The following is a 206610-nucleotide window of genomic DNA, read 5'->3' on the forward strand; positions in this document are numbered from 1 at the left end:
TTCAGGCAAGCCCAAACCACCCTTCTACTGAACCTCGGTTTACAACATGGGGAGAACAGCCCCTCCCAGGCATACTTCTAGGGTCACTGAGCTAAGCAATGTTCCAAAGGAGAGAGCGCCTGAGAGCTGTCCTCTGCCACATGAGTTAGGACATATTTGTAAACACACACACCGGCAGGTGTCGACAACTGCTCCAGGGATTGTGCTGAACATCCCGTTACTGTGTGCACTGCATGGCCTGAGAGCCACTAGTCATGTAAGGTAGAGAGGCCGGTAAAGTATATTGAGTAACGTCCCTTCAAACCCAACATGGACATTTCTTTAGATACTAAATGATAAAATCTGGAGCAAGTTTTTTCCCACGAAAAAACTTTAGGACAGTCCCTGTACCATGGAAATTTAATACTTTAGTAAACTTACTCCCACTAACTAAAAATCAACACACAGTGGAGGCTTTTTGTTTTGTTTTTTTTTTAATTAAAAATGTTTATTGGCTATTGCTCTTAATACATTTAAAACATAAAAGAATTTTTTCAAATGTGCTAATAAGAAAAAGACCCAGGGACTAAGGGACCTGAACAATGTTTAACAGAATTTTCAGTGTTTTGGGCATAAATAAAACTCATAAATTTATATGGATTCTTGGATATTTACTAGTAGTAATCCTTCAATAATGGGTTTGGTATTGACCAAGAATACAAACACATAAACAAGTACAAAATACATTCAATAGAGATCGCTGAGAACACAAACTGTCTCCATAGTATCCTTTGCATTCAGGAGAAGTCATCATACCACTAAATGGAAAAACCAAGTTGAGTTTCTAACATATAAAAATACAATTAACTACATAACTGTTATATACAATGTTCAGTAATGCCCATTATAGATTGAAGCCAATAAAATATAAGAAATGCATTTTTTGTACTTTCAAAAAGATTTTAAATTGATATTTTTATAAAAATTACATGTATATACATGTTTTGAGTATTCTATAGAAAAATTGATAAATATAGAAAAGCACACACACACATCAACAAGCAAACAAAAACCCCGTCATGATGCCAACAAAACTATAGAATCAAGAGAACCCAGGAAGGACAACCAGACTCAGGTCCTGCAGCTGCCAACCACCAACTCTGCAAACCACAGAACAAACTTCCTGATGCATTAAAAAAAAAAAAATGCCGGCCACCAGCGTCACCTCCCGCCCAGCACGCCTTGGTGCATGGGCTCCGACTGTCAGACTAAGGAAAGATTTCATCTGGGAAACAGAACAAGTACTTGGAAAATGAGCATCAATGTTGACCAGGAGAAGGACTAAGCAAAGCTGGTTCCATCTGTAGGAGAAATCACTCTGGGAGAGAAGACTAGGAAGTCAATGTGAAACAGTCAACTGAGGAGAGGCTGTGTGCTCTGCTGAATTCTGGAGGGGGCACGGGCAAGGCTCGCAGTAAGAATTCAAAGTACAGCTTCCCCAGAGATGGATAGGACTGGATTTGGAAAATTCCTTTTGTGATACCTTTCCATTTCCTCAGAAGTACCCCAACTACATGCAGAACGAAGGCTATTTTCAATGTCTGTGAAAGCAGTGCTGGTCCTCAAAGTCATGAGGAATTCTAAACGGAGATCCTGTTCAAGACAAAGTCTGCCTGGATTATCTGAGTCTGATGATTTACAACCATCCTTGTTTTTTAACAAGGAATAGTTGACCCTGGAGGAGACATTCTGCTTTACTAAATCAAAACATGCTGAAGTTAAACTGAACCCTAAAAAGAAGATTCTAGAGATTCTCTCTAAAACTGTGTCTGCATTTGCCCAAAAGTCCCTGAGAGCATGAGGAGAAACAAAAACCCCCTGTTCGAATCAGCCAGGTTTCTCTCCAGGCCCCAGCTGTGCCCCCATGACAAGCTGCTCAGTCCTCTCCCCACCCATCTCAGCAGTTCCTAGACCCTCACCATCCTTTCAAAACTCTCTCACACCTAATGCTTTGTCTTCAACTAAACGAATCTCTATGTACTCGTGGAATAAGCCTAGAAAGTTTTAGAGTCATGGTTCAAATCATTCTGGTCCACTGAGGTCTCTAGCAGGCCTTCCTCCGCACCGTCATGGGCAGTCCGAGGCAGGTGCTCTTCATTCCCGCCATCAACACTGAAAGCTCAGGTCTTGGATTCTTTATTTTCCCATTCTCAAGACATTTGTCTGCGGATGAGTTCTTTCAACTGTGCCAGAGTGTCACTTTTTAGTGCTTCCCGGATGGAGCAGAAAAATCTGAAGTAGTGTTCAAAGTTGTGCACCATGAGCAGGACGCCGGCCAGGAGCTCGTTGGTCACCAGCAGATGGTGGATGTATGCGCGAGAGTGATTCTTACAGCAGTAACAGGAGCACCCACTCACGAGCGGGCTGAAGTCTTCCTGGTACCTGAGAAAGAATTCAGAAGTGAAGAGACTAAGAAATTGACAACTAAGGTCTGGGTAGCCAGGGATACACAGAGAAAGAAAGCCATGTCTTGAAAAAACAAACAAACAAAAAAAGGAAATCTACCACCCAGGCTACTTACTCCACTGGAGAGATGGCTACGGCAAGAACAGTCTCGCTGGGTACCTGCTCAAGGCGTGCTCTGACAGACACAACCTTACAAGTCTGCGGCCCGAGACAGTCACAATGGTCACTCATCAGTGAGTGCAAAGGCACGCGGTGTTCGGGCAGAGGATGCTCCTCTTCCACTCACGAGCACTAGTGTCAGCAGCCACCACACATCCGCCGGGTTAGCCAGTCTCTGCCTCTTCTCTTGGCAATGACCATTCTGACTACCCCTTTACAGATGCAGATGACTGCTGCGTATTTAGAAGGAGGGCTCTGGTGGAATCCCTTGCCTACGGGCTTGAGTCTGGGCTCTATAACTCAACTGGGCATGCTGTTTACTACCCAGCTATGCATGTGTTTCTCATTCATTAACCAAAGATGCTAACAGTCCACCTCCTGGAACTGGGAGGTTATTAAAGGAGCTAATACAGCAAAAAGGATCTAACCCTGATATCACACTTGTGTTACCTAAATATTATACTTAGTAACACTAAATATTATACTTGTGCTACCTTTCATCGCCTACTAAGGCACATGACTTTTCCAAGATAATATAATCAAATGCAGTAGTAGGTATTTGTCCCCAAAACTTTAACCTAGCACCGAGAATAAGCATATATATTACCCTAACATTTGTATGAGAGAAGACAATAGTCTTGGCTACTTTAAAGAAAATATTAAAAGATATAGATGTTATCACTTCAGACCCACAATCAAGAAATAGGATATAAACAGGATGTACGAATTTTATAGTCTTTCATAAATTCTCAGGTCTATGCCATTATTAGATAACCATGAAAAGTCAGAGCTCCTAAAACATCTTCTTATATAAATCAAACCAGTGCTATGCTCACAGAGAAACCACGTTCTGAGGCTGGTAACTACCACTTTTAGTCAAATGTAAAGTTATAAGACAACTCAATTCATTCCTTTTGTTTTTAAGACAAGATTTCCTACGTAGCTCCAGCTGGCCCAGAATTTGCTCACTAGATCAAGGCTGATCTCAAACTTAGAGCTCCATCTGCCTCTTCCAACGTGCTGGGTTAGAGGTGAACCCACCATGACCCACCTCGGGTCATTCTTCACTGATGGCTGATTTAGAACCTGTGTATAGTCAAGGGGACTTGAGCTCTTTCCAATGTACAAGCTACACTGTGTCTGACTCTCAATCCTTATTTTGCTCTGCTGTTACTTAAAGTAATCAGAATAGAAAAAAAAAAAATCAAGCAATGGATTCAGCCTCTTTCAGACAGCTTTTCTAAAGCAATAGTTATCTAGCTTAGTGTTCTGACAAGACAAAGTACCCGAAGTCATCTGCAGAGGAAAAAAGGTTTTCTGGAACCATATTTGAGAAGGCCTAAGTAATGTCCAACTATAAATATTTTACGAAGTCATAAACTGAAAAGGGAACAGTTACATAAACTTAAGACTGTCCGAAATTAAAAAGTCAGAAATCAAAACCCAAACTTCAAAAAATTTCTTACTTTTTCTCTTTCAGATTAATTTCAAATGATGTCATTTCTTGGTTGCACCCAGCTGCTTCAATTTTCTTTATTTGATCCAAGCATTTTATTTCTTCTTGGATTCCATTTTGCTGCAATACTGAAGGGAAACCAATAAAAAGTCTTGAACAATCAGATAAGAAGTGCACACTGGAAAATTTTTAATCTAGTTATAATTTCACAACCTTTGACCCTATAACTCCATTCTTAGAATTATCCTAAGGAAATCACCTAAGAAAAAACAAATAGCAGTACATTCCTGGATGGCCAAAGACTATTATCTACACCATCAAGACAACTGAAGATATCTGAAAAGTCCAAGCTAATCATGGATCCAAGTATGTGATATATAATCTTGTCATAAAGGAATGATTTTAAAAAGAAAAACGGGGGGGGGGGGGTAGCCCTATGACTTATCACGATGGATTTGTGACAGCACACAGTCTAAGCAGATTAACTTAGAACACGGCTTTAGTTTACGTCTTCTGTATGGGGCCTCTGGCTTTCTAAGGAACCCACAGTACCCTTGAGCTCCTTGCTTAATGGAGGAACATGTCCTTCAACTTCAAGAGAAAGACCAGCTTCTCAACAGAAATCCAGCTCGCTCCAACACAGGAAATAGAGAAGAGGTAAGCAGGAAAGTAATGAAAGCAACCCGTGCGGGTCCAGACAGCCAGATGGTTCTAGAACAATTTTAGTGAACCCACACGAGCACTGAGCACAAAAATGCTATGGGATTGTTCACACGAACTGTGTGCTGAGATGGGAACACAATAAAGCTCTGGCATTTTGGAAAATCCTGGTCACTTAGGGGAAGAGCTGGCAACTTTCTTTAAACTCTTCGCTAGGTAAAATTCCACAAATTTTATAGTACACGCAGACACAAATAGGATTAAAGGGTTGAAAATAAAGTAAGAGGGAGAAAAGGAAGCCTTCCCGGCAAGCCGGAGGGGACTGTGCAGGCCACTCATCCCTGAAGACAGGCTTCAAGGGAGCAGCCCACGGCCTGTGACTGGGTCCTCTTCCCTACCATGTGCTTCAGGATCTGAAATGGCTTGTCTTGACTTTGAAATAACAATAAAAGAAAATGGCAGCACTTCAAAGAAATATGAGCAGAAGAAAGCAGCTTTCAGATCTCAGAAAAGCGAAGGTGACAGGAGCAGCCCATGACGGTGAGATCCCTGGGAGTTAATTGCATGGGCTTGCAAGAGGGAGACAAGCAATCTTTTGTGGATAAAAAAATAAATTAACTTTTACTAAGCTGCTCAAAGGTTTCCTTTCCTTAGATTTTCATTACGATTTACTCTCAATTTTTTTCCCTGAGCTGTGAACAAAGGAGGTCTTGTTTTTGCTGACCACAAAAGTCCCATCTATATTGATGACCTACATGTGTAGTATTAAGTGCCCTGCCCTAGGTGCCAATATCCCAGGGAACACAAGGAAAAAAAATCAAGATGGACCTTTATGAAAGGCTGGTGCTATGTGTACATATTTATGACTTGGGCCAAAAAGTCACGGGAAATGGGAGAAAGCTAAGAGTGAGGTGAATGTCAAAGACCCACATGTCTCTTCAGGATTCAGCTGGCAATCAAAGGTGAAAGTCAGGGCACAACCCCGCTCAGTCACTTGATATGGGAAAAAACTCTCAAACAGGTCCACTCCTCTTTCAATACACTCGAGCACTTCGTCGGGCCGGCTGACTCCACAGATGAGCCTGGAAAGACAGTCGGGACAACAACGTAAGTCAATGGCCACGAAGAAATCAGAGAACGCTACCACATCAACGGGACGTATGAAAAACAGCAGACAAACTCAAGCTCAGGGTGGCAGGGACATGGCTGTGTTGCTTAGGCAGTTCCTTTACACCCTGTTCTCTGGCTCTTAATTATAAAGAGCTCCACGGAACCATTTTGAGGCCCAAGGAGGCAGTGGAAAAGCAAACAGTATCATTTCTAACTCTTTCCATTCCCGTCTTTCTGGTCCACCTCCCTAGCCACAGACTGACCTTTACATCCCATCTAAACACTGCATAGATACTTTTAAAAGAATATAATTTGCTTTATTTCTCCATTTTTTTAGTGTATTTTACAGATTCATTTAACAGCTCCTCTTGTTCTCAGAATTTCAGCACTCACACCAGGATCTAAGACTTTCTTCGTATTTTCTTTGCTAATGAAAAGTCCGCACTGAGAAATGAAATGGTATCTTAAAAGGGAAGGGCTAAGGCAGTTTGGGAGCATGAATAATTTTCAAGAGGGTTTTGACAGGAAGGCAAGGCTCGGAGAAGCGTGAGCTCAGGACTGGCTAGCTGCAACTACTCCTCTTGTTAAAGTTTGTTTTTCTGCGCACAGCCCTTTCCATGAATCAGGGCAGAAAAGCTTTCAGATTTTCTGATTTCTTAGAAGTTTTAACAATGCGTTTATGTAATACTAAGCAAGCAGAACTCTTCTATGTATGCCAGCTTTCCTGACTACAGCCTCCTTCCAGTCCTGTGAGGCTTTAGAACTCCACTCCAACTGAAGCTGGCATTTTACACACTTACAGAAAAACAATCCCAGCTTTCAAATTCAAAAAGAGACATCTGTGAACACTTAGCACAAAAAAGTCCAGAAAATGACTAGAAAAGCTCACACTGAGCTATTCATCTGTAGCAGGAAAGGGGGTGATGCTAAAAACTAGTATATGCATGTGTGTGTGCATGCGTGCGTGTCTGTGTATGCACACGATGGCTGTGAGAACCTGTTCTAGGGAATCTTCACACCCAAGTATACAGGTATGAGTCACTAAGCTGTCTCTATGATGCAGGCACACAATTATATTCGGTTCTCAAAAAGTACTAAGATTACACATGTACTGTCTAATAGCCCTTGAAAATTAAATAGCATCTCAGAGCCAAATTTCCCAATATATTACTGGTTAAAAGGCAAGAATATTCACATTAAGGATGCAAGACTAAACAGAAAACTGTTTTAAATTGACATATAAAATTGTATGTATTTTTCATAAACAACATATTTTGGAATTTGTAGACATCATAAAATGGGTCAATCTAGCCAAATAACAAATCTCATACAATTACTGTTTTCTTCGTGACAATAATGGAGGAGGGTCATCTGTCTATCTGTTGCTTTCATTGGTTATTTAATAAAGAAAGAAACTGCTTGGCCTGATAGGTCAGAACATAGGTGGGTGGAGTAGACAGAATAGAATGCTGGGAAGAAGGAAAGTGAGGCAGACACCATGATTCTTCGACCAGAGACAGATGTAGGCTGAATCTTTCCCGGTAAGCCACCACCTTGTGGTGCTACACAGATTATTAGAAATGGGTTAATCAAGATGTGAGAGTTAGCCAGTAAGAGGCTAGAGCTAATGGGCCAAGTAGTGTTTAAAAGAATACAATTTGTGTGTTGTTATTTCGGGTATAAAGCTAGCTGTGCGGAAGCCAGGTGGGAATGCAGCCCGCCGCTCCTTCTACATGATGATAATTAATTCCCATTCTGCTCAGTTTTCAATAAATATTATCATCAGACTACACAACAAATCCATGGTATTTACCCCTCTGATTTAGCTGGAAGTACACATCCTTTGAGCAGCATCTTACCCACCTCCATGCTCCTGCTCACTCCAACCTCTGATAGCTCAACTTCAAGGAGAGGGACATTTTCACACCCGACAAGAGTGAGATCACACACAGGCGCCCTCTTTCTGGGTCTGCTTTATTTCATCCAATGTCATGACCTTTAGAGTCACCTACGATTTTTGGTTTTGGCTTCTGTATATTTAATAAAGCAAGAAAATGCAGGCTATAGCTCAGCTGGTCAAGCGCTTGGCTAACATTCACAAAGCTCTGGGCTCCATCCCCAGCACGGAGCAACGGAACATGCCTGTAATCCCAGCACTCGGGAGGCAGGGGTCAGAAGATTCATAGCAAGTTTCAGGCCAGCCTGGACTACACAAGATTCCACAGAAGTAAAAATAAATACATTAAGAAAATTTAGGTACTAGTATGACATCAGCTGCTCTGAAATTCAGACTAGCCTCTCATCTCTGTTAACACTGCAGTATTCAAAAGAACCAACACTACGAGCTTCATCAATTCAAAAAACAGAACACCACCACTCACTGCTTGTCACAAAAGCAGAAACTTCTCGAAGGTCCTTACTAACAGAGCATATCCTCATGCGACTAAGCACGCAAACTCCAACATGCCTTGACTTAAACAAGAATGGCACATGACTTTACACTTGTCTCCAGGTACCATGTCACAACAAATAAAAAGGAGTGCCTGTATTTGCTGCAAGGATGAGAGGATACAGAATGAGAGACACATTTGTCCTCGGTTATGATGATCAAATTTATCTCATGACAATTCTCCCCCTCTACATTCTAAAACCAGGAGAGCAGCCTCGAAGGAAACTGCCCAGCTGGCCGAGAATAAGACAGGAAGAATCAAGACATGGAAAGCACCCTGTGTAGACCGCATCACACCGTCACCAGCACCCCTGCCACCTCTCACGAGGCTGGCCTGCATCCTAACCCAGCACTGGCCTTGGTTTGTCCTCTGGCAGCTCTGCGGTGACTGACGACAGCAAGTGCAGCCTGGTTTCTGTGACTGTTGGATTCCCTTGAAAGCCATCCAGAAGGAAGCCCCCCACAGGCCGCTTGGCGGTCTCTCGTGCAGACCTCAACCTCTCTTCCTTCACATCTCCACCTTCAATCACTCCAATGATCACACTTTTCTGAAGGACCTGAGAGAAGAAAGAATTGAACGCCTTTAACCATTACAAGAACCCAAGACCTGTTTGCATGCATTTTTCATCGAAGTCCAACAGACAGAAGAAAGAGGTCTTTGAAGGTACTATAGATGTGCACTCCAAGAACCTTTAGGGCTCTAATGAACACACTGTAAAAAGAGGTTTTGCCTAGCAGCCAGGCAACAGCTAAGAGTTCTGTGGGAAGGCTGCTCTACCACTGCAGCCACCACTGGACAATATAACCTTTAAGACCCATTCCGCTGCCCAAACCCACCCAGCCCATCATCCTCCCCCTGAACAACCACCCCCCACCAAGATCAGCAGTCCCTAAAGGCACAAGCACCACCCATATCAATTGGAAGAAAAGCAGTCTCCCTGCAAACAGCCCTCTCCAGCAACATCAGCAGACCCTATTGGCACATGCGCCATCCACACCAGATAGAAGAACAGGCACAGGCAAAACCCACACCAGTTGGAAGAACAGACCCCATAGGCACAAGTAAAGCCCACATTAGCCAGAAGAACTGAAATATATGCTACAACTAGGCATCCAAACCCTCACAAACCTCAGCTGAGACAACCTTACTCAACCAGACAATTAGCCAATTACCAGAACCCATGGCCATTCAGTAAAAAGACAATAAAGGAAACACACAATAAAGAACAAAAGATCCATCCAATAAAGACATCACAAGAATCAACACCCATATCTATAATTATCCCAAACCCAGATGGGTAAACAGCAGTGTAAGAATACATCCAATAACATCAAGAGCAATATGGTACCATCAGAACCTAGTGATCCAACAACAGCAGGACCTGCACATCCCAATGCGGATGAAGCAGAAAACAACCTTAAAAATAGCTTTATGAGATGATAAAGGCCCTTAAAAAGGAAATGAAAAATTCCCTTAAAGAAGTGGAGGAAAAGACAAAAAAAATTGGAAATCGGTAAATACCTTAAGAACCCCCCCCCCCAAAAAAAAACAGACAAGTGAAGGAAGCAGTTCACGACTTGAAACTGGAAATAGAGGCAATCAAGAAAACACAAACCGAGGGAATTCTGGAAATGGAAAATCTAAGTAAGAGAACAGGACCTAGAGATGCAAGCATAACCAACAGAATACAAGAAGTGGAAGAGAGAAACTCAGGGTTGAAGATACAGTAGAGAAAATAGATTCATAGATGAGAGAAAATCTTAAATTCAACATATTCTTAACATGAATCTGGGACACCATGAAAAGAACAAACCTAAGAATAGGGATAGAAGAAGGAGACAAATTCCAGCTCAAAGACACAGAAAATATATTCAACAAATCATAGAAGAAAACTTTCCCAACCTAAAGGACATGCTATAAAGATACAAGAAGCTTACAGAATACCAAATAGACTGAACAATAACAACAAAAAAGTCCCCTCGCCACAGAATAATCAAAACACTAAACATGCAGAATAAAGAAAGAATACTAAGAGCTATAATGGAAAAATGCCAAGTAACATATAAACACAGACCTATCAGAATTAGACCCAACTTCTCAATGGAGACTGAAAGCCAGAAGGTCCTAGAGAGATGTTTTGCAGACATTAAGAGACCACAGATGCCATTCCAGACTACTACAGTCAGCAAAACTTTCAATCACCATAGATGGAGAAAACAAGATTCTGTCAGACAGAAAATTAACAGAGAAATAAGGGATCTAATGGATGTTATGACTCAAATGGACTTAACAGACATCTATAGACCACTTTGCCCAAACACAAAAGAATATACGGCACCTCATGGAACTGTCTCTAAAATTAATCACAGAGTCGGTCACAAAGCAAATCTCAACAAATACAAAATAATCCCCTGTATCTTATTGGATTACCAAGGCTTAAAGTTAGAATTTAATAGCAACATTAACTGCAGAAAGCTTACAAACTCATGTGGTGCGGGACAATTCTGTATTCTGTCAATTATGTCTTAAATAAACACTGATTGGCCAGTGGCCAGGCAGGAAGTTTAGGCGGGACAACCAGACAGGAAGTAGAGCCGGGGCAATGAGAACAGGAGAATTCTGGGAAGGAGGAAGCCCTTTCTTCCCAAGTCCTGTCCAGACACTGAAGAAGCAGGATGTAACCTGCCCCTCTGAAAAAGGGTACCGAGCCATGTGGCTAACATAGATAAGAATAATGGGTTAATATAAGTTATAAGAGCTAATAAGAAGCCTGAGTTAATGGGCCAATCAGTTTATAAGTTATATACACTTCATAAGAAGCCTGAGCTAATGGGTCAATCAGTTTATAACTTATATAGACTTCTGTGTAATTTCTTTGGGGCTTACCAGCTGTGGGAACTGGGCAGGACAGAAACCACAACAACTCATGGAAACTGAAAAACGCTCAACTGAATCACCACTGGGTCAAGGAAGAAATAAAGAAAGAAACCAAAGACTTCCTAGAATTCAACAAAAATGAAGGCACAACATACCCAAACTTATGGGACACTATGAAAGCAGTGTTAAGAAAGAAGCTCATAGCACTAAGTGCCACATAAATAAGCTGGAGAAATCTCATACTATTGGCTTAGCAGCCACCTGAAAGCTCTAGAACAAAAAGAAGCAGACTCACCCAGGAGGAGCAGACAACAGGAAACAAACTTAGGGCAGAAATCAATAAAATAGAAACAAAGAACAATACAAATAATCAATGAAACAAAGAGTTGGTTCTTTGAGAAAAATCACCAAGACAGACAAACCCTTGTGCAAACTAACCAAAAGGCAGAGAATATCCAAATTAACAAAACAAAACAAAACAAAAAATCAGAAATGAAAATGGGGACATAACAGACATTGTGGAAATCCAGAGAATCATTAGGTCATACTTCAAAGCCCTATACTTACAAAATTGGACAATTTTCTGGATACCACATACCAAAATTAAATCAAGACCAGATAAACAATTTAAGTAGACCTATAACTCCTAAGGAAATAGAAACAGTTATTAAAAAAGCCTCCTAATCAAAAAGAGCCCGATTAATTCAGTAGATGCTGGGCAGAATGTCACCACTTCCTTTTTCCGCTTCCATAGCAGATAAAGCTAAAAGACAACTCCCTTCCTGTAGCCCTGGCACAAATCCAACCATGGGGACAAAACCAACCTAGGTTTTATTTATTTTACTATACTCAATCTAGGGATTATCTGAGAAATAAAAAAATGGCCAAAACAGAACGTGGCAGAACTTCAGTACTGAATGGTATAAAGAAGACAATTCATAGCCAGGCTGCGGTGGCACACACCTTTAATCCCAAGCATTTGGGAAGCAGGAGCAAGCGGATCTCTGAGTTCAAAGTCAGCCTGGTTTACAGAACAAGTTCCAGGACAGTCAGGGCTACACAGAGAAACCTTATCTCAAAAAACAAAAAGAAACAAAAAATAAGCAAGCAAACAACCACCACCAACAACAACAAAAGAAAGAGCATGATCCAGAAAGGATCCCAGGAAAAGATGTTTGCATGCATAGAGCAGACGGTGGACACCACTACCACAGTTTTGTGTAGGAATCTCCTGTTCATGGACATGAGCAGTTTGGCTGTGTACTTACTGTACTGTTTGAAATGGAACACGTAAGAAAGGAGGCACTGTTAGCAGTGTCAAGACACGAGCACTCAGGATACAGAAAGGTGCCCAACACTTACTGGCCCTGAGTCCTTCTGCCTCATGTCCCATGTGCTGAGTGCTGGCATCAGGAATAAGCCACCAAGTCTGCCTGATCAGTCAGTCACTTTGCTTCCCTGACTCCTGTGCTCTCTGCGTACTGCATCCTTTGCCAGCTCACTAACCGTGCTCGCAAATGCTGCGATTCACTGGTACAGCCTCATCTTTATCAGCTCGTTACAACACTTCACTACGGGCTCACGGTATGTCAGACGCTCTGTGATACGATACAGATACAAAACCGGGAGGCAAAAGTAGAGTTTATGGAGACAATAGCTTCATAAAAGCAAATGCGTAAAGAAACTGGTGTGGTGTGGTATGGCTGGGTCACAGCACAGCACACGCGTATTAAAGGGATAACAAAGGATGGGAGGTTCCTGGAAAAGTCAGGGAAATTCCATAAATTGGTGAGTGAATAAATGGACCTGGTGGAACCAGAGAGGGACTATGCCTGGAGATAAAAGAAAAATCCAGGGGGAAATAGGTGGCCCAAAATGAAACAAGTGAATGCTTCAAGGAACTGCAAAGTCATTCCGAGAGCAGACGGCCAGTCACAGGGTACGCAGTCCATGATGAGCAGGGCAGGTGACAGCAGACCCTGAGAAACACTGGATTCCTTAACAAAGGAGGCAGTGGCTCATCCGTGCTTTACACAGGCATCTTCTGGAAAGCAAAGATGAAGACCAGACAGAAACGAGAACAGAGGCAGCTAAAACAGCTCAGAGGTAACCACCAACCCAAGAGACGGGTACAACAGGAGTGTGAGAAGGGACAGATCTGAGGCGTGTTTACAGAGACAGGAGGAAGGAGGTAGACAACTGGTCAGTAATGTGCATGATCAGTAAATCTAAAGTGTAAACCCCTGGGCCGAGGAACCTGATGAGGGTGACTAGGCTTGAGGAAACAAGACCAGGAGTCCAGCTGCCCGGACCTGAACATTCTAATGCCACAACTCAGCTACAGTCCAGGATGTATGGAGTCATAACTCTCACGGCGAGTAGAAGGACACTGACAGTATATACATTTTCCAAACTGTTCACCAAATAATGAAAACCAAGGGAAGGCAGTTTGGGGACAACGCAGGGCACAGTGAAAAGAACCTACCATGGAATCCTGGAGAAGGAACTTCCCAGGATCAGCAAAGGAAAACAGGAACAGGTAGAGACAAACAAGTGAGCAGGGAAGCAGGCGGAGAACAGCTAAGGCGCAAAGATGCGGAAGGGAGGCGAGAGTTTCCAGGGCGGCTAGCGGCGGCCTCACCTCAGACTCCTCCTGTAGTCGCAAACAGCTGTCCAGGAACTGAAGGGACCGGTCCACAGACTTCCTGGCCCTTTTTATGGAAGTTGCTTCTGCACAAGATGCCTCGCCATCTGAGAGGCACTGGAACCAGTCTGGCTGCAGGGTCTCCTGAATGGCCATGAACTTGGAAACGGTCATTTCCACTCGACCTCCAAAACCCCACACAGATACAGACTGCGTGGAGCAAGAGATGAGGAATTACCAAGAGTAACATGAACATAAAAAGGAACCAGGAAAGTGGGACATGGTGATTCCTAACGGCGGCAGAAAGAAGACAACTCAGGACCCTGCACAGGTGAGTAAGAGATTCACCACACTTTTTTTAGGGACCTATGGCCCCGAGAACATCTTTCAGTGGTCAAGCAGTCCAACTCCTGAACTATCCCGAGACTTCTTCACCACGCCTCTCTGGTGCAGTTCTCTGTCTCCCCACTCCCCCATTCAAGCCCACGGAACTAGACTCTGAGGCCTTCCGACCTCCACCACAGTCTATTTTAGCTTCCTAGCTTCCTCCTACTTCCCTGTCTGGCTAAGATGCTATGTATGCATCCTCGAGGGAACCGAGTTTTCATATTCCCCCACTAATGCATGCACTTTAGATGTCCTGGACACAATTCATGGTTCCCTCCTCTAAGCTCCTGCAGCAATTTATATCTACATGAATAAAACATACCACTTTAAACAAGTTCTAATTAAAAAAGCTCAATTGAAAACAGTATTCATGCCAAGTGGTAGTGGCAACACATTTTAAACTCCGTACCTGGGAGGCAGAGGCAGGCAGATCTCTGAAGCATTAATTTAATTAATCTTATCAATAAAAACCAGGAGTCAGAAATTGGGATTAAAAACCTGAAAGATCAGAGGCAGATGAACAGCCACCAGCTACTTCCTACCTCTTGTTTCTCATCCAAAAGGGCCGAGATGGTGTCTCTCTCTACAGTTCTCCAAACCTCTATGGAGCTGGTGGCTGGCTCCACCCTCTGACTCTAAGCAAACTTTATGTGTCAGAATACAATCAAAATATCACAATAGATCTCTGTGAGTTCAAGGCCAGTCTGCTCTACACACAGCCTAAGATAGAGAGAAACCCTGTCTCGAAAGAAAAAAAAAAAAAAACCACACCATACCAAACCAAAAGCCAGCCTTGAAAATGAAAATACATCAGGAGGAAGTGACTGTGGTTGCCAGGCAGTGATGAGCACTGAGCCCTGCCCGATGCTGTATGAAGGGGTGGGGCAAAAAGAGCTTCACTCTACAACCTCTGACTAGAGATCCAGCCTTCCAATCCTGATCTACCAGCAGCAGTACCGACCGAGGCTCCACGCTACAGGGTACACCTTCATAGCTCATCAGCAACTCTCCCGCTCTTCCCGGAGTGAAAGAATCACACGCACAATGCCACGTCCAAAGACTGCATAACTCTCCTCTCAGCAATTTCCCATTTGGCAGGTACTTGACCTTCTTCTACTCTCTAAGCCAGTGGTTCTCAACCTTCCTAATGTTGTAACCCTTTCATACGGTTCCCATGTTAATGGTGTTCCAACCATAACATTATTTTTGTTGCTACTTCATAAGTATAACTTTGCTACTGTTATGAATCATAATGCAGATATCTGATATGCAACCCCTGTGGAAGGGTTGTTTGAGGCCTACAGGCTGAGGACCGCTGTTCTCAGTGTTGCCAACACAGAAATGCTGAGGATCTGTTGCCCAACTTAACTCATCTTCAAGCAGCCCTCCTCAGTCTTCTAAACCCTCACTCTGTTAAATCCTGACCACAAACAGAGGGCATGAAGGAAGCGGGCAGCATCTGAGGGTCCCGGGGAGCAGGCCAAGAACGTACCTTATTTGTTACATAACCAGATGGGCCGGGGCTGACTGGATCGTGCAGGGAGCAGTAGAAGAGCGATTCTGGCATGCCTGTGTAGACACAAAAAGACCCGTTCAGAGTGCTATGGGAGAAAGCTTTCTGGCATGCCAGCACGTGCTGGTAGATGAAGCAACTCTACTCTCAGCAAACAGTTGGAACCTCATCTTCGATTTATAGAAGGCCTGTGAAAGGAAGAAAATTATTTGAGACCTTCCAACCCAAAAGAATTAAATGTAAAGATTCACACAATACAAACATGACACAAACCTAGACATATACGAGAAGAGGGAATTCAATTGAGAAATGGCTTCCATGACACTGGAATGTGGACAAGCCTATGGGGCATTTTCCTGATCACTGACTGATGTAGGAGGACCCAGCTCACTGTGGCAGTGCCATTCCTGGCTTGGTGGTCCAGCGTTTTATACTAAAGCAGGCTAAACGAGTCATGCAGATCAAGCAAGCAAGCAGTGCTCATCTGGGGCCTCTGCTTCAGTTTTTGTCTTGCTATGCAAAGTCTCTAAATAAACCCTTCCCACCCCAAGTTGCTTTTGGTCACAATATCTTTATCAGAGCAGTAGAAACACTAACACAGAAACTGGTGTCCGGTTCAGGGAAACTACTGTGATGACCAAGTTTATTTTGGGCAGCCCCGTGGAAAGACTTTGGAACTTTGGGTTCTATTGAGTGCTTGGAGCTTACTGAGCTGTTGTGGGAGCCTGGAAGGAAATGCTGAAACCAATGCAGACAGTTGCGGGCCTAGTTGTGAAGTCCCACGAAGACTATCAGGGACATTCTTATGATATTTTGAATTGAGAATCTACAGTTCTGATCAGCTGGAGCTGAAGTGTGAGCTGTGATTAAAAAGACACCTGAACCACTCAAGTGAAACTTTTGCTTTACTGGTTAGCGGTAACTGAAAAACCCACAGTGATTAAGAAGAGATCAGCATCAGAGGTGAAGTCATTGGGGCATCAGCACACAGAAGCAGTAGTCTAGAGAGGGTCAAGACAGCATCTCATGTTAGCATCTCAACTTTATAAGATTTTCCCATGTGGCACTGGTTTCGAAGGCATGAAGAGGTCATGGAGAGAAGCTGAGGCTTGGCACCATGACAGCCCAGGAAAGACTCCTGGTGACGACAAAGGCTCAACTGTGTAGAAACCCCAGGACTTCAGGGTTTGGAAGAAAAGCTCAGGACTGGTACCATGGGACAGTTGAAGTCCTCGAAGAGAGGCCAAGCCATTGGTGAAGGTGCAGCTTGAGGAGATGCCAGGACTGTGAGACATCTGACAAGGACCGCAGACCTGTGGGATGGAGCTAGCCTAGCCTATTAAATAAGCTGTGTGTTCCGGGTTGCACAGGCACCTGATGTGGGATTCCGCTCTGTATGCTGTGAATACCACTGGTTAACAAAGAAACTGTCTTAGGCCTGTGATAGGGCAGAGTAGAGCTAGGCAGGTAAACTAAACTGAATGCTGGAAGAAAGGAGGCAGAGTCGGGGGAAGCCATGGAGCTGCTGCCAGAGACAGACATGCTGAAACCTTCCTGGTAGGCCACGATCCTCGTGGTAAAATATAAAATGGAGATGGGTTAATTCTAGATGTACGCTTAATTCTAGCAATACGCTTAAGTAATTGGCCAAGCAGTAATCAACTAATACAGTTTCTGTGTGGTTATTTTGGGAGTCTGGGTGGCCGGGAACACACAAGCGGCCTCATACAACAGCTACCTGTAACTCAGGTTCCAGGGGATCTAACATGGTCTTCTGACTTCTAAGGGCAGCAAGCTTGCATGTGGTGCACACACATACAAGTAGACAAAACATCCAGACACATAAAATATTTTAAAAAATGATTAGTAAACCATAGATACTTAAATTCATATGGTACTCCACATTTCCCATAGGATTTCACTTAAAAAAGGAGAATGAAACAAATTTAAAAAGTTAACAGCCCCGGCGGTGTCCTACCTCATTTGCTAAGTTTCAGTCATTACGATGATCTCTGGCAAGTGCATGCGAGCCATGGGCAGCAGACTCTGAAGCTTGCTGTTTTTGCTCTTTACTCCTGGCTCTTTTGGGGGACCTGTCACTCAGCTCCCACATAATCACACAGAGTCTTATTCTTACTTACAAATGCCCAGTCTTTGCTTGGCTTGTTTCTAACAAGCTTCTCTTATATCTTAAATTATCCCATCTATCTTTTACCAGGCTTTTATTTTTCTCTATTTCTTTTGTTTGTTTTTTGTTTTTTTTGAGACAGGGTTTCTCTGTGGTTTTGGAGCCTGTCCTGGAACTAGCTCTTGTAGACCAGGCTGGTCTCGAACTCACAGAGATCCACCTGCTTCTGCCTCCCAAGTGCTGGGATTAAAGGCATGCGCCACCACCGCCCGGCCCTTTTCTCTATTTCTGTACACCTTACTTTCACTCATACTCCATGGCTGGCTGGGTTGCTGGCTACTGACATTTTTCTCTCTGTATTCTCTTGCCGCTCCTTCTTCCAGATTATTCCTCCTATTTATTCTCTGCCTGCCAGCCCCACCTCACTGTTGGCCATTCAGCGCTTTATTAGACCATCAGGTGTTTTAGACAGGCAAAGAATCACAGCTTCATAGAGTTAAACAAAAGCTGGTGATTGCAATTGTTCTCAGCTTATGGAGACTGAGATTTCAGAACCCCCTCTTCTGAACGAGCAAGGCATCATGAAGCTTCCTTCTAAAGAGAAGATGGATGACCAAGGATACAGGAGCCCACTTAACAAAGCCTAGATGTTGGGGGAACTGAGGAGAAAGTGGTCCACAGAAGACCCAGTTCCACAGCTGCTACAACTAAAGTTTTCCTCCAACTAAATAAACGGGCACACACATCTGCACATAAAGTTCTACCTCCGGAACAAAAGATACTAACCCACCAGAACACATGAATGAGGCTCATCATGAGCTCTGGAGTGCATGTATCCTATGGTCTGTGCTCTAGTCTTTGGAGCGTTGGCCCCACCCATTTACCGTAACCACTGGCTAACACCTAATCCAACCAGACACCCCCTAATCTTCTTCAAGAATTCTTTATTCTGACCCCTTTCTTATGTACCCAGAGCAGGTTATATGCCCCCTGTGGTCTGTCATGATTTATGTATATAATCCTGACTCTACAAAGCAGTAAGAATCATGTGTTTCTCACTGAACCTTCAATCCCCAATGCTTTGCTCTTAGATGCCCCAAAGAAAATTATTTAAAAAGAAGAAATAAATGTATGAGTCACAGTTAAGTCAGCAGGACCAACAAACTCCAAATTGACACATCACAAATCACATATACCCGTGATTTAAATAGTCGTTACCTATAAAGCTTCCGACTCCTTTTTTATACTCTGCCAAGACCTCATGATGTTCTGCTCTGTAAGAAAAACAGAAAAAGGCATGGCATAGCAATGGAAATGGATCACTCTTTAGCTACTCTGTACAGCACCAGAAACCCTTCTCCTCAACCAAATAAACCACACACGACAGTGAATGCCACCCTCAACTACAAAACACATTGCTTTTCAAGATGGGCAACCAGCAGGGCTGGGTTCGTTAGTTAAAATGAAGGTATATAATTTGCCAGTGGTGCAAAAGAAACATAGACAAAACAACTGCTTCAGAACACCTGGATTTCCTTCCATTTTCTTGTCCTTTTAAAATCACTATCAACACAATAACTCAGTCACTTGTCATACAACAGTTTCAATTAAACAGTTTTTCTGATTTCATCTTTAAAATCTATAAACTATGCATGTGAGGAAAAAGAAGAAAGAGAAGAAACCTTCCTCCCTGCTGCATCTAAGGGCTGGATACCTGAATGATTAGGTTCAGCACTCACAATGTTGACAGTGTGAGCTGGACCATGGCTGGGACCCCATGGATATTATGCAGTGTGTGATGTGTCAGGTGTGGGGCAGAGCCAGTCCTGGTGTAGAGAAGACAGCCTGGAATGTCCACTGTGCAGTCCCCTGCTTTGCCCAGGTTTTGTATTTTTCCTAGACGGCAGCCATTAACGACTTTGATGAGACTCAGCTTCATCTTTAGGGATTCTTCCAGGTTCTGAGAAGAAAACAGTATTAAATTTAGATGGCAATTCTTGGCATAGAAAGGCTAAGTACTTTGCAAAGAAAGCAATATGCACATAAATGAATGGCTGCGTGTCCATTACCTCCAGCTCACATCTTTCTGGGGGGGATCAGGATAAGGTGTAAAAAAAGACCAGGATTCTTTCTCCAAAGTCCCATAACAAAATGATAACAATCACTTTGACATGCATTAACATTTCATTTGTATTTTAATAAATAAAGCTTGCTTGAAGATCAGAGAGTAAAACAGCCCCACTGGCCAGCCTTACAGAGTAGGCAGTGGAAGTAGACATACTTAATCCCAGTAGCCACACTAGTAGCCACAGTGCATGAACTTTAATCCCAGGACAAAACGGGATTCAGTCTCAGTCTCATTCTGAGATTCCTGGAGACAGGATCACCATTTTAGACTGAGGTAGAGGTAAGAGCCAGTGACTGGCTGCTTTTTTTCTGGTCTTCAGGTTGAACTCTAATATCTATCTCTGAATTTTTATTAATCATGCTTCATTTTATTAACCGTCTATAAGTGTGTGTATGTGCGTGCTTTTATAGAAGCTGATGAAACAAAGCAAATGAAAGGACTGAAATAGAAATTAGCCGGGCGGTGGTGATGCATTCCTTTAATCCAGGCACTCAGGAGGCATAGGCAGGAGGGTCTCTGTGAGTTCGAGGCCAGCCTGGTCTACAGAACTAGTTCCAGGACAGGCTCCAGAGCTACAGAGAAACCCTGTCTCAAAAAACTAAAACCAAACAAACAGACAAAAGAAAAGAAAAAGAAAGGTTAATTGTCAAAGAAAGGCATGTGAGGTCACTCTGCCTTGAAAACATGGCGGGGAGGCCAAGTTTGCCAACCTAGGTTTAATCTCCCTTGTAAAGGGGGAAGAACAGATCTTAATTCTGCAGAGTTGACCTTTGACCTCCACATGTGTCACAGCACCTACATACTTGTTAATTGGAGCAGGCCAAGGCTGTGTGCATGTGACTGTATAAGGCCAGCAAGGAACCCCAACTCCCCAGGATCTACCTGTTCAGCACCCCAGTGGGGAGCTACATACAGGTGCATAATGGCCATGTCAGGCATTTACATGGGTGCTGGGGACCCAAACCCAGGTCCTCATGCTTGCAGAGCAAACACACACTGATTCGTCCCTTCAGCCCTGACCGAGACTTTATCAGTAAATGATTTATTGGTTATGTGATAAACTTCTGCTGTGGGACAATGGTCTTATATCCTGTAAATGTTTGTCAGTCGTACTGGTTTAATAAAATGCTGATTGGCCTGTAGCCAGGAAGTATAGGCAGGGCAACCAGAACAGGAGAATTCTGAGAAGAGTCTGCAGTCATCACTCAGACACAAAGGAAGCAAGATGAGAATGCCTCGCTGATAAAAGGTACCAAGCTACATGGCTAACAAAGAATTATGGGTTGATGCAGGATGTAAGAGTTAGTAAGAAGTCTGAGCTAATAGGCCAACCAGTTTATAATTAATGTAGACCTCTGTGTTTCTTTGGGACTGAACAGCTGCGGGACCAGGAGAGACAGAAACCACTGTCAATAAACTTCAGTCACAGTTTCTCATCTATTAACAAACATTTACATTAGTTACATCACAAAATCATAGCTATTAGGAATAAATGTTAAGGTAAAACTAATTATTTTAACAGTGAATAGTATAAAAGCTACTTTTCAAAAGCAAAAACCTTGTTGATAGTTATTTAAATGATTAAAAGATGAAAATCCATCCTGCAACATTATAAAAAAAAACCTAAGTATAGGCCAATAAGACTTTAATCTAGAAAATTTTACACCAGAATTCTATTCCTCATTTATTGGCTACAACTCTTTTACATACGTAACTACTGTAAACCAGCAGCGCTTGGAAGCCATGCTGTAGCAAAGTTGAAAGCAGTGAACACCTGAGAAAAGAAGAAGTTTCAGTAAGGAGCTGGTTAAGAAAGTTCTAGAGGCCGGGCAGTGGTGGCGCACGCCTTTAATCCCAGCACTCGGGAGGCAGAGGCAGGCGGATCTCTGTGAGTTCGAGACCAGCCTGGTCTACAAGAGCTAGTTCCAGGACAGGCTCCAAAACCACAGAGAAACCCTGTCTCAAAAAACCAAAAAAAAAAAAAAAAAAAAAAAAAAAAAAAAAAAAAAAAAAGAAAAAAGAAAAAAAGATAAAGTTCTAGAAACCAAAGCCTGCTGTTCTTTCCCTTCAGAAAATGTCTTGTTTGAGCTGTTTAAGGGATGTAAAGAGCTTAAATGTACACAAGCTGTATTTTTAAACTAAATTCAGAGAAAGGTAGTAAGAGCCTTCACAGAGCAATATCTGAATTAGTGTGTAAAAAGTAAAGCTTAAGAACGGACAAAGAATATTTACGTTATCGACCACAAGGGAAAACTATGTAACGTCACTTTCAAGGAAATGGAACTAGAGATCATTGTTATATAAAATAAGTCACACACAGAAAGACAAGTGTCACAGGTTCTTCACTCGCGTATAGAAATTAGAATTAGGGCTGGAGAGATGGCTCAGTGGTTAAGAGCACCGACTGCTCATCTGGAGGTCCTGAGTTCAATTCCCAGAACCCACATGGTGGTTCACAACCATCTGGAATGAGGTCTGGTGCCCTCTTCTAGCCTGCAGGTGTACATGTAGACAAAACACTGCACACATAATAAATAAATAAATGAAATTAGAATTAAAGGAGATTGTTCTGTACAAATACATAGGACCAAATGACAAGAGGCACGCATAGATCCATTGCAGAAATACCTGAAAATTCTGTTCTAATACCAGACCAAAATGCACAGAAAACTTAATCTAATGCAAAACTCGGTGATTTTTTTTTTTAAAAGAATAAAGCAAGTCAGCAACTCCAAAAGCAATTTTTAAAATTGGAGACTAAACAAAATCAGATAAAGGAAAAATGGGTCAGTAAGTGCTTTTGCCCCACAGAAGGCTCAAACAGGAAGCTAAATATAATACTGGCTACAAAGAGAATTAAAATAAGTAACAAATATATTCATAAGGGCAACTGTCACAAATTCTCTCAATATAAAGCAGCTCATTCTCCAAGGTCAGACCAGCCACTGTTTTTAGAGTGCAGAGGCATTAAAACCTGGAAGCCCTGACTCAGTCTTCCCCTGGGGAAAGCCCAGATCCTCAAGAGGGAAGAACAAGCACGGTCTGAGAGGCCCCATCCTTTACCAGGAGAGCCTGGAGAATAACTAACTTAATCCTGAGTGCACTCTCCATCACCCTTCCCAACCTGCTGGGCATGAAGAGAACACAGCTTCATTCACTCTCAGACAGAGCTGTCGCAGCAAGCCCTGGGTAACATGGAGGGCAGCTGCTGACAGTCTCTATTCACAGCCTCTTTTTGTCAGAGAAATGGTCATAAAACCTATGGACAGGAAATAAGTACAAAAAATTCACTGATAACAAGCCATAAAGAAAACACACATCCCTGGTACAAATCTAATTTTACCATTTATTAAAGACGAAGGGACTGAGGAGATGGCTCAATGGTAAAGCACTTGTGTTGAGTGGGAGGACAGGAGTTTCAATTCCCAGAACCCATGTAAATGCCAGGTGGGTATGACAGCCTACCTTGAATTCCAGCCTCAGAAGGCAGAGAAAGGGAATCCCCAGAGCAAGCTATAGAAAGAAAGCTACAGAAGAAACCAGCTGTACTATGAGGTCTAGGTCTGGCTGAGACCCTGCCTCAGTGAATAAGGTAGAAGAAGGATGAGGACTCCCGATGCCAGCCCAGGCCTCCACCTGCATGTGTACACACAAACAGAAGCAGGTTAAAACAAATTGGCATCCTAATGAAATGAATGTACTTGTTTATTTTTTTTAATAAAGAATTAAAGGTTGGCTTAATATTTGACATTAAAAAGACGCACCTTGAATATTTTTCAGAGTAGATCAAAATTTTGATTTTATAATCATAAATGCTTTTCCTATAAGAGCAGAAAGCTTTGTATAAAAGACACAACAGTCTTGAATCTCAGCTGAGGTGTTCAGTACAGTTTTTGGGTTTTTTTTGGGGGGGGAGGGGAGTCACATGGTATAGCGGCACAGACATTCCAGCTGGACATTCAAAACCAAGGCTGCAGTGAAGCCCCTGACTGCAACACAGGTGAGTGCCGCCAGACACACCTTGGATTATTTGCTTGGTGTTTTAAATTCATACGATTGCTACACATTGATATGACTGCTATACATTCAGAACACTTTTACTGTTGCAAAATTTTCACCTGGATTCCTCCCTGTAGTTGGAGGCCACCCAGACTGGAAATAACCACACAGAAAGTAAATCACTGCTTGGCCTATTAGCTCTAGCTTTTTATTGGCTGGTTCTTACATCTCAAATTAACCCTTTTTTAAAAATTAATCTGGGTATCGCCATGTGGCTGTGGCTTACCAGCAAGGCTCTTCCCACATCACCTCCCCCTCATTTGGGTAAACCTATATGGCACTGAGATGCAGTTTAAAACACTAGCCCTCTGAAGACAGCCACCAGTTCTTAGATGCAGAGATTGACTTTTGTGTGATACAGTTCTTTAGCTGGGATGGTTAAACTTACAAGAAAATGGAATATGATTTCAAAAAGGTAACTGCATATTGTCAGTGAGTCTGCTTTGTGATGATGGACGGAATATTGAGAAATCTAAGGATAAACCAGTTGTGGTGGTGAAAGCCCAGTCCCGGATGCAAGCTGAGGCAGAGGATATTGACTCCATGGCTAACCTGGGTTCCACAGTGAGAGCCTGTCTCAAGAAATAAAAATGAGCCGAGCGACTGGTGGTAGCACAAGTCTTTAATCCTAGTCCTCGGGAGGCAGAGGCAGGCGGATCACTGTGAGTTCGAGGCCAGCCTGGTCTACAAGAGCTAGTTCCAGGATAGGCTCCAAAAACTACAGAGAAACCCTGTCTCGAAAAACAAACAAACAAACAAACAAAAAAAAAAAACAAAGGACACTGTCACTAAGACAAGAAGGTAACCCACTGACTGGGAGAAGATCTTCACCAACCCTGCAACAGACAAAGGTCTGATCTCCAAAATATATAAAGAACTCAAGAAACTAGACTTTAAAATGCTAATTAACCCAATTAAAAAATGGGGCACTGAACTGAACAGAGAATTCTCAACAGAAGAAATTCATATGGCCAAAAGACACTTAAGGTCATGCTCAATCTCCTTAGTGATCAGGGAAATGCAAATTAAAACAACTTTGAGATACCATCTTACACCTGTCAGAATGGCTAAAATCAAAAACACCAATGATAGCCTTTGCTGGAGAGGTTGTGGAGAAAGGGGTACACTCATTCATTGCTGGTGGGAATGCAAACTTGTGCAACCACTTTGGAAATCAGTGTGGCGATTTCTCAGGAAATTCGGTATCAACCTACTCTAAGATCCAGCAATATCACTCTTGAGAATATACCCAAGAGATGCCTTATCATATGACAAAAGCATTTGTTCAACTATGTTCATAGCAGCATTATTTGTAATAGTCAGAACCTGGAAACAACCTAGATGCCCTCCAATGGAAGAATGGATAAAGAAAGTATGGAATATATACATATTAGAGTACTACTCAGCGGTAAAAAACCAATGACATCTTGAATTTTGCATGCAAATGGATGGAAATAGAAAATACTATCCTGAGTGAGGTAACCCAGACCCAAAATGATGAACATGGGATGTACTCACTCATAATTGGTTTCTAGCCATAAATAAAGGACATTGAGCCTATAATTTGTGATCCTAGAGAAGCTAAATAAGAAGGTGAACCCAAAGAAAAACATATAGTTATCCTCCTGGCTATGGGAAGTAGACAAGATTGCCGGGCAAAAACTGGGAACTTGGGAGTGGGGTAGGATGGGGGTAAGGGGAAATGGGGAGAGAAAAGTGAGAAGTGGAGGATGGGGGGAGCTTGGGGTAATGGGATGGTTGGGATAAAGGAAGGGTGGATATGGGAACAGGGAAGTATATATCCTAATTAAGGGAGCCATCTTAGCGTTGGCAAGAGACTTGACTCTAGAGGAGCTCACAGGTGTCCAGGGAGATGTCCCCAGCTAGTTCCTTGGGCAACTGAGGAGAGGGAACCTGAAATGACCCTATCCTATAGCCATACTGATGAATATCTTGCACATCACCAAAGAACCTTCATCTGGCGATGGATGGAGATAGAGACTGAGACCCACATTGGAGCACAGGACTGAGTTTCCAAGGTCCAGATAAGGAGCAGAAGGAGGGAGAACATGAGCAAGGAAGTCAGGACCGTGAGGGGTGCACGTTGTATTCACAAGAAAGCTGTACCTACACAACAGCCTCCAGCAACCACAGGGCATAGTTCTTAAAACACAGTTTGGGAGAGACATAACCACTACCACACGCAAAGTTGACGATACAGACCAATGTCTCCACAACACCAATCGGTTCTACTGGCTTTATCACCATCCCTCCCTTTGCACTCACTGTGAATCTCTTCTGTTGCCGGTTTTGTCTTTTCCCTCTCATTCCCACAGATAAAGTTTTTGGAGGTGTTTAGGAGGAACCCTGAGCCTGTAGGGGACACTGACAACGCCGTGCCCTAGCACTGCTAGTGCCATTCTCCTGCATCGGTCAGGACAGAAACAATTTTTAAATGCCTCTTGAATAGATTGTCTTTATGGAAAGGTGTCCCAAATTTGGTAACTGAACGCAGCAAGCCCAGATAGATGATCAAACTTGGAGGGGGAAATATTTCCTCCATCTTCTCCACACAGCGTCAACAGTTACACACGTACAGAAACCAACTATGAAGGACTTCTGAACAATATGACACACTGCACTGACTCCCAGCACCTGAGAGACAGAGAGGCTGTCAAATCTCTGCGAGTTTCAGGCTAGACAGGGATACATAATGAGACGCTGTCTCGGGGAAAAAAAAATGCAAATGATGATCAAGTAAGTCTGAATGTTATTGATCACAACAAAGCTAGACTAATCTCATCCATCAAAAGGCCTAACATCGGCAGTAGCTACATTTATTGGGTATTTACTGTTGTGCTTTATACATTAACTCCATTAACCCTCATACCACATACAACAGAGCCTATTCTCTCCTCCCTCCTATAAATTAGTAAAGTGATGTTAACAAAGTCACTGTCACGGTTTGAATAAAAATGGCCCCTATAGGCTCACGTATTTGAATGCTTCGTCACCAGGGAGTAGCCCTATCTGGAAGGATTAGGAATGAGGTGGGGTCTGGTTGGAGGAAGTACATCACTGGGGGTGTGCTCTGAGGTTCCAAAGCCCAAGCCTACAGATGAGGATGCAGCCCTCAGCTACTGCTGCAGTGTCTGCCTGCACGCCAACATGCTTCCTGCTATGATGTAAATGATCTAAAATTCTGAAACTGTAGGCAAGCCCCCAGTTAAAGGATTTCTTTTGTAAACGTTGCTTTGGTTATGGTGTCTCTTCACAACAATAGAACACTGTCGAAGGCAGTTACCAGAGCTGGTCCTGAAACTACAGAAGTCTTCTTAAAGAGACCATAACATAGGCAGGTGGCTTAGGAGAAACTCAATTTGTTAAGCAGCACATGAAATGTTTCCATCTTAACTGCGATATTACCCATTTTGCTACAGTGTTATTGCTTTTTCCTATCTCTCTCCTCCACCTCTAATCCATTATCCCAGGCTCTATAAGCAATGGTTCTCAACCTGTGGGTTGTGACCCCTGGGGGGGGGCACACAAATGACTCTTTCACAGGGGTTGCCTAAGACCATCAGAAAACACAGATATTTACATTACGATTCATTGAAGTAACAAAATTAGTTACGAAGTAGCAACAAAAAAAATTGATAACTGGGGGTCATCACAACATGGGGAACTGTGTAAGGGTCTCAGCATTAGGAAGGTTGAGAACCACACTGCTCTACAGCGTTTCTAAATGGACACATACTATATTATGGTCACCTCTCTGAACTCTGCATTCCTTTCAGGAAAAAATGAGCACCTCTCCCAAAGAACAGACATGAAACTAACTCTTCCAAATGATCGACTATTGTGACAGAGTAAGGTCTCCATGTCACACACCTGTTCAGCCAACCTTCTTTCCTCTGTTAAGAGGACAGAAGCTAGGATATGGGGGCACGGCCTTCCTTAGCATAGTTCCGATTTAAAGTTTGGTTTACATTTCCTGGTACAATGTCTGCATACACTGATTTTTCAATCATTACCATACTCCCAAAGTGTAGGTTCTATAGGACCCAGCCATGACAAGCTTACCCTGAGGCAATACCTGAGACAACAAACTGAGTCTACCCAGGCACCACCCAGGAACAGATCATCCAAAGGGAATTCCTAACGTTCCAACATCTGTTGGAACACACCCATTGCTTTTCACCAAGACACTGCTAGACGAATGTCAGAATATCAGGGGTCTAAACGTTAGAAATCCCTCACCCCCCTACCACTATAAAAACCCAACTCTCACTGAGCTTGGGGCTCTCCGATCCCTCCAATAGTTGGACACACGGAGAGACCGAGTTTGCAAACTTGTGGAAGAATAAAAGCTCTTTGTTTTTACATACAGGACTCGGTATCCTGGCTTTGGGGGGGGACGGGACTCCATGATCTGGGCATAACAGATACAGTTCCATTTTTGTTAGCTGTAAACTCAATTGCCAACAAGTAGCTGGGTCCAAATCTCCAGTTCTAAATTTCTGACCCGCCTTGAAAGTACATACACCTTCAGTGAACTGTTCCTCACAACATCCAGGCTTGGCTATTGAGGTTCAGTTTTCTCTTAGTTCCGTTAGCCATCACTGGAGCTTTAGACCTTACTGTTTTTATGCCTTCTCAAGTACCTGGTAAATTCAGAAAAACTTCCGGCTGAGCAGCTCACCCTCGGACAGGGACCGGGAGAAAAGAGGCCCCTTTCTCTCTAAGATGTATGTGTCCGGCAATCTCACTGAGGAGACTCTGAGCGGGCGGAAGCCTAGACCAACAGGAAATCAGGAAATAGCAAGGTGGGAGTAAGACGGAAATGTAAGCAAGAAAGTGAGTGCGACTCACACGCTCTCATTAAGGAAAAGAGACACTCACCCGTGGATTACAACACTCCGTACCGCCAGGACCCTTAAACTCCTTGCAGGAGATAACACGTGTTCCGCTCGCACAGCTCGCGGTCCACTGAACCACCGCTTCTGCTGCAGAACCAATCAGGATGTTCTGTGTCATCAGCAAGCGCCAGACACAGGCAAAGGCCCTGCTAAAGCAAACCCAGCGAGACCCACCGATGCCATGGTAACTGGGGCAATGAGAGCTGCGCGCGCAATGCCTCCTGGGAGGAGTAGTTCCAGAATGTCCGACCCCTGTCTAACTGGTAGGTGGTGGAACTACAACTCCCAGCACCACGCAAATGCAGCCTGTGACGAGGAGCAATTGTCATTGTTGTGGCCTAAGTCTAGGCCTGAACTTGAAAATATACTGCTGGCGTCCCAAGAAAGGTCTTCAAAGAAGAAAATGGAGCTGAGTCGCTGGAAACGGCTTTCAAGGAAGCTGAATGCCAAGGTGATCCCAATCGGAAGCTTTGAGAGACACGGGCCGGCCCTAAGCGTCACACTGTCCTGAAAGCCTGCCGCTTCCCTCCCAGCGGTTCCTCACTCTTCCCCCGGGGGCATCCTTACCTGGCCTTGGCTGACCTGAAGCCTGCACAGCTCTGAGAGTGTGGTTCTAAGAGCCTTAGGGTCTGTGTACTCACCACTCTGGTGGGCAAAAACCTGTAAGGATTGTTCGCATCTAAGCGGAGAGCGGTCTACTAGTGCCCATTAGGGTGAGGGAAATTTGCCCCTCATCCTTACCTTCACTAGCAGTTATAGGAAATTTTTTGCACATTTCTTCCCCTCCCTTTCAAATCTTAGGTAAGGAAATTTTGAAAGGAAGAAAACAAATCACATTAAGTTCTCTGCTGTTACCCCTTATATCCCCCCTTCTTCCAGTTTTACATCAGACATCTAAAATGAACCCAGAATTCCAAGTGGTTTTTTCTCAGTTCTTTATCTATATGGTTATTTCTAAATTCCACCAGCGTTCAGCGATAGATCCTTCCTTTATCTGTTACCTCTTCCGTACACTAGCTCCTAAACACACACACACAACACACACACACACTCAAAACCCGACAAAGCCGTTTTAAACTTGGAACAGACGAAAGTGACGTGCAAAGTCACAGCCATACCAAGTGCGCTTTCCAGAATACCTTTTTAACAGTCACAAAAATAAATGCTTTAGTTGTAAATGAGAGCATTGAGATGGAGGGGCATTAGCTTCCAGCTGCAGAGCAGCTTCACCAGCTGTTTTTACCCCTCAGTTACAGTTTCCTGTAAAAAGAAAGACAGTCCTCGAGATGTGTGGCTTCTCTGGGGGCCCAGGACAGCCATTCTTGTGGGCTCTTCTAAATATAGAAACATGTACACAGGGCACCTTCCACTTCGTGAAAATCATGTTCCTGATGCTAGAGGGCAGAGGCCAGAGCATTCGAGAGTGGGAACTGAGGGCGCTTCACCTGCAAAGTAGCAGTTGCGTAATAGTGGCCCAAAATAGCTTCTGAATATAGATTTGATGATGAAAGGTAAAAAATTGGGGACAACTTAGAACTAAAAAAGAGGGATTTTCTTCTTTTTTTGCTGATAGTGCTCATTATTACTGTCTAGAGGATAAAGGAAGTTAAAACACAAGAGCACCTTGAAATTCAGCTGTGTTTGAATAGGATCGGCTCGCTCTTTGTTGCAGTGGCAGTTACTCAGCAGAACAGCTGCCTTATTGTGTGTAAGGTGAGCTGAAGGCGGAGTGTTAGGGAAATGAAGGAGACCATCACGCCTCTCCCACCAACTTCCACGTACCAGTTACTTTGCTGTCCCATCATTTTTCAAATACCTGATTTTTTTCAAAGCAAATAACTCTGTTTGCTCAATGATTATTAGAGAGAGAGAGAATTCTGTAAGCTTCTGGGAGTCACAGAGGATACAGAGGAGGATCCATGAGGCCTGATTTCTTGTTTCAAATTAATATCTCATCTGGGTAGAGATCATTTCCTTCATTATATGCTTGGTACAAGTGTACAAGTTGAGTGATATAATTCTGTTCTACACTCCCACTCCTTTTAGACCAAATGTCATCTCAGTTGTAGGAAGGACGGGAAGGCATCTGGCTACTTGTGCAAAGAGGAAAGAAAGGACCACAGTCTTTAAGCAGAAAATCACCCAGAGAGGGGAATCAACCAGCACTAGTGTGGGTTTCGCGAGGAGTGTTACATGTAGCGTTTCTGCATCTTGACTCTTAGCATTGGAGAACTCAAAAATACAATGCTGATGCCTAGACAATTCAAGGTGGGTTACACAAGAGTAACACAGATGTCCTGGACAGGCTTCCTATTTCTTCTGCCGTGGTCCAGTGTGCTCTCATTGCTAGCTGGTGCCGAACTTGCCAGCGGAAAGTTTGGAGGAAGGGATGAAGGATATGTTTCCTGTTAGTGGGAAGGATGTTGACAAAGTGGTTGCTGCGCATTAATACTTTGTTTCTATTTTCCACAGTCTGCATTTGACACTGACAGTGTGGAACACTGGGTTAAGGTAAGGCTTTTCACAGTCAGAACAGAAAGAGATGCGAGAGTCGGACATAAAGACAGATCTCCAGTGTGCATGTGCATGGCTGTGGTTATTCCCACATGGTTGTGTATGTTACCCCAATTCTATATTTTTAACACCTTTTATTATTCCGTTGGTTTTCATGAGAGAGCTTAAGTATAAATGACGAGAAAACACATAGACTTGCCTTTCATCTGGCATGCCTATCTCATAAAGAGGCCAAAGGAGTAAGAAAAGAAAGGCCTTGGGAGAGAATGCTGTAGCCTTCTTCAGACACGAGGAAGACTATTCTGTAGTTACTTTAATATGGGGACCCATTGGCAAGAGCAACATGGCTATCACCAGAATTCTCTAATGTCTAGAACAATCCAAAAGCGGAGTGAGAGTTTTCATAAAGAGACATGTTCTCCATCTCTGGCGTATTGGAGTACAGTGCTATTTTGTTTGTATTTTAATAAAATACATCTTGCCTGAAGACCACAGGCAAAGCTAAAGCCACTAGAGGCCAGGCGATGGTGGTGCACACCTTTAATCCCAGCACTCAGGAGACAGAGGCAGGTGGATCTCTGTGATTTTGAGGCCAGCCTGGTCTACAGAGCTAGTTTTAGGACATACTCCAAACCTACACAGAGAAACCCTGTCTTGAAAAAAGAATGAGAGGAGAGAGAGGCTTAATCTGCTTAGTCTGCAGTTGCCCTGCCTTGCTAGAGGTAAGATTTCTCTGGTGGCTTGGCTGCTTTGCTTTTCTGGGTTTCGGGTTGAACTCCAATGTCTCACTCTGGCTTGTTATTATTCGTGCTACATTGGAGTAAACTCTGAAATTTCACTTAATGTTCAGCTAATAAAGAATATGTTTGGGCATCCATTGAGAGGGAGTTGGTTTAGATAACTCCCACAGAAACTTATACATGACTTCCTGACCGATGACATCCTCCAGACATGAGATGTTTGTTTTTAATTTAGGTGCTATTTGTATTAACAGTGCCTTTAAAACACTTCAGGGGTGCACCCCTGAGTGCCAGCCTAGCAGTTCGTTGTAATCAGTTTATTTGTGTAGCACATGGTTCAAAATCATGTAATATTTTCCAGAGAATATTCTAAGTTGACAGGCATTGTGGGCATCAGGCAAGACAGATCCTAGCCTACCTGTACTTTGCTTTTAGCTATTTATTCATTTTGTTACTATTTGTTAAGTGCCTACCAAATACAAGCTCAGTGTGTTGAGTACCAGCGCTCAAATGAGACATGGACCAGAGTCTATAGCCCAGCGGTGCCCGAAAAACCTACTTAAAGCTGCTAAAAGACCTAAAGATATAAGGGAAGCATATGGTAGGAGGCATTAATGTCGATGGGGCTAGGGAAGACTTCCTGACCACTGCAGAAGCTCTGTCTCAAAAGACAGCCAAAGTAGATTGCATCATGAGTGCCAACCTCTGGAAGACCGTCACTTAACCTCTAGTAAACCTAGCTTGTCTCTCAATGTCCAGAGTCCCAGTACTGAGTTCCTGCAGGGCTCAATCACACGCCTACTTACCACCTCTTTCAGAGGGGGAGATTTAATGAGAACTCAAGGATAAAATTCCATTTGTCTTGTTTCTATGATTTTTCTCCTTCATATAGCTGTGAGCAATCTGGACTCAGATTTTTATCATTTCCCTAAATCTTCTGCACTGGCTTTTCCTCCATCCTGCCTTCAAATCTCCCATCTTGAAAAATCAATAAGTTCTTTTTGACCCTGCAGTCTTTTCTGATTGCAGAATGATTTTATTTTCTTATCCAGTATCTACAGATATATAGTGTGAGCTCTGGGCTTTTATATTTTCGTTATTCTCTCCTGTCATAATTATTATTGCTTAGTATCTGCTTCTTATTCAGTCAGCAGTAAACACACACACACACACACACACACACACACACACACTCCATTTATTTCACTTTCCATTCCACAAACTGCTACCAGAAATGACTTCCTGATCAAATCCAGTCACGGTTGGCAGCCGTCAAATGTCTCTAGTCTAATTTGATAGCTGTGGCATCTGTTTTAGACACCCTCTAGTCCACTCTCTTTGTTCATTGGACTGTTTTCTCTGGATTCTCCTTTTACCTCTCTGTTTTACCTTTCTGATTTTACTCCATAATATACCACAACTTTGGATATACCCTGGATAGTCGCAGTCTTTGCTCCTAAACCCCCCACATCCACTTGAGTGGCCCACCCTTTCCAACACAGCCAAGAATTCGTTCAGGGGAAAGATGAAGATAGAGAAAGGCCTTTCTTTAGAATAGCAAAGGAAGGTTTCACAGTTGTCTCATGGATTTAGCTGAAGTAAGTAACCGTAATTTTTTTTTATGATACAAAGAAAATTGGTAGATTAAATGGATCCAAGCTTGGGAATCACCACTGCGAAAGTGAAGGGACAGGGATTTGGGAATAAGACAGTAGCTGAATGTCCACATGAGTAGGAAGGAGAAGACGGTACTCCTTGAAGGCCTTGTATATGGAGGAAAGAATGAAAGACTTATTGGGTCCAATTTCAGCACTGAGGAATGAAACATGGAAACAGGATGACGATGGTGGCGGGGTGGTTAACAGCGTTTGTTTGGTTCAGTAATGAAACATCCTGTCTGCATGGTTCAGGTTAAGTGGGCTGCCAAAGCAGAATTGTGGGAGGTGCTGTGGTCCAGCAGACCTTGAGACTGAAATGTTGATGAGCAACCACAGAGATGGAGAAATTGTGTGGAATCGAGCAGGTGCCCTAGCATTAAATGTGGTGGTACTCTGTGATTTATAATTCGTCTTTAGCCTGGCTGGCTCATCTTACTCCAGTACATCCTCCTGCTTGACTGACCTTCCTAAACATGCGTTCTATGTGCTGTCAGATACTGTCTCCACCAGGTGGGCATCTGAGGTCCTCTGTCAACCAGACTGTATCAGTTTATCTGAAACAGCCCGTGTACTGGCACTCTGGATCCCTCCTCTTCCCCAGGTCTTTCTCCTTCCCCTCCATCAATCAGGTCCTCCCTCTGCTTTGTTATTTGCTGATACCTCAGTCTGGAATGTCTGTTACCTCTGAGACATGATCTAGATCCTCTCCGTACAACTCAGCTTCAGTTACCCCACACCCTAACCCCGTCCTCGAATAGTTTCCTTTAGAATTATGGTATGTACACATTTATTAATAAAACATAAAATACTTGATTTTATAAAGAGTGACTTTTAAAAGAACTGGCACTTTCAAAACTATATAAAACATAGGCAGATGAGGATATGTTAAGCTCCTGTTTGTATCATCTGGTCTTAAGAAAATGAAATAGTATTTTGTAAAGGAACTTTTATGGAACATAGCTTTTAACTAATATCCTTCTTTTTAGGGCTGGAAAGATGGTTCAGTCGTTTAAGTGTTTGTCTTATAAGCATGGGACCCTGAGTTAGGTTGCCAGAATCCATGTAAAAGACCAGAAGTGGTGGTGGTGTAATTCCAGCTAGGGAAGCAGAGACAGGTGGATCCCAGGGGCACCCATCCAGCAGAGCCTAATTGGTGGCTCTAATCCAGTGAATGAAGAACAGTATCCAAGGTTGTCCTCTGTCCTGCACATAGGTGCACACACACCTACACTTGCGCACACAGAGCCTATTTTCAGATCACCCTGTCTTATTTGAACTTTCTAATAACGAACAATTTGTGTCTGTCTCCCTTAGTATTCACTGGGTCGCTGGGGACAGAACTAGTCTCCCACCGGGACATGCTGAAAGGGCAGGGGTAAGTGGACACAAACGGATGAAATGTGCTCCAGACCCCTCTTAGCTCTTATGCATTCATTCTGGGGTAAAAAGTTAATATTTAAGACAGAGTACTTAAAACACTATTCCAATCCTTAGTGTTGTCTAGTGAGTATTTTAAATGCTTCTTTAAAACATTTCTTTTTACTGAGTTGCCATTTCCAGACCCTTTTCGAAGTATCAAGACTAGTTTTTCTCCTATTTCCCGATCTCACTACTAGCTTCTAATAAGAACCTGGAGAGATGGCTCATGGGGTGAAGAAGGCACTTGCCGCCAAGCCCTAACCACCTGGGTTTGATTCCTGGGACCCCATTGTGAGAACTGACTTGCGCAAGTTATTCTTTGCCATCCATCCACACATAAATAGAAATGAAATGTATGTAATAAAGTTTTCTCAAAAAGCTATGCAAATTTCAATGAAATGGCATGTCATTTGATTATCTCTTGGATTCATAGTCTAGAGAATTAAATCAAGTCTACAAATCTCTTATTTCTTCTTCTTTTATAGGTGTTTGTTTAAAAATTAAAGTTAATAACTTTATCTGTGTTTCTTTTGCATGAGTGCATTTGCAAGCATAAACAGTATATATAAAGTCATTTTTCTGCTGAGCCGTGGTGGCGCACACCTTTAATCCCAGCACTCTGGAGGCAGAGGCAGGCAGATCTTTGTAAGTTCAAGGCCAGCTTGGTCTACAGAGCAAGTTCCAGGACTGGCTCCATAGCTCCTGGGAAACCCTGTCTGAAAAAAAAAACGTCATTTTTCTTAGAAGTTAAGGGTAGGCCTATGTCAATATAATCATAATTAATGCCATAACATAAATCCAGATAACCCATGGCCTCTGAGAATTAGCATGGGGGAGCAGTCTCTATAGTGTGGCCTGGTGTCATCCAACTCAGCTCTGATGAGATCATGTTATTCTGTCTTATAGCACTCCTGTGACCACTTCCTGTGCCCAGATTTTATCTTTGACTTTTAAACTTTACTTCTGCCGGGCGGTGGTGGCGCACACCTTTAATCCCAGCACTTGGGAGGCAGAGGCAGGAGGATCTCTGTGAGTTCGAGGCGAGCCTGGTCTACAAGAGCTAGTTCCAGGACAGGAACCAAAACCACAGAGAAACGCTGTCTCGAAAAACAAATAAAACAAAAAAAATAAACTTTACTTCTCTGCTGACATCCAAAACCTGACACAGGCAACACAAGAATTAGATAGCTCATCCTATAGCAAGTTTTTGCAAAGTTGTCACCAAGCTTTCTACCAAGGGCACGAGGCAGAGTCATTTCAAAATAGGTCAGGAGCACTATAAACACAGTAGCGCAGCATCTTTGAGTAAATTGCTAAGCCACCTCTTCCTTTACTAAGTATTTCCTGGACACTGACCAAGTCCCAGCAAGACTCTGGTTGCTAGGGCTTCCGTGTGAAGAGGAACAATCCTGATGATGCTCTGTTTGGAGGCTGCTCGAGAGAGAGAGAGAGAGAGAGAGAGAGAGAGAGAGAGAGAGAGAGAGAGAGAGAGAGAGAGAGAGAGAGAGAGAACTGTAAAGAGATAAAGACTCAGAGTCAGAGGAGAAGAGAAGCCTGCGGAGAAGGTGCCTCTGGAGCAAATACTGCAGGGATGTGGGGATTGGTGGGAGAGAGTGCAGACAGAGAGGTGGTCATTTCTGAGGCCTGACGTGTGACACCACTGCAGTATAGTATTGAAAGTGGAGCTACAAAGGGGTCAGTATGGTTGACTCAAAGGTGAGCTGGTGAGATGCAGAGCCCACAAAGGGGTAGGGGCTCAGGACGTTGAAGCACACTGTAAGGACTTGTCCTAGTGCTAATGGAAATATTGAAGCATTTTGTGATATGGCTTTCATGTGAAAGCAGCCAGTTGCTGCTGTAAAGACTGTTGCAGAAAAGCCGTTAGGAAACTGTCACTCCTCGATGGAGCTGAGAGCTGTGGAGGTGCTGTGAAGGAGCAGTTTGTAAATGTGAAAATATTTCAAACATGTATGAGGAGGGAGGGAAGGAAGGAGAGAGGAAGAGCAAGGAAGAGAGAGAAATGGGCAGAGAGATGAAGAGAGAGAAAGAGAGAGAGGGGGAAAAAGAGAGGCAGAGAGACTGACTTCAGGTTAAGGAAGACTCCAAAGTTTTCGCCTGAAGAACTGATCATGAGTTGTCATTTGCCAGTGCCAGTCTGAAGAGTGTGTGCTCAAGAAGAACTCGAGAATGCAGCTCTGTGCGGACACAGATGCAGGCTTTGCCTATGAAGTAAAATGTTCCTTGCTCTGTCCAAAGTCATGATGCTTTGCTCAGCTCCTCATTCCCTTACCCGATCCCATGTATCTGGTCATGCTTTTATTAAACCCTTGTTGAGTTAGAACAGTCTGGATGACTACAGTGGTGCCTGTCTATCTCAGTTTTATTGAACCTGTGGCTTGCCTAATACACAGTGGCGGCCCCTTTTAGCTATAGTAATTTGAGGATTCAGTCTGTGGTTCCTGTTTACGAGTCCCAGTGGCACAGAAATTGATATCAGATGTTTGCTCGGAATTAAGTATTCAGGTTTCAGGATCCCATTGCCTATGCCTTAAACAAAAGTTACCCAAAGGGGGCCAAAAAGGTAATAGGAATGTGATCAAAGTATGTTACGTATGTATAAATGTGTCATAATGAAACCACTATTTTGGACAATTAATACATGCTAATAAAAATAAAATTTATTTATTGTGCACGTGTGTGTAGGCAGATGTACATGTGTGTGTGTGTGTGTGTAGGTATACACATGCAATGGTACATGTGTGAAGGTCGGTTCTCTCCTGCCACCTTGTGGGGCCTGGGGATGAAGCTCAGGTTGTTGCCTGCACGCTAGCACCTCTCATCAGCCCTGTTTTCCACTTACCTAAGCCTAAACGACATTCTTGTAAACACCAGGAATGCTGGCTAGAACTTGATGAACTGCTGCATTTAAGTCAACATTACAGACAAAACTAAAATACTGCCTAGTGTTCCAACAAAAATGGGAAAATTAAAGAATCATACTAGCTTCTAGAAAAGCAGCTTCTCAAATTCTTTAGCCCTAAACAAGGTTACTATCATTTAATGGGTTTATTTCTTTCCCTTTTTTCCTGTTATTTTTAAGAGAGTGGAGAAATCATCGGAATTTGCCCTTTCAAATGAATATTTTACCAGAAATGCAGATTTATCTGGAATGCTTTGGCGACACGCAGTAGATCTGGGGACATGTGAGCAAGCAGAGTATCATGATGACGTCTATGAAGAAGGTGAGGGGATGCATTTGCTGGTGTGACGTTAGCAGTTCTTAGAGCATAGCTCGGCACTCACTGAAAACATGGATTCTTAGAGCATAGCTCGGCACTCACTGAAAACATGCATTCTTAGAGCATAGCTCGGCACTCACTGAAAACATGCATTCTTAGAGCATAGCTCGGCACTCACTGAAAAACATGGAGTGAAAGCTGCTCTCACTGCATTCTTAGCTCCTAACCTTTGTTTCTCTACTGCCCTGAAGCTGATTCTGGAGTTAGCTCTATTACTATATGTAAGACACTCTCTCTCTCTCTCTCTCTCTCTCTCTCTCTCTCTCTCTCTCTCTCTCTCTCTCTCTCTCTCTCTGTGCTCTCTGTGTCTGTCTGTCTGTCTGTCTGCCCACATACTGGTGTCTGCATGTTTATGAAGATGCCAGAGGAAACCAGAGCATCAGGTTCCCTAGAGCTGGAGACCCAGGTGGTTGTGAGCTGCCTGGTATGGGTGCTAGGAAGTGAGCTTGGATCCCTTGCAAGAGCAATCTATACTTCTCTTAGCCATCTCTCCAGCCCCACAAGGCTGTATTTAAAGCCCACTTTGTTTTCTAAATCTGTAGCAGCCACTGGCAGAGGTAGTTTGATATGCTAGTTAACTTGTGAGTGGTGTAAGGTGTTGGTCCTATGGCACAGATGGTAGCATGTTAATTTAATCTGGTTTTCTACTGGTGAATAGACGTCAAGTTTATAAACCAGTTTAATTCCTTGTAAAGAGGCTCTAAAACTATTTTAACTTTCTTGTCTCCTCAAAGTTCCCTTCATTTGGGGAAGGGAACTTCAGCATTTTGATTACTGAGTTACTGAAGAACTAAGTACCACCTAGGGATTCAAGGGACTGGGTGGAACCTGCAAAGGAGACTGGAAGGAGAGTCTCCAGGGAAGGGGGATGTCAGAGTTCTGTGCCCTGCAAGCCAGCTTCTGTTTGGATTTACATCCCCAATTATTTCATTTATCTCTTCATTTATTCAATGCATGCATATTGAAGTCTTTCTCCACTACATTAGGCACTAGAAGTTTTGATTATGAACAAGGAAAGTAAAGCTGTGCTTTCATGGAGTAAGTGCTCTAGTGTAGGAATGAAGAGAATTAAAAGCAAATTATCAGGTAGTAGTCTATTCAAAGCATCCCAGATAGAGGGCAAGGGGGTGTCAAGAGCTTAAAGTACAGACAAGCTTGGAGTACATGAGGAGCTGAAGGAAAGCCCTTGAGACTGGTGCTTCCAGTAGACATGAGCATAAAGGAATGAGCAGGAGACACATCACATAGGTCATGATAAGTCTGGGAAAGAACTTAGATTTTATTCTGATTTTAATAGGATGGGACAGAAGTATAAGGGGCCTGTGATTTATAGGGAAGCTGTTGGAGGGGTTTGGGTGAAAAGATGATGTGGAATGTTTTCCTGTATGCTATGAATATGTGCTGCTCTCATTGCTTGATAAATAAAGTTGCTTTGGCCTATAGCAAGGCAGGATGGGGTAGGTAGAAAATCCAAGTGGAGATAGAGAAGGACAGAATCTGGGAGATGCTGCCAGCCAGCTGCAAGGAAGCAAGATACCTAGAAAATGAGGTAACAAGTGACAAGCTACATAGCAAAGCACAGATAAGAAATATGGGTTAAATTAAATGTAAGAGCTAGCTAGGAATAAGCCTGAGCAATCGGCCCAACTTTTATAACTAATATAAGCCTTTGAGTGTTTATTTGGAAATTGGCAGGCAGGAGAGAAACCTCCATTTACAAAAAGTGATAATGACTAGTCTCAAGTAGTTGGTAATTCCAGTAGTAGAGGAGATCTATGCTCTAAGAGTCTTGCTCACCCCACCTTCCACCCAGTAACCATACACGATACACTTTAAGAGCCCTCAGAAACCTTACAGTTGAAGGAAATATTGTCTTACTCCATTCCCCAAGCTCTCTAGCCCGTGGACTTTTTTTGGTAGGGAGAGGTATTTTATGCCCATAACACCTACTGTCCCGAGAAACTACTAGGCCATACCAGCCTGTGCTGTTTTATGGGCTGAGCACGCTTTACAAAGGTTGTTTTTGTTCTTTTCTCATTAGCTCCATTAATATTCTACCATAACTAGTGCTGTGGGGAGCATACTGTGAAAATCTGCTTTTCTACTCACCCTCCCCAACCAGCGTAAGGAACTGCATAGTATAACGTCCAAAGGAAGTGCTCACTACAGTAAGTGGCGTTAGTAGGCACAGTTGTTTTACATTCTAATTATGCAATAAAGTGCAACTTGTTGTACATGGGTTAATAATTGTCAGCTCCCTTTCTCTGCCTTCTTCTAGCATATTTGTTATACTTCTTGTCTACTGTTGTCCTCCCCAGGTACCTTCCAGGACCCTCAGTGGATGCCTGGGACTGTAGATAATGCCAAGCCGAGGTACCTTCCAGGACCCTCAGTGGATGCCTGGGACTGTAGATAATGCCAAGCCGAGGTACCTTCCAGGACCCTCAGTGGATGCCTGGGACTGTAGATAATGCCAAGCCGAGGTACCTTCCAGGACCCTCAGTGGATGCCTGGGACTGTAGATAATGCCAAGCCGAGGTACCTTCCAGGACCCTCAGTGGATGCCTGGGACTGTAGATAATGCCAAGCCGAGGTACCTTCCAGGACCCTCAGTGGATGCCTGACATTGTAGATAATGCCAAGCCCTAGAGTTGTTTCATATACGTACATAGTCATGGTAAAATTTACTTCATAAATTAATCACAATAAGAGATTGATAACAAAATAATAAAACCAAACAGTTATAATAAGCACTAGACTTATGAGCATATCATCTCTCTTCAACTATCTTCTTATACTGTACTCCCCACTGTTCTTGTGATGATGTGTTGACATGGTACCTGAGCGGCGTGATGAGGTGAGGTGAATGGCCAAAGCATTAGGCTGTTATTTGAGGGTTCCTTGGAACACTGTCACTACGTTATCGCGACAGGCAATCAGTCTAACAAATGAGGTGACAACTAATCCGTTTTAACTGACAGCAGAGAGTGTGACTGGTGTGGATGCCGGACAAAGGAACGACTCACATCCCAGGTGGAATGGCATAAAACAGCTTACTTTACTGCGCTAGTATGATGGTTGTGGACTTTAGTTGACTTAGGTAACTAAAACAGATAAAGGGCCACTATTATCATTTGTTTTCTTCTATTTTATCCATACTAAACATTTTTTACATCCGTTATTATATAGAAATGCCTAATTACATCAGAACTATGAGATAAGTAATGGCAGTGGAGACGTTTTCCTCCTTTGAAATGCCCATGCCCTAGACTGGGGAAGAGCTTTTTGATAATGATAAAAATGATAAAGATAATGTAAAATAGTGTGAACATTTTCTCCTGCATCTACATGTAATTTTCTTTGTTTCATTTACTTTTTGTTTGTTTTTTTTATTTTTGCATGAGTTTATGAGTACCACATGGCATGTGACTACCAGCAGAGGCCAGGTCTGTCTCCTGGAACTGGAGTTACAGATGGTTGCGAGCAGACATGTAGTCCTGAGAACTGACCCAGATCCTCTGTGACAGCAGCAAGTTCTCGTGACCACTGAGCCAATCCTGCAGCCCCCTGCGAAGATTTTCATAAAGCCACCGAAATGGGAGCTGGCTTTCAACACACGACACTCTGACTTTCCTTTGAGCTCAGGGTCTCTCCTCGCTGTTCAGCTTCCCTAGTTCTACCTTACCTCCTCAACTTCTAAAATGTTGATTTTTCCTGGGTTTTCAGCTTTTTTAGCTCTTCTCTATCTCCTTTCTTCATCTGGTAATACCATCCTGTTCTGAGACTTCAGACACCATCTGTATGCTTACTACTCTTATCGGTTCTTCAGTTTGGACCCATTCCATGAAATCTCAAGTATTGCCACCAGTATCAACTTGACCTTCCAGTTTGGTTCTCTCATGAACATTTCACACCTGATAGCACAAAGTCTTCCCCCAAACCTGCTGCTTCTTTGTCCTTCACGCTTCTCAGTAAATGCATCTCTATTCTTCCAGTTAAGCTAAGCACTCTGAAGATTTCTTTTCCTTCATTCCCTGTTTATCAATAAATCATGTCAACTTCATCTCAATATTTTCTAGACTGTAGCCAGGTTCAATTGCTCTACTGTGAGATCAAACCATTATCACCTCTTTACAGTCTATAGTATTCATCTCCTTAGTTAGCATCTTCTTTGCTTACCCCGTATAGTCTATTTTAACAGAGAAGTCAAAGAGATCCTCTGAAAATACATTGCTTCTTGCCCTGGAAAGATTCCTAGCACCCAGATGACAGCTGAGAACCTTCTGTAGCTCTAGCTCTGGGGCATCTGATTCCCAGCACCCGAATGACAGCTGACAACTATCTGTAGCTCCAGCTCTAGGGCATCTGATGCCCTGTTCTCACCTCTGAAGGCATCAGGCACTTATACAGCGCACAGACACACATGCTGGCAAAACCCCCATACTTAAAAATAAAATAAAGAAAATTTAAAAATAAATAAATTAAAAAACAAAACAAAAATCAGGCTTGGTAGCCTACATCTTTAATCCTAGTACTTCAGAGGCAGAGGCAGGTAGGTCTCTGTGATGAGTTCAAGGTCAGCATGGTCTGAATAGTGAATTTCTGGTCAGCCAGAGCTACACAGTGAGGTTCTGTCTCAAAAGGGGAGAGGGGTGCTTTTTGCTCACAACCCTCCTGCAGCTTCTCATGCTTTACAGTAGCAGACAAAGTACCTAGAATGGTGTCAGGACTCTAAACAGAAGGGTTTCAGCTTCAGGACTTCTGACATTTGGGGACAGATTATTTTTGCTGTGTGGAAGCTGTCTTGTGAACAGGTGTTTAGCAGCTTCCTAGTCTCAACACACTGGATACTGTTGTCACTTGCCCTCTTTGTGACAACCAGAAATGACTGTATTTCAGATGAGGGTTAAGGTCACCCTCGCTGATCAACACTGCACTCAGCACAGTGATCACCTCCTCCAGCTCATCTGTCCAGCCCTCATTTCTCCAGCAACACTGCCCTGCTAGTGACTTTTCCAGCCCTCTAGACACTCATGAAGTAGGACCTTTGACCTTTCTCTCCCCCTGCATAGTGCAATATTTCCTTATATATCAGCGTGGCTTACTCCCTCTTTTGCTTGGGTTGCCTCTTTTTGACCACCCAAATTAAAACTACAACAATCAGTCTCCATCTCTTGGTTCCTTGCGTTGTCTTCATATTGTTTATTTTGTCATTTTCCCTTGATCAGACTGTTACTTCATGTTGGTAACATTTCCCTTGATCAGACTGTTACTTCATGTTGGTAACATTTCCCTTGATCAGACTGTTAGCTTCATGTTGGTGACATTTCCCTTGATCAGACTGTTAGCTTCATGTTGGTGACATTTCCCTTGATCAGACTGTTAGCTTCATGTTGGTGACATTTCCCTTGATCGGACTGTTAACTTCATGATGGTGACATTTTCCTTGATCGAACTGTTAGCTTCATGTTGGTGACATTTCCCTTGATTGGACTGTTAACTTCATGTTGGTGACATTTCCCTTGATTGGACTGTTAACTTCATGTTGGTGACATTTCCCTTGATAAGACTGTTGACTTCATGTTGGTGACATTTTCCTTGATCAGACTGTTAGCTTCATGTTGGTGACATTTCCCTTGATCAGACTGTTAACTTCATGTTGGTGACATTTCCCTTGATCGGACTGTTAGCTTCATGTTGGTGACATTTCTAGTGATCAGACTGTTAGCTTCATGTTGGTGACATTTCCCTTGATCAGACTGTTAGCTTCATGTTGGTAACATTTCCCTTGATCAGACTGTTAACTTCATGTTGGTGACATTTCCCTTGATTGGACTGTTAGCTTCATGTTGGTGACATTTCCCTTGATCAGACTGTTGACTTCATGTTGGTGACATTTTCCTTGATCAGACTGTTGACTTCGTGTTGGTGACATTTTCCTTGATCAGACTGTTGACTTCATGGTGGTGACATTTCCCTTGACCAGACTGTTGACTTCATGTTGGTGACATTTTCCTTGATCAGACTGTTGACTTCATGTTGGTGACATTTTCCTTGATCAGACTGTTGGCTTCATGTTGGTGACATTTCTTTTTCCTGTTTTGTTTCTCATTCTATTCCTAATGCCTTGTCACATAATGGATGTTGAGGTGATGAGGGAATGGATGAGTAAATAGAAACAGCAATAGAGGAACCTGTAAGTCACTGAAATACTAAAAGATGTTTTTGCTCTGTTGATAGCTCAGGAGCTCGTCAATGACTGGTTAGACAATAAACTTAAACAAGAGTTAGCAAGTGATGGAGAAGGGGAGAACACTGTGCCAAGCAGCCCTCCTGTGCCCGATGCCCATGGCCATCTGAAGTATGACAAGTTTGATGGTAAGAACTTATCTGGTTCTTCTAAGCTTTAACATCTAATGAATGTTCCTAAGAAATGTTATTTATTGTTTTAAATAATAAATAATACATTTGGCTCATGTATGTTTTGTTTATCTTTGTGAGTTTAATTTTTTTTGATTGTATATAAATCTTTGCTATATCCCTAGTAAGTTCCTATTGCTTTTTAAAATTAAAATATTCTATTATTTATAATTTTGCCTATGAATTTATATAGCAATTAAAAGTGTCTCTTGCCCATATATCATTAGAAAACTATTTACTTTGTCAGAGAACACACTTAAATATTCACATATCATTTTATAATTATAAAAATGCTACTTATGTTTTGATTCATTTTCACATATAAAAGAGGCTATTTCTCTTCTCAGGATTTTTTCTTTCTTTTCTTCTTTTGTACAAATTGTCAGGTAAATGAAATAACAAACTTATAAGGGGTCCTCTATTCTACCTTAAGGTTTAGGGGTTTTTTTGATTTTTTGTTTTCCTATGAGGATGGATTTATGGAGGACAGCTTTCCACACCTGATTCAGAGCCTTGCTGAAACAAGCTGGTGGCATTGCTCTTGTTAGGACTCTATAAAAATCCCAGCTAGGGAAGCACAGTCATGAGCTCGGAAAGCTAGAAGAATAATATCACCTCGTCGAATTGGTCAGTGTCTGCAGTCAGTAGGCAAACATACACTAACCCTACAGTGAATTACTACTTCACTACTGTTCAAACGGCTTAAAGTTAAGACTGGCCATGCCTGGCCTGGGTAAAGGTGTGGGAGAACTGGGAACTGGTGGGATGTAGAGCTACATTCCACTTTGGATGGCAGTTTGATAATTTCTTTAAAAGTTTAGTATGTACACACCATAACCTGTACCCACAATGTAGCCATTCTACCGCAGCTAGTCGAAGAAAATGGGTAAAACGGCTAACACATGCTAGGGCAAGAGATATACCACTGAGCTACAGCCTGGGGTCAGTTGAGGGTTGATTTTAAGCAGGAGAGTTTTGAGGTTGTTTAGGTTTTTAGATCTGACTGTGAAGAGGTTCTTAGTGACTTGGCTGAGGGCATTTCCCGATGAATGGAGCTTTGCCCTTTTACCCAAGGGTGCGAGCTGAGGACCACACTCATCCAGTTGGCATTGCTACTTCCTACTTGTCAATACAACTTTGTATTTTTCAGAATTTTTATGTAAATACGAATATCATTTTTTAATTCCCCTTTTGCTGTTTTTTACTGCTAGACTTATGTGGCTATTTGGAGGAAGAAGAGGAGAGCGCCACTGCTCAGAAATTTATAGAGCATCTGCTCCATAAAGAGGTGGTGGATTCTGAGATGGTGGAAGAGCTTGGAAGGGAGGAAAACCAAGGCAAGAGGCGGCAGAAGGACCCTCGTCTTACCATGGAGATGAGACATAAGCAGGTGGGAGGGAAAACAAAATTAAAATGGATAACAGGAAGCAGTCTTTGTGTAACACATTTAATAAGCTTAAATAAAGACTTAGGCTTTATTATGAAAAGGGTGCCATCTGTGGTTTGGTAAGGAAGAATAAAAATAAAATATAAGAACTTCAGAAGAAAAATAATTCTCATAAACTGAGAGTAGGAAACAATTTATTTAAGAAATAACCAAAATTAGAGTAATTGATTTTGACCAGTTGAGTGCTGAACTAAACTTTATTAGTGTGAACGTGGCACTCCGATTATAAATATGTAGATTGCATTTGCTCCAATTTGGTCTTTGAATGGTGACATTAATATATTATCATGAATATTCTGCTGGATATTATAAGGATAATTCTTTTCTAGACAACTAAAATTCGCTCATTTTGTGATTATAATTTGAAAAGGAGGACAGATCTGAATTAAATCTAGTTCAGCTGTTTTGAATTGGAAAGGCATATGGGAACTTTCCTTCCTCCCAAAGGACTAGTAGGTAATAGAGGAAAAGGCGGTCTCCATGCCTTGCAAAGGAGTTTTGGGAACTCAAAATGACCCTGGCTTTGCCATATGACCAGGACCGAGACTGAATTGGCACTATTTCCTATAGATGTGTGGGCTCTCTTTTTACATAACTAGATTTCTGGTTACACATTTTGAAAATTCACTGTTTTAAACCATTAAAGTATGGGAATGTTGGAAAAATAGGGAGAAGTAGGATCCTGGTTTGACAGAAGGGAGGAGAGAAGGTTCAGTAAGACATATGCCTATTGCCTGTAAGTCTCAGAAAACTAGAGGGTAAAAAGGGTAAAGTTAAGGCGGGAGCCAGGAGCTGAAGAATTAGTGTTGAAATGGATGAATGTGCTTATTTAGAATTATCCACAAAGGTCTTGCTTTTGGCTTCCAAATGTGACACACTGAAATTAAGACAGAAATGAGTGGAGCCTTGCGGTGTTCTTTAGGGCAATGGATTACTGTTTTGTCCCGCAGAGTGTGGCTACCATAATGGATCATTGTTCTTTCCTAAAAGACTGTTAAAGTGCAGAGTCTAGGGGGAAGTAATCTTATATATACACAGGACAAACTTGAAAATGGGACATCATTTCTAAATAAGAATCTAAAGCTGGGGCTCTGACCCCTGCATTGCTCTCAGCTTTTCCGTCACACAGGTCACCTCAGAGGCTGAGAGTCCTCTTCGTTTGACTGTAGAACTTTGTATTGGTTTTCACCCAGGAAGCAAACAAACTACCTTATTTTTCAATAAACAATGGGGTTCTGGGTGAGAATGTTTCAAACTGGTTGTATTCTGAACTTCAAAATGTGTCCTAAGTGTTTCCCTGTCCATTCTACTTGTGGTTTTTCTAAGGTAAAAGAAAATCGCTTAAGGCGCGAGAAGCAGCTGGAGTTGCGGAGAAGGGAAAATGCCGTGAAGAAAGCAGCCTTCCTGGAGGCTCAGTGTCTAGTGCAGGAAGAGAAGAGAAGGAAGGCTCTGCTGGCCAAGAAAGAGAAGGAAGGGGTCCAGAGAGAGATGGTAAAGCTGCGCAGGGAGATACTGGAGAGAAGGCGCACGGTGGAGGACGCGTGGAAAGCGTAAGCCAGTGTGACGAGCATTGCGGAGGATGTCTGTTTAAGTGACCGTATCAAAAGTACTCTCAAGCCGGGCGGTGGTGGCGCACGCCTTTAATCCCAGCACTCGGGAGGCAGAGACAGGCGGATCTCTGTGAGTTCGAGACCAGCCTGGTCTACAAGAGCTAGTTCCAGGACAGGCTCCAAAACCATAGAGAAACCCTGTCTCAAAAAACCAAAAAAAAAAAAAAAAAAAAAAAAGAAAGAAAGAAGTACTCTCAAGTGTTAAAAATGTTCTAACATTGCAAACACTGCACACAAAAGAGAACACCTCCTGCTCCACCATCGTAACAAATCCCTTTCATTTGTCCATGTTTCCTCCTGGTTATGATCTCCTTACATATATAATTACAATTACCAAGTACATTTGTTATTTTGCTGTACCAAACAGGCCTGGAGTCCTGGGTGTATGTACTATCCCCCTGCATTGCTGTACCATAACATATGCTGGCCCTGTCCTATATTGCTAAGCACTTTGGCTATCTAAAATATTTTGCCAACAGAGCTTGAGAGATGGCTCAGTAGTTAAGAGCACTTAATGTTTTTCTGGAAGACCTGAGTTCTCCTAGAAATCACAACCACCTGTTGACATTAGCACCAGGGAATCTGATGCCCTCTTCTGGCCTCCACAAGCCCTGCACTTATTCATAAATCCACACACAGACTCACACACAAACACATTATTAAAAACAAAATAAATCATTTAAAAATTTACCAATATAATAATGTAATGAACATCTTTATTCCTAGAGCACTGCCATTCCTTTGAATTACATATAGAATATTTAATACATAACATATAATGTATATGTGTATATATATTTATTTTTTTCAAAGCATGGTTTCTCTGTGTAGCCTTGGCTGTCCTGGAACTTGCTGTATAGACCAGGCTGGCCTCGAACTCATGCTGATTCACCTGCCTCTGCCTCCCGAGTGCTGGGATTAAAGGTCTGCACCACAACTGGCTGGACTGAATTATATTTTTTAGGATAAATTCTTATGAGTGTAATTAGTGGGTTAAATGGTGTAGATCTCTTGAAACATTGCCAGATTATTTGGAAAGTTAGTTGTACTTGTTTATGGTGTCACCAGCTGTGGGCCAGTTTCCCACACTCTTCTCTGTACTGGGAAGTTTTTTGTTTCTTTTTTCATGCTCAATAGGCAACCCTGCAACTGGTTTGTTCTGCTCTGGTTGCATAAGATTTTAAAGGTGAAACATATTTCCTTATTCCTTTTGTGTGGTTAGTGATCGCCCCCTGTGCTACTGTGAATTGCGCTAGGGTCTTATTTTCTAATGATCATATAGCAAGTTGTTGGCTTACTGATAAAGAAGACTATCTGACATAAGAGGAAAATGACAGTAGCCCTCACAGGAGTTAGTCTGCTATCCATCCTCATGCAGAAAATGGGCTTCACAGGTGAAGTAACGGACGTATTTATTCTGAGAAATAACACTGATGCACGAACTGCAGAAACCTTCCAGCAGCGTGACTCAAGTGTCTGACTCCTCAGACCAAGCCAGAAAGGCCTATTAGGTAATCCGTCCCCCTCCTCGCCCCATCAGCCGGCACAGCACCACCCCCCTCCCACCCCCCCCACCCCCACCCCGCCCCCGTGTTCTTGATTGCTCTCATTCTGCCCAGTTTCAAACAGCTCAGCAGTGGACGCGTGCTCCACCCCCTCAAGTGCCGGGCTCAGGCCTCCTCCAAATGCTGCTCTCTGCAGAAAGCAATCACGGGTGTTTTAGTGAACTCTCACTGAGGTCAACCCTGCTCTTCAGATTGTTCGCGAGCCTTGGAAAAACAGGCTGACCTAAAATAAATTGTGAAAACAAGCCCCATTTGATGGTAGCGGGATCCTCTGTCCCGTTCACAGTGGGCACTCAGCACTGTTCACTGGGCAGTCAGTTCATGTCAGAGCTAAGTCCTGCCCGTGGTTGTAGTGACACGGACAAGGTACTCTGCGCCTAGGTGGATGGACTGACTTGAACTTTCCAGATAGCAATTTGGCAATAAATAACAAGAGTCATCAAGTGGAATTTCCCTTTGACCTGGGACTTCCAACTCTAGGGAAACTGCCTTAAGAACTGACCAGAAATGTGAAGATTTTTATACCGTAATAACTAAAACAGCATTATTTATAGTTATAAACAAATGCTTCAGAATTGTTATATAATGATTGTACAGTGAAGCTGGATTGACATGTTCTTGTTTATTTCTGGGTGGAAATATGAATGGCTCTTCCACCTCTCCAATTTGCACAATTAAGCAGATACTATTTTCATGATAGATATATATCCTGATGTTATTTTAAAACTCAGACCCTTGTTCTGGAACTATTGTGTGTTTATTTATTGACTTGTGGTATTTGCAGTCTTGCCAAAGGCCTTGCATTTGCAATGTGCCACTCCATCCCAAGTCCTAGAACTGCATCTCTCTAATGCCCCCATGACATGACTAGACCGATTCAATATAACATTATTACAGAACTAGGATTTGGGGAAGATTCAGTAAGATTTTATTGTTGATAGGTGTTTTTCTTTTTTCTTATTTGTAAGTTATCCTGACTCTTCTTTACTGCATAAAGTATCTCCTTTAACGATTTATAAATTACAAAAGGAACAAGCAATAGCTTTGGCGATAAAGAGATGGCTCAGCAGTAAAGTGTACTTCTTGGTCTTCCAGAAGACTGGAGTTCAGTTCCCAGTACCGACATTAGAGTGCTTCATAACCAGAGGAGCTGATGCCTTCATGAGGCCTTTGAGAGCACCTGCACACATGTGGCCTACACTCACACAGATACATAAATAAAAATACTTGTGAACGTAACAAAACAATAGACTTACACTAGGTAATCAGTGAAACAGGCTGGTATTAGCAATAAGACATAATATTATGTGCCCCTATATGATACATGAAAATGAACTATACAGTGTCTGGATACTGTATTCTTCTCAACTTGAATTTCTACAACTTAAAGTTCCTGAAAGTCTAGGTGATTACCTGAGTTTTCCTGGCTCATCTGGGATTCCTCACCATTTGCTCCACACCATTAATGGTGCATGCTTTATGTGTATAATCTGTAATTGACTCCAATAAAAAGATAACATTGGGAGCTGGGGGTAGCTCAGTTGGTAGAATGCTTACCTAATATGCACAAGGCCCTGGTTTGATCCCCAGTTCTACATAAAATTAATTGCACACGCCTGTTACTCCCCATTTGGAGGCAGGAGGATCAAGAGTTCAAGGACAGCCTGGGCTACTTGAGACAGTCTCAAAAAAAAAAAAAGGCAAATCTCCAAGCACACTTGAGCTGGTAACTGAAGGACAATGGCCTGTGGGAGGAAAGAGGGTGGAGGCCGGAAGAGTCTCTATATTCTCTTCTCTCCTTAGTAATTTAGATTCTATTAAATCTGAAAAAGCCCATCATAGGAATCTCATTCCTTTTTTTTTTACTTAAGGATTTATTTAGCCCTCTAATAAGAACAGATGGGGCTGGAGAGAAGGATCTGGGGGAAAAGTACATTTCACAAGCCTGCCAACTTGAGTTCAATCCGCAGAACCAACTAAAGACCCTTAGAAGTTTGTGCTGGATCCCATAGAAAGAGACCACCACTCCAACTGAAGTGTCTGGGCAAGACTTTAATTTTGGTCAAGAAAGAGGGTTTGTCTGTTTGGAAAAGTGGACACACTGAGCAGGAAGCACATTTGGATTTTATTCTAACTCAGGTGGTGGCTAATTTCCCTCACTGACCAGGGTCCAGCCTCACAATTGTATTCAATCGGCTAGTCTAAAGAGAGGAGAGGGAGAGGAGCTGCTGCTCACAGGAGGAAGGGTTACTGCTCTAGACCAGCAAATTCCTACCAGTGGGTCTTTGTAAACAAAGGTTTACTGGATAGGGAGGATAAAACATTTGTAAAAAAAAAATCTTACAAAGTGGGGGGTGTGTAAAAAGATTTTTTTTTTTGTCCTAAACAAAAAGTTTGATAGTATTTGATAGAAAGGACTCATACTTGATATTTCTAATCCCAGCACTCCTACAGCAAGATGAGTAGCAAAGACAGGACAGATACCCTGAATAGGAAGTGCAGTGGCAGAAACAAGAGAGACTCTGCCTCAAAACACAGTGGAAGAGAACCAGCTCCCCCAAAGTTGTTTTCTGATTCCCCACCACCCTCTGTCTCTGTCTCTCTCTGTCTCTCTCTGTCTCTGTCTCTCTCTCTCTCTCTCTCACACACACACACACAGACACACACTCACTAAGTTTTTTAGAAGGAAAAAGAAAACTTCTGTTTACATTACGGAGTACTTTATAGGTACTGACAAACTGATCGTTGTATAGATCAGTAGTAATGTCAATAGAAATGCCTCATTAAAGCATCTACTGGGCTGTTTGCCAAAGTACTTAATAAGTTTATTTTGTTTATATATTACAAAATAACAAACTAAATTTTTTTGAGTCACCTTACTCTGGAATATTCAGTATGCATTCATTCCAGTAGAGTAGGCTATAATTACTCATTATTAACTGTAATAACTATTTTAAAAATTATTACTAATAGAGAAAAAAAGAGACAAGAAGATTCTCAGCGGGATCCAGAAGAAAAATTGGTGGAAAGTGCTCATGTTCATCTGGATGAAGAAGAAGTTGCAAAAGAAAGAAAAAGAAAGATGAGAGAGATCCTTATCCAGACTTTCAAAGAAAATCTCCAGGTGAGAATTACAGCGCCTCTCCTTCAGTGGCCTGGAGCATGAACAACAGGATGCTCCCTCAGAGATGGAGTGAAGTCGGCTGGGTATGTGAGTCATACGTGTGAGGCTGAGGCAGAAGGATCGTTACAAGTTCTAGGCCAGCTTGGGCTACATAGTGAATTCAAGTATAGTTGGAGCTCCCGTGGTGAGACCATATCTCAAAAAAGATAACTAGAAAACTAGATAGCTAGATACATAGATAGATAGATAGATAGATAGATAGATAGATAGATAGATAGACAGACAGACATAGACACATAGACACATAGATACATAGATAGATACATAGATGGATGGATAGATGGATGGATAGATAGATAGATAGATAGATAGATAGATAGATAGATAGATAGATAGACAGATAGACAAAGTCCTTGAGATTTATCTTAAATACCTAAACCAGCCCGACCATTTGTTCCCTTCTGCCTGCTGATGATAGGTAGATACATAGATAGATAGATAGATAGATAGATAGATAGATAGATAGATAGATAAAGTCCTTGAGATTTATCTTTTTTTGTTTTGTTTTGTTTTGTTTTTGTTTTGTTTTGTTTTTCGAGACAGGGTTTCTCTGTGGTTTTGGAGCCTGTCCTGGAACTAGCTCTTGTAGACCAGGCTGGTCTCCAACTCACAGAGATCTTCCTGCCTCTGCCTCCCAAGTGCTGGGATTAAAGGCGTGCGCCACCACCGCCCGGCCTTGAGATTTATCTTAAATACCTAAACCAGCCCCACCATTTGTTCCCTTTTGTCTGCTGACCTGGCCCACAGGTTAGTGCATCAGGTCCCTATTGTGAGATGTTCTGCTAAGCTGTAGAGGTGTTGGGTGACATCCCAGGAAACTGAGAGCTGTGCTTAGGATTCCTTCTGGATAACATCTTTGGAATAGCTTTTTTCCCCTTTCTTGATTTTGAGACTGGGTTTCTCTGTATAACAGCCTGGCTGTCCTGGAACTCACTTTGTAGACCAGGCTGGCCTCGAGCTCCCAGAGACCCGAGTGCTGGGATTAAAGGCGTGCTAGAATAACTTTTAACTACTGCCCTTTGGCTCTTTCTGAGCAGTGGGTTTCTGCTTTGACAGTCTTAAGGACCCTTATGTCTGTATGATGCAGATGTCACAAGAACAGCTCTGTCACTTGCCCTTTAGTATCTGAAATCCAAACGTGGTGATAACTTGTGTCCCTTCTCTCACTAATGACAGATCTACTTTTTATTTTTCCTTTGTTTTACTTTCTTTAGAAGAATTTTTATTGAAATAAAAACTAATGATTTTTCAAAGCTTTTAAATTTTTATTTTTATTTCCAAAGAGCTAGTATAGTAAGTAGATGGTTGAATAATCTATTCAAGGAAGGTTACTTACTTCAACTTAATGAGACCTATGTCCTTTGCACCTGGTTGAATAATCTATTCAAGGAAGGTTACTTACTTCAACTTAATGAGACCTATGTCCTTTGCACCTATAACTAACTTTATATTGACAAATACGTATGTTCTGTATCAGTTACTTTAGAATCATGTGACCAAAATACTTGATAGGAAAAATATGTAAGAAGAAAAGCTTAGCTTTGGGCAGTGGTTTCAGAGGGCTCAGTCCATGATCCCGGGCATTAAAGTAGAAACATCATGGCAGCAGGGGCATTGGGTAGAGGACAGCTATGCACATCACAGAAGACAGGAAACAGCCAGCCTGAAAACGGCTAGAGCTGTGCCCTCAATATCTTGCCCTACTGACTTATTTCTCCATCTGGGGCCCCACTTCCAAAATTTCCAGAACTTCCCAAAATAGCCCCACCAGCTGTGGACCAGACATTCAGAACACGAGCCTCTGGGGGCATCAGATTCAAACTGTAACAGCTTCTCAGGTTATTGAAGCAGCTTTTTCAATGAAGGGCAATTGATCAAAATATGAATTAGGGATTATAGCATTTCATATAAAATGAATTACTTGGCAGATTTGTAAATGAGATGGTTGGATGAGAAAAGATAAATATGTATATTTTCTAGCCTCACAACACCTACATTAGGGCTCCAGGCATTGCTAAAATTCATGAAAGTTAATAGAATGAATACATTAATGAGTGGATTTAACAGGAGAAAAGAGAGTAGGAAGATGCTGAGGGAGCTTGACAAATGTAGGAACAGACTTAATAAGGTCCTTAAAATCAATAAAAGAATTTGTGATATGGATAACTAAGATAAAAGGAAAAAGGTAGTCAACATGAGTTATTAAAAGATGAACATATTTTATGGTGACATCCTTGATTGATGGGAAGGAAGTTATCATTATTCCAATATTTAAAATTTAATCAAAGTTTTAATTTACGAAGTAGAAGGAAATGTTGAGAGTTAGGACTAGCATGTGAGAAAGACTGACAGGGACTCTTAGGTTCTGCATCCTTCAAGAGATACATGTGATTAGTGTATGCTTCTAGAACAACAGTAAAGATTGCTAAGAAAAAGTAGGAAATGGGCTAAGCACAGTGCCTCACGCCTGTCCCAGCACTTGGGAAGCAGGGGCATCCCTGCGTGTAAAGCCAGCCTCGTGTACATATTGAGTTTTGGACAGCCAGGGCTATACACACACACACACACACACACACACACACACACGAAGAGAGGTCTGGAGAGATGGGCCAGTGATTAAGAGCATAGACTACCCTACCAGAGGACTCAGCTTCAGTTCTCAGTACCCACATGGTGGCCCACAACTGTCTGTAGTTACACTTTCCGGGGATCCCACATCGTCTTCTGGCCTCCACAGGCACAGGCATGTAAGTGTTGTATAGATATATACTCATACCATAAAATAATGAGAGAAAATAGGAAAAGAACTGATATTCAGGGGCATCTTGAGATGGCACAAGGAAGGCATGCCATCATAAGATATGTGTTCTTTAAAAATTTAATTTAAAATTTACAGTGGATTCTATTCTACACTTTTAAAAACAAATCCTGGTAGGTGGTGGTGACGCACACCTTTAATCCCAGCACTTGGGAGGCAGAGGTGGGTGGATCACTTGGGAGGCAGAGGCAGGTAGAGCTCTGTGAGTTCAGGCCAACCTGGTCTACAGAATGAGCCAGGGCTAATACACAGAGAAACCCTTTCTCAAAAAAAAAAAAAAAAAATCCTGTGTGTTGTATATATAATAAATGTTTTAGATGGAACTAGACAGTTAACAATGAAACTAATGGCCCACCTAAATCTGATTGCTTTGTTTAAAAAGGATGTGTCAGTGTATTTAGAAGGTAAGAGTGACGACATTTGAATGAATGGTCCTTGTTTTGCCACAGATTTTTTTCTCATATATTATTGTTTAAGGTTCTGTATTGAAGGCTGATTTTGATGTATAGAAAAGTTAGAAAAAATTACCTAGATAGTTTGAATCTCCGCCACCAGACCTCTCCAGTGTTGAACAAATCTAGCGATCAGTTAGAAGGTTGTTTCCCCTGAGAGAGACCCTGTTAGAACATCACCCACATGGTGTATGCAATTACTGATTTTATATACAGTCTATTGACTTGTCGGTCAGTCCTACTTTGCTATAATGTAGTTTGAGCATTGCTAATCCAAGAGCTGGGTGTTATGGGGCACACATATGTTCTCGGCACTGGGAAGGCAGGGTAGGAGAATCAGGAAGTCAAGGCCATTTTTTGATACGTACTACGTTAGAGGCCAACCTGGACTGTGTAAACTGTCTCCTAAGCAATTATAGGAGCAAATCTAACTACAATACAATATTTGTGTATTTTTTTACTTTTAGTCTTACAGTTTTCAGTCAAAATACTTTTTTTCCAATATTGTTTAAGTTCTTCTCTTTCCCTCAGTGTGGCTGCATTATTTATAATGATATGGGTCTTGAACCTCTAACTTGGTATTTCTGCAGTGTGTCCTGAAACACAGTCTACCATCCTGACTCCTCACACTTTTACATAGACATGGCTGGAAATAGGATAGCCTTTTGTTAAATTCCAGGACAGGTCTGGCTTAAAGGAGCCCAAAGCTGCCTTTACCAGCCGCGAGGTGAACAAGAGGAAATGTCCTTTGACTCACATCAGGGCAAGATACAGCCTGTGTACTCAGCATATTTCACAACACAGACCTGATAGAAATATTCATATACAATATTATCAGGGGCTGCAGAGATGACTTAGCTATTAAGAATACTGGCTGCTCTTCCAGAGGATCTGGGTTTGATTCCCAGCACCCACATGATAGCTCACAACTGTCTGTCAACTCCAGTTCCAAGGGATCTGACACCCTCACACCAATGCACATAAAATAAATTTAAGTAAGTTATTTTAAAAAAGAATATTATTGAGAAGACTTTAAGGAATCTCTTTCTAGGAGTCGCTCCAGTCTAGAGCTCCATCATTGTTTATGCTTTGATTCTGGATTTTAGTTTACCTCTAAATTTTTAACACTTCATCTAAGCCATTTATTTAGTTAGTTAGTCTTGTTTTTTTGTTTGTTTTTTTTCTTTCTTTTTTTTTTTCCTTCTTTTTATGACTGGCAGCTCGCTATGTAACCCAAGCTGGGCTCAGACCCAAAGCAGCCCACCTGCCTTGGCTGTCCCGGGGCTGGTGGACCAGGAAACTGATAGACTTGTATGAGACTCTGGCCTCCCATCTCAGTGCACACATTCAGGTATGGCGGCCTTCATACACCATACCTCCCAGTCTCCTCAGCTTCCCCCTCATTCTATCAGGAGCTTGTTTTTGGACAGCAACTTTCCAGTAGAGTCAATCCTATTTTCTCTTTGATCTGGCAGCGAAATCTCTTGGGGAGATTGAGCAATTCATGTGTCGTAGCTAATTAGCAGAAACAACATGGGATTAACTATGAAATCTTAACACTGTTTGGAAAGTGCCTTCTTAATTCTCTATTCTGAAATACATTTTTGTTTAATATGATTAGCAACTCTGTGATCCCTTCTGCTTGGGAAAGTGGCAGAAACAATGGAACATGGGGTGATATTAGCCTAAATCTGTGTTCTCTGGGGAGACAGTTTTGATGTGCATATTTCGTTAGGTTTTTCTGCTAGAGGGTATAAGATAGTAATGACCCACAGGAATTGTTTTTAATATTATGCCTGTGGTGTAGAGCCTTCCAAAAATCCCCCCTAAACTAGACTAAGAAGACATGGTAATGTGGGGGTGGGAGACCCTGCTTTTTTTTTTTTTCCTGGCAGGATGCTGGAAACGGTAGTTAAGCAGAACCTCATTTGTACAGCATGGTTCCTTTCCAAAGATCTTACTGTTATCAGAATGCCCACAGAGCACAAAAACAGCCACTGTCCTCTGCAGTGTGAGGGGAGGGGGCCTCTTTGCAGATCAGCTGTAGAGAAAGAGAGATGCCAAAGTGTGCGTGAAACGTGGAGATTGGTGAAACCCTGCCCCCAGGCTTATTGCCAGAGGCACTGTGTGGGCTACATTTTCTAAGGTGTTTGAGACATGGTATGCATTACTTTTATAGAGTGAACTTCACAGAAGATTTCCCACTAACATTTTATCAGTTTCGACACAGAGTTTCCTTTCTTGTTGTCATTTTCCCTCATCTCACCCCACAAGCAACCCAACTGCCCATTCTCATGAGCGGACTGGGGTATGGAGCCAGTATTGACCCTTAAAAGTGCTATAGGCCCAGAGGTTCCTGTTCGTCAGCAATGTTTGTTCCCAGTGCTAGATCTTGAACCAAGGCCTCATGCAGCCTTGGCAGTACTCTAGCAATACCTGTTCTTTAATATGTTTGGTGTTGTCGTCACTTGTTTTATTTTCTGAAAAGAATATATTATTTAGAACCTATATCCAGTAGCTGATGGAAGCAGATGAGTGATCCACGGCTGAGCACTGGCCTGAGCTCCTGGAGTTCAGGTGAAGAGAAGAAGGAGGGATCATATGAGCAAGGGGTCAAGAGCATGATGGGAAAACCACAGAGACAGCTGACGTGAGCTAGTGGAAGCTCACACACTATGAACTGACAGCTGGTAAACCTGCATGGGACTGAACTAGACCCTCTGAATGTGGGTGACAGTCATGTGGCCTGATCTGTTTTGGGGTGCCCTGGGAGTCTTACCAGGACCTATCCCAGGTGCATGAACTGGCTTTTTGGAACCCATTTCCTATGTGGGATCCCTTGCTCAGTTTTGATACAGAGGGGAGGGGCTTGGTCCTGCCTCAAGTTGGTATCCCAGACCTTGTTGGCTCCCCAAGAAAGGCCTTATCTCCTCTGAGGAGTGGATGTTGGATAGAAAAGGGGAGGGGGCAGGAGAAGTAGAGGGAGGTAGAACTGGGGTTGGTATGAAAAATGAAAAGTAAATTTTTTTAATAAAAAATATGGAAAAAATTAAAGAGAAAGCCTATGCCATAAGTCCAGGCCAGTCTCTAAAAATTTACAGAGTAGAATAATTTTTTTTTTTTTTTTGGTTTTTCGAGACAGGGTTTCTCTGTGGTTTTGGAGCCTGTCCTGGAACTAGCTCTTGTAGACCAGGCCGGTCTCGAACTCACAGAGATCCGCCTGCCTCTGCCTCCCAAGTGCTGGGATTAAAGGCGTGCGCCACCACCGCCCGGCTAGAATAATTTTTTTAAACACCAGTCATTTCTGGTGAATATTTATAAAAATCTCCTGTGGGTGAGGACAATGACATTTCTCATCTTATTGTTGGGCCACCTTGGAGCTGAAACAAGCATTTGCCTGATGTACTCTGAGATAAGATGTGTTCTTAGCATCATTTATGTGTGTGAGCGCCAGGTCTGGAGGACATGAAGCAGAAAGAGGGGGTTGGTAGGGATGAGAGCATCTCAAAGGAAAAGAGAAGGCCATGAGGAGGAGCGACCGTTCTCTCCTAAAGATATGGTGGGATTCTGAGATGTAGTCCAAGCTCTGCTGGGAAATAACAGCTCAATAAGTACAGTATTGTTGATTGGACTTCTTGACAGCATGAAGAATTTAGCAAACATCCATATGTCACCTATACATTCTGACACATTTATGGGTAAAATGCTCCAGTGTCTGATGTCTGGCATTTATGTTTAAACTCTGCAGGTGAGGGAAAGGTACAGGAAGAAAGACGGAGCCCTTGATTGGCAGCAGTGTTGATAAGTTGTAAAGCCAAGTGAAGCTTTATTCTTCTGCTGTGCTTGTGGATATGCTTGTTAAATTTTTGAAAATAAGTTTAGGAGAAGAAAGAATGAGATTGAATATAGAACTGTCTCCTGGTAGAGGTGTTCCGACTTTAGGCCTCTGGAGGTTTTCGCAGCACCTGACAGCTTGCTCTTCTCTGAATGGTGGGGGATGAAGAGACAGGAGTGGGTCATGGGCACTTCCTTTCCCATCCCAGGAGTCAAGGCTGTGCCACCCACTGCAGACTGACCTCGCTGTGGTAAAAATCCCTTTCCAAGCCCCAGGTTCTTTGTGCCTCCCATGTGCCTTTTCCTACAAACAGTCATCTCTGAAGGAAAAGAAGGCCTGGAAGATTTCTTCCAGTTGCAGAGTGGAATGTCTGTTCCTTTAACAGTGGGAGCAGAGAGGAATCCCTAGGGCATTCATGGGCGGTCAGCCTTCTTCCTGACTTTTGGCCTCAGCCAAGGTCCCTAGACGACTGGCCGACTGGCCGCACCATGGTTAGTTCCATTCAGCAACAATAAATTGTAAACTTGTTGACATTTTTGTCCTCTTTACAATTCATTGTTTATTTTTCCATGACAGAGAATTCTGATGCAATTATCACCGAGCTTTCTGACAAAAGGGGAATAGCTGAAGAATTTTGATGAGTTACCCACTTCATTAATCAGAACAAGCGTCTCTGGTGACAGGGTTAGAATTACAATGAAGATTAGATAGCAAATTGCTGTTCCACCTAGTGTCAATCATCCACAGTGACAGCAGTGTGATTACACTTCAGGGAAGAGCTTTTCTTGCCAACAGAGCGAGGGCAACTGCAGTGCAGGTAATAGATTTAGCAGGGTGGGCTGTCATTTCTTCTCTTGAGTGGAGTCCTTAGAAACCAAATGCTGTCTTGTGGAAGATTTTAAGGGGAAGACAGCATTGTGCTTTAAAACTTCCTCTCAAAATCATTACAGATGCATACTTAGGTACAGCTCATCCCCACAGTGGTTTTTCTTGCTTCATTTACCATACCAAGCCCATCACTGCAGCTTGATAGAGATGGTAGGAGCTAGGGGAGAATGTGTGATTGATTATAGTTGGAACCCATCGGCAAGAAAAGTCAGATACAGAAACGGGTGCAGTAAGAAGGAGATAAAGTGGGGCCACGTTAGCTACGTGGCTAGTTAAGTTTGAATTCTCCTGGCTTAAACAGAATGCACTATGCACTCCTCTTCCAACTCGAATGTGCTTTTAAATAGCTCTCGTTACAAAGAGAAAAAGGCTAGGGCACCATTGTAGCACTAACCATCGTTTCTCAACCTGTGGGTCACAACCCCTTTGTGATATTTACATTACAATCCATAACAGTGGCAAATTACAGTTATTATTCTAAAAATAATTTTATGGTTGGGCTCACCACAACATGAGGATCTGTACTGAAGGGTCACAGAATTAGGACGCGTGAGAATCACTGTTCTAGACTGTGAACTGATCAGGAGAAACAGGCAATTTCCTGGGGCTACAGAGGGCGACCTTTAATCCTCATTGTCACCTTGCCTGGATTTAGAATCACCTACAAGACACACCTAGGCGAAAGTGTTCAGTGAGGTTTAAGGGAGAGGGAAGAGCCATCCATGGATTGTCCCAAGCAAATCCAAAGGAGAAAGCCAGCTTAGACAGCATTCATTCCTCCCTGCCTCCTGACTGTGGGCACAGTGTGGCTGGATGCCCCAATTACACCTACTGCTTGGCCATTGTAGCTGTCGTCTTTTCCCTGCCATGGTAGATGTGCCCTCAGACCCAGGGCCCAAGTAAACCCTCTCTTAAATTGCTTTTGCCAAGAATATTGTCACAGCAATAAGAAAAGTGACTAACATCAGAGTGGAGGGAACAAACAGATGTGTCTGCGGGAGCGTGCCACTTGTCCGTCCAGGTCAGACAAGAGTAGCAGGGCTCTCTTCACGCAGGTTCGTCAGACACGTGTTTACCTAAATAATGTTTGCTATGGATCAAGAATAACTAAACAGCTATCCTCAATTCATTCTTTATTTTTAATCTAAATTTTAATGAGATTGCTTTTGAGCAAGCAGGGGGAAAAAACCCAGTAGCAAATTTATTTCAGTAAAGCAGTGTTCCAGGAGTCTGTCACTGGGCTATTGTTAGCTTCTGCATAATGGGGCCCACTCCAGACCTTTAAAACCCATCCTTTGCTCCCAGGGTCTTAACCCTGGGACTTTAAAGGAGCATACTGACTGTAGAGTTTAGAAACTCCAGCTTTGCTTCCTAAATTCAGTAAGTTTCTAGTGAATGCTGTTGTACTGTGGTAAGCTATGTGTTGTTTGCTTTCGCTTCAAAGCAGAGAATGTACCTTCCACTGTTAGGATAGACTAATTACCTAATAGATTAGAGTCACCAGGATGCCAGAATGTTTGAGTTTTGGCCTTGGAATTAACACTAATGCTTTACTTTGTGAATTTAATCATCCAGCATTAGTCTACTTAAAGTTTTAATTTGATGAGGTGACCCATAAGAATACTTAGAATTTTGATTTTATCATAATCTAAGAATTAATAAATAGTATGTGTAGAACATTAAAGGACTAGTAGTATAGCCTAGTTGTGTATAATTTGCTTATGTGCACAGAATCAAAAAATAAATAAGTAAATGAACAGTTAAAAGTGTAATGGTACACAGAAGTTACTGTGAACTTTATGATAAGAGAGAGAAAAATGCAAGGACATGAGCTGGAAAGATGGTCAGCAGTTGAGAGCACTGACTGCTCTTCCACAGGACCCAGGTTAAACTGTAGCATCCGCATGGTGGCTCACAACCATCTGTAACTCCAGTTCCAGGAGATCCAGTACCCCCTTCTGGCCTCCAAGGACACCAGGCACTCAAGTGGTACACAGGCTTACATATGCAGGCAAAACATCCATGCACATTGAACTTGTACTTTCAGAGGACCCGCATTTGTTCCCGGTATCCACATGATGGCTCTCCATGATCCTTAAATCCTGTTCCAGGAAATCCATGTTCTACTTCTGAGCTCCATGGACACCAGGCACCCTCGTCATGCACATACATACATGCAGGCAAAACACTCATACACAGAAAAAATTGAATAAATAAATTTAAAAAGGCATTTTAAGATGCTGTATTCTGTAAGCTAGAGAAGGAAATAACAATGGAAAAAAGAAAAGCAAACCTCCATCCTGGCAGCTTAGTGTACCCCAGCACAGGTGAAGGCAAATCTTGTATCCAACAAGTCTCTCCTTTCCCTCTTCTACCTCCTTTCTTTCCTCATCCTGTGCCTCCCCAGTGTATCTGAGCTGAGATTCTACAACATGTGCCCTCATTTGAAGAGATAAAAAAAAAGGGAATAAGGGCTTTGTTTAGGTTGTTTGTGGTTTCTCTTGATGAAATATTATAATACTATATGTTTATCTAAATGGGAATGTAACTATATCCTATATAGAAAAAATGGTTCTGGCCAAGTAGCATATTTCCAAGAAGTCTAGCATGTTTCTTTATATTTTTATTGGTCTTTTAAACTTTTTATTTATTGTGTGTGTACATGATGTATTTAGGTGGGCATATACATCAAAGTCCTGGTTAGTTCGTTGTCAGCCTGACACAGTTGAAGAACTGCCTCCATACATGGCCTGTGGGCATGTCTGTGAGACATTTTCTTGATTGCTGACAGATGTAGGAGGGCCCACCCTACTATGGGTGGTACCATCCTTAGGTAAGTGTGCCTGGGCAGTATAAGAGAGGCAGCTGAACGGGAACCTGGATGAAGTTAGTGGGTAGCATCCGTCCGTGTTCTCCGCTTCAGTTCCTAGGTCCAGGCTCCTGCGTCACGTTCCTGCCCTGGCTTCCCTCAGTGATGGACTATAACTCATAAACCAAATAAGCCTTCCTTCCCCTAAGCTGCTTTCAGTCTTGGCATTTATCACAGCAACAGAGAACAAACTAGCACTGTGAACAATTTCATGAAGTCAGTTCTCTCCTCTGGGGGTTCTACAAGGATTCAGGTTGTCAGGCTGGTGGGACAACCAGCTGAGGCATCTCACTAGCCCCAGGCTTTTATTTCTGTTTCCTGTTTCCCTATAACCTTCCAAAAGTAGAGATTGTTTCTTCAACAACTTTGTTTAGAGTTCCCAAACTGAAACACAGTGGCAGGTGTTTAGTAAATGTTGATATAGTATCCCTTAAGTATTTTTACAAATAAGGAAGCAGTGAATTAGGCTAAAGTCTTTGAAATCCATCCTTCTCATAAAAGCTACGTCCTGTGATGTTGCTTTCTGTTTGATCTCATGCTTAGCTCTCCTGTCAGGTTTGTCATTCCCAGGAAAGGGTACTGTTCCCTTCTCTCGGGAATGCCACCGTCTTGTGAGAATCAGTAAACTTGAGATTCTGATAACATGTAGTGAGCGCCTTGGCGGAAGAATGCAAAGTTTGCCTGGAATACAGTGGGAAGAGCGCCTAGAGTTGGCCATAGGACTGTCCCTGGGAAGTAAGTACTGGAGTGGACAGAGAAGGACACAGTGTGGTTCGTGCTGAGGCTGGGAGGTGGCAGGAGACTGATCTAGAAAGAAGAGAATGTTTTTATGAAGATGGACTGTATAGACAAGGACTGAATGCAGTGGTTTTTATGAAGATGGACTGTATAGACAAGGACTGAATGCAGTGGTTTTCTCCTTAGACCTGGATCACAAGTAAAGTATGCCCTGGGGACTTGGTTAGGGCATAATTTGCTATTGGCTGCATAGGTACGTGGTAGCCTGGGCATGTCTAGGCCTTCTCCTCAAAACCCCAATCACATGATTAGGGGTAGCCCAGGTAGGCTTGTCACTTTTAGCTGTCTTGTTTTCAAGGAATGGAGGCCCCAATCTGTTCCACTGAGAACTCATGAAGGATGTGAGTGGCGCTCAAGACAAGATTGAACTAAAGGCTGACTTACTATTTGAAGCTCCAAGACATCCTAGCGGGGCAGGTCATATTGGAATCAGCTCTGTCAAGCTCCTCAAGGCCTCTAGTTCATGTCTAAGATATGACCTGCTATCCCAGTTTACCACAGGACCAGTGCCTTGTAATGAGAATTAAGTATTTAGTTTAAGTCACAAAGCTTAGGGTACCTCTGATGCCTGCTTAGATATCTATCATTCCTCTAAGTATGAAAGAGCTGAGCTTTGTTCGATTCCATCCAAATCACAGGTCGCAGATTTGTTCAGAGAAGTGTGGTGGGAAAATCTGAGGACAGGGCTGTCATTGTAGCGTATTTGAAACACAAAAGCTGATTGGTGGTGGTTTTCCAAATGTTTCCACTATAGTGTCAAAAACGGTATTTCTCTGCCTGGCACAAGCTGATTCTGGATCATAGGATAAAGCTGGGGAAAGCTGGGACCCTGTCTGACTGGAAGCTTCAACTGAAGGTCCTGCGAGCCTGGAGAGACCATGCACGATCTCAGAAGCTGAAGCGGGAGACCCAAGCCTTGGAAAATGACCTTAGGGAAGAGAACAGGTACATTATATAGACCCTGGCGTGCTTACCTAGGGCATCTTCCCTCGGAAGAGCCTGGAAGCCAACTCCAGAAAGGCTGCCCACGAGAACCAGCTATGATACAGTGATCTGTTCGCCCGTGCTACCCCAGCTAGAGATGTTGAGGGAACTGCGGGCTGGCGTTCCTGCCACCCAGCTCCCGGCCGCCTGGCTAGCTTATGCCCCAAAATAACAACACACAAACTGTATTCTTTTAAACACTGCCTGGCCCATTTCTATTAATGTGTGTAGCACCGAGGTGCGCTTACTGGGAAGATTCTAGCCTACGTCCATCCTGGGTCGGAGCTTCATCGCATCTGCCCTGGGGAGCAGCTACATTGGCATCTAAGCTCACTTCCTCTTCCTCCCAGCATTCTGTTCTGTTTACTCCACCCACCTATGTTCTAACCTATGAGGGCCAAGCAGTTTCTTTATTAATTAACCAATGACCTTCCTCCATCATAGAGAGACTTCGCTGAGAACTAGAAGCAGAGCAGGTATGGGATGCAAATGCACCAATGGGGCTCCCTCCCTTTCATAGAGGAAAGACTGGGCTTCCATTGCCGAGGAACAGCGCCGCACCTTGTACCATCTCACAGTTCTGAGGCGGGAGTTGGTGTATATGCCAATAATCCTCATTGATAGAGTCACAGTCTGCACATAGAATGCTAATTAAGGATGCAGGGAACATCCATCTGGGAGGGCTAACCTGCCAAGAGTGATTCCTCCCACAGTGCTGCCTTTTGTTCCACACCTTATTTAGAGGTTTCTGGCGCTTTTATATCAAGCTCCTCTTTGCCGGTGCTGTCTCACACAGACTTCATTGTCAAATGAAGCTTTTTTTTTTTTAATTTTATCGTCTTAAAATTAAATACATTTTCTGTTTCATTTCCAGGTTTAACCTTGCATGGTGTGTGTGTGTGTGTGCGTGTGTGTTATTTTTGTCTTGTTGTTGCTTAGTAATGCTGCCTGTTGAACCCAGGGCTTTGCATGTTTTCTTACTGGGCTCCACACCCTCTGCCCATCACCTTTTTATTCTAGAATCAATGTCACTGAAGTAGAAGGAACCGTTATGTTCTCATGTGTAATCATTACTGACACTCTGTCATTCATTCCAGGATGAGAAATTCAGTGAATGGGATATGGAAGAGTTGTTCCATTGAAAGCATAGATGATAAGCCCGCTGATAATAGGTGGTATCAGATCCTGGGAGGGCACATAGGCATCTAGCACATGGTCCGCTGTCCTCAAAGAACTCAGCTGTGTGAGAAAAGCAGCATCTAAAGACAGTGCAGGTGTTCAGCATATTGTACAGCAGGGAATGTGTTCCCTTCTGCTGCGAGGAACGCGACAGAGCGAAATGCCGCTGTCCGGGTAGATGCCTCAGATTGTGTAAACCAGGCTTCATCAGGATGGAAGGGGAGCCATCTGGTTGGGCTGGAGATAAACGCGTGACCTTGCTTGTTTACGTGCTGTTCTCTCTCTATAGTCCTTTGTTTTTACTCTGTGTGCTTGTGTGTGAGCCCACATGAGTTCATATGTGCCACATGTATGCAGAAGCCCGTAGAAGTCATAAGAGGCCATCAGATCCCCGGGAACTGGATCTACAGGTGATTGTGAGCCTCTAACCAGTTCTGGGAACTGAACTTGGATCCTCTGAAAGGGCAGCAAGTGCTCTTATCTCTTGACCCTCTCTTGCCCCCAGGAAAAGCTTTATATGCTGGGACAAGGAGTTTAAGTGTTAGTTGGTTTTCAGGTGAATTTCTAAGCTTTCCAAGCAGGAGGATGACCCGTTTGGACCATACAGTGGGGTGCATCTCCAGTGAAAGAGCCAGTGGAGAAGATTCTGCTTTAATCTGTTTCCAGAATCTCAAGGCCTCGTGCTTGGTGTAAGGAGCTGGGATGACAGCTGACTGTGAAACAGAATGATGGGGGTTTGCTGGGTAAAGAATGCAAACTGGAGACCGTGTAAGGGCACAGGGTGGAAAACACAATGTTAAAGTTAAAGCCGCCAGTAAGACTTGCATGCCAGAAGAAAAATCTGGAGAACTCAGGATTCCATTCCAGTTAAACAGTTCAAATAGAAAAGGCACTAAATGGATATTTTAAAATAGTATAATGTGCCATTTTTTTAAGATCTCAGAACCTTTAGTCTGGTATCTGAATTATTTTCAGGTACCTATTTTTAAATGTTCAGAATGGGTACTAAAACTTGTTTCACTGCTGAAGTTAGACAATATTTAACTTACAATACTTTTTTTTTTTTTTTTTTTACTATAAAGCTTTAGAACAAAACATATCCTAGAGCAGGGTGACACCTTAGGATCGTCTGATCCAGGCCCTCATTTCATGAATGAGGAAAAGAAAGCCCTGAGAGTAGAAGTGACTGTCACAGAGCCAGGTGGAGCAAGTGTAGAACGAGAACCTTGTCCCTGGGGTTCTGTCTCGGATGCCTTCGCCAGATAGTACTGCCTCCCGGTTAAGACGAACGGCATCTTAGTTGTGGCTTCCCAGGCTAGCCGTGAGTTTCCGCTGTGTTGTGATTTCTGTGGACTGTGTTGTGAAAACTAAGAGTGGCGATTAGCAAATGGCAGATCACCCTGGAAAGGAGAGAGACAGGAGCTGCTCCTGCAGACCCTCCTGCGGCCCAGCTCACTGCGTGGTGAATATTGCCCTAGAAACTGTTTTAGGAAATTCAGACTGTGGACTATATTCATCGTGCCCAGCGAGGTTTCTCCGCATGCCTCGGTGGACACGGACTACAGTGATGAATAAGCCGGTCAGCGAAGGGAGGCTCGGTTGCTTCCTTTCTTGCAGCTTAACTGGATGGAGTCTTCATGCTCCGGTAAGCCGCATGGATAGGTGAGAGCAAGTGGTAGAGTGGTTACTCACGTGGGACGGGACACGTGATGCTTTGGCTCCTTGCAGGATGCTGCTGAAACCACTTGTCTAGCATTCCCATGTAAGCTGAATCCCCATCCCTGGTTTCTGCACCCACACTGGTTTTGTTCCCTGAGGTTTCTCCTCAGGTCTGCCCCCCTGCAGGACCCGGCCTTGTGGGCTTTCTTCTGTTCTTCCCACTCCTCTCTAAAGTAACAGCAAATCCCTCTGTTCTCATTTATAATTTAGTAACCTCCTTCTTCCTAAGCCTATGCACAGTCTCACCTCTACTCCAAGGGTTCATCCACTTAGCCTACAAATGCATCTTGCTTTTTCTAATAGGAATTGTGGTCGTTCTATTTCCATCTTCCTCTTTTCTTTCAGAGGTAGTGATGGTGTTGGGTGTGATGGTGCATGCCTGTAATCCTAGCATTTGGGAGGGGAAGGCAGAGTGATGTGGAGTTGGACGTTGCCCTTAGCATATAGCCAGTTTGAGGTCAACCTGGGTTACATGAGACCTAGTCCCCAAAAAATTTTTAAAAAAGGTTATTGTGACTAATGGTTTCACTAAATTTCCATATAATACCATGCTATAGTTTCAGCATCGCAAACATTTCTGGACTCAGTGCTTAGGCAATGCCATAGAACTCTATTACTGACACCTTTGATGTGGTGGCAGCGAAATTTTAACAGTGTCAGTTTCCATAGCATCTACACTTTCACAGGTTGGCTTCGTGTCCACTACTCCTTATAGTTCCAGGCAACTCTGCAGGAAAAGGGGAATAAGCAGGGTTTGAGTTCGGTGTCGTCTGCTGGCTCTTCAGTCCTGTTCTCCTGCTCTCTCTGGACTTTCCTAGGAAGCACCTGCCCTAGGCTGTCCCAGCCACCATCCACGTGTCCTGGGCTGCCATCTTCACAGCGGTCCTCTGGCTCTGCCTGGAACATGCCTTAATCTTTCCTGTCAGTTCTCAAGCCCCCACTTCTTTTTTCCTATAGCCCTTGATCGTCCATAATTTTTCATTTCTGAGTTCAGCTTTCTGTGGGCAGTCCTATACAGAGCAGTTCTGTCAATCATGTTCAGTCGCCTTTCCCTCTGTGCTCGCCTGGGTTCCCAGGTGAGTGGCCAGAAGCCACGTGGCATCTGCATCTGGGGAAGCCCCTAACAGGATCTGTCAGACGACCAGACTCGCATTGCCTGGCTCACTTGAAAAACTCCCTTAAACAAAATTGTCTTCTATCCCGTTTCCCTGGGGGCTACCTAGTGCATTATTGGATGCATTAGTGTGCTCTTGCCTGTTCCTGCTAAAGCTGCTCATCCCAAATGCAGCCGCTCCAGTCACTGCTGTTCTGTTCTGCATCAGGTCTCGGCACTTAGTCAGATCACTGGCATGCGGTTATTTATCCTCTCCCATTTCCTTCTGAAAAATTCAGGACATGGGGCCAGGGAAATGGCCCAGGCAGTAAAGGCACTTGCCATCCAGCCTAGTGACCAGAGGTCCATCCCCAGAACCCACACAGGGGAGGAGAACTGATTCCTGCCAAGTTTTCCTCTGACCTCCACACGCTCACTGGAACCCCCAGCAAGAAAAGAATGCAAACATTAAGACGCGGTTTAGATATCCAGTAGTCTTGCTGTGAGATAGCATTATTACTCTTATCTACGGATTTCATTCTATATTTTGTTTTATTTATTTAAGGTAACAAAAGAAAAAAAAACATTTGAAGAGGTAGGCAGGGCAGCATTCTCAACGCCATTCCTGAGGACGAATCGGCAGCTCAGAGACCATCAGCACTTGCCACTATCCCAGGTCTGCTTGAAGTTCTCCTGACTTCGAGACTGTACATTACACACCTCTCACTAAAAGCACTCTTAGAGGTGTTGATCCTGGACAATCCGCTTCACACTTGAATTCCTATTTAAATCATTGCTGTTTTGTGCTCTTAGGGCCTCTAGAGACAGCCTTTCTTTGCAGGCAGTTATGTAATTATGATGATCAATTTCTACGTTCTTGCTGGAAATGTTCTGATTTAGCTCACGAGCATATTGGGGCAGGCTGTTTTCCTCTGTCCTTCCTTATCGTTCCTGGGAACTTTGTCTCGAGCCTTTTCTTCAGGTGGATTTACCTAAGCGATTGCGTCTCACTACGGTTTTAGGAAAACGAGGTGATTTCATAACAAAGGGAGGCGACCACCTCCCTTTCAAAACTAGCTATATTTTTAGTGCAATCTTTTCAAAAATATGGAAGTTGGTTCATATGGGACATTGTCACTATGCCAGAACGAAGTGCAGAGCAGCAGGCATGGAAACAGACTTTCTGGTTTCCGTGTCTGTTTTCTGCCCTTCCACCTTAGCTCACAAATATGGAAGTCCTGCCTGCACTCCAGATCTCCTGTGCAGCCATCATAGACGGCTCTCAGCACCGGAACAAGCATGCCTTCCCTTCTCACTTTCCCACCTTCTTGGTCTCGATGGAGTTCTAGCGATGGTTTTCTCTGTGGCTTTTGTAGTATCTAAAGAATTGTACTGACAGCCAAGGGCCCAATGCTGCTTGGGCTGTTTATACTGTAAAAATAATGTTAGCACACCAGGTGCCTCTCACAGCCACCCTTCTTGAGAAGATTGATGTAAGCTGGATTTCACATTAGTCAGCCTCAGCAGCAAGCATCTTCTGCCCTAAAATTTGTGAATTTTACTCCCTGGAGAAAGCTATAGGTTTGTGTTTGTCTCCCTACTTAGTCTTTGCGGCTTTCCCTCCAATTTAGCTTACTGCCTCTTCTAAAAAATGTATCAAGTCAGTCTCGTTAGATACTTAATTTATTTCCATTATAGTAAAATACATACATATTTATTATGACTTATAATATGCTTTTATTATAGAAACTATCTGCCAGCTACCAAGTATTTTGTCAGCCATCCTCAACTTAATAATCAACCATTATAAAGATCAATTAAATATAATGGTATATGCTGTCGGAAAGTGTCGTGGGCACTCTCCTGCCGCTGTAGCAGAGTAGCATAGGCCAAATAACTTTAGAACTATAGAAGTTTATTTGGTTCCTAGTTCTGGGGACTTAGACGCTCAGAGCGCACACAGTACTGGCATGACAAGGGCAAGCAAGAACACACTGGACAGGCAGGAGGTGGGGTTCTCACCCTTTTCACTGGTAACCCGTCTCCATAACTACACCATCAGTCTGCTCCTAGGGGCACAGCCTTTGTGACCTGATCAGCCGTTTTCAGGTTGTGACTGGTAGAACACTAGAACACCTACTATGGCCCCCAGCTCCTTAGTTAACTTTCCAGGGCCCCGCCTCTTCCTGTTGTTAAGGTAGGAGTTCAGGCTCCACATTCTTAGGTGTGTTGAAACCATGGCAGCTGAGGTGCTTGTATCTCAGGGCTGGGTTAGAACAGAAATAGCCATGCGTTTCTGGTAGCAAGGGGAATACTATTTGGAGAAACTTTGTTTCCTATATAGATATCAGAAACAAAATACACACATTTCATTTGAGTTTACATATAAGTTTCAATATTGTTACAGTGTAACATTTTTCACTATAGTAACCAGAGAAGGTCATGTAAAAATTTTTAAAAACTATAGAAATGGGGCTGGAGAGATGACTCAGCAGTTAAAAGAACTTAATGCTCTTGCAAAGGACCTGGATTCAGTTTGGGGTACCCTCGTGTGAGGGGCGGGGGTCACATCCTTCTCTAACTACAGTTCCAGAGGGATCTGACGCCCTCTTCTGGCATCTGTGGGTACTGCATGCATGCATATGGTCCAAATATGTATTTACATGCAGACAAAACAGTCATATACAAAAGTAAACAAGTCATTGCCGGGCAGTGGTAGCACACGCCTTTAATCCCAGCACTCGGGAGGCAGAGGCAGGTGGATCTCTGAGTTCGAAGCCAGCCTGGTCTACAAGAGCTAGTTCCAGGACAGGCACCAAAAACTAGAGAAACCCTGTCTCGAAAATCAAAAAAATAAAAAATAAAATAAAAAAGTAAAAACAAAAGTAAACAAGTCTTATTATTTATCTCTAGAAATCTAGAAATGTTCTCCCTATGCACTGATTTAAATCATGATTTTCTTGATAGGACTCCAGAGTGTATATATAATGTTTAATAGAAAGAGCTATGCACACAGTGCTGTGGAAAACTCAGTTGTGTTTACAAGATAAAATCAATAAGGCAAATAAGCAATATTGGATTTTGTCTCCAAATGGACACTTGATGCCACATAATCAATCATATAATAAGTTTCAAAATCACAGTGATGCCCATCTCCCAATACATAAATACAAGAAATCTCTAGGCTTGAATCCCGCGTGCATGTGTGTGTGTGTGTGTGTGTGTGTGTGTGTGTGAGAGAGAGAGAGAGAGAGAGAGAGAGAGAGAGAGAGAGAGAGAGAGAGTGCATGCGTTGTGCATGCAGATGTGGTGTTTACATGTGTGCAGATGGAGACCCAAGGTTGCTTCAGTGTCTTCTGTATGAAGTCAGGGTCTCTTTCTGAAGCTGGCACTCTTCTAGTCTGGCTCACCAGTTCGCTCTAAGGATTCTGCCTTTCCATTTCCTGTGTTTTGAGATTACTGACAGGCCGCCACACCTACCTGGTGTCTGCGCGGGCTCTGGGGACCTCAACTCCAGTCCACACACTCGTGTAGCCAATGCGTTACCTACAGAGCCTTCTCAGCCCCAAGGCTTGAACTCTTGACCAGCTTCCACCATGATGTCTCCTGGGATTGATTCCCATAGCTAAATCAATAATGTCTACTCCCAACTCAAGCAGCCAGGGGCACTAATGTTTACAAAGGTCGCAGGAGCCCGGAGGAACTCTTTCTTAGGTGATGAATGAGCTCTGAGAGCTGAAGCCTGGCCTGTACCCTAACATGTGCCTAGTGCTTCAGGGCTTTGGCGAATGCGAGCTTGGCCGTGACTCTCTCCCCATGCAGGTCCTTAACAAGATCATCTTCAGGGTTTGACGTAGACTTTGATAAGTCTTTTTTGCTGTTTGTTTATTTGTATTTTTGGAACAGGGTTTCTCTGTGTAACAGCCCTGGCTGTCCTGGAACTTGTTCTGTATATCAGGCTAGCCTCAAACTAACAGAGATCCACCTCCCTCTGCCTTCCAAGTATTAGGATTAAAGACATGCACCACCACGCCCAGTGAGAAGTTCTAATTATTGGCCTCACTAAGTGATATGACTAATCTACGGAGTTTTCTCCTAACATATCTGCCTTAGATTTCCACCTGTCTGAATATCTGCTTCCCTAACGCATCCTTCTTTTCAACAGTTACATGTATATATAATATAAATCAGTATGTCTTATTGGAAAGTTAGAATAAATAGTACAACCACTTTTTCTTCTTAAAGGTATATGCTGAGCTATTGATGCCTTTGATTAGAGTCTGCTCTGGGGAATGTAAAGTAATTCTTTTAGTTTCCTATAACAGGACAAGATGGAGCACTTTAGGAACTTCTTTGGTCTTATGTTTCCTTTGTATTATCAGCTAACACTATACATGGCTTCTTCTTTTTTTTAAACGGACGTACTTTGTCTCTTAGAAAACAGCAGCTGGCTAACGAGTTTAACCGGAAACAACTTCTCCGATACTGCTTTGCTGAATGGCAGCGTTGGCATGGTTCAGAAGTTATAAGGAGGGAGCTGGCGCTAGCCAAGGAGCAAACTAGGAAGAAAATGGATGAGCTGCTGAAGGCAGCCTCGCTCGGGAAACTCAATTCCAATGGGTCATCGGGTATCCACCGTCTTGCAGAGACAACAGCCGAGGTGGACCTGGCAGTGGGAAGTGGAGAGGTACATTGTTCCCTTTGTTTGGGCTTCATGTTTGTTATGGATTTGCATCTGAGCTTTGCACTTTCATGGCAGCTGGCATGAGAGTGCCCTGTCTAAGCTACGCAGAGGTTAGGGCTGCTACAATGCACAAAGCTTATGCACAGCCATGCAGGCTGTGATTATTTCCTTGACTGGAATTTTTTTTTAATAGTCATACGTCAGTGTTGGGCTAGCCGGAAGTTGCTAAGGACACGATAGAGAAGGGATTCGGAACAGCTGAGTGAAAGGCCTTTGGAAAGAGAGGGGTAAAGCTTGCTGACAACTTTTGAGCCCCCATTTGATCTTCACACATTTCCTTTTCGGATAAGCTTCTGATATAATGTATTTTTAACTTTTGTTTTTTTAATAAGAAAGTTGTTTATACTAATTGTGACAATTTGGTAGGAGAAAAATCACCAAGAATTTTTTTTTTTTTTTAAATCAGTGGTGATGGTATCTACCTGTAACTGCAATCTCCAAGTCAGTCTGGGCTGTTTAGTGAGTTCAAGGCCAGTCTCAATAAATAGCCACATCTATTATTCCATTAGCTGGAGGTAACAGGAAGTACAGTTATCTATTCTTTTCTCTATTGAGGAATATATAAATTTCTTATTGTTAATATTTTATTTAGCTTTAAATTCCCCTCAACTAGGTCAATCCAGCCTGCCATAATCAGGAAAAGGAAGGCTTGTTGGTTTTGTTTGCTTGTGAGACCTGGTCTCTTACAGTACAGTCTGGCCTAAAATGCCCTCAGTAGTAAAGGTTGGCCTTGAACTCCTGATCCTACCTCCTTGAACTCCTGATCCTACCTCCACTTCCCAAGTGTTGGTATTATGCAAGGTTGTTCTGTGGGATTTGTTTGGTTTGGTTTTTTTTTTTAATATGAACGTAACTATTTTATTTTCTTATAAATATCTTTTGAATTTGCTAAATAGAACATGGACATTTTCTATTACTAAATATATCTTAGCCATAGTTCTTCTTTAAAAGTAGTTCTCAGAGCTCAGAATCTCTGGGAATGGGGCAGCAGTAATTTCAGGTCTGCAGGTGAACTCAGTGCCCACCCTGGTTATGGACTGCAGCTCTCTGCCGGCATTTTGTAATGCAAACATGACATTGTATGGTGAACCTAAGTTAGAAGTAGTTAACTCATAGGTGGCTGAAATTTAATTTGTTTTCAGTTTGTCGTTATTTCAAACAGTGTTTCACTGAACATCCCATTAGTAACTAGTCTTTACATATATACATAATGCTTTACTTAGGGGGAGTATTTTAAGACAGAATGTATGTTCTATTTTTATCTTACGTTTTTTATCATTTGCATTTTTATTGCTAGTGAAGTTAAGCATTTTTATATTGCCATATATACATAAAGATATGGATATAGAAAGATAGGCATAAGTAAGTCACCTTTGTTCATTTTTCTATAGTGTACATATCTCTTTATTCATAGGAGTTCTTTAAACTTTTAGGAATATTGATACTTTCGTTATTATGTGTGCTGCAGACGGTTGTTCTCCTGGTCATCTGCCTTTCTGGTTTGGTTGGGGTTTGGTGCTGTGCCTAGCTGTTCATTTCTTATGAGGTCACTCCTGGCAGTTTGTCTTCCTCTGTTGCACTTGTCTTGTTAGAAAGCCTTAGGAGCGGATCCTCTGCCTCCACCCTGCCCGAAGTGCTGCTAAGTGCTTAACTCAGGCACATAAAATTAAATTGGGCACCCGAGGGTCTCAGCCTTGCCTTATACCCTGATTACTCTGAGCAAGCAGGATGGCTTCCATTTAAGGTACTCTCTGCAAAGAAGGAGCCCAAGAATGCTTATGTAACATCCTCGGCCCTTCCCCCAGGCATTTTATCTACCTTCATATTAGCTAGATAATTTCATCTCTATTGAGACCCAGAAAAGATTTATATCCTAAGAAATAGCTGAATGGAACCTTTTTTTCTTATCAAGTTCTACTGTTGTTAACTTTAAATGAAAAAAGTCAGCAAAAATACTTTTCCTATGTAAAACAAAAAAAATGCTGTATAATATACATATATTTCTATGTATATATGTACATATATATATATATATATATATATATATATATTTCAGTAAAAGCCTCCAAGTTCCAAACTAAAGAAGAAAAAGTTTTATCAAGAAAATAATTTTTTGGAAAAAAAGATAGAACAAAGAAAACAAGGGACTAAAATAGGCCTTATAGTTCACGAAATAAACTCCATCTTTTCTGGTATGTACAGTAAAACAGGAGCAAATTAAATGCCTTAAAAGATTTCAAAATTATCAGTTAGCTGGTAGGTAATTTCCTCTGAGTAGACCGGGCTGTGCAGTTCTTTTCCAGCAAGTACAAACTGTACCAATAGGCTTTTGTTTCATTCTCCTGTTGTTACCTTCAGAAGTTGCCATGATCCAAAAGAAGCTTTGGTGCTGTACTCAAGGCTTTTATGCAGTCTTGCTGGGCTAATAAGGGGTCATTACCACAAGGTTTAAAAGCACCTAAAACATCTACCCTGCTTGATGCTAAATTACATAAGCAGGGTTCTCATGAATAAATGTCCACTGACATTTCTAAAATAAAAGGTTATTTTTAAAGTCTTTAGCATGTCAGGGTTTCCATGGATCACATCTCTCACGTCAGCTAAGTCTTAGAGAGCATTTCCATTATCATGTGCAGTGCTTCTGAGTCCCTGAGGATGGTACCCGTTAGTGCTGAGGGCGTCTAACATGGGACAGCCCATGGCTTTCCCTGCCATTGCACATGGTATAATTGTAGCTGATCACATCACGGACTCAAACATTCTAACTTGACATGAATTTTGGCCAGAATAAGTTTTGCTGTTAGGAATGCTTCTTTCCTTCCCCCTGGGTAATGTCATTGAGCATGAGTCCTGCCTATAAATGAAGTTTACACCTTTGAAAGGTATTATGTTGTATGCTAATACAAGGTATTAAGATAAGGCTGTTCTTATGTAGAGCAGATATTTGCTTAGCCCTGGCTTTCCACAAACCTCACCCAAACAGATAGTTGGGAAAGAACTGGAGATTAGCCTCAAAATTTGTTGAGGTTGAAATTTGTATTCTATTTAAAGATGAATTTAGTAGAGATGGAACAGGCTTGAAAGAACAGATCTGTTGCATCTTAAGAAATAACTGAAAGTAACCTTTTTTTCTTACCAAGTTCTTACTGTTATTACCTTAAATAAAAAGGTCAGCAAAAAGTATTTTTTTCTGTACAAAACAAAAAATTTGCAATATAATAGACTTACATACATAAATTTAGAGTTAAGACATACATATATACATGCATACATATGTTTAGACTTACAACATACATACATATATACAAACATGTTTAGACCTAAGAGAAAGCCTCTAAGTATCTGAAGTGAAAAAGAAAATTTTCAAACATTCTTAAGGAAAAAATATATCCTGTGCCACAAAAAAAGGTCAGATTTCTGTAAATTTTAGTGTCAATTTTACATTTAAAAAGTTATATATTGTAAGAAATAAACTTGTCTAGTTACAAAATGAACTTAAACTCCTAAGAGGAGGTGGGCATGGTAGCGCATGCCCATACAGTAAAACACTTTAGCAAGGGGAAGCAAGAGGGTCATTAGCTCAAGGCCAGCCTGAGCTACGCGGCCTGAAAAGCCAAGGGACTCTTCCAGCTCATTGCAGATGCCTTTGCCCATGACAACAGCCCCCACAGCTCTGCCCACATTCCACTCGTGATGGGGAGCCCAGCATGCATTCTCAGCAGCTTACAGCACTAAGCTCGTGGTGTCTGAGATACCCGGACATAGAGAGCAGGGCATCTCTACCTGAGGTGTAGCACACTTGTGCCATTGAACAGAACAACACTAATGAGACAAGCCAGGATCTCAGCCCATCAGTACTGAGTTAGAATATTACCGCTTTCCTCAGGTCGCTATCATGCCCACTTGGTGGGAAAAGCCACCTGTGGTGAGCAGTGGTTGTATGCTGAGCCATTCCCCAGGAAGAACAACGGAGGGTGATATTCAGGGTCCCCTCCCAGATGTCTGTGGGAGCACACCTGGCACACAGCAGCCCAAGACTCCAGATGCTAAGACCACTAAACAGCCCAGTAGCCATGAAAAGCCTGGGACCACTAGCCAGGAAGCAGAGCCTGTTTGTGAGGGGCCTTCCCACCGTCGCCATGTCTACCAGCAACAGCTGATTGAAAAGCAAAAGAAGAAACTCAAGGAGCAGCAGAAGCTCATTCAGCAGCTGAAGGAAGACCAGCGGTTGGCTGAGGCCCGGTGGGCAGCTGAGCGTGCCACAACAGTCACAGAAGCACAGAGTCGCCTTCTGTCCAATCCCAGAGGAGCGGAGGAGCTGCCAGGAACCTGCCAGAAGCTTCTAAAGTAGGTCGGCAGTGTCAGAGCACCCCATCAACTTGCTGGAGGGGGTTTCCTTTGAGAAAGAGAGACTGCTGAGTATCTTTGCTTGGCTCTTACTCTCCTATGTCTTTATGTGGTCTGTCCACTCAGAAAGCCAAGAAGTCAGAGGGCTGCCTAGATGGATACACTGTATAGTGAGGGAGGTAGCTGCCTTTGGGAGAGGAACTTTGTAATTGTGTAGGGAAAGAGAAGAATGCTTGTTCTAACTAGATTCCTGAGTTTCTGATTATGCTTAGTGCTGAGAAGCCAGGGCAGACAGCATGGACCCCATGGACCAGCCACAGCCTGGATAATTTCCTCGCTTGTTCGAAGTCAAATTTTGTACCTTCAGGCTTGAAATAGGAGTTCTACATTGCCTCAAAGTCTCTTAAGACAATTTCAGGTGTGCCTGAGACATACTTTGGTGTGATGAGGTCTTTAGAACCGATCAGAAGATGAAGGTGGGGTCTTTCTTATGCCGACTCAAGTCTGGGTATAGCAATTCATCCTTAACTCAGAGTTCAGGTGAACTTTGTATAGCGCTTTGGGTTCCTTGGGTGCAAAGACTTTGAAGGAAGCCAATTATCAATTTAAATTGTTTTTCTTTTCTTTTTCTTCGTATTTTCTTCCAGTTCATCTGTTCATTCCCCAAGGTGTGAAGACAGTAGGACTGATTCCAGAAATTCTCTTCCTGCATCCAGAAGGAACCTGATGGCACCCCATCCCTTACTGAAAGGTAAGCGGTCCTGGTGGCTTTCATGATGCTGGCCTTTTCCACTGGAGTAGCATTTGTCTGGGACTGCAAGCTTCCAGCTCATAGGCTTTGAGATGTGGTAAAGCCTTCCGAAAACCTAAGCTCTGTCACGGGAGAAATGGAATGCACAGGGAGCCTCCACTACTCTCCTCCCTTTCCTGTTTGCCAACGCTGGTGGCTTCCCCAGCTAACACATGGGTGTGTATGTGTACGCGCAGGGGTGTGTGCACACATGCTTACACACATAAACACACACACAGAGTTATGGAAGGCACACCATTTTCTCTAATTTGAGATTTGTATCATGGAAAATGGGGGGGATTACTCAATTGAAAACTCTGAGTAACAACTAAGGCCAAACATCAATAAAGTTCATCTGCCATTATACTCCATCAGTGCCAAAATACTGAAGAGTTCATAGCAATTCAAGTCAAGTTATGCTGTCATTTTACAGTGCATTATCTTAATGGTAGCATTTTGGTAATGAGATATATAAACCAGATAGTTTAATTTGATGGCAGTTTAGGTGCACATGGAACTCTTTGTTTAAATAGTGCTTGGGGAGTAGAGCCATTCCTCAGGACCCACCTAGTAGTTCCGCTAGTTGATTTTATCACATAGCTGCTCTACTCACTCTCTCTCTCTCTCTCTCTCTCTCTCTCTCTCTCTCTCTCTCTCTCACACACACACACACACACACACACACACACAAAGTGGGGAGTATTTTGACAATTACATTGAGTTTTTTTAAGCTATGGCAAAATTGCCACGCTAGCAAGAAGTAATGGCATCTGAGAGACATAGTATTCAGTTCCTGTCAATGAAGAGACTGGCTGGCTGCGTATCAGCTGTCTGTCTGCAGGACAGCAGCTGCTGCTGGTTGCCCACTCCTAAGGCTGATCTTGAGATGTCCAGTTCATTGTGATAAGTTTTTGAAATTATTGTTTGATCAATGACTTAGCTATTTTAGAATCCCAGTCTCTTTTTCAAGTAGACTTTAATGATTCAGTCTAGAAAAGATGGGGGAGATGTATTGCCAAGACGCTGCTTCCCCAGCTCTTTACTTTAACCCTCCAGTCTATCTCTGCCTCCTTAAGGACAGTCTCACTCCGCCATCTGTGCCACCACCACTAGTCCTTTGTAGCGGAGCAGACACTTAATATCCGTAAGAAATTGCTTGGTGAGTTTTTGTTTATTAATTCTTAAAACTTGGCTTAAATTTTCTTCTCTGTCACACGGCCCAAGGAACTGGAAGTAACCATTGGCTGGCTTTGCGTGCAGAACCAGTGCTCCTGCTGCCCATGCCCCCGCCTGCGCCAGCCCGGCTGATTATAGTCATATTATCAGACCATCTTGCACATTTGTTTCTTCTGGATCGATATTTAATAAACTGTCAAGAACAGGAGTCTGACACTCAAATTCATTCTGATGCCAGTTCTCCAAATGCTTGGTTCTCTTCCATTTCCGGCCCATCTGGGTGCCTGGGTCTTAAAACTACAGTGAAATGTATTCACCCTGACCCCAACTTTAGGTTTTCTTGTTGTTGTGCACACATGCACAGTGGTTCAGAACAGTGCGAGCCTCACTTAAAGTGAGAGTGAAGGGATTTCTCTACTCTCTAAGTACTTGTTAGCTGTAGTTACATTTTTCTTTGTTCATCAGCGATATATTAAAGTTATGACTTCTGAGTTTCATATACTAGAAGTCCACCATCCAGGAATATTGTCTTATTTCAACCAATAGAAATATATTCTAAAGAAATATGAAACCAAAAATTAATGAATGTGTAACTTGTTCATCACTGCTGATGTTAGATCTTTAACCTGTTGAGTTAAATCAGCTCCGTATGTCAAGATGTTCAATTACAAGAAAACTCTAATGATAACTCTGAATGGGACTCGAATATGGAGACATTTTACAGAGTGCTTCATATGTTTTTTATATTGGGACGATGTTACTATTTTTCAGCCATGGAAGAGAGAGCAATTCAACGAGCTGAACGTAGGCGGATCTTGGCAGAAAAGAAGAAAAAACAAGAAGAAGACAAATTGGTAATAAATTCAGGATGCAAACTGAGACAAGAAAAGTGATTTGTTCAGATTTCAAAAACTGGGACCTTGCTTGTCCGTGCCTCCTAAGATAGCAGAGTTAGAACAACTTCAGAAAGGCTGGAGGCCCCTTAGGATTCAGTGCTGGGGAATTAGGGAGATTGTATTTGGCATGATTAGCAGAACAGAGCGAAAATGTTACAAAAGTGAATGACAGCTAGCAGACTGGGAGGGTCACAGATAACCACAATTAGTACACTGTAGATAGATAGATAGATAGATAGATAGATAGATAGATAGATAGATAGATAGATAGATAGATAGATAGATAGATAGGTAGGTAGGTAGAGAGAGAGAGAGAGAGAGATCTGATCCACTGACTTTGTGAAAAACAGTATCTTCCAGAGTCTGACCTACTGTCAGAAGGAAAGTCTGCATCTGCAAGAAAAACCTAACAATTCTGTTTGGAGTGGGCTAAGCAAACATCACCACACCATACTTCTGTTTCACAAGTGAAAGTAAGAACTGAAAATAGTCATTTTATCTGGAAAGCAGAGTGGCCGTATTCATGTGCAGTGTCCCCTTCGGCAGAAGAAGGGCCCTAAGTTACAGGGCCCTAAGTTACAGGGCGTGTTGAGTATTCCCCTCCTGCCACATACGCATAGTCCAGGGCAGGCCTGGCTCCTGGTAGGTACTTGACTGCCTCACCACATAAGATTTCCTTTCCCACTCAGGAAGGGTTCTCAGTTTTCTTATCTCATTCAGGCTCAGTTAAAGGCCCAAGAAGAAGAACGCCAGAAGAAGGATGCAGAAGAAAAGCAAGCTCAGTTGGAGAGAAAACGAGAGGAAAAGAGGCTGAAGAAGATGGTAAGTAGTCTTTCTGGAGTCTGTAGACAGCTGAAGAAGATGGTAAGTAGTCTTTCTGGAGTCTGTAGGCAGCTGAAGAAGATGGTAAGTAGTCTTTCTGGAGTCTGTAGGCAGCTGCCTCTGTTGGGGCTGACTGCTAGTGATCCGGTGGCTCCGTCTCCTCACTTGTATGCTGGCCATGGGGTACCTAGGCATAGGATGCGCTCAGCAGATGTGGTGAGTGAATAGAGCAATGAGCGATTAGAAGGAAATGTGCTTCAGGGGACTTGGAAAGCAAGCTGTTAAATGCTGGCTGAGAAGACGTGACCTTACCCTCTGGAGGAAACACAGTGGAATATTTGCTGTGTCGGGCGGCACACAGAACAAAAAGAGTCAAGAAGTCACATGAGGCAAACTCCACAGAGATTTTTGAGACAGTAGAAGCATTTTCATTCCTTGCTAAATCAACATAAGAAATCTCTAAAAGCAGCTGTTTCTTCCCTTAAAAACCAGGGAGCTATTCTAAAACACATTCCCCAACATGTGTTATACTCCATGTCATCCCAGTCGCTCCTGAAATAGCAGACCGCTTTGAGAAAGTATAAATTCGGTAGTCAAATCGTTTTGGAAAATGCTGTTTAAGATAAACAAAGTTCCTTAATTAGTTGACTTCCTAAAACTTTTGACATCCTACTACCAGACATGAGTCTCGAGAAAAGAGACACAATATGCCATAGTCAATATACATATCTGACTACAGACCACTTTTTATAAAGCACCCCGTAACATACCGTGAAACAATTTGAGGCCATACTACTGTAAAACAACAAAATAACTGTAAAAAAAAACCATACTGTGTAACAGATGTGTCTCTCATAGCTGCTCACTGTAGAAAACTTAAGAAATACAAAGGAGAGAAAAAAATATCTGAGCTCAGCACTAAGAATTAACTCATCTTTATTTTAACATCTTGGCGTCTCTACACTGGGCCTTTTTCTGTGTGCATCTCTCTGTTAATAGATTGATCATTGTCTGCCTGTAGGTATAGATAGCTGTAAAATGTTGTCTTTTTCTTCTTTAGACTCTACCATCAGTATATCCAGAATTCTTTGGGGCTTCCTAATTTATATAGTGATGTTCTTTTAAAAATCTTTATTTTGGATTAATGCAGATTTACAGAAGAATTGTAAGGATAGTATTGGCTGTGTGTCTTTCTTATCTAATGCTACCCAGTATCACCATGAAGCATTCATTAGCAGTCAGAGTGAACACATTACTGCAGACAGTGTTTTCCAAGAGTATTCGAGAACTACTTTGGGATGTCACATTCTTGTCTTGTCCCCTTAGTGTGCTCTGGGCTGTGACAGTTTATGTCTTTCCTCATTTGTCCTGATTTTTCTGAAGATTTCAGAAACGTCCCTCCATGTGTGTGTAGCGTTTTTCTGACAATTTCTCTTCCCTGGTGGCTTTCTGTGGTGACACTTGGTCCTTCTTAAACTCGTGGCAGCGTTGTACATGACACCCAGATGATGCGTATCTTCTGATGGCTACTTGATGACCTGAGTTAGCCAGTGCCTAACAGGTTCCCAGTTGTTCCTCTTCACACTTTATCCTCTGAAAGAGATTTGTTAAAGGCAGAGAGAGGGAACAGTTCAGTTCCGTCCCCTCCCTAGAGGAGAACCAACAGTGAGTACTAGGAACTCTGTAAATAAAACTGGCTGCTTCCTTCATTTATTCATTCAGTCATCATTTATGTAACTATGGACTCATGTATATTTATTTTGTACTTTGGATGATGAAAAATACTGTTATTAACTTTATTGTTTAAATTACAGTTTGATTGGCTTTGGGAGCTCTTTGAGGCTGGCTCCTGGTTAGGTATGCCTCCATTCTTCTGTGCTTTCTGGATACCTTACTCTCTGGAGTTTTTCCTCTCATATTTTCAATGCCAAGCCCCAGATTCAGACATTTTTTCTAAGATGCCTTAGTTCTATATGGTATCTGGAAAAGAAGGTCTGGGCACTGAGCACTAAGTTACTCCTGGAACGTTCCTGATTCTGGAATGTTGGAAGACAGGGACAGATGATATACATACATACATGCATGCATGCATACACACATAATGTCATGCACATACAACTGACTATTACCATTTCCTCATATATAATTAAAGTGAACTCATACAGATGTCTCCAGCTCTAATCCAGGACCAGAGGGTTTGTTATAGCCATCCGTCTTGTTTCCTTGCAAATGTCCTCGCTGACAATCTGAACCTTAACTCCCATCTGTTCAAATGTATATGATTCGTTATAATGAGTTCTGGGGTAGCCTAAACGCTGTCTCAAAGTCTGTTTCAGATCTATTCATTTAAGCTGTGAATGTTATGTTTCCTGTGACTCATTATATGTTGTCATCCTTGAGTATTCCTTATATATTCAATTAATCGAGAATTTTATTATAAAAGGATATTGAATTTTATCTAATTGTTTTCTATATATTGAGATGATCATGGAATAATAATAATAATTACTGATGTGAATAGATTGAACTGTCCTTTCATTCCTGGAATGAATTTTACTTGATTGTGGTATATGATACTTCCTTGAACTTGGTCTGCTACTGTTTTCATGGAGATTTAAAAGGTGATATTCATCAGGAATTTTAGCAATATTTTATGCTCTTGCATAACCTTTAATTTGGTTTAGACTAAGGCTGGCCTCACAAAATGAGTTTGAAAGCGTTTTTTTTCTTCAGCATTCTGGAAGAAAGTTGGTCATGGTGTTTATCAGAACAGAAAGCAAACTATAAGTATCCGATGTGGAATCTGTCTGCTAGCAAACATTTTTGTTATTTTAAAGCTAGTAACATAAGAGTGACATTGACATAATTGAATTAAAATGTTCTGTCTCCAACTGTGGTACTTGTCCTCCCTTTCTCTCTCTGCCTTTCTTCTCTGATTTTAATAACATCTTTATGATCCTACCTTATCTCCTCTACTGAGGGACTTACTTTCCTTTTAAGATTATTTTAGTGTCATCTAGAGTTTAATAATCTCCACCCACCTGCAAATCACGTACTTCCTGTATCATCCGAGAGCCTCGCATCCTTGGATTCCATGGGTGACTGCTGTCGTATGTGTCGTATTTTCTTGTATTCTGCTGTGAATACTAGTGCCTTGCTGAACTGACTCACACACTTGTCTCTTTGTGGTGTTAGTGACAGGACTGCTGGGTTTTGCCTTCCTTGTCTAGTGTTCTTTATTTCTTTGTACAGATCTAAATTCTTAATCTCTGTCATATATTTATGAACTGTAACAGTCTGTGGGGCAGGGCTTCTGGCGGCAGAGTCCTTCAGCGGCTAACCTGCCTCCATCCTTTCAGAGAGCCCCAGTCCTGTGTCCTTACAGGACCTTTCCTCTGGTGCAGGTTCATGAGGAGAGAGCCGAAAGCTCTCTGGAGTATCTTAGGAGGACACTTTTCCTGTCGGGTTATCTACTCCTCCCTGCTTCATACATAACTCATCCACAGGCGTAGGTCGTCGACTGGCACATTAGAGTTAGGGTTTCAGCATTAGACTTGGCTTGGGTCTCTAACAGTTGACCAGAGGAGTTTCTTTGAGACTGCCTCATGCTTATGTTCTATAATACAATTCATCCAGATGTGGTTTATTTGTTAGGTTGCTTGCCTTGCTTATTAGTTTTAAGCTTCTTCGATATAGTTTTGTGTTTTCTCAAAAAATTTAAAAATGCTTTTACCCATTGTTCTTCGAATATTCCAGCTGCCTGTCTTCATTCTTCTTCTGGATTCCCAGTCACGCAAGTGTATTTTTTTAGCTGTACCAGTTTCTCACTTTGCGATTTTGCAGTTACTATGACTTCCTTGCTCTTATTTTCAGGTCGCCTGGTTCTTCCTTCAGCTATTTCATCTAGTAATCGCTACACTGAAGGCCCTCTTCATTTCTGTTACCTCGTTTTTAACTTTTGTTTTGAACCTTATATTTTCATGTCTACTGCATTACCCTATCTGACATTGAATGATGTGCACCTTTCCACTGGAGTCTCTAACACTGTCACACGTTATTTAAAATTCTGATAGCGTCATCGTCTTTGTCATATCCGTGTCTTGTTCTGGTGATTGTCTTATCTTTCCAGAAATTATTCTTATGTTTTGGCATATTGTTGTTGAAAGCCAGACATTTGCTTAGAGCAACAGAAACTTGAGTATGTAGGGCTTTATTGTGGAGATCTGTGTTAATCTAGGCAGGAATCAGGCTTTGTTTGATGTTTATTGTTGCTGTGGTTACTACCATTGGCTTTTGTTGTTGCTATGGACACCAGAGGCTTCACCTTCAGTGCCTTTGGTTTTGGTCTTCACTTTGTGCTGCTCTGCAGAGGCCATGTCCTTTCCAGGTCCTCCCACTTTGTAACAGTGTTTGTAAGTAGGTGCTGAGGTGGGGGTGGGCGAAACAGGCCCTCCCGGCTCTGCTCTGGAGTTTCTGCTCCTGCTGTACAGGTCGAGCTGTCATTGTCACCTCACTTCCCTACTTGCTCTGTGACTGAAGCCCTTCCCCCTTCCCCTGCGGTTGGTTAGTGGGAAGGGGTCTCATCTGGCAGCCTTCCCAAAGTGCCCTCCCTAGTCACAGTGGAGACTCCCCGCTGCTCTTAGGTGCTCCCTGCAGTAGAGTTTCATTCTCCGAGGAAGAATGCTCTGGGCTACTGTGCAGTAAAAAGCACTGGGTGCTCTTCCAGAGGACCCAGGGTTCAGTTCCAGCACCCACATGGCAGCTCACAACTGTCTGTAACTTCAGTTCCAGGAGATCCAACACCCTCACTTGCAGGCAAAACACCAATGCACATAAAAATAAAAGTAAATAAAGTTAAAATCAAAGAATGCTCTGGCAGATTTCGGCCTGTTGCTCCTCTCTCCTCTCTCCCAGCCAGACTATGTGAAATGTGAAAGCATTTGGGGTTCAGAGGGGAAGTGTACAGAAGAGTGGGACCACTCTCAGGAGCCTTACCCTTTACCCAGTGCTCACCCTCAAACCAAGCACTTCACCAAAATTTCAACTCTAGCAACTCAGTACCTGGTAGCCTCCTTAATAGTGACTGCCCCCCAGTTTGGGGGACAATTACATGCCTCAGATCAATTCACAAAAAGACATTGGCTCCGTTCTCTGTCCAGCTTTATTCTTGTTGGAAGAAAATGCTTGAACAGACGAAAATAGTTGAAAAAAAAATTTACTGGCCAGAGGAGTGTTTTATCTCACTGTACCAAGCCCAAACCTTTCCTTTTTAGAGATGCCAGCCCATAGCGACAGACACAAAGCCTTTTCATGTAGACCAGCTTCCATTCACTCCGGAACCACCTAAATCTGAGATGGGTGCATTCGCAGAGTGGCTGTGATCGAGCCTTCCGTGAGAGTGATTTCAGCTCTAGAGCGCATGTGTCCGGCGTCTCCTTTGCCTTCTGTGTGAGCATGCTGTGCACAGTGTGCTTGCCCACTTGTTTGTCATGTGGTCTTACTGCTTTTGAGGCATCATCTTCTGCACAACAGCTCCCGGCTTCCTTGTAGACTTCCTATAGCTGACCCAGATACACAGCCTCCAAGACCATGGTGATGCTCTTCATATGGACAACAAAAACATGGTGGCATTCCTGAACCAGTACCTGCTGTGACTTCTCTGTCAGTTGCACGTGGCTGGCTGTCCTTGAGGGAAATCTGGTTTAACTTCTTTTAGTTGGCAGGGTTTTTCTGCTCATTGAACTTATCAGCAGACTGTCCAGCAGAGGTACCGTATTTTCTAACTAGATGAGCAGTCCTACTATTGCTATGACAGATTGATTCAGGGACAATCACATATATTTCTCTGCATACCGAATACAAGTTAAGCCCAGTCTTGTGTGTGGAAAAGGACATGTGCCTTAGTTTGGTTTTGTATTGCTATGATAAAGACCATAAGCAAAAGCAGCTTGGGGAAGAAGAGTTTGTTTGACTCATGGGTTACAAACCATTACTAGGGAAGCCAAGGCAGGAACCAAAGCAGAGGTAACGGAGGACTGCTGCTTCCTGGCTTGTTCCTCATTGCGTGCTCACCCTGCTTTCTTATGTATCACCCAGGATCACTTGCCCGCAATGAGCTGGGCCCTCCCATGTTGTGGAATATTATTTTAACTAGGCAAATCTGTGTTACATTTGTTTATTCTGCAAAATATTACTTTACTGTATACAGGTGTGTTACTTTATGCTGCATTTGTTTCACCTTGACTGCCTAAGGCACCTGATTGGTCTAATAAAGAGCTGAATGACCAATAGCTAGGCAGAAGAGGGATAGGTGAGGCTGGTGGGCAGAGAGAGTAAATAGGAAGAGAAATCTAGAAAGAAAAAGAGAAATGAGAGGAGGAGAGAACAAGGGACCCCCCACACACACACTCCCCAGGGCAAGAAGCCAGGCGTCTACAGCCAGCAGATGCCAGGAACAGTGAAAATGAGAAGAAAGGAGGGAACTAAGAAGCCCGGAGCCAAAAGGTAGATGAAGAGAAACGGGTCAGTTTAAGTTAAAAGAACTAGCCAGATGAGAGGTAAGCTAAGGCTGAGCATTGTGTCATGATTTGGGAGCTGGTTGGTGGCCCAAAAGAAAAAGCCTGGCTCTTTCACACCTCTATTCAAGACAATGCCCCACTGAGTTGCCTACAGACAATCTGATAGAGACGTTTTCTCAGGTGAGGGTTCTCTTCCCAAATATCCCTAGCTAGTGTCAAGTTGGCAAAAGACTGATCAAGACAACACGTAATGTTAAGCTTTAGGACAAGGGAAGTCTTCAGGGAAAAGACCATGATAAAGTGAAATACCTGTGAAATATCTTATGTGCTAGTCTTTGCTCTGGGTGTCGGTACAGAGCAGTAAGGACAGACATCACCCCTGCCTTCAGAAACCACCTATGCCCGTTTGGAAAAGAGGTAATGGGGGCAGCACCTAAAGAAGGAGGCAGGGGAGAGTCGTGCGGGAAACAAGATGGGAAAACTCTTCTGAGCAGATGGCATTTGAGCTGCATGTCAGATACCTGTTAGGCACACACAGCTGACAGAAGCTTGACCATCAGGATGGGAATATGGAATCTAGAAATTTCAAGTATGTCGGTGTTTTTAACACTCGAAGTGACTAGAATCAATCTGGCAGGGGCATTGTCTGGACAGAGATGAAAGCTCAGGGCGTGAATATTTTTCCAGAGGACCCAGAGGATCTACAGTCACAACACTGAGAGATGTGTTTGTGTGAGGGGAGGAGTAGGGGATCCAACGAAGTGTGACTAAGCGCAGTTCTGAAGGAGACAAGTGACTCTTTAATTTGGAAACATAGGCATCGTTCATGGCCTGGACAAGAGTGCCTTCTGTGGGGACATGGGATTTTCCAGTGAAATGAGGCTAGATGAGGAATAGAGGATGCATTGAATCCCATGGGTCAAAGGGACTTTTGTTAGTGCTTATATTTTGGTTTTATTTGCTTTTATTTAAATTGGCATAATCCAGCATGTTTCTATTTTGATTTCCATGATCCAGTGTGAAGATATTAGTGTTAGACGCTGTTGAGCGCCCTATACTTCCGGTTTAACATACTTGTGATCCTTGATCTTTCTCTCAAGACATAGTGGATGATACAGATAAACATTTAGATGAGACATTGTTTTGGCACATCATTGGCATTTATGCAAAATATAATTTAAATCAAAGAGAAACTCATATTTAATATTGCTTCTTAACCCGAGGGAACTATGTGCTCTTTAAAACCCTTCTACGTAGATCCCCAATGTAAATGCTTTCTCAAAGCAGAATCGTACTATGTCAGTGTCTCAGCAGAGTGCATGCAGCTGCCATTCACTTCCTGTACAAAGAAGTGGAAAATAAATGTGAGTGCATGCAAGTGGGTTCTTTAGACTGAGCCTGAGGGCTTCTCCAGAGGGTGGAAATCAGGCTCTGGTGTCTGTCTGCAAGCCACCATTGGTGCAGGGACAGTTCCCTCCATGTGGAAACACCCCATTTCTGTCTCCTCGTTTATTCTTTCCCCTCCTTTTACTACTCATGAAGAAATGCTTGTCTATGGTTTTTATATCTGCCTTCCATTCAAGAAGGATCTTGAGTGTCTGAAATAAAGACTCTAAAGGTTATTTTGATGTAATGTCCTAAAGAATGTGGACATTTTGTTTTCAGGAGCTTGCAGGTGTGTGATTGAGTTGGAAGATGAGAACACTCCCCGTTCCCTCTTAGAAACACTCCAATTCTGTTCCTCTCTTTCCCTCCCTCTTCCCCTTCCCTCCCTGCTGCTTCTTGCAGAAGGCTCAGGCACACAAAGTAGCTTGTTGAATCAACCTTTTTTCCACTGTCCTTTTCATGACATTAAATTAGAGAATGAAAAAGGAACTTGAATGCTGCCGCATTTCTGCCCCACAAGTGACGACTGTGAGGGCAGTCTGCAGTCTGCCTGGCTATGTCTCAGTAGACTTTTCTCTTCCACCTCCATCTCAGGCTGCTTTTACTAAAAGAAAATAGATAGATAAGGGTGTCTGTAGGGTGACCATTGCATTCCTGTCGTCTTTCTCAGGCACACCACTCACAAGTGTATGCCTTCTGTGAGAAGCACAAGGTGTCTTTGTCTCAGGGAACCACCAGGGGGAGTTAATCTTTCTACTCAGGACAGAAGGCTGTTTGGTTTTTTTTTTTTTTTTTTGGTTTTTCGAGACAGGGTTTCTCTGTGGAGAAGGCTGTTTGATGATGATAAATACTTTTAGCTTATATCTGGACTTACTGTTCACTTAGGAAGGAAAAACAACTCGGGGCTAAGAATATTCTTCTAGACTTCCAGTGGGGTTATCATTTGACCATCATTATTTATATACAAGGCTCTACGTCATAACTCTAGTAAACGTGTACATTGCTGAGTTTTCTGTAGTAATAAGGAAATAATTATTATTAATAAGGAAAAGTTCCTGATTTTTCTCTGGACTTTTTAGTAATGAGGGGAGTAAAGCTCATTTCTATGAACATTATTGAATAAACCTAAGAATACATAGCTTAGATTGAGATAGAGCACACAACCAACTCTTTCTAACCCTTTTAGCAATATTCCTTTCTAACACTCTAGCAATATTAAGTGTGTGTGTGTTTGGGCACACTGTGTGTTCCAGAGTTCTATTATAATAACCAGCACACTATTTTATTAGTGGTTATGTGTTAAACTCATTGGCTTTTTATTTAAATGAAATTCTTCAGGTTTTTTTAATCATGGAATTTTTCGCTTCTTTTTTTTCCCCCTCAGAAAGAACTAGAGAAACTGAAGAGAATGAAGAGAAATCAAGAGTTGGAAGCAGTAGCCAAAGATCATTATGAAAAGGTCTTGCTAAGGAAGAAAGGCCTGGAGCCCTGGAAGAAACTCAGAATGCAAAGCAAGGAAAGCATTGAGGTACGCCATTATATCAAACCCCAAATTAGAAAGTAGACCTTTCGCGGATACATACTTTAGCTTAGAGAGTGTTTGGTGCTTTTAAAGAGCCAGAAAAATGCCAGGTGGTGGTGGCGCACACCTTTAATCCCAGCACTCGGAGGCAGAGACAGGCACATCTCTGTGAGTTTGAGGCCAGCTTTGTCTACAGAGCGATTTCCAGGACAGGCTCCAAAGCTACACAGAGACATCCTGTCTCACAAAAACAAAACGAAACAAAAAGCAGAAAGATAACTGGTTTGAGTACATATATTTCTGTTTTGAGTAAGAGTTTGATTTGGTTATCTAAATACTTGCAATTTAAGGGGTTTTGGAAACTAGAGTGGTTTTATTAGAGATCACCACTGCAGGAGGAATAGAGGCGACTCAGTTTTAGCATGGTTTACAGCAGAAAGTGGGAAGTGGCTGGATCCCTATGATAAATTCCATAGACAACCCTGAAATCTCAGTCCGTTACAATTCATGCTCATTTCTCAGGAGTCTGCAGGCCAGTATAGGTTCAGTCCCAGCCTCTCCCTAGTCCTGCGCACTGGATCTGGAGCTACTTGGGTTGTGCCTTCCGCCTAGCAATTAACTATCAGATGGACAAGCCCTGTTGTGAACCCCTGCTGTCCATCACCAGGACTTGGCTCTGAAGTCCTTGCTTTCAAGGTCCTCGTGACCTCCATCACGACTGAATACAGACTGTACAGTAGGTCATGAGTAAAATTTATTGCAGAATAAAATAGAGGACACCCTCCCAGGGGTGGGAGTCTGCAGTGGCCAGAGAGACCACACTGTCCCACTTCACAGTTTAAGGCAGGTATTCGATTTCTAAAGGATGTAAAAAAAAAAAATACCCAAATACAGAGATACATAATAAAAATAAAATAATAGGTAACTTTTTTTATTAGTGACAGTCTGCTCATTTGGAATGTCATGTCTCTTTCCAGAGCAGAAGTTATGTTCAGATCCCATTCTTCATTCTTTTGAGTGATAATCAGCCCCATAGCTCTAAGCCATGGATTTATAAACTGCTCATTATGACGTGAAGGTTCATTCCCAGTGTCCTCCAGGCTGCTAATTTAACTAGCTACTAACACTGCCCGCTAGTATTTCATTGAACAGAGCACAGTCACACGGCCAGGCTCAAGGTCACTAAGAAGGAACGAAGCTCCATCTACTCCATTGGGAGGTTCTGTAAAATTACATTGTGAAGAGTACATAATGCTATTACAGAGAACAGCAATCTGCTCTGCCACAGGGATCCGTGAAATCCAACACCGATGAAATGTCTCAAATTCCCCTGATAAATTTGCCCAGGACTTAGAACAGGGCATTCAAGTCAATGATCAAGAAGTTAAAAACAGATGGAATGTTAGCCTGCATTTGGCTGCCAGGGCTGCATGTGTCATTTAGAGTCCCCTGTGATGACCGTTCTGGCCAGTAAATACCACTTTGAGGAGATCTGCTTGGATGAAACAGGTTCACAGTGCTGGGTGACTAGATGAGACCTGGGAAACGTGTCACTGTCTATAGAGGTCTTTTCTCCTGTCAAAGGAACACAACAGTCTCTCCTTTACACATAGCAGCTAAGTTGTATTTATTTGGGATGATACTCCCGGCCACTTAAATTGGTAAGACATTAAAATATTCATCATGTTATTTTTGAATCAATGGTTTGTGGTTTATTGATAATGTCTAAATTTCAGTCCTGGTGACAGTTCATTCTATAAAACTAATTGAAAGCATCGGCATTTCCTCAATTAGACGGGGTTAAGTACATAATAAAGAGCCGTCTGTTGTGGAATTGCTGTCCAGGTTCCAGGAGAGCAAACTAAGAGCACTGCCAGCCCCCAGGCCAGGGATAGTGGACATGAAGTGATGTTGTGGAAGCTGCTTATTCCATTTCCATAACCAGCAAATGCCTGTGACCTCCAGGGAATCAGCACCATGTGAATCTGTGACCTCCACAGAACAAGGCCAATAGACTAAGGCAACTCAAGATTATTATATATAATCCACATAACTATCTAAACCTGCTATGTACTATCATTTCCTTAGCTGTATATGTTCCCTTAAGTGATTTAAAATTTAAGGAATGGTGTTCCTCTTTTCATTCAAACATTTTCCAGGTAGCAGAAGAACATTACTCTTTGGCTCTTCAAAGAAAATGCCTGCTCACTTGGTTACAGTACAGCCAGGAAGCTCTGGCTGTGAGAACAGCCCAGGCTGATCAGCTGTATTCCCAGCTACTGTGTAGAAGAGTCCTCCGAAGCTGGTTCCAGGTATGGACACGGGGAAAGGACTTTAAATGCATCTCCTTGAGCCATGTGAGATGACACGTGCTTATGATCTCAGCACTTGGGAAGCTAAGGCAGGAGGACCGCCATTAATTGAGGGCTATAGGAGTAGTCTAGAGTATATAGTAAGACTTTGCCTCAGAAAACCAAAGCTAAGTAAATACATCTCCCTGCTCAACTCCCCAATAAAAAAACTGAATAACCTTCATAATGTCAGTCACTTTGGTTTTCCAGAGTCATGAATCCAGTTCATCCCTTTAAAATGTTGTCAACTTTGGTCAGTTAGATCCCAAGCACATGATGCTTTTCCCATAGTCTATGTGTTTGTATTATAATGAATCCTTACTTCATCTTTTGTGTTTTATAGTCCTTGGGTTGTTTGTTTTTGTTTTGGTCACACAGTACTTAGGTTGATTTTGAAACCTCCAATCAATCTTACACCTGTTTGTACTCCTGAATTGCTGTTATTGTTATAGTACGTTGCACAAGATATTATTTTGGCTGCCTTATTATCTTTCAGCCTTTTGCATCTTTTACTATTTTGCTTTGTATGTTGTTTTGGTTCACTCCCATTTGTTTTTTGTTTGTTTGCTTGTTTTGTTTTTTTACTTACTCTACTTGTCCACTGATATTATATTTCTCTCATTTTTAACTGTGTCTTCACCCACTAGTATGTCAATGATCTGGAGAAAGAAGTAAGAAAACTCTGTGCCCACTTACTGCAGAAGAAGGTTTTCAGGGCCTGGTTGACCATGGTCAGGGAGATGAAGATGGAATCCCAGAGGAAACTTGAGGTTGCAGCAGGACATTGGGACAGGTAAGGCTTGGCCCTGGCGCTCACTGACTCTCCAGCCGCCTGTACCATAGTCTACTGCTGCTGTGAAAAGCTGAGGTGGAGTACGAGAGCTGGGCCCTCCCAACTCACAGGCAAGAGCAGCACCGGAAATCAACCGTAAAATTACGAGGAAGCCTGTCCTAGCCACCTAGGCTGGCAGGGACCGAATGTGAGCTTCATGGGACATATCTGGGCAAATGTGTTCCTTATTAGTCACAGTTTCATTTCCTAGGGATTTTTAAATGTATGATACAAATGTGTGAGTACCACATGCATGCATGGTGACCACAGAGGTCGGAAGAGGGCATCGGATCTAGAGTGTTATAAGCCACCATGTGGGTGCCAGAAACCAAGCACGGGCCCTCGCAAGAGCAACAAGTACCCTTAACACAGAGTTTTGTTTTTTAGTTTGACTTTTTAAACATTGTGAAATACAGCACAAATTTAAGTGTGTAATCCATACAAAGGCAGTGATTACTAAACACCCGTGTCACAACTGAGGTCAAAGTTGAACATCACTGTCCCACAGGCCCCTTCCTCATCACAAGTCCCTGCTACAGCTAAGGACATTTGTACAGTGACAGATTTGCTCCCTTCCTAGCATGTAGCCTTTGACTCTAACAGAGTAGCTTCTCCTTGTTTTGAATTCTGTGTGTAAATGTATTATTAGTTAGTGTTTAAAATACAATTAAGTCTTATTTGTGGAGAAATAATATAATCCACACAAATATAAACAAGTGTGAACTTCCCTGGGCATTTGTAAAGAAATGTTCTGAGATTGGACAGGAAAACCCTTTCTGATGGTCAAGTGTCAGAAAGCAGTGTAGTGCACATTTGCAGCAGCCCCTCTGAGACACGGAGGCCTGTGAGGTGTGGAGTCGCCCTCTCCTCCCGGCCTCACACTTATTTCTGGATGCTTCGTTTTCTCTGTGCATGTGCATATCTCTTGCACATCTTGTACACCAGGACATCTACTCCTAGCAAAAACTGTTTGTTCTTGGAATCAGTGGGCAGCGAACAGACTTAACAAGTGTTATAATTTGGTCCAAATAAAGAGAACTATGCAATAACTTACAGTGTCCAAGGGACTTGGCTTTGAATACATGTGTCCGCTATAGAGGAAGGCCAGGATTCAGTATCTGTGTGACTCTGGATTCATAACCTTTGAATATTCTGTTACAGGGCCAAGATGGCATTTACCTAGTGGGTAAAGGTGCCTGCCACCAAGCCTGATGACCCCAGTTCACTGTGGGTCCTTTAACCTACAGTCATAGTGTGGCGTGTGCACACCCACTTACATACAAATACACACAACACATGATAAATAAATAAACCTTTAAAATGAGTAAGAACAGAATTTGCCTTCGGGGCTGCTGTGAGGACCAAACAAGGAAACAGTAATGCATTAATGCAGGGCTCAGCCCAATCCCAGCGGGTTGATCCGAGTTCTGTGCCTGTGAATGTGGATCCAGCCTCCTTCTACCTGCCTCAGTTGTTTCTCTTGACCTAAGGATTCATTTGGGGTTTTCACAGGCCATGTCTTATGATCACGGTAATGATCCCGAGTGAACAGCGTACGCGCCATGTACAAATAACACACAGCAGGCAGCTCCCTGGACTCTGCACAGGGTTTTCTTGCTCTAAGTCACCGGCCCTCTCATTTTCCTTTGTCACCGTCACGTGTAAGCTGTAAGATATGACAGCATGACAGTGCTCCTTTTCAGGGTCTGGAGTGTGAGGACCGCAGTCAATAGGAAACGAGGCTCGCCTGCTATGACTATGCCTCTCCCACCTTGTTCCTTGTTCTTGGCTCCTCTGTTTCTGCCCCACTGGCCTCATACTCTGCCCCTCAGAGGCAGAGTTCACCTCAGCTTTGGGCAGACACACAGTCTCATCCTTGGCATCAATCAGCTCTACCCAGGTGGCACCCACTGCCCAGCAGCCTGCTCGGTATATGTAGCCATTTCTGTGCTCTGTTTATTTCCCTAGAGCAAGCAGAGATTTCAGGTGAGTGTAATAGGAAGAGCCAAAGCCTAAGTCAGAAATCCTGGAGTATAGTTAGGGGAGAGGAGCTGTAAATAGCAGATGAGAGAGGGAGGTGGGTCAAGCCCAGGGTGGGCCCTAGAGGCGACCACAGGAATCTCTGGTGGGCTGAGTGGGTAGAAATTGAATGCAGGGAAGCAGTTCTGCTCATTGGGACCTCCTTGTTTTAAAAGTAATGTTTTTGCCAACAAAAGCCAACATTATCTAAAACATCAGCCAACCAACAGCCATAGAATTAATGACTGAGGTGCATTTTGGGGCTTCGTTAGCTGGCCAAGAGACCAGAGCAAATATCACTGCCTCAAGCTTTACAAACAGCCACAACCCTGTGCCTGTGTTCCAACTGTATCTGTGCAACTCCTTGCCTTCACTCAGGGCCTGCCTTCTGCAGTTCAGAGGCAGTGCCTTTCAACACCTCAGCTATTCCTTCCTCACTGACCCTTCCCACAGCGCTGATCTGACAGGCTAGCTGCTTAAGTGGGCAGGCGTTAGGCCTCACCCCAGCATGTCCAGTGCAGAGCTGGTGTAGGCACTGGTCAGTCCCCAAAAGGCACACATGCTTCCCAAGGACAGCACTGTTTCAGCATGTGCCCTCCTCCCCAACCCCCCCTCCCCCGCATCACCATCTTTCCATACTTGGTATTTAGCATATTTTTTTCTCAACTGAATTAGAGATGCTTTCTGTTGTAGATGGGGGTGCGCTTACCAGTCAAGCTTTAAATTAGGCCTCAGTGCCCTAAATTATCTCTTCCGGATATAGTTTTTACCTTGATGGCTGTCTGCCCACCCATCACAACTCCTGGTCCGGGTTGGTCAGTGACAGGCTGTGAGCAGGTGAACCAAGAGGTCCCAAAGCCTGCACTGTCGGCACGGGGCTCTGTGCAAACGGCAACTGATCAGTTATCCCCGTCCATTCTTCTTTAATATACTGTGTACTGCTGGAATTCCCATTGGTTTCCACCTCTCCCCTAGAATAGCACTGTGTACTGTTGGAATCCCCATTGATTTCCACCTCTCCCCTTTTCTTCTTGAAGGAAGCTTCTCAGTGTCACGCTTCAGACATGGAAGGCATTTGTAAAATTTACAAAAGAAGAAAGGGAGAAAGAGGAACGGCGAGACCAACTTCGTCGGAAGGTGGCTGACATCCTTCCGGACTTCCAGATGCTGACACCATTGTGACGGCTGTGCACCAATAGCTACCTGCTTGTCCTCAAGGAAGTCTTTGGTGCCAGGATCCATGGAGGTTATCTCCACCCACCCACACACCTACCTGAACCTGGTTTACTTTCTAGAATGTATAGGCCAGCGGGATTATCTTGGGAAATTGTTCTTCCTTCTTGATCTTTCCTGGGTTGTTAGGCAGCTGTCTATCACAGTGGGGTCATCCAAAGAAGCAGTCTAGAGCACCACTGTTCTGTGTATTTTATATATTTTTAGCATAATAAAGTTTAAAAAGGATGAGGGTTTGCCTGCCTGGACTTGTGAAGAAAGATGTGTCCTTATCACTTACTGTGGGGTACTGGTAAAGTGGAAGAATGGATGGAAAGAGAAAGCAGTGAGGACCTAGAAAAGAAGGGAGGGCAGCCTATCTTCTATGACCGCAGCATGAGCGACAAGTGTCCGACAGGCCCATCCTACCCAGTGGCAAGCACAGTTAAAAGGTCTCTGCACAGCTGCAGCACAGTGCAGTGGCCCATCCTGATTTCAGAGCATCTAGGACGCCCAAGCACCTTGCTGAGCAAGACGGAAACTCCAAACGCTAACAACAGCTCCAGCGAGGACCACCCAGCCCTCATCAAAATGCAGCTTCTAAGTAATCCATCTGCTTTGTCTGCTTGGCCTGGCAACTCAGACTGAATTCAAAGAATGTTCTAATATTTAGGATTCTATAAAGATTGATCAAATGTTCCCTTCTGTGAACTTTTACACAGAATCATCTGCTAGGAATTTTTCCCATTATAAAACATATCTTTATTATGACAAATTCAAACAGTCTACAAACGCACACAGTAAAATGAGAAAGATGGTGGTGCTCAGGACATCTGAACTGGTAGACTAGTGAGCGTGCTTGATTCAGCATCGTCCTGAAGCCACCTAGCCACACTCACGCAGTGCAGACTCTGGTCCTTTTGTCATGAAAGATGTGGAGGGTGGGCTGAGAGACAACAGAATGGCAGAACTGCAACCCAGCCACACACCTTCTTCTTTAACATCACCATGCGGCCGTCATCCACAAACACAAGTGCTTTGAAGACCAATGGCCACAAGAAAAATGGGACTAAAGACATATTTATTCTCATTCCATGCAAACCACTGTTTATAATTATAGCACAATCATGAAAATATTAGCCAGTAACAACTAAACACAAATCAAAACCACACACAAATATTAATTTAATGACAAGCCTGCAGAAAAGGGTAAGTTCTTGCAATAAACATGTCCTAAGTAAGTCATATAAAATTAAGTTTTCTATCTTAAATGTTATCTTGCTTCACCCCAAGCACCAACCAGAAATTGCTTCTCTGGGACACATATTTTGACTAGGCCACAGTACCAGCTTATAGACCCTTCTGCAAGGATCAGACCCCTGACGGGCCGTGATGAAGACAGGGTCTGAGACATGACTGCTAACTAGTGCCTTTATAAACAGTATCTGATCTACAGAACCAGGGAGGACCACGGGTGGGGACAAAGTTGTCAGGAGGTCACGCAGCTTAGGGTTTTCTTAAGGCAAACCATTTCAGGACACACCAAGAATCACCAACTGTTTCTATAAAGAAAGCACTTTATTTCCTTTTAAACAACTTGTCACAGGACTTTATTTAGCACAAATGGCAGTGTTTAGTAAAATCTCCATTTAAAAGGCCTTGCTTCTGAGCTGAGGTGGCAGGACGTGGACCAGGCACAAAAGAAGTGCAGCTGTCCCCTCAGACTCCAGCCTGTTGATGGGCCGTCCATATTAAATACTGAATTTAATGTTAAATTCATTCCTGGATTTCTCTTAGTCTAACATCAGATTCTGAAATCAGATCAGATGCAAAGGTCCCTGAGCCCTAACAAATCATCAAATCATCCAGACCCTGGCACCATGAATGGAGCTTGCTACTCTTACATGGCATCTTGTATCATTAGAACAAACCATCTCTGGTTTTAAAGATTTGCTTTTTAGATATGAATTTCTAAAGGTGAACTGTGCCCCAGGAAGGCTCAAGCCCAGTGTGGAGCAAGGCTGCTTCGCTCACCATTCCCTGCTTCCCACAGTGGATGCTCAGAGCCAGCTCCAGTGCATCAGGACATCGGGAGTTCCATGTGGTGCTCAGTTTAATTAACATGGTTTTCACTCTTGCCCACACGACCTCTGCATGTTTAAACTGCTGCTAAGCAAACCAGATTCCAAGCAGGGGCCGCCAGCACAAGTCACATCCACTCCTTGTCTGGAAGAAAGTCTCGTTTTTAAAAAGCAGGGTACCAAAATGTGGCTAACAGAAAGTGGAGTCCCAGAAGCCCACTCAGCTAGTTTAAAGAGATGGGCGAGTGCACAGAACGTTTCTTCTAAACTTTGAGGGTGAAGCTGTGTGTCTACAGCTTTTTGCTTCTGTCAGTTGAGATTTCTATAAGAAGCAGATGTCCTACCAAAGGAAGGAAGTCTGTTGGGCAGATATCAGCATTACACAGGCTCTTACTGGCGTTGTGTTTTCTGGCAGTGGAAGGTTCTGATATACAAAGTTTTCTCTTGCTAAAAATATTAGAAGTATCGAGGACTATTGCATAAGAGAAGTTTTCAGCCATCTTCCTTCTAGGCAGATGGTACAGTAGACGGCAAGCAATGCGTTCACCAAAGGAAAGCGCCGCTCGGAGAGCAGAGGTTTACAATCTCCTAGACAGCCATGTGGCTGAAGAAACAGACAGCACTGTCCCTAAAATACATCTAGGGCTTCATTTTAGTGGAGAATACCAAGGCCTACAACAGAATCCCACCAACATGTGGCAATCATAAGAAAGCTCAAAAGTCTAGGAATATATGCCAAAGCTACCCTGGGGTCTAGCAGAAGCTGCTTGTGGACAGCCCCTGGTTTACTGTCTCCTAAAAACAAGCCCTTCAGAAGGCTGAGTATGTATTTCCTGCTTCCCCTCTATGAAGCAACAAGGCCAAGGCAAATTTAAGGTCTCACAAATGACCTTTGATCTTTGGGATCCCAGAACAGTACGTGTGTAAAAACCAAACACATCAAGAGGGAGTTTTCCTTATATTAATCTCCCATCTCTGTGGCAGAAAGACGGCGCGTTCCGCAGGAACATACAGTCTCTCCTATGTTCCAGCGCAGCATTGGGAGTTAGGAAGAGCAGTCAGGTGTCCACTGTTGGAAAGCACACATACCGGTTTTTCTCTCCTAGAAACTTTCAGTAGGGAAGAGTGAATGGGAAGGCTGAAAGACCCACAAAACAAGGATCTTTTCACAGGTTTGTCTTTCTGAAACTCCGGGGCTAGAGAGATGACTCAGCAGTTGGGAGCACAGGCTGCTCTTCTGGAGGACCCAAGTTTAGTTCTCAGCACCCACGGCAGGTAGCTCCTGGATGCCTGTAACTCCAGCTCTAAGAGAGCTCTTCTGGCCTTCACACACACACACACACACATACAAACACACACACAAATAAAAAGAAAATCTAGAAAGAAAATCTAAGCATCTTCATTTCATTCCAGTGAGCCACAGAGCCGAAAATGAGTCCTCCCAACAGCGAGAGGGGAACTGGCCCTTGATGGCAAACTCTGAGGAAGGCAGTGGTCATCCCCACTCTCCCAGTGACGGGTCTTGCCGCAGCACTCACCATCACATCTGCACTGCTGCTGGAAACGAGGCAGGCTACAAATACTGACTACATGATTTCTATAAATGTTGGCAGCAGCCAGACATTCAGAGTTGGCTATATACCTGGCATTCAAGAGACATGAAAACTACCAATTTCTGCCCACATAGACTGTCTGACATTACTACCATCTCTCTTACCTAAAACCCACACAGAAATTAGTTGTATCCAAGCCAACTTTCATTCTAAATGAGTGTCTGACTCTATGCCAGGGACAGGCATCGCTGAAGAAACTGCAAACACCCCCAGGCTCTCTCTAGTGAACCCCAGTAGAATATGGAGTCTAGCGTTCGTTAACAATAGATCTCTGGGGAGAGCAATGGCAACCCTGGATGAAAATGTGGCGCCTGTCTTCAGGAGAGCCCTGGCTAGTGGAGAGGCTAAGGGTGGCCCCTGCTGCAAAGCACAGGGCTAATTCAGAGGCGGTGGTATTTCCTCTCAATGCTTACAAGCAGGCACAAAAGGGAAAATACAGCACTGTTTCCCATCTCTGAGCAACAAGGCCAAGGCAAATTTAAGGTCTCAGAAATTATCTTTGATCTGGGATCCCAGAACAGTACATGTGTAAAAACCAAAGACCTCAAGAAGGAGCAGAAAGATGGTGCATTCTGTGGGAACACACAGTCTTTCCTACATTCCAGCTCCGGGACACAAAGGAGCAGCGCAGCATTAGGGGTTAGGAAGAGCAGTCAGGTGTCCATTGTCAGAAAGCACACATACCGGTTCTTCGCTCCTAGACACTTTCAGTAGGGAAGGGGGAGCAAGCAGCAATGTGGATGTGGGAAGCTGTCAGTCACCCCGAGAGCTCATGCCAAGCGCATGTTCCCATTGTGTGCTATAAACCTACAGCACTAGATATACACAAACAATAATAAAAAATCAAGCCCTTGATATTAGTCAGCCTCCCTAGGCAGGAGAGGGGTAGAATGTTCTCCCAGGACAGTCTCCTCCCATCCAGCCACCATCACCCACCAGTGTGCTAGCACCTCACCAGGTGAAATGGGAAGGAGGAAAGAAATTGTTAGCATTAGAGTAAATCTAAAATGATCCATCAGCAAACACTCGCCGCTTAAATTGCTGCCCACTGCACACAGCGTAGATAGTAAGATGAGATGACCAGCATCGAGCCTCTTGTCACCTCCGGTCCTGAGGACAAGGTCTGTCACTAAGAACTTCTATAACTGTACACACCGATTGCCTTAATAATATTGGCTTCAATGTTCTGATCTACAGGCTGCTTCACAGTACTTTCCATGTCCTTCCTCAGATGGCCCTCATGGCTGCTCCAGGAGGTAGCTAGGCAGCAGAGGCCCCCATGCAGATGAACCTGAGACTCGGGAAAGCCACTCTACCAAGGGGTCATATGGCTCTTAAGAACTGAAAGGAGGACTAGGAACTATCCCATGAACACTCCTCCTCAGATGAATGGGCAGAAACTCCTTCTACTGGCCAGTGCCTGAGTAACACACATCCCTGGCAGCTTCTGGTGACTGAGTCAGAAGGTGACTGGAAAGGAACGGCTCTATGCCTGCAGCTTCAGTATCAAAATCCCTTAAGTTATGAAGTCAGAGGAAATGACCTTTTCTTTAGTCCTGTCTTCAAACCTGAGCACGGCCCTACACGTGATGAAGATGAACCCTTCGTGGATACCGAAGTATGGAATGGACAGGACAGAGAAAGGAGTATCCCTCAGGTTGCACGGAAGGCACTTCAGACAATGTCCTCAGCAGGGGCGTGGGCAGTGTGTGCGCCCAGGGTGGAGAACTGGTGCCAATTGCGCAGGAAGCCCCTGTTGTACTGGCCTGTGTCCACGATGAGCCCACAGAGGAGCCGGCGGCCTGTCTTCTGCCGAAGGGCCTGCTGGACTTCCCTCTCGGTCACATTGTAGCTGATGTTTATCAACTGGATGAGGAAGATGTAGGCCATGCCCGCGGTGATGATCACGGAGTACCACACACAGGTGAAGGACAGAGCCGAGCTGTGTTGGAGAAGGGAGCCTTTCTGAACATTTGTACTCTTTAGTAAGGACCTGAGCATCCTCTCCCCTGATTGGAGGCTATCACAGTAGCTTCAGAATGCCGATGCCCAGTTGAACCTTTTAGATTTTCCTTTGGATTCTTAGTACATAGTTTCCCAGCATGTTATATTTAGCAAAGGCTGTTTCATTATACTTTGTAGCACTTGTTGAATAAATGAGCAATTCCTAAGCTGTGTCTAACTGCTGTGCTCTAGGAAGTTGGAGAAAGACATCTAAGAACAGGGCTGTGTTCTGTCTACAGTCTAGTGCTAACTGAGCACTACAAGGACAACTCTCAGCATTAACAGCCCTTTAAGTATATGTAGGAGCCGGGCTGGAGCAATGGCACAGGCACAGGCAATGGCTGCACTTCCAGAAAACATGAGGTCAGTTCCCAGCACCCTAGTAAGTTAGCTTACAACCACCTGTGACTCTGGTTCTAGGTACTTGGACGCCCCCTTCTGGCCTCTGTGAACAGCCACACATACTTGACATTTGTAAATTAAATAAAAAATTTCAAAAATAAAAAAAGAGCTATAGGAACCCAGTATTTCAAACTAAATCCCACAGGGCAGGAAAACATCTTCAAGGCTCATTCATGAACTCTGGGCTGGGGCTGTCTCTCAAAATAATCAAAGATCGGGCCATGTTCATTTACACATGCACGGTGAAGAGTTAGCGGGGAAGAAACCACAGACTCTTCATGTGTGAAGTTAAGCAGGACCTCACAGATTACAAATCTGAAACTCCACCATGAGCCGAGGGGACAGCAATCACCACATAAAGTGGGGTGAGACGTAACGGTGGGACTGGGCACCTCCTTTACCCCACGAAGCAAACAGACACTATGCATTACTTATCACCTTTGTGTTGACCAAGAATTTCACAGTGACTATCCATATGTCTAAAGTAGAAAGTTACCACAAGAAGAGAGGGTTAATAATCTCTCTAAAATACCTGCAATGTCCAAACCTAGAGTAGGGAGCTCTGGTCTCTGCAAAGACTAACAAGAACTAACAACACACAGGGTGTCTGGGTAGGAGAAGCAGAAGCTGCTCTGAGAACAAGGAGTGAGAAGGAAGAAAAGAACCAGACCAGAGGCCACAGAGCGCCCATGCTGAGGGAAGGGGAAGGAACAAACAGTATGGGCAAGGAGCACCCTTGGTGTGGGGGGTGGGAGTGACGAGAGCATTCTTGGTGTGTGTGTGGGGGAGAACACTGTTGGTGTGTGTTGGGGGGCAAGAGCACCCTTCATCTGTGGTGGTGGGAGGAACAGGACACACATGAGAATCCCACTTACACCACTGCATGGAAGTCTGTACAGTTTATAAATGGGTTCCCACCTAATGATGCCTGAGGAATCTTGACCTAGAAAACACAGTAATCATGAGTGGTGAAATTAAAAAAAAAAAATTAGAGCAGAACAAACCATGAGAGGTTAGAGAGAAGAGAAAGGTTACAGAGATATGAGCAACTCTCAAAAGGATCCAGCTGCGACCTCAGGCACACAGGAACTTCTCAGCTGTGGGAGTTCCTGGTAAAGCCAAAGCCTGTTTGTTTGCCTGCTGAGACAGGGTCTCTCTATGTAGCCCTGGCTGTCTTGGAATATGATTTGTAGAACAAGCTGTCCTTGAACTCTGAGATATGCACCTGCTTCAGCACCCCAATTGCTCGGATTAAAGGTATATGCCATCAATGATGCTTCTGACATCATCCCAGAACACACCCATCACCACTGCACAGCTTTGTTGATCACCTAGAACACACCCATCATCATCACTGCACAGCTTTGTTGATCACCTAGAACACACCCATCACCACTGCACAGCTTTGTTGATCATTCTAGAACACACCCATCACCACTGCACAGCTTTTGTTGATCACCTAGAACACACCCATCACCACTGCACAGCTTTGATGGCAATTTTAGGGATGTCCAGCATCTCCAAAGCCTGTCCTATGCTTGACTAAAAATAGCTAACTTAAGAGCAAATAATGGTCTGTTTCTGGCAACAATTATTTCTTCCTCACTGGCCCTCTTAACAGAGTGTTCCATAACTTACCTGTAATTTGCGTAAACTCCAGGACAGTAGAAGAGGGCTGTAAAGAGGCTTCTGTCCCTACAAATGGTGTTCAAGGTCAGCGATATCCCGTACACCGAAGTGAGCAAGAAGATCAAAAGGGCAAGTATAAATGCTTGATGATTTGATTCTCCAACGCAGCTGTTTATCCTCAAAACAGCAGAGGGGGAAAACACATTTGAAAATGTCTCATATAACCCACACAATATACAAGAAAGCCTTTAAAATAGAGACAGTAGGACATTCAGTTATGAAACCCTAAGTCATCTTAGGTTTCAGTTTTAGGGAAACAAAACCCTGTCTGCTGTGTGACAAAGTCTTATATTATATTCTCTATGGAAAAGTAGAACCATTATCCCTTAGTCTGAAGCCATGACTAATCAAAAAAGCAGAACCCAGCTAGCAAATCTACCCATCTAAATATAGTGCTTATACATGCATAAACATACATACATAGGCACATATGGGTTTTTGTGAGTACTGGGGGTTGAACCTGCTTCACTGTGCATGTTAGGCAAACACTTTACCATTGGGCTGTACCCCTAAGCCCTGATCCTAAATATTAATAAGTGAGGTCGATCACCCAGCTATGAGGAAAGTTGAGACTAAGCTGTAGGGACATAGCCCCACCCATTGGAGGCGTGTTTGCCTCGGGCTAATGTTTACGGATAAATCTGCCGGGCGTGAGCCCAGCAGCCCCTTTTTTCTTTTGCTCCGCTTTTCCAGTACTCCGCGGGAACCTGTGGTCCTGTAAGTCTATTTCCTTATTAAAGCTGTATATATCTATATAATCTGTCTACATTCATTTGCGCCACCACATTTGGCGCCCAACGTGGGGCTCGAACCCACGACCCTGAGATTAAGAGTCTCATGCAGTCAGAAACACTGCACAAAACTGGAAACTGTTCACTGGGCATGAGAGCAACAAAGGACTCAGTGCAGTTAAAACTGTATGCAGCATGGAGAACAGGATATTAGGAAGCAGGTCAGGTTAAAAAAAAATGGCCCTATGTCATGGCCTCTGTGAAGGCAGGGTACACAGGTCAGCTCTCTTCTGCCCAAGCATCCCAGGATGCTCAGTGGCCAGAGGTTTCCTATAGGACAAACTGTCAGATTCTACAAATGAGGATCTAGAAATGGGCCAACACACTTGCATGCACAAGCACCCATTGGGGATAAATGAAAAGTGCATGTGTTAAACTAAAACCAACCCTTTACACCTAAAGACAAGTCCCAGAAAAGAGGGCTCCCTGTCCTAGGGCCATGCACTTGGCCACTTCAATCCCTTCCCTCCCCCCCACCCCACCCCGCATTTCCTGCGCTCGCTCACTCTGTGCGTTCTCTGCAGGCCTAAGGTTCCTTAGACAGAGCCCCTGAGAGCAGCACAGATGCACACCAGCTGCTGACGGCATTCAGAGCTGAGTCCTGCTCGCTCCCTTCAGCTCAGCATCATCCAGCAAAATTTTAGGTGCCGCACTTAGATGTGAGGGGCCTATTGCCACCAGCCAGCTTGAAGGTACAAAACAAAGTCTATCTCCGGGCAGAAAACCAATTAAGGAATATCTGATAAGACCTCAACTACAATGGTGTGTGGAAATCCCTGTTTGCAAAAAAATAATTAAGGATGTACAGCCAGAAAACAGTAGTCACCTGGAAACAGGAACCAGGTGTGCTCATAGGCGAGCATGCACGTGTGTACACTTGCGTGTGGAAACAGAGGTTGATGTTGGTGTCTTCCTCAAACATTCTCCACCATATTTTTTGAGTCAGGGTCTCTCATGGAACCAACAACTTGCTAATCCAGCTAGATGGGATGGCCTGCAAGCCCCAGTGATCTTCCTGCCTCTGCCTTCCCAGTGCTGGGATCAAAAGCACGTGGCCTTTGTATATGGATGCTGAGGGATCCCGGGTCCTCATGCTTGCATAGCAAGGATTTTACCAACTTAACCATCTCCACAGCCCCTGATAAACTATTCTTCTTTTTTCAACCCACCAAAGAAATACTGGAAGGAAAAGGGGGAGGGCGAGAAGCCACTCCCAAAGTTTTTCTGCTCATCTCCTTCAGGAAATTGAAGGGACTAAATGTGTGAAACTCAGGAACCCGGTGACTAAGCGGGAACATCCTCACAGCCTACAAATATCTACAAGGTGTAAAACCGGGGAAAGAGACGTTTCAGGACAGCACAGAGGAAGAGCAAATATGGGTAGCCTATGAACTTATTTTCTGGGCTTCCAGATTTTTCCAACATACCAGACACAATGATGATCCATTCTCCTTACACAGATGCCACATATCCGGCAATGCCATGCCCGGGCGGGTCGTACTAGCTGGCACTTGGCACACCAGTCCTCCTTCACCTTGGCAGGGCTGTCAAGTGCCACCCTGGAGGAGCCCTTAATATCATCCTTCAGTGTGCGGTTGTTGAGGCTCCCTGAGGGATCCGTTCCAGGGAACCCTTTGGTCTTCTCTTGCCCCTTTTTGATCAGGCATTCGATTTGGCTGTTGCTGGGGCATTTGTCACTGCAAGCTGGATTGCTGAGGTAGCCTGGGTCCTTCTTGGCTCGGTACAAGGCTAAGAGTATCAGGAATAACCCGAAGGTAAGGAGAGCCAGCTGGGTGGGCCCTACCCGCCCTTTGGGGACCACTTCCCGCAGGAACACATAGTACATGTAACCCAGTGAGAATAGTCCAAGGCTGAGGAAAAACAGTGTCTGCTCTTTCCTTCTGTGAGTGAGGTAGTAGTACCAGAGCGCCAGCACGGGAAGGGAGGTCAGAACCACCACCCCCAGCAGGAAATGCCAGGAAGCCACGTGAAGGAAAACTGGCAAAAGCACGAGTGGAGGGACGATGCTAATATTAACTTTTCTGGCTCCTCTAAGCCAAGGAATTCGGAGGCGATCAGAAATCGTATCTGTGATTCTTTCGCAAGTCTCTGGCCGCATTGATTTACAGGTAAGCCATCTATTCAGAGAGAGCAGAACAATGTGCTTCACAGGGATTTGGCGAATTAAAAACTACAGAGCCCCAGATGTCAAACAGCAGCATAAATGATAGGACACCAAAAGCCAACGTTTCATTCCCTCGCTGCTAAGCCCAAGCTTTTCAGATTCAAGTATCTTTTTTTTTTTTTTTTAGAATAGGAAGATAATGTTTATAACTGTAACAACCAGCATTCTTCCTTAAATACACAGGTATATGCACATATTCCACACAAATGTCTAGACCCGAGTGGGTGGGTGGACACTCAAATGAATCTTTTTGTAAAAGTTGACAGTGAAAATTCAAAAAGTATTACGTAAGTGGCAATGTTCTTCCAATGAACTCAGAAAAGCCCAGGGGACGGACACCAAAGGGGCTTAGCGGAACGGTGTGGTCTGTACTTAGCCTGGTCAGCTGGTAAAGAAGGAAGGCGGTGTTGAAGCCAAGAGAAACAGATGCAGCTCAAAGCCTGCCCTGCGCCCCGGAGGAGCCAGGCTGTGACAGACAGGCGTCCACATAAGCAGGGACTAAAAAGAACAGTGTCTGCTGACTCTGCATAGCTAGGCAGGCTGCTGTTTAAATGCTCCAGTTTTAAAACCTAATCTTCAACGCATGAGGTGATGAGGCTGGTGGGCATGGTGGCACACACCTTTATTTACAGGTGCATGAAGGCCGGAGACAGGAGGATTACTGATCCCGGCAACTTAAGGTCAGAGTCAACAATACAGTGCGACCTTCAGGGGGTTGGTCTTGTAAGAGGTGATTTGGTCATGACAGGAGTCCTCATGAATGGATTAGACCCTTTATAAAAGAGGCCAAAGGAGCCTATTAATTTCACCACATGAAGACGTGGCACGAACGCACCATGTATGAAGCAGATGGCTTCGTGTCCTAGTGTTTTGTGGAAGGGTAATGGGACTGAATATTGATAGAAACCTCTAATCAAAGTATCCAGGGTTTCTGCACAGTTTCTCTTGGATGCTTATGTTCATATGAGAGGCTGGGAGGTGGCTCTGTGGGCAAAGCACTTGCCATACAAACATGAGGACATGGGTTTAGATTCCCGGTACCCGTGTAAAAAGGCAGGTGTGATGGTATGTGTTTGTAACCCCAGCACTAAGGAGGTGGACCTCCAGAGCTTACTGGCTACACACTCTACCCAGTCAGTGAGCTCCAGATTCAGTGAAGAAAACTTGTTTCAAAAATTAGGGTGGTGGGGCCGGGCGGTGGTGGCGCACGCCTTTAATCCCAGCACTTGGGAGGCAGAGGCAGGCGGATCTCTGTGAGTTCGAGACCAGCCTGGTCTACAAGAGCTAGTTCCAGGACAGGCTCCAAAAATCACAGAGAAACCCTGTCTCGAAAAACCAAAAAAAAAAATAAAAATAAAAAAATAAAAATTGGGTGGTGGATCTATAGCATAAGACATCTGACACACCTTTCAGCTATAAATACATATACAAGCAATAATTAATAATAATAATAATGGTGACTTTAGGGGCTAATAAGGGTAACTTCAGTTGACAAAGTATTTGCATGACAGCAAGAGGGCTGAGCTTGAATCCCCAGCAATCCATGTGAAAATCTGGACAAGGGGCTAGCAAGGTGACCCAGCGGATAAGGGTGCTTGCCACCAGAGCAGATGACTTGAGTTCACTCTCAGGGTCTGATGTGGGATCCCCCTCTGTATACTGTGAATACCATTAGTTTTGGGCCTGTGATAGGGTAGAACAGAGCTAGGCAGTTAGAGTTAGCAAACTAAACGGAATGCTGGGAGAAGGAAGGTGGAGTTGAGAGAAGCCATGGAGCCACTGCCAGAGACAGACACGCTGTAATCTTGCTGGTAAGCCATGAGCCTCGTGGTAAAATATAAAATAATGGAAATGGGTTAAATTAAGATGTAAAAGCTAGCCAATACGAAGTTAGATCTAATAGGCCAGTGACTTAATTAATACAGTTTCTATGGGGTTATTTCGGGAGTCTGGGCAGCCGGGAAAAACACTAGCGACCTCCATACTACAAGGGTCCACAGGGTAGAAGGAGAAAACCAACTCTGGCAGGTTGTCCTCTGACCTATGCATAAAAACCATGGGACCTAATGGCTATACAGGCGCATACATTATAAAAACAGAGAGGCATGGTTGTGTGAGCTTATATTCCTAGTGCTGCAGGGCAGGTAGCCACAGACAGGAGATTCCTGGAGATTGCTGGTCAGCTAGTCTGGCCAACTGAGGAAGCCTAGGCTCAGTGAGAGGCACTGTCTGAAAAAATATGGCAGAAAACAACTCAGAAAGACACCTAACACCAACCACTGTCCACAAGGAGCCCACACGTGTACATACACATACAACACATGAGACACATACACTGACCTTAAAGACATGTTTACAACCAGGCAGTGGTGGCACATGCAGAGGCAGGACGATCTCTGTGAGTGTGAGGCCAGCCTGGTCTACAGAGCAAGTTCCAAGACAGCCACGGCTACACAGAGAAACACTATCTTGGAAATGTCTCGGAAAACCAACAGACAGACAAAACCAAAGCAAAAGACATAATGTAAAACCAAAGGGGAAACAGCACCTCAAGATCTGGAAAGTTCTCAGCCTTCTTAGCTTGTTTATACAATAACAACTGTGGGGGCTGGAAAGATGGCTCAGTGGTTGAGAGCACTGACTGCTCTTCTAGAGGACCCTGGTTCGGTTCCCAGCATCCACATGGCAGTACACAATAACAACGGGGAAAGCCTGTGTGAAAGAGTCTGTCATCAGACGACAACAGCTCAGCCCTGTGCTATGAATCGAGACAATGGGAGCATGACCCTTAAAGCAGTTCTGAGACTGCAGTTGCATTCCAATCATAAGCCTAGAATGCTTGGGCCTTGAAGGCACCATGGTTTGAGAGGAAGTGGCTCAGAACACCCCTGAAATCTCAGGGCTCACTGCTAGTACCACATCAAGTCTGGTGTAGTGTCTTACAGAAACCCCAGGTGTGGTTCCTGAAAAGCCAGGTACAGTGGAGATTGCAGCGGCCACTACTCTCAAGGACATCAATAGTAAACTTGGGTGGCATCGTATGTTCCCAATTCTACAGCCCCACAGAATACAGGAGTTGTGGGGACATGGTTATATGCATGTAAGTGTCAAAGAATGTTCCAGAGAGCATCAAGGCCAAGGCTAAGAAGTGCCACAGAGTGGAGTCACCCCACAGAGTCCTCACTAGGATGTTGTCTTGTGTACTCATGGGCCTGGAACCACGGCACAGAACCTCACTAGGCAATGCCTGGTAAAGCTGCAGGTTAATAACTGACCAAGACCCCAGAATGGTGGACCTAGCAACACACCACCCCTGTGCAGGAACGAGACGCTGACCCATGAGAGCTGCGTCGTGAGCTGCACCCTCAGGAGCCCAACTTTCAGCTCTGTGTGTCTGGAAGGTAGGCTATATAGTTAAGACTTGCATTGTTACACAGAAAAACCCTGTCTCCAAAAATCAAACAGAAAAAGACTTGTCATTTGCCCTGTGGGAATGGGACCTGTCCTCCCCTTTTTCTTTCCCATTTCCCATTTCTCATTTTTTGCCATGGAAATGTCTTTTCAATGAATGTCTCACTATTGTGTTTTGAAAGTATGCAACTGTTATCTCTGTTTTCTATGTGTACGTGTGTTTTGCCTGCGTGTATATATGTGTATCGTGTGTGCCTCGTGACCACTGAGGTCAGAGGGGGTGTTGGATCCCTTGGGACTGGAATTACAGGCAGCTGTAAGCTGTCATGTGCATAGTGGGAATTGAACCTTGATCCTTTGCAGCAGCAGGAAGTGCTCTTTGCCTGTTACGCACAGGCCCGAAGCTAAAGGACACTGTATGAGTTAGAGCCACTCTGACCACCGTCAAGACTTAACGTGTCTATGCCGATACTTGCACAATTAAATATTTGAGGCTGTTGGGATGTAAGGAACGTATTTTGATTGTGAAGATACTCATTGGTGGAACCAGAGGTAGACTGCTAAGATATAAATATTTGTGGTCCACTAAAGTTCATTTAGTTCAAACCTAATCCACATCTTATTATACGATCTGATTAAGAGGCAGGGCTCTTAGGAAGTGATGAAGTCAACAGGGTGGAGCAGGAATGAGATTAACATCCACACAAAAGAAGATCAAGGCAGGCGGGTCATCCATCCCTTTTGCCATGTGGGGATGTAGCAAGATGATGCCATCTATGAGGAAGAGGGTTCACACCAGATACTAAATCTGCCAGCACCTTTGACCTTGGACTTCTCCACCTCCAGAACTGCAGGCTTCCTCGTCTACCATCTGTACCCACTTGGAGGATTTGGTTGCAGCAGCCTAAGTGGACTAAGACAGGCAAGAACGTTAAGGTAGGTTATGCAAAAATAACTTTAGACAGTTCTTTCAAGGAGGTCTAAACCGTAAAGTGAGTGGGAGATGATGACCTGGCGTCACAGAGCAGCAGGGTCAGGGGGAAGCAGGAAGCCTGTCTCCAGGCCTCGAGGGCCAGGAGAGACCAAGAGTCGGCAAAGTTAATGGAGAAGCCGCAGCCCTGAGTGACAGCCATTATGGAAACAGCACAGTTTCTCCAGTCATTACTGCAAAGTGCTCTATTTTCTCAGTATGGATTTCAGACTAAGTCTAAAGAAGCTGTATTTAAGGCTACCTACTTAAAAAGACTATAGAAAAAGACAAGGAACAATTATAAAGAGGTTATGGGCTTAAGAGTGAAGCTTGACAGGAGAGTGCTGTGGTCCCCAGGGAGAACGTTTTCATGGCTAGACTAACAACCTACAGTGACTGCGTAACCAAAAGGGGCTGCTTCTGGGAAAAGCATGTCCCCGACACCCCCTCTTCCTCGCATATCATGCTTTCCATAAGTAGACGTTTAAAAATATAGATTTAGAAAAAAATGGTGAAAACCAGTTCACTGTCGCTTGATACAAAATGTTTTTCACTAACACTAAAAAGTCTCCCTCTAGATAGCAAGTTCCATCGCTGAGATTCTGGTGAAAGTAAAGGCCAAAGAGAACAGTACAGTCAAGATGGTATTGTTGCTTACATAAAACAGTCCTCTCTGTGGGGCATACATCACCTTTCTCCTTGGAAACAAGGGGTGAACCAAGAGCAGAAAACCATCTTTCAACCTCCAAGACCCATGTGACCTAGCGAGAAGATGCCCTTCATGGGCTCCACTAAGATCACTGGAAATGTAACAACTTTCTGGATTGTTCATTTAAACTTGCAGTTAGACTGGTTTGTGCTCTTTATTTAACACATTTAATTTGCCTACTCTCCCTTGTTCTGCGTGTTCTCCCCATGCTCATCCTGTAAGAAGAAAACTGTTCAAGTCCTTGAGAACTGAACTGGACAGCCGTAGACTGCTACCTACCTCATTTTTACAAAATCCTCACACGACATCAAAACCAATTCTCTATTTTCGATCCTTTGGAATAGAACCAAGAGCAAATTCTAGCACTCTGGAAAGCAAACCTGAAAGAATATACGGTACGTCTCAACAGCAGCAGTTGGGTCAGCATCTGAAAACTGTACGCTTACCTGTCACAGCCTTCATCGAGGTCTTGACAATCACACAAACAAGCAGCCACGTGGTTCTTTTCCCCATTTCGATCAATATACTCACAGCAGCACAGGGGCTCCAACTCAGGTTCTTCGGTTTTCTTTTTTTTTACTGGCTTCATATTGCCCTTCAGTGTTTGCACCTGTCACCATGAGGCATCAGAAGCTCTCAGAAGGCAAAGGTGGCAACAACTCAACTCACATCCTGTAAACACATCCACGCTTGTGATTAACGCCAACGCCTGAGCAATAAAAAATGAAAAGAAAGGGGGGAGGGGTCCTGTTTCCATCAGGTTTTCCCGGTTCCGCGTGGCCTGAAAGGGGGCTCCTTGACTCCTGGGGCTCTGAGTATCTTCACCTCCCTTCCTAGCCCAGAAGCATCTGGGTACCAACCGTTCCCATGGCGACAGGCGACCACGCGGTCCGGGACAGCAGGGCTAGGGCGGCCCAGTTCACCTGCGGGTGCCGGCTGGGTAGAGCCGGGCGGTCCCCACCCCGAGGCTGCGCGCCGTGGAAACTCACCCTCGCAGGTGCAGGCAGCGACGCCCCGGCGCTTCAACCATCCACCCGCCCCGGGCTGCCAGGAGTCTCCGGCAGCCCCAGGTCTCCGTCCAGCCCACTCCTAGCCAACCGCTCCGAGGGCGTGGGCGGGCCTGGAGAATGACCTTGGCTGAGAAGTTACCTGCCCTCCGACGGAGGCGGGGACCGGGAGAAGGACCGGCTCCTCTGGGCGCGGCTGCGTCTGGGACCCAGCACCGCCAGCTCGGGCGTGCAGGGCGGAGTCGCCCACCTGTCTGCGCTGCCGGTGTGCGCGCGCCTGCCTTGCGATCCAGTCGCCCCCGGCCGCCGCTCCGCAGGTCGGCGCGCGCTTCCGGGTGCCCCGCCCCCGGCGCCGGGATCCCGCCGCCCGCACGTGCGCCGCCTGCCCACGAGGCCCCTCCCCCGCCGCGCTCCGGGCCACCCCGCACCTGCGCCGGGCCCTCGGGGTGCTAACGGGCTAAGGGATGGGACCCAGGCATTTGTGCGCTGCGGGAGTTGGCCGGCCACCAGCCGTCCTCCTGCGCCCGCAACAGGCGTTGGGGGTTCGATCTGCGCCGCCGTGTTCCGGGGTGCCACCCCACTTGTCGCCCACCTTCCCTTTTAGGCCAGCTGCTGCTCCCAAGTCCCGGCTTATCCAACTTATTCAGACTCTTGAGTCCTGGAGGTTGGGTCTGCATTCCAGTCAGGCCTCTCTGGTACTTTTGCTTCAGTAGTGTACATATTTGCAATGAAATTGCCCAGAGAGTCCTCTTTGGGTTTTATGGCTGCACAAATCAGTGAGAACTGTGGGCCTACCTCAGGCTTTCTAGGTTTGGTTTTTAAGCAGAAGCAGAAGAAAAATTACAACTTAGATATTTTGGGTTTTATTGAAGTCAGACTACATAACATTCAGGTTTTATTAAGTCTGCATACATATTTAGTCTTTTATCTACAAAGCAACGTTGGTAATCTTTTGAGGTATATTATAAAGTAGTTTGAGAGAAACCACAAAAAAAATTCACTTCGACGGTTAACATTTTTCTAAATTTAACCATTTCAGATTTCTAATCCAGTCACTCCTGTTCTCAGCGAGAAACTTTATATGTCCTTAACAAAAGCGAACAAAACGGACGGGAGTTACTACTCTACACCCCCTCCAGGTAGATTAGTTGGGGTTCATCCAGAGAAACCCACTTCCCTCCAGTCAGTATTTTCTTTTTTTACAGGCATCTCAAAAACTGTTGTCAGCAATGCCATTTGACTTTGGTGACATATTGCACTAAAGGTAATGGTTGTTCAAATAATAAGAATATATGCCAAGCAGTGGAGGCTCACACCTTTAATCCCAGTACTCGGGAGGCAGAAGCAGGCAGATCTCTGTGAGTTCGAGGCCAGCCTGGTCTACAATAGTGAGTTCTAGGATAGCCAGAGCTGTTGAGAAGCCCTGTCTTAAAAAGAAAGAAAGAAAGAAAGAAAGAAAGAAAGAAAGAAAGAAAGAAAGAAAGAAAGAAAGAAAGAAAGAAAGAAAGAGGAGAGAGAGAGAGAGAGAGAGAGAGAGAGAGAGAGAGAGAGAGAGAGAGAAAGAAAGAAAGAAAAGAAAGAAAGAAGAAAGCCCTCTAGAGAACAAAACAATTATGTCCTAGACTTTTCCTAAATCCTGGGGGTCGGAGCTGATGTCAGGTCACAACGTCCTGATTTTCACAAACCTCTGTGCTGAGGCAACTGCCTGACCAGCTTTCCTGAAATCCCAAGTTTGTGCCTCTTAACTTCAGCCAGTGTGCAAGGACCCCACATCTTTATTGTAGCCCAGCGTGTAACTTGCCAGCGACACAGCATACACACATGTGTAGAAAATGAAACTATATAGCAGCTACTGAAAAAGGATGGATTATTTTCAACCAGGTGGGTCACTTCCATCATCCGGCCCTGCTAGGCTGAATCCAAGCATAGTTCATGGATTCATTCGCTCTTTCCTGAAATGCCCAGATTTTATCATAATCTTCTGGCTTCTAAAACTAAAAATAGCTCACTCTGAGGTACATATAAGATTTTGTCTCTCTCTCTCTCTCTCTCTCTCTCTGTGTGTGTGTGTGTGTGTGTGTGTGTGTGTATTCCTTCATTAAGATACAGCATGGTCCATGAATCTTTCAGACAATACAGAGTTTCAAAGGGTTTGACCACTGACCCTGCATGCCAAATCAATCAATGAAGAGACTGTAGCATTTAAAGATACAAACTTGGAATGTTTGTGTCTAAAAAAATGTTTGTGTAGCTTTTTGAGCTCTTAAACTCAGTGATGAACACAAAACACAGACCACTGGGCACACAGGGCCTCTGTGCTAACAGAAAAATTTAAAAGGTCAAGTTACAAGCCTCAGCATAGGAAAAAATGCAGCCGTGCCCAGGGTGTCTCCCTTCCCTTTTGTGTCACAGAATTTCAATTCCAAAATATATTTCATGGTTCACTGGAGAAATTCACAGCTTAAAAATATCTATATGAAGTGAAAAGATAGAGTCTTAAGGCTATTGGAGAGAAATCACTTGGTAAGTGTTATTTAAATAAGGCTTTCCTAGTAGAAATCCAGAAATAAAAATATCAGAAATGTTCTTGTGACAGTGACAGCCTCCATCCTCGGCTCCCTTCCAGCTGTCGTCTCTAGGTCCAGGTGTTCGATTTCCGCAGCTCGGCGCTAGCTCTCCACAGCCGCCCCAGTCTTGTTCTTGTTTAGTAAATCGAAGGTCTTCTGAAGCATAACGAGTGAGCTCTTCAGCTGCAAACAACATGACGAAAAATCAGACTGCATTTTTTACTGGCTACTTCACTCCAAAGGTTTTTTCTTTATGTTGATGCTCAGATAGAAATAGAACTTCACCATCCAGTACCCGATTCTGCTGCATGAACAGGTGCCGGAGGGTCTCGTTGGGTGTATTTGCTCTTACTCTTTTGGCTCTTTTTGGTCTGACTTTTGGGGGGTCCCACCACCCAGCTCCCAAATCCCACACAGAGGCTTAGTCCTAGTTTTGAGTGCCTGGCCTTCGCTTGACTTGATTCTTACCAGTTTTTCTTAAATTATCCCCCCCCCCCCCGCTCCGTTTTGCCTCTGGGCTTTTTCCTTTTCTTCTGTGTGTCTTATTTTTGCTCTTACTGCATGGCTGCCTGTATGGGTGACTGGCCCCTGATGTCCTCCTCCTTCTCCTTGTGCTCTTGTGCCTTCTTTCTTCCCAGGTGTCTCCTATTTATTCTCTGCCTGCCAACCCCGCCTACCCTTTCTCCCGCCTCGCTATGGGCCATTCAGCTCTTTATTGAACCATCAGGTGTTTTAGACAGGCCAAGAATCCGAGCTTCACAGAGTCAAACAAATGCATCATAAACAAGAGTAACACACCTTAAAATAATTTTCCATAACAAGAGGGCAGTACCTTCCAGAAGTCTATCTAAAGGGAATGCCTTGGTTTCTTAGAGGTTTCTCACAGCTCAGTGATCTCTTCACACTCTCCTCAACACCTCGAGCCCTGCAGCTAAGCCATCTAGCATCCTCTCCACAGTCCTACAGCTTCCCTATACACTGACCCCATAGAAGTTTCCCGAAGACCCTGTCTCTGAACTCCGGGATCACTATCCTACCTCAGATGTCTATGCTACTTTTAAAAACAGATTTGAAAACCTATTGGATAATTGATTTCTCTGATAAACTTGAAAGCAACATAAGACCAAGAAACATATCTTATTCCTTACTGTATTTGCTCATGTGTTCATTCAACAAACCTGGTGTCTGTTTCATGCTGGACACAATGCTAAGTGTGGAGTGCATAATGCTGAGCCAAGATGTTCCTAGACCTAGCCACGAAGAGCACAGGGGTCCAGCACAGCACGATTTATAGACGGGGTTATTGAGAAAGAGGAAAGGTTCCTCCTCTTTACAAGGCATGGTCATCCACCGAGAGGAAAGCATGAGAGAGAGAAGTGAGAATGATGAGGCGGGAGGGGAGAGTTACTAAGCAACTGTAGAGAAGGTCCATCTAAAGATAGCCCAGCTGAGGACCTGTCCATTCACACCCCTGAGGAACAGACTGGCCTACCTGTTCCAACATCACTATGGAATCTTGGAGCACTCCTTTTAAACGGTGAGCCTGATCTTTGTTCTTTTGAATATTTTCTGTTCTTGAGAACCTATCAGAGACTAAACTGGAAGAGAAAAAAATTCTAAAAAATCACGAAAATATCTGCTGACCTTATTTATAGAAATTATTGTGTCCCATGGATTGCAAACAAAGCACATCAAACCCTGCCACCACCACAAAAAATAAAAGTAACTTTTATTTTACTGCAAAAAATAGAAAGTAAAATAAAACTAAACACGTGTGACTATAAGATATAGCAGACCAGAGTTTCTAAAATTAAATTTCCAGTGACAAAGAAACAGGTGGTGACAACAGGCAGGGCTGGGGTGAGGAACTTACTTTAAAGATCTCTCTTCGTGGAGGTGAAACCGGTAGAAGGACTGAGCAGCGTGTTCTATCTTTGACAACTTCAGAAACAGCGTCACATTCAGCAGAACTAGCAACAGCAAACTGTGCAGAACAAATGACAGCTCGTTAACCCGCACTGAGCTGCACTGCAGGCTGCAGAGGTGGCCGGGCACCCAGGTGGTAGAGCAGGAGGATCTACTGTGATTCAAGACCACAGACAACCTGGGCTACAAAGCCAGACCCCGGCCTCCTCCTCCACCTCCCCAAATGAAGAAAATAAACAATATATATGCCAAAGCTCCCAACTCTATATGATCTAGGCGATTTTCTAGTTATTTAAATAAATTGTCCCCATTTCGTTATATAAAATAATTATCTTCAAGTATTACATGGACATCAAAGCTAGATTTGGGAAATGACTAGAGTGATGAGAACAGCCCTTCAAGAATCTCAGCTCACAGGTCGCCTCTGACCCCCCCCTCCCCGCCTCTCTTCTCTGCTGGAACCCAGCCAGGGCTGCGCGGCTACGGGTTTAGAATCTACCAGGTAAGCTTTCAGCGTCTATTTTTGGGTTATGTTGGCTTAAGCAATTACACACCCATAATACTGCATTTTAGAAGTGAAATGAAGATCAATATGCTGCTGATTTTAGGGACATCACAATGTTATCTTTTATTCCCAGTAGAAGCAAAAATGTGCATATATATGTATATATACATGTATACGTGTGTGCTGAATATATATTTGCATATTCAGCAAGTATATATGTGTATATATATTTATTCAGCAAGACTTTCTTCTTGTTAATCTTGAATAAAGGAAGTTCCAGATAAATCCTAATATATATTAATAATGATAAATATAAAATTTTACATGCAAATGTAATGTTTTGTTTTTAACAGAAGACTTTCAAATTAATACAGACCTCATTACACATGTATATAAACTGGCAAGTAGTATCATATGTCTTTACTTATTTTGTTTTGTTAAAAGATTTATGTACCTCAAATTGGACATATTGGGTCTGAGGGTATAGCTCAGCGGTACAGTACTTATGTAGCATGAACAGAACCCTGGGTTTGATTCCAGGGAGCACAGAAAATTAAAAAGTATATATATACATATGGTGTGTGAAAAACTAAAAGTAACAGGAGAATCAAATCTGTGAAATTATCATGGCACTGAAGTGATGTATGTGGACACACACATACATACATATTTCCAGATTTGAATATAAATGCATTTTTCTACAAAGTAATATAATGATATTTGTCATTCAAAAATAAACTGATTTAATTAGAATCTGAAAACCTTTCCTAAAACTCAAAGGGAAATCTGAGAGCAGTGGTGTATGCAGGCTATCCCAGCATAAAGGAGGCTGAGGCAGGAGGATCATGAGATAGCTCAAGGGTAGCCTAGACTTCATACTAACAAAAAACACACTAATGAGGATAACAGAGTATCTCCTGCTTGTTCTGAGATCTGTAGTAAGGAAAACAGCTAAGAGCCTCATTCCAAAAGTTATCACCCAATCTGTCACTGAGTCAGAACCATTTATACCATCAAGGGACTCCCCCAAGGTCCCCATGCAGCCATGTACACTTAGAGTTCTTAGGTGTGACTTCATGGGTAGGTTCCTATAGTGTACCCCAAAGTTCAGACTAATTGCCTAATATTTTTCATGCTGTGATGCTTAGATCATTCATATCTAGGGTGTGTGCTTTACAATTCATCACCAGCTGCCCGTCCAGGGTTTTTGTGTCCATCACCAACATGGCTGCTCACAATTCTCTGTAACTCCAGGCCCAGGGGATCCAGCACCCTCTTCTGGCCTCCTTAGTTACCAGGCATGCACGTGATGCACAGAAGGACAAACAGGCAAACACCCATACACATAAACATAAATTTTAAAAAATTGTTAAATGTTTTAAAAACTCCTGATCACTATTCAAAGTCTACTGAATCGGCCTTTGAACTCAGGGCTGAAAATCTGCATTTTATCCCACTCCTAACTAATCCCTATTCACATAAACATGGGAACCACTGACATAGTTAAGCAAAGTAGAAGGATTTTATGGGAATATGACCAACATGTATTTTCTTTAAATTTATGGAACTTCCCATAAAAACCCACAGAATCCATAGAAATGAGTCAAATTGTTTTTTAAAAAATGCTTAGTGTATATTTTATATTCCCTTAAATTTTATAATTCTGAAAAATCATATATCAAAAGCTATCACACCGAAACCTGTCAGACTGTTTCTATGAGTCAGCAACAGTCAATAGTGACCATTTCTACCCAGTAAAACACAAACGCAGGAGCTGTTGAGATGGCACAGTGGTTAAGGACACTGACTGCTCTATCGAGCACCAGGGTTTGGTTCCCAGCACCCACAGAACAGCTCACAACCGTCTGTAGCTCCAGTTCCAAGGGATCCATGCCCTCTTCTGCCCTCCAAAGGCACTGCACACAGAGACATGATATAAGAATAAATCCAGAGAGAGAGAGAGAGAGAGAGAGAGAGAGAGAAACAAATGCCTTCCAATTCTTTTGCAAACTATTTAAAAACAAACAGAGATATAAACCAAGTAATGGGCTGGAGAGATGGCTCAGAGGTAAGAGCACTGGCTGCTCTTCCAGAGGTCAATTCCCAGCAACCACATGGTGGCTCACAACCATCTGTAATGAGATCTGGTGCCCTCTTCTGGCCTGCAGACATGCATGCAGACAGAACACTGTATATATAATAAAAAATTTTAAAAACCAAGTAAGTACAATGAATACTCACAAAACGCTCATCACTACAATCAGAGCGGTGTCACAGCTGTCCACGGTCTTTCTCTTTCCTGTAGGTGAAAGTGAGAGTGAGAACTGTGAACGCTGCTGAAAGTTAATAATCATCCAAAATCAACCTGAAAAAATATGTCATTTGTAAAGACAAAATGATTTAGGGTGAAGTCTCTGCACTTTTTATTTTTTAGACTCGTGATACCCTGGGTAAAATGTGAAACAAACCTAAAAGGAGATAAGCCACGGCAGATCTTCAAATCTGAGACATGTTACAAATTAATTTACTATGAAATTAAATAATACATAGCACATGATGTAATGCTAAGAACATTGAGCTTATCTAATATATAACATTATTCTCCTTTAAAAAAAAGTAACCAATCACTGTGACCCAAAAAATTATGTTTCAAAATTAAAAAGCTATTGATCTTAATCAGTGGTTAGACATAGTTACACAAAGTTAAAAGTCTAATGGGGACATGGTAATGTGAGGGGATCAAAGGGGCTGACAGCCTTAGAGCTGTGGAAGGGATAACAGTATAGGAAAGAGTCTGTGGAAACGAAAGTCACGTTCCACCTCTGCAGTTTGCCTAGGCTAGCCCCGACAGTACACTCAGAGCTAAACATCAGGTATCTGTACACGTTAAGCAGGAAATAAACAAGTAAACTGCCCAGAGCTTGGATTTAGTGACTCATTGGTGACAGTAGCCAGCTGGACAGCACAGACAGCTGAAGGGACATTTCTAAGCAGCCCCAACCAACTGCTGTTATGAAGGGATTTGGTACAGTGCCATCAGACTTGAGATTTTATTTAAATATCCTTTTTTTTTTCTTCCTTTTTGAGGCAGCATTTCAGTATGTAATTCTGGCTGCCCTGGAACTCACGAGGTAGACCAGCTGGCCTCAAACTCACGGAGATCTGCCTGCCTCCGTCTGAGTGCTGGAACTAAAGGCATGTGCCAGTACAGTCAGCCTGAAACTTTTAAATGCTCTGTGGACCAAACAAAATACTCTACTAGCCACATGCCTGCCATGTCCCAACTCTTCCTTTAGGCTTCTATGTAGCCGTCATTAAGAAACTCAGAGTATATTAAATATTATCCAAAAGGAGAGGAAGGTAGACTTCCTTAAATGACATTCTTCATGAACAAGAGACACCTCGTGCATCCTGAGGCTAAAATCTTTTGTCTGTTTAACAGAAACAAATACCTGTAACGTCCCCTTTGGCCTCGAAGCCCACATCTATAGAAGAACGCTGAGAGGGCAGCTTAGGAACTGTTTCAGCCGTTCGATTCAAGGTCCGCCTTCTCCGTCGTAGGCTACTGAGTTTTCCAGGGTCTTCGATGGATTGATTTAACACAGACTCTTCCATTAATAAATCTGATTCTAAGGTGAAAAATTTAAAACAATAGGAAAAGAAGGAAGCCTTCTCAGCTGTAAGGCCTAGGCTGTGTGTGTGTGTATGTGTGCGCGCACACGCGCGCGCGTGTGTGTGTGTCCACGCATGTGTGCATACACAGGTTTGCTTGTTTGAGCCTTGATAATCTTTTCTAATCATGTGTTAGGTTTTACAGACTAGATTCAAACTTTATTCTTAATTAAAAGCTTTGGAGACTACAATGACCCTATAATGAGGCTTCATTATTCTAGGAAGAATGTTTATCAATAAATGATGGGATCATCAGTGGAAACTCGCTACGTGCTATATTAAATATTAACATAATGGCTTCAGTTATGGAAACAACAGCTCCACATACTTCCATGAGGTCATTAGAAAGCATTCCAAAATAGAGCCCAGTTTTTCCTAACCCTAAAGTGAAGAGAAACATGTAGATGTTGTAAGGTTTGCAAAGGAACATTCTGGCAAGGGGGATCTTCAAACAACCTAAAAATCCCTTTTTTTTTTTGTCATTTATTTCAACCCTTTCCTTTCTCAGTTTTTCATCCAAATCTCATTATCCAATAGCCAAGCTCATGTTTAAGCTTCATTTTCTCTGTTGCTGATGAGAAGTTTAATAATGAAACAGTCAAAGGGAAAAGAGCTGGAGGACAAATGACCAACAAAATAAACCATGCAGCCTAAGTCGCTCAAGCTGATTGGCCTCAGCTTTTCCTTCAGTAAAATTAATTATGTTCACATATGTGCGGTGTTCCCTCATGGATTTATTAAGAATATCCCAGCACAACAGCCGCATTGCTTCTCACGGTCATCTACCAGTACCCCCTCCACAAATCCATATAAACAGAGTGCCATTGCCAAGTGGGCCTACATAAGCCCAGGAAAGCTACGGCCAAGAAGGCAGGTGTGGGCCCGGGGTTCTGCAGATGTGAGAGAGGGTGAGTGACTCCATAACCAATTTTGTAATCCCAAACTGTGGTCAGCCTCCTGTCTCCTTGCAAAGGCAAGCAGTGTGTGATCTTGGACAAGTCACTTAACCCTACTTTGATTTCCTCTGTAGTCAAATGGGAAACACCAATCATAGCTACACTTCCCAGGGCTGTTGTGAGTATGGAATGTTCACACTATGATATACATTTTAATTCTGTGGCGGGCATAAAATAAACATTAAATAAGCATCATTAGCAACAATAACTGAGATTTTAAAACCCCACAATTGACAGAGCAAGTGAGGAGTGGAAGCCACTTCCGTGAGCATCATTCCAGCCTTGTCACCTGGACCCTTCATGTCCTAATGAAGGACAACACATTTGCTAGTAAATACGACCTGGACACAAACAGATGCAGCAAAACTTTACAGACCGAGCTGTTTGAAGTAGCTCTCCAGCGAACTCCAGGAATTCTTCTCAATTAAAGACTTGATAATGCCCCATGGTTGCTTCCTGTATCTCACGTCTGTGGAAACTCTAATAGGGTGAGAAGAGACAGACGTTAGCCAGCAGAAGAGACCAGGTGAGTTCAGGGCAGTGTGGCCATAGACTACTTCAGCTATCCCACTGCGACAAAACCTAAGGTTACATTCTGTGGAAAGCCGAAAGAACGATATGACATTACCATTATAAAATAAAAATTTGTTCTTCTTTTAAAACCATTGTGAGCTGCTACTAACCTCATCAAATTATAATATTCTACCCTCACAGAAATAGCCATGAAAGCTTCAATAAATGCTAAGAAATTAAGTTGGCAGTAATGGTATATGCCTTTAATCCCAGCACTTGAGAGGCAGAGGCAGGTGGATCTCTATGAGTTTGAGACCAGCCAAGTCGATAGAGCAAGTTCCAGGACAGCCAGGGCTACACAGAGAAACCCTGCCTTGAAACATAAAAAGGAAGGAAGGAAGGAGAGGGAGAGAGGGAGAGAATTAAATAAATCTCTAAATGCCTGGGAGGGGGGCATCAAATCTCTTGATCACACACTAGCTGGAAGTAATTCTATTCCTTAACTCCGATCAAAGCCTATGATGGCCACCGCTCTTCAAGGCAGCAGCATTCCTTACTGCCCACTGCAGCTGAGTCCCTTACTGCTCACCACACCTTCCTGTGGAACTCCTGGCCCCTGTGACCCTTAGACTTGGTCATGTGACTTGTTGTGGCCAGTTCTATGGCTTTTTCTTCCTGTGGCAACTGAAGAACTCTTGTTCTAGCCTGTGCAGCCCCAGAATCTCAAAGCCTTTATCAGTTTCAGTCTTAGTGAGGACTTATACCCTTCTGATCACTGCTGGACATGTAAATTGGGCAAGAAGTAAAGTTTTGTTGTGCTTGACTAAGAATTCAAGGCTAATATTATGTAGCATACTGTGGACTACTTTAAAACATACACTTGCGATTGCTCACCTCAGCCTGCATCTCTGCTTTGCAGATCGGACGATACAGTACCTATTCAGCGTATAGAAGTAGTCGTGGTAGGGAACGTCATGTGTCAGGACTTCTGAATCTACTAAATAAAATTGTGCTTCCCGGCTTTCCTTATACAGTGTCTGCCGAAATAAGATGCAAATGCCTATTTTCAATATTTTTATGTTCTCAGCTATTTAGAACAAATATACTGAAGTTCCTTCTCACAAGTACGAAAGACATCAAAAATCTTAATGACAAGCCGGGACTGAATGAGAAATAAGTTGCAGAGTCTTTCTGAGTTTATTGGCTATAATGAATTTTAAGTTAAAAATTGACAATTCAAAATCAATTGAATAATGCCAAGGGCCACAACTCCCACATTCACTGAAGTTTAACAGAACCAAATGTCAACGGGGGGGGGGGGGGGGGGGCGGGGAATAAATGATGCAACTAGACCAAACATCACTTTCCCTGAACAGGACGTAGGGAGCTGTCAGGCGAACATTTCTCATTTTAACAGCCTTCCACCTGTCCTTGAAGGAGGAAGGACTGACTGCTACTTATGGAAGATTCTCCTATGCCGAAAGACTGATCTCTTCGTATCTGTGACAATCTTTTAAAAATGATATGTAAGACAGGAAGTCACATTCTCTTTGCCCCGATGGAGAAAACTGCAGCAGCACCCCGCCTTCAGGAGTTCATGCACTTCATATCACAAGCTGCTGCTCAGATTGGCCAAACATGCTCTGCTCTGGCCAGTACCGCATTCGTCCTGACGAAGACTCCAGGCTTGTACTTAGTTTCTAAAACTCCTATGTTTTCCCGTGTGTCACTGCAGCTACCTAGCTCTTTGGCTTCCTCCCTGACATGATCCTATAAATTAGATTTTAGAAGTGTTTGTTTTAAAATCTTCTATTATGGTCAAGCGGTGGTGGCACATGCCTTTAATCCCAGCCCTTGGGAGGCAGAAGCAGGTGAATCTCTGTAAGTTCATGGCAAGCCTGGCCTACACAGCAAGTTCTAGGCAGGTGGTCTATTTGACCAGGGGTGGAAGGGTGTGCTTTCTAGGCTTTGAAGCCCTTTCTAACCTGTGACAGTTCATCATCCCTGCCAGGTGTTGGGTAAAATTGTCTCATAAACTGTTGCCTGTGACAGGCAACATCTCTCCTGCTGCAGGCATGACCCCTCCAGAACCCTGAGAGAGTCACTCACCTGCTTTTCTGTGGCAGCAGTGTATTTCCCCGTAAGTGGATTACTGAGGACTATAGTGTAGGTCATGGTTCTCAGCTGATCGCCTCCAGACTCAACTGTCCAGGGTGTAGATACCACATCTAATCAGAGCAAACAGAGAGACTTTAAGTTGAACCCAGGGTGCAGTTGGAGAATTATATAAATGTTTACAAGCAGAATCTGTCCAAGTTTTACAACCACATTAGAAAAGGAAGCATCACACACCTAAGAGTTGACCATTAAGGACATGCTATAAATATAACAGGTTTAGGTGCTGTGGGACAATGGTCTTGTACTTTGTAAAGATTTGTCAGTGTGTTATTTTAATAAAACGCTGATTGGCCAGTAGCCAGGCAGGAAGTATAGATGGAGCAACCAGGACAGGAGAATTCTGGGAAGAGGAAAGTGTCAGTCTGCAGTTGTCACGCAGACACAGAGGAAGCAAGATGAGAAGGCCTCACTAATAAAAGGTACCAAGCCACATGGCTAACACAGACAAGAATTATGGGCTAATTTAAGATGTAAGAATTAGTTAATAAAAAGCCTGAACTAATAGGCCAACTAGTTTTAATTAATGTAGACCTCTGTGTGTTTCTTTGGGACTGAATGGCTTGGGACTGGGTAGGACAGAAACCTCTGTCAACATTTAGGCATTCATTCAAAAACATATGTACACTAAAGCAAAGAAAACTAGCCTACAATTCACAATCCCAGAGAACCTAGACAACAATGAGGACCCTAAGAGAGAAATACATGGATCTAATCTACATGGGAAGTAGAAAAAGACAAGATCTCCTGAGCAAATTGGGAGCATAGGGACCAAGGGAGAGGATTGAAAGGGGTGGGGGGAGGCAGGGAGGGGAGCAGAGAAAAATGTATAGCTAAATAAAAACAATAATAAAAAAGAAGCCATTTCTTCTTAAAAAATGTACACTTAATTTCAAAGAACTTTTTCAGATTATCTGGTTATATAAAAGCCTACTCCAAGAAAACACAAATAATCTACTGCTAATCAGAAATAGGATCTGCAGTGATCATTGAATCCTGTTATTGAAAGTCCATACTATTGAAATAAAGCAACCATCAGGATCTATTTTCCCATGCTTGTTACACTTGGATCTTTAGCATGTTACCAACAACGCCTACCGAATCATTATTTGCCAGAATATCCTCTGATACACATCATATTGGAAGAGACAGTCATCAATACTGAAGTAAAGTTCTTTATCAGATAAAACATCAAGAATGAAATTTTGAGCCGGGCGATGATGGTGCACGCCTTTAATCCCAGCACTCGTGAGGCAGAGGCAGGCGGATCTCTTTGAGTTCGAGACCAGCCTGGTCTACAGAGCTAGTTCCAGGACAGGCTCCAAAGCCACAGAGAAACCCTGTCTCGAAAAACCAAAACCAAAAAAAATAAAATAAAATAAAATAAAATAAAAAAAAATAAAAAAGAAATTTTGGGCTGGAGAGATGGCTCAGAGGTTAAGAGCGCTGCAGCTCTTCCAGGGGTCCTGAGCTCAATTCCCAGCAACCACATGGTGGCTCACAACCACCTAAGATGAGATCTGTTGCCCCCTTCTGGTGTGCAGTCAAACATGCAGACAGAACACTGTATACATAATAAATAAATAAATCTTGAAAAAAAGGAATGAAATTATAAGAAAAGAGCAAAAGACAAGAGGATATATTGTGTCATTTTTATGGAGCTAATGTAAAAATGAAAAAGACAGAAATTGCTGAATACTTTAAGAATCATTTGTTTTTGATAAACAAAAACAATTTAAATTGGTGAAACTTCACACCCATCAGGGTGGCTATTGTGTAATACTAGAAGTAAGGAGTGTCGATGACTCTGTGGCGTAGCAGTCTCTATGCACTGCTAGTAGGACTGTAAAATGATACAGTTATAGAATACAGAATGGCTGAGCCTCAAAAAAAAAAAATAAAGTTAGCCTTGGATGTAACAAACTGCCTCTAGACAACTAATATACAGAGAGCAGAGTTCAAAGTGAGGACTTAAGTAGGTATCTGCATATTACTGGCCAGAGCAGTGTTTCTTTCAGAGTAGCTAACAGTTATAAATACAAATGTCACTAATGGATGAGTGGACACACAGAATATGGTATTATATATGAATACATGGAATATAATTCTGCCTTTAAAGAAGGTGGGATTCTCCTACATGTCCCTCATGGATGGATGGATTTGAAGACATAATGTTATGTGTAAAACTTCTCAGTAAAAGGCAAATGTTACTGAAGAGCAGTCCAAATTCCCTGCCCTGCGGGAAGTCCAAGGTCCTCCCACTTCTATCTAGGTCCAGGAAGGTGAGCATCCAAAACAGGCTAAGCTCCCACAAAGCCAGTTCATGTATTAGGATCGAAACCTAGTGCCATTGTCCTTGGCTTCTCATCAGCCTTCATTGTCTACCATGTTCAGAGAGTCCAGTTTCAACCCATGCTTATTCAGTCCCAGTCCAGCTGGAATTTGGACTGCTCTTCAGTATCGAGAGGGAGGGGGAATGGAGTGGGGGGAGGAGAAGAGGAGTGGGGATAAGGGGAGGGGAGTGGGGGGAGGGGCAATATGTGGGAGGAGGGGGAGGGAAATGGGAAACAGGGAGCAGGTGGAAATTTTAATTAAAAAAGAATAAAAATAAATAATAATAATAATAAAGGCAAATGTTAGAGACCTTCATTTATATGAAGAAGCCTGAGTAGTTAAATTCACAAATGTAAAAGATGGAACGGGGGTTCCTTAGGAACTAGGGAGGGACAAACGGAGAGTTGTTGTTTATAGGTTCAGAGTTTCTATTTGGGATGACAACAAAAGTCTGGAGCTGAATTGGTGATGGTCACACAATGAATGTACGGAACGCCTCTGAACTGTGTGCTGAGAAACAGCAAGCTTCATATCATGTGCGTTTCTCCACAACTTTAAAATCTGAGCCCAGGTAAGGTAAATATGGATGCTATTATACTAGTAATGCAGCTTCTCTGAAGGTTTACATTTATCTAAATGAAAAATATTTTAAATTGACTTTTTAATTAGAATGATGGTATGCAACTGTAAATAGAAATTAAAGAGACTGACAATTTAAAAGTTTCTTTTTTTTTTTTTTTTTTTGGTTTTTCGAGACAGGGTTTCTCTGTGGTTTTGGAGCCTGTCCTGGAACTAGCTCTGTAGACCAGGCTGGTCTCGAACTCACAGAGATCCGCCTGCCTCTGCCTCCGGAGTGCTGGGATTAAAGGCGTGCGCCATCTTCGCCCGGCTAAAGTTTCTTATTAAAATAGATCTATGGGGCTGGTGAAATGACTCAGGAGATATTTTATTTTTCGCCATGATAAAATACCATGACCCAAAGCCCCCAATAACATACTTCCTCCAGCAAGAAGACTTCACCACCTAAAATTCTACAGCCTCTGCAAACAGCGCCACCAACTGGAGACCTGGTATTCAAATGCCGGTGGGGGACATTTCTCATTCAAACCATTATAACAGGTAAAGGTACTTGGCATCAACCCTGCTAACCCAAGTTTGATTTTCTGAACCCCCATGGTAGAAAAAGAAAACCGTCTCTCTCTCTCTCTCTCTCTCTCTCTCTCTCTCTCTCTCTCTCTCTCTCTCATACACACACACACACACACACATACACACACACACACATGCACTAGCATGCACACGTATGCATGCACATTGTGAAAAACTAGAAGAAAAAGAAACAACTTTAATTACTAGGTAGCAGGTTCTAAGAATAACTATGATTTTAGTGACAAGCAAATTATCCTTTGGAGAAAAGCCTCTTGACTCATTCCAGGACTACCCTGTAGTGTGCCTATAACTGCCAGACTTTGAGAAAGCTGGAAGCCTTTGATCCCAAAGCTATTCATGACACCAGAGAGTGGACATAGTCATCCATGATGAAGCCAGATAGGCACTAGACAACAAATACAGTTGTGCTTCAAGAAGCAAACTCTGCTCCATACCGACTTTACTGACCAGTGGTGCTTCCTGGACATAAAGAGGACAGCATCCCATCAACAGCCATTGCTTAGCAACTACGGGATGAACCATTCCTGACTCTTCACAAGTATCAAGTCCTCCAGATAGAAGTGAATAGTAAAGTACAAAATGGATTCAAAAGAGATACAGTTAAGTTAAATATGAGCCACTGGGCAGAGGATGACTTACACCTCCGAGACATTCCATGTTTTTAATGGAAAATAGAAAATACATTCTCAAAGTCATGAAACACAGGATATAATCACAAAGTTCCATATCAACAGAATCCCTTTGCTACTCTACTGTGGAGAAGAGCATTCATTTTTGGTCCTGGATTATCTATCATTGATCTTACCTATGAATTGTGCTTTTGTGGATGATTCAAATAACCTAATGGTTAACAAAAATCCTTAGGTTATAGAATTGATTCACTGACCATGTCAAATGGCTTACCTTGTACAAAAGTCTACTGCTATGGTGTTCTAATTTTATATGGTTGACTTGTAGCATTAAAAAATATTTGGAACAATTGATATAAATTCATTTTTTAAACTTACTATAAACTTGTTTGACCTATTTAGGCCGAGCGGTGGTGGCGCATGCCTTTAATCCCAACACTTGGGAGGCAGAGGCAGGCGGATCTCTGTGAGTTCAAGACCAGCCTGGTCTACAAGAGCTAGCTCCAGGACAGGCTCCAAAACCACAGAGAAACCCTGTCTCGAAAAAAAAACCAAAAAACAAAACTTGTTTGACTTATTTAATGAAGAAGAACTTTTAGCACACGAGCAATGAAATTCTCCTGAGAGTGTTATCAGCTCTATAAAACTATTATATCATTATGTCATAAACTATAAAACATCATATCATAGGTACTGTGATCAAAGGGCACAGCTCCATCATTTTCACATAGGAAGCACACAGAGACACTAGTACTCCAACTAAGATGTGAAACTTCTTATCTGCATCTGAAAGCAGCCTCCCAGGCTTTACCCATCTACCCCTCATCACAGGAACCATGAGCACACTGACTTCCATGTCTCGGTCAAGCAATTACACATCATGCAGGCTTTGCATCTAGTTTCTTTTGTTTAACACTGTGTCTGTGAGGCCCACTCACAGTTGTAGGTGGGAGTTCTGTGGGAACTCAAAAATGTAAGCCTATTCCACCTTGTCTGAAGGTCAAAAAGTTCGAGCTTATTATAGCTCTTTCAAAGTTATTGATAGCAAGTGTGGCTACAAAACAAGATATACTGACCTAGGGTGTGGTCACTTGGTGTTCTGGACATTAAGATGGCCCATAGAGGTAGATCTGCTCCACCCTGACCAAAGGTCAGAGAATTCAAGCGTGCTTCTGCTCCTTCTTTTGGAATGGAGGTTTGACTTAGGGAGTGGCTGCCTGCAGGATACTTGATCTAGGGTGTGTTCACTATCCTAAACATCTAATGTTTTGCTCAGGAATTAATGGTCTGATGTCTCAAGTATGGAAGTAAGTAACTACTTTGGTTGTCCTTTGTATCATGTTAAAGCAGTCTTTTACCTTCTCCCCACCCCCTTCTGTGTTGGGGTATAAAAGAGTATGGTAAATAAATGCAGGCAAGTTTCAGCATTCAGGATCCACTGGGTTGGCCTCCCGGTACTATCCTGTGTCTCTGTGTTTCTTTCTGATCTCTATTCCTCCCTACCTAACATTTCTAATCCTCACACCCCTACCCTGGAACATACAAACCCACTTGTGGCTAGGACTGTGGCAGAAGTCACCCCAAAAAGGTGTTTCAAGACAGAGTTCACTGTTGTTTGCATTAGTATATGGAATTCTTTAATGGAAATTTAATATAATTTTGTCACTCTATTAATGATGGATGTTTGAGATCATAAATGATGTTGCCATAATCCCAGTAATTGTCAGAGTACACACACCCAATTACACACCCAATTCTGGTGAAGGTGTACTTCAGATGGAAGGACAGAGTGCAGGAAATAAGAGCTGTAACAGACACTACAGGCCGTTTGACCAAGTGATTGCTTCAGTGTATACTCCACATGAATCCAGTTGTCACAGAACGGAACCCTTTCCAATAGGGTCTGACTCCACTGAATAGGTACATTGATGAATAACTGCAATTTTTAAAGGGTATAAATCTTTTTTTTAATATTTATTTATTTATTATGTATACAATATTCTGTCTGTGTGTATGCCTGAAGGCCAGAAGAGGGCGCCAGACCTCTTTACAGATGGTTGTGAGCCACCATGTGGTTGCTGGGAATTGAACTCAGGACCTTTGGAAGATCAGGCAATGCTCTTAACCACTGAGCCATCTCTCCAGCCCCCTAAAGGGTATAAATCTAACCTTAAGTAGCACCTAATTAAACAATTATATTGGTCACATGTGAATTTAACTAAACATTTAAATCATTGTTTGTTTGTTTGCTTTTGGATTTTTCGAGACAGGGTTTCTCTGTAGCTTTTTGGTTCCTGTCCTGGAACTAGCTCTTGTAGACCAGGCTGGCCTCGAACTCACAGAGATCGGCACACTTTAGGGGTTGAAGAGATGGCAGTTAAGAATAGTTAAGAGTGCCAGATGGTCGTGGCACACGCCTTTAATCCCAGCACTTGGGAGGCAGAGGCAGGCGGATCTCTGTGAGTTTGAGTCCAGTCTACAAGAGCTAGTTCCAGGACAGGCTCCAAAGCTACAGAGAAACTCTGTCTTGAAAAATAAAAACAACAACAACAACAACAAAAAACAGTTAAGAGCACTGACTGCTCTATCAGAAGACCTGGGTTCAATTCCCAGCACCCACATGGCAGCTTACAACTGTCTGTAACTTCAATTCCTAGGTACCAACACCCTCACACAGATATACATGTAGGCAAAATACCAATGCATATAAAATAAAGATAAATAAATTATTAAAAAAAGTAAAATCAACACCTTAAAATCAAAGTGTATCTAATGCCTCCCCACAAAATCAGTCCCAAACCTCTAAGGATAATCCTCCCAAACTCATTGTTAGGTAAGAACAGAAGACTGACCTATTATATTTCTAGAAGTAGTGAATCTCTGCATAAAGTGTGAGCTAGTGAAGAGCAGTTCAAACATTCTCTCAGCACTCATGTGAAAAATGCGGTTGATATAAAGTCTTCCTTGAAGATCTTTCTCCGGAATATTTTCTAGAAAAACAAAACACAAACCAGAGGAGAAGAAATTAAGGAAAGACAATTTCAATATTTGAGGGAGAACTGTGTTTTATTTTGGCCTTGATACAAAAAGTTTTTAAATGTGATTATCCTGCTTCAGAATAATAAAAATACTGCAAATTGGAAGATATATATATATACATAAAAAACATAAGCGTATGTACTTGACTAAATAAGACCACCATCTCCAATTATTAAAATCCAAAATACACAGAAATACTTAACTAGAATAATATTGAACTCCTTCTATAAGATACCATGCATATGAATGTTTAATATGTGATAAAAGAAATAATAATTATCAGAGCCATTTCAAGTCATACCACCAAATACATTCGGTCGATATTAAGTAGCCAGTGATTCTATTTGCTGCATGCACTAACACATCGGTCCAATGATCTCACTTGGTTTACCAGACAGGTGTCACCATATTCATAGTGTATTCTGTGGAGGCTCGAAAATGTGAGACTATCTCCATGTTGACCAAAAGTCAGGGAGTTGGAACTTACCTCTACTTCCTTCAAGGTTATTGTGCTTCTACCTCAAACAAAGGTCCCACCTAGCAGTTGAACAGGAGTTCTGCTCTCTCAAGGTTACTGTCAACAGGAAGAGGTATTTTTGTCGAGGTTGATCCCCAACAGTATTCTCAGTGCTCTACATTAAAATGGGAATAACAATTCCTCCTAAAAAAGTATTCACCAAAGCTGAATAATGGCCAGTAGAACAGTACTTGGTCTACCTGGGAACTTGATAGTTAGGTATCTGCTGAAAATTACTGCAGCAAATGAAGTAATGTCTGTTCACCCCTTCTGATGTTCCTATAGCCATCTCTCTGTCAGTGTTCCCGTGGTCATCTCTCTGTCAGTGTTCCCGTGGTCATCTCTATGTCAGTGTTCCCGTGGTCATCTCTCTGTCAGTGTTCCCGTGGTCATCTCTCTGTCAGTGTTCCCGTGGTCATCTCTCTGTCAGTGTTCCCGTGGTCATCTCTCTGTCAGTGTTCCCGTGGTCATCTCTATGTCAGTGTTCCCGTGGTCATCTCTATGTCAGTGTTCCCGTGGTCATCTCTCTGTCAGTGTTCCCGTGGTCATCTCTCTGTCAGTGTTCCCGTGGTCATCTCTATGTCAGTGTTCCCGTGGTCATCTCTCTGTCAGTGTTCCCGTGGTCATCTCTCTGTCAGTGTTCCCGTAGTCATCTCTCTGTCAGTGTTCCCGTAGTCATCTCTCTGTCAGTGTTCCCGTGGTCAGCTCTCTGTCAGTGTTCCCGTGGTCATCTCTATGTCAGTGTTCCCGTGGTCAGCTCTCTGTCAGTGTTCCTGTGGTCATCTCTATGTCAGTGTTCCCGTGGTCAGCTCTCTGTCAGTGTTCACATGGTCAGCTCTCTGTCAGTGTTCACATGGTCAGCTCTATGTCAGTGTTCCTGTGGTCATCTCTGTCAGTGTTCCCGTGGTCATCTCTATGTCAGTGTTCCTGTGGTCATCTCTGTCAGTGTTCCCGTGGTCATCTCTATGTCAGTGTTCACATGGTCATCTCTATGTCAGTGTTCACATGGTCAGCTCTATGTCAGTGTTCCCGTGGTCATCTCTCTGTCAGTGTTCCTGTGGTCATCTCTGTCAGTGTTTCTGTGGTCATCTCTATGTCAGTGTTCCCATGGTCATTTCTATGTCATTATTCACATATGTGATCATATCTATGTCAGTGTTCCCATGGTCATGTCCATGTCAGACATTGTGCCAACCACCTTCCAGCCTTATGAAGTCCTTTGGAAAGACTTCTTCCTCTATGGAGGAGGAGGATGTGGTGGAGAGACAGCTGTCAAGATGTCAAGGCCAGGAATGACTGCTCTGAAATTTGAATCCTTTCCAGCACACAAAAAGTGCCCTGTGTTTTATATAGCCAGCAAGAGTCTAACTGAAAAAACTATTTTTAAAAATTGGGGAAAAAAGGAAAGGAAAAGAGCAGAAATCGAAGCCTGGTGCACAATGAACATAGTGGAAACACAACACAAAATTTTACTGATCTGAGGACAGTGACTGTCCTCACCCTCCACCAATACACAATAAAAACCATAGCAAGAGCTCCAAACATCAGAAACCAAGCTCCAAGGGTTATCTGTATGAAGAATCAATCTGTCAATATTAACCTACGGGAACCAGTGTGGTTCAACAAAAGGCATGGTCTACAAACCAGAAAAGCATCTAAGCCTGCCCCCACAACTAATGTTTGCTCCCTCACTATCGATTTGTGTGTAGAGCATTTACAAATGCCATGTAGATATCAATTTACCCTCTTCTTGTAAAAACACTATTTATCGGCAGAACAATTCACTGAAATTTCAAAGAGCTCCTTGGGTGTAGAAATCATCCCTGAAATTAGGCAATTTGCTAAAGTTCCATAAGATAGCCTCCCTGCTAGGCTCTTGAGCTTTCGTTGACACAGAAGTATTATATGTCCATGATGAAAATAACTTGAATATTCGCAATGGAAGCAAACAAAAATCCTATACAAGGATCCATCCCAAAATGCTACATTCCACTTAGTTATTTTCTCTCCCTAGCCAGTTCTAATCTCAGGCTCTAATCAAGCCTTCTCAGGATTAGGCTTCTTTGCTACGTCCTTGAACCATGGAAGAGTTAGCCAGGTTATTTCACATAATGACCTTCAGTCTGGGCTTGCTGGTGTCCTCCCTAAAACACTAGAGTAGTGGGCTTCGGAAGACTACTGAAAGTGTTAAATGCTCTTGGCACCTGTGAATAATGCAGTTATAACAAGGGATGCTAGAAGCAGCTCTGGCTTTTAACTGAGGGGCACATACCCTGGAAAAGACTAATTCTATGTGCCTAAGCCTTCTAGATCGCCCACATCGCATTAAAATCTGCTGGGTTGTTTCCTTGTTTGCTTGATGATAGCCATTCTAGCTGGGGTGAGACAGAATCTCAATGTAATTATTTTAGGTTGGTTGGCTTTGGGGTGGGGGTGGTGTTTGTCTGTGTTTTGTTTGTTTGTTTGTTTGAGGCAGAGTTTCATATAATGAAGCACAAGCTGGCCTCAAACTTACTGTGGTTGAGGATGACCTTGAACTTCTGACATTTCAGCTTCTGACGCCCCATTTGTGGGACTGCAGGCCTGTGTCACTGTGCAGTGCTGGGACCAAATCCAGGGCTTAGGGGATGTGCTAGGCAAGCCCTCTGGCAAATGAGCTCTGCTCTCTAACCCATCAATGCAGCCTCCCCAAGAGGCGTTGAAGATTTTCACGTGTATGTATTCGTCACTTGTATTTTTTTATTTGAAAAATTGTTTTTGGTTCATTTGTTCATTTATCAACTGAATCACTTGCTCTCTGGCTATTTAGTCTTTAAGTATTTTCTGGATATTAATCACTGTTGGATACGGAAAAGACTTCTTCCTACTCTGTACAATGTCTTATCACTCTATTGATTTTCTTTTGCTGTAAGTTGAATGCACAGCTAATATTTTCTTTACACCTAGAAACAGTCATCTCTCTTAAGGGGGCCGATTTTGTAACTTCAAAAAGTGAGTCTCTTATTCAGATTGAAAACAGAAAGATTACACTTATGTACACTCTTCTATTCAGTATTTTCATGTTTCTCCTAAACAACATTAGGTTTTAGGTTCTGAATTATGACTGATAAAAGTACAATTTAGTATAGCAGTATCAGAAAATATATTCTGCATGGAAATTTGCTCAAGGAAAATAAATTGTTTCTGCTTTGGGTTACTCATTTATAAAATTCCTTTTTTTTTTTTTTTTGGAGACAGGGTTTCTTTGTAGCTTTGGAACCTGTCCTGGAACTTGCTCTTGGAGTCCAGGCTGGCCTTGAAACTCAAGAGATCAACCTCTCTCTGCCTCCCAAGGGCTGGAATTAAAGGCGTGCACCACCACTGCCCAGCTCATTTAAGAGATTCTTGACATTTCAATTCTTTCCAAAGAACAATACCAATAATACTGCTGTAGCACAGTAAGCTGACAGGTGGTGTTCTTTAAATGAAGAAAGGACACTGCTTAACTCAGGAGCAGGGACTGGAGAGGTGGTTGCTCTTTCAGAGGATGTAAGTTTGGATCCTAGTATTCACATTGGGTAACTCACAACCAGCTCCAGGAGATCCAAGGACCCCCCACCTCTGTGGACACCAGCAGTTGCACACAAAGATAAACACAAATACACATTTTTTACAGTATCAGTTTGAAGGTAGCAGTAGAAATGATTTGGAATGAGGCAGATAAATGCAGGGGAAATACAGTAACCCGAAACTCACAACACACACTGCCAGCTGTTTTGAGACATAGGTAAGGTTTGAGCTGGGGAGGGCAAACAGATTCTCTCCATGAGACAGTACCGTGATGCTCTGTTTTAATTGGTCTGCCTGGAATGGATGATTCTAGAGAGAATCTCTATGTCAAAATAATCTCGTGTTCTTTCCCCTAAATCACAGCATAAATGTGATACGAAACGCAGGGCTGGATTCTCATTTTTCTGTCTGCTCAAAAACAGATCAAAGTGCTCCTTTTAGCCAGCGTGCTGGTGCAGGCATAATCCCAGCACTCAGGATAGGGCAGGAGGGTCCTGGAAGCCCCAGACTAGCCTGAGCTCTATGACCAGTTTCAGGACAGCCAGGGCTACACAAGAAGGCCGTGTCAACAAATGACAACACCAAACCTAACCCACGTTTTGTTTAAAGAGAGTTCCACCCAGCCAGCCTCCATCAATGCCCCAACCTCCTGGGTTGGTCTCCTTCATTTGACCTTCCCCACTTCTCCCCTAGTTCACCTCCTGCCAATGCCTCATTGCTTTACAACCTCGAGTAAAGAGACAAACACAGAGCCATCATCAGGCTCACTTGAAAGATCTGAGGAGCCTGAGCTCTGAAATCCATCTAGGGAAAACAGTGGGGATACCCAAATTATTACCTAATGATGACCTAGTAGGAAAAACTCACCCCACACCTGAAGGACACTTTAGGGAAAACACCACGGAAATGCTCACTGCCAAATCAGGCATTTTCTAAAGAGGCAACAAAAACAGCACAGAGTGGCCAGGGCCCATGTGCAGTAACCACACGCTATTACCTTTCTGTTATTCCTAGATGGGTGTGCAGCTTTCGAGTTTTAATGTTGTTTTTCTAGGAACTCAATAACAAAGCGATGTTTTAATGACAATTCTTTTTTTTTTTTTTTTATTAAGGACAATTCTTAAGAGCAGATTTGATGACAGAGAATCTTGCTTTGTTGTCACTGGCCTGTTTGGCCACTGGGTGCCAGACTAGATCTTCTTAGAGGCCCAAGTTCAGTCAGGCAGCACATGACTAATTCGTGCCCACACATTCTAAAGCACAGTAGCACGAGGCCTAGTAAGGTCATGCTACTCATCATTCCTGTCATGCCTACTGTACTGATGACAAAGACCTTCATATTTTCAAGAAAGACTTCTCATAAAACCTACTGGATAATATGACACACCACAGGTTATGAGCACGTAGAGTAGGGAGCATGGTTTGCCGGTAAGTTTGCCATAAAACACCTTTTTGTTGTTGTTATTTTATTCTCAACTATTCCCTGCCTCCTTCTTCCTCCTGCCCACCTCCTGAGCATGCTCTGTGGAAAGAGCAAGAAGGTAGCTATCCACAGCCAGTTAGAGTGGCCTCACCAGAAGGCAGCTCTGCTGGGTCTGACCTATGACTTTCGCCTTAAGAACTGTAAGGAACTACATTGTTCTCTGAGCCACAGGAACTGAAGTATCTGTCATGGCAGCCTATGCTGCCTAATATAATGTGTGAGCATGGAAGGGGCACAGCAGGCAGGCTCAGCACATGTCTGTCCTGTTTTATGGAGCCTAGGTACCCTCTGCAGCTCCTGCTGCTCCATGGCTGATCTCCCCTCATCCTCCTTCCCAGCTCGCTCAGCTGCCTTGTTACCTCTGGCACACGTAAGTGGACTATGCTCTAACTTGGCCACCATCGGTGTTAATGGTCTCTCTGACTTGCTCTTTGTGTCTTTTCCCAATTTTATTACTGTAGGGATATCAGGAAGGATGCTATTTCTTGAGCCCGTACAACAATATAAAGAATACAATAAAAACACAGCCGGAGCACAACACATTTGCCACCCAGAAGGCCTTTCTTTCAGTAAAGATTCTGGTTACTCAACATCAGGAGAGCCTAGCTAAATCTATTGGTCTTCTAACACCAAATGGATTATTTTTCACATTTCATTTATTTATTGTGGGAGGGCACATGGGTCATTGCCCACTTGTAGGGTCAAAGGACAACTGCAGGAGTCTGTTTTCTCTTTCCATTGCGTGGATTCCAAGGACTGCACTCAGCTTATTTGGTTTAGTGACAAGTCCCTTTGCCCACAGAGCCACATCACTGGCTCCATTAGATTATTTTTAAAAACCGTGTAGTATATTATTAGCAGTTTACTTTGTAAAAAAAGAAAATCTACTACAGAATGTTCTTTAAAAGTGATTTGAATCAGGTGGTGTTGGCACAAGCCTTTAATCCCAGCACTTGGAAGGCAGAGACAAGGGGATCTCTGTGATGGCATTCAGAACTAGTTCCAGGACAGCCAGGGCTACACAGAGAACCCTGTGTCAAAAAATAAAGCAAAACAAGATTAAGAATTCAATGGATATTTATTCTATAGAGACAGTTCAGAAGTAATTATGAGGATGTGTCTGCCTTCAAAGTTATTTTAAAATATTTCTCAAAAATAACTGATACAGATTGAAATAATAATCTTCTAAGTAATCTTTTAAATAAAAAGAATTGCTTCTAGACATTTTATTTCCTACTGGAAGCCACGCAGCAATTTAAGTTAATATTCATCTCAGAATATGTACCTGCCATCATGACTACTTGCTTTTAAATACACGTGTGTGTGTGTGTGTGTGTGTGTGTGTGTGTGTGTGTGTGTGTGCAGAAGTATGAAGTCAGGCTTGCAGAGCCTTGTTAAGATGTGTGTTTCTTTGCAGCAGAGTGTCACTATGTGCCTGGAACTCATTACATAGGCCAATCTAGCTTCAAACACACAGAGGCTCTCCTGCCTCGACTTCCCAAGTTCTGGGATTCAGTTGCACACCACCACATCCAGCAGGTATCCTTTTTTACAAAGAAGAAAGAGAAAGAAGAATTTGGGAAATCCTGGACGCAGTGCTCACGACTTTAAGCCCAGCAGTGGCAGAGGCAGGAGGATCTGTGACTTCAGCAGTACTAAAAAGTAAGTTCCAGGCTGTCCACCCACTACACAGTGAGAATCTATCTCCAATAACAATTATAATAGTAATAATTTCGGAAGTACTTTAGTTAAGTGAAAAGAACACAGGACTCAAGGTTTTGTCCTCAGTCCAATTTCTGTGCAGTTAACTAGCTATATGTGTTTAAACCAAAACTCTCCATTTCTTCTTTCTCTGTGGGTAAGCAGAGGTAGATTAAACACACTGACAATGGGAACGTCTTACCCCAGTCAGACTGCAGGAGTGGCATAGAGACTTTCTGTTAACAGATTTGCTTTTCACTGTTGCTACTGCATAAAAGTTTATTGTATGTATGCTCATGTATGTTCATGTGTATGCACATGTTTGCAAATATCTGTGAGGTCCAGAGAACAACTTTCTGTGCGGTTCCTCAGGAGACATCCACCTTTATTTTTTGAGACAAGGTCTCATTTCTCACTGGGACCTAGGTTGTCTGGCCGATGAGACCAAGGATCTGCCTGTCTCCACCTCTTTGTTGCTGGGAGTACAGACCCTCACCACCGTGGTCACCAAAGTTGGGTCTGTCTTGTGGACACTGGGAGTTGAACGCAACATTGCTTGCACTGAGATATCTCACTGTGCCCCAACTCGCTATTCCCGAGAGCTTGGAATTATAAGTCAATCTAGTGGAGACTTTCAAATTCCAGGCTTTGAGAGAAATGAAGATGGGCCAGACTGACAAGTAGTTCCCCTGTGTTCTCTATACACTCATTCCTTTCCTGGGTCTCTTTAGTGCGAGGCTGCCACAATCAAATTCCCACTCTGCACACACCTAACACAAGGGTAAACATTAGAAGACATGCCTGGAATTTTGTTGAGGTTTGAATTCTTTACCTTCATCAACAGAATCTGAAGTGCTGCTTTTGTCCAGAGAAAGGTACTCATTTTTATTCAAGTCCAGCGATTTGGAGGGTGCTCTACTTAACCTCTTTCCCAAAGTTAGCGAAGGGCTTTTTTTCAAATGTTTCTCACTCTGGGGCTCTTCTTTTCCTAATCCCTAAAAGACAAACAATTTGGTTAAAAAATAAAAAAAAATGTATTTGAAGCTTAGGTCTTACAGTAAGAACTTTAATATTAAATACTAAGAGTAAAGGCTTGAAATGCTGCTTTTTGAAAAATATTTACAGCACTCTGTTGAGACTGACTGCTACCCTTGACATGTTAGTAGGTAATAAATGTCTTCCTCAAGTGTTCTCAAGCAGTAATGAATGACAGATTTATGAATAATATCATATAGAAGGAATTCAGAGAAAGTTGGCAGCATTTGAGTGGCTGAAGCAGAGGGAAAGGGGAAAAAAATAAGGAACAATCAGGTCTTTTGGTGGGCAAGGGAGAGAAGCCAAACCCAGCTTGTTTCCTTAGCCAGTGCCCACTTCTCACCTATCTCTCAAAATCAATAACTAACATAGAAATGGGAAGAAAATAGAGAGGAGTCACCTAGGAAGTGGGGTGGTGGCGCACGCCTTTAATCCCAGCACTCGGGAGGCAGAGGCAGGAGGATCTCTGTGAGTTCGGGGCCAGCCTGGTCTACAGAGCTAGTTCCAGGACAGGCTCTAAAGCTACAGAGAAACCCTATCTCGAAAAACCAAAAGAAAAAAAAAAGAAAAGATAAAGAAGTCACCTAGGAGTGGGGGAGGAGCGAGTGACTTCATAACAAACTGGTCCTACTATCGAGAGACTAAGAGATAAGAAATTAAAATATTTACCAAAATATGAAACATATACTTTCTGGACATGTTTAATAAGGACATGTCATTTTGACAGTAATTAAATGATAGACATTTAATATAAATGCTAGTGTTGTGTTATCACTCAAATAGAACTAACTATAATTAGTAAAATAAGAATATGTATTAACTATACAGAAAACTTTCTTTTTGGACTGTGTGTTCACAGACGAAAGAGCACACAAAACATATGTCCAGCCCTTTTCCTTTCTGCGCTAGGAGATGCTTATCTAGCACTGAACAGACTCAGCTCCAGGGAGGACACAGGTTTCCATTGGCCATCCGGGAAGCTAGGTGGCAAGTGGGACCCAGGACACAACTCACTAACGAGTTAGACTACCCTATCCAGAGAACTGGCTCTTCAAGCAGAGAGTACAGCTGAAATCAAAAGGGGACTGCTTGGGAGTTCCACAGGAAAAAGCCATCTGGTTACTCGCAGAGCCAGGGCCGCTCAAACGGTGAGCAAAGCTCCACACACGTACTTCTCTGTTAACCAAGTTACACCTCCTATTATAGGACCACAGATACCTGCATGAAAGGTACGAAATGTTGGCATTTGTATTGCTTTTATCTTCTCAGATATTTTCCTGTATTTTATAAGGAATATTAATTTTTTTTTGTTTTTTGTTTTTGTTTTGTTTTTCGAGACAGGGTTTCTCTGTAGCTTTGGAGCCTGTCCTGGAACTCCCTTTGTAGACCAGGCTGGTCTCGAACTCACAGAGATCTGCCTGCCTCTGCCTCCCGAGTGCTGGGATTAAAGGCGTGCGCCACCACGGCCCGGCAGGAATATTAATTTTATAATGAGGATGTTCCCACTTGGAAAACAGCTGTTTCTGACTGTTGTTATTTTCAATGTATGAAAGTTAAAAACAGCAGACAAAGTGAAATACAGACATTTGCTGACCTCTGAGACCTCAGAATCTCACCATCATGCACCTTGGAAAAAAGACCCAGCTTCCAGGGCTTGAAAACCTCTGTCCTGAACATCAACAAGGGTCTGCTGTACTCCTACGTTCTGTTCGCTATGAAAAGAACAGGCAGCTTCTTTTAGGGATAGAACTGGAGGCAAGAACCGGCAGGCTAAGTATTCCAAGAGGAGCCACAGAAGACAGGGGACGCAGGAAGGACTGAAAGACAGACTAGAGTCCTGAGAACCCTCTCCTAAAGCTGGACTGTGGCAAATGGATAAGGGGACTGCAGGAAGCCCCCAGCTTGTTACCGCCCCTAAGTGTTTCACACGTAAAGATAACTTCTAGAATGGCGTCCCTCTTGCATGAGCAAATCTCTGAGTGTCTATTCCTGGAAAAGTTTTATATAAGTAGGATGATGTAGATGTATGATGAAGGATGGTCTTCTAAAACAAGTGTAGAACTCAAGGGCTTTCCATGTGAATAAATTCTATGCCAGTGTTTCCCCAACAATTTCCCAGAGGAGATGCCAGGTGCACCCTAAGGGGGCTGAGACAAAAAAGAACCATTGCTGACCACATGCAGGCTCATTTAACGAATGCTAGGAAATGTTCTCAGTATCTTTGTAGCTACCAATTCATTTTTTTTCTTTTTTGGGGGGTTTCTCAAGACAGGGTTCCTTTGTGTAGCCTTGGCTGTTACAGAACTAGCTCTATAGACCAGGCTGGTCTTGAACTCATAGAGACCCACCTGCCCTTGCCTCCGGAGTGTTGGGGTAAAAGGCATGTGCCAGCACCACCCAGCTTCATTTATCATTATTTTAGAAATCCTATGAGTCTCTACCCTCACTTTATAATTGAAACAACAAAGGTAAGTTTAAGTTTAATTAGCTTACTTAGTACCGCACCATTAGCAAGTGACAGCGGCAGGCTCTGAGGCCCCAATGCTGCTCTAAAAACCTGTCACCCAGCTGCAGGCCCAAACAAGAAAAGCTGTGTTGAAGCACTCAACGCTTAGAAGGTGGTCTCTAAACACCATGTTCTCCACTAAGAAAATGGTTCATCACATAAATAACATGTCTGTGGCAGAAAAAGCACAAATGTGCATGGGACACACAGTTATGCCAGGAAAACGAATAAACAAACAAAAGACATAAGAGATTACGGGCCATTTAAAAAAAGACAGGAGCCCTCTGAAGGAGCTGTCACTGGCAGAGGGTCACTCTGAATATCCAATAACAAGAGCAATAATGAGCCAGGTGGGGTGGCAGTGCCGACAGCCCTAGCTCTGTGGAGAGCGAGGAAGGGGGCTCGTGGATTGATGCCAGTCTAAGATACATGGCAAGAGCCTGTCTTAAAGAGTCAAAGTAATAATGACTGCAGGTGATGGAAACTCAATACAATTCAAAACTAATACACTTGGGATACTTCCCAGCTAACTGAGAAGCCCAGTCACTAGCTGGACTGCCATCTTCAATGTGCTACCTAAGGAGTTTCTACAAAAAAAAAAAAAAAGAAGGGTTCTCTGTGACCCGACTGTGCTCAAAGGTCCATCTCTCCCCGTCCAAACCAGACTTTCCCCACCACGCACATTCCTTCACTGTGGGGAAGTTCTGCTGGCTACAGATTGCTGTGTCTAGTTAGGTTTTTAACAGTACTGTTAGCCGGGCGGAGGTGGCGCACGCCTTTAATCCCTGCACTCGGGAGGCAGAGGCAGGAGGATCTCTGTGAGTTCGAGGCCAGCCTGGTCTACAAGAGCTAGTTCCAGGACAGGAACCAAAAACTACAGAGAAACCCTGTCTCTGAAAATCAAAAAAAAAAAAAAACAAAAAACAAAAAACAAAAAAACAGTACTACTGTCTTACTCTATGCTGGCAGGGACTGCTGGGTGCTCTGCGCTTTAGCCGTCTTTGAGGAACACCACATACTTTTCCATATAACCTCTGCTTCTTAGAAGCGTACACACTTCCTAATACAGAGCAGGAGCCAGACATCCCAAGCTTCCCAACACTTTGAATGCATTGCATGTTTTACTGGCTCTCCTGTTATGATTACCACATATCAGTCTCGGGTGTAGTTTTTTGGGAGCAGCATATACTGACCCTTTTCGGTGAGTTTCCATCCAGGGACTCGGTCTCTGAGATTCGGCTAACTGACTCCTGTGGAAAGCCGATCGCCTTGGAGAACTTTTCATCCCTTTCCCCAGAGTCATCCACACTGCTTCTTCCTGGACTTCTGGAGGAAACAGCATTACAGAAGCAGAAGGTCATGTCCAGCCACACAGGTCTTGGTGCTACTCTCTGAGGTGTTGGCTGGCCTAAATCAACTCAACAAAGAATAGGTTGTCATGCTGTAACCAGCTCCAGTTATGACAAGCGATCCTCTTAGAGACACCAGCTGACTTTATTCTTGAAAATAAAACATATGCCCCTATGCAAATCCGTACATTTCAGAAACCACTAAAAGTATAATGAAGTATAAGTAGCCCAGCCTAGCTGGTCAGTAGCATGTGCCTGTTTAAGGTCAAGTTGTAAAACCAGGGCTTCAAAGGCTTAGGGAAAAAGATGGTTTTGGTACCCAAAGACAGTCTTACAAGTCTTGCTTCTGAGGTAGTCTCTGTGAAGGTAGCCAGGCCCTCTGGGAGGCAGAAGCTGCTCACATCTGAATAGAATGCCCTTCAGTCAGGGGGAAAAATGGAGGAATGTGGGAAGGGAAATGGATCCCTCCCTCTGAGATTTAGTTTGCCTTTCCTAGCGCAGAGAGTCAAATGACAAAATCAAAACTGCTGGAGAAGAGCCAGGTGTGGTCGCACACACCTTTAATTCCAGTGCTCAAGGGGCAGAGGAAGAAGGATCTCTATGAATTTAGGGTCAGTCTGGTCAACAGAACTGCTGAATTCCAGGACAGCCAGGGCTACACAAATCCTGTCTCAAAAAACCGACAAAAACACTCCCTGCAAAGATAGCATAGTTAGTTCTAAAGACATCTGGAACAAGGATGCTCAAACAAACCATCTACGGTAGTGAGGATGAGAATGTTTATGGTCCGAGAGCTAACTGGGCTGACAGTCCTCTCATTCCCAAATCTAAACAATACAAACATAAAGTCACACTATACTATTCCAAAAGGAAATTAAGTGAAATAAGTAAGCCAGCTCATATATTCTCACCAATTGGGGATGGAGAGAAAAAAAATAAGGATCTTTGAAATAGCCCTCCATGTGAGTATAGAGATCTCAAAATCTAAAGAGGATAAAAGTAAGAAAAGAGAAAGAAAAGAAACAGAGGGAAAAAATAATGAGACTTAAATAAAGAATATGGAGAGCTGAGGAAATAAAGGCTGGAAACAGACTTGCTGTTTTCAGAAGAAGAGCAAGCAAGAGGGAATTGGGCATGAGGATCCTGCTACATGTTCTTAGAAAACAGTAACCAGGAGAAGAGAATACAGCTTTACTGGTGACCTCAAATGTGTGTGAAATACTTGCCCAAAATTCTTATTCTTTCCTGATTCAGAGACTACAAAATTCACAAGTTGACAGAGACCGAAAAACCACTGAATCTAACTGTCTCATGTTCATAGATGACTAAAATGAGCATCAGAAACGTCCAAAGATCCGCCTGAGATATCTTAGCTATAAACCACAATCCAGATCCTTTGACTACAACCCAAGGTCTCTGCATCAGTAAGCTGATTTTCGACACAGTTTTGATACCCAAGACTAGTAAACTTTATGATAACATCAATGCAATGGGAAAAATTGAACTTTATGGAAAAGTAATAAAATATGCATGTGCAATCATGTGAAAAAAGACTATAAAATATTGATGTAAGTTGAGACGATACAGGTTTGAGCAGCAGAAGAGAAAGCATTTGTGCATGTATTAAGACTTTCAACACATCTACATTATCAGATGTGGAGGGCTAGAGACATGTCTCCGCCGTTAACAGCTAGACTCAGAACCAAAACATCAAGAGCTGGTCTTTCTGTCTCGGCTTCTCTCACTAAGCAGAATGTTTGCTATGAAATTTTAATGTATTACCCTTGGGTTTTTCTTTTATTTTTTTATTTTTTTAATCTTTTTGCTATGGTCTCAATTAACATTGGATACGGCACGTTTTTATTTGTACAGTTTATAAAATGTTCACACTTCTTAATGAATATATGTCAAAATGATCTTTCCCTACTAATTTCTTTCTCACTCTGTAGCACCACATGGCCCCTGCATTATCACTGCTCTGTCTCCATGGCACCATCAGCTCCTTCCACTAACGTGGTCCATGTTTACAGAGTGCCAAGCACATGCCACCACGCTAGCGAGTCCTCAAGGAGAAGTCATGGAACCACCCCATCCCTTACACTGCTCTAGTGTCTCCTGGAAGCTCCAAGACCTCACCAGCTCCTACTCCAGATCCCTAATAAAAAAGATTTCTAAAATTAAGTCAATCCTAAGAGTCACAGCTTCATCAAAATGCCTTCGTGTCCACTTTTGCTTACCAATATAACAAATGATTCTTCTCTCTCCCAACTTAAACCTTACTCTGCCAACAAGGCACACTGCACCAAATGATAAATTAATAGAAACTCAGAATTAGAAGAACCTAAAATAATTCCATTTTAATGGTTCATAATGCACCTTGACATTTTAAGTCACCCCACTGTACCTCGGCTGCACATTTTCTTCTATTGATAAGGACAAGTTTTCCATTTCTTCAGCATTCAAGCCCAGCTCCGTGCCATAGTTCTGCTGAAGCAGCTGCCAGAACTCCTGTCTGGTCAGGCTCTAAGATAAGAGAAACATTGCATGGGTATTGGAAAATACAACAGATAACATAATAGTAATTTAAAGCATAAAGGTCAAAGTAAGGATGGCATGAACATTCTAAGTGTGGCTGTGGTAAATTTTTGGCCTATTTGTCCCCATATTTTCTGTTTTCTATAAAAATAGGTTAATGAGGGTTGGGCATATAGCTTAGTGATACTGAGCTGTGTAGCATCCACAAGGCTCTGAGCTCAATCAGTGCTGCAAAAGAAAAGTTAATTGCAGTGGGGTTGCACACTTTTAATCCCAGCACTCAGGGAGGCAGAGACAGGCAGATCTCTGTGAGACTGTTACACAGAAAAAACTTGTCTTGAAAACAAAACAAAAAAACAAAAACAAAAAAAAAAAGAAAGAAAGAAAAAAGAAAAGAAAAAGAAAGAGATGTTAATTCTGCCCATCTGCTAAGAGTTGCTAGAGGAAAGCTGGAGAGAGGGCTCCATGGAGAAGGGCATTGGTTGCTCTGCTGAAAGACCTGGGTTTGACTCCCAGCACCCATGTGGTGGCTCACAACCATCTACAACTCCAGTTCCAGGGAACCTTCTGACCATCTCAGGCAAACAAGTGGTGCACAGGCCTACATGCAGGCAAAAAATTAGTAAGTAAAGAGCTGATACAAGAAATGGATACACAGATATAAACAATGTTCCTCCTGAGATGGGGTTTAACTGTGTTTTCAGGCTTGGGCTCAAGCTATTCTCCAAAGCAGTCAGAACTAAAAGGCACATGCCACTTAGAAAATGGTGGGAAAATAAAGTAGTTACTGGACATGTGAACTAACATGCTGAAAGTGTTCTTTTTAGAAAAGTTAAGCTATTTATCACTTCTGGCAATTACTTATCTAAAATCCACACAACCTACGATCACCACACAGAGTTCTAGATTTCAACTCAGAATCAAAACTTCCAATTCACCATTGTATCTGCGTATTTTAAGCATTTTTAGAACTCTATACACCAGTGAGCTCTAAATTTTATTTCCCCAAAATAGAAAATGCTAGAAAACCATCTTCAGAGTACTAATTTACTTTTAATAAAGTCCAGCTTGCATACAGATGGCACCTCAGAGTTAACATCACCAAATACAGCAAAGACGGCTACGTGGATCAGAGTACTGACTGCTCTGTCAGTACTCCAAAGTTCAGACCCTCGCTCCGAATTAAGCAGCTCACAAACACCTGTAATTCTTGCCCCAAAGGGTCTGACCCTCCCAGCAAGACTCCCCCCCACACACACACACTAAAGAAAATTCTTTTTTTTTTTTTTTCTTTTTCTTTTTTGGATTTTCGAGACAGGGTTTCTCCGTAGCTTTTGGTGCCTGTCCTGGAACTAGCTCTTGTAGACCAGGCTGGCCTCAAACTCACAGAGATCCGCCTGCCTCTGCCTCCCGAGTGCTGGGATTAAAGGCGTGTGCCACCACCACCCGGCTAAAGAAAATTCTTAATCGTGCCAGGCGGTGGTGGCATATGCCTTTAATCCCAGCAGAGGAAGAGGCAGATGATCTCTGTGAGTTCAAGGCCAGCCTGGTCTACAGAATGAGTTCCAGGACAGCTGGATCTACACAGAGAAACCCTGTCTCAAGAAAAAAAAACAAAACAAAACAAAAAACTTAGTCACCACATCTAAAAAGCTCTAAGCTGTATAGCAAAACAAAAACTTCATATTCTAGTAACTAACAGACTGGATTCTAGAAGTATTACATTTAATTATATGATTAAGCAAGACAAGAGAAAGCCAGCATGCTACTTGAAGCAACTGTCAACAAGATCTTTCATCCATTCCACAGCTATTTATGGGGATGAAATGTGTGCTATGATACTAGATTCTAACGGCATAAAAGATCTCCGCATCAAGTACTTCTAATATATTTAACGTGATATAGCGCACTATTAAATAAGACACATATCTTCATGTGCTGATGGACTAGTAGACTCAATGGGACAGGGAAAAGAAAAGGAAGAAAATATTACTGAGGATCAGGGTGGCCAGATGATGCTCCACAGTAGAGAGGGGGCTTCTGGGTAAGATGAAGGAAAGATGGATGTGGGGAAGGAGAACTGAGAAAAGATGGGGAGTAAGGTCTGTTAGAAAGCCAGAAAATCCTCTGTCAGCTGATTGAAGAAACATTTTAAAGCTAGGAGGCAGACTATAAAAGTATTTAACGGGGTCAAATGTATAAATGCCCTGAATGCAGCCCTGAGAGTCCCTTCACCCGACACCACTTCCTTCCCCTCTTCCCAGCGCCCCCCCACCCCCCACCCCCCCCACCCCACCCCCGCCAGCAGCTGTGCCTCTGTCCTCCTTCTACTGGCTGAGCTTCATTACATTTCATGGAACAGGGCTCTTAAGAGGAAAACTGTGCTTTCAACTGCTGTCTGCCGGCCACGAGAACACTTTATAGCAATTCAGATGTCATCATCTACATTTCGAAATGTTAAGAAATATTCACCCAATAACTACAGTAAAGGAGTCGAGCTAAGAAACAACAACCAGAAGACGAGCCTCTTTGTTTGGGGCTAATCATATCAACCCAGAGTGGAAATCTCGGTTTGGTGAACTCTAACTGAATGACACATCCAGAAAATGGAACATTTATAATGTTAACTATTTACTAGAACTATCTCTTTACCGGATGGAGTCGTCTGAAGCAGAATATCCAAAGAAAAAAAAGACAAAAGCCTATGAGTGACAGTTAAGGAACTACTGTCCTTGGTCCTAAAGGAACTTGACTTCTATCTACCCCAGAGATTCATGTGTGGACTCTGTCTTCATAGAAATAATTCATACTTTGAAGTAACTAAGTCTTCCAAAGACACCAACTTTGAAACAGCATCATAAAAGGGTGGTTAGCATTACCAAAAGAAGACAGCACACCTCTGTTCGATTATTAACCTGACACAAAACTTTTTTTTGAAATAACAGACATTTCTAAAGATAAAAACTAAAGCAAACAACAAATCGATGGTGAACACTCGGCTTCCTAATTGTCAAAGAAATGCAACTTGCAGGTAAAATGCCAAGAACAAAATGTTATTTGAGTTAATTAGCGAGATAATTTCGACATACATTTAGATCCATTATGTATGTGTGTAAATACATACTTGGTTAATGAAAAACAAAACAAGATTCATTCAATTCATGGTGTTGTAATTTGCTAGTTTGTTAAAAAGGTCTATTTTCGCAAGGCTGCCCAGCTGTCACGGAAGCGTTGCATTTGACAATCACACTGTTCAAACATGTCCCGTCTCATAGTCGCAACTTTTGCAGTGTTTAGCAGCTGAACCTTGAAGGGAAAAAAAATGACCTAAATGTTACACGCAAGCTGACCACGTACCTGCAAAGGATCGGCTCCAGGCTCAGCCTGGAGATACTTGAGCAAAATAAAGATGAACCAGGCAGTAATCGGATAGGACTCAGAGTCAGCAGATCAATTTCTGGCCCCGAAAGCTTTGTATTCTAAGTATTCTGTGAAATCATTATCCACGGTGAAGCTTCAAAAATTTGATAACAGCTAAGCAAAATCACTACTTCAGTTTTCTATTCTGTTAGGAGGCACTTTGCCATGGAAAAGCCAAGCTGAGTACAGTGGGAAGCCTCCGCTGTTGCTTCCGGTAGCAAGCCCCAGCCCTCTTTCCTGGGAGCTGGTCGGAATGGAATGTCAGCTCAAGTCACACCTCACTCCACAGGTTCCTAAGCCACGCCTACTAGAAGATGCTAGGTAAACAGTGTTTTATTAAAGGGACAGTTCCTAATTTCTTCCATCCGACACACAGATTGGAGAACAGGCTGCAAATGAAAAGATCTCAGGTGTGCTCTAATGGAAAAACCTACTGCAACGCTATTTCAGTTCCACTTGATATTAGCTATGCTAAAACTATGCTAAAACTTCAACTTCCCCATGGCAACACTTTTCGATTTAACTCTAGAAAATCATTAATATCTGTTCCTATATCACTTTCTGACCAGTATTTCCACCAGACTCTTGCCTTGACAACTAGCAGAGACCCTATGCTCCTGAGTACCACAGGAGGAACCAGCACAGACCCTACGCTCCTGAGTACCACAGGAGGAACGTCAGGGAGGAACAGGAAGGACAAGCTATTCAGGTGGAGCACTGAGCCTGTCTTTCATCACTGACAAGTCTAAGGTGATGTCTTGCTTACTCAATTCTTCCCTTGAAAATATTTCTGGCTTTAGTTCATTCAGAATAATCTCCTGGCAGAGTTCTGGTCTATAATAAATAGGACAGAGTCTCATCTACCAATTCAAATTTCTCCCAAGAAGAAATGTTTTAAATCAAAAATCATGACGCCCTAATTCCTACCAATTCACTCCCTTAATTTAGTCAAGTGTACAGACAGGCCAAATGTCGCTTGATGAACTACAGAGAGCAGCTTTTCAGAACACTGAAGTCTTCATCAGAATGACGCTAAAGCAGCCTACCCACTCACTGCTGTGAGTCTGATGTGGTGGCACATGCCTTTAATTCCAGCTTTTGAGAAGCAGAAGCAGGTAGCTCTCCCATTCTGCATGGTAAGTTCCAGGACAGCCAGAGCTACATAATAGAAAGACCCTATCTAAAAAATAAAATAATTCCACTTCCTTCTGTGAAGGAGGGACACTGGGAGCCAGCTTTCACTGTGAAACTTGGGTGTGTTGTCCTGTGTCCTCATTGGTTGAAACTGTAGGTTTATATACTTCCTCTGCTCACTAAATAACTGTGAGAGAGTTTATCTGTAATTGATATACATGTACCTCTTTCACTGACTACAAAACTTCTTAGAGAAAACAAACTTACCGGTAAAGAGAACATAACTAAATTTAGTATGCTTAAAGGAGAAAATAGACCCCCATAACCCCCCTAAAAAAAGTTGGATGCTTAAGGAAGCCCAGGATACAATGGGTAAGTAGAAGAGGCGTGGACATCAAAGAGGTTCAGGGAAATAACAGAGTGAAGAGAAAAATCCAGAAAGACTGACATCCTTCCTCATGGAGAAATAGACAAAGGTGCCGATCACTGCTGAGGAGTAAGATGAGCATGTGACTAGCAGTGTGTGGAGAATGCCAGCATCCGACCGTGGTGCCGCCTGGCACTGGGGTCACTATGACAAAAGTGTGTGTGCTCTAAGGCTGAAGGAGTAGCTCGGTGGGCCAGGCTGAGCCACACGACCACACTGTGAGGCATCACCTCATGGCTTCATGCAGAAAAGGAATGAAGTTTGAACTGGGCTCCCAAAAGACACTTTTAAAAGTCTGCTCGACAACCCCAAGGACAGATTAGAGTGTTAGAAGGAGCCCTATGGGTGAAGGGTAAGGACTTCGATGACAGTAGACATGACTGGCAAAGAAGATAAAAGAAATGAGGATTTGTCCAAGGTTCTGGTTTGGATGACTGGGCCAAAGATAGGTGGAGCAGTTCTGCCAACCAAAAAGGCCAATATAATAATAATAAAAGGGGAACAATATAGGAATCCATATTGTCTTAGTTAGGGTTTCTATTGCTGTAAAGAAACACCATTACCATGGCAAATCTTACAAAGGAAAACATTTAATTGGGGGTGGCTTACAGTTTCTGAGGTTTAGTCCACTATCACCATGGTGGGACATGGTGGCATGGCATTGGAGAAGGAGCTCAGAGTTCTACATGTTGAGCCACAGGCAGCAGAAGGAGACACTATGTGCTACACTGGGCATATGTTGACTATATGAGAGTCAACTTTGATATTGTTGACTATATCAAAGCCCACCCCCACAGTGACACACGTCTTCCAACAAGACCACCCCTCTAATAGCCCCACTCCCTAGGGAACAAGAATTTAAAGCACGAGTCTATGGGGGCCATACCTATTCAACCCGCCATGTATAGTTTTACCCTTTAGGTTATCATATAGCAAATATAATTAAAATTGCAATTTTGCTGTTTTTTTAATAAGTCAGGTTTAAATGCTGCATTTATAAGATTTAGACTACCAGAAAAGTAACTTAAGTACCCCATGACCACCTCTACGGAACTAGGACTGTTACACAGAGAAAACCTGTCTAGAAAAAAAAATTCCACTCTCAGGGTGCACTTTTGAATTTTTTATCTTCTTGTGTGTGATGTGTGTGCTCAGTTTTGTGTGTGTGTATTACTGCATGTGTGTAGAGGTCAGAAAACAATCTCAGGTGAAACCTTGCCTCATACTCTGGTTAAGGCAGGGTCTCTGGTTGCCTGCTGTGTATGCTGGGCTATCTGGCCTGTGAACTTCCAGGAATTCCCTGTCTCCATCTCTTATACTGTGATTGACACTGTGGAATCACAGACCTGTACTACTGCATCCTGGATACACACTTCTGTGTCCTCCTTTGGTGAGCTCTGAGGATCCAACCTCAGGTACTCAGTAAAGAGCAGGAGCAAAGCATTTTATCCACTGATACCTCTCTCCAGCTCAAGCACTCTTAAATTCTAAGGAGAGCTGGCTTCCTGGAGCCCACAGGAAAGCTTGATTATGTGTGAATCTGGCCTAACCAGTAGTAGTCCTAAATCCAATGACAAAGTATAAAAGATATAACTGAGTTTTAACAACAAAATCTTTTGATTTTTAACCCTTGTCATTACTAAGAGCCGTATGTGTGTGTTTACACATATATATGCTCCTGGATTATTAATTCAACTATTTAAATAGAGTTTCTTTATACATTATTTTTAAAATAAGTTTCCTGTAGTTTAAAAATGAACTAAACTCGCTGCTGCCTGTAGATCAGGATGTAAAGTTCTCAAGACCAGGGCCGTGCCTTCCTCTGTGCCGCCATGTTCCCTGTCATGACGATGATGGACTAAGCCTCTGAAACTGTGAGTGCAGTCTTCACTCTTCATCAAGAAAGCTTCTCTTTGCCTTAGGTGGGAACCACTAGAGAAAACCACAACCAACCAATATGCAAAGTTGTGGAACCCAGTCCCAAAGGCTACATCTACAAAACACTCACACCCAAGGCTCAGGTAACATTGCGGAAGAGGGGGCAGAAAGGTCGTAAGAGTCGGAGGATCGGGGCGTTTGTTGTGAGAGGGTGTCTCCTGGTAATATAGGAAGCCATACCAGTAAAGTTTCCCTAACACAACAGTCCAAATGCGTGACACCCATGGCCATGCTGAACTGCTAGAAGGAGAGCCTATGAGGCCTCAGTCCTACACAAAGAACTACAGGCCGCTGAGTAAAGCTGAGAGGGGGAGAGGTGGTGGAGCAAGGGAAGAACACATTGGTTTCCCAGAGCCAAACGGTCAACCCTGAAAACATACATACAAGTAATACTCCATGGACTCAACAGGTTTTATATGGGACTTCTAAGTATATGCAAACACATATATGTATACATTAACAACTGATGAATAAGGAAGCCATTCATGGAGGAGAGTGGGGAGGATTCTTGGGAGGACTGGAAGGAAGGTAAGGGAAGGGAGAAATGTTGAAATTAAAGTAAAGGGAGGAAATGAATTAAATATAAACTTAATTTAGGTTGAACCCTGAGGGATTCTGAAACAATTTTTTTCCCCACCTTTGGCTTTTCCCTTGAACAAAAGGAATTGCAATATTTTATAAATTAGGGATACTTCTTATTTAGACACTAAATCCTTACAGCTCTGATAAATTCAGACATTTAGACTGTGTTTATTGAACATCCGATACATATCATATCCAGCTTCTTACCCAAGCTGGCATGCTATAGACAGGAAGGACACACGGTTGCTATTGACTTTGACCAAAACGTTGTGCCTGACAGGTGAAGACTGTGTGCAGTAAGTGGAGACGGATGTCACCAGCTGTGTGGTAACACTGAGCTTTGTCACTGAACACATGACAGTGAACAAGATAGACACGGCCTTTGCCCTCTAGGTGTTTACAGCCCAAGCAAGAAGAATGAAAACCAAGAGTTGGAATTGCAGCAGGTATTATAAAGGAGAAACGCAAAATGGAAAGAAAGATGAAGGCTACTTCAGATTGATTTAGGAGACTCAGGACCAGGGATAGGAAATTAGGGAGTGCAAGTTGCAGGTAGGGCAGGTTTGAAGACTAGTGCACACTCAAAAAAAGCAGAGCATTTGAGAGAAGCTGTTGAAACATTTGAGCCATAGCTGGAGAGGTGGGCTGGGCCCAGAGTATGCAGTCCCCATGTAAACTTTTGGGGCAATAGTTATTAAACAAGAAGCTAAAATAAGTCCCCATTATCACAAAATAAAATAAAATAAAAAAACAAGTCAGTCTCAGGCACGTATTTTAAAAGCACAACTTTGGCTGTAGTGTTGTTGAGGATTGGACAAACTGTCTGGAAAGGGCCATATAGTAAATGTACACTTGGTGAGCCATATGGTTTCTCTTGCAAATGCTCAACTCTGCCAGTGTCATGTGAAAACAAACAAATGAGAATGGCTGCGTTCCAATAAAACTTTATTTATGGGCACCAAACTCAGAATTTCACATGACTGACAAGTATCAGGAAGTGTTATTCTTTTGTGTGGTGTGTGTGTGTGTGTGTTTAGCCATTAAAAATGTAAATTAACTGGGCTTGGTGGCATTTGGGAGGCAAAGGCAGGAAGATTACAAGTTCAAGGCCAACCTGGCCTGCAAGGTGAACCAGTGTCTCAAAAATCGAATCAAAAAAGCACATGAGATAGGACTGACTTGCTGGCTCCAGTAAGGGAGATGGGCTGAGGCAAATGAGCTGACAATGGAGTGGAGAAGAGCCAAGGCCTTATCCCGAGCTATAGCTGCATGATTCCCGACAAAAGCCTGAGAAAGCAAGGACTGTTTCACATCATCTGGCCCCAGCGTCCCAGAAACTCAGTGTGCTGTTTAGACGTGCTGAGCAGGGCTAAGTGCAAAGGCTGTAGAAACTGAAATGCTATAAATCACTTCAAAAGCAAGCAGGTTGACAGATAAACATGTATCTAGACATTGAAGATACTTGTCATGAGTTAATATTGGAAATATACCATCCTTTAAGAAGTAGTGTAGTAAGTCTTGAATTGGAAAAAGAAACAGTTCTATTAAAAACATTTTTTTTCATCTTTCAATGAGATCTCACGTATCCCAGGTTGACCTAGAATTTCCTATGTAGCTTAGGAGGATCCCGAACTTCTGATGCTCCCATATATATGTCCCCAGTGCTGGGATTACAGGGACTCAGTACATTGTGCATACCCGGAAACTACTAACTGAGCTACACCCCAGCTCTACAGACATTCTTTTTCAAAGGCACTAGTACGGGTCTAGCTCTTTCTCTCTTCTGTAGATTTGACTGGAAAAATAAATGAAACAAATGCAAAAGCTTGCTGCTTAAAACATAATTAAATAAAAATGTTCTTCTATGTCAGGTAAGGTGGCACACGCCTTTAATCCCAGCAGTCAGGAGGCAGAGGCAGATGGGTCTCTGTGAGTTCGAGGCCACCCTGGTCTACATAGTGAGTTCCAGGACAACCAGGTTATGTATTAGACCCTGTCTCAAAACAAGACAAAATCAAAACAAAGAACAAAATTTTTCTTCTAAATCAATTTGCTTTTACAGTTTTCTCATTCAAGAAGTAAACAAAATTTACAAATTTTTATTTAGTACTTTTTGTTTTTGTAGAGTATCACACAAGATCAAAAAATCAAGAGCCAGGGGTCATGGCACACACCTTTATCAGTTCTTGGGAGGCAGAGGTAGGAGGGTCTCTGTGAGTTCTAGACCAACCTGGTCTATGTAGTGAGTTCCAAGCCAGACAAAGCTATGTAGTAAGTCTCTATGTCAATTAAAAGAAAAAAAAAATCTAACCAATGTGCCTTTTATCAATTTAAAAACAAAAAATAAAAAAAAAACTGAAAGCAAGTTCCAATGCTTAAGTTAGGGTTTCTATCGTTGTGATAATGTGAACATGATCAAATCAACTTGGGGAGGAAAGAGCTGATTTCATCTTACAGTCCCTGAGGTCCGTCAGGGAAGAAACTTAACGGAAGAGCCTGGAAGCAGGACCTGAAGCAGAGACCACAGGAACCCTGCTCACTGGCTTGCTCCCACCGGCCTGCTCAGTATGCTTTCTTACACATCCAAGGACCCACCTGTGCAGGGATGGCACTGTCGCCCGTGTGCTGGGCCCTCCCAAATCAGTCCTTAATCAAGAAAATATGCCCACATATTTGATAGAGAAATGGCACAGCAGTTAAGAGGATTGACTGTTCTTACAGAGGACCCAGGTTTAATTCTCAGCACCCACATGGCAGCTCACACTCATCTGTAACTCCAGTTCCAGGGCATCTGATGGCCTCTGCTAGCCTCCAAGGGCACCAGGCATGCATATGGTATACAGACATATGCACAGGCAAAACACCCATATGCTTAAAATAACATTTTAAAAAGATTTTAGTTAGGACACTTTTAGGCAGTATTTAAAATATAAGTTTAAACATTGTTTCTTGTCTCATTACAAAGCAGAAATGACCCCTATTATCATTAACTAAGAGGTAATGCCTACTTGACATGGCATTACGTGTCTAGTGCCAAAGACAAAGGTTTGACAAACTCTGGTAATATATGAATATGGTAGTCCTCCACACATGTGAACAAAGAACACAGAAGTCATCATTCACACATACATACACACACACATACACATACATACACACACACCTGCATAAGCACACTCATATAAACAGACATGTGCACAATAAACGATCAATGTTAAATTTTTTTTTCAATGTTAAATTTTTAAATGGTGTTTCACTTGTAAGTTCAGTCACTCTAGTCTTAGCGCTGGTTTTGTCTTTGCTTTCTTTGATTTGTTGAAACAGGGTCTTCATAACATACCCCAGGCTGGCCTTGAACTCTCAAATCTCCTGCTCCAGCATCCTCAGTATCAGAATCATAGCTACACACCACTTCTTCATCTCCTCTCCTTTACTCTTGATAGATCTGGGTAAAGTCTGTTGATTTTTAATTTTTTCCAAGAAAACTTTTCATTCTATACGATTCCCATTTTACATTCTCTGTTTCATTCATTTCTGCTGCAGTGTTTGTATTTATTTGATTCTGCTTATATGAAGTTTATTTGCTCTTCTTTTTCTAATTTCCTAAATCCAAAAGGTAGGTTGTTGATTCAAGATTAGCCTTTTAAATATATAATAAGTGTTTACGTTAGAATCTCCCCTCTAAACTAAACACACTGCTTTAGCGGTGTCCCATGAGATTTAGTGTAGTTTTGTTTTCAGTTAGCTTGTGAAAGGACTTTTTAAAAAATTTCCCTTGTGACTTCTTTCCCCCAGCGGCTCTTTAGGAATGTTCTACTTAGCTTTCACTTTCTAGTGAACCTCTGGCTCCTAATTCCATTCCACTGCGATCAGAGAATACATTTTGCATTACTTCAATCCTTTTGACTGTATTCAGGCTTGTTTTATAATCTAGTATTATGGTGTGTTCTAGAGAATATCCATATGCCCTTGAGAAAAACGTCTATCTGTTGTCGTTGGATAAAACCTTCCATAGGTATCCTTTGGTCCTAATTAGCTTGTAGTGTTGTTCTTCTGTTTACTGTGGAACTCTGTCCAGCTGTTCCCATCACTGAAAGTGGGGTTATGCACTCAGCTTTTACTGCAAAATTGTTTATCTCTCCCTTCAATTCTGTTCAGTTTTTCTTTATATACTTAGGGCTCTGTTACTAGGTACTTATGGACTTATAACTTAATGAATTCCAGATAACTTGGCTCGTCTAGCAATGCAAGTACACTCCTTGTCTGTCCACTTGCCAGGAATGGCTTGCCAACACTGCTCTCCGTTTGCATGTAATATGATTTCCTTGTTTCACTTTCAGGATATTTGCTCTTTGAATCTATTCTGTCTCAAATACAACATATGGCTGGACTATATATTTCTTATTCCATCAGTCTTTGGCTCTTGATTGCACTGTCTGGTTCATTTATAGTATATGAGGATTTCTGTAATATCTAGTCAAAGATCATTTTAGGAAGCGTACTGACCAATTTTATGGCAACTTAACACAAGCTAGAGTTATCAGAGAGGAGGGAGCCTCGTTGAAAAAAAATGTCTCCATAAGATCCAGCTGTAGACAAGCTAGTAGGGCATTTTCTTATTTAGTAATCAATGGGGGGAGTGCCCAGCCCATGGTGGGTGGTGCCATCCCTGGGCTGGTGGTCCTGGGTTCTACAAGAAAACAGGTAGAGCAAGCCAGTAAGCAGCACTCCTCCATGGCCTGTGCATCAGTTCTGTCTCCAGGTTCCTGGCCTGCTTGAGTTCCTGTTGTGACTTTCTTTTATTCTGAATTGTGATGTGGAAGCACAGCTGAATAAGCCCGCTCCTCCCTTTTCAAGTTGTTTTGGTCATGGTGTTTTATCACAGCCCTAGAGCCCTAAGATACTAAGAGCATTTTGTTTATCAAATGTGCGTGTCCCTTTGTGTTTCCAATATTGGCTTCTTATGTGTTGTATATGTATTTATTTCCTAGCTATCATTAATGTTTCTTTTACTATCTTTTTTTCTTACCATCATTGGATTCTAATTAGCACAGTAACATGACTACTGGAGTGAGGATGGAGCTCAGTGGGACATTCAGGAAGCTATGGAGTCAGTCACCAGAATAACCACAACTAGGGGGCTGGGAGGTCAGCTCAGAGGTAAAAATACTTGCTGGACAAGTATGCGAACCAAAGTTTGAATCCAAACACTCTCATAAAATGCCAGAAATGTCTGCACAACCCCAGCCCTGGGAGAGGGAGACAGCTTCTGGGCTTGCCGGCCAGCCAGCCATACTAGAACAGTGAACCTCTGGAGCAGTGAGACTCTGTGTCAAAGCGGTAAGATGGAAAGTGGCCAAGGAAGACATCAGACTTGCCCTCAGGCCTCTGCACACATGTGACCTCCACATGCTCATATTCATGCACTCAACACAAACCCTTTTTAATAAAAACTTGTTAATTTACATTTTTATTACTTTTTTTAAAATTCAGGTCATCAGGCGTGGTGGCATGCTCAGTCCTTAACTTTTGTAAATTTTCTTCCTTTCTTTTTTTCTTTTCTTTGTATTGGGCGAGGAGTAGGGTCTTTTTGATAGAGTCTCACTATGTAGTTCTGGCTGTCCTGGAAATTGATCTACAGACCAGGCTTGATGGAGGAGGGTCTATGTGTTACTTTCATTGGTTATTAAAGAAACTGCCTTGGCCTTTGATAGGCCAGCCCTTAGGTGGGTGGAGTAGACAGAACAGAATGCTGGGAGAAAGAAGCAGATTTAAACAGACACTATAGCTCTCCTCTCCAAGATGGACGCAGGTTAAGATCCTTCCTGGTAAGACACCACCTTATGGTGCTACACTCATTAATAGAAATGGGTTAATCAAGATGTGAGAGTTAGCCCGTAAGAGGCTAGAGCTAATGGGCCAGGCAGTGTTTAAAAGAATACAATTTGTGTGTTGTTACTTAGGGTATAAAGCTAGCCAAATGGGAGCTGGGCGGGAACACCGCTCCTTACTACAACACAGGCTGACCTCAAACTCATAGAAATCTTTTTGCCTCTGTCACCTGAGTGCTAGAATTAAAGGTATGTGCCATCATACCCAACTCTTCAATTATTTTTTTTAATTTAAGAAGTAACTATTGATCTTTTGCTTAAGAGTTTGAATTGTTAGCCAGGCGGTGGTGGCGCACATCCTTTATCTTAGCACCTGGGAGGCAGAGGCAGGTGGATCTCTATGAGTGGAGGCCAGCCTGGACTACAGAGCTAGGACAGCAGTGCTGTCAACACAGAGAAACCCTGTCTTGAAAAAACAAACCAAAGAAAAAAAAAAGAATTTTAATTGTTGAATTATCATCAAAAATAGATTCATGCACATAAGAAAGGCTCTGCATAAGGTACACAACAGACCTAGCGCCTGCTTACAGCACGCCCCTGGAATGAACACTTACCTTATCTAATAATACATTCTGCCACAACCTAAATATGCTTAGGTAACTTCTGTCTCTGGCACCGAAAGATGTAAAGAAAAACTACGAAGAAAAATGAGACAAATTAAGCAAAATTTAGAGGACACACACATTTGATAAAGAAAATACACTTAGTGTCTTAGGTTTTCTATTGTGAACCATGGCCAAAGCAACTCGGGGAGGACACAGTTTGTTTGGCTTCTGTGCCACAGGTCTGTCATGAAGGTCTGCAGGGTCCCACCGACCAAAGCCAGCCGCTGGCCGCACTACTGTCACTTACCTTTGTGTTAAAAAAATAAATAATTGCTGCATAAATGATATTTCTTTATAAGCCCTGCCGTATAACAGTAATATAACAAATACAATTTTCAAAAACAGCGCTGTTCTTATTTTTCTAGGGAAGTGAGCTAAAACTAGGCAGCTGTTTATGTCCTTTATAATTTTCTCAAACTCATTTAAATAAGTGTATAGAAAGATGCACGTTTTTATTCTGAACTTTGCAATATGATGCCTCTCAATTGAGTCACATAGAAACTAAGAATATAAGCGGATTTCGGAAATGTATATATTATTGATAGGAATTTTAAGTTTTGAAATTTTTTTCAAGTGTTAAAAATACTCCAAAAATATTGGCTCTCTGCACATAAAACACTCAAATTAAACTCCGAGGCTTCTGATGCTAGAGAAAGCAGTAGAATCTCCACCTGTAATCCTGGGTCTGTTTGCAGCCCTATATATTTCTCTACATTTAGCTGTCTTTTATAAAGTCATGTTTAAAGTTGACTTCAACGAGAAAGTGCAGCAGATGCATCCCCATCCTTGAAGGGAGCCTCCCAGCGGGCCATCTCTTCCAGTGGCTGCGCCAGTGCCCACCTACCTACTACAGAGTGCTTATCTACAGGGAGGAAGAAAGCTAGTTCTGTGTTGGAGCGATTAAGGAAATTTCACACAATGATTTGGTAATTAATGTTTTTACAGATTTTTCGATTCATTAAACTTAAACCTCTCGGTATATGTTCTTTTTTGAGGGGAGGGGGCACGTCAAGACAGGGTTTCTCTGTGAGTCCTGGCTGTCCTAGAATTCACTCTGTAAACCAGCCGGCCTTGAACTCAGAGATGATTCTGCTTCTGTCCCCAGAGAGCTAGGATTATAGGCATGGCCTCCATGCCCAGTTATTGATAGATATTCTTTGTAGAGGATACATTCTAGCAATCTCCAGACAGTATTGTACATACAACTTGTGACTTAAAGATTACTACTGTTACTGTGTCCTTCTGGATTTTTTTATTTTAATTAGTACACAAAGAAATGGATTTAAAGCCTGGCGGTGGTGGCGCACGCCTTTAATCCCAGCACTCGGGAGGCAGAGGCAGGAGGATCTCTGTGAGTTCTAGACCAGCCTGGTCTACAGAGCTAGTTCCAGGACATGCTCCGAAGACACAGAGAAACCCTGTCTCGATAAACCAAAAAAAAAAAAGAAAATCCAAAAAAAAAAAAAAAGAAATGGATTTGACTGTGACATGGTTATAATCATCTTTTGTCTTAGTCATTTCCCATTGTTCTTTCCAACACCCCACTGCCCTCTTTCTCCTCTCAAATAGTAACCGTTTAAACTCACAAGAATCTGTTATTGAACATCCTGTGTCTCCACAAGACACTGTAGCTTCAAGAACTACCTAACTCCTGGTGCTTATCAGTGTGAGACCGCTTCTTCCTCTTATTGATGTGACAAAGATAGAGAAGTCCCTCACCTTTTCGCCCTCTGTGATGATCTGGATAGCATTTGGGATGAGTCGAGCAGTTTTCTCCTTGGTCATAAAGGTTATATTCTTTAAAGCAATAGAAATCTAAACACACACACAAAAAAATACTTTTTAAAAGTGAAATTCATATTTTGAAATACCAAGTATTACATCAATCTAATCCAGATTTGGCTGAAAGGCTTGCTTTAGGAGTTCTCTCTCTCTCTCTCTCCCTCCCTCTCTCTCTTTTTCTGCCCCCCCCATGTGTTCTCTATGAAAACCAAGGTCAGCATTCAGACATGTTCCCTTCCGTATTCTGCCCATCAATCCCACAATCTAACATTAGGACTGGGTGTGAAAGACAGTGGGAGTTCAGGCTCCACATTTAAACTCTGAGAACAATGTAGACAGTCTGTCAAGTAACCATGGTTTTGGCAGTGAATCCCTTCCAACCAAACTGTAGTAAGTACAAATGGGGCTGATGTATTGAAATTAGAAAAATACTTTACACATTTACGCATGTATAAACACATTATACTTACATAAACATAGATACACAAATACATATGATTTTACTTTTGAATCATCCTGCTTTTAAGAATACTGTGTATATTTCTGACTATGCAATTATTTCTATCAACAAATCAAGTGCAAACATATCTTACTGTAGTTTCCCATCTGAAGATGTTGCTATAGAAACACAGCCAGTTTTCTGAAAGGTACAGCCGCCCCTGAAGCAAAATATCCCTCTGAAGGGCACAAGCATAATCTATACAGACAAAAATGAGAAAGTTATTCACAAAAATCTGACAACTGAATAAACGTTATACTACTTCGGCTTGTGGACAGTCATCTCTGCTCACTCGTTCACTTATTCATTCATTCAATGCTCTGTACAGTTTCTTTGTTATGCACTAACTCACTAGAAATATTTCACACCCTCGTGGAACTTTGTAAATGAAAGGTAGAAGGGATGGTTAATATTGTCAACCTGGTAGAATCTGGAATCATCCAGGAGACAGGCCTCTGGGCGTGCCTGTGGGGGATGGTCTCAGTCAGATTACCTGAAGAAGAAAGGCCCACCGCAAATGAATGTGGGCAGTGCCACTCCATGGGCTGGGGTCCCAGACTGCATAAAATGGAGAAAACTCTCTCTTTCTGATGGTTAGTGCAATGTAAAAAGCCACCTCAAATCCTGCGATGGTGACTTCCTCACCCTCACCATCATGGACCATTGAGTCCAAATGAAGCTGTTCTCCTCCCAGTTGCTTTCATCGGGGCTTTTTACAGCAGCCACAGGAAAGCAGTCCCTCGCAGTAGGGAGCCCCTAGCTGTAGGGAAGACCGGGGTGGGAGCAGATTGGCCAGTGATGGAGAAGCGGAGAAAGGGGAATGCCAGTGCCTAGCTGCCCACCGCCCCCCCCCTCTTCTTGTTCAGTACAGGACACTGCCCATGGGTGCGACCCACATTCAGGGTTTTCCAACCCCAGTAAAAGCTCCTGGAATTTTGCTCACAAACCCACCCAGAGGTGTGCCTCCTAGGAGATTCCAAATCCAGTGAGGTCTACAACGAAGGTCAACCATCAGCAAATACAAAAACTACTTTGAGCCGGGTGGTGGTGGCGCACGCCTTTAATCCCAGCACTCGGGAGGCAGAGGCAGGTGGATCTCTGTGAGTTGGAGCCCAGACTGGTCTACAAGAGATAGTTCCAGGACAGGCTCCAAAGCTACAGAGAAACCCTATCTCGAAAAACCTAAAAAAAGAAAAAGAAAAGAATCCAAGCCGGGAATGGTGGTTTGTGCCTTTAATCCCAGCAATTGGGAGGCAGAGGCAGGCGGGTCTCTGAATTTGAGGCCAGTCTGTTCTACAGAAAGAGTTCCAGGACAGCAGGGCTACATGGAGAAACCCTATTTCAAAATACAGAAAAATCCAAAGGTCAGTAAAGAGTTGACAGAATTATGATGGACCAGCACATGCAAAGGCTACAGAGTTGAAAAGCAGACATCATATTTGAGAGCTTGTTGGCTGATCTTGTGTATGATGCGCCTATCCGTCTCTCCCTTGCCCACCCCCCACCGCCACATGGAGACCTGGAGACCTGCCCTGTGGTCTCATGTGCCATCCCTGCCCACTGCTGGGGACTTGCACCATCCTGGGACCCACTGTCTGTCTCTGGGGATCAGCCAGCCGCCCACAAGGCTTGCTGGGGACCAGCCACCTTCCTGCCTGTCGTGTGCAGTCCTTGCCTGGGACTGGGACTGGCTGCAAGCTGCTGGGGGCCCGCAGCAAACCCTTTACACTCCATACCTGCTCACTTCCCATGGCTTGCTCAGTTTGCTTTCTTAGCCAACCCAGAACCACCTGCCCAGGGTTAGCACCTCTCACAGGGAGCTAAACTCTGTCACCTCAGTCATGAATCAAGAAATGCCCACAGACATTTCCACAGGCCAGAGTGACAGAGACAAGGGTCCCTCTCCCACGTGACTCAGTTTATGCTGAGTTGGCAAAAACCAACAAGCACAAACATCATGCTTCTACATCCTGCTCAGTGCCTCATTTGAACCATAGGGCCAAACTACTGACAACGCAAGATACGAAGAGTTTCTGTAAGGTGATTACAATAACTGCTACATTTTAAAACTGCAAAGGTAATTTCTTATTTTAAAATGAAAGTTGTCAGGCACAGTGACACCTTTAATCCTAGCACTCAGAAGGCAGAGGCAGGTGGGTCTCTGAGTTCAAGGACAGCCTAACACAAGGAATTACGCGAGATTCTGCTTCAAATAAAACAAAATTCAACAAAAAAGTTGAATAAGCCTCAAACTATTCTCAAACTATTTAACCTTAGTTGTGTTAAAATTCTAAACAAACACTGAAAACTAAAAACTGAGCAAGGTAGTCAACACCTAACAAAAATTCCCAGTGAATCACGGAGCAGATCGGGTTGCTCACACAGTAGCAGGTGTAGCCCAGTTAGACTGGGTTGAAGGTTGTCTTCACGTTCCATTGCATTGTTATCTTAACCACAGACATTTTTTATCATCCAGTGCTTCTTGGACTTCAGAAATATCTGGTTGACTGATTAACACACAGTGCCAACCCTGCCCCACAGCTCTGATAGGCCTGGAGCAAGGTCAAGGGGATTGTGCCAAGTGCTGTCTGTGGTGCTGGCCTTGCTACTAAGTACTAAGTGCGTTGAAAGCTACATACCTGAAATACTTTAACGGAAGAATATTTGGTATGCATTGACAGACTTTTCAGTAACTTTTAAATGTGGCTTTCCTGAAATGTGTGCTATCATGATAAATGGAGACCACAGTAAAATTGCTTCAAATTGTGCTAAAGAAAATAAATAAATATAAAGTATAGCAAAGGCATTACATTATATCGCACACAAGAGATAAAACATTTCTTTTAAAAAGCAAAAATTAAACATTTTTTGTACTCCCAGCTTCTTTTAAATGAGTATCTACTATAAAAGTAATCATCATTTCAGGAAGTAAGAGTCTACCTGGTCAGTTATGTTAACAGTCGGATTCACCTCGGAGGGAATAAGAAAATAGTGTTTATCAAAGATGGTTGTTGGGGACTTTGTAACTTTATAAATAGTTTGCTAGAAAGCTATTAGTAATGATGAAGAAATTAACCGAGCTCCTTAGGTCCCTTTGACACATCTTGCTTCATTCAATCTGCTAGTGGTAGCAGGATCAAGTGACTCCGACGTCTAAAGATTTATTTTAGTAACAATAAAACGAATGATATAGAACAAAGCAAGAAGGGAATCCAAGAGTGAGTCACTATCATATACATTAAATAGTATACAGATATTTAAATAAGCTAAATGTATTCTCTGTCCTACTACTTAGAACTTAGGCACACTGTTCATATGGGAGGTAGCAATTAGGATAATGTGCTTTTTCTTCTTTTGTTCTTCCTTTGCTTTTTCTTGCTTGTTTGTTTTAGAGACAGGGCCTTACTGTGTTGCTCAGGCTGGCCTGAAACTCACAGAGATCTGTCTTCCTATGCCTTCCAAGTGCTCAGACTAAAGGAGTGTACCACAATACCCAGGTTATAAAAATAAAACAAACAAAAAGAACCCTACAATGTCAGGAAATACAGGGTTCCAAATATTCCATTTTGTTGCAAGGGTCACTAAACACACAGTAATGCAGACCTGACTAGACATAAAAAAAGATTCCTTAAAACAACATTTTAAAGATTTCTTTTATATTTGTTATTTAAATTACAAGAAATAAAACCCTCTCCTTTTGTATTTTGTTGGCTTTTTACTTGCAACAACTAAAGAGTAAATATAAGTTGAAAAAGAGAAAAAGAAAATAAGCCCCTTCTCTCTGGGCAGACCAGGAGATGGACATTCCTTTGCTTTTTCTTAGAGTATTTTCTTTTTATGACTTTTCAATTCTTTTCCTGATCCTTGAAGGTGATTCGAATCTTTTCAAAAAGCTAAGCAGGCTTCTAGCCAGCTTCACAGCCCAAGGAAGTTTCTTCAAGGACCCAGGAGTCATCCGGGAAGCCAAGAGCCTAACTTCACTGGCTTCCTGTCACAAAACCACCCGTCAGAAGATGTGTTTACCCTTCCAGAGGATCTTACCCTCTCGCTGTCCCTGCTGGCTTCCCTAATTACCAGGTAAGGTTGAGATGAATTAAATGTGACACATGGAGCTGTCAACTTGGTTCATTTCGGGACTGGTCATCCTTTCTTCTTTTTTCTCTCTCCTTTCCTCCCTCCTTCCTTCCCCCCTTTTCTCCTTCCCTTTCTTCCTTCATTTCACACAGGTTCTCAGATAGCCTAGCTAGGCTGATCTCAATCACTTAGAAGCTAACAATGACCTTGAACCCTAATCCCTTGTCTCCACCCTCCACTGCTGGAATCATGGGCCTGTATGGCCACACCCAGTTTATCTGGTACTGAGGACAGAACCTGAGGTGAGCACTCTACCCACTGAAGGCATCTTCGGCACCCAGCTGTATCTAAACTTTGGAAGCAACTAGTCAACTGTATCTGCCTGACTGTCAGTTCTGTGATCTCACACACACCACCTCCTGAGTTTGTTCTTATTTGTAGGCTTTGCTTTGTTACTGTTATTGTTTTCAGACAGGGTCTAAGTGGCTCAAGTTGGTGGTGCACTCATTATGTGTCATAGGCCAACCTGAAACTTGGTGTCCTCTGCCTCCAAATGCTAGACTTGCAGACATGCATTACCATGGCTGGCTCACATTTTAGTTTATGTTTAATCAATAACAAATTGCTTTTTAAGAATTATTCTTCTGCCTTTGTGGAGAGGTATTCTGAACTGGCAACAGATTTTGTACTGAATTATATGTCCTCAATACAACATTATCCTGTTTATACCTCAGTCCTGTTCACCTAGATAATCAGAGCACTCAAGATAAATTTTGGACAATAACATCACCAAAAAAGAAAAGTCTTCCCAAACAAGTCTTTTAAAGAGTAAAAGTATGCATATTACTTAAAAAAAAAAAGCAATGCATATAAGTGGTGCAAGTTGGAAGGGATATTACCTAGAGGTGTGTTTATTTCCTTCCCCTTCTACAAACATCTTTTGAGTGACAAAGGCGACATTTAATCAATTAAACTTAAGGGAGTGCTGAGGGTGGGGTAGGGAGGTACATTAGAGGTACATTAGCGGACTCAAGGACTGTACACGGTTTAAGAAGACAGGAAGCAGATGCCAATGAATAAACCCTCGTATAAAAGAAATGGATGAAGCCTGGGCTCCGAAATGGACGAGAGAAGGCTGCATTCCTATTCCTACCTGTGCACAGGGACAGGCACACAGTAACTGACTGACAGGCTCCTGAGGCAGACCTTAGCCACACTCACCTCCTCTCCAAACACTGGCAGCACCAGTCCCCCAGCTTTAATATAAGAGAAACAGAAATGGTGGGACCACTCGAAAAGGGTGCAGCCTCTGGTGTGCCAGTGTCACAGCGTAGAAGTCTCCTTTCAACAAGCCAGAACGGGAGGATGTGTCCTCCAAAGGCCGCTTGTTCAAGGCTCAGTTCCCGGCCTGCGGCACTACTTAGAGGTGAACTGGGGGAGGAGGTCTATTGGGAGGAAATTGGGTCACTGTGATGTGGCGGCTTCAGACACTACCCCACTACACAGACCCTGCAAAAATTAACTGCTTCAACACAAGCCCCAAAGCAATGATGGCATGGACCATGGATAAGAACATCTGAAACCAGGAGTTAAAGTTAATTCTTCCATTCTCTTCCAAGGTGATTATCTTGGTGTTTTGTCACCGGATAGAGGGTGGCTGTGAGACAGGTCAACCAGCATGCCTCTTTCCACTTTCCCACACACAAGAGTGCTCTTGGGTAAACGAGGTAGACGCCTCCAGAGGGAAACCACTCCAACTGTTCAGTCTCGTCCTGCATTCTCGGCCATAGACTACATAGCTCATATTCTTCCCATGTACAGTCTTCCTCACACCAGCCTAGCCTTATCCTGACACTCAGACCCAGATCATTCCAAGGCTAAAACAACTTTTTAAAATTTTTTTTATTGATATTTATTGAGCTCTACATTTTTCTATGCTCCCCTCCCTGCCTCTCCCCTCCCCCCTTCAGTCCTCCCCTAAGGTTCCCATGCTCCCGATTTACTCAGGAGATCTTGTCTTTTTTTACTTTCTCCTTCCCATGTAGATTAGATCTATGTAAGTCTCTCTTTAAATATTTTTTATGGTTTATTTTACTTTATTTTATGTGCATTGGTGTGAATGTGTCAGATCCCCTGCAACTGGATCTTCAGACAGTTGTGAGCTGCCATGTGGGTGCTGGGAATTGAACCTGGGTCCTCTGGAAGAGCAGTCAGTGCTCTTAACCACTGAGCCATATCTCCAGCCCTATGGGAGTCTCTCTTAGTCCACATTGTTGTCTAAATTCTCTGGGATTGTGGTTTGTAGGCTGGTTTTCTTTGCTTTATGTTTAAAAACCACTTATGAGTGAGAACATGTGATAATTGTCTTTCTGTGTCTGGGTTACCTCACTTAAAATAATATTTTCTAACTCCATCCATTTTCCTGCAAAATTCAAGCTGTCATTATTTTTTTCTGCTGTGTAGTACTCCACTGTGTAAATGTACCACATTTTTCTTATCCATTCTTCGATCGAGGGGCATTTAGGTTGTTTCCAGGTTCTGGCTATGACAAACAAAGCTGCTATGAACATAGTTGAGCACATGTCTTTGTGGCACGATTGAGCATCCTTTGGATATATACCCAAAAGTGATATTGCTGGGTCTTGAAGAACATTGTTTCCTAATTTTCTGAGAAATCACCACACTGACATCCAAAGGGATTGTACCAGTTTGCATTCCCACCAGCAATGCAGAAATGTTCCCTTTTTCCCACAACCTCTCCAGCATAAGTTGTCATCAGTGTAAAACAACTTTTAAAATATGAAAAGAAACCGGGCGGTGGTGGCGCACGCCTTTAATCCCAGCACTCGGGAGGCAGAGGCAGGCGGATCTCTGTGAGTTCGAGACCAGCCTGGTCTACAAGAGCTAGTTCCAGGACAGGCTCCAAAACCACAGAGAAACCCTGTCTCGAAAAACCAAAATAAATAAATAAATAAAAATATGAAAAGAAAGAAAACATAAGTTTTCCCAGTGTGTAATTTGGGTTATCTGTTACTTCAAAGTTGACTACAACTACCTGTGAAAACATCTGGGCAGACTGGATACACTTCTGACCAATAAAATGTTGTAATAAAAGCGGCAGGGCTGCGTCCCCGGCACCCAGCCGCCCGCACGGCTAGCTTATGCCCCGAAATAATTACACGGAAACTGTATTCTTTTGAACCCTGCCTAGCCCATTAGTTCCAGCCTCTTATTGGCTAGCTCTTACATATTGATCTAACCCATTTCGCTCGTAATACAACAATAAAACTTAAGGGGCACGGGGCTGGAGAGATGGCTCGGTGGTTAAGAGTACTCGTTGTTCTTGCAGAGGACCTGGGGTCTGTTTCCAGTACCCAGAAAGCAATTCACAACCGTCTGTAACCCCAATTTGAGAGGATTTTTTTAAGGAAATGTTATTTTAAGGTGTGTTGCTTTTATGCTGCATTTGTTTAACTCTGTGAAGCAGTGATTCTTTGCCTGTCTAAAACACCTGATGGTCTAATAAAGAGCTGAACGACCAATAACATGGCAGGAGCAAGGATAATCAGGGCTGGCAGGCAGAGTATAAATGGAAGAAGAGAACAGGGAGAGGAGGACACCAGTGGCCAGTCACCCAGCTACACAGCAAGCCACAGAGAAAGAAGTAAGAAAAGTATTCAGAAATACAGAAAGGTAGTCGGGATAATTTAAAGGTAATTTAAAGATAATTTAAAGGTAATCTAAAGGTAGTCGGGATAATTTAAGTGGCAAGAAACAAGGCACACTAAGGCCACGCATTCAATTCTAGGGATAAGCCTCTGTGTGTGATTTATTTGGGAGCTAGGTGGTGGGACCCCCAAAAAAACAAAAGCGTATAACACCAAACAGATTTGAAACCCTTTTCTGACCTCTGCTGTTACTAAGCACACACATGGTAATGTACATGCAGATAAAACACACATACACATAAAATATAGGTTTCAATAAATTCCAATACATGCCCAATTCCTTTTTTTTTTTTCTTTCTTTTTTTTCTTTTTTGGTCTGTGTATCCCAGGCTGTCTTCAAACTCACAGAAATCCACCAGCCTCTGCCTCCTAAGTGCCAGGATTAAAGGTGTGTATTACAACATTTGGTTCCCTTTCCCATGCCCTAGCCCCGCCTCACTCTAGCTATACTCATGTTGAGCTGGAAGCGTCGAGGGTATTGATGTGCCCCATTGTATCCTTTTCCTACAGGTTGGGTTACTGGATCAAATGTAATTATAGATTTTAATAAAGATTTCTTAGCTTGAGATTAGTAGAGAAAAAAGAGAAGAATCAAATGAATATGAAAAGTAAAAAAAGTCATGTTAATGCAGACATTTGGAAATTTTCAAAGAAGTTTATGGCCATGCCAGCACAAATGCACTTGATTGCACAGCTAAGCAGGGCTGGACCCAGTTAGTACTTGGATGGGAAATTTTTTTCTACAGGAGAGCTAGAGTAGCTGTAATATTGCACTTATGCTTAAGATAAATAGACTAACGATCTAAACACAAGGGCTACATCTATCAAAGCAGGTCATAAGCCCTTAAAATAGGGCGACCAGTGTCCAACACCAAATGTTGGTTAATTAGCATGTACACATCTGTTGGTTAATTAGCATGTACACATCTGGAAATGCTCTCATTGGCGACCCTAGTACTTTACCCATCAGTATTAGATGCTAGGCAGGAAATAACGTTGGCTAAGTTAGTTTTATCAATACTCAGGGGTCAGTTAAAATATTTCAAAAACTCTCTTCTGGCATTAGTATGGAGAGTAAGAGCTGAGTAGACTGTAACTTTAGGTATGACTTGGCTCCCTAGGTCATAGCTGCTGCCACTGCTGCCGCCTCTTCTTCTTCAGTCTCTAATGACTTTTACCAAATCCAAATGACTAATTTCCAGCCTCTGTATTTTCTTTATTTTTATTGTATGTGCATTGGTGTTTTACCTGCATGCATGTCTGTAGGAAGGAGTCAGATCCCCTGGAGACAGTTGTGAGTGCTGGGAGTTGAACCCTGGGTCCTCTGAAAGAGCAGCCAGTGCTCTTAAATGCTGGGCAAAATCATTTGTTGAGATAGGGTCTCTCACTGAACCTGGGGTTCATCGATTGATCTAGGAAAACTGGCCATGAGCTTCACTGCTTTGCCTGTCCCTGCCCCCCTTGCTGGGGTCACAGAAGGGAGAGCAATCACCACACATGCTGCTTTTATGTGGGTTCTAAGTTTCAGACTCAGGTCCTTGCACTTATTCAGCAAACACTTCACCAACAGAGCCATCCCTCCAGCCCCTAACCTTCTAAAACTTAAATTTCTAGCGAGCATAGAAATTACCTAAATATGCTTGGGATTCTGGAAGATTGTTGCTCCTCCATAACTGTTGAATTATTCAAGCATTTATTCATTGCAATATGGTCTCACGGATATTTATTTGATTCTTCAGGTTTTTAGCCCAAATCATTGCTATTTTGTTGCTGAAGATATTCTAACTTTGAACATCAGCCGCTGTTTCAGCTGTTGCCTGATTTCATTTTCTTAACCCACTGTTGGTACTGTAACAATAACATGCTTCATCCTCACTGGTCTTGAGTATCTCAGTTAGGGTTTCTATTGCTGTGAAGAGACACCAGGACCATGGCAACTCTCATAAAGGAAACCACTTAATTGGGGCTGGCTTACAGTTTCAGAGGTTACATTATCATCATGGAGAGAAGTGTGGCAGCATGTAGAATGACATGGGGCTGGAGAAGGAGCTAGGAGTCCTACATCTGTATCAGAAGACAGCAGGAGCCTGTGTACTGGGTGTAGATTGAGCATGTGAAACCTCAAAGCCTGCCCCCAAGGTGACACACTTCCTCCAGCAAGGCCACACCTCCTAATAGTGCTACTACCTATGGGCCAAGCATTCAAACACATGAGTCTATGGGGACCATACTTATTCAAACCACCACACTGCTCCAGCAGTTTCTTCAGGAAGAGTGGTGCTTAAGAAACCGAGATATGAATTTTAGACACAATCCTTGCTACTAGAGTCTCAGCAGATAGAGACAGGGAATAGACAGCTGGAGTCATGCCTCCATAGCCATGGGTTCTACCTCCTCAGATTAAGTCACAAAGGTAAGTTTAAAATGTTTCTTTTTAAAAGAACTATATCTCTACTAAACATGCACAAAATTTTTCAGGCTACTATTCCCTAAAAACTACACATAACACCATTTACATATTATTTACATTGTGTGAGGCACTACTAGTTATCCAGAGGTGATTTAAACATTTAAAGGAATGTCCCATGTAAATGCTATACTATTTTATCAAGGGATTGAGTATCCATGGACCTTGGAAGTAGACTTCCTGGATCCAATTTCCTGACCTATCAAAGGGCAACTGTTGGGGAATATTGTTTTAAGGTGTATTGTTTTGTTTATGCTGCTTTTGTTTAACTCTGTGAAGACCTGAATGGCCAATAGGGAGGCAGGAGCAAGGATAGGAGGGGCTAGCAGGCAGAGTATAAATAGAAGGAAAACAACGAGGTTCAGCTACATATCTATGGAGTAAGAGTAAGATTTGTAGAAGTAAGAGAATGGGGAAAACCCCGAGGCAAAAGGCAGAGGGGCTAATACAAGTTAAGAAAAGCTGGCAAGAAATAAGCCAAGCTAAGGCCAGAGGTTTATAACTAAGAATAAACTTCCATGTGATTTCTTTGGGAGCTGGGTTGCAGGCCCCCACCCCCCGAAAAGCTAAAAGAGTAAGACATCACACAACAGCCAACTACTTATGGCAACCCACTCTTGATGGAATCATTGCACTCATTTAAGACACAGTTTCATCGTCATGATTAGCATTCTACCCTGGCATGTCCCCGATACACTGGTTATTATTAAAAATTTTAAGCAACCAGCCGGGTGGTGGTGGCGCACACCTTTAATCCCAGCACTCGGGAGGCAGAGGCAGGTGGATCTCTGTGAGTTCGAGACCAGCCTGGTCTATAAGAGCTAGTTCCAGGACAGGCTCCAAAACCACAGAGAAACCCTGTCTCGAAAAAAACCAAAAAAAAAAAAAAAAATTTTAAGCAACCAAGTTTCTCAACAAAGATATGACCCACGAACACTCATGTAACCACCACCCTGATACCATGTAACCTATGAACACTCATGTAACCACCACCCTGATACCATGTAACCAATGAACACTCATGTAACCCAAATCCCATACAGAACCATCCCAACACCACAAAAGTTCCCGGGTCAGCCACTCTCCCCTTTATATCTGAAATATCTACAGTAAACATGTTTATTGTACCAGTCAGAAAAAAATGCACACACACACACACACACACACTGAAAATAATGTATAAAAGACAAAACACTAGCAGCCAAATTATAGAGACAGAAGGGTCACTCTTTTTCTCTACATTTTCCTAGGTGGCTTTCCAGTTTTACAACGAGTATTTTCCACTACACAATGAAATTAATATCTTTCAAAAAGGGTACAAATCACCATGCATGGTGGTAACACACCTGTAATCCTCGTACTTGGGAGGTAGAGGCAGGAGGATAGCTCCAAGTTTAAGGCCAGCCATTCCAGGCCAACCAGGAGTACATAGCAACACCCAGCCTCAACAAAATAAAGCAAGGTCAGAGTGAAAAAGGTACATTTTAGAACTATTTCTATGAAAAGCATTTGGTTTTAAGTGGGAGGTTAGCAAGAAACATTGGAAACATAGCAAAAGAGTAATAATTGTCTTTAACAATTAACATTCCATTATAATGAAGAGACAACTACCTCTCTGTTCCCTCTAAACCCTTCCATACCCTACCACCACTTTTCCGTCAATTTCATATTTAAATTTTTTATCATAGAAATATCTTTCTTCTGTTGGGTGTGGTGGCAATTGTCTGTGATCACAGCACTTGGAAGGTGTGGCATTCAAAATCATCCTCAGATACATACTGAGTTTGAGATCAACCTAGGTACACCAGACCTGATTTCATTCCCCAGAAGTCATACAAATCTGGATGTGGGGTCTGGAGCAATGGCTCTGAGGTTAAGAACACTGGCTTCTCTTCCTGAGGACCCAGGTTCAATCCCTAGCACCTACATGATGATTCATACTCACCTGTAACTCCAGTTCTAAGGGATACAGTGTCCTCTTTTGGCCTCAGATGGTGTGTGCGTGCTCACACACACACACACACACACAGCACAAGATACACATGCAAACAAATACCTATACACACAGAAGTAATAAAGTTAAGTTCAATATTTAAAATCTAAAGTTGAGTATGGTGATGTACTTGGAATCTTAGTGACGGGGAAGAAGACGGAAGGAATGTAATCAACTGGTGAGCTTCCGGTTCAAAAAGAGACCCAGTCTCAAAACACAGGGTGAACTCATTTGAAGACATTCAACATTGGCCCTGGCTTCCACATACATGTACCCTATATGCCAATGTACTTACAGATTTGTATGTACATACACAAATACACACAAGAAAGCATTTCTATAACAGAAATGACTAAACCTGCTACCCCAAAGCCTACTATATACAAAAACTCAACATGAACCATAACATGAATAATGGCTTATTCCTAAATGTAATCCTAGAACATCCTTATTAAATCGTTCTGTCAGTACACTTGTTGAAGAGTATATTTTTCTCAGCAGAGTTATTATATGATGAGTATCAAATCTAAATATTCCTTACAAGTCATATATGGAAGTACCGGGAAAAACCATAAGGCACACTTCTTCTTCGTACATAGTATCTCTGAGGTCAGAAATCACTGTTCTCCTACCTAGACTTGGCTTAGCTTATCTAACTGTAAATAGGACGCAGCTTTCCTTACAAAACTGAAAGTAATGGTGGGACATTTCCTTAAGGTAGCCCCTCCCGCACGAAGCCCTAGCTATCTCTCCGTATGGTCGTTTGTTGTGCTTTTCTGCATCTGGGGGGCTCTGAGTACCTGCTATCAGTTTCTCGGAGTCGGGCAGGTGTGTGAACTGCTGTTTGTACTCCTCGTTCCTGTCTTTATAGGTGGAACTCGAGATCTGAAACAATAAAAAGATTAGATTTCTGTTTACTTCCACTTGAAATGGCTTAGAAAACACATTCAGAGTGAAACTTAAAGATCGTTTACTTTCTGTCAACATTGTCCTTATATGAAAGGGGCACAGACATTTCCAGAGCCATCGGTGCAACAGTTCTGCCAATGCAGGACAGGCCATGCAAGCTGGCAGCTGTGTTGACAGAGGAGGCGGGGCTGACGTAGAGAAAGCAGAAAAGCTGTGTTTGAAGTAAAAGGGAAAACCCTAAAGTCATCTAGGCAGACTGAGGGTACGGTCCCAACTGGAACGAGCCAAGTGGAGATTAGCAAGGGCCTTGGTGGAGAGACCTAGAAGGAAATGAGGCCATGTGGGCTTGACACTGTCCTGACCAAACAGCAGCAGATCTGAGCAGACGCCAGAGATGGCCTGAGCCGCCCGCACATTCCTGCCTAGTGACATGAGAGATATGAGAAGCCATAGAAACTGGGACAATTGAGAAGAGCTTGAACTTTGACCACATTACCTAATTACACACAGGTCTTTCTGGACCTTTGTATTTGAGCCCACCATTTAGTAAGCACTGGCCAATATATAGGGCAACTCCTAGAAAGTCAGCCTTAAAAAGAAAAGAAAATCACTGATAAATACCGCAGAGATATTCGTTCCCACACACCATAGGACAAACCCAGATTTACGACGCTGAGTTATTAAGTAAACAAACACAATCAACAATGACAAGTCTTTGGGCAGGGCGAATGCAATCAGAATCCCGAATGCTTCTGAGGCAGGTGAATAGGGCAGAGATCAAAGCCCAGAAGGCCTCACACACAGCCTTACAAAACTGATGTGGAAAAAGCGCTCTGGAAAAGAGGAATGCTGGACTCCCCAGCTGAGGCAGACCGAAAGTGGTTCACGCCACCAATACAAGCGCAGTGCAGAGGCCTCCAGAGTCTCCACAGACAATCCAGGGCTCGCACTGCTACTAAATCTCACCCCAAATGGTGGGTGTATATACATATATACATGTACACACATACATACATAATATAATATAACACACATGGAATTCTATGTAGAACTACACGCAGCAAATTATAGACAGAAAAGTGCGGTTCCTTTGTGGAACACTACCTTCAAACCCGCCCCAGCCTGCCTTCTCCTTCGGAAGCTCATCTTTCTTTAAATTCTCTTACTTTTTGCTACTATCTAACCGTTTCTGGTGAATTCTTTGTAGCAGGCCTCAAGAACTGAGCCTGGAGATAACCCTCTTATCTCCACTATCACTAACACTATCAGAATTATCCAACTGGCAATAAAGATTATAAAACAGGAGGAGCAGCAGGAAAGAGAAAGTCAGCAGGCAATAAAAACAATCTTTGATGGTTCTGGGCATTGGATTTAAGAGTTTAGGACATCAAAGAAATGATCAACTGTTCAAAGAACTAACGAAAACCATGCTTGATGAATTTAGGGGTTTTCCTAGCTTCAACCGCCAACTGGACAGCTTAGAGGCACCTGAGATTAAAGCCTCAATTGAGGTATGGCCGAGATTAAATTGGCCTATGGGCATGTCTGTGAAGGATTAGCTTGATGATGAATTGATGCAGGAGAGCCCAATCCACCGTGGGCAGTGCTGCTCCCAGTCAGGTGGCCCCGTGGTTCTAAGAAAGCTAAGCTGAGCCTGAGCCAGAGGGCAGCACAGCAAACTGTTTTTCATGGTTTCTGCTTTGAGCTCCTGCTTGAGTTCCTGACCTCAATGATGAACTGTTACCTGAAAGTAGAAGTCAAATAAAGCCTTTTGTCTCAAAGTCGTTTTTTGGTCATGGTACTGTCCACAGCGACAGAAAACTAGAGTAGGGGTAAAGGTACTTGTCTCTGAGCCTGGTGACCTGAGCTCAATATCCAGGACCCAAAAGGTGGAAGAAGAAAACGGAGTCCCACAGACTGTCCTCTGGTCTCCACATACAGTCTCACACGCACACACACACACACAGGCTCATGCACACAAATGTACAACTTAAAATATTTAAGTGTGTAATTTTAAAATTAAAATAATAGTCTAAAATATTTGACAAACAAATAAAAAATAGAGCGTAGAGGAGCAAATATAATATGAAATATGAGCAACCGACAATAAAATGTCTAGTTTAAGTCTAACTATATCCTATGTATTAGTATAATCAGACTACATAACAGAGGTTAGGATGAAAGGGGGAAAAGCAAAGGCCTAGAATGATCTAAATGCCATGCTCAAGAACTCAGAAGAGGAAAAATACATTTTTTTTTTTTTTTTTTTTTTTTTTTTTTTTTTTTTTTTTTTTTTTTTTTTTTTTTTGGTTTTTCGAGACAGGGTTTCTCTGTGGTTTTGGAGCCTGTCCTGGAACTAGCTCTTGTAGACCAGGCTGGTCTCGAACTCACAGAGATCCGCCTGCCTCTGCCTCCCAAGTGCTGGGATTAAAGGCGTGCGCCACCACCGCCCGGCAAAAATACATTTTTTAAGTTAAAAAAATATAGTAAAGAAAAGAAAATTTTTTATTGAAACACACACACAAATAAAACAATAGGACATATAAATGAGAAAGAGATCATTCTTTTAATACACCCAACTAAATGGACAGACTTCTATCAAGACTGATGAAGAAAAGCAAAGAGAGAGAATATATGAATTATTAATTATCAAAAAGAGGATAACACTGCAGACACTACAGAGCTCAAAGGAAATAAGGGGAAATCTACATACCCCTATAACATATAAATATATCACCTTGGAGGAACTCCCTGGTTCCCCAAAATATACCAACTACTACAACTCACTCATTATGAAATAGTTCATTTAAGTTGGCCCACAACCTACAAGGAAATTGAATACATAATTTCAAATTTCCCAAAACAGAAATCTCTAGTCCTAGATGGTTTCACTGGAGAAATCGTCAATGTTTAAAAGCTCAGTTCCAGCTCTGCACAATCCTTTCCAAATATTAAATTAGAAAAGAGCAAATCTCAATTCCTTGTGTGAAGCAAGTATTACTCTAATATCAAAACTGATAAGAAACATTACAAAGACAGAAAATGATAGAAAAATAGCCTTAGGAGTACAGATGCCAAAACCCTTAAAGTGTGAACAAATACCCTTCGGCAATATGAAAAAAATTGAGTAATACAGCATGACCCAGGGACCCATGACTGCCTTAATAGGCAAAAGTTTATCAATGTGATCCACGGTATTAATCAGCTAAAAAGAAAAAAAAATCATAGCTTTCACTTGATGCGGAGCTAATGTGTGACACAGTCCAGTGCCAGCTTGTCAGTGCCAAGCCAACCCACCCCAAGGCGTCAACACAAAGGAACTTCATCAACTTGAGATAAAACACTGTAAGGGTGAAAAACTTGATTCACACAATGAATTGAGATTTGTTCTTTTTAAATCTAAAATGTTGGAAAAGATTATGCAGAACTAGAACTTAATTTTTAAATATTTTAACATTTCTCAGTGAAACCATCAAGGCTTTACCAAGTGTTCTGGGGTGTTGGTGCGTGCGCGAGCGCGCGCGCGTGTGCACACACACACACACACACACAGAGGCAAGTTAACTTCCAGGGTTGGGGATATAGTTTCATGATACAGCATTTGCTTAGTTTATGACCTGGGTTAGATGCCCCGCACTAAACAAACAAACAACCCCCCGACTCCAACCCCATAGTGTGTGAGAGAGTGCTCCCGAGTGCTCTGGTACTGTTGTCAGGGAGTGGGTTAATTACAAGACAGTTGAGTTCTTACAAAGCTCATTTGCTCTCCTGTCCTTCTGCCTGGCCACAGGCTGACACAGAGACAAGCCAGATGCAGGATAAACAAGCAGGAGCCCACACTGCAGTCTCACTGGCCATAGACCCTCAGCCTGCAGACCCTGCTAGCTTCTGGAACTGAGACTCTTTTCTTTATTCTTTTCATAAATGAGCTTGTCCATGGTCTCATTATAGATACACAAATAACACTTTTTTCTTTTTTTTTTAATATTTATTTATTTATTTATTTATTTATTTATTTATTTATTATGTATACAGTGTTCTGCCTGCACATATCCCTGCAGGCCAGAAGAGGTCACCAGACCCCATTACAGATGGTTGTGAGCCACCATATGGTTGCCGGGAATTGAACTCAGGACCTTTGGAAGAGCAGGCAATGCTCTTAACCTCTGAGCCATCTCTCCAGCCCCATTTATCTACTTTCTAGATGACTATAGAACTATAAAATTACCATAGTGTTTTCATAGCTTTAGCACTACCTAATATAACATGATGCATTTGTTTATCTGTAAAATAGCCATCTAGCACTCCAACTGTAATCTCTAGGGTGGTTGGGGTACCATCTGGTTCACTTAGAGCATGATACATATCGAAGACACTCAAATGAATGAACAAGAGCATCTTTGCCAGCGTTCATTTGCTGTGTACATTAGCCGCTTCTGGCATAATGACTCTACTCACATACTCTTTAAGTTGTTCTTTGGAAGGTTCACTGATCCTCCTGATTCTCAAATACCTTGTTCATCTTCCATGTCCATGCCATCTTCTGAAACTCCCTTTGATGTCTAGTACATGTCCATTGTCCCCTAATGTCTACAGCTGCTCTCTTTGTCAGTGATACAATCTGAGTAATACACACAGTTCGACTCTTTCTCAGCTTCGATTCCCACTTCACCATTCAATCGTTATTTCAGTGAACATGTGTTTTCTGTATAGTCCTTGGATTTGTTGGTTTTCAAATCTGATTAGTGCTTGAAAATATATTACCCATTTATGTTTTTATCTATTTCTATTAAGTCCTTACTTGGAGATTCATTTTTTTCAGGTCTGCATAGCAAATCTAATGCTCTCCACCGAGCTACAATCTCCTCTACTGCTCCATAGCTGTAGCCTATAAGTTTTGGAACCCCAGTATGTCATTTATCAATTTTCCTTCTGATCACTCGTAGAGTATTATACTCAATTCCCAAACTCTTGGTCGAAACTCACTCCCACCTCCACCTAAGCCCAGGCTTAGCTAGACAAGTTTCTTTGTTTTCAGTTTGAAGATGTAGATTTCCTTCCTTGCCAACGTTTCACAAAGAGACATATACTAACATAGAAAACAGCTAAGGAAGACACCCAACATCAACCTGTGGCCTTCACACCTGTATACGCAAGTGTGTGCATCCACACACATATTCATATACCAAACACACACATGCTCACACACAGTTTACAACACTGTACCCAGAATTTCTAGACAGTTTTATTAAAATGTTTATTTACATTAAACAGCCCCCTCCTATTGCAAGAAATATTAATTCCTGTTAAATGTAAAAATACTAGAAGATACCTCAATTTATAAAATAGTGCTCTAGCCGGGCGGTGGTGGCGCACATCTTTAATCCCAGCACTCAGGAGGCAGAGGCAGGCGGATTTCTGTGAGTTCGAGACCAGCCTGGTCTACAAGAGCTAGTTCCAGGACAGGCTCCAAAACCATAGAGAAACCCTGTCTCGAAAACAAAAACAAAAACAAAAAAAAAAAAAATTAAAAAAATAAAATAAAATAGTGCTCTCTCTCTCTCTCTCTCTCTCTCTCTGTGTGTGTGTGTGTATAGTAATTTTCAAATAGAATTAACTTTCTTTTTTTTCCCCTTTTTTCTTGTTTTGGTTTTTCAAGACAGGGTTTCTCTGTGTAATAGCCCTGGTTGTTCTGGAACTCTCTTTGTAGACCAGGCTGGCCTTGAACTCACTGAGAGCCACCTGTTTGCCTCCCCAGTGCTGGGATTAAAGGTGTGTGTCACCAGCACTCAGTTTAGAAATAAGTTTCTTAAAAACTATGAAACTGAAAGGCAACTTCATTCTGTATTTAGGCCATCAAGTAAAACATAGCATAGATTTTATAGGTTTGAATGAACGTTGGCTGTGCTTGCCCTGGTACACAGGCGACTGAAGGGCAGCTTTTCCCCAAACTCGCCAAAGTACATCACAAACACAGTAATTAATCCTGTGGGGCCACTTTTGACAAAATATATAGCACACCATTAGCCAAATACACCAGAGCTGCGGTAAGTCTCAGCCCCACTTTTCAGTAGCAGAACTTAGCTGTGAGAATTCTGAGCACAACCACAAGTCAGGCAGGACAGAACTGAGCCTCGTGGGCCTGGGACAATCAAGAATACACTGGATTGTGACCTAGAAGCTGCTTTCAAGCTTCTTCTATGCTAGTTATCATCTGAATACAGTATTTCAAGATGCAAATGTTTTTTTTTTTGTTTGTTTGTTTGTTTTTTGGTTTTTCAAGACAGGGTTTCTCTGTGGTTTTGGAGCCTGTCCTGGAACTAGCTCTTGTAGACCAGGCTGGTCTCGAACTCACAGAAATCCACCTGCCTCTGCCTCCCGAGTGCTGGGATTAAAGGCGTGGGCCACCACCGCCCGGCCAAAATTTATTTTTTTATGTATACAGTGTTCTGCCTGTATGTCTGCCTACAGGCCAGAAGAGGGCACCAGATCTCACTACAAATGGTTGTGAGCAGTCTATGGTTGCTGGGAATTGAACTCAGAACCTCTGGAAGAGCAGCCAGTGCTCTTAACTGCTGAGCCACCTCTCCAGCAAGATGCAAATGTTTTTATTCTTAAATGTTTTAGAGCAAAAAGAAAGACATAATTTGAATTCTAAGCACTTTTTAAATTCTCCTGCTTCATCTTTTTCCCGTTTTTCTTTCTAAATCAAATATCCAGTATTTACATCTCTATTCTATGTATATTAGTCAGGATTATTAAAATCGCAGTTGTTTAAAGAAAATATATAGACTTTAATTTTAGTTACAAATTTCAGAAAATAATTTTTTCATTTTTAAAATAAAACCATCCATTAGACCAGCTAATAAGAAAATGAGTATGCACAGATGAGAAACATTTTCAAAGAGGAACTTAATGAAATATTGAAGTAACAAAGGATGGCCAATGATCAACACCATATCCAAGAACTATTGTATCTAACAGCCGGTTAAGTTATGTCATCTTCCAAGCGCACAGCACAAAATCCCAGAGGCTCCTTCCTACTCCCACTAGTGGCTATAACTGCACAGCACTAGGAGCTAACTAAACAAACAGACCCACCGCGGATCTGTCTGCTTGTCCTCTGCGATTTCTAACCCACATAGGAGACATCGTTATTTTAGTTCATAAGGAAAAGTTAAACTATTCCATTCCTTTTGCCGTATACTTTTCCTAACAGGTAAAAGACAAAAAGCATAAATATTTATTTGCCATTAACTTCATTTTCAATCTCATTTGTTATCATTTTTGGTTTCATAGGGTATAAAAGCCAACAATAAAAGTCATTTCTCATATTCTAGGATTAAACATTGCGATTTCGAAGAACAAATAAATAAATACATATAAGAGTCCTAGCTTTAATAGCTAGAGTTAAGTAGGGAATCTGGAGCTGTGGCTCTCGCTGTTGACTATGGAGACTTAATCACACTGGTACCCTGCATCGGAACAATCTTACAAGAAAAGACAACCATTAGCCCCTCTGTTTAACTATGTGCCTCTGACTGACCTAAGACACACCAGTGTTGTCAGTTATGACTCAATATCTGTTTACAACTGAAGTTGCATCCTAGGTCCACATCCCAGATCACCTGCAGTCTATCTCCAATGTCCTTTCAACCTAATTAATCTTACATCACACTTACATCACATGCCCTCTCAGTTCACTACTATAGGACAACCGCCTGCATGAATTATTCTACATTTCTGATTTTCCTTAGCTCTTGAAACATCAAACTGTAAGAAGTTTGGGACCTGTTTACCAGACACCTTCTTGGAGCTGTCAGGGTAGGAAGGGTGCCAGCTAGCCTGTCTCCCTGGAGATCAGCTGTAGTGCTGCATCCCCTGTGGGCCCGAGGGGTGGAGTCAGAACTGTAGATGAGGGAAAGCTATGCTGCAGGGCTCAGGGCAGTCCACTTCTCCAGTACAGTCTTAGACACTGAGAGCACAGAGCTGGCTGGGGGTGGGATGTAGCACAGCAGGAGAGCTTTTACTTAGCATTTGAAAGTCCCTGGGTTAGATTCAAAAGGAGGAAGTGAGGGTGCTGGAGAAAAAGGCTCAGTGTTTAAGAGCACTGGCTGCTCTTCCAGAGGTCCTGAGTTCAATTCCCAACAACCACCTGGTGGCTCACAACCATCTGTAATGGGGATCTGATGCCCTCTTCTGGCCTGCAGGCATACATGCAGACAGAGCACTCAACCTTCAGTGTGTGTTTTCCAGAGCAGTCTCTTGTACTAGTTCACTGTAGTTAGAAAGCCAATAGCAAACCAGAATACATTTGTATTTTCTGTCCCATTCTTCTTGGCCCTATGTTTGGTTCCTTTACAATCCATCCATTCCTTTATTAATTAAGCAATCCTGTTGGTTCGAGGTATGGCGCTCAGTGGTAGACCACTGACCTAACCTAGGTTTTACTTCCATCCCTGAAAAAAATTTAAATAAATAAATAAAATAAACTTTTTTTTTTTTTACAGGGTTTCTCTGTAGCTTTGGAGCCTTTCTTGGAACTAGCTCTTGTAGACCAGGCTGGCCTCAGACTCACAGAGATCCACCTGCCTCTGCCTCCCGAGTGCTGGGATTAAAGGCGCTACCACTGCCCAGCTAGAGATGTATTTTTAAAGAGAGACAAATATAACTTCTGGAAAGTAAAAGGACACAGATCAGGATTCTTTGAGTCTGAAATGGCCCTGACATTCTTGATTCTGGTTAAATACCAGGTCATGTGCCTCATGAGGTCTTCCTCATGCTGAATTTAAATTCTGTGGGCTCCGCCTTCTTATGGTATTATATTAATTCTGACCTTCTCAACAAAATGAAGAACAGAAAAGAAACCAACATGATAGAGTCCGTGGTAGAAACAGAGGGATTTAAGATGACTGGAAATAATTTCTTTCCAGCTTCTTTAAACGTCCTTTCTCTTCGTTATGGTATGACTGTGCGCTGCACAAGTTTCTTCCACAGTGGATTATTTGTAGACAATATACACTGTGCCACAGTGCAATACCCTGCTCTTCTCTCTCTGGCAATGCTAGTATTGCAAACAGGCCTGCTGAGCTGCCCGCTGTGTGAAGATATGGCATGCATATCTGTGGACGGTGCATCATAACTGATCGGGATAAGGACGCTACATCCTGTGGGCCTCTGTTAGGTCACTTCATGCTGGCTGCACAGTGAGGAAGTGAGCTACCATTGCTTTTCTTAGAATGTGGGTCAGTACTAAAAAGTCGTTTGGCTGGGCGATGGTGGCGCACGCCTTTAATCCCAGCACTTGGGAGGCAGAGGCAGGCAGATCTCTGTGAGTTCGAGACCAGCCTGGTCTACAAGAGCTAGTTCCAGGACAGGCTCCAAAGCCACAGAGAAACCCTGTCTCAAAAAAAAAAAAAAAAAAAAAAAAAAAAAAAAAAAAAAAAAAAACCAAAAATAAATAAATAAATAAATAGTCCTTTGGTTATACAGACCATGGCCTTTGAATTAGGCAGCCCAAGTGACTACGTGACTTGAGTGTCTGCTGGCGTTCCTTGCTGCTTGATATTATTATCAAATAGTTACAACATCTCCAATAATCTAGTCAACTTACGTAATCTTATTAAAATGTGGCAAGACCACATTGAAAAACCTTCAGGTGAAGATGTGAAGAATTATCACATTCCTAGCTATGCCAACCCAAACTCCGGTTAATCTGGACAGGGGCTTTTATGTTTATTTCTTTGTTCTGGAATGTTCTGGTATCTGGGTAAGGAATCTCTGGGAAAGTCTCTAAAATCCCCAATATGTTATTTTGATCTTTAAGTTCATTCTACATGAATTTATACAAAAATTCCTAAAAGCGTGTATAATTAGCTTAAGAACCTAACCTGAGCTGGGCGGTGGTGGCACACGCCTTCAATCCCAGCACTTGAGAGACAGAGGCAGGCGGATCTCTGTGAATTGGAGACCAGCCTGGTCTACAAGAGCTAGTTCCAGGACAGACTCCAAAGACCACAGAGAAACCCTGTCTCGAAAAACCAAAAAAAAAAGAACCTAACCTGAGCCAGTGAAGACCTTTAATACTTTAAACCTGTGCTCTTCAGACTTTTAAATCTGTAAATCATCTGGATAACTTGTGAAAATAAAGATTTCAATCCAGCGATTGGACCCAAGATGCTACATTTTCTGTACATAGTAGAGTCGGTTCTGCTGTCCCTCCACACACGTGAAACACAAGCATCCACTGCACACACATTCCCCCCTTTATTTCTAGACCCCCTTTTCTTAAAAAATAATTTATTATTGTTTCATCGCATTTGTGTTTTGCCTGCATATATGTCTGTGTGAGGGTGTCAAATTCCCTGGAACTGGAGTTCCAGACAGTTTTGAGCCACCATGTGGGTGCTGGGAATTGAACCCGGATGCTCTGGAAGAGCAACCAGTGCTATTAACCACTGAGGCATCTCTCTCCCCTTTTATTCTGTTGCTCTTTTGATTCTTTCTCTTGCTGTAAGTCATCCAAGAGTCACCATGGCTGTCTAACTCTGGAGATAGCTATGAATTCTTAACATAATCCATAACATAAACCATAAAAATAAGGCTTAGATGGACATTATACAGAGAGTGAGAGACCTTCGAGTAATTGCGAGGTCTCCATCAAATCTCTCCCCTCAGAGATCAGGGGAGAGCTATGAACCCTGAAGAAGGGAAGGCAGAAAGTATGTAAGAGCCAGAGGGGTTGGAGCACAACAAGAAAACAAGACCCCATAAATCACCCTGAACAAAGAGCATATGAACTCACAGAGACTGAAGCAGCTGCACAGGCCCTGCGTGGGTCTGTACCAGTTCCTCTGTGTATCTATTGCAGCTTCTAGTTTAGTGTTCTTATGGGACTCCTGAGTGTGCGAACAAGCAGGTCTCTGACTTGTGTGCCTTCTCTTGGGCTCTTTTCCTTCTGTTAGTTGTCTTGTCCAACATTGTTGTGATCATTGTTGCTTTATCCTATTACAATTTATTTTGTTCTATTTTATTATCATCCCTTAGAAGCCGTTCTTTTCTAATGAGAGAAAGAAGGGAAGTGGATCCAGATGGGAGGAGAGAGGAGAGGAACTAGAAAGAGTGGAGGGAGAGGAAACCATAAACCGGATATATTATATGAGAAAAATCTGTTTTCAATAAGAGGGAAGAGAAATAGGAGGGAAAAAACAGACGCCCAGGGCTAGCCCTCGCTGCACAGTAAATAGTAAAAAACAGACGCCCAGGGCTAGCCCTCGCTGCACAGTAAGTAGGAGGCCAGCCTAGGCTCTACAGACACCCAGGGCTAGCCCTCGCTGCACAGTAAGTAGGAGGCCAGCCTAGGCTCTACAGACACCCAGGGCTAGCCCTCGCTGCACAGTAAGTAGGAGGCCAGCCTAGGCTCTACAGACGCCCAGGGCTAGCCCTCGCTGCACAGTAAATAGGAAAAAACAGACGCCCAGGGCTAGCCCTCGCTGCACAGTAAACAGGAGGCCAGCCTAGGCTCTACAGATGCCCAGGGCTAGCCCTCACTGCACAGTAAGTAGGAGGCCAGCCTAGGCTCTACAGGATGCTAGCTCTTCAAGAATAAAAGGTTTTAAATGGTATGTATTTTTTCCAAGTGACCAAGAATGATACAACTGCTCTAAGTGACATGTTTAGTTGCTGCTATTTTAGTGTATTTCTTAGCAATTACATATTTTCCTTAGGTTATAGCTCAACAAAAATTAAAAATAACCCTATGTTGTTAAGTGTCTTAGTAGGAAGTAACAGCTTGCTGGCTGTGTGAAGAGTCAACACCACCCATGTGCTGGCCGTTAATTACAAAGAGGATGACAGCCTGTGTATCAATCTTCAGAACCTGTTAAAACACCATGTCCTTTTTAAGTCTATCTTCAAGGATACAGTGTAAGACTTTAAGACAATCCTGAAGCCATTTTGACAACTCTGAATCCTTTCAGCCTCTGTGCCATAGTGCTTCCCCTCCTCCCCTGGGAACCAAGGACCTAACAGCTATAAATGCATGTACTCAGTTCCTGAACAATTACTCATATACGTATGTTTTGGTTCAGTCCCCTGGGAAACTGGGTCAAAATGACCTCTTACCTCACCTAATCTGGCAACAGCTCTCCAGTCAATTGTTGGTAATAGCCAATCAGAATAGTCAAAGAACAACCCCCCTTGCTTCTGTGGCCCCTTTAAAAATAGACTATACCGTCTATTCGGGGTCCCTCGGCTTCCCGAATGCTGGGGGACCCTGTCATGACAGAATTAATAAAATCCTCATGCTTTTGCATCGGCTGTGGTGTATGAAGTGGTCTCTGGGGGCGACTCCTCCTCGGTGTTTGGACGCTAGAGTCCAACAACAGAATATCCAAGAAGTCGGGTTTCTGATAAACCAAGGCTGGGACTACAGGTGCTGTGCAGCGCCCGTTAAACCCACTTCTAGTTGTAAGGCATTATATTATAATATTCGATATATTATATATTCGATACATTATATATCGAATACCAGAATCCTCACGGGAAATGCCGGCTGTAGAAGGAGGTCCATTAAAGCAACAAATGTCAGCAGTCACACAGTGACAGACGCGCACTTCTCGAAGACTCTACAATCTCAGCGCGCCCACAGGGAGTCGTAGTCTGTTTATGTGAGGAAACTGGAAGGATAACAGAGTTACACTTAAAATGGATCTGGAGCTCCTGACTTAAAGACCCATCTTCTAGCCATTACACACTGCCGCCTTTGCCACAGGAACTGAGTCCTTAAATGAAAATTACATAAAATAGCTTGTTTCTCAGTAAGACTTAGAAACATAGTTTATGCAATGCTAGCTTCTTGCCAGTGCGGCTAATAACACTAAGTACAATCCAATTGTGTGGCAGGAAACCGAAACAAACCATTGCATGCCATCAATCAGACAACAGCGCCTTTTAGTGGCCATATGAAAAAACAACGAGAAATATCCTTGGGTCTCTAAAGTCACAACATCTAAAACCTAGACGCTAATCATGATGGATTATATAAACTGTTGGGGAATTAAAGAGAATTTGTAGTCAAGATTAAAGACCCTACCCAGAAGCTCCAGTCACCGCTCCAATTATGTGTGCTCGGCCCCTGCTTTTTGGTCGATACTGTATTATTCTCATCCACAACAGGGCTAGGATTTTCCTCAGTCTCTTCCTGTAGCTCCGTGGCAAGGCTTGAATCTCCTTCATTTACTACCTGCAAATAAATGACAACAACTTATTTATTGACAAATGATATTTTGAAAGAAAAACATGTTCCAAATACATAAATTACTTTTAAAATTTATATATTTATTTTATTTGTTGTTGTTGCTGCTGTTTCAAGATAGGGTTTCTCTACATAACAGTTCTGGCTGTCCTGGAACTCACAGAGATCAGCCTGCCTTTGCCTCCTAAATGTTGTGTTTAAAGGTATGTGCCAACACTGCCCAGCTAAAGTTCATTTAATTTAAGCTTTCTGTTTAAAAATATTTGTGTGTGTGTGTGTGTGTGTAAGTGTGTGCCATAAGTGCAAGTCGAGTTAGAAAACAACTCCCAAGGGTCAGTTCTCTGCTTCCATCATGAGTGTCCCAGGGACTGAACTCACGTGGCCAGGCTTGGGGGTAACCACCTTTACCCACTAAATCATCCCACCAGTCCCATAAGTAAATTTCTAAAGAAAAAATATTAAGCACTTAGAAGATGGAAATCAGGGCTGAAGAGATAGCTTAGTTGACACAGTGCTTCCTGAACAAGAATGAGGACCCAGGCTAAAACTCCCAGCACCTACATAGAAGTTGGGCATGTGCCTGGTGCCGGGAGGGGGTGCAACGGTGAACCTCTGGGGCTCAGTGGCCAGTAAACCTTGTTGAATTGGTGAGCTCTGTGTTCAGTGAGAGAGCTTTCTCAAAAAATAACGTGGGGAGTGACTAAGGCAGACACGCCACATGGACGCTTACACGTATGCACACACCAGGAACACATGTATGACACAAAGACAGAAATTAATGTTTTATTTCCACCATTCATCATGCATACATGTAGCAAATATCTTCCAACCACTGCCATTTGCTAGGTAGGTTAGTTGGTACTAGAAACAGGAAAATAAGAAAAACAAAGTTCTTAGCCTCCCGAGGTTCATGGTCTGGGAACGATAAGGAAACAATTTTAGAGACAATGTGATGGGAGAATGACCACTTTGGAGAAATATCTGTAAAGCCCAGGAGGGTCTAATTTTAGGAATAGACTACAACCCAGCAACATGAAACCAAGGATGCCTTTAATGATAACAGAGTAGAAACCTCATCACCATTGATAGAGAAATTAGAGAAAAGTTGGATTTATAAAAATATTGATGTTAAAATTAATGAATCCTGTGTCCCGAGCAGGCCCGAGGCTTCAGTTTAGAGGACTCAAAGAAATGATTTATGCTTTGTGAAGGAAATGGCACCACTAGGTGGTTGCTCATGGAGGAGCAGCAATTAGAGGGAGGTGGGGAAGATGATGGTCAGCAGGCACTAGATCGCGACATCGTGACACGCCAGGCCCTGAGAACATCATACGTCAGGCCCCCCGAGAACATCGCACGCCAGGCCCCGTGAACATCACCACTGTTTCCTGCTATCTTTGCCTCTGCTATAACAAGACTGTTCTTGGGGTTATGGGGAAAAGCACACAGGGCACCAGACAGTGGATCAGAGGAGGAAGTCAACTCAATTTAAGCTTGGGATTTCAAACCCTATGATGTTACCATGGAAGACCCTCACCCTGGTGATATTGATCTGTGGTTCTCTGGAGGAAGAGATTCATAAACCACAATAAGGTAAGAGAGACATCTACATTAAATACATCCGCCACAAAGGGAAGGGACGGACAAACCTGAATACGAGGAGAAGAAACAAACAAAAGGCCATAATATGACATAATTAGAAATACAGCATTTATTAAAAACAGCTTTTATACGATTCCATCTTCTCCTGAACTTTCCGTTTGTCCAGTTTCTTTCCTTTTTTTAAATTTAAACAAATTTATCTATTTGTTTAGTTCACATGTGTGTCTGTGCACTGTGCGCATGCCTGGTGCCCTCAGATCTCCTAGAACTGTTTGTGAGTCCCCATGTGGGTGCTGAGAATTGAACCCCTGTCCTCTATAAGAGCAGCAAGTGCTCTTAACCACTGAGCCGTCTCTCTGGCTCTCTCCTTAAAATAACTTGACAAAAAGGTTGACTTCTTTGCCTCTGTAACACAGAAGTTGAAGTTCGGAATTAATTTCGCCATCTACTGAAATACACCCACTGGCAAATCTTCATGCCTTTAATCAATATCAACTAGGTTTCCCTCACGATGTTTGGGGAGTTACTCAACACAAAACAAACAACAAAGGTTATCGGGCGAGCTTCCTTTTGACTTTGGTCATCAAAATCATTGCCCTGGGCTGGTGAGTGGTTCTGCAGATAAGGACATTTCGTTGCTAAACCTAAGAACTTCAGTTCGATACCCAGAGCCCATGTGGTGGCAGGAGAGAAGCAACTGTCCAGGTTGTCCTCTGCCACGCATGCACCATGGCAAGAGCATGCTCACACACACAGCGAATAAACAAATAAATAGCGCCTTCTTTCAATTCTTAACGGGTCTAGTCCAGTCTAGCCATTCACAGACGTGCCCAGAACCTTGTCTCTTTGGCATTTTAGATCCGGTCAAGTTGATATTCAGTATCGGCCATAACACCATCAAATGCTGACTCTCAAGGCAAGATCCAACCAAGCCAAATCTAGGCTTTGCGGCACAGCTACTACAAGAGACCCTGGCCTCTCCTGCCCTCACTGCGCATACAGAGGCCATACGGTACTGGAAAGTCAGTCACTCCTCTCTTGGACCTTCTGTCTTCCGGAGAAGTAGCTTGGGTCCAAGTGAGGGGGTGGCAGCAGGCTTTGGACACTTTCCAAACAGCATCAGGCAACCCTGCCCTAAGAGCTGGAGCTCTGTGGAGGACTATTGCTTCCTCCCTTAACCAGATGGGCCCTTGGTAAAGGGCAGGCCCTAAGGGTTTGCCAACTGACTTAAGACCAGGAAGTGGTCTTAACACTAATGTGGAAATGCTCTGGCTAGCAGCTGGCTGCACCTGTACATTTTACAGAGTCTTAGGCCACTCCCTGAGCGTGGCCCTTCTGGAGTGAGCAGTTTCGCTGATCCCCAAAGTATAAAGCAAGGTCATACACAAGTCTGTGTATACTAAACCTATAAAAACAAGGTCCCTCCAATCACTCCTGACCCTCTTCAGAGTTCTAGATTTACCCATCGCGCCCAAGGCTTTGCTCATCAAAATAGGACTCTGAACTCTTGAGCAAGTTGTCCATGGAACTCGATAAAGAAGGCCTGTGCCCATTCCTGGAGCGTGGGATAGTCACACAAAGCACCCCTGCTCAACTACAGACACGGTCGCTGCAATCCCTTTCTGTCGCCTCAGTATGAAGCCACTCTTCACCTTGTTCTGGGAAGGCCTTCTGTACCCTTTCCCCAGAGACCGCAATTACCTTGGTAATAGACACATCATTTCACACCGGTAAAGCCTGAGCCTGGCGTCACGCCCTCACGCTTAACCTTACTTCCTTAACTCCACAGAAGCTGTCATATTCTTCCCCCTTAGGTGTGCTGAAATACTTCCCTAAAAATATTTACACACAACCCCCATGATGCTCCGAGGACAGCGTTGAGCAACCCGAGAATCTTTTACCCTGCAACAGAAGGCTTTCACCTTAAAGACCAATAATCAGCTTCTTCCATATGTCAAAGAAGGTAGTAAACAAACTACTAGTCGAAACCAAAAAGTTGGTTGAGAGCCTGGGATTTGAACTTTGTGAGTCGTTTTAACCGAGGGCGGATAGCGAAGGGAAACTGGCAAAAGGGATCCCAAGTCAAAAATCACAATGGAACCAGACTCACTGGGGTCTGGTGCTGAGACATCTGGATTGGAACATTTCGGGGACCAAATTCAAGCTCTTAACGCTCAGTTCCCTCCCGTCGCCCAGCCGGGAACAGGCTCGCGGGAGACACAGAAAACCGTTGCCTTGGTAACAACTTTTCGAATTAAGCCAAAGAATACGGGGTGGGGGGCGGCAGAGGGAAAGAGAGGAATTAATTATCATAATCGGCGTGGGTTCACACAGTCATGCCGCGGAAACTGTCGGCGAAGCCACCTCTTGGGAACCTGCCCCTCGAGGCCGCTTACCTGGCGGGCAGTCAGAGCGCCCTCCATCGCCGCACGCTCCCGCGGAACCCCGCACGCGCGTCCCTGCGAGCCCCCGCCGGGAGGGGGCCGGCCAGGCGCGTGCTCGGCGTGCGCTCCCGGCTCCAGACCTCAGAATCCCATCTCCAGTTCTTCAGTCCGAGTGCTTTGCGTCCTCTGGTGGCAATTAGTGACTATTGCCTCTGGCAAAGTCCTTAACAGTTATCGCTAGCCAGGATGCCAACCACACTTTAGTAGGGATCAGTGATGAGCCTCAACTCCTGGCACAGACTCCTGCATCTGCCGTGAACGGCAGAGGGGTGTTACTCTTTGTTGGAACTGGAATTTCAGTTTGGGAAGGAGTGTCCTATAGAATGATTGTTCTCCAATATGGATGTACTCTACGTCATTGTATGCTTAAAAACTAACACTCTAGGCGGGACACCATTCACATGCCTCTCAACCAAGCAGTAGGGAGGCAGGAAGGCCATGAATTGGAAAGTAGCTTGCGCCACATTGAAGTTCAAGGCCTTATCAGACCTGGCCTCACAAGAAAAGAGAAAACAAACAAAAAACTAAAAAACCTCTGGTAAAATTTTATGTTTCTCTTTTATACCTATAAAATGCATTGAGCAAGCACCAATAAATACTGGAAGAGACAGAACTGTTAGGTTGAGCCCTGTGAAGTGGGACAGCCTGACTCCTAGCTTTGCCACGTTATATGCAAAACACCAGAGGGTCGGAAGGTTCCGTCCTTGAGAGAATCAGAGTTCATTTCCCAGAACCCTCCTCAGGCGACTCACAGCCTCCTGTAACTCAAGCTCCATAGCATCCTCTGGCTTCCACCAGCACTGCACTCGTGTATAGGTCTGGGTACGTGTGCATACACGCACACACACACACATACACACACAATCACTTTAAAAATCAATGTAAAATTGAAACAATAAAAAGTTGGTGTGGGAAGTCCTTCTGTATACGTCTTACTTTTATTGGTTAATAAAGAAGCTGCTTTTGACCAATGGCTTTACAGAATATAGCCTGAGAAACAGCTATACTAACGTCCTCGGAAACTGGAGACAAATGAGAAGAGTATCCCAGGTCATCTGCTTTCTCCAAGCTCCTGGTAAACTCTACTTTTCATATGTACAATGTCGCCTTAAATCACTACTTACCCTCCTTGAGAAACAAAGCATTGAGAAACTGTTTATTCAGAAACAAATAAAAGCAGCATGTGGAATGCAGACAATGGAAAATAGAGGCAGAACGATGAGAAGAGCTGCCAAGGGGATGCTGAAGCCAGTTTCCAGATCGGGCAGTGTGGAGTGGTTATGGAGGTGACCAGTTCCAACGGGAGCATGGCCGCCCAAGAGAGAACCCAGATGAGCAGATCTTCTCCCAGTTGCCTTCACGTTCCGCTCCACCCCACAGATTGCTTCCTCGGTTGTTCCTGGAAGCTGCAGGTCGCCGTATAAGCTTTAGAAGCACCAAACATCAGACAGTCCCTCCTCGGACCATATTTTTGCTAAATATGCACCTTTTTCTCAGTCGCTCCAAATACCAGGACCTTGGGCCTTCCAGGACAACCTCAGGCCTTCACACTGACGTTTGTAGCTGGAAGCTATTCTCCGTCTCACCCAAACCCACTGGACCAGTCTCTCTCCTGCCCGCTGGTCTCCACAGCCACTTCTTAAATAATCATTCTGAGACTTAATATTAATTATAATTGCTTGGCTGATGGCTCGGGCTTCTTACTGGCTAGCTGTACACATAAACCAATCCATTTCTAGTGATCTGTGTATCACCATGTGCCATGTGGCTTACTGGTAATACTTACATGTCCAGTGGCTACCGGCATCTCCCCGACCGTACCTTCTTTCTCCCTGTCTCTTGTCTTGGATTTCCCACCTAGTTATATTCTCTGCTGCCCACAGACCAATGGTAATAAAACAGATTCACAGCATACAGAGGGGCATCCCACATCAGACTTTCTTGGAAAGACACTCACGAACTCTCAAGCAACTGAAGTTAAATCATGACCCTCAGGCACTGGGGCTTGTATTTTCTTTGAAAGCCTTTTTATGATAGTGGCAACATCTGCTTTTTTTATACAGTAAGATTGGTGCTTGCTATATCATTCTTTTCCTTTTTTAAAAACATGAATGTATTTAGAGGTATATGTGTGGATGATCTAGCTTTAAAACAACTACTGACTAATACAAAAATAATGTTTATATTTTGGGGAAAGAAAATGAAAACAATTGGGTCAGAAACAATTGTTATACCATTGTTCTATTTCTCAAATCGAGTAATGGCTTCCTACACTCTGTTTTAAAAAATATTTGTGTAAATATCATATTTTCTACTTTGTATGATATATATCATATAGTAAACAAAGTAAACAATAAAAGCAATGGTCTTTCAATTTAGATATTGCTTAGAGCTGTTTTGTTCTCTTTTCATTCATTTTGAGGCAGAGTTTCACCATGTAGCTCTGATTGGCCTAGAACTTTCTATGTAGACCAAGCTGTCTTCCAATTCAGAGATTCACATAGTCTCCCAAGTGCTAGAACTAAAGGCATGTACCATCATCCTTGGGCTAGACAGTGCTTGTTAGATGTTGACTGACAAAGTTTTATTATGATTTGGATAGATTTTGTAAAACGAAATTAGCCAGAACTTATTCATAACCTGATAGGAAAGGGCCAAGGATGAAAGGAGGTTTGAGAGCGGTTGGGTAGACAATGAGGCAAGTTTTCCTGGGGCAGAGGCATCAGCGCCACTGGACAGAATTTAGAATGCTGAGATAAGGTAGCGTGAAGCCGGTTAGTATTTGAGTAAGAAGAAAAAGGAAAAAACAAACAAACGCAAGCCGCAGAGTTCCTAGGTCACTTGCTCCAGGTTCCTCGATCTATGTTTCATTAAACTGTGAATTATTTAAACCCGTCCCAAGCCAGTTTCTAAACTGAGATGCCTTATGCTATCTAAAGCCGCACTATGATATCTGCTACTAAATACACAGGCGCAGCTGACTTGACCCGCCGCTTCTTTCAGCTCTCTCTGATCCTATTGCCTCAGAGGTTTCGATGAAGCTTTTAAGAACTGCTTTACTATTGCAAAGATAGAAGCTAATGTTTCCCAATAAACTATCAATGGTATAATTACAGCGTTGAAAATGTTTTTTATTCTAATTTTATTTGTTCTTTGAAAATTTCATACACGTGTACAATGTATCTTGAGCATATCCACCCCTCCCTCCAGCTTCCAGTGTCCTCCAGGATGCCCTTCCCCCACCCATCACAACCCCCTCCTAACTTCATGTCCTATTTATTTCAGCTCACTGAGTACAATTAGTGCTGCCTGTATTCACATGGGTGTGGGCTCATCCACTGGGCTGTGGGGAACCAACCAGCGGCCACATCCCCAAAGGAAAGTGACTCTCCCTTCTCCAGCAGCCAGCAGCTGCAAATAACTCCTTTATTCAAGACTCTTCCTAGAGAGTAGCCATCTTCAGAAGCCATGTGATCTATTTCATTGGCTCTAAAGGGTAGTACTTAATAAAAATCTCTAGAGAGACCATCAACAATTTAGCAGTTAATTCATGGGTAAACGCTAATTCTGCCTAAGGAAGATAAGAATAGAAATTGTGTCCACAAGAGTAGGAAGATGGCTTTGTGAGTAAAGTGCTTGCTGTACAAACGTGAGGACCTGAACCCACCTAAGATGCAGCAATACCTGCCTGGAGTCCCAGCACAGGGATGGAACAGGAAGAGCTTCGGGCTTGCTGCTTAGCAGGTCCAGCTGAGTGAGTGAGCTTCAGTCCCTTGGACGATCCTGGCTCAGCAATTAAGATGGAGAATGATGGAGGAACATAGCTATGTTAACAGCTCTGTCCTCTACAGCCTCATGCATAGACACATGCACCCAGACACACCTACACATGCACACACACGCACATACACATACACATAGAAACAAATATACACCCATAGACACACCCACACATGCACACTCCCACACACGCACACACACATACACACTCACACATAGAAACAGATACACCCACACATGCACATACACACTCACACACAGAGACACACACATGCACACACAATACACCGACAGACATGCACACCCCCACAGACACACACTCATACCCACACTCACAGACACACAGACACACTCACACATACAGAGACACCCACACACTCACACATAGGCTCACACAGACATACACATGCACACACACATACAACCACAGATGCACATACACACATGCACACACACAAACTCACACAGACACAGACACACACACAAAACACATGAGAGAGAAATTCTGGTTAGTATAATTGTAAACCTGTGCTAAAAACATATGAAATATGAAATGCATGTTAACTATGTTTGTCGAAAAGGGAGAAGAGAATACAAATGCCTATGAGAATCTTACTTGGGTACATCTAAAAATAAACACAACCTAGAAAACAGAATCTACCTGGGAGTTAAATTCTAGAACAGAATAGAAACTGGATAGCATTGAATAGATTATTGATTTGCTGGGCCTGGTAGTGCACACCTTTAATCCCCACACTCAGAAGGCAGAGGCAGGTAGATCTCTGTGTGTTTGAGGCCAGTCTGGTCCACAGAGCAAGTTCCAGTACAGCCAGGACTACATAGAGAGAAATCCTGTCTCAGAAAAACAAAAAAAGAGAGAGTGCTGTGGGATAATCCTTTTGTATGCTGTAAATATGTATTCCTCTCATGGGTTAATGTAGAAGCTGCTTTGGCTTATAGCCAGGCAGAATAAAGCCAGGTGGGAAAGCCAAACTGAAGATACAGGGTGAAAGAAGGGCAGAGTGGGGAGTGGGGAGAGAGAGTTGCGAGCCAGCTACATGAGGCAATACATAGATTAATGGAAATGGGTTCATTTAAATCTAAGAGCTAAGCTGGGCAGTGGTGGCGCATGCCTTTATCAGGAGGCAGAGGCAGGCGGATCTCTGGGAGTTCGAGGCCAGCCTGGTCTACAAGAGCTAGTTCCGGGACAGGCACCAAAGCTACAGAGAAACCCTGTCTCGAAAAACCAAAAAAACAACTAAATCTAAGAGCTAGTTAGTAATAAGCCTGAACTATAGGCCAAACATTCTGTAATTATTTAAAAGCAGCTGCGGGGCGGGTTGGAACAGAGAAACTTCTATTTACAAAAGAGGACTACGTTCAAATCCCATCACTCAAAAGGTGGCTCACAACCATCTGTATCTTCAGTTCCGGGCGGGGGGTCCAATGCCCTCTTTGGCCTTTGCAGGACCTGCACTTATGTGGTGCACAGACATGCATGCAAGAAAGATGCCCCCACACATAAATTTATACTGAAGGGGAAAGTTCAAGTGAACATCATTAGGTGTCCTGATGGGGAAATACTGCTCTCCTTTGGTGGTGGTCGGGGTGCTAGAGATTGAGAGCCTTGTGCATGCTAAGTGACTGCTCTGGCACTGAACCGCATCCCCGGTCCTAAAGTCCACATTGCTTCGAATCCCTTGAAGGCCTTCTATTCGTGAGCATGTCTCAGTACAGGCTGCTGTTCTGACCCCAGGCCACAGAACCGGGCAACCCTACAGCTGTTTCTGCTCAGCGACAGTATCTATGGAGGACAGAACAGCCTCAGTTTTGTCAGCCAGAGCCGGGCCTCCAACAGAGCGGGCCGTGAAGTGACATCAGGAAGAGCCTGCTCAGGGGACACGAGAGAAAACAGGAGAGAATAGTGGACACACCCAAAGTTTAGCCTCATACCGATCCCGCGGGAGCTCTGGAGCCTGAAGACCACCACAGACTCTGTCACCCTGAGGCAGGAGAGTTGGTATCCTGGAGGCACAGAGGCTTCCCCTCATTGCCCAGTGTGGTGGCTCCTGTGGGCCAAGGGCCCACTTCAGTGTTGTGAGTCTCTAGCCGTCCACTTCCAGCTGGCCCAGTGAGGGGCCAAGGCAAGCTCTCCAACAGAGACTACCGCACATCAGATTTTGTGGGTTGGTTTCTCTCTTTCCTTTTGCCCTAACTCTTTACCATTTACTTGGGTTTATATTTTGACTCAACTATTTTTTAATACTATTCATTAATAAATTAAAAATAAACCCGACTTCTGAGTATTTAAATGTCTCTTCATTTAGAATCTTGGGTCATTGCTATTTAAAATACTTCTCAAAAGCAAAATTAAAAGATTAAACTATTTTCAATAAAAGTAAGTAAATGTCTTCAATGTATGTACGGTGTGTAGGTGTTTTTGCTAAAAGGGCTTTTCTGTAAAGTGTGCATGGAGACAAAAATCTGTCCAGGGCTCATTAACTTGGTTGTGAGGCATTAGCTGTCCCATACCCCGGAACTCTGTTCAGGGTATCCTTATGTCTGCTTCATTTTGAGATGTTCTTACTCTGTAGCACTAGACAACCAGGAACTTGCCATGTATAGGAGGGAGAATGGGTGACCCTTCAATATTCATTCTCCCCTTCACGCTATGATTTTATTGCATATCAAATGGAACTCCGGGACATGCTACTCAATGACGGCAGTGTTTGTGTGTGTGTATGTATGTGTGTGTGTGTGCAGTCTGTCTCTTTCTGTGTATGTCCCTATTTGTGTGTATATATGTGTGGGTTTGTGTCTGTGTGCATGTGTGTATGTATCTGTGTTTTGTGTATCAATGTGTGTCCACTTGTGCATATGTCTTTGTGTGAGTGCACGCGCATGTGTGTGTGTGTGTAGGATGGAACCCAGGTCCTCTTACAAAGTAACCAGGAACTCTGAGAATGAACTAAATCCCCAGCCCTCTAATGTTTCAGTTTAAAATAAAATGGTCCCACACTAGCCCAGAATGGAGTATAATAAAGGTTTATTTAATAGGGGGTGAACACACAGAAAGGGTAGCAATACACAGTCCTCTGCGTGCATTGAGAACTGGAACTGAATCCAGCAGCCAAGAGGCCCGCACACGCTTTTCATCTGCATTTATAATACATGAGACCACACCTAAAGCAGCTGGTATCTTAAAGGCTATTGGCTGAAGGAGTTCCCACAGCACTCCAACACCTAATTTGTTAAATATCTGTAGATTTGGTTGTTGTTATTTTTAGACAGACTTACCATGTAGCAAGACTGCTCTTGAACTTGTGATTCTCCTTTCTCAGCCTCCAGAGTGTGGGGATTACCAACATGTGCCACCACAACCAGCTTGATCATTTTCCTCTTTATTATCCAGAAATAAAATTGACAATTTAGGCACATGTTTTATAAATAAAAGGTAACATTTAGCTCAAATATAAGAAAAGTGTTATGAAATATGTAATTAAATATGTAAACGTGCAAGCATTTCTTGCTGTGATAACATCATGACCAAGGCAACTTAGAAGTGCAGACGTTTATTGGGGCTCAAGTTTCGAGGGTTGCAATCCATGATCACCATGGTAGTGGACATGGCAGCAGGCAGGCGAGCATGGTGCAGGGGCACTAGCTGAGTGCTTACATCCTAACCCTAAGTCACTAGGCAGAGAGAGCTAGCTGGGAATGGCAAGGACTTTTGAAACCTCAAAACTGCCCCTGGTAACACATCTCTAAAAGGCCACACACCCTAATCCTTCCCAAGCGGTTCTACCAACTAGGGATTGGTATTCCTTGTTGTGCGTTACAGGGTCTCAGACCGTGCAGGCTGGCTTGAACTACCTCTATAGCTTAGTTCAATGTTGAATATCACCTTCTGCCTTCACTCCCAAGTGCGGAGATAATCGACATGACACAGTGTCATGCTACGGTCATTTTCTACAAGAGTTCAAGTAGACTGTCACTGAATCTGGAGTGAGTACGACTTAATACAGGTGATAGGGTTCATGCTACACTTCCTTTGGGCAGAGCAGGAGCAGCCAGGGCAGGGGTACATTTGTAGCTGCATTTGTTAGTTCCTACTAAGGACCTCTACATTCTGGGGATCTGTTCAATCCTAATTTAAAATTCTCCTGAGCCTGTGTGAATGATGCTCAACGCTTACTTAGTGATAGAATTTTATCACTTTGACTAACAACCACATGATTCAAATATCAAGAAAAACAATCTTAGCTTTGAAGTACCCTGTCTGAGTGTTACAGTTGCTACAAAGAAACACCATGACCCAAAAGCAAGTTGGAGAGCACGGGGTTTATTGGGCTTGCACTTCCACATTGTAGTCCATCATGGAAGGAAGTCAGGACAGGAACTCAAACAGGGCAGGAACCTGGAAACAGGAATTGATGCAGAGACCATGCAAGGGTGCTACTTACTGGCTTGCTTCCCATGGCCTGCTTAGCCTGCTCTCCTATAGAACCCAGAGCCACCAGTCAAGGTTTGGCAACACCCACAATGGGCTGAACTCGCCCCATATCTATCAGTAATTAAGAAAAGGCCTTACAGCGGGATCTTATGGAGGCATTTTCTCAATCGAGGCTTCCTTCTTTTGAGCGACTCTAGCTCGTGTCAAGTTGACATAAAACTAACCAGGACATAGCTACATCTGTGGTTTTTATGATTTCTATTTGTGTGTGTATGCACACACTGTTCCTCCAGAAGCCAGAAGAGGGAACTGGATCCCTGGAGCTGGAGTCACAGGCCACTGTGAGCTGCTGGACCTGGGTGCTTCGAACCAAATTCTGGTCTGCAAGAGCAGCAAGGGCTCTTAACTGTTAAGACATTTCTCTAACTCCATATCTGAAACTTGGGTCAGTATTCACCTGACAGTCTTTTAAATACATACTCAGTGCTGTCTTATATCTTAACTGATGCTGATATAGTTAATCTGGCTTTTAGTTTACACGTACTCTTGCTTTAATTCATGTTTGTGGCCTCCTTTCACGACTCTGGGACTATTATCTTATGATTTCCGTAATCTGGGAACTAATAGATATGGAACAACAGAACTGGCCACTTTAGGATGAACCTCCCACTCTGGCAATATTTACCCCAGAGCTGCCACCGAAACTGGCCACACTTTAGTCAGGCTGCTAATGCTCGCAGAGCTCTCTTCTCATCCTGCCTCCGCGCCCCTTCCTTTCTGAATTGTTGATTCCTATTGAGCAACTTGTACCCCAATTTCCATTTTAGTATTTGCACCAAAGAGCCAGCCCGCAATGTAACGCGCGGGAAACACAGCACTAAATCACTTTTTAAGGGACTGCAACAAAGGGGTCCATAACGACTTTAAAATAAAGTGCACGATTTGAAAATAAAGGCTGTGAGTATGGTTTTATGTGATTGAAGGCAATTTAGAGCTTTTACACAAGGTGTCCCAAAACTCTTAGTGCAATTTTAAGTCATCAAGTAAATGCTAAATGTACTAGTTATTTGGGACCCATAAAAACAGAAGAGCTATTCAGATGATGGTTAAAATCTGAACTAAAAATCATCACGATAGAGTAAAGAAAAAGGAATTTTAAATCCCGGACAAATTTTTAAAATGGGATTAAATTATACCCCATGTAATTATATTCATGAACTAAGCCTTCAGAATTGCATCCTTTTGATCGCTTTTAAAATCTCCTGCTTCTAGAGACGTGTGCAGAAGAGAAACTGCTCGTCCATAAGTGTATTCCCGAAACAATCGCGGAATCGTTTGAAATCCATAGGTATAACAACACTGCTCAACTTTCATGATTTAGGAAAGCTCTGTCCCATTGCCACTGTTTTGTATCTGAGCCAACCCATGTGACTCAGCACAGAATTGTTGGGCGTGCGTACCAACGAGTGTCAAGATAAATGGCAAAAATTGTACAATACTGAGACTGTGATAAAACTAGCGAATGTTTGAGAGCATATTTATTTTCGTTTAAGTCTCTCACGTTAGCCTTTATAGCTAAGTATTGAAGCTACGCATCCTCCCCAGACTTGCCCCCCTGTAAGAATTACCAGGGAGGTGTATTAAGATACATTCTTCTATTCCTTCTGGAGCTGAAAGACACCCCCGCCCCAGCTGGTTTAGAGTGGGGCCTAGGTTGTTAACTCGATACTATATGCCTCTTATCTTTGGATGACTAGGAAAACATCTAATGAAAGCATATACTTAAGACACTAACCCTGTTTTTAACAATCCATCGTTACTTTGAGTGCTGAAGGACACATTCATAAGCTTGTACTACTGCAGACGAGATAACTCAGCATGCCACAGCTGCGTGGTCTGGCGGCTTCACTCTGTCCCACATATATATGCTATCAGTTGTTTCTTCTAGAGAACTCTAACTAATAACACCTTCAGGGTTGGTTAACCTTGGTTACCAGTCTAACTAGATCGCAAATCCACAAGACACACTCAACAAGAGATTTTTCTGTATTACATTAACTGATCTGGGCAGTACCTTCCAGTGTTGACCCAGAAATGAGGAAGGCCAAGGGAAAAGGATGTTTGCTTTTTTCCATGCAAGTAATCTATAAATTAAAACACTCATGTTATGCAGGCAAATTCATCTACTCTTCTGATGCCACTGTGGCTACCATTCTTCACTGACATCAGAATTCAGTGTCCTTGGCTTCCAACATGGCTGAAGACTAGTAGCTCTGGAGCAATCCTCTGGACCTTCAGCAACAGACTATGATGCTAAGGCTGCAGCCTGTGGACTGAGCAGCTACCATATTCTAGGTATATCCAGTGTAAGACAGCCATTTTTAGACTATCAGTGCGTATTTTATAAGTCAAGCCAGTAACCTCCCTTTACCTGTGTTCTGTTCCCCTGGAGAACCCTGATTAACACCATAAGTTGAGAGATGCCTATATTAGTGAAGCACATTTCATGATGTGTATGTGAGCCAATTTTAGAGATGGTTAGTATACCAACTAAGAGGGAAGG

General features: G+C 43.0%; 4 protein-coding genes across 9 annotated transcripts; 1 reads left to right on the plus strand and 3 right to left on the minus strand.

Annotated features, from left to right (window-relative positions):
* Positions 1-496: 496 nt before the first annotated feature.
* Qtrt2 (queuine tRNA-ribosyltransferase accessory subunit 2) lies at positions 497-28999 on the minus strand. Of its 4 annotated transcripts, XM_057766073.1 has the most exons (11): positions 28919-28992; positions 28681-28811; positions 23423-23593; positions 19569-19789; positions 19048-19103; positions 15681-15757; positions 13799-14011; positions 8637-8836; positions 5651-5802; positions 4071-4188; positions 497-2421 (listed from the first exon to the last, which is right to left on the minus strand). In XM_057766073.1, the coding sequence occupies exons 4-11, from the start codon at positions 19766-19768 to the stop codon at positions 2190-2192; spliced, it is 1248 nt and encodes a 415-aa protein (XP_057622056.1). In that variant the 5' UTR covers positions 19769-19789; positions 23423-23593; positions 28681-28811; positions 28919-28992; the 3' UTR covers positions 497-2189. The 4 variants fall into 4 exon arrangements, with proteins under 4 accessions (XP_057622056.1, XP_057622057.1, XP_057622058.1 ...); XM_057766074.1 differs by lacking the exon at positions 28681-28811 and having other exon boundaries at positions 28919-28999; XM_057766075.1 differs by lacking the exons at positions 23423-23593; positions 28681-28811.
* A 40-nt stretch (positions 29000-29039) lies between these two features.
* Ccdc191 (coiled-coil domain containing 191) lies at positions 29040-98435 on the plus strand. The gene is made up of 18 exons (XM_057763982.1): positions 29040-29119; positions 29203-29386; positions 31408-31446; positions 38367-38508; positions 44806-44943; positions 46197-46375; positions 47759-47982; positions 52581-52731; positions 65206-65396; positions 73864-74113; positions 78057-78517; positions 79165-79268; positions 81255-81337; positions 82100-82201; positions 91490-91633; positions 93787-93939; positions 94626-94771; positions 97867-98435. The coding sequence occupies exons 1-18, from the start codon at positions 29040-29042 to the stop codon at positions 98009-98011; spliced, it is 2916 nt and encodes a 971-aa protein (XP_057619965.1). The 3' UTR covers positions 98012-98435.
* Positions 98436-98870: 435 nt separating this feature from the next.
* Zdhhc23 (zinc finger DHHC-type palmitoyltransferase 23) lies at positions 98871-115213 on the minus strand. 2 transcript variants are annotated; one of them, XM_057765429.1, is made up of 5 exons: positions 115046-115213; positions 114343-114605; positions 108049-108759; positions 105780-105836; positions 98871-103677 (listed from the first exon to the last, which is right to left on the minus strand). In XM_057765429.1, the coding sequence occupies exons 2-5, from the start codon at positions 114483-114485 to the stop codon at positions 103410-103412; spliced, it is 1179 nt and encodes a 392-aa protein (XP_057621412.1). In that variant the 5' UTR covers positions 114486-114605; positions 115046-115213; the 3' UTR covers positions 98871-103409. The 2 variants fall into 2 exon arrangements, with proteins under 2 accessions (XP_057621412.1, XP_057621411.1); XM_057765428.1 differs by having other exon boundaries at positions 105780-105947.
* A 1268-nt stretch (positions 115214-116481) lies between these two features.
* On the minus strand, positions 116482-195893 carry Gramd1c (GRAM domain containing 1C). 2 transcript variants are annotated; one of them, XM_057764899.1, is made up of 18 exons: positions 195767-195893; positions 191607-191756; positions 178405-178489; positions 165437-165540; positions 164781-164876; positions 163011-163091; positions 148934-149052; positions 146374-146506; positions 142472-142634; positions 134203-134340; positions 127152-127270; positions 125937-126079; positions 124906-125009; positions 123354-123530; positions 122143-122200; positions 119344-119454; positions 118963-119068; positions 116482-117653 (listed from the first exon to the last, which is right to left on the minus strand). In XM_057764899.1, the coding sequence occupies exons 1-18, from the start codon at positions 195791-195793 to the stop codon at positions 117573-117575; spliced, it is 1995 nt and encodes a 664-aa protein (XP_057620882.1). In that variant the 5' UTR covers positions 195794-195893; the 3' UTR covers positions 116482-117572. The 2 variants fall into 2 exon arrangements, with proteins under 2 accessions (XP_057620882.1, XP_057620884.1); XM_057764901.1 differs by lacking the exons at positions 163011-163091; positions 164781-164876; positions 165437-165540; ... (1 more) ...; positions 191607-191756; positions 195767-195893 and adding an exon at positions 152422-152647.
* Positions 195894-206610: the final 10717 nt, after the last annotated feature.

This window comes from Chionomys nivalis, chromosome 3 (genome assembly GCF_950005125.1).
Source record: "Chionomys nivalis chromosome 3, mChiNiv1.1, whole genome shotgun sequence".
Lineage (NCBI taxonomy): Eukaryota > Metazoa > Chordata > Mammalia > Rodentia > Cricetidae > Chionomys > Chionomys nivalis.

Coding starts and splice junctions, on each gene's coding strand:
- Qtrt2 (XM_057766074.1), bottom strand. CDS start 19,768: ATGAAGCTGAGTCTCATCAAAGTCGTTAATGGCTGCCGTCTAGGAAAA. Junction 19,104..19,568: donor CAGCTCACACTGTCAACATT/GTGAGTGCTGAA, acceptor TTTTTCTTACAG/AGCAGAACATCATGAGGTCT. Junction 15,758..19,047: donor AGGAGTCGGAAGCTTTATAG/GTAACGACTATT, acceptor GTGTCTACACAG/GCATGCCAGAATCGCTCTTC.
- Ccdc191 (XM_057763982.1), top strand. CDS start 29,040: ATGTTCTGTGTCATCAGCAAGCGCCAGACACAGGCAAAGGCCCTGCTA. Junction 29,120..29,202: donor CGAGACCCACCGATGCCATG/GTAACTGGGGCA, acceptor TCTAACTGGTAG/GTGGTGGAACTACAACTCCC. Junction 82,202..91,489: donor AAAAGAGGCTGAAGAAGATG/GTAAGTAGTCTT, acceptor TTTCCCCCTCAG/AAAGAACTAGAGAAACTGAA.
- Zdhhc23 (XM_057765428.1), bottom strand. CDS start 114,485: ATGAAGCCAGTAAAAAAAAAGAAAACCGAAGAACCTGAGTTGGAGCCC. Junction 105,948..108,048: donor ATGGATCATCATTGTGTCTG/GTATGTTGGAAA, acceptor TGCTGTTTTGAG/GATAAACAGCTGCGTTGGAG. Junction 103,678..105,779: donor GGAGTTTACGCAAATTACAG/GTAAGTTATGGA, acceptor TCTCCAACACAG/CTCGGCTCTGTCCTTCACCT.
- Gramd1c (XM_057764899.1), bottom strand. CDS start 195,793: ATGGAGGGCGCTCTGACTGCCCGCCAG. Junction 134,341..142,471: donor TTCAGATTCTGTTGATGAAG/GTAAAGAATTCA, acceptor TTGTTTTTCTAG/AAAATATTCCGGAGAAAGAT. Junction 123,531..124,905: donor GAGCTACTTCAAACAGCTCG/GTCTGTAAAGTT, acceptor TTTTCACCTTAG/AATCAGATTTATTAATGGAA.